General features: G+C 33.4%; 2 protein-coding genes across 2 annotated transcripts; both read left to right on the forward strand.

Annotated features, from left to right (window-relative positions):
* Positions 1 to 11,920: 11,920 nt before the first annotated feature.
* Positions 11,921 to 96,806, forward strand: LOC143230472 (neprilysin-2-like). Its single transcript, XM_076464103.1, has 20 exons — positions 11,921 to 12,144; positions 61,672 to 61,805; positions 62,410 to 62,493; positions 64,557 to 64,718; positions 66,402 to 66,485; positions 68,480 to 68,691; positions 72,226 to 72,405; positions 75,945 to 76,156; positions 76,475 to 76,697; positions 77,803 to 77,901; positions 79,157 to 79,234; positions 80,294 to 80,397; positions 82,290 to 82,354; positions 83,839 to 83,890; positions 87,496 to 87,563; positions 88,184 to 88,314; positions 89,188 to 89,253; positions 89,462 to 89,557; positions 90,612 to 90,688; positions 95,052 to 96,806. Exons 1-20 carry the CDS (start codon positions 12,080 to 12,082, stop codon positions 95,149 to 95,151), a joined length of 2,292 nt encoding a protein of 763 aa, XP_076320218.1. The 5' UTR covers positions 11,921 to 12,079; the 3' UTR covers positions 95,152 to 96,806.
* Positions 96,807 to 101,831: 5,025 nt separating this feature from the next.
* LOC143230473 (neprilysin-2-like) lies at positions 101,832 to 180,940 on the forward strand. Its single transcript, XM_076464104.1, has 21 exons — positions 101,832 to 102,002; positions 115,786 to 115,904; positions 116,918 to 116,971; positions 121,570 to 121,725; positions 122,863 to 122,946; positions 124,838 to 125,049; positions 134,095 to 134,283; positions 134,434 to 134,508; positions 135,405 to 135,532; positions 136,794 to 137,022; positions 138,269 to 138,367; positions 139,191 to 139,268; positions 139,604 to 139,704; positions 140,476 to 140,543; positions 155,820 to 155,871; positions 157,604 to 157,671; positions 161,734 to 161,864; positions 165,936 to 166,001; positions 166,941 to 167,036; positions 167,473 to 167,549; positions 180,750 to 180,940. The coding sequence occupies exons 1-21, from the start codon at positions 101,971 to 101,973 to the stop codon at positions 180,850 to 180,852; spliced, it is 2,217 nt and encodes a 738-aa protein (XP_076320219.1). The 5' UTR covers positions 101,832 to 101,970; the 3' UTR covers positions 180,853 to 180,940.
* Positions 180,941 to 234,750: the final 53,810 nt, after the last annotated feature.

Here is a 234,750-nt window from a genome sequence, read left to right on the forward strand (position 1 = left end):
TTTACATTAAGAATGTTCCAGGTTTATATTTGTAATCTAGGCTGTCTCCGTTTTGGTTTGTTGGGCTTTGGTTATAAGCAAGATAATGTTTGGCAGGTCCAACATTCAGATGGGAAGATAGAGCAGTGGGAAAATCACCTTGGATGTAATTGATTGAGACAGAAAATGTGACATTTTTTAATCTCTTATTCCGTAGTAACGAAATCTTGTTTGCCAAGAAAAATAATTTTTTTAAAGTTTACAGAAAGAGCTTTGAGAGGATGCCAAACATTTTTCTAAACTAGTTATACCACATATACACACAAACATGTATTCACAATGTCAAACATTCGCAATGGAGAAGTACGTGAGAGAATAAATTATTTGAAAATATCGAGCTATATTGTGTTTTTATTCATAAATCCACTATACCTTACGAACTTAAATATGTCGGCCCTTCTTTTGAGAGATAGGTAAATTTATGTAAAAAAGTGTTCTATGGTTGTTTTTATGTCCGGTAAAAAAATGTAAAGAATAAAAAAGATTTTTTACAAAACTCATCATTCGCTCTTCAGAACAAACCAGGAAGTGACGTAGGGATTTTAACCTTACTGTGCCACTACCCAGTGATCCCTTGTTTCTATGTGTTCACCTTTGACGCTTCCATTTGAAAACCTTTATGAAATTTGTCATACACAAATAAGCCTCCATAGATAGTAACACAAGGGATAAACGTTTGAAGCCTCCCCATTATGCTAATTCTCGGGTTTTTCTGTTTTCATTACAACTATTTTAATGATTGCTAATATGAACAAATGAAACTCAAAGTATTTCAAAGCTTCTGATAAGATCTGAAGAAAGACAGCAAAATTATAATTTTTGTATTGTTCCTAAAATATTCGTCAATTCAAAATATTCTCCACTGCCAACAATTTCGTTTTCTTTGGTGAATTTTAATATTTCTTACATTTTTGACCAAAATATTTAAAAAGGTGAAAATGCTATTTCTCAAATAAAAGAATAAGATATTTGTTGTTATCTAGACTTTTAGACATGAGACAAAGGTTAGTGAGAACTACCAAGCCTAAGCAGTTTAGCACCTACAACAAGTTTTTAATAGGACAAAAGTTATTTGGTCACGTATTTTGTTTTGGGCTGAGGAAGTGTAATTCATCTTGGGAGATTCAAGGGTTTAATCTAAGAAATTGGGTTCTAGCATAATATGATTATGAAAATGTTATTTAATCATACTTCTTGAGTGAATGTTAACTTTTCAATCTTATTTAACCAGATCTGCTGTTAGCTCTGACCAAGCCATTGTTTTATGTATATAGTACAAGTTTAAACTTACATGTCCACACAAGCTAGTTACATTTGAAGGAAGAATTGTATGCATACAGACGTTACCGTATCGAAACATGTAATACATTTTAAAACCAGTGTATTTTGTACTTTACCTTGAGCGAGTGATAAAATTAAAACTGCAATATTTTTCTTTATTAATAAAGTTTTCTAATTGATACTGTTCTAGACATGAAGTTGTCAGACTATAAACGTCATATTATATGTTAACTTTTGTGACGTTATTTTATCAGTTGTTAAACTGATTTCAAAACCCGTAGAGGATAGAGCAAAGATAGCCCGTTGTATAGCTTTGTGCTTAATTCAAAACAACAACGTATTTACCTGCTAAATGCCATGATACAGTCACATAACACGAAACAACCAAATGATAGCCACTTATTGGTAGCAGGTGTGTAGGACAAGTTTACGATAACTTTAATGAATTTAACTTGTACAGACAAAACATCACAAGCTTAAGTGTGAAAAACGAATGAAAAAAGTGTTGTATATGGTTGTAATAAATGAGCCAGTTACGTGAGAGTCTGTGAAGGATGATGGGATATAGCTCAAAAGCTGCCTACCAGTTTTGTTATCTTTCGACAACAGTGTTGTATTCAGATATTTAGCGTGTTCTTACTTCGTAATATCTTAAATTTATTTTTTGCTAAGAAGTAAACGCTTCTCACAAACAGCCATTGCTTCCCTTTTGGCATTACGTTCCTGAGTGGACTGTTAAACAAGTAAAGTACTAACTGTATGAATTGTTCTTTTAAGAGCCTCCGACCCTCCTAACGAAGCTTGAGCATTGCTTGAGTTTGATATGTTTCTCATATTTAAAATGTTTGTCGAAATTTTCGGTATTCCTAGTTGTTTTCCGGAAGTTGGTTAGAGGAGAACTTATGAAAAACCTCTGTTCTGCTCTAGCATGTATAATCATTCTTTACAAATACTTGTAGCTGTATTCTAAAGAAGGATTTATTTTCAGCCATCGTGGTCTTATCTAAGAGTAAAGAAAAGGAAATAAAGAAGGATTTTCTGTTAGATGATTCGTTGAAAACCGAAATAAAACTAGAATTGTCTGTTGGGAGAGAAGGTGCTAACAGAATTATTGTTCTTAACAATGATCGTCTGACAAAAAAAAAGTTATATTCATTAATAATTACGACAAAATGTAAAATGAACTGTAGTTGTTTCAGTTGCACTGCGAAAGGACCCAAGATTCAAATGGGTTTATAGATTAGTGGAAACCTTTCTTTACATATATATGTAAAAACGGCTGGTTTGGGTTGAGAAAATTTTTTTATGCAGAAGAGCGAACAACGTCTCGAGCTTCTTTGGTCAGGTTCACAAAGAAAGGAAGAAAGAAGTAACTGACCGATAGCTGACCACATGTTTGAAGGGGGTTGTGTAACTGAGTGTAGGAATGTAGAGGGCGTGCTTAGATGTTTGATTATATTTATTAATATAGATATAAAGGTGTTCCATTGTATTGGTTTATTTTGGGCTTGAGTTGTTGTATAAGTAAGGCTTCTTTAATTTTGCGTTTGTTTATGTTTGTTTCTTGATTTAGCATTTGGGTGTTTTTTATGGTTATGTTGTGTTTATTTGGTTTGCAGTGTTCGACACAAACAAATTTAAACCAATACACACAAATCCAACAAAGACACACGAAACGCAACTAAACAAAATACGACTAAAAATGAAAAAAAAACCCAACACAATTTCAAAAACACTTTATTCCTACCTACGCAAAACCGACTCACGCACATCACAAATATACGGTATCCCCAAACCTCATAAACCAGACTGTCCATTACGACCAATAATGGCCACATATGAATCGTTTAATTACAATCTTGGTAGATACATAGCATGGGCATTCTACAAATATGTAACATCAGCCAGCTCATTCATCAAAGACTCTTTTAATTTCAAGTCTAATCTTAATCAACTTAATCATAAAGCCTTAATAGCCAGTTTCGATGTTATATCCCTCTTTACAGTAGTCCCAACCGCTGAAGCCAACAAGATAGCCTTAGAACTCTATATCCGTGACCCTAATCCATTAATAGACATTCCCAGCAACCAATTAGCAACCCTCATAGAATTCACCACGATGAAGACAAACTTCATGTTCAACAATCACAACTATATACAAACAAATGGCCTAAGCATGGGCAACCCAGTATCACCAGTTCTAGCCAATATTTTTATGACACAAATTGAAACACAAGCAATTAACACTGCATTACATCCACCACTATACTGGTACAGATATGTAGACGATACGATTGCGGGATTCACATCTGCAGAACACACACTTAATTTTTTCAATCATATTAACTCTATAAATCCCAACATTAACTTCACATGTGAACAGGAAGAAAGCAATCAAATATCATTTCTTAACCTCAAAATTACAAGAACCGATATACAATTCAAAACAGAAATCCACCGAAAAATCACCCATACTGAACTATACATTTCTTGGGACTTAGCACATGAAACAAAACAAAAAACTCAACATACTAAAAAAACCAAATAAACACAGCCATAAAACTATGCTCACCAGATAAAATTAACGATGAATTAGACAAAATAAAACAATACTTCATCAACATCAATAAGTTTCTTCCACAAACTGTAGAAAACATTATACGCACGCACCTAGACAGAAAGCAAAATTAACTAACAAAAATAAATATATCTCACGAATCAACAAATCACGACACCATATACTGCTGCGTACCATATATTCCCGACATCAGCAGAAAAATAACCAACATTTGGCAAAAACTAGTAACAAAATATGACATTCCAGTTAATACCAAATTTATTCAAAAACCAGGCACAAAACTAAGGTCTATACTATGTAAAAACTACACTGACAAACACCACATCAACATTATTTATAAAATGCAATGTGATAACTGCCACGACTTCTGTATTGTAGAAACAAGTAGAAAAATGGAAACCAGATTCAAAGAACACAAAAAGTCACCTTCACATGTCTTCGAACACTGCTAATCAAATAAACACAACATAACCATAAAAAAAAAACACCCAAATGCTAAATCAAGAAACAAACATAAACAAACGCAAAATTAAAGAAGCCTTACTTATACAACAACTCAAGCCCAAAATAAACCAATACAATGGAACACCTTTATATCTATATTAATAAATATAATCAAACATCTAAGCACGCCCTCTACATTCCTACACTCAGTTACACAACCCCCCTTCAAACATGTGGTCAGCTATCGGTCAGTTACCTCTTTCTTTCTTTGTGAACCCAACGATGACCGAAGAAGGTCGAAATGTTGTTCGCTCCTCTGCATTAAAAAAATTTCTCAACCCAAACCAGCCGTTTTTACATATATATTTTTCTCTACAAGGGGGTTTTCTCGTCATCACTGACTTTCTTTACATGTATCATCAGGTAATCTGAACCTTGTTATCTATAAAGGCCCTTTCTGCTTTGCAAAGACTTGTCTCTGGTTCCACAAGATCTCTTTCAATACTTTTACAAGTATTAAGGGTTTCTTACAGGTAATTAAATGTTGTACAAATTATAACAAAGAATTAACACACCTAACTTAATACCATTGTTCTACTTATTGTAACGTATGTTACTCCATTAATTGTGAAAAACGTTAAAGGATAATGCAGGTTTTAACAGATCCTATAACTTAAAAAGTTGTCATAGCAGTCACAAACTCTAAATCACGATAAAAAAACTGACTCTGTAATCACATGAAAAATTTTGTCAATGTACACTAAGGAGGAAAAACATTCCACACAGATAGCCTGTGGATATAAATAGATTGAGTCTATAGCTTGTAAAATGTACGTTATAGTTCAAAATGATTTATGTTCGTCTTTGTGCACGAGATGATAAAGATCCTTCTTAGAATTACCTTCTTTACAATTTTGAGACTTAGCAGGAGACAAAAACACATCAAAGCAATTAATGGTTAGTCCATAATTTTGATTAAAGAGTAAAAAGCACTTTATGATTTTATAAGTTTCTCTTTGGTAAGTGAAAAAACGAATATGCAGCGATTACTCATAACATGAAGGAATGTGATGGACATTTTAAATCTATCATGATCCTCAGCCTAACCTCATAGTCAATGAAGGTAAAACTACTCATTATCTGGATCACTGACAACCTACAGGTTTAACAAAACTTTTACATGGAAGAGTTAAACAGGTCGTATTCTTCTCATTTATTTAACACCTCCACGATCCAAAATTATCATGATTTTGTACCAGACTTACATATTTATTTACCAAACGTCATTTAAACATCAGTTTAGGAGATTTTCCTGAAGTAGCACCAAGACTAACAGGAGAAAGTCTTCATTTATTAAACTGTTATATTAGTATGAATTATATTTATTTGTTTGTTTAGAATTAAGCACAAAGCTATACAATGAAATAGCGGTGTGAGTCTGTAGACTGTGTTTCTTTTCTTGAAACGTACATTTCATTGAAATTAAATACTTGAGAAATTAACTAAAATTGATTAACAAGTACTCGACATACATGTGCTGAATACTTCACTTTCACATTCATTATTTCATTACTCTACCAACTCATACCTGAAGTATCCTTTCTAGGTATTCATTGAAGTTACTGAATCTTTGTGATTTCATCCAGAATATTCTAGGTATTATAAGGCTAATTTTATATGCGTCTAGCTAATATATATAAATTGTAAGACTGAGAAAAACATACAACACTGGAATGTGATGCCTTCTGAACAATCTTAATGCACAAAATGAACACTATACTAAACTGCTCGTTTACCAATTTTATTTTGTGATTTTTATCTTCTACGGTCTATGGGGTATAAATAGGACGGCCTCTTGCTCATTGTTATTAATAACTGTCCTGTTTTTGAGGTATTCCTTTCTGAGTAGGTCGTAGAGTGGATGCAGTAGCAATTCAGTTCTTTTTAATTCTCTATAAATTGCCTTTACAGGAACATTGGGTTTCTCAGTAGATTGAGCTTCCTCTAACAAATTATTTTTTTGAAATTACCCATTTAGGCTGTTTCTCACATATTTACTTCTTATGACAATTGTGGTGGATGGCTGTCAGTTTGGATCGTCTATCCTTTTGGATTATTTTCAGTGCAATTTATGGCTATTTTGATCTAGTGCTTAAATGTTAAGGTTTATCTTGTCTTGTAGCAGTAATTGTACAGCCATGCCATTGTATTCAGTTTTATCAGCATTGACATCATGGTGACTTTTCATTTTCTTGATAGCAGATTTAAGTCCTTCTGAGGTATAGTCATGTATTACATCAAAAATGTTCTGTAATCACACTACATATTTTGCGCAAACAACTCTGAGTGACTATTCTCTGAATGAGAGTACTAAAGTGCCAATGACACTTTAATCTCTCTCCTAAACATAGGATCATGGAATGTTTTTCATAGCTTCACATAACGCTGTATGATAACCCATTAGTAACAGTGGAATATCTCATCTCTTCTGATATTCATTCACGTAAATGGCTAAATGATTTAACAATCTGTGATTATTTCTCCACTATGTTAGTAGAAGATAAGCTAAAAGCTGTTTTATCTGTCTCAAAGATCTAGTGTTTACACAAACAAGGTTGATTTGGAGATGTCTCTCATGTGAGTGAAGTTCCATGGGCACAATACATTTACTACTAAATTTTCTGCTTCCAATTAAGAACAACAAATACTTTGGCCATTTCGTGAAATAGTCTATCACAACCATGATGTATGAATTTTCACTGTTAATCTGCGACGGAGGACGAAGCACAATGACAGCAATTCTCTTTCACGTGATGTTCGAACATAATCCTACTGTAGTTGCTCATGTTTTTTATTTTGTAAATATATCTTCTTAATGCATAGCTTCTTTACAGACTAGATTACCAGCACCCTACTCCATAGAAATGTTCTCTTTCTTGTTCTAGTATCTTATTAACACCTAAAGATCCAGCTTTTGTTAAGTTTAAAAGGTAATAGAGTGCTTAAGAACATAAACACTATTAAAGTATCAACGGTTTTTATTCTTTTATCGACTGGTATCTTCCTATTTCTGACATAACAATATTTTTTGTAGGCATAATGAATCTCATTACGCTCAATAGTATCTACGTTCTTGCTGTATAGAGTGACTATTTGCCACGAGGATCATTCCGCACAGTTTTTGATTCAATGAATAATTTGTTTGAAACTCATATTTTTTGCTTGAGCAGCTTTCAGTAGTGTTGGATCACATTTGTTCTTCGTCATCACTTTTGTCACATCTTAATTTATACTCTGTTATACTTTGGTCATTTTTACTATCTTACTCATTCCTTATTTTTACAGTGTTTATGTTCTTCAACAACACACGATGTTCAGGATAATGAATCAACATTTTCGTAGGTGCTGTAGGGTATTAAAATTATACTCTAGTGTTTATGGAGCCATCTTGCTATCTGATCTTCTTGGTTGTGAAAGTTAAATGTTACTTTACTCTTGCATGATTTGTCCGAAATATAAACTTTTGTCCATATAGGTCATGATGGATATGACTTAGGTCTCCAACAACATGTAGTAGCTCTTTTTGAGATATACAGTATCTCCTTTTTGTGGCATTGACTATTTTGTTTTTAGTAGATATTCACGTTTCTTTTACATATTGTGCTTGAGATAAACTATTCACACTCCCAAATCATTGTTATCTATATCTAAAATAGGTGGATATTTCATATTTGGGCATGGTAATATAAAAGTAATAGTCGATATTTTCTTCAGTTTCTAGAATGATTATCCACAATCAATAGTCCAAGAAAGCGTATTTGGCTTTTCAAGTAATTTATGTAGAGGATAGGCTATGACAGATAATGATTTTGGAAATTAATTATAATATGTTTTATTCAAATTAAGCACAAAGCTACACAATGGACTGTCTTTGCTCTGTCAACACAAGTTTCAAAACCCGGTTTCTAGTGTTGTAAATCCGCAGACATACAGTTATTGCACTGGGGGTGGGGCAACAATAATACAAGCACAGTGCAAGAAATCCTCTTTCCTCATGTATGTTCTGTGGTGTTGGCCAATTCCTGATAATCCATCTATGCTAATTATGTCTTAATAACTCTTTAATGAAGGATACAAGATCCCAACCTCACGTAAAACACCAATTAACAAAGAAATAACTACTTCTTTAGAGGCGGTAGCTTTATACGTTATATCATAAATGAGTACAAAATGGAAAACTTTAAAGAATTCATGGTCTTCCAGATAGCGACTTGGTGTTATAAAAGTATTTATCTTTTTACTAAGGAATGGTAATGTATAATAAGAAAAACTCTTTAAACAATAAAATATACCACTGAAGCTAGATTTTCAAAGTCTTTTTCTAAATGTTTGCTAAAAGAACCCTGAAATAAAGATCAGTGAAGTTCATAAAAGTCGTCCTGGAGTCCAGAAACTATCTACATTTGGTAGAAATTATACTTAGGTACAGATATAAGAATCAGATGATAGAATAATAGTGTTTAAGTATTTGTCTACCAAGTACAGTTGGTGTATAAACCGTTTAATAGTTCTTCAAACTGTTTTAAATTACTCACCAATTTTGTGAGAAGGATGGGCTTGAGCTTTGGATTAAGCCCATTATTGGCTGAATTGTTGACACAGCAACTCAGAAACCCTTTCTACTTGTAGACGAGTTCGTATTTTGTTTTGGCTGCTGTTAGATTAGGAAACTCTAATTCACAAAGGTAGGTTGTTGTGAAAGGCAAAGTACATCCATCACTTATCTTGAAAGGTCAGAGCATCTTTTATGAACTAGCACCTGGAAGTGGTCAAGTAGTTTTCACTTGAAATATTCCTGAAAAGTTTTATTTTTAGTTGCATTTTGCAGATGATAAGTTATGTAGTCATTACAAGTATTCCTGATCCATTCATTAGTTCTTTTCAGGAATTGATCTGAAACTTGGCACTGAAGTTTTTCGAGATCAATAGAAATATCACCACAAACAAGATTATAATTTAACTTATTTTCTTCCAAAACTTCACTGAGGCAAGGGTACATCCCACAGTGTATTTTCTCAAATTGGTTTCCATGGCACAAAGTTTTAGGAAATTCACTTACTTTATCACCCAGTTGCAAAATATTGTAATTACGACATTGTAATCACAAGTTAATATCGTTGATTTTATCGAAAATATCAATCAAGTAGCACCATAATAGAAGTTATTTTTTATCCAAGAGTGTGCTGCTAGTGTGTGGGTTAATAGTCTGAAAATGTGAAAGTTATCTCTCAGCTGCACAATGTAACTGAGTATCTTTCCGAGAGATAACCAGTGCTTATCCATATGAAGCAGTAGCTTTTCATATATAAACTCCATTTTTCCGAGAAGATGGGAAACAGATTGCTATACAAAAGTCTTGATTTTATAAAGTTCACAACACTCATTGCATCTTGCATCACATTGTTTGTTTGGGGCTGTTTCTCTCCGTGTATGATGCAATTGTGTGAATGCTACACCTGTAGCAAAAGTGCCTTGGTTCTGAACCCTTTCTTCTGTCATGTGAGGTTTGGCATGGCCAGCTGAGTTAAATCGTTCGAGTCATAATTCGAGGGTCTCGGGTTCGAATCCCTGGCGCACCAAACATGCTCGCCCTTTCAGCCGTGGGGGCGTTATACTGTGGCGGCCAATCCCACTATTTGTTGGTAAATATAATTAAAGTACCTAACTGTAGTACTTTTTTTTTGTATAACTTTTTGTCACTAGTGCTCCAAAGTTCCATTTGCACCATGACCAGTTTTATTGGTTTCGAATAAGATTTTTCTTATAACTTTATTAAATAGCAATACAGTGAATAGTATGCTCTAGAACAGTTTCTGTATTGCTTGAAATAGTTTTTTCAAGCTTTAAGTAATTTGTCAGAGTAAATATAACTGGATCTTATATTTCTTGAAAATAATTAACTTACATTAATAATTGTCTCTTTATGGCAAGTGTCTTAAATTCTTTTTGCAAGAGCATTTAATAAAAAATACGATGACTTTTCTCAATGCAAAATAATTTATTCATATAAAGCTAAAAGCAGATAAACTCTATATGTTCCACAATCTTTAGGTTTGTAGACCAAATAATTCATAGCCATCAGATGGTTAACTACATGTGTGTTATAATAAAAGAAATCTCTTGATTATATCCGAAATTAGTGGTGCAGGTATTGAAGATATGTTTTATGAGCGAAGTAATATAAAATATAAAATACTACAACTAGTTCAAATAGCTTACAAATGCTTTGATACATTCTTACCAATTTACAATAAAGTATGTTTACGTATTAGAAAATGAAACTACTTGGAGATATTATTAGGAGCATTTATTATTTTTTCAAGATAAACAGATTACAAGAATGCGTCTATTGTGTTTCACATTATTGTTTTTACGATGCTGTTTATCCACAGCAGACATAAGGAAAATGAGGAAGAAATAGTAGGAAATTGTAGAGGTTTCCAGTATAAAAAATATATGAACAAAAAAAAAACAATCTAATCTCTGATCTAGCATGAACAACATACGACTCGTATGTCGTAAGTCGTAAGTCAGTGGGCTTATGAAACTAAATATTATGTTTTGATATCATGGGTGGCCAGAACACAGATAAACAACAATTTTGGGCTTAAGAACAAACAATTTGTTTTTGAATACCTCTTTGATTACTTTCTTGGTTTGGTCTTCTGAACGCTTGAACAAACTGTTGTTCTCAGACGTGTCATATGGTGAATTATATAAAGGTTTATCAGTATGGTTTTGGTTTTTGAATTTTACGCAAAGCTGCAGGAAGGCTAACTGCGCTATTCGTCCCAAATTTAGCAGTGTAGTCACCACCATCTAGGCGGCATGGCCAGGTGGGTTAAGGCGTTCGACTCGTAATCTGAGGGTCGCGGGTTTGAATCTCCGTCGCACCAAAAATGTTCGCCCTTTCAGCCGTGGGGACGTTATAATGTGACGGTCAATCCTACTATTCGGTGGTAAAAGAGTAGCTCAAAAGTTGGCGGTGGGTGGTGATGACTAGCTGCCTTCTCTGTCTTACATTGTTAAATTAGGGACGGCTAGCGCAGATAGCCCTTGAGTTGCTTTGCGTGAAATTCGAAACAAATAAACACCACCACCTACCGCTAAATCTTGAGCTACTCTTTTACCAATAAATAGAGGGACATTAACCGTCACATTATAATGCCCCCATGGCTGAAAGTGCGATCATGTTTGATGTGATGGAGGATTCGAACTCGGGACTCTCAGACTGCTAGTAGAGGGCCCTAACCATCTTTTTCAGTGTGAAATTGTAGCTTGTCATAAGTAGATATCAGCCGAAAAAAATGTATACATTTCTGCACACTGGACAGATCCTACGTAAGACATTCCAGTTTGTATATTAGAAAAATAATATGATATATAATATCTTATATTTGTTGCTACAATCGTTGTTTTTTCTAGCCTTGTTTTATTTTTAAAACGCATACGTGTAGGTGAACTTGCTTGATATGGAAGTAACCAATTACTTTCCTTTCAGCTCAAGTGAGGGCGGGGCTTTCACATCGACGAAACGAGCTTTCAGAAGATTACCGTCACACATCAGTAAAGATAGAGTGTAACAGTATAACTGAAGGTTTCTTGAGAGTTTTAATACTACGGAAGAAGCGAAGAATACCTGGGCGTCCAGTATTACAGAGAAAGCCAGCAGCGGATATGACGAATAAAGTGACTCAAAGTCAACTGACGCTTACCAGCACAGTCGAAACCGAAAAATTCAGGTGAATAAATTTTGAATTAATAATAAATATATACTAGATTTTCCCGGTTCTAGGATAGATTTGTTTGAAGAAAATGTGACGTAATGATATAAAGTGAGTTCATTAGACGCTGACTCCTGTAACTCAAGTGTAATGTGTAAGCATCGTGAGTTCAATAAATATCGACTCCTGTAACTGATATGTAATGTGTAAGCATCGTGAATTCAACAGACACTGACTTGTAACTGAAGTGTAATAACTAAGCATCGTGATTTCAATAGATACTGACACCTGTAACTGAAATGTAATGTGTAAGCACCGTGAGTTCAATAGACACTGACTCGTGTAATTGATATGTAATATCCAAACTGATATGTAATATTCATTATCTGTTGTTTTAATATTAAGAGATATTATAAGTGATTGTGGTTCTTTATATTGCACAGTTATAAACAGGCATGCATCGTACGTAACATGTATATGTAAAGCACTTTCTTACACGAACAATACTAAACTAGGTAGGTTGGAATCGTAGTAATAGGAATTTTATTAACTTTTCACCTGTGTTATAAATTAACTGAGACTTAGAGTTTCAGTTCACTGGTTCTGAGAACTAATGCTCTAATCATGTCTTTCGTTTCTTTTAATGAGGGGTAGATTTTCCTTTCGTCACCGTAATACGAACTTAAGTTTTTCACAGTTTGAATAATATTGAGTTCTGCTGCACGAAATTCATAAAGTACAAGTGAATAAGACACTTTATCAGATTCAGATATAAGCAGTTTAGGAATTTCATGAACTACTTAATACTGCAATTCTTTCATGAGAATAACGAAAGAAGGAAAAGAGCGCCTCTCTATTGAATACAGATGTTTCGACAGATACTTTTGTTATTACACTAGTCTCTTAAAACACTTTCAAAATTTAGCATTGAATGAAAATGTTTCGATACACACCTTTCGCATTACTCTTGTTACGTACTATAATTTATCTGGGATGAGTCTCCAATTTATTATGTTACGTACGTTACGTATTACGATTTCAAATAGCGGGATATTTTGATTTTAATTTAGAAGTTAATTAAATGTCAATACGTATCAAATTTATAATATTTGCCAACAAGATTGTTACACACAATTTTCCTTCTTGATACAAATATATTTTATTATACAAACAACAATACAATTTGTAATAACGGTTATTACAAATAATGATTTATATACAAACGTTTTATAAACTTACAAACGATATCAAGTCTTCTATTTGTTCTGCAATTGAATATTTTATTGACGGTTCACAATGAGCGAGTTAATTATGAGTTGATATTGTTACACTTAACAGCTAGCTAGCTCTTTTTTCTTGACTGGTCTCACGCCATTAACAAGTTGTCTTTTTTACCGACGATGATATCTTATGTCCTCATGGTAACGTCTGAAGTTAATTTACTGAAGGTAATCGGTTTCTAACGTTCGAAATTTATAACCGTTCCTGATCAACTATGAGTAGTTTCCTATTAATCAAATAGGATCAGCGTTTATCAAAGTTATAACTTCTCCGTTTAAAGTATACTAACTGTAGCAAACCAAAATTATTAAACTACCTCTTGGCATGTCAATTTATAAACTTTTCAGGTGAATTACTTGAATACTCGGTTGGGAACAATATTGAAAGACACGCTAGTGCTCTCGTAAAACATATATTTTTGAATTTTTTACAGAATAGGCTGGACTCTCACAATACACATTTAACAATATAAATTACATGCATTTCTAAATATATATTAAACTGATACAGATATACGTAGTTAAATAAATTTATAATAGTAAATCTCTTACACACTAGACGCTCAAAATACTTCCAGAGTTCAACATTGAATGTGTCGACAAAAATCTTTACTATTACTATAGTCTCTCAAAATACTTCCTAAATTCAGTATAATATTAAGCTATTTGTTGGGTCTTTAAAGTGAAGGTAATAAAATCTCAAAGCACGTACATGATGTCTTTGAAAAGTAAGTGTAATTGAATACAAGATAAACGTTTTACTGCTAGTGGCAACAACTTTAGAAAACAGTATTTATTAGTACTACACTTGAGAATAGTGTGAAAGTCACGAAACATCTGTATGCCTCTAGTTAATCGTAATGAAAGGCAGAACTGTTAATTCTGGCAGGCGTATACTTCTCTGGAAAGACTCTAGAGGAAAGCAAAAGCGCGGAGATGTTGATATCTACTATTAGCGTAGAGAATATTAACATATATACTGCTGGACACAACTATTATCTGAAAGAAGATATGCTCTGAAAGTTTACACCTAGGACTAATTTTAAGAATGTAAAAATTACTTTTAATATTGTATACGATACATTTCAGTATCTATATATATATATAAATGTTTCTATATTTCATTCCAACTATCCGAAAGATCCAACTGAGCCTTCGTTAATTTCACAGACTGTACCAACAGACTACATACCGCTCCATTCTTAACAGTATATTTACATATTTAAAGGATGCGTTGTTAAACTTCTCTTAATAAAGGTAGCTCATTTTGTGTCTTATTTCAAGACATTAAAGTACAGGCAAAAGTAATTATTGTTGATGTTATCTTACACATAAAGCAAGTTTGTGATTATGTTTTTATCCGTATCATAGCTGGTACTTTTAAAAGATTTGATGCTCAATTGGAGTTCCTATCTAATTAGGATTTACTAAATGTATAGTAGTGAAGTGCTATAGGTTTCAAAGTGCAAAAATACTTTGTTCTTAAAGTTGCACAGTTTCACACACTCTTTATCGAAGCTGCAAAGATGCATATTATGCATTATTTTGCATAATATCTTATGCAAAAATACTTCGTTCTTAAAGTTGCACAGTTTCACACACTCTTTATCGAAGCTGCAAAGCGAAATTTTGTTTGGTAATTTAGGTGATGTTGACTGAATAGTTAAACCACTTCTTAAAGAATCGCTTTTGTTATGTAAACTATTTATAATAAATACAGTGGTAAGTATTTGGTACTTGCAAATACTTTTTTCTTTATGATTTATCAATTTCTATGTATTTACTTGACTGAAATAACTGTGACCGTTGTAATATAAGTCATTCCGACTTTCAGTACATATGTAATAAAAAGATGGTAATTACCAAATTTAGAGAAGTCGTTAACATTTTAGAATCCATTTATATACAAAACACAAAAATCTGCGTATCTGTCTGTCCGTTATCTGACTACTCCTAGGTTATTGGGTCAATCTCAACCAAACTTTGTGAGATGGGAGTTTTGAACAAGAGGCATGTTACTGAGGGGTTTTACAATCCCCACTTCCATTATTTTTGACGGAAGTTAATTTTTGCTACATTCATAGATGGCCCGACGTCTTTACACCAAAAAAATACTACATTTTCTGTAAAACAACATACACATTGTGTGGAGGATGGCAAACAAACGTCTCATATCTCTAACAGAGTGCGCTAGAACTGCCTATGGAGGAACACAATGAAAACAATGGCCGTCACTGCTTCAATATTACAGCAATATAATGCTGATACGTAAAGCCATTTCTTGAGTTAAACACACTTTCTACTTTAATCAGTGAACTTTCAATTTCTACGTGCAATGACCATCAACTAATTATTCACACGAACCACTGTAGAATGTCATTAGAAGCTGGGTGTTGAAAGCGAGTAACAATAAACACTCCTACCATCACTACTTTTTACTCTACCTCTTTCTATAAAATCACCTTGACAATAGCACAGTATATACCATATTTTAAATTTGCGCGTTCTGAGTTCTTACAGCTCAGACAGAACATTTAGTGAGGGAATAATGAATACTGTAATCTTATGTTATGCTATAAATAGATATGTAAAAGTTGAGAATTGCGTTATTTATTATAGTATCCACTAGTACATTTTTTAAAGTTCGTAATCTGGACAAAGAACGGATATTCTAGATTGTCTTAGGATAATTTTATCAATATTTTACTGTTTATATTTTGAATACTTTAATTGCCATAATAATCGGTTTAAGGATGTTCCAAACTTAGAAATAATGGTGTGAATATATTTTCAAACATTGAAATAAATGCGAAAAGGCTCTTGAAGTTAAAGAAGGTTAATAGAATTACTCAGGTAAAATGTACTGATTATACAAGGTTAATAGAATTACAAAGGTAAATTGTATTGATTATACAGCTTTATAAAGACTGATGTTAGGCTTTATAAGATTAAGGAGCGACGAATAGGTTTGTACATATTAACAATTGCCAGTAGGATTATTAAGAGCTAACAAGCTCATATATTTCAACAAAAGAGCTAATATCTTATAGAACTTGAACATGCAGAGAGATTTAAGCCATGAAAGAAGTGCTAACAGTCTTGTACAGCTAAAACAAAAATAGCAAGAGAGTCATAGAAATTAAAACTGATAGTATAGGGTGTTCGGAAAGTCACTGTGCACTTATATATTTATTGACAGACAAAACTGCACAGTGACTTTCCGAACACCCTGTATGAATTTAGAGCTTGAAACTGCTATTTTTGTTCCTAGTAAGTTTAGATGATTAAAAAGCTTGTTTAGCAGGCCAGTGTTTGGTTAAGAAAGTGCAAATAAATATATACACATTAAAGAGTCCTAAAAAACCAAAGCATTTTAAAGAAAGTTCTATTAGTCTTACAAATGTTGAGAAAGTGTGACAGGGTTCATGCTTTTAAATAAACCGCTAGTAGGTATATATATATATATGTCAAAGAAACCGCTAATGGATTTGTCCTCCAGTACTGAATGATAAGTCTGAATGTTCATGACTTGAAAATTTTGGTTTCAATGCCTGCGATGGGCATAAAACAGATAACACATTGTGTAATTTATACAGAAGGAAATCAAACAAGGTATTGCAGGTTAAATAAACTACTTATTGAATTATAGAACTACAAGAAAGTATATCCATATGCAGTTCAAATTAACTGTTAACAGACTAATGCAGTTAAAGAACGAACTAATGGGCTTATATGAGGTAATTGAAGCTTAGAAAAGTAAAACCAAGACAGGTTAAAGCAGGATTAATTGTGTGATTTTTTTCGAAATCGAAAATGAAATAAAAAGTATAACTAAATTTATAAAAGTTAAATATAGTTTTAATTTTAACTTGATGTAAGCGTATATGTGTGAATAACGCGAATTTTTATGTTTGTTATAGCTTATAGTTTGGTTCAGAGAAGTTGTAAGCTTTCAATGTGATATTTATCGAAAGGCCAAGATCAATCTTTGGTTATTACTAAGGTTTCCGAATTTTTTCTTAATACATCGCATACACTAATATCTACATATACCTTACATGCAGTTTAGAGATATTTTAAAAAAGGTATTTACTGATACGAATTCTTCCTACCAATACTTTTCTTATACAAAGAAAAATTTGAGTAATCAATGCATGTAAATTGATGAGTAATCGATGCATACATTATTTTTATCATAAACACAGAAACAGGCAGTTTGCACTTTATTTAAATTGTTACAAAATGTAATTTTGATTATTTTCATGCCACCAAATGAATCCTTTCATTTTTATCAGATATCATAAGCTAACATAACAAGGGACGTTTTGGTCCCTCTCGGCTTATATAAACTAACTTAAACTAAACATAAAAACTGAAAGTCAGCCATTATTATTAAAATATATATCAAGATTTTCCTTAAATTTCATTTTCCGGTATTTTAGCAATAACTTTATCGACTTTCAACATTAAAATATGTGGTTCGATTCCCCGTCGTGGACACAGTACATAGTATGCTCTGAAACGACAATAAGAACCTTAAATTACTTTGATTTAACATCTGTCACATCCAAGAGCCAAACACAGTTAAAAAAATAAAACTATCTCAGCTGAAAGTGACTCCTGCCATGCCAAAACTTATTCTTACTGTTAACTTAGAGAAAAGATGATGTATTAATACATTGTTAATTCTGTTAACAATATTAATAAAATCTTATCTTATTTTATTTTCAATAGAAAACAAGTTCAGAGGTCTTAAGCTATCCTCGTACGATAAACTAGGCATTATCCTAGTAGCCCTCCTTTGAACACTTTTCAACAATTCAATGAATTTTCTAAAATTAAGAACTCAAACTTTAGACACTTCAAATGTATTCTAACCAATGACTTACAGTCTCTTTAAAATTGTATACAGTATTTCTATAGATAAAGCATAAAATACTATTTGCGCTGCCAGAAGCAACAGGACACTGCTTGGGTGGCTTTAGAGACTGATCTGTCAGAACTCAAAGATATTTTTCTTTCTCAACACTACTAAGTTATTACCTTCAAAATTATACTTATAATTCGAAATATGATATTCAACATGCATTGCTTTACATTCATTATAATTAAAAACCATCTGTCATTTATTCGCCCAGCTCACCAAACAATTCATATTCTTTTGTCAGAAACAGTATCCTTCTTAAAGCAAACAACGCCCACAAAATTAATGTCGTCATTAAACTTATATAATTTACTGACTATTCCTACAACTACATCATTAATGTAAATCAAAAACAGCTAATGTTCTAAGAGTGAGTTCTGAGGTAATCTACTCGTGACATTAATCCAAAATGATTGAATTCCATTTATTATCTCAGTTTTTATCCGATAAGCTGACCTAACCCACACACACAAAGTTACTTTTAAAATAAATCTTTATATGGTGCCTTTTCAAACGTTTTATGAAAATTCAGATACACCAAATCCACTCTTGTACTCTCATTTACATAAGCACAAAGCTCTTCAAAGAATGTCAAAAGGTTAGTAAAGCAAGATTTTCCCCTAGCGAAATTATTATGACTATCTAACAAAATATTGAGCTTTTTTAAACGACTTTATAAGACTTTCAAAATCATTTCCCAAAAGTGATGCAGGAATAATAGGCCAATAATTTTTTACATTTACCTTGAAAAGAAGAGTAACATTAGCTAACCTTCACTCTTCTGGCATTTACACACTATTCAAGCGTTCAAATACTTAACCTCCTTTAGTACTCTTGGGAAAATGTTACCTGGCCCAAAAGCTTTATCGTTCTTTAAAGTTCCTAATTTTTTCTTAATAAACTCAGAATTAATGTGATCATTTTATGCAATCCTATTTCCATTTATTAGGACAATTACTTAAACCTTAATTAGTAAAGAGTGAAGAAGAAAATAACCTAGCCATCACAGAATCACCAAATATTAAACTTCCTGTACTATCCTTCAAAGGTCATGCTTCCAACCTATCACTTTACTTACATTTAATGTGTTTGAAGATTTTCTTACTGTTAATATAACAGCTATCTTGATCTTCTGTAATCTTCCATAATTGCAGTCAATTTAAATTTAATGATTTGGTTTTAAATTTTGCGCAAAGCTACACGAGGTCTATCCGCGCTAGCCGTCCCTAATTGAGCAGTGTAAGACTAGAGGGAAGGGCAACTAGTCATCACCACCCACCCACCCATCACCAACTCTTGGGTTACTCTTTTACCAACAAAGAGTGGGATTAACTGTGACATTATAACGCCCACACGGCTGAAAGAGCGAGCATGTTTGGTATGACGAGGATTCGAACCAGCGCCTCTGAATTACGAGTCGAGCGCCTTAACCACTTGGCCATGCCGAGAATAAAGTTAATATATTGATAATGCTTTCTTAAATGTTACCTTTTATACTTTTTTTTTTTTTTTGAGTCAACTTGTTTTTCTTTTATGCAGACAACTATTTTTTGTCAGTAAAGAACTTGTATATGTTGAATATTTAAGTACTTATTTTAACTTTTTCCCAATATTTGATCAGTATTTCCACTTAATTCAGGCATACAATTCATAACATATAATTCTTGTCTCACCTGTTCAATTTTTTTTTTCAGTTTTTGAAATTTGAGACCAAACTCTCATTATTCCTTTATCTTTTTATGGAACAAAACATGAAAGAAGCAACATTTGTTTGCACTCAGATGTTCGCCAGTCTCTACTCTATCAACTCTTTTTTTTTTTATTACAAGTTAATAATAAATCTAAAACAGCATTGTTTCCAGTATATTCTCTAAATAATTATTGTGGATAAACATCCTGTCTCCTTCAAGAATTTTCTCTAATAGTTTCCAACCTATATGAATAAAATTAGTGATGCTGTAATCTGTTTTTTGTTTGGTTGGGTCATTTAAACTATTATATAAATGTAAGGCCATGTACAACCCACGTAACGATGAGAAATTAATTTATGTTTTCTTTAACCTATAGGCTACTATCAGTTGTATTTATTGGCCTAAATTCACAAATAACCTTTCGATTTTCAGTAAGATATTTTTATCAAAACTAACTTATTAATAAGTTCACTTGTGTAATAACACGCCTAATTGATCAAGCAACTGAACATATGACCCCCAGTGGCACAGCAGAATATATGAAACCGGGTTTTGATACTCGTAGTGGACAGAGAAAAGCCCTTTCCCATAGGTTTGTTTGTTTGTTTTGGAATTTCGCAGCTACTCGAGTATCTGTCCCTAATTTAGCAGTGTAAGACTAGAAGTCACCACCCACCGCCAACTCTTGGGCTACTCTTTACCAACGAAAGTGGGATTGACCGTCAGTATACACCCCACGGCTGGGAGGGCGATAGCACGACGGGGCGCGAACCCGCGACCCGCATTGTGTAAAGCGGTATGTGTGCTTCGATACCCAAATTGTGTAGCTTTGTGCTTAATTACAAAAAAAAAAAAAATATATGTTCCTCGGTAAAAGAATGGCAAGTTTTCGGATTTACGATGCTGAAATCAGGGGTTCGATTCCCCTGACATAGCAGGTAGCCCGCTCTGACTTTGCTGCAAGAAAACAAAAATTGAGTATACGCAATAACTAATACTGACTGAAATACCTTGTTGAAATTAAGTACTTCACTGGGCGGTTTGCACTCTTCCAAGTGAAAGATGATTCAATGTCTCAGTGAGTTTTCTATTTATAAAGAAGTCTTGTTTCTAGGCGCTTCGAAAAGTCTATCAATCACCAACATTTAATAATATTCTGGGTGTTCTAAATTGAAGTCACTTAAGAGATTTTTAACGTTTCAGTTTGTACTGTCATGAGTTTAATAAAAAGTGCGAATGCCATAAATCATGAGAAGAATTACGCACTTTGTAGGTTACAACACAGCATGATATACGAACTTCAACAACAAAAAATAAAAAATATATATATTTGTTACTTGTAATTTGGGTTCATTTACTCTTGAAACAGAACACTTTCGAGGACTTTCCGAAAGTACATCTAATATTCGCTCAAAGTTTACTATGCTAAGGATTTACTACTTTTTAGGCTCTATATACACTACAGTTTCATTTGGTTATGTAGACAATGCTACTGTAAGGCTAGTTTAGTGCCTATTAAATTATCGGAAGTGCTAGGGTATTTGATTTTAGGTTATGGGTATACTAAAATTGTGGAGTGTTTTCTAAAGTTTATATTAGGTTAATATGATGACTATAGAAGTAATGTTTCGATTTGACTAATTCACTGGCTATTGAGGCAATTGTTATCTTTTAATTAGGCTAGTATGGTGTATATTGATGTAACGTTTCTACTGAGTTGGTGTGAGAGAATATCGAGGTACTGTTTCTACAAAGCAAGTGAAGTTTTTATTAAGATAACACTTCTGCTAGGAAAGTGTGGTGTTATCGAAGTAACATTTCTGCTAAGTCAGTGAAGTATCTAACGTTTCTACTGGAATAATGTGGTGGCTATTGAATAACCTTTCTACTAGGCTAGTGAAACGTCTATGGAGGTTACGATTCTAATAGGGTGGTGTGGTATTTATCAAGGTAATGTGTTGCCATTTTTTTTAGTGCAAAGCTTCAAAATGGGCTATCTGCACTCTGTCTACTGCGGGGAATCGAACCCCAGATTTTAATGTTGGAATTCATATACTTACCAGGAGAATGAGATAACACTTCTACTAGGGCGATGTGATGTGCACTGAAGTTACGTTTCTACTTGGACTTGTGTGCTGGTTCACCTTAGGTAATACTTTTATTGAGCTAAAGTGGCGTCTACAAAAAAACAGAGTTATGATGCAAATTAATTTATGATAACTTCCATAAATATATAACAGTTAAAGCAGGAGTTTACGCTGATTGCAAAATTTGATTAAGTGTTGTTCTTTTTTCGTTGGGAAATTAAATTATCTATTGAAAAAATTGTTTTATCTTTGTTTCTAATCATTTTTGGAATAATACTGTTGCGTATTGTAATTAATTAACCTTTGTTTAAAGGTGTTATATTACTGATTTATAAACAAAGATCAAGTGAATTTTCTTCGAGGCAGCTAATTTGTATTTAAAGAGCTTCTGTGAACCATCTTATTTGGGTGGATATTGTTGTGGTTTTATAGAATTATAATTAACTCATTTATTATGATTCGGATCTATTTGACCCGACACTAGTTACTCTAACTTTACGATATAAATATATACATATTTGAGTTTATCATAATCAGTCGTTACATACTTAGTGTACAGTATTATATTAAGCCCTGGTGTGCATACTGCGTGTTTGATAAACAGTGTCACACTAACTGAATGTTAGAGTACATTATGCCTGTTTGATATACATTATTGCATTAATTTAGTCTTGAGGTAAACACTGTATGATTGAGTAGTATTATTAAATTTCTAAACGTCTGATCAAACTGATACCTTCTCTGGTACGTCTTTTATTCCTTGTGTTTTCTAACCTTCTTATTACTTTTCTCTCCTGATATAGATTACTTGAAGTTCATTTTTATTTCTTATCGACGAGAAATATAAAGTCAAATTAAATTATTCCCCAGTAAATAATTAACAGCAGAAGAGACCTCGTTATCTTAGAAGAGCAAACGAAATTAAATTTCGGCCCTACAGAATTTTTAGTTTGGTATCTTTCTGATCGTAGCTCTGTAGAAGTATTTGATTTTTAATGCACTGAAAACTAAGTTAAACAAAAATATGTTTATTTTTGTGACACCTTGATCATTGAATTCTTATGTAAGAGAACTTGAAGGTATTGACACTACTGTCATCAAAACAAGCACAGATCAAAATTAAACACATAGACCTAGTAATGAGCATTGTTGATTAAATATAATTCTCAAACTATATGAACTACAATGATTACAATGCATTATCATCACCAGTTTGTACCTTTCTTGTTTTCGGCCGTAAACTCAGTAATATCTCAAGAGACTCGGCCAACCCAGGATCGTTACGCTATGACTAATCTAACAGTGCAGAATAATTGTTGTAATAAAACGAAAAACAAAAAAATAAACTATAGAAAACTAAAAGATGAATTAGACGTGTTAAATATTTTAACCAACAGTCTGTATGTCTGATCTGTTGTAAATTTTTTACTTGTTTATAACTATGTTTAAGTGAGATCTAACATAATAAGGTTAATGTTATTTCTGGCTCGGCTAGGTCTACTTTATTTTAGACTTAAATCACGAACTAAAGAAACAATCTGAAAAAGTATTTTTGATAAAAACTAAACTAAAAATAATAATAAATTGAAAATTAGTACAGTGTAAAATAAGCACTAAAGTAAAATAAAAAGGAAAAATAATTATTAATAATTGTTGTTTGTAATTAAGTACAAAGCTCTGCGCCCCAACGGATATCGAAACCTGGTTTTCAGCGTTATAAGTCCATAGACATTCCACTGTGCCACTGGGGGGTAAAGGGGTAATACTAAGAGATAAAGTAGCTATATTACCTACCCTAACTAATATTGTTTGTTCACGCTATAGTAAAAGTTGTACTTGACATGGACAGCTTAACAGATGTAGGTTAGCTTTAAAGTAATAAACTAAGCTAATAATTTGAAATAACATTTAAAATAAGAATAATGAATAATAATAATTAACATGATTTATGATATAAGTAAAATTCAGTAGTGTGAGTAATAGTGTATGAAGGAAGGGATTGAGTATAAAAAAACAACAAAAAATCTCTGGTAATACATCTTATCAGAGTGACGTCTCTACTTCCAGATCAGCAAAACGTATGTCATTGTTGTCCGTTATGTTATAATATAAGTTATGCAGGTTATATCCACACGTTTTCGCTTCTCCTGTTAGTTGAAAATATCCGTATAGAAAGGTACGAATTTTTACATTTTTTTGGTGAATATAAAGAAGGTTTTGGTTTTGCTAATCTGCTACAAGAGGTTTAAAATCTGTCCGCTAGATGATGTTATATACATTAAAAGTCCAAAAGCGACCAAAAATTTGAGATTAACGAAAAAAATCAGTTCCTTACCCTATTTCTGAGGTGTTGTAACATAAATAGAATTGATCGAATATTTACAATACAATATTTCTTGCCAATCCATTATTCTAAACTGTGAATATGTCATTCGTACCCTAACCGGCTTGAAAAATCTTGGGATTGTACGAAACTGAGTAAAAATATACGAAGGAAGGGGTAGGGTACCAAACAAAAAAAACCCTCAGGTAATACACCTTATCAGAGTGACGTCTCTACTCCAAAATCAGCAAAACAAATATCATTCTTGTCCATTTTGTTATAAAATAAGTTATGCAGGTTACACCCACAAGTTTTCGCTTCTCCATTAGTTGAAAAAAACAATAAAAGATTATTCACTTTTACTAGGTCAATTGTACGTAAAACTAACGTAAACAATCCCAACAGAGCAACTAGAAAGAAAGTAGGAGAGTAACCCATTATTGTTAAACCCATACACATGTTTGGAACTATGCATACACTAACATTTGGGAACAATTTTCACCTAAGCTTACCAGTACAATATTGTGTGCTTTTTGAGTGCATGTTAACCCACAAAAAGTACGTATAAATCGATTGAAAGGTCAGTTTCTATTTCGGTCATTAAATTTATTTATGTAATTTTTTCGTATATCTTTATATATATATGTCTGTATATATATCTATATAAAGGTTTTCATTTTCACCACTATTTACATTGCTTATGTAAAGATTTGTTTGCCGTTAAGCATAACGCAACACAATAAGCAAGCTATCAGTGTGGTGCCTCTACAGGTATCGAAGCCAGGTGTTTAGCGTTATAAACATTCAGATTTATAGCTTACTCAATAGGAGCATAAAAGTTTTGGTTTTCTCTAATACTTACTTCGTTTATAAAAGTTTTGGTTCTCTCTAATACTTACATCGTTTATAAAAGTTTAGGTTCTCTCTAATACTTAGATCGTTTATAAAAGTTTAGATTCTCTCTAATACTTAGATCGTTTATAAAAGTTTAATTCTCACAAATATCTATATTCTTGACGTGAAGGTTTTGATTCTCTCCAGTGTTTATGTTGTTAATATCAAAGTTTTGATCATTTCCGGTATTTATATTTTGATATAAAGGTTGTAATTATCTCCAATATTTTATTTAAGTGAAACTCTTGACAAGATTACCAATACGCAATGCAGCAACATTTTTGTATGAAAAAAACACAATAATGAAAATATATAGTAACGAGTAACCTATAAAACTTCATTGGTAATACTTAAGTTGAACAACTAAAAACTTCTGCTGTATTGTGTCATGTGAGTTAAAAGTGTTCCTCATTTGTTTGTGAAACTGATTTTGTAAGAGTCCAGTTAGAGAATAACACACTGGCATAACTGATTCATTCTTTTATTTTTAATGAGAATCTTGATTATGTATTCGAACTCCGTATGACTGTTGACATGTAGCGTCATATTTTTTTTAGACACAAACGGGTTGATAGGAAACAGACGTGACTGAACACAAATTATCTTTAATTGAGCGAGCTGTGATGAAATTCAAGATATGACAACCCGATGAAATCGGATTGTTGGGGGTGCGAATTAGATCGTTTCCTACACGTCTGAAAAGATGGAGCATTTTGACTTACGTAGAAAATAGCTTGAATTAACGTAAACATATTAATCAAACCCCTAACCTTTTTCACCTTCTTCATTGTACCCGTTTCTTTTTCATAAGTTAATATTTTGCGTCAAGAATGTAGCGCACGAAACTAACTACATCGTTAAAACATAAACATGAAAAAAAGTAAATTCTAAGGTCAGCTTTGTAGCAGTAAAAAAACAACAAAAAATATACGGCACAACCAGATATGTGTTGCACACATTTCTTGTATTTTCTAATGTACGGACACTACCGTGTACTTCTTTTTCAAACATTGTTTTTTTAACGTAAAGCTAAACAATTATCCATCTGCTATCTGTCCAACTAGAGGAATCGCACCCCAGACTTTTCAATTATAAGCCCGTGAACTTATCGCTGATCCACTAGTGAACCTTAAGATTAGAAAATACGAAGAACAATTTATCATGTAACGTTTTTGTCAGAGAAAATTATATAATTGAGGGGACTACGTAATTACAACTAATTACATTTACTGCAATATGAAACTTACATAAAATGTAACACTATTTGTTTTTAATAGAAGTGAAATGTGTTCAATTCACATAATAACACAATATGTCAACATGTAACGTTTGATTTTAGAAAAGGAAAACGTATTCGTACGTAATTGATGACCACAAACGAGGATAACGGAATATCTCAAGTGGAAGAGGAATGCTTGAAAATCTTCCTGAAAGGGGATTGGTTGACCACCTTACATCAAACTTACATTAGGACCTTCTTTCACTATCGACAGAGTGAATTCTGAAACACTCAACAAAAATACTTTAAATAAGATGTGTCAAGGATGATAACCTCATATAGAAAATATATAATGTAATATCATGCCAGGTAAGAAAACAACAGTAAAAAACATCTAAAATCAGATAACAGAAACGTCTTTACTTCACTCAGAGGTAAGACAAACTAAAATCAAAACCTTTCAGCCTCCTTCTTCTCGTAAACTTTATGGTTTTTCAAATCTCAAGAAATCAACAATAGCTCGATCTAGAGTATGCCACATAGGAAACTCTAAACAGTATAGGCCCTGCATGGCCAGGTGAGTTAAGGCGTTCGACTCGTAATCTGAGGGTCGCGGGTTCGAATCCGCGTCGCACCAAGCATGCTCGCCCTTTCAGCTTTAAAGACGTTATAATGTGACGGTCAATTCCACTATTCGTTGGTAAAAAAGTAGCCCAAGAGTTGGTGGTGGGTGGTGATGACTAACTGCCTTCCCTCTGGTCTTACACTGCTATATTAGGGACGGCTATCGCAGACAGCCCTCGAGAAGCTTTGCGCAAAATTCAAAAACAAACAAACAAACTAAACAGTATATTCTGAGTTCTCGTTAAAATGCTCCAAAAAGTTTTTGTAAATTATGAAGACAATTTGTTGTGAGATATTGCAAGCTTTGACACTTTATTTATAAAATACCAAGATCGAATAAAGCAACCTAAATGATAAATAAGTTGTTAAGCAATAACAGTTCTACACAGTTTCAGATCTCTGCTTAGTTACAAGGTGTTTTTTTTTTTTAAAAGCAAATTGCTTTGGAAAATGAGCAAAAGTCATCGTCTGCCTGTATTGGTCTCAGAAAATTACATGCATTATTTTGAAAATTGTATTTTTCCAACTTTTTTTTCTTTTCCATCAAAAAAAGTGTACTAGGTACGTCGATAATGCTGTCATGTTATGCAGATCAATACAGTTTAAAATTAACTTAACACACTCAGACATAATTAATTCTAAGTTGTTATAATTCACACTGAAAACTTCTGTGTAGAGAAAAAGAGACCTATCAGAACACTCACCTGGAATTTAGATTTAGGCAAGCGTAAAAAATCAAACTAAAAGATCTTGAGAAATTTTTATTACTTCAAATAAGCCATTAATGTGGTCACGGCCACGAACAGACTATCATAAGGAACAATACGTCAAACGATCCATTACTTCAGCCGTGATCATAAACAGGGGCAAACAAAACGAACGAGATGTACTATTTATTACACATCTCTGAAGAAAACATAAACAGATTCTGAGTGGTACGAACAAACATTACTCAAGAATACTCTAAATATTCTATACAAATCTAATATTTCAATGTTAAGGAACAGGCAACAACTATGGTGTATAGTGTAAATGAAGTATATGGTAAACACGAAAGACGAAACAACCAATGTCTATGTGCACGATTGAGAACAAAAAGAAGTGAAAATGAAACGAAAATAATTCTGTTAATTCACGATAGTAACAACATCTGTATAATTCATGATAAGAACAACATCAGTTTAATTCATGATAGAAAATACATCAGTTTAATACATGGGAGGAACAACATTTTAATTCATGATAGGAACAACATTATTTTAATTCATGATAGGAACATCAGTTTAATGCACGAGAGGAACAACACCAGTTTAATTCATGATAGGAACATCAGTTTAATGCACGAGAGGAACAACATTAGTTTAATTCATGATAGGAACATCAGTTTAATGCACGAGAGGAACAACATCAGTTTAATTCATGATAGGAACAACACCAGTTTAATTCATGATAGGAACAACATCATTTTAATTCATGATAGGAATAACATCAGTTTAATTCGTGACAGGAACAACACCAGTTTAATTCATATCAAAACTCTATATAAATTTCAGTGACCAGAAAGAGAGAAATGAAAAAAAAACCTTGTTACATATTTTAGATGTTTTGAGTCACGTTTATGACAACAAGAAATAAATAAATTATTATATTAATAGCATTTGGCGCACATGGCCTTTAATAGATTTAAAATAATTTCTTTGTTTCTTTTCTATTATACTCTACAATTGCAAGTTTTAACATAGTATGAAATACTCAATTTTAGATCAAATATTTCAGATTTTTCGACAACTCCTTATAACAAGAATCTTAAAACTTAGTATCAGTAAAACAAACTGTCTGTATCGAGCACTTTGTAATTTTCCTATACTAATGTTTACTTCCAACTTACAAAAAAAAACATTTCATATCAAGTATTTCAAGAATACTAATAAAAAATGTCATTTATACCTTACATTTATTTTACTTTTAGTGTCTTAAAGGTCAGGGTGGAAGAACGCTAAATTCTAGAATTCGATTCTTCAGTGGACATAGCAGACAGCCCAATGTAATTTTGCTCTAAAACAAACAAACAAGCAAAACGTGCTATAGATGTTTTCCCAGCAATTAATCAAGCGGTTAAAGATTAATTGTTTAAAAATGTTCTTTTACCAAACACTTCACTGTCTTCACTCATTAAAACTTGGCTTTTATATTGAACATTTTAAGATTTATTTTTACTAAAATCATTACTTAGAATCAGAAATTTCATGTTTTTATCTCAGTTGAATTGTTTAATGTAAAGAATAATTTATAATGAACAAAACAAAGAGAAATATTCTATTGAAATACGTCTTAATACTTGAAAATTGTATACGCTTAATATACGCAACATTTTCATTAAGCTAAAATCAGGAAACTTCAAATTTTTGTCATTCTTTTTAAGTATTTTAAGTTTAAAAATACTAAAAATGAGTTGTATCAAGAACTTAAAATTGTGGTTTACAATAACCACTTCGTGTTTTTAACTTCATAAAATGTATAGTATGTTGAGTTGTCAGTTAAACAAAATAAATGATCGTTTACATTGCTTAAATTTACTTTTTTAATTGTCATTTATGTCAAAATTTATGAAATCAGTCATTTATATATTGTAAGAGTTTTAGGTTACTTAATATTGTTGTTTATATTATACACTTGACTTTTTTAAGTTACTAAATATTATCATTTAATATGAAATGTATTACGTATTTTAGGTTTTTTACATACCGTTGATAAAGAACGTTTGAAAATTTCAGTTTTTACAAAAATAGTGTTACGGCAAGAAATACTGCCAACAGCGAGAGCACTCACTTCGTGCTTGTGTTTTCTTATAGCAAAGCCACAGCGGGCTATCTGCTGAACCCACCCAGGGGAATCGAATCCCTGATGGTAGCGTTATAAATCCGTAGGCTTACCGCTGTACTAGCGAGGGTATCAGTACGTTTGAATCATAAGCTATTATTTCACGGTGGCACATAAAACTAGTTATACCGCTGTATTAATCCTTCCACTCGTAATCCGAAGGTCGGGCGTTCGAATCCTTATCCTACCAAACATGCTCATCGTTTTAGCCTTGAAGGCATTATAATGTGATACTCAATCCCAATATTCGTTGGTAAAAGAGTTGACGGTGAGTGGTGTTGACTAGTTGTCTTCCCTCTAATCTTACACTGCTCAATTAGGGAGGGCTAACGCAGATAGCCCTCGTGTAGCTTTGCGCGAAATTAAAAAAACAAACCAGTATATTATATTAGTTATAATAACTACTGTATTATTTTTAGTTCCCATCTATGCATTGATCGGTAGTTAATGATAATTTTATTTCTGTCACTTAAACTTATGATTCTACTAAGTACAGATTGTTTATTATTTATTTAAGTTACACCACGGGCTCTCTGCACTGTCATTCATCATACTACTGAGTTTGATATTATACGTCTTTAAGCTTACCTCTTTGCCACCAAGGGGACCCTAAAATAATCTCTCATATAAAGTATTACATATTTTTAGGTTATTAAAAAATCTAATTTGCATATATATTTTGTTATTATAGTTAATTTTAAATATTAGTTTTTAAAAATGTCTTTAATACCAGAAAACAAAATTTATATTTATCATTTTAAATATTACTGATCATAGTTCTTTCTTCGAGATAAAACACTTGTTATAAATATTCATTGTTTCTATGTTATTAAAATATCGTATTCATGTGCTTTTAATTCAACTACAAATAATATTTTAGTGCGATAATTTTAAGTTATATTGTGTTTGTTCATAACTGGTTTGGTTGTTGTTATGCACAAAACTACACAATGAGATATCTGTACTCTTCCCACCAGGGGTATCGAAATCCAATTTGTAACGTCATAAGACTGCAGACTTATCGCTGGGTCATTGGAACTTGTTTATTGAGAATCATTCCTTATGCACAACATTTGAAAATCTCACTTTACGAAGAGTGACATCGTATTATAGTTTTCTACTATAGTTCTACTCTACTATTATAGGTAAGAATCAACAACTACAAACTAAAGCAGACTCAGAGCGGTAGATGTCATGATAGTGCAAATCAAGGGCAACAAACAATACTTCGATCAATTTGCTCCACGTATGGTTGTTAACTGAGTAATGATATCTCACTTTAGAGCACCTGAAGAAATACCCACAAATCAAGCAGCGAATTCTGATGGTTTCCTGTTTATCGAGTCAAATTTGAGTTCTTAGGTTTGCGAAGGAGTAAACTCTTCCGTATTATTCTCGGTCTAAAAATTGTCTGAATCAAATGTAAAAACACCAAAGTGAATGCTTATTATCTTTTAAATCTTGGGCTAAATCTTCTAGTGCTTACCGTAGTTAATTCAGTATTGAGTTTGCTCACTGACGTTCGTGTTGGTTGGAATCAGTTTATAAGATGCTCTGCATAAGGAAACAACGTGACAGTGAGAGGTAAACTGCCTTTTTTCTTTAAGCTACAAGTCTTTTTTACTCCACCTGAAATGATATTTCTAGTTAAATGTATGTTTTATTTTCTCTTGATCTATTTGAAAATTTTGTGTGCTTCTCGGGTTCTTGGAAATGCTATTCTACAAAAAACAAAGCTGCCATTAGAGTACATCCTATGATTCAGCCTGTATTCTTGACCTACCATAGGGATAGGTGATCAGTGTCAACTCTCCTTTTGTTTGAGCTTTCAGGGATAGCAAGCACTCACTCTGACCATTTCAGTTTCATCTCAGATTCTTACTAGTTCCAGGCTACATTTATTTCTATGACATGGAAGAGATCTTGAATTTAAATGTTTTTATGAAATTATACGTGCTAATACGGCCAGGCACGGCATGGCCATGTGGTAAAGGAGCTCGACTCGTAATCTGAGGTTCGTGGGTTTGAATCCCCTTCGCAAAAATATGTTCGCCCTATCAGCCGTGGTGGCGTTATAATGTGACAGTCAATCCCACTATCCGTTGGTAAAAGAGTAGCCCAAGAATTGGTGGTGGGTGGTGATAATTAGCTGCCTTCCCTTTAGTCTTACACTGCTAAGTTAGGGACGGCTAGCGCAGATAGCCCTCGTGTAGCTTTGCGCGAAATTAAAAAAACAAACAAACTGTTATGAGTATATATACGTCAGTCTCTAGAGCATTGCCACATGAGTCTAGTATTTTGTGTCACCGTGAGTAACTCGCATTATTCTCTTCAAAGTTTACCAGTTTATGTCTCAGGTTAGTACAGAAATTTTATAAGTAATTTTTATTGTGCATTTTAAAATAACTATGGTATCAGGAGAATTATTCATGGGTAAATGTGGCAATAAAAGATATTGACTTACATACTCTTTTAAAAATGTACTATTTTTTAAGTCGAAATTAATTTAAAATAACGGGAAAATTACATGTTAAAGATAAAGATATAACTGTATAATTTTGATTATTCACCAATATATTTGTATCGTTACTTATGATTTAATAAAATACATACTTTTTTATAATTATTAAGATAAGCCTGTATTTCCGGTTATAATAAAGTCCAAAGGATATATAACTATAACTAATATTAATAAAATTATTATGTGAGAAAGTGTTTCAATGAGATCGCAGGATAATAGATTTTCTTGTACGTTTTCAGAGCAAACTTCATTTTGGCTCAAATGAAAACATTTTCCTCAATTCAAATGAAAGCAAAAATGCAGCCATGCATGTCATTCGTTTGGTAATTTGTAGAAAGTTTCTCTACAGTGAACATCGTAGTGAAAGAAACTAGTCTCGTGGTCCTGACGTCTGAAGTTAGCGAAAACCACGTCTCTGGAATTTATGATTGCCTGCAGTGTTTAGTTTCTCGATTGATTAATCACAACACTCATTTCTTTATATTTTTATGTCGCTCAGTTAGAGAAACCTCGTTGTTAATTAAATTTTTCAGGTGGACATCTGGAAGCGAGGCAGAAATGCCTTCGAGGGACCTATCGACAGTGCTAATAAAATATGATAAACAAAGTTGGACGATTCCGATGAATTTTTTCGAAATGTACCTTACAAGGCTGTTGATATTGTAGAAATCAATATATTTTTAATTCCTCATATGTAAGGAAATGTATACAGGAAATGAAAGCGTGTACTTCTACATTATTAAATTTATTTATGTATTTTTCATTTATCATAATCATAAAGCCCGGCATGGCCAGGTGATCAATCCCAAGTAAAAGAAAACATGCTCGACCTTTCAGCCATGGAGGCGTTATAATGTGATGGTCAATCTCACTATTCGTTGGTAAAAGAGTAGCCCAAGAGTTGGCGGTAGATGGTGATGACTAGTTGCCTTTCCTCTAGTCTTACACTGCTAAATTAGGAACGGCTAGTGCAGATAGCCTTCGTGTAGATTTGTGCGAAATTCAAACCAAACAAATACTTCATCTTACGCCCTTGTACAGAAATGTACATCTTGCAGATATAGTTTTTGAAAGCAAATAACATAATAATGCAACTAGAAATAAGGCTCAAGTGATAAGTGAAATAAGAACTAGTTAGCATGATAACCAGTTAGAATTTACAGTTTTACCACAACATTTCTTGTTGATAAGTGTGAAGTATAAAAAAAAACTGTTGTAATAGCAGCAAACCCTACTAATCTTATAATAGCTTTTCCTACATGTGCATAAGTATTTCTCGATAACAAACACTAAAATGGATATTGCTAATATTTTGCACTACCCGTTAATGGTGGTTGTGACTTAGTGAATAAAACAAATGTTTTTAATTGTGACGATTCAGTTCCATTGTAAGCTAAAAATAAGCTGGAGAAACCAAAGGATATTACAAATGTGCTAACTAATATTTTACTCGGTTACCTCGCTGCGTGTAATAGGTTCCCTATAGTGCTGCGAATGATAGCATGAAATATTCTACCGAAAGGCTAATTATTTCCTTTATTTATTCCTCGAATTTTCAAATTAGCATGAGAACATTTAACGCTCAAGTCAATTATACTACTGTTATCAAACTATTTAAACCTTAAACACAGTTTGATATATTTATTCCTTTCAATATACATAGTTTTATGATATTATGAAGAAACGTTATTTTTGTTCATTTTTTTCACATTTCTTACCAACTATAACGTTTTCTTCATATTTTTAATTTATGCCGTAAGATAGGGCACAGTTACACATATTTTGTTTATATATTGAGATATTTTGATTTAAACAAACAAACCATGTACACCAGTTTTGCTTTATGTTAATGTAACTGCGTTTTTATTGAACTTTGTAGTGCATATTTCTGTTTTAATGATGACATTATTTTACGCGTGACTATTTAGTAAACATAAGAATCGCCTTTAGAATTTTTAATACAAATCTGTATGTAGGAGGATTCAAACCTGCGATCATCACATTTCTAGTTGAATGCCTCAAGCACTAAACCGTGCCAAGCCACGTTATAAAATGACAGTCTGGTTATTCGATTAGGAAAGGGAAACAGACAAGTTCTTTTGGCTGCAACTGCTAATAGATGGCTGCCCTTTCTTTGGTCTGTAGTTTAAAACAGGGATATATCCGTTCTCTATGGCCCTTTATCACAATGTTTTGACAACTCCAGTGTGTTCTTCAATGCATATTTTAAACATTCTGCTACTTTTACTCAGATGGTAAGTCCAGGTGTTATCGCGGTCTGTGTGATCGCTTGCTCTGAGGCTTTAAACTCTTTCGATGAACAAGAGACCAACATGAACAACTACATGCCGCTTGTTTCGCCTTGAATATAAAGAAAGTATTTTAGGTACACTGGAGTGTGTTGTTTGCTCAGACTCGGAATATATTCTTGTAAATGTTTGAGGTACAATAACGAAAAGACTTCACAAAATTTACTTCATGAAATGTGTTCTTATACGTTCGTTTAGACTATTACTACATTATGTGAATGAAAGTTTATTGGTCAAAAACAATAATCCATTGCTTTTTAACTTCTGCATGACACTTCGGCACAAGTGTTTCTTGTTTTAAATTATACAATTGCGAATGATAACCAAATGGTGTTTTTCGCTATATTAACAAATTGAAAATGACGTAGAATTCACAATTTATAAATGGATAGCTTATACACTTCCCTTGACTGTTATGAGATTGTTTATCTCAAAATGATTATATTAGTTTTATATGTAATTTATAAAGTCCCTAATTTAGTTAATACAGTACGCTCGTGTTTACCAATGGATTCCTTCCTCTTCATTGTTCTAACATAAACACTGCCACGCTTGCGACATCCGGTACTACGTTATATCTCTGTTGTTAGATTGATAAGACCAGAACATAAATAGCAATTTCTAAACCTGCATGTCATTTATTTAAACTTCTGACATCGCGATCTCAAATGAAAAGAGTGGGTTTATTTTACGCGTATCAATTTACAGAGTGACGTATAACTTGTTTTGCAGAAGTGACTGGGTAGGAGCTTGGGCGCCGAAACTGGTTAAATTCATTTGTCATTTTCAATGTGTAAGTATCCAGGAAGAGAGATAAGGCGTTGTTTGAAATCAGAAAAGGAGGGAATATAGTTATTAATTAATCGTTTATTGTAATGTGGTGTAAATGGTCTAGAATAATATATATTATACAAAGTATTTATTCCTAGTTCTAAATTATCACTTTTGATGTAAAATAAATTTTCATTATAAATCTATATGTTCTTTAATATATTTATTTTGTACCCCGTCACACGAAACATGCCCGCCCTTTCAGCCGTGGGGGCGTTATAAAGTGAAGGTCAAACACACTATTCGTTGGTAAAAGAGTATCCTAAGAGTTAGCGGTGTGTGGTGATGACTTTACCTCTAGTCTTATAATGCTAAATTAGGGACGGCTAGCGCGGCATGGCTTGTTGTTTGTTTGTTTTTAATTTCGCGCAAAGCTACACGAGGGCTATCTGCGATAGTCGTCCCTAATTTAGCAGTGTAAGACAAGAAGGAAGGCAACTAGTTATTACAACCCACAGCCAATTATTGAACTACTCTTTTACCAATGAATAGTGGAATTGACCGTTACATTATAACGCTCACAAGGCTGAAAAGGCGAGCATGTTTGATGTGACAGGGATTTGAACCCAAGACCCTCAGGTTGTCGGTCTAGCGCCCTAATCAACTGGCCATGCTCGGTGCCCGGGATAGAGATTGACTCGCGATTTGCGGTTCGAATCTTCATTCCACCAAACATCCTCGACCTTTCTGACGTCGGGGTGTTATAATGTGACCGTCAATTCCACTACTCGTTGGTAAAAGTAGTAGCCCAAGAGTTGGCGGGTGAGTGATGATGATTAGCTGCCTTCCTTCTAGTCTTCCGCTACTACATTAGAGACAGCTAGTGCAGATAGATCTCGGTAGCTTTGCGCGAAATTCAAAAAGCAAACACACTTTATCCAGGGTGGCAGAAATCTATAAATCTAGAAGTCTTGACTGAAATATATAAATGAAATGCCGTTCTTTTAGTTGTGGACTTACGCCGAAATATAGTTCACTCGATGGTTAGGGCGCTCGACTCGTAATCTGAGAGTTGAGAATTCGAATCTCCGTCACAAAGTATGCTCGCCTTTTCAGCTTTAGGAGCGTTATAAAGTCACGATCAATCCCATTACTCGTTTTTAAAGAACAGCTGAAGAGTTGACGGTAGGTGTTAATGACTGGTTACCTTCCATCTAGTTTTACACTGCTAAATTAAGGAAAGCGAGCGCAGATATCCCTGATGTAGCTTTACGTGAAATTTAAAACAAACAAACAAAATATTTCATTCTTGTGCTTGGACTAGAGGAGGATCTTTCTTTCATTCTGTTTCTTCTACTCTCTTATTTTTCAGCTTCATTTCCCTCTCTGTTTAACACTGTATTTCCTCCTCAAAAATGCATACATTTAACAGGCTTTACCTGAACTAACATAAAACTCTCATTATTATATCTCTTCATAGAATTCACGTAGGTTTCTACCGGACTTACCTATACTATAAAACCTGTTATGAATCATTGGAGAAAATATGTGACATAAAATGTTTATGTAAAAATTCCGATAAATGACAAAGATTGTTTACTTGTTTGAATTTCGCGCAAAGCTACTCAAGGGCTATCTGCACTAGCCGTCCCTAATTTAGCACTGTAAGACAAGAGGGAAGGCAGCTAGTCATCACCACTTACCGCCAACTCTTGGGCTACTTTTTTGCCCACGAATATGGGATTGACCGCAACATTATAATGCTCCCACGGCTGAAAGAGCGAGCATGTTTGGTGCGACCGGGAGTCGAAACCGCGACCCTCAGATTACGAGTCGAACGCCTTAACCCACCTGGCCATGCCGGGCCCCGATGAATGACAAAACACAAGAATCTGAAAAACAGAGGTGTTGCTTTACCAAGGGTATTTAGGCTGGGACAGAACCTATTTTTTTTGTTAAAAATGCATATCACCTGTATCATAAATCCCAATGTAACAAACGTAGATTATAACCTAAGTGCAGTATTTAGGGCTAATCTAGACATTATGTACTATTGTAACAATGGTTCAGAAGTTATATTTACTATATTTACTCAAGATATAGGTTTTAAAAAGACATAATTCTCACAAACGACAATGGCTATTGTGATAATAATTGCGTAAATATATAGTTGAAATTTATCCAAGGTTATGCATTCTCAAGACGGCTGGTATAGGTATTAACACTTTAATTAAAATATGTTACGGAACAACGTTTCGACCTTCTTAGGTCATCTTCAGGTCAACAAAGGGAGAATTTGCAATTGACTGTTGCTGTGCACGTGTCTTGGACGAGAGTGTAAACAGGTACGGAATCGTAGAGGGCGTTGCAGTTAGATGTTAAGTTATTAATTAGTATAGGTACAAAGGTGTTCCTTTATATTGGTTTAATTTTGGTTTCTGTTGTTGTATAAGTAGGGCCTCTTTGATTTTGCGTTTGTTTATATTTGTGTCTCTACTTAATATCTGGGTGTCTTCTATGATTATGTTGTGTTTATTTCATTTGCAGTGTTCAAAAACGTGTGAAAGCGTCTTCTTGTGTTTTTTAAATCGGTTTTCATTTTTCTGCTTGTTTCTCCAATATAGAGGTCTTGGCAGTTGTTGCATTGCAATGAAAAAATAAAAAAACTCAACATATTAAGAAACTAAACAAATACAGCCACGAAAGTATGCTTACGCGATAAAATTAACAATGAAATCAACAAGATAAAACAACACTTCATTAACATCAACAAATTTCCTCCAAAAACCGTGGAAAAAAATTATACGCATACGTCTAGACCGACAACAATCAAACAACAATAAATCCCAAAATACAACAAACTACAAAACCTTATACTGCTTCATACCATATGTTCCCCACATCAGCGAGAAAATAACTAATATTTGGAGAAAACTTATAATAAAACACAACACAACATTCCAGTAAACACCAAATATATTTAAAAACCAGGTACAAAATTAAAATCCATACTATGTAAACACTACGCTGACAAACACAACACCAACATAATTTATAAAATATAATGCAACAACTGCCACAACTTTTATGTTGTTGAAAGAAGCAGAAAAATGGAAACTAGGTTTAAAGAACGAAAAAAAAACAAAAAACGCCTTCACACGTTTTTGAGCACTGCAAATCAAATAAACACAACATGACCATAGAAAACACCAAGATATTAAGTAGGGGAACAAATATAACCAAACGCAAAATCAAAGAAGCCCTGATTATACAGCAACAAAAACCAAAATTAAACCAATATAAAGGAACAACTAATTAATAACCTTACATCCAACTACAACGCCCCCTACAATACCGTACCCGTTTATACTCTCGTCTCTGAAACATGTGCCCGCGCAAAGGTCAGTTGCAACATCTCTCTTCATTAAACTGAAGATGACCTAAGAAGGTCTAAACGTTCTTGTGTACTTTAATTAAGGTGCTAATACCCATACCAGTCGCCTTCAGAATACATATTTGCTTCAAGTGGGTTTCTCGTCATCACGAATTACTATCCAAGGTTGTATTTACTCTGATTACAAGGAAGTCGTGATTTAATAATTTGTTATTCTCTTTCGCAGTTTAAATAAATTGTTTCCTCCTGCAACACATTTTTTGACTAGTACAGTGTAATCGTGTTGACTATACTTGTCGTGTATTAAACCTTAACGTTCGCAGTATTATTTTTGCCAAACCCCTGACACATTCAGATATCATATAACCTATTTTGCCAATTTTGATTTAATTAGTTTTTTGGAAGATAATTTGTTTAAAAGTGATTAGTGAGGAAGACACTCATCACGCTATGTTTAATATCCAGAAAATCTTTGGTTGTTTTTTTCTTCAATAAATGCAAAAGTTTGTTTTTTTTTGTTTTTTTTTTGTTTCTGAACTTCGCACAAAGCTGCTCGAGAGCTATCTGTGCTAGCCGTCACTAATTTAGCAATGTAAGACAAGAAGGAAGGCAGCTAGCCATCACCACCTACCGCCAACTCTTGGACTACTCTTTTACCAATGAATAATGGGATTGACCGTCACATTATAACGCCCCCACGGCTGAAAGGGGGAGCATGTTTGGTGCGACCGGGATTCGAACTCGCGACGCCAAGATTACGAGTAGAACGTCTTAACCCACCTGGCCATGCCAGGCCCGAAATACAAAAGTAAAGGTGGTTCACTTATATACTTTATGTTGTTGTTTTTTTAATTTTCCGCAAAGCTACACGAGGACTATCTGCGCTTGCCTTCCCTAATTTAGCAGTGTAAGACTAGAGGAAAGGCAGCTAGTCATCACCACCCACCGTCAACTCTTGGGCTACTCTTTTACCAGCGAATAGTGGGATTGACCGTCTAATTATAACGCCCCACGGCTGAAAGGGCGACCATATTTGGTGCGACGGAGAATCGAACCCGCGACCCTCGGATTACGAGTCGAACGCCTTAACCTACCTGGCTGTGCTGGGCCCTAGGCTCTATGTACATGATTTGTGGACTCTGTGTGTGTGTTTTTATTATAGCAAAGCCACATCGGACTATTTGCTGATTCCACCGAAGAGAATCGAGCCCCTGTATTTGTATATATACTTTTAAAGCTTGTTTGTTAGTAGCACTATTGTTGATATCTGTTGTTTGTATGCTGATCTATGACTATATAATACGCAACTGGTGGTATTGTTGGTATATGTAGTGAGAATGCTGATCTATGTCATTTAGCCCGTGAAATGATCAAACCACCTCATTTATTTTTTTTATATTATATGCAACATTTCCTATTATTTTCAAAACAATGCTAAATCTTTGGTTATCTTAAATTAACCAAGAATAAGGATATCAAGTAAAATCTTGTCTTACACTGCAAAATTAGAGACGGCTAGCACAGATAGCCCTCGAGTAGCTTTGTGCGAAATTCAAAAACAAAACAAACAATCTTCCATAATTTTCTAACAGGAAGTTGTTAATAATTAATAGACATAGCAGAAATTAGTATAGTTATCAGGAAACGAAAATCCACAATTATCTGGATAGGGCCATCAATCGCGACGTTCTCAACTTTATCAGTTGATATATGAATATTCTGTAGGTTCTTTGTATATTTATTTTTATAATATATCATTTACAGACGAGATTATTATGATGGATCAGCGTCGGTTGGTGGACCGGTGGTTGAAAAACACTGGTCTATTGCATTTAAATAGCCTTCTCTTTTCGTGAGAAGACAATTTTTTATAGCGTGTGTCTTGTAGTAGTTTAATGATATTTGCTTCATCTACAGCAAAGATGTCGATCACAAACAGTAAGCTAATCATCAAAATCCCTGTTGAGCTAATATCATGGTCTAAATGAATCTTACTGCATTATTTCTGATGACAGAAACTTTTGACTCCTCCATTTTAACTGAGTCAAAACTATCAAAGATTTAGTATGATTGTGGTCCTGAATGGTGGTTGTGGTTTAGCCTTTTCTGAGCATGAGAAACCCTTGCTCTTCTAATCAATCTTTCCATGATTCAAGGTGGTTCCGGTTAATTAGACTTACGTTATGCCTATTATTGAGTTACAATTGTTGTCAGAAGTATTTAAAGTATCTTAATAGTACTTGTAGTGAGATTCAAGGTTCTGGAGTCTTGGTTGCACATTCTGTCCTGATCTTTCCAGAATATTCCTCCGTTGGTCCTGGTAATGACTTTCTCGGTGTCGCAAAGTTAAAATTCAGATATTTTTTAGTCTTTTGCCAAGAATGTTTTTCTTCTTTTTCAGATGAGGCAAATGTTAGGCCGATTTTTAGCGAAGGAGAAACATCAATTTTCTTGGTAACAGAACGATGCTTACATCACATATAAATGTATTAATATAAATACATCTATGAAAAATTACTATTGCACATTGTCTTCCAGTTCTTACCTTAAAGACCTGGAGACTACGACCTACATCACAGGACAACCATAATCTTTATACGGTTCATAATGATGACACACAACCTGTGTCTGTATCCTTGAGTCGCTTTCTCAAGGTGTTTCTAATTACTTATCTGTGATACTAATCCATAACTAAAATTTGAACACTTGTATGTTGTTGATTTTTGTTATGGCTATTGCAATGAATATGAATATTGCATGATGTCTTTACATTCAACGTATAGAATATAACGCAGTTGATGTTATGCACCAAAACTATTCTCCAATATGTTATAATTCAACGTCTAACTATAATTTGTGAATTTTTGAAATTCATCAACTATTTCATGGCACATAATACCTTCAAATAGTGAACTTTCCACTACACATTTAATTTTAGTTTTTTTCTAATACTGTAAATGCAAGTATGTTCTATACCACTCTGTATTTGTGACAACACCACTCCAATTTTACCATTACTAGCATCATCATTCAGAATGAATGGATAGTTTTTTATAAGAAAAATCAACACAAGGCCTCAAGATCTTTAAGGATTGAATTGCCTTCTAAAATTTTTATGTTTAACAAAAGCGCACATCAGTCTCAGCCGATGAAAAGTGTGGTGTGAGTTTAAACAAAGGAACTTCACAGGATTAGTGGACATCCCATTTAGCAGAAATCTTGTTTCACTTAGAATATGGCTGGCATTACCTTCGGAAGGTATTTTAATCATTTCAGCTTCATTTTCGTATAGAAGGTGGTACCTTATGTCCTACTTAGAAGGTTTATAATAGGCTGTTTATGGAAGTGGATTTTCAGTTTGTTCTTCAATGGCCTCGAATACATTTGTTGTATTAGATGATATTGATTATCAAGTTGTGCCATCTCACTTCTTTCTTGTTTTTTGTTTTCATTTGAGGTAGTGTCTAGAATATTGTAATTCCTTTCATTAAGCTTGTGAGGGATTCCAAGAGTCCATCTAGTTTTAGGTGAATAACCCTAGCTTGTTACCTCTATCAGGTGATAGAAAAAGGGGTTCGTGCTGATATTGTTTAATTTTTGAAATTAAATTATTTTCAAGAATAATGTGTCGTTTACAAGCAAAGATTTACTGTGAATCACCTGATAAGTCTTCAAACGTTTATTGGAAAAACATTTGTCAAATGTGAGCATCTAGCCTGTACATTGTTTAATTTTTCTTGATAATGGTCAATTTGGAAACTGAATAATGGAGGTTAACATTTTGCTTCATAGATATTTGTGACATTAATAACAGGTTTAAGAATTTGACGTGTGCTGAGTTTCAGTCATTAGGTTGAACCTTCCCTAAGTTGATAAGAACTTAACTTGTGTTCAACTGAAGTTGATATTACATTTCAGGTTGATAGTTCTTGTGCCATGTAAATTTAATGTATCAGTATTACGGTGTAAGAAGCTGGCATGATTATTTGAAAATCAAATCATTTGGAGTGGTCTAAACTACACTCAGTGAGTGTTATTCATGTTGACAAATGTATACTGAGGTAGCAAATATATCATTGATGCTATGACAGGATATTTTATTCTCAACGTTGTATCACTCCTGCCTTTTGGACATTAAATTATCACTAACTTGATATTTCTATGTGGAATGTGCGAATTATCAGTTAATTTGGATAAAGATTAATGATTTAACTTAACCAAGAGCTAAGAAGAAAACGAAGTCTGAACAACATAAATTAACATCATACTTTGTGGGTAAATATTCTTTGTATCAATTAGATATCAAAGGAATTACTTATCTAGAATAAAAAACCTACAGGTGCCAAATTTCATTTCACGTAGAAGGTGATGAGGATAGATATTTTTGTGGCTGTCATGCGTTTTAAGTAACAGTAGTAAAATTTAAGAGTATGATATAAATTGTATTAAAAGTTTTGTTCGGATGGGTTAGGAGCTCAAATTATTTCGAGTTTGACATTTTTAACCTTTGTAATATTATATACAATACATGAGGTAAGAGGCCATGTCATAGTATACCTAATTTAAAACTGTTGACCAGAGGAAGAATAACCAGTACCAACCGTATAGGCGGCTGTTCTTAACTAAATTGCTTGTTTGTCTTTCACAATTATATCATCTGACAGTTAGAAGTACAGAGTGTGTTCAATAGCATATAGTGTCCGAAACCACAAGCTTTCAGATCTGGCACCTCTTCCATTAAACCAAGCCCAATCATACCCTCACTTAAAATTTTGGTCAAAATCATTGACATTTGAATCCAGCACATATTTTTCGCATATTTGAGAAAGGCTAATCTAGGGCTATCTGGGTTAGCTGTCCATAATTTGGAAGTGACAGACAAAAGAAAGGTGATTAATGAGCATCGTACGCCGCCAGCTCTTGGCCTACTTTTGTGTAACCAAATGATGAGATTTAACTCTCATTCTTTTAACACATTCATGGCTCTACTGTGTGGAAGGCGATTTTTTTTTTACTGAGACGTGATCGATGAGTCCACAGATCCATAAACCAGCACGATGAACACTGATCACACTCGACAGAACAAATAAATAAATAAAGAAATCTTACTCTTTCTACAGAGATTGAACATTTCTGAGTGTATTAATATATTGCTGTTAAAATTATAATTTTAAAATTCCACTCCCGAGAAATTATAAAAAAGTAAATAAGTCTATTTCTTAGGAATCTCTCCTTGAGGAAAGAACAGTAAATTTAATAAATATTTTCTATAAAATCATAATCACAGATCTAATCAAAACCAAATTTAATCCATAAATAACAAACTTACATTCAGGCTTTCAGGCTTTTTATTTTAAATAATTGTTCTCTTCGTTTCCTTTTAAAACTATTTGATGTTTTTTATCGTTTATGCGTTCATATAATCGTTTTATAACATTCATTCTTAAGTTTCATTTGTTTGCATTTTATCAAACTTCCAGATGTGTTTCACAGTTTCTTCCCCATTCACGAATATCCTACGTTTATTTCTATATTTTTCTTCCATTTTTCCGTTCTCTGTAGACTTTACCTATTCTTAACGTGTCTATATTTTAATATTTTTTTATTTTTCTGAGATATTCTTATTCGGTGTTTTTATACTATATACAATAGGTTTAAATACCCAACTTCTCTCCAACTCTCTCCTATGATTTTTTCTACCATTTGTTCCACCATTGTTCTTTAGATCTGTGAATTTTGATGATTTATAAATGCGATTGTCAAATTCCACTATTTGATAAGAGCAAAACATGAGTCGATGAAAGTAGTTGTTGGGCATGTTTTACTTCTAGCTTCTCAGTTCAAAATTATGGACTATGTTTCCAACTCTTTCCAATGTTCTTTTTTATCCACAGTTCCTATTTAATTTGAATATGGATTATTATTCCTCTTACTATCTGCACGAAAAATAAGTTGACCACTCTATTTTGCTTACTTCAAACAACATGTGTGCAAATTATATTTATCCCAGTTTTTTTCATGCGTATTTTCCTGGTGACTTAAGGATTCATTGTGGAACAAGAACAGTGAGTTGAGTTCTCTGCGTGTTTAAAGTTTACAATGTTGAAATTTATTGTGTTGCAAACAACATGTTTTGTTATGTACTTCTAACGAATTTCGAACCAGTCTTTCCAGCTAATCATAACCCTATACTAACATATACATTAATTTAATAGCTAAAGAAACAAAAATACTTGGCACAGTCTCAGGTTCGTCACGCCTCTTGCACTTTTTAAGGATTTTGTGAAAGCATAGTTATTGTCTGGTTTTAACTAAGTATTACACCAGTGAAATAAAACTTTTATTAAAACCATACAAAGACAATCATGTTTGTAACTTATTCTATGCACGTAATATGTAGTAACTTAAAAACATTCTCGTAAATCAACATAATGTCCTTGAAAATATTTGAGGAACTACATGAAACGTTGCGAGAAATTACCAACTATAAGAACTTCTTTTATCGTTTATTTACTTCAGAGTTAACCTGCATGATGGAGTTTTTAGCTCTTTTCACTGCGAGGAATCAAACCCCAAGTATTAGCTTTCTAAGTCTTTACATTTTACTGGACAACTAAAAAAGAAAACATAATTTTAACAAGAAGCGATGTACTGTAGATTTTTAAGATAAGGGCATCTAAAGCAGTGGTTCTTAACCTGGGTTCAATCGAACCCCAGGGGTTCGGCGGAGGTCAAGACACACACACTGTGTGTATGTCCGTTCCGTTCCCCCACTCGTATGATTCGTGATGTCATGCTCCACTTGGCCATCATTGGCTGCGGCCCACATTACTTGGCCTTAATATTTATGCTGGAGGGAACTTCATGTGCTTAGCAGTCGACTTGTGACCGTAGTAATCGTGCGTCATTTGTGATTTTTTCCTAATCTTTCAATCCCTTTATACTAAGTATGTTGAGCAAAAACAGAAAGTGGTCGAACGAATACGTACAATATGGATTCACGTGTATAACGGAACATGATGGTTATGTTTACGCTTGCTGAATTCAAGGTAAAGAGAGCCAGGTTCGATGAAAAGGCCACTTTGCTTGTTCTCGGCTTTGTACCCATCGACAAACCGATTCTCACAGCATCGTACAAAGTTGCGTACTTGATCGCAAAGCAGGGCAAACCACACACCATTGGTGAAGCACTCATAAAACCAGCTGCGTTAAAGATGGCGAATATCATGCTGGGAAAAGCTGCTGAAAATAAGTTACTCCAAATTCCTCTTTCAAATGACACCATCAGCAGCAGAATAGATGACATGAGCAATGACATCTTGGCTCAAGTAGTTGCAGATCTGATTTCAAGCCCAGCAAAATTCAGCCTTCAACTCGACGAGATCACCGACATTTCCAATCCAAGCTAGCTTGTATTCGTGCGCTATGTAAAGAACGACGAGATAAAAGAAGATTTTTTATTTTGTAAACCTCTTACAACAACAACTAAAGCAGTCGACGTGAAGAAACTTGTGGATGACTTCTTCAGAGAGAACGATCTTTCATGGGATATGGTTTCTGCAGTTTGTTCGGACGGAGCTCCAGTCATGCTGGGACGAAACTCTGGTTTTGGTGCGCTGGTGAAAGCTGATGCACCACACATCACTGTAACGCACTATGTTCTGCACAGGCATGCGTTGGCAACAAAAATCTTGCTTTCAAAACTGGCAGAAGTATTAAAAATTGTTGTGGAATGTGTGAACTTTGTGCGAAATAGTGCCCTGAAGCATCGCATCTTCAAAGAGCTGTGTAATAAAATGGGCTCTGAATTCGAAGTACTTTTGTACCATTCTAACGTTCGGTGGTTATCCCGGAGAAAGGTGCTGAATCGTGTTTTTACCATGCGTGTGGAATTAGCCCTGTTTTTGCGAGAGCACTAACATTGTCATGCAGATTGCTTCGAAAAATCTGAATTCATTCTCATTTTGGCGTACATGGCCGATATCGTCAATGTTCTCAATCATCTCAATCAACAGATGCAGGGAGGTGGAGTCAACATTATCTAAGCGGAAGTAAGCCTGAAGGCTTTTCAAAAAAGCTACCATTATGGAAACGACGAACAGATAATGATAACTTCGCAAACTTTCCCCTGCTGGACGACTGTGTAAGTAAGATCGAAGATGTGTCTGAAATCGGAGACATTTCTGTACCCGAGGAATTGAAGCAAGCAATTGCCATGCACTTAGATGAGCTCCCAAAGTCTCTCGACGGATACTTCCCCACCAGCGAGTCATATCCAGCATGAGTGAGACAGCCGTTCATGTTTAATGTTGCGACAGCAGATGTCAATGATGAATACCTCGACGAAATCATTGAACTTCAGCAGAGCCAGGTTTAACAGCAACTTTTCATAACAACAATGCTCTCAACGTTGGTGTCACCAACTTGTAGCGTACCCTCTTATTGCTAAGAAAACCGTTGAGATACTCATACCGTTCGTTACAATGCATCTTTGCGAGCAATCCTTTTCGAGAATGGTAGACATGAAAACGAAGAAAAGGAACAGACTTTGTTGCAAAATGATATGAGAGTGGCGCTTTCCAAGGTGAAGCCGCACATTTCTGAACTTGTCTCTGAAAGGAAACAGCAAAAGTCACATTGATTTGCAGTAAATATTCATCTTTGTTTTTGTGTGAAATTCATGTTTTGTTGGTTTCGTTCTTTGAACACAGTGATATTGTGTTCAAGTGATGCATGGTTCATTTTGTGCACTAATAAAATATCTACTTATGTTTTGAATTTGAAAAAAAATCATATTTTATTTTTCCAATTTCGAAGGGTTCAGTGAATGCAAGTACGAAACTTCCGGGGTTCAGTACCTCCAACAAGGTTAAGAACCACTGATCTAAAGTAATAAATGTAATTTGTGCACAATACTTAAGAACTTCTGAAGGTCTCTCTGTCATGGCCTGGCATGTCCAGGTGGATAAGGCACTCGACTCGTATTCTAAAGGTCGCAGGTTTAAATCCCCATCATACCAAACATGCTCGCCTTTTCCGCTGTCGGGGCGTTATAAAGTGACGGTTAATCCCACTATTCTTTGGTAAAAGATTAGCCTAAGAGTTGGCGGTGGGTGGTGATGACTAGTTGCCTTCCCTCTAGCCTTACACTGCTCAATTAGGCACGGTTAGCTCATATAGCCCTGGTGTGACTTTGCGAGAAATTCAAAAACAAACCAAATTCTCTATCGTAGGCCAGGCATCGCCAGGTTGCTAGGGCTCTCGACTCGTAATCTGAGGATCATGGGTTCGAATTCTCATCACAACAAACGTGCTTGCCCTTTCAGTCGTGGTGACTGTGAAATAAATAAACACAGAAAGAAAATTTGAAGATAACAGTGGATCTTATTTGATGTGATAACTTCAGGTAACACGGCTGTGAAGTACATGAACACACAGAGTACGTTTGCGGTACTTTGCACGATATTACACCATCACAAGAATACTTGTGTATTAAATATCTCTCGTAATTTTTAGTAAACGTTATATACTACAAATAAGTGTGTCGTGAACATAACTAAAAATATAAAATATTTTAATATTTCACCGCATTATATATCACAGTCTCTTAATAATTATTTCTCTATAAAAATATTATTGCATATTTCACATAATTTTCCGTTCAAACATCTCACGTATAACTAATGCAATATATAATGGTAAAGATACTAGTAAAATAAACTGCTAACATAAACCTACATTTAAGTATTATCCACTATCAAATATAGCTAACTCAGTATACGGATGTATCTAGAAATATACGGTGTCATAATAAAAAACTTTATGATGATTAGAATGCATTGATTAATGAGTTGAGTACCTTGCTATTAACGACAGTGCGATCGTATTCCCAATGATATCTTACGAGATTGAGCCCCCAGGAGATTGAGGTCAGTTTTATATCCATATAAAAGGCTAAAACTCCAAAATAACGTAAGCTGAAAATATATATCACAAATATGTGAAAAGAATAAAGCTCTATATGTATATTAAACACTTTACCCGATGATATTAGTTGAAACTAACGTTTAACAAAAAGCAGAATATAGTGTATTTTAATTTAATTTGATTAATTTTTGAAAGGATATGCTAGTATGTATAATTTACTATGGAGATGCTAGAGAAAATAAAGTAAGTGGAACACGAGAACATAATATAACTCCATTTCTGAAATAAACTTGTATGCTAATCCCTGATGGAGGAAACGTAAACTAAAGAAGCCTACGGCTTGTTTGTATCAATGTACATATTTATACATAAATATGCCAAAACATGGTAAAATCATTAAATTTAAAGTGACGATATAATAAGCATTACAAGAGTGGTGACTACATAAATACACGAAACATTTAGTAGGTAGCTGTGAACGATTAAGTGACCATTGAGGGATATAATTTCAATAATATATAATGGTATCTTTCTATCCAACACTACTAAAGTTACAACGTAAAGTCACAGACTATAACATTACAAATGGAAGAAAAATTTTGCATCACTAAGGTAAAGCTTCATCTTTTGGCAAAAATAGTTAATCTGCATAAATTTAATATTGAGCAGAAAAGTACAGGGTTACCTAAGAGGTTTTATAACTTATTTATTTTTTGTTATTCGAGAGAAGTTGGAAAAGTGTTTTTGATAGTGTAATAAAAACTAAAGACTAGCTCTTCTGTTATCATTGAATGTGTCAAGAGTTACAATAGTTACAGAAACTTATAATCATGGTAACACAAATATGGATTTGAAAAGTAGATGAGTAGTTCGTAGGAGAGCCCTTCTGTTTACGACCACGTCTTTTTTCTTTATTTGAGGAAGGTCTGTAGACCTCCATCGATCCTGCCCTAGGTCTATTGGGCAGGCCTTTGTTTTTGGAAGAAGATTCCAGCAACTAAGGACGTGAACGATTCATCGTTTTGCATATTGGGGTGGGAGAAGAAGGTGTACCCGAGGAAATGCACGTATCTGGAACCAAAGTAAGAGTATCTTGGGGTTTGCTGGAATGTATGTTAAGGTCAGAGATGGGTGTTGAAGTTGATTTCATTAACTTTTTTAACCACGAAGATCAAAAGACTTTTCATTTGGTTTGAGAACGATTCTTTTGGAGGTACAGAGAGATCTGTCTGCACTCCCACTGTAGTAGTGGAACGAAGTGCAGCAGCATATGTCCGAGTTGAAGTGGTGGACAGCAACTATCGAGTCTCAGGGTAAGTAATGTCTTAAATCGTTTTCAAACACTGCACCTCTTTTTCTTTTAACCATTTAGGGACAGATTGAAAGTGAGACGGGTGAGAGCAATTGCAATTGACGCAATTAGGGTCCATTTCACACTCATAGGCATCGTGATCCATGACACAGCAATGACCACATGTCAAGAAACCACGACATAATTGATGTTTTCGAGTGACCGAACCGCTTACACTGGAAACATCTGAGAGGGTTTGGAATGTATGGCCGTACCTTGCAATTAGGATAACCTGTCTTGATGTAAATGTAAGAATGAGGACATTGGTCGGCACCATAATTCCATCTTTGTGAGTGGATATACGCCTCACTGCAGAAACTCCTTGAGTAGATAAACCAGCAAGAATCTCCAACTCGGGGATGTTTTTCAAATCCCTCTCAACAATAACTCCTCGTGATAAATCAAAAGTAGCATGAGGTGTAAAGTATATTCCCAATTGCCTTTGAATGCAAGAGGAGTTCATGATGTTGAGATGTGGATGTTTACATCAATATGTCACCAGAGCAAAGCTTCTTTACTGCCTTTGGAGTACTTGCTCACCGTCTACTGACTTCTTACCAAAAACGAAAAAGAAAGAGGAGGCTCACATGTTTATTATACGACTTTTGAAAGCCTCTGGTAAACTCTTTACTGCTTTATTTACTTTTAATTTCTCAACTTTCTTACTTAACAAGGAAGTAATAGATTCAAGACCAACATTTTTTTCTCATAAAATTCTATGGGTTATGAAAATTGCTAATGCTAGACCTACACTTGCAAGAACGAAAGAAAAGAAAGAATTTAAAGTTTAGAAATTGTATAGTCTTCGGAATTATTTTAGTGTACAATCCACATGTTAACGTGTTAACATGCTTAAAATTTCTGCTGTTAGTTTCAACATTATCAGCCTTTTTTTTTAACAAGCCCTTTTCGTTTCTTTAATATATTTTTTAACCAGATTTCTAGCTTTCCTGTTATTATGTTAATCTTCCAACTTATCTGTAACATTAAACTTGTTATATGGCATTTATCTCTGATTTTCTTCTTTATATACTTAGTAAACAAATTAAGTTTCATCTTCTCTGTTATCCTTTTAATTGTCTGGTGTAATGGCCTCAAAATATACTATCTGAAAATAAAGAAATACATTTTCATTTATTTGTATTTCAGCAAGTGCCTAAACAGTTAAACACAATAATAAATAATTAATCCTTTCCAATCAACCCCTCAAGCAATCATTTCAGCTCATAATGCGTTAACATTAAATTTAAAACGGTATCCTCCTGGTTGACTCTTGAACTACTTGGTGTAGGAAACCGTCCTTAACCACTTCGAGTATTGTGTGTTTGTTTTTGAATTTCGCAAAAAGCTACACTAGGGCTATCTGCACTAGCCGTCCCTAATTTAGTAGTGTAAGACTAGAGGGAAGGCAGCTAGTCATCACCCCCCGCCAACTCTCGGGCTACTCTTTTACCAGCGAATAGTGGGATTGACCGTCACATTATAACGCCCGCACGGCTGAAAGGGCGAGCATGTTTGGTGCGACGGGGATTCGAACTCGCGAACCTCAGATTACGAGTCGAGTGCCTTAATCTCCTGGCCATGCCGAGCCACCACTTCGATAAAGTTATTTCATAGTGTCTGCAATTAAAGTCTCTCATAATTACACCAGTATCCTTATTCGTTGCAAGCCTGATCTAACTACGCTGTTTTCATTAAAATAATTTTTTTTGACAAGCGGCCTATAAAAATGGCCAATTAAATATTTCTACCTTTCATACAGATCCAACTTCTTGACTAACAAGTCTTCAATCCTAATAGGTTGCAGTTTATCTGTTTTATAAAAAAAAACAATAAACGCCCCATCATTTCCTTAAAATTTTCTATGACTATTAAATAATTCATAATCTGGAATTTCATAACAATATTTATCATCACTAGTTTTCCAATCTTATCAATTTTAAGTAGTTCAACTAGGACCAAGAACTTTTATTCTTAATATTAGAATAACAGCGGTTAAGATTGCACTTGATCTTAACGTGTTAAACTTGTCAGTCTTATCTGTGAAACTATTACTTAAATTTGTATGTTTTCCTATTTCTAAACTCCTCGTTTTCCTGATTACTTTATCAGTTCATCTATTCCAGATTTTCTGTATTCTCTTACCACTATGCAAATTCAAATTAAACTTTATTTTAATAATACATTTCGAAATCCGATCCTCAAAAAACATCCTATTACGTGACCTCATTAATATGACGAGAGTGATTTGTTGTAAGATTAAATACCAATGTTGCTTTATAATGAATATTTGTTGTACGTCACATTGAAACTATTTTGTAACGTTAACTCATCATTACAGTCCATGGCAGTTCGGGTAAGAAATTATTTAAATTTCTGATCAGTTCTTCACAAAAATTTTAACTGGTCTTTATTAGGTTTAACCGACCCACATAAATAGACGTAAGCGTGTGAATTACATATTATCAGTTGCAGATGTGGATATTTTATGGAGAGACAATTACAAACACGTATGTGCCTGTATGTGTAACATTAATAAAAAAAATTTAGGCCCTGCATAGCCAAGCGTGTTAAGGCGTGCGACTCGTAATCTGAGGGTCGCGGGTTCGCATCCCCGTCGCGCCAAACATGCTCGCCCTTTCAGCGGTGGGGGCGTTATAACGTGACAGCCAATCCCACTATTCGTTGGTAAAAGAGTAGCCCAAGAGTTGGCGATAGGTAGTGGTGATTAGCTGCCTTCCCTCTAGTCTTACACTGCTAAATTAGGGACGGCTAGCAGAGATAGCCCTCGAGTAACTTTGTGCGAAATTCAAAAAAACAAACAAAAACTCTTTAATTGAAAACAAAAGTTTCTGATTATATCACCCTTGAAATGTAAATTATCCTTATTTCAAACTAGATGAACACAAAAAATAATGTAACTTAAAATTACTATTTTAATACTAATGAAAAGGTAAGGTTTTTCTCCATTGGCATTTTAATAGTCATCACACTTCACTTGGATCGATTATGTCAATTCCATGCTACAGGGACATCCTCTTAATTCCATTCGTCATGGAGATTTAGTATATTCTTTAAAAATTGGCCAAATACTTCCCATAATCCTAGGGCCTTCATCTGTAAGACTGAAGTGGAGAAGATACTTTCACGAGACGAAAACACGACTATGGTTTTATGAAAAAAGTATGGAAATATACGTTTGATGATAAAGTTGAACATTTTCATCGACTCAAGAGAGACTGTTAGGTTGGTATTTTTATACTTATTTTAGGTCCACAAGCCCCGTAAGTGTTCAGTTTCGAATAATCACGAATTTCGGATCATTTCCTGCAGAGTGGTTTCCATTATAAAAGGCTCTGTTGTGAGATTTTCATGTCAAAAGACCACTACTTCTTATGCTTGTTTTTCATAGGTCATCTAGTGCACAAGGACGACGGTTTCCCAGCACCTTTTTAAACAGTCCAAATGTACACAGATATATATAGGTGTTATATTTAGCGACTTGACCGGTATGTTTCCACGTCGAATAGCACGCATACCCGTTTTATTTTCCAACTGACTGAAAGCAACGTGTACCACTTTTCTAAATTGAAAACCATCTTGATTATGTTGCATTCAACACGAGTACGGCTATTTACACTGACCTTTCTATTAATGGATTTTTAACCTATTACAAGATACTGCATTAACTTGATTATGACTTGTTGCAAGTCTGTTTCTGGTTAGTCTTGACATCGCAAGTTGATATATATTCCTTTGTTTTCAAAGAGCATTAAGTACAAGAGATATAACCATCTTGGAAATCCTAAATTCTCAAAAGGAACACATTTTGATATTCCGAGTGTATGAATACTTTGCATTAGAAATAGCTGCTATACATACTCTTTACAAACGCGATTAAATTTTGGTGGCGTTTGGGTGTTTGTTAGTCAACTAAAGTCACATTGGGCTATCAGCTGTGCCAGACACTCGGAATCGAACCCCGAGTTTTATTCAATATAATTCCATAAACTTATCATTGAATCACCAGGATTTAATTTTGGTAGCATTAAACAATCTACAAAACATAAAAATTTCAAAATGAAAATTACCGTCACTTTATATCAGCCAAGGATATCGTGTAATTCGTTAAATTACATATTCGAAGCAATTTTGGTATAAAGTACTTAACCGTTTGTATCATTCTATTTGCATGTTTTATAATTAGAATATACAAAAATAACTAAAATAACTCTTCGTAAGTAAAAGTAATATTATCATTAATATTTATAGAACCGGCATGGCCAGGTGGGTTAAGGAGTTCGACTCGTAATTTGAGGGTCGCGAATTCGAATCCCCGTCACATCAAACATGCTAGCCCTTCCAGCCGTGGAGGCGTTATAACGTGACGGTGAATCCCACTATTCGGTGGTAAAAGAGTAGCTCAAGAGTTGGCGGTCGGTGGTGATGACTAGCTGCATTCCCTCTTGTCTTACACTGCTAAATTAGGAACGGCTTGTGCAGATAGCCTTTGAGTAGCTTTGCGTAAAACTAAAAAAACTAATATTTATTTGTTTGTTTTAGAACATAGTTACATTGGATCGAAACGTTGTTAGCTCCTCTACATAATGCTTTCTTTACCTATACCATACGTTTTTTATATATATAATCTTTGGTGTTATCGCAAACTCACAACTGATGGAAGCAGAGTTGAGCAGAGTAAAAACAAATATTTGCCTAGGTTTGAACTTACGCTGTTGTCCTGTTTTAACAGATTAATCCATAATTTTGATGTCGTGAATCAGTGATGTTTCGTCATGCAAGACAAAGTGCTCGTAGTCTCTTCAATTATTGTTAATAGTTAGTGTTACTAAAGAACTCATAGTGTCAAAACTGTTCCATGTGTCTGTTGCTTAAAGAAATATCCAGATATGCCTTGAAAAGCTGTTACTTGGAAGTATTGGTTATGATGCAATGGATAGTCATAAATATAACTATTTCTCTTCCATAAACAGAACAAGGAAGTGGAAACACACTAATTGTGATAACTTATTCTGCTTTACAGGCTGAGAAATATTGTCTGACACTACAACATTGTGTGTAGCTAAGTTGCTATAATACTTCGGAATTCCAGAGGTCAAAAGTCTAGTTTTAATGGTTTCGCGTTATATTGCATGTTGTTGAAGGCTGACACAACTATATAATTATTAGTAAAACAAGCAGCGAACAGTGTAAATGTGGTACGCAACATAGAAAAGGGTATGATAAATATATCAAGGATAAAGCTTCAATATGAAGACTTGCCAACCTTTCGGCTGGCATCATGCCGTGTTTTATCACGTGTTTTATATGTTCATTATTTATCTTCTTAAATCTTCCTGTTTGTTAACGGTATCATTCCATTTTCTGTAAAATTCTAAAGTGAATTTTAGAGTAAAATATTAAAAAATCATCGTATTTTACGGTATTCGTAATTAAATATTTTGTAGAAATAACAAGAAAACAAATCAATATAAGTAGTCCTATTAACGTCCATAGACGTAGCTATTACGAATAGGTCTTATCTGCTTTATAAAAGTTACTAGTAATACCAATGATAGATCTTGTCTGCGTTATAAATATAATTAGTAATAATAACAACAAACTTTGCTTACTCTGGAAACGTCATAATACAAATAATAAATATTATTTTCTCTAAAAATGATAAACAGTACTTTAGGTGTGAACATAACTTTCTCATTTAGTTCCTTACTAAAGGCTAAAAGATCTGTACTGCATACTTATTTTAGCAGAATGAAATAAAATGTCTCTAATGTTCCATATTAATACAGAAAGTAGTTCAGAAGTTCACTGAAAAGTAAGTAATTCAGAACTGAAGAGGTTTTGGAAACTAATTATGAGTGGTGTGGAATGAAGCGTTACAGGCTTACCTTATAACAATATCGGTGAAGGTATTGCAGGTCAACTTCAAGGTTACGTGCTTCGGAACATTATTAATACGCATAATGAACTCCAAATGCCAATAGGTAAAAGTGTAGGCAATGACAGATGAACCATATTAAACAAAAGATAATCAAAACTGCTTCTCAAGAACAATAGTTGAATGTGCTCTTATCATAGCAAAGATTGAGTTGCAAGGTCAAACTTTTTGGAGGTCATTATAACTTTGAAAATTCCTAGATCCTCCTATAGAACACGTCTGCTTCTGGATACGTTAAGAATCAGTTTAACGTGTTCTACTCTATGAAGTGTTTCACCAGGTTCCATGCAGATTAGAAAATATGTCAGAAGCTGGATAATACAGAATCATTTGGGCAGAGATTTCTTGCAGGCAGATCAACAACATCAAATGATACCCGCAGTTAAGCCGCCATGTTGACATATCTAAACACTTTGTACTACTTTTGACACAGTTATTGATTGTTTTCTACCATTTCATATACTGCTGGAATTTTTACCTCGTTTGTAATTATGCCTATTATTGTTGTGGGAATATTATTATTTCTACCTAAAATATTTCATTTGTTATTTTCTACACTTCAGCAATTGTCATTTTAGTGTATAATGCGCATTAATACAAGATTCGAATGGTATGACCTGAAGAAGGCCTTCAATGACTTTAGTGGCATTGTTATAGAGTAGGCTAACGACACTTATTACTGTTTTATTATGTCTTCCTATTTCTGAATTTTTGCCTATCACTGGATTTCTGATTTGTTTGATTGATTTTGAATTTCGTGCAAAGCTCCACGAGGAGTATCTGCGCTAGCTGTCCATAATTTAACAGTGTAAGTATGGCAGAAGACGGATTTGGAAACAGCCATAAGAACAGCTTATCTTCTCATGTTGTTCCAAGTGCCCAGACCTCTTAAAATGTCTTCCTAACACACCCAGAGCCATTTGGTTCCTTTAGGAAATTGTCCAAGCATAACTTCAAAACAAGAGTATTTAATAATACTTCATGTCTACCCTGAGTATGAGAGACCTAGTTCTAAGACAATGCCTCCATTCTCTACTGTGGGCGTGGTGCGAGAAACATGAGGAAAACTAAAGATCTCTCATACGACTAACACATTACCCAATTCTCAATCTAATTGCATATTTGTGACAAGCTTGAAATATAGAGTTGTCATTACTATTCTATGCCTATCTTGCTTCATGAATTGCATACAATATTAACGACTAAATAAACTCCCTCAGGACAATTTCCAGTGCCTTGTGTATTTTATGCCAAATTGCACCAATGCTGTTATGGGGGAAAAAAGGAATGCCCAACCTAGTATTTTTGTCAAGTGGCCAGCATGTCAACACAAGTCACGTTGAGTTGGAAATTGTATAATCAACTTCCACATAGAGGCCATATCCAATCCATGATTTATTTCCATTTAGTCCAACATAGATTTTTAAAAGACTGTATGAAGATATTAAAATAATTCATTAGAAATACACATTTACTTTATACTAATTGGCTTTGTAACATGCAAGATCATATCTTGTATAAACACTGAGCACTAACAAGTTTATTGGCCATAAACTTATGTACACTCTGGTGCTTAATCACGTTATGATTTGTAACACTTGGTTTTGTATCATCTAAGCTTGTAAGAAAGGCAACTATATTTTGTTTTGGATACACTTCTTAATAAATGACATATTCAAATGATAATCAAATCATTTGATAGTTCAAACGGGTTAACGTATATTTGGATTATGATGTTACTACACAAGTAGTCAATTAAATACGAAATTCTTAATGTACGTCAACAAATTTTGTATGAATCTTGTTATAGCATGTCATTTTCCTATAATGCATTTTTCCTTGTTATTTTTTAAAATTATTTCAAAACACTTAAAAATTAGTAATAAAAGGGTTTAACTTTAAACCAAAGGATGCAGACACCTGAGAGCGTGACTGAAAAGCTGGTGCCCAGTGAGAGGTCACGTACCCGTTGATGTTATGGGCATGTAATTCCAAAGAATGCTCCCAGTGAATGTATAGTTTCAAAGTGTGCCTTTTTAGCTACAGAAAAGATGATCTATGAGGGGAATAAATGATGTGTAACTAACAGTATGGCCAATTGCTAAAACAGATGTTTTTATTCATAGAGTGACGTGTTTGAAAATAACCAGAAAGTTCTGTAATGTAGAGTAATACCAGAGGGTTAGTTTGTAATTAAGCACAAAGCTACACAATGGGTTATCTGTACTCTGCCCACCAAGTGTATCGAAACATGATTTCTAGAGTTGTAAGTCCGCAGACATACAGTTGTGGCACTGGGTAACAATACCAGAGGGCACTTCTAAAGTTAGAATTGAACGATGTGTTTCTGACTTTTAATTAGTTCTTAATAAACTTTATTTTATCCTTCAAGTGTTTCAGACGTGATACCAGCTCTGCATTATTATTGTGGTCAATTTTATACATTATATATAATTTCACTACAGTATCCATGTTTCGAGTTATAAACAAAACGTTTGAGCCGCTCAAAATTATATGTTATGTTTGTAAGAGCTTAATTACACGTATAGCAAACTTCATCTGATTTACTCAACCGATTAAACTTGGTATTAAATTGTACGCGAAAGATCTGATAATTGACTGCAGGGCCAGGACTTGAACACAGAGAAATTATTGAAGGATAATATATAACGTTAAATTTTGTGAGAGAAAATCTATGAGCTGGAAGAAATTCTGGAAACATAAGATGAATCAAAGACTTCTAGCTAACAGTTCACTAATTCTTCTATAGTTTAATAAATTTTTGATGATTCATGACTGGCTGATCATAACATCACCCTGCTGTAAGTGTATTTATACGCGCTGTCTATCATATTGAAAGTGAATGAAATTTAAAATTCAGAATAAGTGAACTTTAAAGTATTGTTAAAAACCAAAGTGAAAATTCTACCCTAGATGAGCATACATGTTAAACTGGTCACGTTATCCATGGGGAAAAATGTTAAAAATATATTAGAGAAACTATAGAAATAATGAAGCACAGTAAAAAAATTATATTTGAAATGAGAATGAAAGATTGGACGATCAAAACATATGTTGGTGGGATCATTTGTTTTAAGCATGTAAACTAAGTAATCAGATGTTGAATAAAGATATGTAAAAAAGTTAAAAGTACGTGCATTTGTATACCAATAGAACTGCAAAGTTACTTATTTCTGCCAAGAGAAAAAGTGTCAACTTACGATGCAATACATGTTTATCGTAAACAACACAATAATTTTCTCTTCTGGGGATGTTAATAAACAGCCAATTTTTATCTGCTTACTTCTGTAGGAATAAGTAATTCTGATGATATTGTATGTGAAATTTTACGTATAGAATATGAATAAAATATCAAAATATAATTTTTACTGTTTCTAGCATTTAAGGTTCACTAACTAAAGACTGTACTGGGCCAGGAATCCAATAGACATAATTTTTTAATAATTTTTGCACAAAACTATTCGAGGGTTTTCGAAGTGATAAATTGGAGGGAAGGCAGCTTGTCAAGACCACCTACAGCTAACTGATTTGTTATTTTCATATAATAGTGGGATTTTACTGTCACTTTTATTACACGTGTGCCGCTCTAAAATACGAATAGTGATTTTTGTTTTGTAAAGAATTAAGCACGAATCACAGAACATTCGATTCACAGCCTGGCATGTGAACTGCAAGGTTTGTTTATGTTAGAACAAAGCGATGTTGGATTATCTGCAGTATGCACTGTGGGGATCGAATCACGGATTTTATCCTTGTAAAACTGTAGTCTTACGGTTGTTCCTTTAGGGGACGCAAATTATTACGGTTCACAATGTTACATTTTTTGTGAACAAGGTACGTTAAATGTTCAGTTTTACAGTGTACTGGAAGAGGGCGGATAGCTCCATAGAATTTTACCAAGGGTAGATAGTTCTATATAGTACCATCAGAAGTCACCCCATAAATTGGAACGGACGAACATAGACGTGTTCCACCAAACCTGCGATTACAAAATTAATGTTACAATATCCTCGTTGCAAAATAATAATAATCATTTGATTGCATAACACAGTCAAAGTATTCGTTTTTATTTAAGCTTTATAAAAAAAATACGCAAAGTGTGAATGCATTCATACCACACTGAATGAAAATGCCCATTGTAGCGCTTTATGATTCGACATCCACTTAAATATAGATGATTTTGTGACTTAAGGAATTCTTGAGCATGTACGATAACAGAAGATTTTAGTCCATCTGGAACCTGAACAAGGGCCAACCGGTATAATTCAGTGACAAACGCTGAATCGACTATTAGAGTGGGCTTCATATTTATTCAATGGTCTCGTATAATTTTTATCTACTGCCCCTTAAAATCACATTTCTAATATAAACGTGGGGATAAATAAATCCGATTTATTTCTGAAGTTAATTCTTAATTCACAAATACGGTTCTAGGACTTCGGTTATCACCAAAAGCTTTAAGCACATAAAAAAAATAACTGTTCGTGTGTCGAAAACTGTCTCTTGAAGTTAAGTTAGTTGTAAGTAGGAAGTAATTTTTTACAACTACATGTAATTGAAGTATAACAGTGAGAAAATGGCGGTAGCTTATTGTAGTACATTCTGACAGCTGAAAGTTGTTTTTCGTTTCTAAGCTACTTTTTTTATAGCTATAAGTGTGTGTGTGTTTTCTTATAGCAAAGACACATCGGGCTATCTGCTGAGTCCACCGAGGGAATCGAACCTCTGATTTTGGCGTTGTTTTATAGGTATAAAAGTTATTTTTTAAACCTGACGTGGTGCAAGAGTGCAAACGACTCATACATGAAATACTACTAAAACGTTTTTTATTGTATTGACAATAAATTTGAAAATAAACACAAATAAGGTTATAGAAAACTATACATTTAATAAAAGTAATTGTGTTACCAGCTTCCAAATATAAGAGTTTTAGTACAGATATTAACTCAAAGGTCTGACGTTTCGTTTATTACAACTTTCAGTTATGTAATACAAGAGTGCAAAACTTAGTTCATCCTGAATTAAAGTACATATTTTATATTGATGTTTCTGGTTCATTGATCACCGGAAACTGGTCTCCTGACACTTCCCCATCGTTTAACGTTTCTTCCTCAATCTATTTCGTAATGACTATTTTTATTTTTGTCGTAGTTTGTCACACTTAAAAAATGTAAACATACTGTAACACTTTTTCAACATAATAATTCATCTTTCTTTTTCAAAAAAGTAGATAATCCATTTTGTTAATTTATGCATTTTTCTCAGTATAGGGAAAGTTACAAATTTACAAAAAATAATTTTGTTGAAACTAATAATTAGCAGTATTTTAAGTCTACGTAAACTTTAATCAATTCGTTTGTATTTCTTCAGAAATCCATCTTGGTGGAGGCAACGCAGTCCATTAGAAAGAACATTATGTAGTATTACTACAGTATCTCTCATAATACTGTTTGCCATGATTGTGGCATTAGCTGTGGTCGCTTATGACTATCAGAGGAACTTAGGTATGTCATTTGGCTTTTATCGAGTGTTTGTAGATGGTTCTAAGAACTTACAAATATTATTCACTTTGGTAAGTGTTCACGTTTAAAACGTTTTAGTATGTAATAAAGGATAGAATTTCATCATAATGAGGAATCCACTTGAAGTAAATATAAAGTAAAGACGGCTTATATGTGTGTTAAAATTTACTTAAAACACAAAATATAGTTAGCAACGTTTCTACCTCCTTAGGTCATCTTTATTGTTACTTTCTTGTGTTTTTAAATAAAAGTTTTTAATACATTTATCAACCGTTTCTACTATATAAGGATATAAAATGTTTGTTAACATAATACCACTTACTGCTAGAGTCTAAAGAAGCAAGAGTGGTAATACAGTGACATAAAATGACAGCTAGAAAATTTTTTTTTCAGTGATAATTACTTTGTTTTTAATATTCCAATTTTTTTGCCTCTGTTTTCTCTAACTTAACAAAAATGTATGGGAAAAAGTAAACATAGTTATGTATGAAATTCAGTCCTAGATAAATATCACAGATTTTTTATAATAAATATAATAAAACTTGTCAAATAATCAAACGTTAAGATATTCCACTCTCATCCACAGCTGACAGATTGAACAAAAATCAGGAAGGGAAAGACATTTCGACAACAGAACACGTTTGCACAACGCCAGAATGTGTAACTACAGGTAAGGGAAAATGTTTTCTTTTTAAAAGAGGTGAACCTGTTTTAAAAGCAAGTGTATAATAGAAAACATTCTTTATAAATTCCAAAGCATGAAACAACACTTTCTCAAGTTCACGTACAGCTTCCGTGACTACTTCACAGGCGCTGAACACCGAACAAGGATTCTATGCCACAATAATATACGCAATTAATTCAAATCAAATTACAAGTATATGGTAAATGAATAAGCTTTCAATTAATCTCATACCTACTACAAAATTTTTGCTGTCAAAATTATGAAGTGTACTTGATGCTATATGATGTGCTCCCCAGTAGCACAGCGTTATATATGCGGACGTACAACGTTAGGAATCGGATTTCGATACTCGTGGTGGGCAGAGGACAGATAGCCCTTTGTGTAACTCTGTCCTTAATAACATACAGACATACCTATATGACCTACAATTCTTGCTTCCAAAAGTACGTAGAATATTTGATGTTATACGATGCAAATACTTGCCTTCAAAATTATGTAATGTACTTCATCTTACGCCTTCAAGAGATATCCTATTGATTTTCAAACACAGTGAAATTTTCAAACGGGTCTTTTTTTGTACATACAGTAAAACTTTAAGTTACAAAAATGGTGAATAATGTCTAAAGAACATTCTATACAACAGATACCGAATAATATGAATAAGGTTTAAACATCATTCTATGTTACAGGTTCCGAATAAAACGAGTGGTATTCAAGCAGCATTTTATTCTATATGTAACAAATGATATGAATACCTGTCTGTGGTACACGTTCTGAATAAAGTGTCTAATATTTAAACAATGCTACATACTACATATCATATAGTACAAATTTTTAATTAGGGAAAAATCTCTAATACTACCTTACGAATACAGGGATAATTTATAATGAATATTCTATGATACAAGTTTTGAAAACAATTAACAATATTTTGGGTCATACATTTTGAGTGAAATTATTACTCACTGAATACTAGACTTCTTGTGCATTAAATTTATTCCACTACTTTATAAATAACGTTTTAGATGAACATTTGTCAATCAAGGGATGTACGTGGTTTGGCGCTGTAATACATTTTTAGATTTCGCGTTTGCGGAACCGGTCTCGAACCCTTGGAATACAACAACATATTCCTTACACCTTAAAGAGTGGGTTTGTTACACGAGGAATATGAAATCTCTTAACGTGGGTAGTGGATGTAAGGCTGCTGACCCTCTGATCTAAACGTGGTATCACGTTAACAGTTTACCATATATAACATTGTTACTTAATATTCAGCAAAAGTGAAGAATTCCAGGACTGAATAAAAACTATGTTGACTGGTAACTTATGGGGGAAAGGAGATGGTGCCGAAATACCATTTCTTACACATTTCTGATTTTAAATCCATAGCACACAAACTAAGAGTAATGAAAAGTATATAACAAAAACAAAAATTTATTGTGTAGTGTGATTTTTAAATAACCATTTTTATAGAAAAAATAACGTTGAAAGATATGACTATAGTGTCTAACCAGTTTTATATACATCCTTTATATTAAGTTTTACAATCAGTAGCTACTGTTGCTATGTGATTAAAGATATCAAAGAGAGTATACGATGAAGAAAACATCATTTTATAATACACAGTAGCCCTAGAACTAATAACACTAAACATATCTCATTTTGTATTATTACTCCTAAAACACAGACCCTAAAAATAAAATGTGTTCTCAGAATAATGGATAAGAAGAAAATTATTTCTCAGCTCAGATTAATTTTGTGTTAGTCCGGCTTCATGACCCGAAAATCTTTGATAAAAAATAAATGGTTTAAATCATATATATATAATGCATAGCAAAAACAACAATGACGCACATTTTACTCAGAAAAAAAAAATGGGTCTCATAAGAGTTCATTTGTTGAAACCAGTTTCAGTTTTTATGCTGCACAGATTCACATGACAAGTTGTAGATAAACAAGCCACTTGCAATGATGCATGTCGATCGCAGTTCGGACTCACTAAACAAACCTAGGTCCGGCTCATTTTTTTGTTGTTGTTTTTACAGCGGCGACAATACTCAAGAATATAGATCACTCTGTGAATCCCTGTGAGGATTTCTATCATTTTGCATGTGGAGGATGGATCAAAGAACAAGTGATTCCAGAAGACAAGTCCGACTTATCCGTCTTCTCGTTGCTTCGAGATGAACTAAAAAAAAAACTGCGAGGTTAGTAGTAGACTTGACAACAAAATAATGTGGCAGAAACTGTAAGAATTTTGTTGCACAGACCGAAACGTGTAGAAGAAACTGTATGAAAATTATTTCACAAAACGAATCGTATACGAGAAACAGTTAGAATAAGACACTTTGTGATAATAATAACATACAGACACATGTCTACTCTTGTTTTACCACAGAAATTTTGTAATAATTATATAACATACAGCCAAATGTCTAGTCTTGTTTTATTACAGGCACTTAGTGATAATCATAACATATAGTCATATGTCTAATTTTCCTTTACTACAGACACTTTGTGATAATCATAACATATAGTCATATGTCTAATTTTCCTTTACTACAGACACTTTGTGATAATCATAACCTACAGTCATATATTTACTCTTGTTTTACTACAAAAAATTGTAATAATCATAACATACAAGCATATGTCTACTCTTGATTTACTAGAGACACTTTGTGATGATCATAACATATAGTCAAATGTTTTACTACAGACACTTTATCATAACCATAACATACAGTCACAATGTGAGTGTTGTTTTACTAGGATACTTTATGGTAATCATAACATACAATCATATCTGTTATCTTGTTTTACGGGAATCACTGTGATAATCATAACATACAGTTATATGTCTTTTCTTGTTTTATTACAGGCACTTAGTAATAATAATAGCATACAGCCGTATGTCTACTTTTGTTTTACTACAGACACTTTATGATAATCATAACATGCAGACATATATCCGCAACATTCAGTCTTTTGTGTACTCTTGTTTTACTAGAAACACTTTATGATAATCATAACATTCGGTCATATTTCTGCTCCTCTTTCACAAGAAGCACTTTGTGATAATCATAACATACAGTCATATGTCTACTCTTTTTTTTACTACATACACTTTGCGACAAGCATAACATACAGTCATATGTCTACTATTGTTTCACTAAGACACTTTATTATAATTATAACCTATAACCATATGTCTACTCTTGTTTTATTACAGACACTTTGTAATAATTATAATCTACAGCCATATGTCTACTCTTTTTTTACTACAGTCACTTTGTGATAATCATAACATACGGTCATATGTCTACTTTTGTTTTACTATAGACACTTTGTGATAATCATATAATATACAGACATATGTGTACCATTGTTTTACTACAGACACTTTGTGATAATGATAACATAGAGTCATATGTTTACTGTTGTTTTACTAGAAACCCTTCGTGATAATCAAAGTTAAAGTCAAGTGTTTTCTCTTGTTTTATCAGAGACACTTTCTTACAATCTGAAGCTAGAACAAAGTGTTTATTAGAGACTGTAGATAAGAATTCAGAGTTAAAGGAAACGTTATTAATGAAAATGATCGAAATTAAAATCGAGATAATTTCGTACGAAGTATATTTTGTGGAGTATAATGTGTAATGCTCGATTGTGTATAAGGTGTGTAGATAATGCTACAGTTGTGGAAGGTACTTGAAATAAAATTCGTTATTTGAGTGACTGAGAAATACTTAAGAAATTATGAATTAATTTCTTATACTTATCCCAATATGCGCCTTAAAATGAGAAGATAATTTTCATTGTTATTATTAGCTCTGAAATGTACGTTATAGGACAAATATATTTAACTTAATCAATTATTTTCACTGTAGTTCTGGTAGAACAACCTACAACAGGAAGAGAACCAGAGTTCATCTTGAAAGTGAAAAATATGTACAGCACTTGTATGGATTTGAGTAAGTGTACAAGTTTTCTGTGTTACGCATGTTACGTATTACAATTTCAAATCGCCGGAAATTTTAATTTAGTTAATTACATGTTAAACACTATCAAATTTATGATATTTGCCAAAAAGACTGACACAAACAATTTTCTTTCTTAACATAAATATATTTCAATATCTAAAAACATAAAATACAATGTATGATAACGGTTGTTACATATAGTTATTTATATACAAAAATTTTACAAACTCACAAACAATATTCAGTCTTTTAGGTAAAGATACACTTACTTACCGGGAATGCTAGCTAACTATACACTTACTTACCGGGAATGCTAGCTAACTATACACTTACTTACCGGGAATGCTAGCTAACTATATTTTTCACACGTGAGTTTTTTCTGGTAAAGTTATGCGTTGGGTTCGTAGAAATACTAATGTCCGAATTTAATTATCTTAAGTTGAATAGTTTCTAATGCTCAAAATATGCAAATATTTCTGATCAAATATCTGTGGTATTGCGATTAATAAGCGTTAATAACAATTATAGCTTCCGAGGACTATAGCACACTGAATGTAGGAGACCAATAGTATTCTATTATTTGTCTCTCAGCGTATTGCGATAGCTAGCTTTTACACTCAGTAGGCTAGATTCTAGAAAGTTCAACAAATTCAAAAATGCGCTAGTGTTTTCCTAAAACGTATATTGTTGATTTTTACATTCGAAAATCTTCTAAAACTTTAGATAACAGACGAGACTTGCGCAGTACACATTTAACAATATACGTTAGATGCATTACACCGCCCTCCGTTAATATAGCGGTATGGCCACGGATTTACAATACTAAAATCAGTGGTTCGATTCCCCTCGCTGAGCTCAGCAGATAGCCCGATGTGGCTTTGCTTTAAGAAAACACACGCACATGCATTAACCTGAAGCAACCGTAGATATTAAGATAAATGTGTAACAGGAAACCAATTACATCTGTTAGAAGAGTTATTACTACTTTGTTGCATACAGCTCTATCGAATGCACAATGTGTGTTATTCACATCAGATAAACTTGTTTAATAGTAAAATAACAAGCACTGCTCCACGTATTATTGCACTGTCGAATAAACAACACGTATCAGATGTACTTTACTATATATATCTACAAGAATATTCTTTACACATAATTTGCTAGATTTAATGCATTTTGCCCGCCCCAATGGCTCAGCACTGTGTCTCAAGACTAAAAATCATATGTACAATTTCAGAAATATGAAATAAGCACTATTAAACATAGAACACGTGTTACCATATCAAGTGAATGTGAAATTTGAGTTATAGTGTGAATATTTTGTACGGGTTCTTAATGAAATGATTAAACTCACACGAACACTTTAAGTAAAATATTAAAATATAATCTAAGTTATGAAAAGACGAACATTAGACAAGTGCCATACTTTATCATAGTTCATGCACCGTAAAATACACTAAATTGTCATTACCATTTTGTTTGAAGATAAACTCAACAGATCACATTATGAATAGTGTGGTTATGTGAGTGCACTAAAGATAGTTTATCTTCGTTTAAAATGTAGGAGTGAGGTTATGTTACCACAATGAAATAAGCTATTCTTTGTCTAAAATATAATGATGTGGTCATGTTAGTACAATCAAATTCGCCATTCTTTGTCTAAAATGTAATAGTGTGGTCATGTTAGTAAAACCAAGTCAGTTATTCTTCGTCTAAAATATAATAGATTTGAATGTGTAAGATGTAAGAATGTAAAAAAATACTTTCTTTTACAATAAGTTGGATAATAAGTCATATAATGTTTATAAAATCAATGTTAAGAGAAGTTTAAAATAACATGGTGAACAGTTTTTTGTTCCACGAATATAATAAAGAACATAGGTGATTTATTCAGAAGAAAGTGGTAGTGGTATGCCATTAGATGCTTATATGGATATATTTGTTTTTGCATTGCTTTAAACTAACACAGTACTGTTTAATATTAGAAATAATAGATCAGAGGGCTTCCGAGCCCTTAAAGAAGGTACTTAGAGAGATGGGTGGATGGCCAGTTGTAGAAGGGAATGGATGGAATGAGAATAGCTTTGACTGGCTGGAAACGCTCATCAGATTCCGTAGGCATGGTTACAGTAATGATATCCTGGTGGACCTATGTGTAATCACGGATTATAGAAATAACTCTAAACACATAATTGAAGTAAGTTTTACTTTATCACTTTTTAATAATCTGTAAAGCGTTCGACACCTACAAGTGTTTTAAATACGGTACTTTGATTTTTATGATTTAACTCTCCCTAATCTGGCCTGAAAAGAAAACAAAGAAACAAGTAACAATTGCTTTAACCTTAAGTAGCAGCTTTGGGAGAAACATTTTATTAACTTAGAAAATCAATAATAGCATAAAGGTGTTTGTATTTACAATGAGAATCATCATCTTATATAGTTTTAGGATTGACGTTCTGATTTCAAATTATGATTTATTTTTTAAGTTGGTCGAATACGATTCATTGGTACAAATTATCAGAAACAGCATTAGAATAATTCTGAAATATGAGTTAAACTATAATTCAATCTAATTAACACTACTAATGTCTATACTCATACAGTATTAGTACCAATGAAACTCTAAAATAACCTATGATGTCACAAAAAAGATAGTTGAATGGAAATGTTGTTTTAATGTCAATGAGAAAGTATGAACCTGCTATAGACAGTAACTAAGTGTCATGTTTTACATGCTACGTCGTGCTCTAACACAACAGATATAGCATAAAACAACATGTGTGAGACTAGTACTCTGGGTATTACAGAAATGACACTTACGAGGAATGTGTTATGTGTGTGGAAACGTTAGTTTCAACATATACGACTTGGGTTCCAGAAGCTTTTTAAGATGTAAAACGAGAGTGCATTTATAAAATCTTCATTGTGGAAGGTGCATGAAGACAAGCGACATATCCAGTGTGGAACGTACTAGGAGATAATCGACATCTACACAGTGGAAGGGTATAGGAAGATAAGCGCCATCTATACTGTAGAGTGTAGAGGTTGCACTAAAAACAATCGACACAAAGTGTATCCATACCATAGAAGGTGCACTAATTTGCTTACAAGATGTTCATACTTTAAGTGTTAAATTCTGTTTTTCATTACAAGCATGATTGTAATCTAAAGGTATAAAACTCTAACCATGACACGTGACACAAATAGCCAAGTTCTTACGGATTTACTGTAACACAATTTGTAGCTGGTGTTACTGAGAGACAGGAACAGAAGGTTATGTGTGTTGTAGCATCATGATACCGTGTTCATCATTATCGTCTAGTGACGATGCATATAATAAACTTTTATTGTAATGTTTGGTAAATTACTTGAGTCTGAGATTTGTTTAAAATGAATATGATAGAATGATATTCTACCTATCTATGGAAATATGATAAATGTATGTGTAATATATACAGATATATATTATTCTTATTTCAAAGAATTTGTAATAAATATATACATTTTTCTTTCTATTAGTAAACACGAAAAACTATATTCTGAATACCATAAAGGCTCACAAACGTTAATAGCCACCACTTTACGAATGATGGCCAGGTGGAAGTACATCATGTGATTTATCGTACATTAATTCTGCATATATTTTACCCAAATCTGATGCCAGTGATTCAGGATTTCATTTACACCCAATATAATGAACAATTAGCCAGGTTCATAAAATAGTACAAATTCACTAATTTTAAACACTAATAAATGTTTTTAAACATACCACCAAATTACACTTCAATCATTTCTCTTCTCATAAACGTTACGATAAAAAACGTGTTGGCGCATAGGTTAATATCAGATATCCAACTCGGAAAATTGCAGATTCATTCTAATTTGTTCGCTATTGAATTTTATAGAGGCAATTTTTTAAAGTTCATCTTACGCAAATTAAATAAGAAAATATTAAACCAGTTGCCTAGCTTGATAATTCATCCTAAGAATATAGTATAACTGTTATCAATCTCACTAAAACACTAGCTATTTAGTACATGACCAAGGTAAATCATGGAAATAAAATTCATTTATTACATAAACTAAACTAAGATCTAAACTATTTGGATAACAAGAGACATGAATGCAGATGAGTGAAAATATTTTATAACCACTTGGTTCCCTTTCACCAATTATGTATGGCAAGCTAATACTGTACTAATAATTAAATTATTAAAAAAATGTTCCTTCTGACTTTTATTATGATTTCTCTTAACGATATGGATCATAACAACAATAATGACAAATTAATTTATGAAGTAACAAAGACAAGTAATGAAGTATATAAATTGATATACCAATAATATGAAATACATGTCACGATATGAATACTGTTTAGTGTAGGTATTAGTAATTAATTTGTTTTGTGAGTGAATATTTTATGATTGTAGGCTTTGGTTATAATAAATACACTTATTTCAAACGCAGATAGTCACATTTAAGTTATGTTTATTCAATAATACCAAGCAATGGTAGAAAGTATTTAATTGATTGCAGCTGAAGCCTCGGTATAGAAGCTGAAATAACATTAACTGTTACTCCACAAACAGTTTTAGTCCAATAGAATCGTAAAACCTACTCTATCTATTTTGTCTAGAGTACCACTGAAATAAAATACAAAACGATCATATTTTAGTTTTCTTTAGGTTTCACGTACTCTCCAAGTTTGAAGTTTCATAGTTTAAAACTTCTGTGAAATAGTATTCACTACCAGATGTGCATGCACCAAATCTGTATTATTTTATTCTTGCATTGAAGTCGTCTTTATTTCATTGACTCAGCTACTGTAAAGGGAAGAACAAAGAATTTACATATAAAGTACGAAATCTGTTTTAGTACTCTTTCCATGTACTAGATGACCCCCTCAATATGAAGAGAAACTAATTATATAAGGCGATGTTCCCTGGCAAGACAGAGGTAAGTCTATGAACTTAGAACGCTGAAATTCCGGATTCGATTCTACGTGCTGGACACAGCAGAGAGAGCAATGTGGGTTTTCTGTAAAGCAAACTAAAACTAAATCCAAGGCCAGCATATATAAGAACCCAATTTATGTTTGTTTGAAAACTTGTTTATTTCAGTGTAAGACGAAACTCATTTTAAAGTGTCGGTCGTTTAAGAAAATGGCTATTTATTATTTATTAGTTGACGTGCCCAAAGGAAATGTCCAGGAAATACTACTAGGTAGATATCCATTCCTATAAAGAAGGGACAAGTACAACGATAAAACTATTAAATGTATCAAGTATTCCTACACACGAACTAGGCAACGATGAATGTTTATTACCTACAACTTTAAATCCGGCTTTGTACTAACATATTTCGGCTTTTAAATAAAATTTGTACCACAAGTTATGCAGTAAAAAATAACTAGAGAAACAAAGCTCAACTAACATACAGCTTTATTTAGAACGAAGATGGTCACGTCAGTAGAAAAGGAAACTAAACGATTTGGTTGCACGAGTGCACCTCAAAAAACCATCTTTGTCACAAGCTATATTAGAAAAGTTCCTGAGTCGTTAACTTGTAAATTAAATGTTTGTTTTGTTGTATGTATTCACGTAAAAAGAAAAAGATTATTACATTTTAGAAAGTTTAAAGCTGACAGTTTGTCTTTTATTTCTTTGCTTATTAAAAAACAACAATTCGCCCTTAATATAATAAGCTCAGATATGTTCTCTGTTTATAGCTGGACCAGACTGCCTTGGGAATGCCAGATCGAAGCTACTTAATTAAAGGCTTAAGCGACTCAGGAGTTGCCGCCTACTACAAGTTGATGATTGATAGCGCTGTCCTTTTGGGAGCAAGTCAGGAAGATGCTGAAGAACAGATGCTGAAAGCACTGGATTTTGAAATCACTTTAGCGAAGGTAAGTGGGTTGTGTCAGTGTAAGTGGAATTTATGTTTCATTTGCATTTAATTTTGTAGAAAATAAAAATAACACACGTTCGATATTTCAACTGGGAGGGATTAGAAATTCACTTATTGGTTAAGAATGAAAACTTTCAACCAATCGAAATGAGAACAGAAGAAACACAATTAATATCAGCTATTGAAACAGTGAAAATAACAATAAGTGAAAGTCTGTTTAGCTACATATGAGAAATGCAATACTTTCATTCCACAATTATTAATTTCTATGAATGTGTAATATTACATTATAAATTAATAATGTCAATCATTTCGCTCTGTACTCTGTATTTATGGATAGTCTGATAAAAATAATTTTCATCTTAGTAAATAAGTAGCTTAACATTAGATTATTTGTCTTGTTTTACTAGTGTGTTAAAATAATTAAATACAAAATACATGCAGAAAGTTGAGTACGTTATATTATAATGACTTTGAAGTCTCACCACTTTGTTACGGTTTATGTCGTCACGATCGTGCATACTGACAATATTTCCGAATAGTAGTTTACATTGTAAACAGTCAGCAGTAATAATGCTGTCATGTCTATGCTACGCCACTGCTTTCTTAATTCTTTCCATAAGCCACCTAATGTAGGAGAACAATGGTTTCCATATGTTTGTTTTAACAATTCAACAAATGAAAATCAACAATAAGCTTTGAAGGTTTGTTTATAATTAAACAGAAAGCTACACAATGGACTTTCTGTATTCTGACTACCAGGGGTATAAAAAAAAACCGGTTTCTTGCGTTGTAAGTCCACAAACATAACGCTGTGCCACTAAGGGACAGGATTTGAAAAAACCTGTATTCCAGTGTATTTGGAAGTAAGGATATAAAATTAAAATAAAATAAAATGTTTATCAATAGTTATTAATTAAAATAAAAATAATACATAACTACGATGAAAATATGAAACTAAAATACACTGTAACTAAAAATAAAATACGAAATTAAAGTAAAATATAACTAATATTAAAATATAAAACTAGAATAAAATATAATAGTTAATAATCAGCTTTGTTTTCAGATTTAGCTGAGGATGAAATATGTTATTCCAAAACGTTCGAACCTTGTAAATAAAATGCTTTATGTTCTATTAACTGCTTTCATCTTCATTATAATGACCAGCAGTTGGTTGCCAGTATATGCTGAACGAGTTTGACATTCCTTTTATTTAAAGCTGTAATGGAATTATGTAATGATTCAACAGATCAAACCATTTGAGATTCACTTGATTGTTTAGTTGCCGCTATTTCCTGAAGGGTTTGGCATCTTTTGTATCGTGAGTTGTAATGGAATTATGTGTTGATTCAACTGATCAGGTCACTGAGATTCACTAGGTAGGTTGGTTGCCACTAGGTGTTTGGTACCTCTTGAGGTTGAGTTGTAGTGGAACTATGTGTTGATTCAACGGATCAGGTCACAAGAGATTCACTAGGTAGTTTGGTTGTCACTAGGTGTTTGGCACCTCTTGAGGTTGAGTTGTAGTGGAACTATGTGTTGATTCAACTGATCAGGTCACTGAGATTCACTAGGTAGTTTGGTTGCCACTAGGTGTTTGGTACCTCTTGAGGTTGAGTTGTAGCGGAACTATGTGTTGATTCAACGGATCAGGTCACAAGAGATTCACTAGGTCGTTTGGTTGTCACTAGGTGTTTGGCACCTCTTGAGGTTGAGTTGTAGTGGAACTATGTGTTGATTCAACGGATCAGGTCACAAGAGATTCACTTGGATAGAAGACGTTGGTGATAGAATTATTTGTGTTTTGGAAACCCCTACGTATTGATCCACACTGTTTGAGATGGTGGCTTTGTATGTATGTATGCATCAGTATTTGTTGAATCATATATTATGTATTGTAAGCGTGAGTTTTTTATATCTGTCTGTGTTTATATATATATGTATATAGATACACATATAGAATACGATGATCGTTCAATAACGCTTGTCCAGTATTGATGAAGGATTGATATATCTGCAAATGAACTAGTTTGTTTTTCACAATAAAGCAAAATTACTGAAACGTATAAAAGGTTACTGTATTCAGTGTTTTCATTGATTTTGATGAAGGACGGAATTGTTGTAAACATTAGTAAGCAACTGCACCTGGAGTTGTGAAAAATCACTTACATGTGGCTTGCTTGGTATCTCAGTCACAACCTGATCATATGAGACCAATGTATGTCAAGAGTTTGTCAGTTATATTTCTTTCCATGTAATTTTGCCATTTGTATGATGCGGTTGAGAAGCCGAATAATTTGCTGTCTGTGACCCAAAACAAAACGCAAATAAATTAATAGAACAAAAATAACTCGTATGTCTTGGTTAGAAAGTAATTCTTTCTACACGTAACATTTCCATCAACTCGAAGTCAGGTTAATAAAGAATTTCAGTATTTATTTTCATGAACATGTTTATAAGATTTTTCGTGAAGACGATAACCCCATTTGAAGTAAAAATGTATTGTCAAGACATCTTTGTTAACCTGAAGAGGACCTAAGAAGGTCGAAATGTTGTTCTGAGCTTTATTTTAATTAAAGTGTTAATACCCATACCAGCCGTCTTGAGAATAGTTTTTTTTTCAAGATTCTGTTCAGAGAAGAATAGCTGAAGTAAGAAATGTTTAATATTTATACAAAAATGCAATTATTATTCTAGAGGTAAATGGATTATCACTCATTTTAAGTTACATTATTTTGTATAGCGTATTCAAAGTTGTAAGAGGTAATAAAATTTAAATGCTAATATTTTGTAAAAAATTATTTACGACTATTTGTTTGTTTTGAATTTCGCGCAAAGCTACACAAGGGCTATCTACAGTAACAGTCCTTAATTTAGCAGTGTTAAGACTATAGGGAAGGCAGCTAGTCATCACCACTCACCACCTACTTTTGGGCTACTCTTTTACCAACGAATAGTGAGATTGACCATAACATTAGTACACACCTACAGATGAAAGGGCGAGCATAATTTTCAAAGTTTTCCGTATTGCTTGTCCATTTTTTTTCTATTTCTACGACGATAGGCACTCGAAGTGGATGCAAAAACTTTCTTTTTTATCCTTTCTCGTACCAAGAATGTTGAACATTAATTAATCATAGTTAAAATAGTTTTTTATGAATCATAAATAACTATTTTGACTATTTAAACATTTACTCCAACGTCATGTTGGTCATTTTCATCTTAAAAGTTGTTGTGGGCACTAAACACGATAATTAATCGGTATAGAAGTTAAAATTGTACCAACGATTTAGTCCATATAGCTGCTCTGACGACAGTATATTCTGGTTTGCTTCAATAAAATTGATCTCAACATAAAACGTAAAGTTGTATAATAGGTCATACGTTGATTAGTTGACGTAAACAAGTGTTCATAATGTAACTTATGCACTACATTGCACAGTTGTTAGTTATAAAAATAATAGACAGCATAATATTTACAATATTTTGTTGTGTTTCGGGGAAAATTAACATGAAAAAGAACTGTTCATTCAGATCTCGCTACCAAGAGAAGAAAGAAGAAACTTAACCAAGCTCTACAATAAAATGAACGTTACGGATGTCTTAAGACTAGCACCTCAAATAAACTGGAGGAAGTTCTTAAACAATCTTTTGGTCGATCCCATTCCAGATTCAGAACCTGTTGTCGTCATCGTCCCTGAATTTATCAAGAAATTCAACGAATTAGTTACTTCTAGTGATAAACGGTAGGTTAATGATTTATATAACAATATCGTTGCGAAAGTGGCTTTGAAGACACATTTTCTTAATATAATTTCCATTATATCGATTATGCAGTTTACGTCTGACAATATTTATTTTAAAACAGTCTTTTCTTTACCAAACTAGTGCTAGGTAGAATGATGTTTAAAAATGATTGAATAATTAATATAAATATTGCTAAAAAACTGTATTACATTTTCGCGATGCCTGTTTCTTAACGAAAATTCATCTTAAATAAATAATCATTTTTAAAGATCTACGAATGCAATGCCGCTTAATCTGTAAACCCTATTTTATTTCAGAGTAATTGCCAACTACATGCTATGGCGAGTGGTTCTACAGTCGTTTCACATGTTAAGCAAACCATGGAGGGAACTGGTACAACAGTATAACAGTATTATCACAGGTAAAACTATAGAACCACCGCGATGGGAAATGTGTATGGATTTCTTAACAAATAACTTCGGAGTGGCGCTGGCGTCGCTCTACGTTCGAAACCATTTTCAAGAGGAAAGCAAGCAGTCGGTAAGTGGCATATCGACAGCGCATGTTTGATTTGTACACGTAAATATTCATTAAAGTTAACTTAACCAAAATTATTTGTCATTAGGGTATGAAATTTCAGATCTTGTCATCAGATTGATCTAATATTCCAAAAGCTTTTGTACAGGAAATTGATTCAGTTCTTGAATAATTTATAGTTTTTGTTTCAATTTTTCTATATTTGAAATAATTCTATTAGGCATTAATATATCAAGAAATAATATTATGGATATGAAATGCTAATAAAGCATTTCTGTGTGTTAGTTTCTTAATAGCTTTGAATGTGAAAACTAGATAAAAATTTGAATACTAATACATAATATATATTATAGAAATAAGTTACAATTAGACGTTTAAACATAAGTACAATAAACTTTATAACTATACTGTACTAGTATATAAATAAACAACTCATGTTTAAGCGTGAATACTCAAAGATTAATAGTAAAATATATAAGATAATTAAAACTTTCTTGAGGTATGGCCGTTTTCATTGACAAGTTCTCCGAGAATCGAGGACTAACAGATGACGATTTCAAAGTTTTCGTGACGCGTAAACTGTTGATTTTAAAGAACATTAAATGACGAGGGGGATAAGATAGGATATTTTAAACCTGTCTTAGTAATTTTTCTAAAGCTGAAAAAAAATAAAATAATTTAAGAAAAATATATGCACCGTAGTTTGTAACAGTAATTCTAAATAATTTTATTTTTTTATAAACTACATCTTAATGTAATTCGTTGGCTAGAAAGTCCATAAAATTATTTTACTTTATGACATTTATGATGTTTAACTATATGACACAGTACAAAGCAACAAGACACTTTCTGGTTATTTAAGAAGTATCCGAATTTTTATCTCAACAAGGCCATATCTGAACAATGTCAAGCCTAACTTCTCATCTAATGAAACGTAAATATATTTTAACATACATCAGCCGACCTCCTTTTTGAGTTATTTAAAGCTAGTTTTATTGGTTATTAGCAATTTCTGGTTTTGTTAAATATTAGTTTCAGACTATTATATACGTATACTACTGTGAAGAAAAAGCGTACATGAGTAATACTGGTTATTACATTAATCAAGGCACTTGAAATTGTCAACTATATTCACAAAGAATTCATAAAGATGTTGGACGAACTTCAATGGATGGACGAGAAAACCCGACAGAAAGCTAAAGAAAAGGTCGGTAATGGTAGAAAGTTTTCATTGAAAAGCTTTAGAAATATTAATTGACAGTTAGCAAACGTAAAGACGTAAAAACATGTATTCATTTCTTCCATTAAGCAATAACTCGAATACTGTATGAACAGTATTAGTTAGAGTAAATTTATAAAATTTAGAATGCGAATTCATCCAAAAGTCAGTAAATACATCATTTTAACTAATACATCTAATCTGAGGGTCGCGGGTTCGAACCTCTGTCATACCAAATATGTTCACCCTTTCAGCCGTGGGGGCGTTATAATGTAACGGTCAATTCCACTATTCGTTGATAAAAGAGTAGCCCAAGAGTTGGCGGTGGGTGGTGATGACTAGATGCCTTCCCTCTAGTCTTACATTGCTAAATTATGGACGGCTAGCACAGATAGCCCTTGTGTAACTTTGCGCGAAATTCAAAAAACAAAACAAACTAATACAGTTTCATTTGAAGGGAACCAAAATTGCGTAGTCCTAACTTCTTATACACGTGTAAAAAAAGCTCACATTTATTTCAGTCGATGTTCCACATCATTACCATCTGACGTTAACAGATTAAACAGCAGTACGCTGAAATAAAAACAGCGTTAATATACTATACAATCTAATTACCATATCCCACAGTACTCTTACCAGTTTATTTTAATTTATTCACAAATTTAACGAATTAAACAATTTTTTGTCTTAATTCATCCCTGAAACCGGTTTAATTTAGATGAATAATATTAAGCAACGATAAAGTAGTTTAATAATCTATTTTTTTTCTACCTGAACTACGTAAAACAACATCAACAAATCATTAGTACATTATGGAGCATTATAAATTACTAGTTAGGATAACCTTATCATAGAAAATAGTTGCACAACGTATCATATAGAATAGTTACTTGAGATATCATTCGGAACACTAATGCTACTTGTCACTGAGAATAGTTACCAAACAACAACATCGATAATAACTGTTGTGTATGTGATCCAAAATAACTGCATTACTTATTCTCGAGAAAAGTTATTAGTGTGAATCATCCAGAATAGTTAATTTACGTATCATCTAGAATATTTACATTGTGTATCATCCCAAAATAGTGAGAATACGTATTATCTATAACATTATCTATATGTATTTTCCAGCTAAACATTTATTAACACGTACTGCTTCAATGTAAAGTTAGCTGTAAAAATATATGTTATACCTAATGAACTACGAAAATTCCCTTTGTTTTATTGATTTTGTTTCTAGGCTTATGCTATTCAATCACACATAGGCTACCCAGACGAACTGCTGCATGACGATAAATTGACAGTGATTTATGAAAATGTAAGAAGGAAGAATCATTCTATTAAATATCTTCTAAGGTTTTGTTTCGCTAATTGTTATACATGTTTCAAGTTCGACTGTTTAGTATAAAAATTATTATTTAGTTTATTTAATAATTTAATATTTAATGATTATTTAGTCTTCATAACAAGAGTGTTAAAAGTTAATTTTAAAGGTGATAATTATGACAAATTTCGTTGTGTTTGTAGTTCGATTGCTGTAAAATGACGTCACACTACTCAAACTTTCTGTATTTTTCTCGTTTCTTTGAATAAATCAAAGCATCTCGCAGTTTGTAGAAAGTTATAGACTTCAGTTGGATAATATATGTATACAGGCTACCAAGTGAGTGGAAGTTAAGTTTGGTTTGTTTGCTTTTTTGCGCAAAACTACAAGGAACTTAAGTAAAAAAAAAATTAAGTTGTGAATGTGAAGTTGGACTGCGTGATTGTTAGTTTAGCCATATCGAGCAATGTTTAAAGTGAGTTTCACAGTGGTATCGTAATAACAGGGTTAAAGGAGAAACTTTATTTTTTCAAATTGTGTTATAAAGTGATTAAACTAGCCTGTGTGAACTTTGACGAAAAGGAGACAATTACTTGAAGTTTTGGGTATAACTGTGGTAAATCTCTGGGTAACGTAAGCGAATTTATCGCAGATTGTATAATAAAAAACAGAATGAAAAAATTCGTCTTGTCACCTGAGTTCTAAAGTAACTGAGGTAATCTGTATGGACGTTTGACAAGAGAGATAATTATTTTATGCTTTAGATATAACTTTAATAGCTAATAGTGAAACAATTTTTTGTACATTCGTTTGACTTGTATGATTATATTATTTTGAAACAGGTCACAGACACCTACTCTAAACAATCCGACCTCTACAAGCATGTCAATGTTTTGTGAATTACAGTTTTTCTGACATTATATTTGTTTTTACCAAGTACTATTAACTATTTTCTTATAAGTTAAAATTTTGTTGTTTCCGTTGAAATTATTAATGTTTGGCACATATTTATAAATTAAAAATATTAGTAAGATTTCCTATACATAATTTCAGCTAACTGTGACCTCGGATAACTATTTTAGAAACGTTCAGAATATAAGATTGTGGATCACAGATTACAAGTATGGTAGACTTCGGGAGCCCAACGAGAAAGGAAAGTAAGTTAACATTATAAAGTTTAAAAAGGTAGAATGGGGTTGAGCTTTATGGATAAGAATGACGAACTAAGTTTTATCTTTGAAGCATTCAAATTAAAATATCACCGTGTTGCAACTTCATGGAAAGTAAAGTAAGAGTAAAATAATAAGGGTGTAGGTATTACCAGAATCTATAATAGTATTCTCGAGAATAAAGACAACGTGGTATTGTGAGGCTAGAAAACTCTTTAGAACTGTGTTGTAATGAAACGATAAGGAAAATATAAGGTTATGTTGTCTAGATACGGGATTGAATGGGAAGGAGAGTGTAAGGTCATGTTGCTTAGATACAAGACGGGATTGGACAGGTAGGAAAGTGTAAGGTCATGTTGCTGAGATACAAGACAGGATTGGACAGGTAGGAAAGTGTAAGGTCATGTTGCTGAGATACAAGACGGGATTGGACAGGTAGGAAAGTGTAAGGTCATGTTGCTGAGATACAAGACGGGATTGGACAGGTAGGAGACTATAAGATTATGTTGTTTAGATATGGACTTGAATAGGAAATGGAAGAAATAATTGTGATATATTGCTCTGAAAAGAATGATAAAATTGTAATGTACAGCTATGAAAAGAATGATAAGATTGTAATGTACAGCTATGAAAAGAATGATAAGATTGTAATGTACAGCTATGAAAAGAATGATAAAATTGTAATGTACAGCTATGAAAAGAATGATAAGATTGTAATGTACAGCTATGAAAAGAATGATAAGATTGTAATGTACAGCTATGAAAAGAATGATAAGATTGTAATGTACAGCTATGAAAAGAATGATAAGATTGTAATGTACAGCTATGAAAAGAATGATAAAATTGTAATGTACAGCTATGAAAAGAATGATAAGATTGTAATGTACAGCTATGAAAAGAATGATAAGATTGTAATGTACAGCTATGAAAAGAATGATAAGATTATTATGTAAGGATATGAAAAGGAAATACTGTTGCTTATTATCCACATGGTAGGAAGACTTAAGCTGCAGTGTAGTTATATTATTCACATGGTAGGAAGACTTAAGCTGCAGTGTAGTTATATTATTCACATGGTAGGAAGACTTAAGCTGCAGTGTAGTTATATTATTCACATGGTAGGAAGACTTAAGCTGCAGTGTAGTTATATTATTCACATGGTAGGAAGACTTAAGCTGCAGTGTAGTTATATTATTCACATGGTAGGAAGACTTAAGCTGCAGTGTAGTTATATTATTCACATGGTAGGAAGACTTAAGCTGCAGTGTAGTTATATTATTCACATGGTAGGAAGACTTAAGCTGCAGTGTAGTTATATTATTCACATGGTAGGAAGACTTAAGCTGCAGTGTAGTTATATTATTCACATGGTAGGAAGACTTAAGCTGCAGTGTAGTTATATTATTCACATGGTAGGAAGACTTAAGCTGCAGTGTAGTTATATTATTCACATGGCAGGAAGACTTAAGCTGCAGTGTAGTTATATAAATATACGCTTCCGAATCAACAGTCACGCGACACATTATATCTGACAGGTTTAGAATTATAACATTTTAGGTTAAATACGACTATCGTATTTTGTTAAATATTTTATTAGTAGAAATGTTGAATATTGATAAATTAGAAATAGTTTATTACTTTAAATGCCACTTTATCACTTGTCAATGATTATTAAAATAATAACATATTCACGTTACGTTAGAAATTAACCAAGGCTTTAAAGTGTATTTAGTTTATCGGTATTTACAAAGTAAAATTAAAGAAAAAACACAATTGTTTTGTTTCCTTTTTTGTTTTAAGTTATGAACACTTTACTTTGTTGTTATAAAAAGTTACGTGTATTGGCCAGAAAAATAATATTCATCCCTCTTTCTTTACAGCTGGAAGAAATATGCTCGTGCGGCTGACGTAAATGCCTATTATAGTTCCATGGAGAACAGCATTCGTATGTTTAAAGTATTCACTTAATCGTGCCTAGTGTATTTATATTTTGGATCGATTGTCGTACAATATTATTGTTAGTATTTAGTTTGAATATACTTTGGATTATCTTATAATATTACTGAGGACTTAGAAACACGTGTACATGAAGAGAAGCCAGTAGATAAGGACAAATAAAATATATATAATAACAAAACAAACAGATAAGGGCTATGTGCGCTAGTTTCCCTAATTTTCGACAGATAGACTAAATGGAAGACAGCTAATCAACAGGATTATCGCTAATTTTTGGTTATAATAAACCAATGACCGAAGAGTGCAGTACACGTTTACCATAACGGAACTCGAACCATTTACTCTAGAATTTATAGTCTGCTACGCTAACCATTAGGTTATACCAAATCTGCGATGTAGAATTCACTTTAACTATAGAATGTTTATTGTCTCACATGCACTTTTGCACTGATAGAACAGATATATGTGCATGTCCATATATGATTAGTAATAATCCTCCGGTATTTTCCGGATGGCCTGTTATATAACACACTATCGTATATAGTTGAATAGCTAAAGTAAGAAGTACCAACAGCTGTTTGATCCCTTACTAGACAATGGAACGAAAGAAAATAAACCTTGGAATATTTTATTTAGATATACATTCAACATTATTAGTTTATTACAAGTTAATGAAACCGGTGTCACAATCCGAAACTTAATTAAGAAAATAACATCATGGATAGAACTTTATTCAATACCTTTAATCAATTTGTTTCTGTAAGACTAATACCTATGGTATTGCATGGCAACCTGCGGGTAGTAGGTTCAAAACCCTTTGCCAAGGATACTTGTCTTTTATACCGTGGAGACGTTATAATGTAATAGTCGATCCTACTATTCGTTTGTAAAAGTGTGTGTTTTTTTCTTATAGCAAAGCCACATCAGTCTATCTGTTGATTCCACCAAAGGGAATCGAACTCCTGATTTTAGCGTTGTAAATCCGTAGACTTACCGCTGTACCAGCGGGGAACTTTGTAAAGGATTAGCCCAAAAGTTTGCAGTGGGTTGTGTTGAATACTTTCTCTCTAGACTTTCACTAATAAATTATGGGGATTAGTAGCTAAATCTTCCCGGAATCACTGATGATGCATTAACATCTAAGGTGCCCTATCGGTCGTATGTGGCCTCGTGACTTAAAAAAAACAACAAAAAACCTAAAAATATGAGTTGAGTGTTTCCAAGTTTTAAAATGTAATTAAAATAAAGTATATGTAATATGTAGTAGTTTAGTTACTTTAACGTGTGGTGTAATCTTTGAACTTAACGAATTATTTTGTGAGCACTGTTACAGTCAGTTTTGGATACACAGCATTAAGAAATACAATAAGGTATTTAATAATTTTTAATAACTTTTTAACCCACATTTATTTGTTTATGTTTAACTAAAGCTCTCGTTAATATGAATATGTTGTCTTTTTAATCGATTTCCAGAATTCCCGGCCGGAATATTGCAGGGCGTATTCTTCGGAAAAGACAGGCCGAAGTAAGAATTTAAAAGTAATCATTAATAGTAAATAATGATTATTGAATTGCCATAAGTCACATTATGTAAGTGTTTTTATAAGTGCATGTGAAATTATGAAAGGCAGTTTGAGTCTGGAAAGAGAGTATAGTTCTTTGTTGAATCATTTGGTACTTTGAACAATGTACTTAAATAACATCACCTGCAAATTGTGAAGAACTGGGTTTTGCACTTGGTGATAAAAGTTACAAAATGAAAATAAAATCGCTTTTATAAAAAAGAGCAAATAGTGGTGATGAATGTGCATTACAGTGGTTAGAATAATGATACTATGCGTTCACACACTGGTCCTTTGTTTGATATCTGTTCGTAATTTATTTTAAAAATCTGGTAAGTTATAAAGGCGGAACTATCGCATCCAAAGGATGCCGCCAAAGCATCGGAAAGTGTGTGGGGGATAATGTCATTATGGATAACTAGGTCATAGTCAAGTGCGCGTTACTAGGCCTCCAGAATATCATATTTATATCACAGTTTACCAGAGGTTGGAACTATACTTATGCAGAGCTGAAATTATAGTTCGATACCAGAAAGGTGGCTATAATGGATAATTACATGACAGTACCACAAAGCAGAGAATGTGCTTCTATGCCACTATGAAAGGCAGCAATAACTCACGCAACACGTCTCATGATGTTGATAATTAATCATTAATTAATTAATTAAATCATCCATGAAAGAACGCTTAAGGCAAATTCATTAAGTTATTCATGATTAAATCATCCTAAAAATGACGCTTAACACTAGGTAATTAGTTAATCCTAAAAAGGACAGTGAATGATAAGTCATTAGTTAATTAATAAATAATTAAATCATCCTACCATAAGGTAAAGAACATGTTTCTATGTGGCCATAACTCATACAATAGATGTCTTAACAAGAATATAATTAATCACCAATTTGTTAGTTGATTAAATCAATTATAATTAGATTTACATAAAAAAGGACATTTAAGACTTATTAATTAGTTAATTATTTCGTTCCGAAAAAGATGCTCAACGCTAATTCATCAGTTAATTAAATTCCCTTACAATTTACATGTTATAAAAAGACGATAACTTAATTGAAAGTTAGTCTTTTAATTAGCAACCAAGTGATTAAAACTTTACATTGACCTGAATGTAATAAACTGTGAAAAACATTATCTAACATAACATGTTTGAATGAGATTACAACTCACGGAGAAAATCATAAGTCTTTAATAAATAAATATATTTCGCAATACTATATAGTTAGTCTTATGACAAAGTGATTAAGGTTTTGATAACAATTTAATGTTTGTAACAAAAAATATCGGTTACTATAATAATAAAGTTTAATTAATATTTACTTTGTTTAATTAATCAAAGTTATATCTAGTTTAGAAATTATTTAAAATATTTAAAAGCTAAATCAGCCGTGCACTTTACTAACAGTTTAAAACGGACCTTCAATATACAAATCAAGACTTGTAAAGTTTCACGCATAAATAAATAAGACAAACTTATTAGACACATATATACAGTGATTGTGCCTTAAGCAACAAGAATTTCGATCATTTTTACATAAAACGGACAAACAACCTAGAAATTCTATTTCACTGTCCTTCGAGTTCCTGATGAAAAAAATCTAATACGCAAAGAGGCTCCAGAGTCACTGCTGCCTTAAGGATAGATAACATCATAGTTCAATACCAGAGAGTCTGTTACTATAAACAAATGCTTTTACCAAGGTTATATTACTGAACAGTCTTGATGACGAGAAACTCACTTGAAATAAAAATGTATCTCAGAACAGCTGATATGGGTACTAACACTTTTATTCATAAGGACAGAACAATGTTTCAACCTTCCTAGGTCATCTTCAGGTTAAGAGAGAGAGAGTTTGAAAGTGACCGTGGCTGGACACATGTCTTAGGGACGAGAGTATAAACGGGTACGGAGTTGTAGGGGGCGTTGCAGGTGGATGTTAGGTTATTAATTAGTGTAATATATACTGATTGAGGATATTGTCTTAGGCGAATATTTCTGCTTCAGCATGTCATCAACTGGGTGTGCTAGCAATATAATTGAGATAGGACTGATATATATGTATTAAATGTTTGTTTTTAAAATGGTAAGAATATTGCTTATCAAATTATATGCAAAAGTAATAAAATCGTTTTGCAAAATTTAAGTATGATGAAGGGATGGAAATGCCAAACATTACAGAAACGAGGTGGGATGAAGACAGAAGCCTAGACAAAAAAATTCCTTACATATGTAACCAGCAAGTAACGCAGTCAATCTCACAAATGTATAGATATTAGTCACTGTAAGACCCTATAGCACTATTTAATTGGACTACTAATGCCATCCGTAGTAACGTGCCCTCTCGTGCCACTTCGTGAATATCATTGCTTTCTAGTGCCTATCACATAGCAGTTATGTAGCCTTTAGATGTCAACATATTTTGCATAAGACATAATAGTTATGTAACCTACAGATGATATCCTTTGGCCGCCACTTATATGTCGATTCCACGTTGAGGTGATATCCTTGAGTATATGGCAGTCATCCTAATTAATCAACCAGCTTGTACAAAGTCATATTCAAAATAAAAAAAAATAACAATAGTTTATTTGGCACATGTACGTGAACTGTAAAACGTTACAACTTAAGACTCGACCAGTAAAATTGGTCAAATGGTGATAAATCAGTAAAGGAAGAAACTGAATATCCCTAAAAGGCCACAAGGAGGCCATCAAACTTAATCTGGCTTTACATAATATACAAGTAGTTTTTCTGATATAAAAATGAGAGCATTCGGTATTTAAAATAGTTATAGAGTTGTGAAATTTGTATTACAGGTTATACATTTTCTGGTGTGAAGATGTGAGTCTCTTTGTAAGACGAAGGGAAGTATTTCCTTACGGGGATGTTTGTATTTTGATATGAAGTTGTGAGCCTCAAAAGCTTGAAGAAGATAGTACATAGCTGTAGAGGTGTAAATGTTCTGTTATGAAGTTTTAGTATTTTTTGTCAGAGTGAGTGTTATGGTAAGAATATGTGGACCATCTGTACTGCAGTATGAGTCTTCTTATACGAAAATGTGAGATATACAAACGTGTTTCTTCAGATGTGTTCTTTTGTACGCTTTTTTTTACTTGCAACTGTTTGTATTTCTCTATGTGTTGTGACATATATTATTCGACATTTAGGTATAGAGTCGTGAATTTTTTGGCAAGAGAATAGGAATCATCCAGCATTGTAATACGAGTATTCTTTTTAAGAGATATGAGTCGGTAGGAAATGGTGTTTCTTAAGATAAAGAAGTGTGAGTTTACTAGTTTGGAGTTGTTAGTAGTTTTATAGATCATATAAGCTGTTTGAAATGAATCTGTAATTTTGTGTTATGGAAAAGTGGGTATTCTGGTAATTTGATATGGTTAATACAGTATTTCTTTCGGTTATAGTTTTTACAGTTCATAATGTATTATTTACGTTAAGTGTAGTTTGTGATTTGGTAATTGTTACTAGAAATCTCATAAGAAATCAAACTAAATAACTAATTTTAATAACTTCTATTTTCAATAATACATTTTTCAGCTATATGAACTATGGGGCAATCGGCTTTGTCATAGGACATGAAATAACTCATGGCTTTGATGACAGAGGTCAGTGTAAATCTGGAAAATGTTTAGTTTTTACAAAAAATGTTTTTAAATGTTCAACAGTTGTGACAAGCTTATAACTAATTAAATTATATAGTTATTCTAAGTTCGAATATTCGTGAATTTATTTTATACAATATCTGTCTACCCGGAGTAAACTAATTTTTTATGGTAATAAGGAAGAAAATTATCAAATAATATAAGAAGTGATGGATATAAGGTAAGAAAATGTCATGGTATCCTGTGCATTTGATAAAACATAATTTTATTTAATGTACTTTCGTTGAGTTTAAGCTGAAGATACTGAAAGACGGCTAATTCCTTAATACAAGTAACTCGCTCATCACTTAAACAGTTTAGTATTTCGAAATTATCAGGAGAAGCTAGCAGTCAGTTTTTACTGTAATTTCATTTAAGGAATAGCGATTAAACCATGAATTTTTATTATACATGCAAACAAAACACGAACAGTTGTCTTGAGTTAGAATCTTATCAATGTTGATATCTATTGCTGAAAAACTTTACGCATGTAAATGTCAATCTTGCCCATGGTTATTTAGTTCAGAAATACATTGTTAAAATGCCAGTCGTAGCAAAAAGTCGAACAATAATTTGTTTTACAGGGCGTCAGTTCAATAAAGATGGAAATAACGAAAACTGGTGGGAGCCACAGACAGATGAGTTATTTCGGGAGAAGGCCCAATGTATAATAGAACAGTATGGGAATTACACTGTTCCAGAAAATGGATTGAAGGTTTGGATACATTAGTTATTGTGCTAATTTTGTGAGATCAGCAAAATAAAATGTAATGTTCTGCATTAGACTTAAGAGCTGATAGAAATAATAATATCCGGAGCACAACTGAGTAAACTGCACATAAATGTTTTGTATTGTATGCTAAATAGACTAATATTAAATGTAGAGAAACAAACTATTCAACTTTACTTAGTTAAGTATATGAACTTTATTAAGTGTTGTTTGTTTACAAGCCAACAATAGTACTAAGATGGATACAATTCACTGATGGAACAAAACCGTTACGTTTTATTGTATCTGGAGCAATACTACATCAAACAACGATGTAAAAACAAATGAAATATAAGTGTTATATAGGGGTGAAATTAAAATAAATATAAGTTTACACCTACAAGCTGGTGTATTCTAGGTGTTTTTGTTTGTGTGTGTTTTTTTTTTAAATTAGGAAAACTTATTTAATTTTTCTTCTATTTGTATTATTTCCTCCGAATACAAAATGTGTTTATTTTGATTTTTGTGCTCAAACATATTGGAAGACTTTTTTCTTTTTTTTTTTGTATTGCACAAATTTGTTGACAAGGACATTTCATAATCCTTTAATCTAATTACATGTAGAGACTGTGGTAAGATTGTAAACAAATGTCTAACGATTAAAATAACATTCAAATCCTTTGTTATTATGCTTGATCTTATAATTCATTTTGATCCACCTAGTGACCACAGCGAAACGTAATGATTTTTGAAAATTAAAAATGTTTTAAAAACATAGAATTTGTTTTACCAGTTAACAAAAGATTAGTTTTTATGCTATAAGTTCTTTTTAATAATACGACTAAAATAATATTAGTAAGAGTTTGATAATTTTTACAGATCAATGGTGTTAACACGCAAGGTGAAAACATTGCAGATAATGGAGGACTGAAACAAGCCTATCGAGTAAGTAGAAGCAGGAATTTATAAGACATGGTCAACCTAAAACAAAACTAAGTCCCAATGTTTGTTACGTCTTAGTGAATGCATTGTGTGACTTAATATAATTGTTAATATATGGAACTGTAGTTTATAATACTGTTGGAAAGTTCGGACAATCAATTGTACGTCATGTAGAATGGTTGAACTAAATTCAGGGTCACTTTACTTCTAGGCTTACAAATCCTGGATTAAAGATAACAGTCCCGAACTTCCTTTGATTGGTTTGAAGTACAGTCCCGAACAGCTGTTTTGGATAAGTGCAGCCAACGTAAGAGACTTACATTCACTGCAATCCAAACTTTTATTTATTTATTGTATTATCCCTGAAGTACAGAGTTCATTTATTTATTTTACTGTCAGTAATATTTGTCAGCACAAACTTTCATTTACTTATTTAACTATCATCAGTGGTGTTCTCACAGCACAAATACTTACGTAATTATATATTTTACTGTAATAGTATCATTGCAGACTATTGGTGTAAGACACGGTCTCAAAATCTGTCACAATTTTAATGTCTTTATACCTTTTCACTGATAGAATAACTTATTTACTGCCTAAATATTATTTTTTAGGAAGATACTAATATGAGAATCGACTATTGATATTACCATAAGTCATGTTCTGATTCTTTAAATTTTTATAAGTATTTGAACATTAAGGAAGATGTGCTATTCTTTAAATGATTATGGTTAAGAAATCCATAGCTATATTATATGAAACTCAGAAGTTGCAGGCAACAGGTAATAATATCGAAAAATCTAAGTGACTCTCGTAACTTTAGGTTCATTTTAAAATTTTGTGATTTTAACTGTAAACGTAAAGACGTGGTAAATATCGGCCTGAAGAAAGTATAATGTTTATATGTAATTGTGGTACGGTAAATATCGGCCTCAAGTAAATGTAATGTTTAATATTTAAGTGTTAAGTGCTAAATATCGGCCTCAAGTAAATGTAATGTTTAATAGTTAAGTGTTAAGTGCTAAATATCGTCCTGAAGTAAATGTAATGTTCATATTTAGGTGTGGAGTGGTAAATATCGTCCTGAAGTAAATGTAATGTTCATATTTAGGTGTGGAGTGGTAAATATCGTCCTGAAGTAAATGTAATGTTCATATTTAGGTGTGGAGTGGCAAATATCGTCCTGAAGTAAATGTAATGTTCATATTTAGGTGTGGAGTGGTAAATATCGTCCTGAAGTAAATGTAATGTTCATATTTAGGTGTGGAGTGGTAAATATCGTCCTGAAGTAAATGTAATGTTTATATTTAGGTGTGGAGTGGTAAATATCGGCTTGAAGTAAATGTAATGTTTATATTTAGGTGTGGTGTGGTAAATATCGACCTGAAGTTCTCAAACTGAGGATACTGTCTGGTTGGCACAGTCCAGCTCAGTTTAGGTATGTTGAATTTCACGTTTTCTAATAGAAATAATTATTTGTTTAACATAGTGATATCAATTAAAATGTGTAATTTTTAATGCAATATTAAAGAATATCCTTTAAAGGTTTTGTCACACGTATGAAAGATAAATTTTCATGTATTCTGTATTTATAATAGACAGATTAGCTTCAATATGTATGTTGAAAATAATAAGTTTTCTGTATAACGTCGTTAAACTGTAGCTACTTATTGACTCGAAGATGGTAAAAATGTAAATTGCAGAGTATTTAAATTAAATGAACTATTGCTAGTCATATTCTCAAAGTATAAACAGTGATCAAGATGGTGCAGCTTGGAATTTTTTTGTTAACTTTGTATGGTATACCCTATCAGATTGTACTGTCTTCCAATGTTTAAAACTTTTGATCTTACTTTAGGCTTACTTCATGTATACTTCATTCTCTCGTTTATTTATTTCAAATTCTATATTAATCTTACGTAAGTACTTCATAATCCACAAGTGTCAATCACAAAAACACGCTTCTTTAAAATACCCTCGTCTCTCGCTACCATGTGGATTTACTTTGCTATTTGGTTTAATCTGTTTTATTGTCACACACCTCATTACAGAACCTAATTATCATTTATACCGTTACAAAATCCATAGTTCCATACTATCATATAAAGCCAATCATTAATCATTGCTAATCCTGGTATATAACACCTCATGCGTGTGATTTATATGACTGATAGTCACAAACCTTTCTTTACTGACTTTATACCTCGGGTTTCCAGTGAAAAGAAGGGTATCATTTCCATCACACTACTTACAACGAGGCTGGCATTCACCAGGTCAGCTGTGAATGCGACATAAAATGTTAGTCATTTACAATACGTGAAGTAACTTGGTTTATAAGCCCACTGCTGGTAAAGAATTACTTACTGGTTTAATAGTTTAAGTAATGTTACACCACAATAATATTGACAGTGATATTTTACGTATCTTTACGAGTCAAATACTTAGAAATGTAATAGCACCGCGATAACAAAATCAGAAAATATAATTTCTGAAGCATTTTTGAGTATACAAATAAAGATAGGATTAGGATTATAATTTTACTTAAAGTTGGAAATATTATATGAAAGTATACAGCCAACACCAGACAGTTGCTCATAGTTAATGATAAACCTCATGTGGCTGGTTGGGTTGAGTTGTTTATCAAAGTTTACCTTGTAGTATTTCAATGCTTTTTCTAGAGGGACAACAGTGTCTATAAAGTATAGTAATGATTTGTTCCTATAACAATGATAATTGCTGAGTACGAAGAACGTAACTGTGGCTTTGGCAGGATTTATTGACGTTCCTGTGTCACTACATCATTTTCTTACCATGCTGAGAAATGGTTGCATCATTGTCTTAACTTGCTAAGGAATGGTTGTGTCTTGAGCCTCATTTCTATTTTGTTCGAGTATCTGCTGGATACCAGAATATCATCAGCATAGGTGAGTACATGGCATCCGATTAGATTGTCAAAGCCAACTATATTTTGGTGTAATTATTCAAAAAGACTGGCGAAGACAATCTTAGTTTAGATAGAATAATACTGACAGTGACCCAGTGTGATTGCCAGCTTCCACGTTTCATGGTGCATTTTTTGGTAGTTAGTTCATTTATGATCCATTTTACACAAGAAGGGGTGTGCCATGGACATAACAGACTTTTACAACCGAGAAAAACAGAGTTATTGTGAATACGCGTGGTCATTATATTGAGAATGATGAGTTGTGTTAATACAAACTGTAACAACACAGTGAAGCTTCAAAACATTTCTGGATAAGATATGCAACTTCCATAGTTGTGACTGATAATCACTGGTGTAGACTGAACTTCTCTTACATGTATCCACGGTTACATTGATTAATTATTGCCTTCTCTGTACAGACTAGGTTATACTTTATCTGCTTTAACTCAAGCTGGACTTAATTGCTCAGTTTCCAGATCTTATCCATATTACAATTCCACCAGAATGTAACTTTTATTTTGCATATGTTATCTTAGAAAGTTTGAATTGCTTCTATATTGTTTTATGTTATTATGTATTCTGTTCTTCTTGATACATGAAATAATCGCTGCTTACATTATGCTTTCTCTGCTTGGTACATATGACACTGAAGATCTGGTTAGTAAAAGCAAGGTTCGTACACTAAATCTGTCACTTAGGTACTCAGTTATCTATGTTATTTTACTTTATTTAAGCCACATAGATTAGTAACTACACTGCGGATAGCAGAATGTAATTTTTGCAATCCTTATTTTCATTGACGTCCAAGGTGGGATGTCTCCTACTGCTACCTACATAGAAGTCTTGTTAGATAGGCGAGGTAGGAACCTTCAGTATGCAACATCGTATTTTGTGTTAACTTTCATGTACATTGGGGATTTGTGTGTGTGTAACTTTGAGAGAGCTACCTAGATGGTTTATTACTTGCAATAGTAATTTTACACTGAGAGCAACTGTAATGTTTAGAGCAGATATCACAGTCGTATCAAACGATAGTGTTCTGTCTCTGAGTCAACATATTGTATGACTGTTAAGCTAGCGAGAGTATTCAAAAGGCATGTTACAAGAGTCAAAGAGTTTCTCCATACAATAGTTGTCTTCAGTGATCTGTCTGGAACATGTTTTTATACATTTTTTATCAGCCAGCATTTAGGACTTTGTTATCCCCCCCACGAAACCACGCTTGAGTCCCACGTGCATCGAACTTTGCGTTTTATTGTAAACAAATCCCATGACTACAATTTACAAACAAAGTATATGTATATATACTTTTCTTTTCTTGCTATTCATTTTCCCTATCTTTCTATTTTGTAAGGTACAAACAGTTTTAATTCATTAATGTTAGGATCTTGTGAAATATGGTTACTTTGAGTTTAGTTAATCATCTAGGTCATAAGAACTACAGCAGATGTAGGGAACAAAATACAGAAATTAATGTATAGCATTAAGTGTCTTTTTCCAGTTTTGAAAAACTCATTATGCGTGCAGTGCCACAAAAGATACCCCAAATAAATATTTTATTGTAATCTTACTTCCAGTGTAACATTATTTATAGTGTTATATAACGTATAAGTTCTCATAGTAGAACTTAATTATTAGCATTTATGTAACATAGTTTCTTGTAGTGTATCTTCCAGTGTAACTTAATTACTAGTGTTTATGTAACCTATAGTTCCATGTAATTTTATTACAGTATGATTTAATTACCAATGTTTATGTAACGTGGAGCAGATCATTATTTCTCCTTTCTGTAGTTTTTTTTAAACCATCCAATCTGATGAAACTGTTCGATTGACACTCATTTCAAATATCACCACAAATGATTATTAAGAAAACATTGCTTCATGTCTATATGCTCTATTGTGAATAACGTTTTCAATATATTTTAACTTAAAATTAGATAAACATTTTAGAAAAAATTAATGTACATTATGTTCTAAATGCTTTCATGATTGAAATATTTTATATCGTATTGTGATTTATGTTACACACAATACATCAAATGTTTTGTTGAACAAGTGGTCTTAAAACTGTACGTTCATGAAAATAAAATGGAAACTGATGCTAGATATATATTAAACGTAGGTAGAACCAGGAGTTTTATGAAAATAAATATAGTTAAAGGTTATGAAGGATATTCGATGGAAGTATAGGAAAAGCTTGAACTGTGTTGACATCAAACATAATATACAGAAAATAAACGTAACTGGTCAAAGAACATTCTACCTTATGTAAAATATTGCAAAATAATAGTTCGAACAAATACAGTTCCAGTTTACTATGTCAGCGTAGCGAATAAAACTCCTTGTTTTTTTGTAGCCATGCAATACTGTTGTGATAACTGAATACCGAAATTTTAGACACTTAAAATTTCAATGTAAAAATATATATTTTATATCATAGGTCGCACTAACCATCCCTAATTTAGCAGTGAAAGACTAGAGGGAATGCAGCTAATCATCACCACCCAGCGCCAACTCTTGGGCTACTCTTTTACCAACGAATAGTGAGATTGACCGTACAATTATAACGCCTATACGGCTGAAAGGGCGAACATGTTTGGTGCGACGAGGATTCGAACCCGCGAACCTCAGATTACGAAACGAACGCTTTAACCCACCTGGCCATGCCGGGCCGTGACACTGTTACATGAGGGACGGGTAGCGCAGTTATATCTCGTGTAGCTTTGCGCGAAATTCTAAACAAATAAACACTTTTTTTTTTCACCACCTTTTCTGAAACCAAACGATTCTGCTTTAGTACCAGTTAATACACAAATTATAAATCTCTATTTTTATTAATTCATTCGTATTTACAGAATCACTGGGTCTTTTTCCAACCTGGAAGACTTTGCCAAGAGCTTTAATTGTTCGATCAACTCTCCTATGAACCCCCAGAAGAAGTGTACGATTTGGTAATGCTAACGTCATTTTTCCCGTTATAAAGGCAGTGTTTTTTGTAGTTAAATTTTTGGTTTATCTGATCTAAAAGTTGCAAGAAAAAATTGAAACCCGGTAATCCACAGTTAGTTGTAAGTTATTTTGGCAATTTGCTTTTAGAACTTATAGTAGTCGATAAATTAAAATTTTTATTATTTATACTTCTGTCATATTGTTAAAGTAATTTGCATTTAAGACTTCAAACATTTAATTGTTGTTATACAATGTTGGGCTTGTAGTTTGAATTTTAAATGGAACCAATGATTTTGGAGGATTTATGTTTGTATTATGAAAATAGTGAAAAGTTGTAATAAGATCTGAAATATGGCTTACACTTTTTTAGACTTTTTTTTTTAAATGATGGACAGTTTCTTTTATATATACTTATATACGTTATAAGTATAATACTCAGATTTGTAATGTGTGAAGCTATTTGAAAAAATATTATTTACAGATTTGTAATGTGTGAAGCTATTTGAAAAAAGATTATTTACAGATTTGTAATGTGTGAAGCTATTTGAAAAAAAAATTATTTACAGATTTGTAATGTGTGAGGCTATTTGAAAAAAAAATTATTTACAGATTTGTAATGTGTGAGGCTATTTGAAAAAAAATGTATTTACGAGTAGGTCCATATGTATTTTCATGTCATATTTTTGGTTCAGGTTAAAACTGTATAAAACTTTTATAACGCTTTTGTTTTCTAAGAATTTTTACGCCATCTCTATCTTAAGAACAAGAACGTAAGTTAGTGCTTATTGAGATATGTAAACTTAATGAAATATATTATAGTGCATGCATTATTTAACCGTCAGGTAACATTCACTTAATTTTAGATGTTTTTCATTCATGTTAACTTATATTCTGTATCTAAACTGGAACCTTAATTTTAATTCTTTTACTGCGTCTATATTCGATATGAAATGACAAAAGAAAACGGCTGAGATTCCGCAACCTCATTGTTGCTAAAACAGGTCAAGATCGAGGCTGTACCCAATGTGGTTCTTTCGATTAATATTGTTTCATTGTAGCAGTTTGCAGCAGGTGTCGTGTGACAAAATGTATAATGTAGTATATAAAATTTTCAATTATATTTAACATAATTTTTTGTGATGTGTGTTTGATGTGGAATTAAAATATTACTGTTGAAAATAAAGTGTAGAGAGGTCAGTTACAATTTGTATTAATGATTTTTATTGTGAATGTAACTGTTCGAAAACAAAGGGATCTAAATGTTACTATTTAGTTTAGATATTTATGTGTTTCTGGAAAGTTGAATTTCTTGAACATGAAACTCAAGTTTTCCTATTTTACTTCAGTTATGAGCATTTAAGTTTGTTTCATAAAAACAAGTGAATGTTTATTTCAAACTATCCAGGATTAACATATTTTTAAACAAATATATTACAACTCCCACCGTAATATAAATATGTAATATCTTTGTCTCGAAGATTATAGTTGATGCAGAAATCTTTACAACTTTGGAGTAAGTTTTACTATATTTTATAAATGTATATTATCAGGTTTATTTGATGTTTGTTCGACTCCAGCTCCTCATGACATTTACACAAACTTTTGTTTATTTTGTGTTGATGTAAGGAAAGAAATCTAATAAAAATGTTGTATTAAAATCTCAATGTTTTTGTGTATCGTAATTACTGTAAATAATTTACTCACGGTGTAATCTCTAACCTGAGAACAAACTGGACGAAAACGATTTACATCCACCTTATATTAATGCATCTCCAGGTGGTTAGGGCGCTCGACTTATAATATGAATTTCGCGGGTTTGAATCCCCGTCACACCAAACGTGCTCGACCTCTCAGCCGTGGGGGCATTATAACGTAACCGCGAATCCCACTATTCGTTAGTAAAAGAATAGCCCAAGTGTTGGCGGTGGTGGTGACTGGTTGTCTTCCCTCTGGTCTTACACTGCTAAATTGGGAACGGCTAGCGCAGATAGCCCTTGTGTAGCTTTGCGCGAAATTCAAACAAAAAATAAATAATGACTTTGCGCTGGATCGACAAAATAGTTTGTAGTTTAAGTCATACCTAAGTTCAAAATTTTTTGAAGCGCTCAACTTAAATGTAAATAATTCTTTATTTTAATTTCTATTTCATATAGTTTCATAAGGTAATAAAGTGCTGTACAAAAGCGTTCATTTAATTACTGAACTCTTTCTATACATCGCTACTGCTCTAAATGATTATATAATACGTAACAAGTTGAAAATGGAAGTTGAGCAATTGATTTATGTGCCCATATTACCTTTATTTGTAAGTATATTTTACAGTCGTGATCTAAACGTCGCTCTAATAAGAAAGTGCAATAAGAGGTGGATAACATCTGGAACTACAAATTGTTAAAATCAACCTGAAAAGAGACGAACGTCTAATCGTTATATTATAGTAATGGTACAAGGATTAACATCTAATCGTTATATTATAGTGATGGTACAAGGATTAACATCTAATCGTTATATTATAACGATGGTACAAGGATTAATATCTAATCGTTATATTATAGTAATTGTACAAGGATTAACATCTAATCGTTAAATTATAGTAATGGTACAAGGATTAACATCTAATCGTTATATTATAGTGATGGTACAAGGATTAATATCTAATCGTTATATTATAGTAATGGTACAAGGATTAACATCTAATCGTTATATTATAGTGATGGTACAAGGATTAACATCTAATCGTTATATTATAGTAATGGTACAAGAACGAATGTCTAATCCTTATATTAAAAGTAATGGTACAAGAACGAATGTCTAATCCTTATATTAAAAGTAATGGTACAAGGACGAACGTCTAATCCTTAAATTATAGTAATGGTACAAGGACTAACATCTAATCCTTATATTATAGTAATGATACAAGAACGAATGTCTAATTTTTATATTATGGTAATTGTACAAGGACGAACGTCTAAGCCTCTCAATCCCTATTATTACTTTCTATTGAGATTACGCTTTCGTACAATAGCTTTTACTGTAAGAGACTTTTACAAATATATTTTAGGTCAACGTTATTCTGTCTTCCTTAACAAGCTTTCCAAAGTCCATCAACATACACAAATGACGACTTCCCAGGGTCACTTTGGGAAATTCAAAGCACAGAAATCCATTGTAAAAGTCTGCCAATGGAAAATGTTGAATTCCAATTTGTATTTCTTTCTTTGAAAGGTTATATTGACGTGTTGATTTGGATGCTATTTCTTGATGAAGCCATGCCAATCCGTATCAAGATGGTATTTTCTTGCATTACAGAGGTGTTGAAACGTTACCGTTATAATATGCAGGGTTTACTTTTAGTTTTTAATCGGATCGTCGTAAGTTTAACATGTCATTATAGCTTCAACCTTTAACCATCATAATGGCCTCGGAAATGCTTTTGTGACAAGGCTCTATACGATTTTTGAATTTTTTTTTCTAATTTTGTTGTAATCATCTACGTCTAATGTGGTGACTTATTTTACAAGTCACGTGTTAAATACTGTTGACATACCGTTTGCAAGTTGGTATTTTGTATGGACTCTAAGAGAAATGTGTATAGACGTTTGTTATAGTTACAATCAAAACCCATGTCTAAGGCTCCAATGGAAGTTTTTTATTATTATTTTACCTCCAATTTTTAAGTTACTTTAGTCTCCGAGTTGTTTAAATTCCCGCTATTTTTCACTGAAACATTGTTCAAAATAAGGACATTGATAGAATGTAAGTATCCGTCTTCGTTATTTGACTATAATTCCATTAATCGTATACATATAAATGTTTTTAGGATAAGATGCCACAACTAGTTCAATGATCTCATAATCAAAATATGATAATAATACCCAAACAAGTTTGTAAAAATAAGGTAGAAAAGTTAAATATAAAGTAAAGAAATCTCTAATAACATTTAATTGAAATGAGCAAAAAGTTTGTTTTTAGTTCTTAAATATTTTATTTGATAAAAATAACCTTTAATCATTAGCTTCATATCAGAATACATAGCTGTCAAGATTTTGAAAGGATAATATGTGTTTTTCAAGTCTGACGGAATGCAGGGTCACTAGGATTAGATTGTTTGTTTTGCTTTTCCTCAGTTATCATAGATTCTAACGCTGAATTAGAAGGTTATTTGGTTTACTTACGTAGTTTGACAGCTATCAGAGTATAACCATCAGTGACTAATGATATAAAGACAGTCTATAAAAATATATATATATATATATACACCAGTCTAAATAGTTTTCCCCAGTGAGCCACCAAAGAAGAAAGGTCCGCCTTTCGAAAGTACTCGGGTTATAGGGTTTTTATTTCATTTCTACCAAGTTTTATTTTTCATTGTCAAACACACTTAACCACCATAGCTTACTCTCGGAAATTATTTTACTTCAATCAGAGCATATTACGTCATCATTCATCAAACGCTCAAAGTTCCTACTTGTCAACTAAACAGGTAATTTAAATTTTGATGTAATAAATGTTTCGCTTCTGATCACTAATATTCGATATACGTTAAGTTACAATATTTACACGTCCAAGTTTATTAGACACAACTGAATTTGTTTAATATTAGAATATATTATAGTTTGTTTGTTTTGAATTTTGCCCAAAGCTACTCGAGGGCTATCTGCGCTAGCCGTCCCTAATTTAACAGTGTAAAACTATAGGAAAAGCGGTTAGTCATCACCACCCACCGCCAACTCTTGGGCTACTATTTTACCAACGAATAGTGGGATTGGCCGTTACAATATAACACCCTCAGCGGCTGAAAGGGCGAGTATGTTTGGTGCGACGGAGATTCGAACCTGCGATCCTCGGATTACAAGTCGAACGCCTTCACCCACCTGGCCATGCCGGGCCCATTAATAAATTACTATTTCATTTTTCAGGTGATACAAAAGAAGCACCAATGATAAAGTAAGCACCCCTGAGAACAGGTTTATTCACACAAAGTATAAGGATATATAATATGTTAATACAGTGGTTTAGGTATCCGATCTTTAAAGTGAAATAAAATGTTAAGTTGAAAGACAAGTTGGTTCTGGGCACAAAGATCTGACCAGATTAGTTATTCGTTTTTCTTTTAAAACATTCTTAGCCAAGAAATGAAGAAAAAGGTGAATGAGATACTTTGGGATAGTAGGAATATAAGGACATTTATAATACTTACTATTAAGACATTGGATTCTTTTTCAACTTATTTTGAAGAAATTTAATTTCGCTGTTTAAAGGTTGATATTTAGAATACATTTTATAGGCTTTGCTCAAAAGACAGAAAATGGGGCTCAGTTGAGAGTCGTAGGGAATGAGACTGCCGTAAGGTGTAAATGAACGTCCTTTTCTGGAAGACTGAAGTTGAAAAGTGGTTTGGATTAGGAATTAGAAGAATGTCTTAAAAAAAAAAGAAATAAAGTTTGGTTCCATTCTCGTTCACAGGTAAACTTAATGTTAGCACGGCAGTAGTTAGATAACCCATAAAACAAGAAAATGTTGTAATGTGGTTTTTAGAATGAGAAAATACAAAGCTACACAAGGGCTATCTGTGCTAGCCGTCCCTAATTTAGCAGTCTAATACAAGAGAAAAGGCAGCTAGTCATCACCACCCACCGCCAACTCTTGGGCTACTCTCTTACCAACAAATAGTGGGATTGACCGTCACATTATAACGCTCCACGTCTGAAAGGGGAACATTTTTGGTGCGACCGGGATTCGAACCCGCGACCCTCGGATTACGTGTCGAACACCTTAACACGCTTGGTCATGCCGGGCCCATATTTTATGGACAGCTAATAATTACATTCTCGTTTTTCATTATAAAGATTTCTCCTATCATATTTTCAACTTCATATTTATCTCTTTTTTTTAAAGATATCTATAACATGGTTCTTGTTACAGATTTGAGATTAATCGTTTTACAAAATACCATGACCGTTTCTAGGTTATCACCAATACACTTTAATTTATTAACTAAAGTGTCAAGAAGTAACATAGGAACCATTTTTGAATAACGCCAACATTAGCTGTATTGTCATATCTTATATATTATAGCAATATGCCATTAGTTTAGTTATATTATATTATGATAATTACCATTGTTTTTACTTTTTTAAATTTATTGTTACTGCGATTTCTCTTGTGCATTATTATTGCTTTGCATTACGGTTAGTTCCAATGGTTTAATATTAATTATTACTTTCGGTGATGCGACCGGGATTTCAACCAGCGACCCTCGGATTACGAGTCGAGCATCTTAATCACCTGGCCATGCCGGATCAGATGCCACTTAATATAAATTGTTGAATAAAATTTTAAGTCTAAGGAAAATTTAGCAACGTCGTGTTTTTTTAATATGGATTTAGTGCATGTCTTTTCACCTTTAAAAGGTTTGATTTAATTACAGAACTGTTTAATTTAGCTATCTGAAAATCCCGTTACATTCTTTCATTCCTTGCCTGAAACATGGGATTCGGTCTATTCACCACGTAAAAAATATGGAATTGGTTAATAGGTAGATGTGCTTCAGGTACGCATATGTTAAAATAGAGGTAAAAGAAACACTCACAGCTGTTATGTTTACTTAACAGATGTAAGGTAGTCTATTTAGTTTCAAAATTCAACACTTGTAACTTACACACAACCTATGTTGCCTGACACAATCTACCTGTACTTGGCTTTTGTAATAAATTCTCTTGTGCCTTTCTTTCTTATCTTCGTTTAACTGATATTTACACCAACAGTATAAGTTGAACGTTTTAAGGACATTTTGGCCATTCAGTAGGTTTTTCAAAGTGAGAAATGGACGAACGAACTGAACTCGTTAGTCGGAGGTCAGACACATCTTTCTTATAAATTTAACTTATATGTTGTGTTCCTTTTGTTTTTTCGTTAAAAATATTGTTTGAATACGATTACTTCAGATTAGATATACTTAACCAATAATTTTAGGATAAACTTAAAATTTGACATACTCGTCTGGTTTAGTTTTTAAACTACTTAAAATGCTTATAGATTTCCTTTGATGTCATTGATCGTAAAATCGTGTTACAATTAGATAAGTAAACGCAAAAAAACTGTTATATCTCCTTAGTTAAACGAGCAACCCAAGACGGAATAGATTAAAATACTGAATTTCACGTTTTTACTTATACCTTTAATATAATAAAGAAGTTAATTAGTTTTGAAATATTTCAGTTTTAAAACTAGTAACTCTAAAGAAATTGAAGTATTAAATTAACCTTATGTGGTACTCCCAGTTAATGATATTATCTACTATTTCATGGATTAGTTATGTCGTACCCAAAATTACCCTGAAGGAAAAGTAATTTACAAGTGCTGTATGAAGTAAAGATATTTCTGAATTACTACAGTGTAACTTATGATTGGTTAGCTATAGAGATCATGTAAACTGTGGATGAAAGTTGGAGCTTTCAGAACAGTTTGTTATACCTTTAAGGGTCAAAATTATTCCATGTGTTTTGATCGTTCGTCTTCGTCCACTAACCTTTTTTATTTTCATTTTGTCTGTTTGTGGCAATAAAATGTGCTTGATTTTGTGAAGTTAATCTTGGCTCTTTTTACTTCACTAGCATCGAGTCTGTCACGTTTTCTTTCACAAATTAAATTCTCAAACATCTCCCTACTATATTTAGTAATTTTGAGTTGCTATCTAGATAATCAATTAATGTATTGCTTATCATTCTTAATAAAACTTTGCTTAAGCAACTTATCAGGCTGATGGGTGTGTAGCACTGTGGTTTACTTGATGGTTTCTCTTTCCTTGACATGATGATATTTGTTTGTTTTCAATAAGCAATGATATACCTTGATGTAAGGGAAAGGTTAAACGTACCTTTTAATATTCAAGTAATAGCTGAGTGCTGTTTCTGAGTCGAATTGTTTGTATTTCGTCTTCCTCTGGTGTTCTGTTTCTGCTATGTTTTATTGCTATAAAGATTTGGGTCATTTATGTTTCGGCTCTTTTACCACAAATGTTTTGATTATTTGTGATAGTACTGAAACCAAATGTTTTGTTCCTAATGTTAAAATTATGACCATACAGTTTTGTCATTGTTATATTTTGAATCTCTAACACAAGTTCCATAATCTTATTTGTGATGATGTGTGTGGATTTTGGTGAATTTGTAATACTTCTTGTTTGTTTTTTGTCCATATTTATATTGACTTTAACTTCCTTTCTGTCTCTTGTGTTTCCTGTACCTGCTGTGTTGACTTTGACTTTTGTGACACTGTTTGGCTTTGCTTGGCTCTGTGTTTTGTGCTCGTAGAGTTTTTGTTGCAGGCTGGTTCATATGCGATTGTAAATTTGTTGTTTCTATTCTTGACAACCTGTTTAATTCGCTGTTTCCATTTCGTTACAATCACTACTTTGTGGTGCTATACTGTCTTTCTTGTACTGTGAGCTTAAATATTCCTTTCCGTAGCCCGCGCAACGTGAGAGGGATGATTTACAAACAACCGGTAAGTGTTCGCATCTCTAGGTGCTCCCAAAGACATCAGTTTGATTTGTTTTGAATTTCACACGAAGCCATTCGAAGGTATTCTATGCTAGCCATGCATAATTTAGCAATGACAGATTAGAGGAACGACAGGTAACCAACACCACCTAGTGCTAACTCTTAAGCTACTCTTTTACCAACTAAGAGCGGAACTCGCTGTCACCAAGTAACTCTCCCACGGCTAAAAGAGTGAACATGTTCGGCAATGATGATTCGAATCCGCAGAATGCCAGTCGAGCGTACTAACGAGCAGGTCATGCAAGAGAAAATCGGGAAATACTTTAAATCTAGAGTCTGAAGAGTCAGAAGGAAAATCAGCAGTTTTTGAAGTCATCAACTTTTCATGATGGAGCCATTTATGTCATCTGCAGTCTGGTTGATGGTAGCGTCACTGCTGCAGCGAAATATTACAAACACATAGCGGTGAATTTTGTCTGACTTCTGTATCGCCCTGAGAAATTTTTAATAAGTGCTATCGCTTGGTATTAGTATACAGCAATATATGGTAAATTTGGCAACTTATCAGTAAATTTTGACATTTTCTAGAAACCTTTTATTATTTAACAAGGCACTTTTATTAGAGCTACCAACGTATAAAATACCATGGTAGATCCACCTAAATGAATGGCCAAAGTTACCCTTCGTACCCCATAACTTTGGCCATTCATTTAGGCCATCTATAATCCTTCTGTGGTCAAAGTTATATGGATAGTGTTAATGGAGAACTTTGGCCATTCCAAATGTTTTTTACAAAATTTAGAAAAATGCAAAAAACCTTAAAACATGCGCGATTCATTAAGAATACTAGTGTAATAAGAATTTCCTAATAAGTGCATATGCTTATTAGTTGAGATACATCAAATGTAATAACCAATAAATAAAAACTCTATTTAAATATGATATGCAGAAATTATATATGAATATATGAGACAGTATCGGAATGTAACAAAATAACTAATAAATCTTAGATCTCTTCGGATCTTTGTTTCTATGCGTCCAACTTCAATAGAATAAAATTATATCCAGTCGGCTAAACGGGAAGTCAAAATTGTGCATTTATCTTCTTAAAACAAGTGTTGATAGCATGTACACTATGTGATCTTCATCCACGCTATTTGTGACTGCAATCATAGGAAGCGCAAATACTTTGTTGTAGCCTCAGTACCTCTGCATGGTCATCATTTTATAAACACTTCCATCTACTTTCCTAACATCGTGTTTATTGTTTTTGTCATATTATATTCTACCAGAAGATATTCACTTTCTTCAACACTTGTTTCTGCTAATGGATCAGGACTTTCTGTGTCCAAACCAAAACATTGGTTAGGACAGATGTTGTTACTGCTATCAACAGAACTGGCATTTTTCGAGTCATTGTATGACCTGGATTTTGATCGGTACTGATCAAATTCATTCACTGTACCAGAAGGAACTGGTTATGGTACATCCGTTGCTTCATCAATAGAGACACTTCTCCTTAGTTCTATTGCTAATTTTTCATGCACTTTCGAGGTAGGAGATCTTTTTCTTCTTCAAGATACACTGTTTTCAGATGCTTAACAAATACATTTTAGACCATGGATGTGCATCTTCTATTCCTTTATCAATAATACTTAGCAGGATCATAACCTCCGGGTTGGTTGGTAACTTTGGCCATTTCGGAAATTAGGTTAAAGAAAACATTTCATTAGTATTGAAAATGAATTTGGGTGCTCGTTATCGTATAGTTGCAAATAATTCCTGTCATGAAATTAAATCTGTCTGAAAATAAGTACCCATTTAGAAGTATGATATGAAACTCTTTCACACTTAAAAGTATGATTTAATATGATCACTAGTAGCTCTGAAGTGAAAAAGTAATTTAATATTTAATATTTCTGTGGTTGAAGAAATAAATTTGTTTCTCTGTGAATAAAAAATAAAATGTTTGAAATTATTAATTTTGGAGACTGATTTAGTTATTTTTTTGTTAACATCAATGGCGAAAGTTACCAGGTTTTAAGGAACCCGAGAGGCGAGTTCTTAGCATCAAATATTCTGTACTAGTACATATGTGACAGTAGCAAGAGTATTTTTTCTTAATTTTAGGGCAGTATTGAAGTCCATTAATGCATTACAACAAGTTAGTTTAATGAACACCTGGACTCATGAACTATCACGGGCCATTCATATCATTCCTTGTTTTTGCTGAGTGCAAACTCATTGACCACATTACTGCCAGCTTGTGTTTTTCATTGCTAACACAGTGGAAGCCTCTACGTTACTTTTGATACTAAAAGGCTGACAAGTAAAATAAGTTCAGGGATCAGCCACAGTTGTGCTGACTGAAGAAACAACTAGACCTCCAGAAAGTCATACTTATCTCGTGAGGGTCTGAGGAACTAAAGTCCTAAAATATATGTATAAATTCATATTTACAGATTTTATGAAATGTTGCATGCCGAGAAGAAGCTTTTTAGGCCTGTTGTTGGTCATTGAATGAAATAGAAGCATAATAGGTGGAAAGGAATATACATATAACGAAATTCCCATATATCGTTTTATATGTATATTTACTTTGTGTTTACACCGTTATATGAGTGTTAAGGAAGCCAGCGTTTCGCCTCCTGAGCACTTAGGACTAGTATGGCCAGATAGTAGGAACGCTCGGCTCGTAATCGGAGGTTCGCGGGTTAGACTCTCCGTCACACCAAACATGCTCGTCCTTTCATCCGACATTACCTATCAATATGTGTTGTCAAACTTGTCAATGTATATATTATTATGATCTGCAGCTTAAATGAAGAGGAATGTCTTACCATCCAACATTCCTCGATCCTTCACATAAGGAACCACGTTCTTATAAACACCTCGGATTCAAGATATTAACCTGGCCCTGTGGATTGAGCTGTTTTCCAAAGGATTGAAACTATGGCCAAGCTCATTGACGATTGTAGCTCTGTCTAGGATTTACATATGAGCCAGATTCTATACAGCAAGCATTTGTAACCTGTTGGCAATAATTTTCAACAATACACAAACAGTACGCAGTCCATTTGTTTTAAAATAACATCTATTTAAAACAAGTCAAAAATATATCCAATACTATGCAAAAGTTTTAGGTTAAGAGAATAGTTTCTAAAGAAGATTTAATGAGAATGGAATAGTTGATCTTGTCGCAATTAAAAAACCTTTATTCGACCACCAAGTATTATCAAGAGACTAAAATTTGCTAAAAAGTACAAAATTTAAACTGTTGGTGATTACAAAGGTGTGTGATAAACGGACAAGTCAAAGTTTGAAATATGTGGTTCAAAGTGTCGGTTGTATGTCTGAAAGAAAAATAGTGAAAGATAGTTCAGTGCATAGCACCTACCATTTTTAGGAGACAGGTAATGTTTGCAAAAAGGGGAAATAATGGACCAGTGGAAGTACCATCAGATACTAAACTGTTATGGTATATTCAATGATTTGTGTATTATTGGTAAAGGATAGGATACTACTACCAAGAAAATAATGATCTCAAACACTCATCCAACATATGCAGAAATTATTTAGCTAAGAAAGAAGCTGCTAGAGCCACTTAAATGATGCAATGAACCCCAAAGAGTCCCTATCTCAACTCAATTTAGCAGACTTGGGATTTGATAGATCAAAAACATAACAAATCAAAAGTTACTTCCAAAGAGGCTTTATGTGAGTGTATTAGAGACATTTAGAATAAAATTCCAAAGAAAACTATGATTAAATATTTTGAAACGATGCCTGAGAGACTGTCTGCATTTATTAAAGTAAAAGGGGACACACAAAATATTAATTGGTTGATGAACTGAAGCACTTACACCAAGTTTCTGTCTTATGAAGTATGAAGATTACTAAAATTTTAGTGTTCCACCCGTGATTTACTTTTCATTGTTCTTTGAAAGTATCTTGAAAGTTAATTTTTTATTATGTCCTAAGACTTTTTCACAGTTCTGTATAAATATTAGTATTGGTTATTACAGCTGTATCAAAAGTTTTAAATAGTTGTCTTTTTCCATCATTTTTGTGGGGATTGGTTAAGTTACTGCCTCAAAAATGAGTAAATTCAGTGCTCGGAATGAACATAAATTGAAACAGTCTTGTATACCTATAAATAAGTTCTTTATTATTTACTATATACAAATACTGTTCTCAGTTCCAACACAAAATCTACTGGTACAATCTGCACAAACATTTGCAGTCCCATGGATGGTTTTAATATAGAACTGGTTGAAGATAAAATGCCCACATCATGATCCTTGCACTACCAAATCTGCACCTGTGAATGTATGCAAGGGGCTGACTGTCCATTTAAATGATTAGCTCCTTTTTACAGTAGACTTAGTTGTGTAATTTCTGTATGGCAACTAGGATGGCCAGGCTTTCTCTTTCAATCACACAATCGTTTTTTCACAGACATAAATTATAGAACACAGTCTGACTACACGGGCCCGGCATGGCCAAGCGTGTTAAGGCGTGCGACTCGTAATCTGAGGGTCGCGGGTTCGCATCCCGGTCGCGCCAAACATGCTCGCCCTTTCAGCCGTGGGGGCGTTATAATGTGACGGTCAATCCTATTCATTGGTAAAAGAGTAGCCCAAGAGTTGGCGGTGAGTGGTGATGACTAGCTGCCTTCCCTCTAGTCTTACACTACTAAATTAGGGACGGCTAGCACAGATAGCCCTCGAGTAGCTTTGTGCGAAATTCCAAAAAACAAACAAACAAACTGACTACACGTTCTTGATGAAGTACTGCTCCAATTCCAGTGACTGAAATATTGACCTGAATAATAAAAGTTTGATAACATCTAGCATTCTAATATTTGGCGAACTTCTTACCATCTCATTTCTAGGCTGTCTTCAGTGTAGTTTGGAATGAACTTCTTGTATGTGCATCTTGTATGTGGATTAGTTTCTCCTTTTCCATGGTTAGATTCTGGTTATCAACCTTGTGTCCAACTATGTCCAGCAGAGTGTCTGATGTATCATTTAGAGGATCTGATAATCAGACCTGCTGCACTCACTTACCTGAACAGCTGTATGGGTTTCTTCAATTAATCTAACAATCTAGCTGTGTGAGTCAAAATATCACATAATATTCGATGTTGGTGGTTTTGTGCAACATCTTCCCCATCATACAGTTGAATTGTTGCTTCTGAGTAGACTAACTCAAATATCATCCGCTTGAACTATTAGAATTTGTTTGGTGCACAGATGCTGTTTTATCTTCAGATCTTGTCTCCATCAGGATCTGCTAATAACATTTAACGTGATCGATCTTGGTTTCGCCACAATAGCTTCTGAGTTGTCCATAGGTTTAGAGCCAAACTTTGTCGTGAGATTCAGTTTCTGAAAATCTATGCAGTAGTAATTTGAGCTGCCCCTCTTCTTATGATTATCACTGGAAAACAGGAGGCTGAATTCAAAGGCTCAATAATTCCGGCTTCTAACATTACCTTAGCTTCTTGTGTCATTTGGTCTCTCATCATATAAGGCATCTGGTAGGGTTTTATGTTGGCTGGATCTCTGGCTGTTGTCTCCATTATGTTGCCCAGGGTTTATCTTGGCTTATTTATCTGTGAAGACGCCTGCATACTGACATCTTAGATCATGTAAATTGTTCTTTACTGATGTTGAAATTTTTATACATCTCATCTCTGCCCAACTGATTTAGGTCTATCAGGTTTTCATATTTTATGACAAAATCACTGTTTTCTGGTTCTATAACAACCATAACTCAAACGTCTATCTGTGCCACAATAGCTGTGCATATTAGGTCTTACTTTCTCTCGAAGTACCTCTTCAACAGGTTGGATATTGGTCTTATCATCCATTTTCACTTTATAATCTATTATTTTGATTACTTTCTGCACTTAAAAATGTTCCTTCTACTGCAGGGTTAGTTAGTTGTTGTGTGTAGGTAATAGAACGAAGATCTTCTCTCCGATCTTGAAAAGCTAATCCTTGGTTTTCTTGTCATAGACGTGACGTGCTTCTCGCTGTCTTGAGCTACAAAGAAACTTTCTTGAGCAAAGTAATAGCTCTTCTTCAGTCAGTTTTTGAGGTCTAATATGTTCTGAAGTGTTAGGTGATCTTTTATGACACATCTTCACCCGCATGCACTTTAATACTTCATTGAGGTTCTTGTAAATTTCATTACATCTATCGTTCTATAGATTGGTAAAGATATGTCTAGTGCTGATGAGTGAGCACATCTCTTGCACCATTTCTTGTGTAAACTGTATCCTTCCATCTCTCAAGTTTTGTTTGAGCATAATAATGTGAGGTCAATCCCACTATTCATTTGTAAAAGAGTATCCCAAAGGTTGGCGGTGAGTGGTGATGACTAGCTGCCTTTCCTCTAGTCTTATACTGATAAATTATGGATGGCTAGCTAGCACAGATAGCTCTCTTGTAGCTTTGCCGGAAATTCAAAAACAAACAAACAATTATGTACGTTTACAACCTTTGAACATCTGGTTGACCAGAACGAAGCTTACTGCGTGTCAAAAAATTTGAATGGAATGTAAAAAAAACTTTTAGAATACATCTCAATAAAAATGTTTTGTACATTAGTCATAAAATGGTAAACTATGATGGTATTAATATTATCGGTCCGGCATGGCCAGGTGGTTAAAGCATTCGACTCGTAATATGAGGATCGCGGATTCAAATCCCCATCACACCAAACATACTCATCCTTTCAGCCGTGGGACATTACAATGTGACTGTCAATACCACTATTTGTTGGTAAAAGAGTAGCCCAAGGGTCTTACACTGTTAAATTAGGGATGGCTAGCGCAAATAGCCCTCGAGTAGCTTTGCGCGAAATTCAGAAACAAAGAAAAAATAATTAATATAATCACATTCCTTCATTATTACCAGATGAAGGACTAGGTCTGATACCTTTCTTATATAATGGTGTCTACATTCTAAAAGAAAGAAGCCAATCTTAGATAATCATAATAGTATTCCTATAATAGGAATATATTTTATAATTTTGAACCAGATTCTTTATTTGCCTGAAAAGTTGTACTCCTTTGTATATTAAATTTATTAAATAAATAGTTAAATACACATATACTATTCCATACATTTTATGAAAAACGGATTCATGAACACAGATATCTATGTCAATATTACATACTATACCAACACCTACAAGCACTAAATGACACTACCATTCAATGGCTAACATGTTATTCACAACAAGTGACTTTATTGTCAGTCACGATTTTCGCTTGCACCAAATCAATTATATGATATCAAACCACTTAACCGTGACACAGAAGGTTATGGTTATTTTATCTAGTATTATATCACAAAAATAAAACTAATCGCAAATGAAAATAAGCAGAAATGGCGATTTTTGCCATAATAATCAAATCAGGTAACCTTTTATCTGTTAAAAGCTCCAAAACACGTGGAACTTCATTAAAATAAGCACAGTAGATGTATAAAGGACAACACAAGAGTAAGTCCGAAGTGTTACTTTCCCATTATTGCTGCTATTAGGTGTCGCGAAAACAAACTACATTAGATACACAGGAAAATTAAATTAGGCAAACAAAATGTGACAAAAGCATATACAATTCACTTGCTGTATACAGTTTATCTCAATCCCATGTTGTACTAAAGCATAATTTCTGAAGACTCTACAGACTGATCATCTGACATAATCTCACATGGTGACACGACACGTGATTGCATCAATTCATTTATGAGATTGCAAGTTTGCTCAGGAAGTTTCCACTGGAAACCAGCAAAAAAAAAAAACAACTACTTCCTTTCAACTTCTGATTTTTATCAGTCAATTGGTCATGTGCATTCAAGTTTCCTCATTCTCTAATTTAAACAATAACTTTAGAAATATCAAATATTTTTTCAGTTCACAAACAGTTTAAAAATGTTACAAATTAAATTTAGGCTTACCTTATTGTTAGCAAAACTGCACTGGAACCAAGTGAAAACACTTAGATGAAGTTAAACATTATACTGTCAACTGTGAATTAAAACATAAATTATACAAGGATTGCTTTTCCCCTTTTTGTTATACAAATTAAGACATTTATAGTTGTTGTATAATTCTTTTACTTTAAGTTGCGAGACCCCATGTCAAAATGATTTTAGTGTTTTAGGTTTTGAAAGAAAATCATTATTTGTTTATTATATGTGCTGTCTCTCAATGATTGCCTAATAATTTGATACAGCTCACCTCATCTAGTGGCAGCGGTTGCATTACAGGAAAAACTAATTTGTTGGATTGCATCTTACCAAAGTCTACATTAAAAAATATAATCAATTTACTTGTCTCATGATTTTAATATACTTTTATGGAGAAATGTCATTTGCAATAAAAGAAAATTCGTGGACAGCTTGTTACACTATACTTCTGTGTGTGACAGCTGGAATTTCTGCTTTCATAATGTAACAGATGTTAGTTTCAAATACTTGTCTATGATCAGTGTTCAAACAGTCGGAGTAGTTGTTACTACCTAACATCTAAGATGTCTATACTTTTTATGACAAGAATGAGTTGTTACAGTTTTTACATCAACAATAGGGTATTTTTAAAATGTGTGTTGACTTCATTTTGTGTAGAATCATAAATCAAAAGAAGGATCCAGAGAGGATGGGAAATGTACTCTAGGTTTTGGAGATGACTGCAGAAGTAGGACCCACATTTATATTTTTACTTTTATGAGAACAGGTTTATTGAAAATTACATAAACCCAAATATTTTTCCCTTAACTTACAAATATAGAGATTATTTAATTAGTATAAAAAATCCTGAAATAATGTTATTAACACTATAATTAGAAATTGAAAATGCTTCAATATCTAATACAGAAGCACATTTGAAAAACGCTCAAATTCCTATCGGCAGTGGTCGAGACAGGTAAATAACATTTTAACCATTATAATTTCTATAAAAATATTTTCAGTAGGAACCATGAAAATTCACGTATTTTTCAGTTAAAACGATTAAGATAATCTAAACATGAATTAGCTGCTCCTATAATTAGATATTTGAAACAGAGCTGCGAAAAATAACAACAAAACTGTACTGGTTTGGTTTGTTTTGTATTTCGCGCAAAGCTACTCAAGGGCTATATGCGCTAGCCGTCCCTAAATTAGTAGTGTAAGACTAAAGGGAAGGCAGCTAGTCATCACCACCCACCGCCAACTCTTGGGCTACGCTTTTACCGACGAATAATGGGATTGATCGTAACATTATAACGCCTCCACGGCTGAAAGGGCGAGCATGTTTGGTGTGACGGAGATTCACACCCGCGAACCTTAGATTACGAGTCGGGTGCCTTAACCATCTGGCCATGCCGGACCGAAACTTTACTGTTTGTCATCAACAGACACAATTCTAAGAATACCTGTCTGACTCATTGATGAAAACATATATTGTTCATAAAGTACAAGAGGATAAGTAACATTTTCTGAATCAAAGAGCTCATTGATGTCTATGGACAATTTTTTAAAGAAAGAGCCAGGAGGGGATCAAACATAGGTGTTGTGTTCAATGGCATTATAATTAGTCATAAAATCGAACAAAAGCAAAGATGTTTGTCTTGTCCAACTAATAAACGTGTCAAGGCAAGTCTTGAAAGACTTCAAAACATTAGGTTTGACATACTTACTAAACTTCAGGTCCTCTACGTTATATGTGTGTGCACATGAATGACCAAAAATGGTTGGGTCTGTTTTGAATTGTGTTCAAAGCTATTTGAGGGCTATCTGCGACAGCCATCCCTATTTAGTGATGATAGACTAAAGGGAGGCAGCAAGTCAACACCACTCACTGCTAGTTATTGGGCTACACTTTTACTAACGAGTAATGGGATTGACCATAAATTCACAACGTCTTTCTGGCTGAAAAGACCAGCATGTACAGTGACGGGGAATCGATTTCACGACCAGCAGGTAGCAAGTCTAGTGCCCTAATCATCATATAATTCCAGAAAAATAAAAATAGACAAGAAAAAGTTGAGTATTTGAAGACGTCGCAAGAAGAAGCAGATACCTGCACCCTTCTTTATGCAAGTAATGCTTCATCAACTTTCCAGCATCTACTCATCATAACAAAGTAAAGATGGTGAGTTCATGATTCTGCTTTTTTGCTTTTCAGAAAGACAGACGTGTAAACATCGTCGTCTGATCTGGTACAAAGACCTCAACTTGGTTCGTGGACACGAGGAAGTTCCAATAGCTCTTAACAGTAAATGTGCCCAGCTTTGTAGGATCTACATTCTAGTACATGATACAACTCTGTCAGTGCTTTCAGTCGACTAATAAAATTTACTACTCAGAAGCTGTTGAATGATGCTCAAAAAAGAAAAGAGAAACAACTTTGTAAATTGTGACCGTATAATCAGTTATGTGCTGATATATTTAGGACATTGTAAATTATATGCATGGAAGTTACTAATCCAGAGGGTAACTGTATTCCGCTACCAGAACAATAGTCATAATACATTAAACAGAAGCTAGTTTCTGTTCAGGGTAGAAGTTATTCAAGGTTACATATTATATGTTCAAACTATTCGCAAGAATATGTTTTTATGCTAAGGATGTCATTCTTCAGTGTAAGCAATTGTTTATCGCTTACTGTATAAGCTCAAATGTCTTTGCTGTACAGTGGAATGTTTCGGTGTTGTTGTTTTTTACCGCTGGATAGTTTTATTGGAGATTAAGTACTGTGCAAAACGTGTTTAGACATGTTGTTACCAAAAGTGAAAATCTGCGATAATTATATAGACTTGACGATAAGCAGGAGATAATAATGTGAGAGTGTCTGATATTTTCTAAAATGAAGCTAATTTTATATGAGTAGACATTGACACTTTGTCTTCTTTTAAACTGTAAGCTGATTCTAAATCAATAGATAACGGCACTACCCCTTTTTCTGAACTTCAAGATCATTTTACTTTTTGAATGGAACATTGTGTTATGTTATTTGTTGAGATGCTAACATTTTGAAAACTTCTGTTCTCTTTTATCCTTAACCTCAACTATGAGCTTTTAAACACCACAAAGGTCTGACAATCAGAAATCTTTCTTAAGCACTACAAAAGCGACGACAAATTTGTTCACTGCGCATGATCCTCAATGTTTCACACTTTCATTGGATTCACGCAGGAACTGATCTTGACAAGTCTATTTCCACAGAATCTCGAGAGATATGACAGAATTAAACAAATTAATAAAATAATTAATGTGAGAAATTAATTTTGAGTTTCAAATTCACTCACTAAGAAAACTTACAAATACAAACGTTAATTTTTCTCAGGTAAATCGATCTTTATGATGTTTGAGCTAATTCAGTCTAGCTAACCTATTTAAATAATTTACTTTGATTACACAAACATGTAAGTTATCATTCTGGTAACCAATTTATTACCGAGGTAATTAACCTAATACTTTGACCTTTTATCTCATGGCTCATAAACAGACATATGGTACAGAATTTTTAATTCTAAGCATACCACTTGTATAAAATACATGTTATTCTATTGCTTTCTCTCTTGTAACAGAATTATTTTAAGTGATTTGAAAACACCCCCTTTCTCCAAGTGAAATTAACTACATTTAGGCTTAAAGATCAGTCTTTTTCTTAAACAATACGGTTTTTGAGATAAAATGCGCGTAAATAAATAATTCCCACCACAATTCTTGTGATAAATGAAATATAAAATAAAGTAATGAATGAAAGCTAGTGACAAAAAATAAAATAAAATGTTACATACTATGTCGAAAGACGTTCATCGTCCGGTGGGACATCGTTGAGTTTACATATTTACAACTAACGATAGCCCAAAGTGACTTTGTTCCAAGAAACACAAACAAATAAACGAAATATATTACATATTAGCAACACAAAAAGTGGCTACAACGCTTGGTGTAATCACCATCCTACTATATTATTAGAAAATAATTACAAAAGAAAAGCTAATTAAACTTGTTGCCATTGTCTGGCAAAAATACAGGGAGATCATTTGTTTTATTTTCTGTTTAAAAAAATGCTATATAAAGCAAATTTCTAATCGTAAAAGTACTGATGAAAATTTTTTGTTCACATCTAGATCTGAGGAGAAGGTTTGGGAGAAACGAACCTTGTTAGAACGAATACAGACCATCGCTCTATTTGTGTTAGTATTCATACTAATTATAGTAAGTGTGACACTTTCGTCACAGAAGTTAGGTAAGTGACATACGATGATTCCAAGAAAGAATAACCACTTCCAACGATATACAGTGCACTCTAGATCAGTAGTTCCCACCAGTTGAGAAATGAACCATTTTCAGTCATATAGAGTATAATCTCGGTCAATAGTTCCCGCCTGCTGAGAACTCAACCACTTCCAATCACATACAGTACAATATAGGTCAAACTGACAAGTAGTTCTTTGAAAACCTATAATGCTAGAAGCCGGGTTTCGATACCTCTGGTGGGCACGTAACAGATAGTTCATTGTGTAACTTTGTGATTAACTACAAAATAAGTACCACTATATTTTTTTCAACTATATGCTATAAGCACCATCTATACCTGAATGAATACCAAAATTTTACTAGAAGCAATAAATTGAATCACTACTGGTCCGAATATTGTGCCTGCTCCTTGAGGGACAACAGAAATTCATCAGGAATAACTTTGTTTCTTATTCAAAACAGGTCCCCAATTCCCACTTCATCAAAGATATTGTCAATAAGATAAACATGGAGACATGGCGTCTTTCCAGTGTCTAGAAAGATTCAGGATTAACTTCCTTTACACGGAGTGCATACAACTAGTTAAGAACTACTGATATAGAAAATCCACTAAGTTCAATACAAATATAAGGTGAATAATGTAAGCTTAATAATATAACATAAATTGTTGGTGAATAATGGTGCTAGTTTAAAATACCTTATTTTGGTTATTATATATTACAAATTTTTTTAGTACGATGCAATGTAAAGCAATTTGCCACAAAATATAGGACTGATCTGGCACGATGTCACGGGCAAACAAACATGTATTTGTAATAATTTACTTACAGAAATTTCGTGAAGAGCTATTACCAATGTTAAATTGATTTATCTTCCCGTCAGCATAAATATATGGAAGAAGAACCTAGAAATTTAAAGTTAAGAAGGTGGTTATTTTATATCAATGTCGAATATTGTGTATATGTCTGTGGTGAAAAATTTTTCAAAGTTACCTTATTCTAGTGCACAATGTTGAAAACCACGCCGAATGTGTAACGTCCGTTTGCATTAAAGCTGGTAAGTAAATCTGTAGTATATTTTATGTCATTGATTTGTATTTACACTTTTCAGCTTACGATCGTAAGCGACAAGTTTTTTAAGGAAGAAACCTAGAAATATATTTTTAGTGTTAAATTAATTTCGTGAATTAACTATACACATACTTATTCAGATATGTTTAAAATACTTCTTTTTTGTTACAACAAACATAGTTAAATTGCTTATATAAACATTCTGTTCAAATGGAATAGTAGAAATTATATATAACATTTTTATAATATCTTAAGTTATTCTCATTTCTAAATTGTTATGTCAGTTTAGTAACACATTTTTGGCTTTGTTAATACGAAAATAGTTTTATTTTTGTGAAGTTGAATCATTTTAAATAAAATATTATGCGTTCAGAATAATTCTACAGCAAGATTCTTATAGTCTGGGTATTATAAAATACATAATTTAATCTACAACATTAACTAAAGTATATAACAATGAAACATAATGGGAGTAGTAATTTTTAGCCTAAATTTACAATGTAGAATACTAAATTTTACCTTAAGTTCACAACAAAAGAAAATGTAAGATCCAGAGCCATCGTTAGGTACTTAAAAGATGCAGGGTTGGGGACCATAGGCGCGGGAACTTTCAGGATTTCAGTACGATATCTATCATGATTTTCGAAGGCATGAACTGTGGACTCGGGGCACGGGCACCATAAGTTAGAACCCAGTGACGCCTCTCATGAGATCAGAAATATAAAATTATAACATACGTAATGTCGAGGTTAACTTTATAATATGGTGAACAGAAAGGTCCATTTTAAACTGAAACATAGCATTAGAAATATTCTCAAATAGTAAGTTACACTAAAGAGTATTTCAAGAGACATCCGTTAAATGTAAGAAATTTTTTAACAATCGGGTTTGAATAACTTTGATGCCATAAAAGCCGGGCCGGCATGGCCAGGTGGGTTAAGATGTTCGACTCGCAATCTGAGGGTCACGATTTAGAATCCCCGTCACACCAAATATGCTCGACTTTCCAGCCGTTGGGGCGTTATAATGTGACGGTCAATACCACTACTTGCTGATAAAAGAGTAACTCAAGAGTTGGTGGTGGATGGTGATGACTAGCTGCCTTTCCTCTAGTCTTACACTGCTAAATTTAAAAAAACAAAACAAACAAGCCATAGCAGCAGAATGTCTGAAGTTCAAAGGTAGTTTTTCTTAACTTTTATCAAAATGTGTAAATTCCTTCAGTATGCACTACAAATTTTGAAAGACAACAGAAAAATAACAAATTACTGATTATTACTGATAATCAATCAAATAATCAATATTTATAAATATGTTTTGCTTGTTACTGCCAGTATATTACTTTCTTCTTTCACCTCTCTCTCTGTTTATTCGTTCTCTCTCTCTTCGAATATTTTTTCTTTACTTTGTTAAAGTGTTGTTTTATATTTTTTTTCAAATCCAGGACGCACAGCTGCTATTTTTTCCTGACCTTCTATCTGTTTCCCGGATGTCAGATTATAATGTCACACAAGCACTGGATGTCTTTGTAGTCATAAAACTGATGAATTCAGGAATTCGGTCGCTCACTCCAATCATTTTTTAATTGCTTTAAGTATTATAATTTACTAATTCCTTACAGATTAAAGCAAATCTAGCCGCTTTCTCACTTTACTCAACTCCAACCAAATACTCCTTTCACCCAACTCGTAACAATTAACAAACTGCTTAACAAAAAAACAAGACGAAATAACTCAATGCTTAAAACAGTCGTTGATTTGCTTATGCTTATAGCTGTACTTTGTAAAATGTTTCTTCATCGTCTGCTTTTCGACCTAATAGTATAGTTTATAGTAAAACCTAACAAGGAATGTCTGTTTCAAACGTCACTAAATATAACTTTAAATTTTGATGTGTATTCTATCTTTGTATATTCGATTTAAATATCATTAATAAAATAAATCAACTGAATTTATGACAAATTATCTTTCTAAAGTGTCAATTATTTGTACGTCCCGTCTTCTCCCACTTTTACAAATCTACTCCATTCAGGAAAAGGTACAGCACTCGTAAACTTTTTTTTATAAGAAAACCTGCTTAAATCACGTAATAATTTATTTGTTCCACGCCATCTGTACGCAGAAATAATTAAGAAAACGTTTGGTAGATTTTGTAAATTACCAAACACCAAAAGTGAAGAAATAATTAATTTTTACAGTAATCTTTTTTGTATTGTAAACTATTAAAGACTACCAAATTTTGTCAAATGTCCGAACCTAGAAGTTAAAACTTTTGACCTTTCGCCAACCCATAGCTCAACAAACTAAGCACATTTGCTTAGTAGTTTGATGGTAAGCCTGTGAAAGTGAGGTTTCGATACCTATTATGTGCAAAGCACACTAGCCCATTGTGTTGCATTGTGCTTCAAATGCACTAATACCAATAACATCATTAGACTTCACCATAAAACTTCGTCGAACACATTACAGCTATCCTCGATGACTTTCCTCTACACAAAGTTAAAGGTAGCATGCTCTGTATGCGGTTAATTTTGCATATTTTCTTGGTCACCATAATGAGCATACACTTTAAGTGGAATTTACAAAACTAGGTCCTGCTCATCTATTAACTTTACTACGAATCATGAAAGCTCATTGTGTAAGTTTGTGCTCAACAGCACACAAACAAGCAAAATCTGATTCTTCCTGATTTGCGAAGTACTACTAGTATTAGTGTCAAACTGGGAAAATAAAAATAGTCTTTAGATTAAGTTTCTAATATTAAAAAATGTAAGGTTAGTAGTGGGAAGTTACGTTTATAACGGTCCCCTGCCGGTACAGCGGTAAGTCAACGGATTTTAAACGCTAAAATCAAGGGTTCGATCCCCTCAGTGGACTCAGCAGATGGCTCAATGTGCTATAAGAAAACACACACACGTTTACAACGTAGAGAAAATCGAATACGTAATCTCTAACTTAAGCCTGCAACATCAAAATGTGAGCAATCTTTAGTTTCTTAGTTTCAGATTGTAACGTTGGAAACGATAAGATCAGTTAACTTTAACATCAATTTGAAAATAGTCAATAATAAGATAAGGAAATTTCTAGCTTTAGTTTATCGCATTTAGGTCCGTGGAAAACAATAACAAAAATTGTTTGATTATTGTTGATATCAAAAGAAGATCATAACATTACAAATATTTAACTTTCGCTAACATCATAGAAAGAAGAGAATAAGTGATCTCTAGTTTAAGATTACAACATTAAACTGGATAACATTACTTAGTAACCTCTAGTTTAATATTACAACATTAAACTGGATAAGGTTAGTTAGTAACTTCTAGTTTAAGATTACAACATTAAACTGGATAACATTACTTAATAACCTCTAGTTTAATATTACAACATTAAACTGGATAAGATTAGTTAGTAACCTCTAGTTTAAGATTAAACAGAATGTGTACCCTCAAAACTGCTGGTATGGGTGTTAAAAATTCAATTTAAAAAGTGCAGAACACTGTTTCAACTTATACCCATACCAGACGTTTTATGAATACATTTTTTTGCTTTAAATTCAAAGAGAATAATATTAGTAATATTTAACTTAAAATTACTACATTAAACACAATATTGTCTGTAATATTTAGTTATATTTATAACACAGAATTTACATAATTACAAATCATAAGATATCCTTAGCTTACGATATACATCATGGAAAGTACAGGATCAGAAATCCTCAACTTACGATATACGTCATGAAAACTACATGATAAAAATCCTTACTTTCATGGACAGTACAGGATCAGATATTCTTAAATTACGATATTCATCATAGAAACTACATGTTTGTCTTTAAAACAAAGCCATACTGGAGCACCTACTGTGTTCACCTCGAGGAACTGTACCTTGGAGTTTGGTATTACAAGTCCGTAGATTTACCACTTTCCCGCCTGGGGACTAGATGTTAGCAGTCATTACTTTCTAACAGTATGAATCAGCTATATATAAAAATTTGAATAACAAGTCTTAGTATATAACATTAATATCGTTTTTACTGATACACAAGGTAAAATGAAGTTGAAAACCTAAACGTTTAATAGAATTTGATGAAAACCAAATTATTTAAAACACATAGAACTCACTGAAGAACACTTATCGCCGGTTTTTCACCAACTGATTTTAACGAACCAAATCAAATCTTTCGTATGTTAACTTATTATATATCAGTAACAACATTTTTTATCAATATTTAATAGTTTAACATTATTGTAATATTGTCTGTTTCGATTTATTAAAACTAGATCCACTTGAAGGTTTTAAAACTACTAGTTACAATAATGTCTAGTTTACTTTGTTTTATTTTGATGTTTTACATTTAACTATTTTATGAACAGCTTCACACGTTTCCGCCATAATTTAGATTTTAGAGCTGGGTTTGAAGTTGTTTAAATATGCTGGGTTTGAAGTTCTTTAAATATTGAGAAAGTGAAGATCCTAAAAACTAATTTTAGAAATGAAATGGAAATTATAAAAAACAGAAAAACAGAAATAAAACAAACAATATTCGTGAAATTAATTATTTTGTGATATATTTTGTGTTCAGCTTCAAACATTTTATATTCGATCAACACCAGCGTGGATCCCTGTGAAAATTTCTATCTATTCGCTTGTGGATCATGGATTAAAGATAATGTTCGGGTAACCAAATCGATCTCATGCTTATCAGAGATGGGGGATAAATTATTACTCAGGATTTACGGTAAGAAGCTTTGTGCTTTATATTCATTATTACCATTTTTAAATGCTTTATTTTTATGTATATATTTTTATATCTCTTGTCTTTTAAGAAAGTAAAAACACCTATTAATGCTCGAATCAAACGTCAAAAGTAAAGATATACAAGGGATGAATAGAAAATGAAAAACAGTCAATAGAAAACGGTAAATAATATGTGATTCTGCCTTTGGCTGTTGGAAAAGTTTTAATTCTTTCGGGTAGGAAATCAACAAGTTTCTGAAAGTTATGTTGAAGAATTAGATTCCAATCCATAAGGACATTATTTGACATAAGGCTCTCATTTCCTCACGATCTACCAACAACTGTTAGCTATAATCCAATAACTTCTGACATTTTACTTTTCCTCTTTCAAAGCCACAAAATGGTGTCGTTTGGTTAATCGCAGGTTTCTTTCCAAGCTTTTTGACGTTGAATAAAACGTACATGTGTTTAAGTACTAGAAATTAAGACTCCAAAAACAATATAAATCAATCACGTGAAAATCAAGTACCTTAAACATTAAGGGGAGAATAGGCACATCTTTCAGCTGAAGTTTGAATTTTTTTGTTATATACTTTGTATTCTTAACGATTTAATTAGTTTTATCAGACAAAAAGGAGTGGGAAATTAGAAGACACACAGAAGTACTAACACTTGGTTAAACTTGTGGAATTAAGTTTCTAGACAAAATAATAAAATATATATTGAGAAATATTATACTTTTAGTAGATTTATCATAGCATAATTTTTGAGTTATTAAACATTGCACTTTTCCAGGTTTACCGTAACAATGATTTGTGAGTTCTCACAAATAGCTGCCCCCCGCTACTACAGCGGTATGTACACGGATTTACAACGCTAAAATCAGGGGTTCAATTCCCCTCGGTAGGCTCAGCAGATAGCCAGATGTGGCTTTGCTCTAAGAAAACACACACACAAATAGCTTTTTATCAGATGTATATCGGAACATGATTTGTAGGTTGTCAAGGAATGCACTTGATCAGATTCATCGTAACATAATTTATTAATAGACACATTTTCCAAAAGTTATCTTTAGACTACAGATTCATTTCATATTTAGATTTGTTCCGTAAAATTTTTATTTTTTATATCCTTTTAGAGATCCTCTCTCAACCGTCTGCTGCTAATGACCCAGAACATCTGAAAAAAGCAAAAGCTTTATTTAACAGTTGCAGAAATGAAAGTAAGTTAGCCAACTTCCATGTGATAAGACAAAACATTACAAAGAAGAAATGGGACTGAACTTATTATTGTTTAAAACGGTGAAAATGAAGCGACGTGCTGTTCGGAGAACGTTAAATGAAGATGGGTGACAGAAACAATATATATTAATAAAACATACCTCGTTTCGGACGAATGCCCTTCTTCAACGTATATAACTAACCTACAACCATACGAACATATAACTCATAAATACCTCATTGATGAAACTTTGTTTGTTTGATTTTGATTTTGTGAAAAGCTGCTCGAGAATATTGTGACATTAACTAAAATATGAAAGTAAACCCACAATACAAGTTATCTGGGTACTCTTTTATCAACGAAAAATGTGATTTACCATTACATAATAACACTTCCACGACTAAAAGGACGAAATTATTTGATGACGTCAGTCGTGTTCTTGTATTATAGAGCTTCTTAATTTTTTGTTTGTTTACTTTTCTTTTACTTAATATGCTAGTATTTTCCACTGTGTCTCAAATAACCACATTATAACCATAGATGTTTGTTTGTTTTGAATTTCGTGCAAAGCTACACGAGGACTATCTGTACTAGCCGTCCGTAATTTAGCAGTGTAAGACTATTAAAAGAAGGCAGGTAGTCATCACCACCACAGCCAACTCAAAGGCTACTCTTTTACCAACAAATAGTGGGATTGACCGTCACATTATAACGTCTCCACGGCTGAAATGGCAAGCATGTTTGGTGTGACGGGGATTCGAACCCGCGACTCTCGGATTACGAGTCGAGTGCCATAACCACCTGGCCATGCAGGGCCTATAACCATAGAAAACATAGAACTTAAGCCCATATTGTACCAACACCAAGGAATCGTTTTGTATCTATACTAATCTTTTTTTTAATGTTACTCGACTCGTAATCCGAGGGTCGCGAGTTTGAATTTCCGTCACACCAAACATGCTCATTCTTTCAGCTGTGAGGGCGTTATAATATATCGATCAATCCCACTATTCGTTGGTAAAAGAGTAGCCCAAAGGTGGTGATGATTGGCTGGCTTCCCTCTTGTCTTACACTGCTAAATTAGGAATTGCTAGCGCAGACAGCCCTCGAGTAGCTTTGTGCGAAATTTAAAACAATCAAAACCTTAATATTAACTACCATATAGTATGTTAGATACTTACAACGCCATCTACGATGTTACATCTATCATTACTGTCATCTGAACGATGCGTTATCAATAACAGCCACTTTTTCAAATTAACCTGATGATCATCTGATGAGGTCGAAACATTATTACTAGTTTTGTGCTTTTCAAATAAACATCTGGAATACTAGTATCAACCGGCTCTACTATTAAATTATATTTTCACAAAATCTACGGTGCACGTTTGTAAAAAGTAACATATCAAATCCATCTTTTGTCCCACCCAAATCACTTCCTAGTAGGCTTTTCCTTAACACCGAAAGTCACTAAGGAACACAAAAGTGCTAATTATTTTCACAGCACAACAATTTCAAAGCTACGGCTTGAATGTCAAAAGCAAGAAACCTGAAATTCCATTTTTTGTACATTCATATGGTTGAAAACCGCTTAATAAAGGGAGTGCTTAAAATTATGCAGTTTAAGTGATTTTTATCAAACATATTTAACTACTGAATTCTAATGCTTTACAAGGTTTTCAATGTTCAAACTGCAATTATATGAAATAAATATATTTTATAATTTCCCTATTCGGCGCTTATTTCCATGTTCGTAATTGTTGGTTCTTTAAATATTTGTTTTGTAATACTGCTATTTTGTATGAGTATATTTCTCTATTTAAGTTATGATAATATTGGATGGAAATTTCAAATAAGACATATCTAATGCCCATACTAATACATTCCTTTAGCACACAGAGCATCAGAAGGCGCTGGTGTACTGCTTAGGGATCTTGATTATTTCGGTGGGTGGCCGATTTTGAAAGGAGGTTCTTGGAATGAAAGTAATTTTGATTGGATCGACGTACTTCAGAAGATGTACAGACGCGGATATAACAAAGATATTCTGATTTCTGTGAGTGTGAACGTAGACGTAAGAAATATGAACTCTTTAATTCTCTTGGTGAGTATATTTTCATCCCTTAAAACATCTTTAGGGTTCAAATTTTCTGCTTAGGTCGTCATTCGTTTGAAATGAAGTACATTGTTTGACCTCGTTTATTCACATATATTAATCAATCAGTCATACTGCTCTTACGAATGAAAAATGTCTCAACTCCATATGATAAATCAATCTTAACTTTAAAAAAGTGTATTAAGTATTTTGTTTTGTTAAAACTGTTGATCAACAAGTCTGGCTATATAATGACTGAACACATTGCTAGCAAAATTACCGAATTAAAATACACTACAATTACAGCAGTTGTAGGTTCATGATAAGATGAGATTGATAAGCGCGCAAGCAGTCCTGATGAAGCTTTGGAGGATATCTAAATCATACGTAGATTTGTCTTATCAAGACAGGCTCCAGATTACAAAAGCGATTTCCGTGGTTTTTCGTGTATTATGGGCCTGTTTCATTTATCTGTAAACCGACGTTCGTATTTATTAGGTTGAGGAATAATTCGTGAGCGTTTTTAAATAATTTCATTCAAGCATTACATGCAAGACTATACAATACTTCAATGCATGAACACATTACACCCAAAACATTTATTATGATACTTTATTTCATGTACCTAGGTATATAGTATGCATTGTTGTAAACGAAATTGCAAGAAATTAAATGCGAAAAGCAGATGGTGTCGAAAACGCTCGATTTTGTCCACTTGATATTCCATTTAATGAGCTGAAAATGAAAGCAAAAATTAAAGACATATGAAAATCAAACACACCATCTATTAGAGCAAGAAATTATCTACCAAATGACATGAAATATTTTGCGAAAGCGTTTTATTTATGAATATATTTTTTTAACTTGAAAAAACGTTCACGAATTATTTCTCAACCCAATATATTGTTCCTCTTGCCGCAGTCCATAGTTTCCATGTTAACACTTTTAATTGCTAGCAGTTGACAGTGGCGCACGGTTAAACATTTGACAAGACGATTGAACATTGATTACAGAGTATAACACCAATAATGTTCCTGTTGACTATATCTGTAGAGAAGTTCTTGATACTGAGTTGCAAAAGATATGATAATATAAAAATAATTGTGCTTTTAATATTGTTCAATATAAAAAAAAGATCTTTTCCTTAGCCAAATTAACAGAAGTTCGAGGAAGAAGCACTGTTTTACCTCCCTAAACGTTAGAAAGCTCTGAATATTTCCATATAATGTCTTATGATTCACAGCTGCTGGACTATTAAATATGTAGATTGCAAATTTAATATCATATCTTTAGCTAACTTCTTATACATGGCAGAAGAAATATGGCCCGGCATGGCCAGGTGTGTTAAGGCGTTCGACTTGTAATCTGAAGGTCACGAGTTCGAATCCCCGTCACACCAAATATGCTCGCCTCTTCAGCTGTGGGAGCGTTATAATGTGACGGTAAATCCCACTACTTGTTGATAAAAGAGTAGCCTAAATGTTGGCGGTGGGTGGTGATGACTAGCTGCCTTCCTTCTAGTCTTACACTGCTAAATTAGGGACGGCTAGCGCAGATAGCTCTCGTGTAGCTTTGAGTGAAATTCAAAAAAAAAAACAACAGAAGAAATATATTAAAATTCAATACATTGTTGAATTGATTACACTGGGGAACACTTTTTCAGTAACTTTGAGTTGCATTGGATATTTTAACTGATTCTGAAGGAGTTTTAGGCGCTGATTTCAAATCTGAAATTAGTTTTTCTCTATAAGCACTAGTTTGTATGCAATTTGAGGTTAATGAAATTGTACAAATGTGAACTTGCGTAAACCATGTATAAGCATTTTCACGTCCATTTTTTGAACAGCCACCTTGATAAGTTCCCTGACAACCTGGGGGCTGTGAGTGACGAACAAGGAGAACGATTCCACCAAGACCTAAAGGTCATGGAAGAACGCTACCAAGGGCGCTGGGACAAAAGTATGATGGCTGACTACTGCTGGAGCATTAAACGAGATTGTCCAGATGAAGTGTACAAACGCAAATTCCTACCTGAATAAAATACACAAACAAATTGATAAGCTATTCCTATAATTTCCTATAATAACGAAACATTAAAAAATAAATAAAAATGTCAAATTGCATAAAATCTGTAGCTTGCAGACAAAAACCGACTTCAGATTTGAAATCAACACACTCAAATTGACTATAGAAAGGTCTTTTTTTAAATGCAACAAAATGAGTGTTCCCCAGTGTTATCTGTGAATAAGCACAACAAACTAAATGTAACCTTGTTCTGAGTGACTCTTTCCTCTATTTCACACACGTTTTTCTTGTTTGATTTGATATGAAAGTCGTTATATGCCATTAATATTTATATTATAATTAATACAACAATTGATACAAATATGTTTATTACACGCTCTTTTATTCGTCCAGCAATTATCACCAGTGTGTTTTTCTTCTTCCAAGTTCCTCTATTTGTATCAGCTAAAACTAATAATTTATTGTATACCGACGTACGTATTATGTTTTTTGTCGTACACCTCTCTCTAAACATGAAAGCTACAAGCTTTCACCGTGATCAGATAACTGTTCTTGACATTTATACTTTCTATGTGTTTCGAATCGTTCAAATTTGGTAGGAAGTTGTTAAACATATTGTTTCTTTGTTGTTGGTTGTTTCGACTACACAAAAATTGATTCAATACTTAGTAATGCTTTGGAGTTGTTGTAATGCTTTGGAGTTGATGTGATGCTTTGGAGTTGATGTAATGCTTTGGAGTTGTGTTTTTTATTTCAGTCTACTTTCCTTAGCCCTCTAGTTTATACAATACTTAGGTGTTGATACATGTCCACAGTATAGTGTTTGACTAAGGTTAAATTGTGTTAACGTGGCAACATTTGACAACGGATTTTTATAAACTATTGTCAAAGGGTGTTTACTTTGTATAATCAACAACTTCTTTATCAGTACGTCTTTGTACTTGTTTCTTCATAGATACTCAACGGGCAGACTGCTTCACACTATTTCAGCTGTCGATTATCAAACGCACTGTCAAACCACGAATCTGACAACGTACTTCGGTTCTATCTCTTTCAAAAAAATTGTTACAGTTGGAATAGTAACAATGAAACTTTTTAACTGTGGTTAACTCTAAGTGGTAACTTATGTTAGTTAGTTAAGCTAAATAAGCTCAAATTTTAACATATTGGCCTCGTGGTACAAATACTTCTCACTTCATTTAGTTAGATTATAACTTGAAACTAATATAAGATTCTCACATTACAGAGTTGGGGTATCATTTAAGTAAATCTAGGTTAAGGGGAAAAATGTTTGTTTGTTTAGGATTTTCGAGTAAAGTTGCATAAATGTTACTTGTACATAGCCGTCTCTAATTTTGAACTTGTAAATTAGACGGAAAGTGGTCATTAACACCCACCACCAACTTATTAGGCTATTATAAAGAAGTAGTTGGATCATTATGTACCCTATAACCGCCCTAACGTATGCAGTGTGATCTTCTTTTATTTGTTCGTTGTTAACAGAACACGAAATATTGACTTTCGGAAGGATACAAAATTCGGCATTTTAACATCTTAGCTACTACTGACCCAAAAATTATGATTGAACTTAAACAAATAAAAACTGATATGAAGATGTACCAAACAGTGAGCTAAAGACGACAGATAATGGTACAAATTAATGGGTAACATGAAATAATTAGAATATTATTATCTGCACATACTGGTCACTTAATTACGTCGCCTCCATTTCTTCAATTACATTGACTTATGTAAAATAGACTGATCGTATAATGTACCAGGTGGTATTAAATAGATGCCATCAAAACGATTTCTCTGATTTTCTGATATTAGGAGTGTTGTTTACAAGAGACATTCTCTTAACTCTCTGAGTTATAAGAGTTACAGTTAATTCCTTAGCGTGGATGGTGGATGGTAAAATGCTATTGATTGATATAATTCTCTCTAGTCAATAGTTCAAAATCATAGACAGCTGTAGATAGCAATAAAGCTTTACCATAAATTAAAACACTGAACGACAGAGTGCGTGATAGGAATGAGATAAGTGGCAAAGTTTCGGGCAACTTCTTTACACGCCTTCAGGTTACAAAATATGTTACATAAGGAAAGTGTGTACAATAGATTTCTGGTGCAAAATGCTTGTTGTTTTAAGCATTAAAAATCTACAAGTTGAAATTTTGCAACTGAACAGATGTCACGAATTGCACTTAATGTTAAGAAATAATCTATTTTTTATGGAGTCATTCATGCTTTCCCTTTCAGTGTATAAGTGGAGTTTTCACTGACTAGTAATCTGTAACACTAAATAAAAACAACAAAATTCGCATATTGGTTATCACAAGAATCTATGGTAATAAGAATAGTTAACGATGTTTACTTTGTAGATGAGACATTGATAGCTTGTTGGTCAGTATCATAATAACCTGTCCTTTGATAACCTTCTGTTTGTTTATTTATTTGGAATTAAGTACAGAGCTACGCAATGGGCTATCTGGGCTCTGTCCACCACAATTATCGAAACTCGATATGCAGCAGTGTGAAGCCGTAGATATACTGCTGTCTGCTGTGCTACAGAGAGTTGACAACCTGGTGGTCAGTACCATAATAATAATCGATCCTTTCGTGACCTATCGGTAAGTTCCATGATAATAACCCATCCGTTGATAACCTGTTGCTCGGTACCATATTATTTTTGAACTAATGCCTGGTGTGTGGGATCAATGATATTATTACCAATGGAAAAATAACATTACGAAACGAAGTACTGTTATAAACAGATCAGGTTCAGAACAACATTTAAGAAATATAACATGAAATGATTTCATTAAAATTGTAATTTCCGGAAATATATAAGCAACGAAACTAATATAATTATCCAAGTTTTAAATCCATAAAATTATACGTAATACATCTATCATGAAAACATCTCGTTATTAAAATATTTATCCTACACTTTTAGACCATGGTGTAAAGTTATCAGAATATTTACCCTACCTTTAATAATTCCTTAATAATAATTCTTTAATAATACCTTGAAAGAAATAGGATGAAATAAAACAATAAACTACACAGGTTACTTTTCAATAAATGTGATTTTATTGTTCCAATTACAAACCGTCTCTCGATACTAATTATTTTGCTATTTTTGTGAAAGGACTGAAGAAAAAAATGGTTTAGAAGAAACCAATAGGTGGATAAATATATACTACAGAAATCAGCAGGTGTTATATGGCTATTATTAAATCAACTATAAATCATTTCTGTTGTTCTGATACGATAATCAGATATTTGGTTATTTTTCTCGTAAAAACAATAATTACAATTGATTTAATCATTTATGAAATGCCTCCTAGTGGTACGTCTGTGGACTTATACTGTTAGAAATTGGGTTTTGATACTCGTGGTGTGCAGAGCATAGATAGCGCATTATGCATAAATACAATACAAACAATTTAATGAAATATGTCACCTAATTCTGTTATCACCCTTTCTAGGATTTTTAATCTTATCTCTCTCTGTGTGTAATTTCAAGCATTACGTTTTACTTAACATACTGAATTATTTGTTTGTTTTTTATCTGTTGAGCCCAGGCTACACAATGGGCTGTGTGTTACCCGTTTATCATGGATATCTAATTCTTATTTTTAGCGTGATCAGTCCGCAGACCTTCCGTTGAACCACTGGAAAGTGTGGAAACCTTACCGATTTAAGTGTCGTTTGTCAATGTTTAAGAATATGCCTAAAGAAGTATGAAAGTCTCTGAAAAACAATGTATATAGAAACATTCTGATCGATAACCTCTCTAATACTACACTGTGGACCGGCATAGCCAGATGGTTAGTGTGCTTCATCATTAATCTGAAGGTCCTTGGTTCGAATTCCCGTCCCACCAAACATGCTCGCCCTTTCAGCCGCGGGTGCGGTCTTACGTGACAGTCATTTTCACTATTTGTGAGCCAAAAGGGTAGTCCAAGTTGACGACGGATAGTTATAAAACTTATTTCAAGAAACTTCAGAAGCTATATATCAAGTTATTTTCCAACTAACCTTTAAGACAATGCATGACCCAAGTATCATATTTCATTTTTTTTTCCTACTTATATTTGATATTGTTATATTAATGTCAATTTCAAATGAATTTGCTCTTTTATTATTGATCCCCAGTTGTTCATTGGTAATTCTTAAAGCTTATAATTCTAAATATCGATTTTCGGTGGGCACAGCACAGATAGCCCATCGTGCATCTTTGTAATTAACCACAAAAACAAATTACTTTGACATTTGATTAATTTAAACTGTTTTAACGTACAATGCTATTTACGCTTTCTATTACAATATTATGTACTTTTATAAGATCATTTATTACACTATGTAACAAAATTTTTACTTTTTCTTACTCCTGAGCAGAAAGTGTTATTTCCCAATTGTTTGTGCCTAAAGTAAATGGAAAAGACCTATTTTTCTCTTCAAACTTTGCTTCTTTGATCTGGGAGCGTATAACGAAAACATGATGGAAGACTATGTTTGGGGACTGATACGTGAAAGTGATTTACATTACATTCGCAAATCTCAAAAAACTACTCACTTCTAAACATTTTTGTATAACTTAGTATAAATACATGTATCTTGATTCATATGTTGTTTTATTCAGACCTTATGTGAATGAAAATATTTAAATTTGCCCGTTTTTACATAGAAAATATGTTAATTTCTAAATTTAATTACCCAGGTCACGAAACCAAAGTTTGAAGAGAATAATGGCCATTTTTCTGTACTTTTACAACATAAGTAATTAAGAAATAACACATATTATCCAGAAACAAATTTTGTGTTACATAGTGTTATGTTTATTATATATGTTATATAGATTTGCAAGTTGGGTTCTTAGGTTTTTTATTTTTTAAGTATTTTAGTTGTTAATTTAAATTTCTGTTCAAATAACTCATTTTATTCTTTATGATTTAAACTATTTGTTTTATATTACTTGATTTTAAATCTCGTGTTTTTAATTTTGTGATGTCTCTATCCCACGACGTTTAAATTCAGAAATCAGACGTTCTGTTATTCTACCTGAACAGACAGCTTCACACGAGCCCTTCAGTAACAACGGCCGATGGCTCAATGATAAACTTGAGGACTCATAACGCTAAACGTATAGTTTTGATATCCGCAGACGGCAAAGCTCAGATAGACCTTTCTGTAACTTTGAGTTTCGTAACAAACAAACAAAAAGCACATCTTTAACTAAGTAAACATCTGTGTAACATCCTAAAATATCCATATTACCATTCAGTCATTGAAATAGGAATAAACATTTGTAAGTTATTTGTATTGTCAATTTTAGATATACATGACTGTTTCAGTTTAATGTGAGTGTTAAGATTTAGATAGTTTATCTAGTGGGAGCATTTAATTTGTTTATTTTTTAAAAGCGACAGTTCATCGCACGTTTATTTACGTAATTATTTACGTATCGTAGGTTATGTAGTTCAACTGTTATGAGTTGGTGATTTTTATATTATAGCGTCATGTTACCAGAAACTTCTAGGTTTTTCTCGTTGTTTTAATCGAATACTATTGTATCATAATATCGTTTAATGCGTGGAACGTTTCAGACCTCTGTCGGTGTATAAATACAAGTAAAAATTTAGTCGATGGATAGAAAAGAACATACGGTGATTTCTGAGGTGGCATGCTCAGAGATTGTATTGTAATAATAGAGTAAAGAAGAGTAATTTGTAAATTATCTTCTAAAGTAATTAAACCAACCTGTGTAAACAATGACGAAACAAAAACCAATTATTAAAAGCTCTGAAAACAAATATAATATCCAACAGTGTAACGAACATTTATATATACGTTTTACTTGTTATAATATTATTTTAAAATAGGTAGTTTGCATGCTGTTTGTTTACCGTTAAAATTTATGGCCAACAAGTTAGACACTTACTCTAAAGAATTCGTCCCAATCATACATAAACTGTGAGAGCCAGTAAAAATACTTTTTATTAAATCTTACACACACAAAAAAAATGAAAACTTCACTAGGCCTCGCTCATTCGTGAAATGAAGAACAACTACACATGCCAGTTTAATGCTTGGGCATATACGATTGAAAATTATTTAAATTTTGCTTTCTGACTTGAAGAGTGGTATCAATCCTTCACTAGAAAAAATGTAAAACTGTCAACCGACAATTGGCCCTAAAAATTAACGTGTGAACCAGAAAAGCATGACTTCAACAAGAAATGATAGCTTAGCGTTTGACATGGTTAGAACATCATGTCTATTGTCACTTCCTTTTCCGAGAATAGAGTAAAAATATGGTGACAACTGTAGCCTATGATGTTGTATGAAACATTCTCGTGGTAGGAGTTTGTTCTTTCTATTACCCTTATAATGTTTAATAACACTCATCAGCCATGTCTACCTCATGATGTCACAATTTTCCAAGTTTATCAGTATCAGCTAGAAGAATATGACAATTACTTTAGTAATTCTTCTTGACTTGCCATAAAAAATAGTCAACATGATTCAGCAACATTGAGATGAATTGAGTATTACACTGACCATCGAAGTCTTGACCAATATTTGTGAATCAGGTAAAAACTATTAATACTAGTAAGTGAATATAACGAAGAATATAACAATATAACGAAGAACAGGAGAATTTCGACTTCTCTGAAGTCTCCACCGTGCCGAGTCCAAATCATTGTCGTTGCGAAAATGGTCCGGCATGATATTAGTTAAAGTTCCGATTAAAGTGCAATTATATAAATTATAATAGTCTAGAAAAACAAATTTTCTATTCTTTATATTTTATGTGCGATGTTAGCATTTTAATGTTATAAAATAAACACCATTTTATAATTTTATATGGTAAATGATTATTTTTACTTAATTGTACAAAATTATACAAAGTTATTATATTACGTCAAACATTCTCATTTATGTGTTTGATGTTATTTCTTTAGTGAAAAATCTTATGTTAATTATTAAAACAAATTATTTGTTTTTATATTCACATAGATCGGTACTGCTGACCTAGGAGTTGCCTCTAGGGATGTTTTTATTTCAGTTACTTCTGGTAACACCCGATTGTCAGCATATCGTACATTTCTTCGTAAAACGACTTTGCTGTTAGGTGCTGAGTTGGATGCAAACAGCACAGAAGCTGAGCTGCATGAAGCTTTGAATGTCGAGATTTTTTTGGCCAATGTGAGGACATTTTTTTCATTTATATATATATGAAGTTTTAATACTCAAATCAGTTAGTAGAAAATAACAGCACAGGAATTAAATCTTTTATACAGGTTTATAACCAAAAACGTTTTCTAATATAATTTATTTTCATTACCATCTTTGCAGATTTCCACCTCTACTGATATTCTGGCTTTCCAAAACATCATGACAATCGGAGAATTGAACCAACAACTACCAGAAGTAAATAATTTCACACATAAGATCAATATTTCGTATATCTTTCTCACAAAACCATAAACATAAATGGTAATGTCTATATTTTAATGTAAATATTGCAATACAGTAATAGACTTGATTGAGTATTAGTAAAACTATAATTAAAATAACCTAAGAAAAATAGCTTAAAGCTTACATCCATCTAAATATTGTCAATGATCAAGTTGAAGGATAGTATCGAACGTATATAGATAATAAGCAGTTAACAGTTGCATTGATCTCCATTTCTTGGACAAAACATGCTAAACACTACACAGTCAGATTGGTTTTAAAAATCAAAAAAGATTCAACTGAAAACGCCATTAAAACTAACAAGGAAAATCTACCCCACGGCACAAGTACTAGGCCTATTTTCCATGACACAAAACCTAAAACAAAATCAACACCACTAAATACGTATTAGCCCTAACTTCCAATAAACAAAGTTCACCATAACTTCCAAAAGACAGAATTCAGTACGTATAAAGGCTGGATTACATTTTACCCTAACTAAGTTTTGTTTCGAGTACACTAGTTTCGAATAAACATCAAACGAGTTTTTATTCTGAAGTCTATGCAGGTCATTTCTATAATCTACAAATTGCACATTGAAGCAATTCAAACATAAATAAAGCTGTATTCCACATCATTCACATTATACATATGACAGTTTTTCACACTGACTTTAATGCGTTATTCTATTATTTTCGCGTTTACCTGCATTGGCAGCATAAGCCCTTCTAAATGTTACCGAGTACATCACGTGCTTCAACACTATTATATAAGAATCTTATATAATATTATTGAAGTTGAAACGGTTTTTACAACATTATTTTCTTTATATTATTGTAGGTTCAATAATCATTACACTATTCCTTTAGATTGACTGGCTTCGACTTGTGAATGGTTTTCTGCCCATCAATGTTACGGAAAATGAAAAGCTTGTTGTACCAAATATGGCGTATTTGAAGGCATTCACTAATTTTGTTACAACATTGGATGCAGAAGGGTGAGTACTTGGCTATTTTTTGACACTGCATGATTTGTACAAACTTATTACATTCTTACCTATTTGAGCTGGAACGAAATCATCATCGAGACTTTAACATGACGAAGGATTATCTTATAAACCAGAAAATCAAAATATTTAAAAGAACGTAAAAGGTAGATTTTTTTTCCCAAAGGAAAAAATGAGGTATAAAGTATGTAAACAATATCAATTAAAAATAATTAATAAGTGCACAATGGTTATCTGTGCTCTATCCACCGCGGGTATCGAATCCCGTTTTTTTGCGGTGTGAGTTTGCAGACATACTGCTGTGCCACTAGGGGCAACTGTGTTTTCAATAAGTTTGTTTGTTTTGCAATTTCGCACAAAGCTACTGAGGGCTATCTGTGCTAGCCGTCCCTTATTTAGCAGTGTAAGACCAGAGGGAAGGCAGCTAGTCATCACCACCCACCGCCAACTCTTGGGCTACTCTTTTACCAACGAATAGTGGGATTGACCGTAACATTATAACGCCCCCACGGCTGGGAGGGCGAGCATGTTTGGCGCGACTCGGGCGCGAACTCGCGACCCTCAGATTACGAAGTGCACGCCTTAACGCGCTAAACCATGCCAGTTTTCAATAAGATTTCTGATATTTATCAATACGTTTCAATCATAAATGATCTTCTGGCTAACAATAAACAGTTTACCCCTGAAGGAGAAACGTGCACCTTTCGAAAGCGCGCGGGTATTGAGGTTTTATTCATTTTAATTAAGACTACTTAAACCTACATGTTTTTCTAATGAATAAACTGTCGAAACTGTGAAAAGAATTTTCAAAAAATAACATATCACATGATTGACATTGAAAAAATACCTACATTATTATCTACACTATAATGGAAAATTTATTTTTAAAACAATTAAGTTTTAGCCGGCAGATTTTATAAATCTCTTATTTATTATTTTTCACATTTATTGTATTCAATAATTCAGCAATAAAAGCAAAATATTTACAACATATGTTTATATTTATAGTATTTGTTTATTATAGATGAACATTTAGAATGTAGTTTAGACAATAAAGTAATATTTCACTCTGATTAGATTGTTTAAGACCTATTGTGTAGCATAAATCGTGTGTTTTGTTCGAAAATAATTGCTTTGCCTATTTAGCTAAAAACCATCCAATATTTTGAATACGATTTTTAACAATTAATTTTAAAATTTTTAAAATTAATAAGTATTGAGTATAACAAAACGTTTTGAAAACCCTTTACAGAAAACGGGCTTTAGCCAATTATATGATGTATCGAGCAGTTCTGTCAGCTGTTTTACATTTAGACAAGTCTTTTCGAGATTTATTTGATGAGTTTCAGAGTGCTTTGCGTGGATATGAGTATAACCCTGACGTGTGGATTACTTGCAGTGACGTTACGTCGTATTTTTTCGATTATTCTTTGTCATCTACCTACGTTAAATCTTACTTCAAGGGTGCTAAAAAACATGCAGTAAGTGTTCTGTTTTGGCATAAATAAATGACCCCTACGTGGATAATTTTTTACACGGAGTAAGTCTGTATATCAGTACTTCTAAATAAACAAAATGGTTGCAGTTTATTCAAAACGTAATAATAACAATGTCATTCTGTAAATTCAATAATAAACTGTTATTTATCCTAAACTAGTGTTTAAAATAATTCTTTTCTTTTTAATTTATTTGTGTATTGGAGCCTAATGAAAGATAAAATAGGAAAATACGAGAAAATGATTACAATAAGAATGTACGAGTATTTGATCAGATCATGTAAGAACATAATACAAACGACTTTCAAAAGTACAGTTATTGCCTAATATAAATACGAGCGTAAATCTTACTTTTAGTTTACTTTCCCACATCTAATATAATAAAACTTTTTATTAATTACTTGTAGCCTTTACATTTTAAACACAATGAACAGACAGCAGCAATGTGAATACTGATCATTCATATAAAGTATTTCTTATATCTAATAGTTGTAGAAGCGTGTGTTTATAGCCACAAATTGCACTAGTGAAAGATTTTTATAAACTTTTTATCTTACCACTATTCCTAAACTCATGAGCTTTAAACAATGCTTGTTACGTCACATAAAATACCCTAAGATTTTCACAGATTGGAAGCCATTACAAACTTTTATAGTTTGAATTTGTTTTCCTTAACTACAGAACAGTTCTGTGACTAGAAATGTTTTAATGTTCCTTAAAGACACAAGTAATTATATTTCTTCATAACGGATACCTACACATCTTTATGCGTTATTATACCCTTTCTTTACATAGCAGCCAGTTTATTATGAAGTAAATGAAATCTAAGTATTTCTGATACCCTAAAACGCAAAATCTGCCAAAAAGCAAGTCTTTTCACCTGTCAGTATTTTCTCTGAACACACTTTATTAATTTTAATACTTAAGATCCATTCTTCACATGATGACACATTTATTCATAATTTCAAAACCTTTTGTCATTTTCTTACAGTGGTTCAAGTTGTCTAGGTTTTCTACTACATTTTTTACTTCAGTGCTTAAAAATGCAAAATGTTATTGATTTACGAGTGAGATAGACACTTAGATACGTTTTATTAGATAGTGTTGAGTTTAAAAATAAGTGTCGACCTTAATCACGTGTAGATTATAAGTAAACATACTTAATAGATTGTTTTTTTCTGTAGGTATAAACTGAATTACATTTAAGGTCTTTTCTTTTACTCTCTTCTAGGCTTTGCATATGGCCGACAATATACGACAACAGTTGAAAGCTTCTATGGAAACTGCAACTTGGATGGACTCCACTACACAACAGAGAGCATTGAGTAAAGTGAAGTATCTTGTTCACCACAATCTTAGTCATAATGTTTTATCAAAATCATTTTCCAAAACGCTTTAAATATTCGACGCATAACTGACGTCTGTGTTCGATTTTGTGATTACGTTTAAAATATTGAAAAAACGTTGTAAATTTATGGAAATATGTAGGTTTTGTCTTGTTTTCACCTATTATGTTAGTTTATTACTTGCAATATTAATAAAAAGAAATAAGTAGAACATAATTCAAAACTAAAACTTTGAAACTCTTGGTTATATTTACAGTCGTCTGTCATCTCACTTTGTTATATAAATGAAAGTCTGTACACATCTCGTAATTATTTTATTTCTAAGTAGGATGGATAAAATATTTACCATCAATGAAAACTGGTTAAATTATTTCGAGCCAGCCGCCCCTAAATGGAACAGCAGTATGTCTGTGGAATTACAAAGCGAAAAACCTGGTTTCGATAACCCTGGTGTGCAGAGCACAGGTAGCCAATTTGTGCACCTTTGTGCTCAATTCCAAACAAACAAACAAACAAACTTTCTAACCAATAAATGTTCGCATCGGGAACAATTGGTTGGTTTATTTTCACAACAAAAACTAATTTAACTCGTTAGATATTAGGTGAAGACATATTCCTGTTTTTTTTCTACACGCCATGTCTTCAGACCACAACTAACCACGCCGCAATACTACAAAGCAGAGTTTCTATGGCCCTAAGTTTCTAAACCACCATTTCTATAAAATCGTATAGTACAACTTTCTTCTATCTGTAAGTTTATATACATTTTACTAATTTATCCATTAACTCACGGTACTATTATTCCAGATAGACGCAATGACGGCTACCGTCGGCTATCCCGAAGAGATTCTGGACGATAATGCTGTAAATAAACTTTATACAAACGTAAGTTTTTGATAAAAATTTTGAATTGACACAAATAACATTCGATATCAAATAAAGCGTCAGCTACTTTCTATGTTTCAAAAGTCTTAAATTCAAACGCATTCAAACTCAGCTCAAACAAACAAAAAAACGAAACAAACTTTTTATTAAGCTAACGTACCAAATGACGTCAAGACAACTCAACAAATACGTTGAATAACTCAAACTAACTCAACAAAACATTTCAATACCTAAACTCTAGGCCGTAAGTTTAATTTTTTTTAATCAAGTCTAAATGTTGTATTTTTTGATGAAGTACACATAATTTATTTTGTACCTGTTATCGCTTTCTTTAGATAACAGTTGGTCAACACTACTTTGAAAACGTTCGTCTACTCCATTTTTATTACTCTCAACACATGATGTCACAGCTAAGAGAAATATACAACAAATCAAGGTTAGTTCTGTACAGAGTTCCGGGTTTCATTTATCTTGGCTCTGGTTACAGCTCCCGATTCGTAATCTGCAGGTTGCGAAATCGAAACTCGTCGCTGAAGATGTTTGTTTTTTCTATCGTAGAGATATTATAATTTGACGATCAATTCTACCATACGTTCGTAAAGACTAGTTTAAGTGATGGCGATGGATCGTTTTGACAACTACCTACCCCCTATTTTATTACTTCAAGATTAAGGATTGCTAACACAGTTATATTTAGGTTAGCTTTGTGTGAAATCTAAAAAAAAATCAAACTTAAGGAAGTCCATAAACACACAGTGACAGTTTAATATCTAAAGGCAAATTCTTGGGTTTTAAAGAAATGATTTATTTCACACTTTCCTTACTTCTTAGTGATTTTATCGTAGAATGATTTCAATGCATGTATAAAGTGTACAAGTGCTTTATCATGGGCTGATGTGTCAAGATTCTGGAATGTATTTTCGTTATGTTCATCCTAAACCAATCAAATTTGAGATATAATTTATTGCACTTAATCCTCCCTCACACACACGGTACCTTTTTAAATGAATGATCAATTGCAAATGGAGCTTAATTCATTTAATAATTGATTTATTGTATACTTCATAACTTGTGGAAATAATTTAACAGTGTTATAAACAGAACATAATCTGGAGTTTATTATGTATTGAAATAAATGCTGGAGATAAGGATTTGTTGCGATTACCACTAAACGTCTTTGTTAATTAATATATCTTATTTTCATCAGCCTAGAATCACAGGGAAGAAACTTACTCGTCGCTAATGCTTATTATTCTGTTCAGGAAAACTCTATTCGTAAGTAATTTTAATACATTTGTTTATATTGTTTATAGAAGTTGATGCCAAGTAGAATTAATTAATATTAGTACAACGTTTCAAGTATCATACTACAAAAGCCTAAACTGAAAATGTCTACTATTCTCCAACTTATGTTGCAAGCGTCAGAAATAAAATAAACCAGTTGTAACATCTAAAAAATTCAAATAAAATGCAACAAGTAACAATGAGCTATTCTAGTGTAATAAAAAACACAATAGTTGTGAAAAAGGGTGCGGTCAAAATAAGATTTAGCGTGCGAATTAAAAGAATGAAATCTACATAAATGGCTAAACTGGTAGTAGCTGCATTTATAGCATTGACAAAAACTTCTAAAGTAAGTATTCATTAATCAGATAGTCAGGCCGCGATTTTATTTACTGAAGGTAGGGCATGATAGTGGTTAAAATATAATACACTGCCTAACTAACTAATGAATGAATACTTGCTGTATAATCATTATTAACGCAATAAGTGCAGCTACCAGTTTGGCCACCAATTCTGATTTCTCTCATTCAAGTCGCACGCTCAGTCCTTTTTCGGCCGCCCCTTTCTTTTTTCCCACCTGGGGTGTTCCTGATAAGTATCGTGGTATTTTGTCAATACATACCAACAAACCACAGCAAACAAGAAAGTGACACTTGATAGTAACCCACAGTAGTTTCAGGATCGCAAGTCTCTTATTCGGACTAGATCTGTACTCTACAGCAGGGGTTCCAAAACTTTTTAGACTTGCGGAGCTTCATATCAGAAAGAAAAAAAACAAAACATTTCAGAGCCTTAATAAAAAAATACACTAAAATTAAAAACAACCTGTCACTAACATCAAATAAAGTTTACTTCAAGCTTTTAGAATATAAATTTATTAAAAATACCAATATTTAAAGACAAATTTTTACCTCTACTTATTTGTCCAAAAATTTCTGCTAGTAAAATGTATATCAGTAAAAGTACAGTGTACTTATTTATTTATTAGTGGCTCAGATGGGCTTGCTTTTGTTCACAAAGTAGTTCAATATTTGGAGTTATGGTTGTTACTTGTAAGAGCAAATCATCTCCAACATTTAGCCTGTTTCTAAATTTGGTCTTTATAGCTGTATACAGTGAAAATGTTTGCTCACAAAGATATGTTGTTGGAAAACGCATCAAATTTTTCAAAGCTCTGTTACTTATTTAAGGTTATTCCATAGCCATTTGAATCCAAAATTGTATAATTTCTTCTTGCTGAAATTTTGTTTTTACAGTGTAGTCAGTTCTTGCTCTTTTAAAGACAAAGCATTAGCATTTGCAGAGTCAACAAAGGGATTGTGAATCCACAGTATTTTTTTCTAAATGTGGAGGGAAGTACTCCCCAATAGTTGTAACAAATCAGATATGTGCTGCAAGACTGAAACTTTTGCATCTTTACTTAAGCAAGTTTTATTCGTAAGTAAATAAAAAACACAAAAAACGCTGAGATTTTCGAAGCAGTCAAGTTCTTCCATAAGTATACATTCACCCCAAAGTTTTAGCTTACGTTGAAGCGCTTCCATTTTACTCTGAGCTTTGAAGCACGTTACTCTGCATTGTAACATTCACTTCATTTAGATAGGTATATACATCCAAAAGGTAAGCCTCTTTCCGTATCCAGCATTCGTCTCTTAAGTTCACTCGGATAAAAATACACCTATCTCCTCACACAGTTCGAAGAACCGAGCAAGCACTTTTCTCCGAAAAAGCCATCGGACTTCAGTATGAAGCAGCAAATTTTTTTGCAAACTTCCCATATTCTCACAGAGTAAATTGAAGTTCTCGCATCGAGTGGTATTGATTTTATGAAATTGACTATTTTTATGACATCACTCAATACCTCTCAAGTCTTCTGGCATTCGTTTCGTTGCAAGTGCATGAAGATGAAAACAGCAGTGGATATTCTCGACGTCCAGGTTTTTCTTTTTTTTATGCATGCCACTGCGCCTGAAAATTTTTCAATCATAGCTGCAGCCCCATCAGTACCAAGTACTTGATCAAAGCTGCCATTGGGTTTCATGTTTTTCCATAAATAGATCGATCATTTGAAATATTTTTTCGCCTTTTCTTTGAGTAGGCAAAGGTTTGCAAATTAGTATGTATTCTTCAAAACTAGCTTCGTGAATATAGCGAATAAACACAAACAACATCGCAGAATCTGCTACATCTGTTGATTCATCCATCTGAAGCGAAAAAGTTGGATAGCTTTTACTCGCCTTATTTACTCCGTTAAGCAATTTTCTGACATATCCTTGATTCTTCGAGAAACTGAGTTGTCAGAAAGGGACAGAGATTTGATGTTTTAAAGAAATTTCTGATAAATCGTGCACTCTACCAACTCTTTTGCGCATGGTTTTACCAAATATTCTGCAATTGTATGAGCTTCACCTGCTTTTGCAATACGGTAACTAATACGATATGAAGCAATAAGAACACCTTTGTTGTCCTGTTGGACAAACGAACGAAGGATAGTTTTCCTTGGATTTAATTGCAAACACTTTCTTTTGAAATGCTCGGAAGTTGGATTTTTTAATTTGGAGTGTTTGGTTTATGGATGATGTTTTAACTTTGCTGGATACAAACTACTGTTACTCAACTCTGTTCCACATTAAACACACAACCCACTAGGCCCATCTTCATTAGCTGTCCATGTAAAACCATATTCAATAAAACTTTCATCATACTTTCTTTTCTTTCTTGTTGCAGTACTTCTTGAATCATCCTGCATTGAAGTGCTTGCATATGACGATAACACTGATGAATTCGTGATGTCGAGAAACCCACTTGTTGAAAAATTTATATGCAAAAACGGCTCGTTTGGGTTGAGAAAATATTTTACATAGAAGAGCGAACAACATTTCGACCTTCTTCGGTCATCGTCAGGTTCACAAAGAAAGAGGTAACTGACCGTAAGCTGACCACATGTTTGAAAGGGGTTGTGTAACTGAGTGTCGGAATGTAGAGGGCGTGCTTAGATGTTTGAATATATAATTTTATATTATTTATTTTATTATTATTATTTATCATATTATTTATATTGGTTTATTTTGGGTTTAAGTTGTTGTATAAGTAAGGCTTCTTTAATTTTGCGTTTGTTTATGTTTGTTTCTTTATTTAGTATTTGAGTGTTTTCTATGGTTATGTTGTGTTTATTTGACTTGCAGTGTTCGAAAACGTGTGAAGGTGACTTTTTATGTTCTTTAAATCTGGTTTCTATTTTTCTACTTGTTTCTCCAATATAGAAGTCGTGGCAGTTATCACATTGTATTTTATAAATGATGTTGGTGTGGTGTTTGTCAGTGTAGTTTTTACATATTATAGACCTCAGTTTTGTGCCTGGTGTTTGAATAAATTTGGTATTAACTGGAATGTCATATTTTTTTTACTAGTTTTTGCCAAATGTTGGTTATTTGTTTGCTGATGTCAGGAATATATGGTATACAGCAGTATATGGTTTCGTGATTTTTTGATTCGTGAGATATATTTACTTTAGTTGGTTGATTTTGCTTTCTGTCTAGGTGTGTGCGTATGTTTTCTACGGTTTGTGGAGGAAACTTATTGATGTTGATGAAGTATTGTTTTATTTTGTCTAATTCATCGTTAATTTTATCTGTTGGGCATAGTTTTATGGCTGTGTTTATTTGGTTTCTTAGTATGTTGAGTTTTTGTTTTGTTTCATGTGCTGATTCGCTCTTCTATGTAAAATATTTTCTCAACCCAAACGAGCCGTTTTTGCATATAAACCGATGAATTCGTATTAGGCCTAGACGTAGGAAGATTTTTACTCGTGTCAGATTTATTACTGATATTCAATCACTTATCCATTATAAGGCTGACAACTAATTATAAATTTGTCTAAAAACGCATTTTTATATCTTTGGCACTTCAAAAGCATTTTCACGGACACAAAATATCTTCTTAATGAAAACTCGTTAAAGCGTTTGAGTTTTATCATCGTACAATGACCTAAGATCAATGATGCCATAACGAAGTCAGAAATAAAGATTTGTGGAAAAAAGGCTAGGCAGCTAAAATAATATATTTTTCTTAAGGAAAAGGGTAGCCTATTATTTTTACTTTTGATTTTAAACAGATTTTGTTTCGGCCAAATGACAAAATATTAAGCCAGATCTGACTGCGTTTAAATCTCGAACGAAACGAAACAAAACGAAACATGATGTCATGCGGGCATATGACGTCATAGAGCTCATTGGTACCAAGTTTGTCTAATTAAACTACAACGAATCTAACCTAACCTAACAATTACCTATTATAGTTGTCATAAATATAGTTATACTTTGAAATAATTGATACTGCATCTAATTGCATCCCAATGTTTCAAATTTAGACAAGTTTCAGATGATGTCATATTTCATTTCGTTAGAGATTTAGCCGCTAATCCATATCTGGCTTTGAAAAGACAGTTGGCATTACTACCCAGGATTGACCGATGTTTCATACGAAAATTACTAGACTATCTTGTATCTCCAATGGTGCCATTTCTATGAGCAACAAGTGATGCTTCTGTCAAAGTTAACTGAAATTGTATTAACACTTTCACCGCGAGAACTTCTCTTACGCTAAATAAAATTGTCTGGCGTTTGGTAGAATAAAAGGATCAATACGCGATAAACGTGTTATATTAGATATATTTTACTTTTTTGTATAGTGTATTCTAATTCAATGTTATAGTTTTAGGAAAAAGTATTAACATTCTAAAATTTCCTCGCGGAGCTCCAGATAACTATGGCAGAGCCTGAGGGATCCGCAGAGCATAGTTTGAAAAACCATGCTTTACAGAACCAACCAGATTCTTTAAAATATATGGTGGTAGATTTTAAAACGGTGTTAGTAACTTCCTTTATAGTAACGCTATGGAATTTAAATTAACAGTTTCTTTTCATCATCCGCATGCACTAGGTACAGCAGTATAAAGCATAATTATCTACACTAATTTCTCTAAACTAATATTGCGTGATGCTAAACAATCTTTTTAGATAGAAAGTTTTCATAAAATTTAGCAAATATTTGCTGATAAAGTTTACAATGAATAATAGCCGTCCACCCGTATGATTCTTTCGAATGATTGAGCTAGAAACTGCTAATATAGTTTGTTTGGCCTAATCAATCCCTATCAATATGCAGTGCTTTAAACTCATATTTTTAGTTTTTGTACTGTAAATCAGCTGTGTTTCATCAGAACGACAAAAAGAAACTAATGAATTTCGATCTTTTACTCTTAGGTGAAGCAACAGTAAAAATTGTACACCGATAACTCACGTTTCTTTTTCCATAGACGCACCTAAGTATTTTGGTCAAAAATTGAGCTGTTTTTGTTGAATAACTTTGTGCACGTTACTTACATTTAAACTAAATTTCACAGCTAATCGTACGTTATAAGGAACTAAGATACTAAATTCGAAAAAAAAACTATACATAAAAGTAAGTAGTACTTTCTATTAAATAAAGTATCCGTACTTTTGATGCAAAAAAAAATTGGAAGAAATTCAAATCAGAATTGGAGATTTTATATCTAGATTGCCTTGAAATGTGGTGTGCGAAGTAAAGGTCTAGTAGAACCTATACAGTAAAAATATGTGATAGTTCGGATGACTACAGTCCAAACTACAGATGAAAATATCTAAACTGTCACTACTGTTAATAATGTACAGTTTGTCCTGCATAATTTTTTGAAAGTACGACACACTACGGTGTGTCTTGATTGAATGTCTTTTGTCTAATCACACTTGAATACAGCAATTGTAGGCCTAATAAGCAGCTATTTTGTAATATTTCAATATTTCATAAAGTGATTCCGTCTTCCGACTTTATAGCACTGACCATTGTGGAAAGTTATAAATTTTCGATAATATATCTTTAATTAGAAAGTTCAAAACGATGACAAATTCTGTAGTTCTATTAGCTTATCATTTACAGGCAAGATTACATCAGTTGTTAAAGCGGTGACGTACAATTTTAAGGGCTTGAATTTCATAAAAAAAAGTATTGTACTTCAGGAAACGTATTTTAACAACTTAAGTAGTCTTATGAGTAAACTGATTTTAATATTTTATGTAAGGTATACGAAAACAAGTCCATAAAAACATATCTGGGTGAAAATACGTGAAGGCCTGAATTTAGTGCTCCCAAAATAAGTAATCTGAACATTTTTGAATTTTTGATCCCATAAAACGCTTGTTTTTCAGAAATTTAAATTATAAGAATGTTACATTAGACTAAATAAGTGTGATAGAATATTAGGTTTCAGTGTAGAGTTTCTTTGACATTTACTTAATTACTCCAGTACGGTAATAAATCAGGAGTTTCGGTAATGGTTTTCAATCTTTCGTTGTGCAATATTTATCTCTTCTGAGGAAATATACTACATCTTACAGGTGTGTAAAGTTTCGAGATAATAACCTTGCACATTAATCAATATCACAGTAATAAGCTGCCCTTTGGAATACTTAAGGACATAAATTAAAAGATATTTTAATATGAATGAAATTCGTGATATGTGTGTTAAATATAAATGACCTTTTCATAATATAATTCTTTTATTATATGACAGAATGACATAAACCACTTATTAACTATTTACTTCTCTTCTATAAGAAACTCTCACTTGACACACTAAAAACCATCCATTCTATTTCCTACAATAATATGACCAGACCATACCAAATACCATCCTGTTATTTGTCACACTCGCAGTCATATAACGATTCTTTTGCTTCCCTCTGCAATAAAATTCCGAGACATCGGGTAATATTAATTACTTAGTTTGAAAGCTTTTAAAAATTCAAATTTAGTTATTTCCATGGCGACTGTCGCCTTTTTCAAAACCATATCGATAGCATTTACAATTGAATTTACAAAACGAACGTAATGCTGTAGAGCTCACAATTAAGTAATAGAAGGAAATACTGAGTAAATATTTAGATGGTGCAACTGTGATTCGGATTATTATCAGATGGAGAGACCTTCCAAGACTCTAGGGAAAAAAACTCGAACGTTTAGATGTTTATTTATAATACCACTGTTTCCAATCGGCCTGTGTGATTTCCAGTAAAAAATGTAAAGTGTAAGCCATGAAGAGTTGTTACAAATAGTAATACAAGTTTTATGTTTCTGAGTTGTAATATCTGAAGGTAGCAATTATGATTATGTTGAACAAAAAACTTGTATTGGAGCTTTTAGCAATGCCTTTATCAATTGTTTACAGTATTGGTTTTCTAAAGGATTGTTCACAACATTAAAACACCTTCACTGAATGTTTACACTAACAATATCTTCTCCAAAGTTTAATAAAATATCTTTGTCTATACAGTTTATTACTGCACCTTAATAAATCAGTTTACAGCATTGCGTTTATTTAAAATTTATTAGTACCTATTTCTTCAAAATTATGACAACATGTCTAAAGGTTTTGGAGCAATAATAATAATTATAGCATCCTTGCTTGTATTTCTGCTACACCTTTCAAAAGTCGCAACACCAATAATAAATTGTTCACTTTCAAAGTTTTTTAAGAATATACATTTACTTAGTTATTTTGCGTTTTTTTAATATGATTAATTAATGCTTTGTTTGAAGTCTGTAAAAAGCTAATTTATCCAAATTATTCTCCATTAAACTCATGTCAGTTAAGATATTATTTTTTAATTTTTCGGAAGATTGGCTTTCTGTGACACTCGACTTTGAGCATTTACCTTTATAACTAACACTCCGTATACAAATACATAAAGTATCTCACTTGATGACATCTAGCCTATTGTAAGCTTTATGGAATTGATGACGTCTGTGCTTTATGAAACTTGACAGTGTCACTGTGCAATTTTTTAATGAATCTTAAAAACTCGAGAAAGAATAGAACATTAAACATAATATCAATACATAAAAGAGGTTATTTTAAAGTTATATTCAACAAATTGTAAATTACATCTCTTTATTCAGCAAAGTAGTCAAATGGCATCCCAACCCAAATTTCTCTTTTAATGTTACAACAATTCTTATTTTAAGAAACTCAAAATTGATTGAAAGTCTAAAAAATTAAGATTTACCAGTGGCTTATATTACAGCGACTAAATGCAAGTACTATCGCAGGTTAAAGTTGGTAGTGGTTTTGCGTTTATCTAAAACTATTATGTTAAAATAAGCACAACTGTTTTTGGTTTGCATTTATCTTAAATATTACATAACTGACTTTGTTAAAATAGATTTAAGTGTTTTTGCTATCACTCAGTGTAATTACAATCACACAAGTACATCTTATCGCTTTTGACCTGAACCAAGGTTCAATATCATGTTAAGTTGGAATTCATATCTGTTGTTTTCAAAACTAACTTCGAACAATAAAATGAAGAAGGCGACAACAAAGAGTTCCTGTATGCAGTATATCCGTGTTCTAACTTCTGCAACAACGTAAGCAGTTCCAATATACATGTTCTATATATCACAACAATTCGATGACGTAAGTAATGCCAATTCATAGTCTGTGTGTCCAAAGGCTCCCTGTTACCGTATCATCTGACTTAAAACAAGAATTTCCTGGATAACTATTTTCTTCAGGCATTTTAAAGCAATATAACGTTATTCGAACATATTATTTCAAATAAGGTAAAGTACCGCCTCAATGTGTATTTTGTGTTTGTGAAGGCATTGTCAATGTGCTTAAGAGCTGGCGACTTAGTTATGCAGGACCATTAATCTGTTCATCCTGCTATCTGAACTTAACATTGCTGGACTTTTTAGCTGTGGGGACTCATCGTGTTTACGTTTTACAGCTTACTTCCAACTGCACTTGCTTATTTTAGAAGCCGTAACAAGAAAATTATTATGAAATTTCTAAATGTGTATAAGTATGGGAAATAATAAACACCGAAAAGGAAATGTTTGCCGCGCAGGCGATCCGTAAAGAGGAGGAAAGGATACTGGTGGTTCAGGAGTCCAACCCCAACACATCACTTTGTCTTTTAATTCCTGCAGAAGAGTAGTCTTGGGGTGCCCCCATGGTCAATAAGTTGGTGCTACTGAAATTAGGACAACCAAATACTAGTGTTGGGTGTTCTCAACTGGTGTTGTGGTTATTATATCTGCTGCTGGTGTTTTGATATAGTGCTCACAAAACTCTGGTGTTGCTGCATTGTCCTTGGTTTACATTGTAGTGCTTTTCCTTGTATGATTAGATGGTTGGTGTGGTCAGAGGGCTGTGAATCTTTCTTCTTTTAATTATGAATCCCACCAATCCAAATAAAAATAGAATAGTAAAAAGCCAGCTCATTGACACACGACCATATCTTGAAGATTCTGAACAGCATGTCTTCACCTTCTTCTACAGCCGTACCTTACTTTCATAGCACATTCTTTATCAGACAAATTTTGGGGCAAGTGTCTCCCTTTTTCTTATTCAGAAAGGATTAAAGGGGCTTGCTGCTTCTCCTAAGTCAGTCAAGAAGCTATGTTCTGGGGACGTCTTGGTGAAAATATTTCCCCCAAACACTGCGAACTTGAAGTTCATTAGGGATATACCCATTGCGGTTACTCCAAACGCTACTTTAAATTCCTTATGAGGAGTTATTGTTGAGGGAGATTTGAAGAGCATCCACAAGTCGGAGATCCTCGCTCGTTTTTCCACCCAAGGAATTTCTGCAGTGAGGCGTATCTCCAATCGTAAGGACGGAATTATGCTACCTACTAATGTTCTAATATTGACATTTACATCATCACGTCTACTTACTGCTGTTAAGGCAGGCTATTTGAACTGTAAGGTACGGCCAGATATTCTTAACCCTCTAAGATGTTTATAGTGTTAGTGGTTTGGTAACTCGAAGGCATCATATCGTGGTTCTTTGTTATGTTGTGGTGGCAAAGACCACGATACCTATAAATGCAAACTAGATCCTTACTGTGTTAATTGTAGTGGTTCTCATCTCTCTTACTTTCATTCTTGCTCTAGCTTGTGGGTAAGAAAGAGGTGCAACATTTTAAAGCATTTAAGACGTTTGAAAGTTATTGTCCCCAACTCCATCTTGGACACATTGTGCTGCACCACGTTCCACTGCTACAATAGGAGTGTGAAGAGTCTTTTACCCTCTACAGATAAGCGAGTTGACAAGTCAATGTCTACTTTTGTCTCTGTTCCCACCATTCTTTTCAATGAGTGCCTGGGTCTACTTCCTTTGGCGAAAGACGTAAAATGATTATTCGTTCACACTCTCAGTTGCTGGAATCTATATCTACTGACATAAATCTGACCCCTCAATCTTGGGTAGAATCCGTGGATGTCGACAGACCTCCTTCTAATAAAGAAAAACGAATCTCGAAACGGCTGGTATGGGAATTAACACTTTCATTGATAAGGAGAGAACAACGTTTCGACCTTCCTAGGTTATCTTCAGGTTAAGAAAGAGTTTGAATATGACCGTTGACGGACACATGTCTTAGGGACGAGAGTATAAACGGGTACGGTATTGTAGGGGGCGTTGCAGGTGGATGTTAGGTTATTAATTAGTATAGGTATAAAGGTGTTCCTTTATGTTGGTTTAATTTTGGTTTTAGTTGCTGTATAAGTAGGGCTTTTTGATTTTGCGTTTGTTTATATTTGTTTTTCTACTTGATATCTGGGTTTTTTCTATGGTCAAATTGTGTTTATTTGATTTGCAGTGTTGAAAAAACGTGTGAAGGTGTTTTTTTGTTCTTTGAATCTAGTTTTCATTTTTCTGCTTGTTTCAACAATATAAAAGTCGTGGCAGTTGTTGTATTATATTTTATAAATTATGTTGGTGTTGTGTTTGTCAGCGTAGTTTCTACATAGTGTGGACTTTAATTTTGTACGTGGTTTTTAAATAAATTTGGTGTTTATTGGAATGTTGTATTTTGTTAAGTTTTTTTCCAAATGTTGGTTATTTTTTTGCTGCTGTCGGGATCATAGGGTATGTAGTAGTCTAAGGTTTTGTAGTTTGTTGTATCATGAGATTTATTGTTTGTTTGTTTGTTGTTGGTCTAGGTGTGTGTGTATAATTTTTTCCACGGTTTTCTGAGGACATTTGTTGATGTTGATGAAGTGAGCATAGTTCTGTGGCTGTGTTTATTTGGTTTCTTAATATGTTGAGTTTTTGTTTTGTTTAATGTGCTGAGTCCCATGGAATGTATAACCCAGTGTGGGTGATTTTTACTGTGGATTTCTGTTTTGAATTGTGTATCTGTTCTAATGATTTTGAGGTTAGGAAATGCTATTTTGTTAGTTTTTTTCCTGTCCATAGGTGAACTTAATGTTGGGGTTTATCGAGTTAACGTGATTGAAGAAACTAAGTGTACATCCTGTAGATATGAATTGAGCAATTGTATCTGACAAGATGTTCATTTTTTGAATGTATTCATTAGTGTTCATTATAACAATAGCATTGCCTTTATCTGCTTTTAGAATTTTGATGTTGTTGTCTTGTTTTAAGTTGTTTATAGAATTAATATCTTTTTGTGTGAGGTTGTTTTTAGATTTCTTTTCTGTGAAATTATGTTGATAGTTTTGTGTGATCAGTTTTTCTTTGAGAAAGTTGTTAAAGATACTGTTTTGAGGTGTTTCAGGGAAACAGATGTTTTTAGTTCTACCTGGAAAGATAGGTTGTTGGTTGTCAGTGGAATTGTTGTCAAATGTGCCTTCTTTCTGGTGGTTGTTTTTCAATGTTTTGTTGGTGTTTTCAGTTTGTGTAGAGTGAATCACCAGTCTTCTAGCTAGGTCTTCCAGGTGGGTTTTCATTTCGATGGATGGAATATTTCTAGGTGTTACTGCGAAGTTGAATCTTTTGTTAAGTAGATGTATTTCTTCATTGCTTAATTTTATGTCGAATCTGTTAATTACAAGGTTTGTTGGTGGTTCATCGTGTTGGCGTCTTTTTTGTTGTTGACACCTTAGTTTATCTAGTTTCTTGTTGTAGGGAACCTTTTTTTCCTTGTCGTTCTTACCATTGAGTTGATTGATGTTGCGTTGTATGAGTCCACAAATGTCTGGTTGAATACAGCAGGCCAGTTGATAGTCTAGATTCTTTTTTTTTTGTTTCTGTAGGTCATTTAGTTCTTCATATTTTAAGCTTAACATGGCTTTTAGTTGGGTTTTTTTCTGTAAATTATGGATAATGTTTGTACACTGGGTAAAATTCTTCGATAGTTTTATCTTCACAAAATTAGGGATTAGTTTTTCCTTTCTTCACTGTTGGATGAAGAAATGTCATTTCTTCTGTTGATAATTTTTTATTTAAGTTTCTTAATTTCACTAGGACTTAGGAGTATGTACGATTAACAATGGCGTAATGTAGGTAAGTTCAGGCATAATGGAATTTAAACAGATAACACAGTACACAAAGAAACACAAAAAGCTTACACTTTTCGTATAATCACCGTGGTGAAGTAATTCTTGATGACGAGAAACCCACTTGAAATTAAAATGTATCTCAAAACGTCTGATATGGGTATTAAACTTTTATTGATAAAGAGAGAACAACGTTTCGACCTTCAAAGAAGTCCTACTTATATAGCAACTAAAACAAATATCAAGGAACACCTTTATACCTATACTAATTACTAACCTAACATCCACCTGCAACACTCCCTACAATCCCGTACCCGTTTATACTCTCGTCCTAACAGTCACATTCAAATTATTTCTTTCTTAACCTGAAGATAACCTGGGAAGATTGTATTGTATAGGTTGTATTGTCACTGTTGGCTCTCTCTACCTGTTTCCTGTAGTAACTTATGATCACTCAGACTTTGCTGCTCTCATTGAACAATTACTGTCTCCGTTTATAGCTCTATGTTACTTTAATTGACTCAATCCCATCTCGTGTCATTCATTGAACATGAAGTTTATTGAGCAGTCTGCTCTCTCAATCACTTGTTGGAGTGGACCACAGCAAATTGTTTTACCTTTTTTTTCTCCAAAACCGTTTGCATGAGCTTTTGCCAATAATTAGGTAAACACCCTGATCCTGACCCCAAGCTCTATATCGGTAATGATGTTCTTCCCGTGGTTCGCTAGGCAAAGTTCTTGGCGCTTATCTTTGACTATAAGCTATGTGTTATGTGTACAAGGGTTCTGAACATCCTCTGTGTTCTCTCTTCACCTCTTGGGGAGCAGATCAAAGTCCTATGCTCAGGATCAATCGTGCCCTCATTTGCTCCAAACTGCACTATGGGTCATAGATCTATAGTCCTGTCAAGACATTAGCCTTGAAGATGCTGAACTCCATTCACCATTTTGGGCTTTGGCTTTGCATGAGAGCTTTCCACATTTCTCCAGTTCAGAGTTTGTACACTGAGTCCTACGAACCTCGTCTTCATCTCCTCTCTTTACAACATTCCTTGCAGTATGCCATTAAACTTCGGTCCTTACTTCAGCATTCCACCTTGGATTGCGTCTTCCTTCCTCAATGTACTATGCTATTTTGGAATAAATGGTCCACCATTCTTCCATTTGGCCTTTCTTTACAAGCACAGCTGTCTGAATTGGGTGTGAATCTAGATATTTCTGTCTACAGGTCAACCTATTCCACAAAGGATTATCACCATCACAACCTGTGAAATTTCTTTTGCCATCCAAAGAAAGTGGATACTCTCCAATGAAAGTACTGTCTTCTCGTTGCTGAACATAATCCATTCCCGTTTATATGGATGGTTCCACAGAGTCACCCGATTTTGGTTCTTCCATGGTTTGTTGTGGCTTGGTAGTTGCTCACAGGATCACCTCTGCAGTTTCTGTGTTCACTGCCGAGTTGTGCCATTTGTCTTGCCTCATACAGAATCTACTGTTTACACTGATTCTCTTAACCATGTACTGGCCCTTGAATCGCTTGGCGTTAGTTCTCATTTTGTTTTTGTCGATATTCAAAAAACGACTGGGCTACTTTTCTTTATCTTCTATCCATATCCAGTTTTTCGGTATTCAAGGGAATGAACTCACTGACACCGCATCTAAGTCCATCTGCTCTGGTGTCGTCACAAGCGTGCCTATCCCGTATATGGACTACGATCCTATACTGAAGACTCAACTTCGTTTCAGTTGGCTTAGAGTAAGCAACATAGTAGCATAATATTCCAAATCAAACCTTCTGTTCTTTTTTCACCATCTTGTTTCTTTAAACATTGGAAGGAGGAACTCATCTTTTTCTTTTATCTGGGACTGAGCCACCAATGTGTGGCCTTTGTGGCACGCAAGTCGCAATAGCCCACGTTTTATTATCGTGTTGTCTTTACTACCGTGAGTAACGGCATCATTTTAGACGTGTCTTTTCTCTGGGTTCACGTCTGACGTTGGACAGTATCATTGGCGATAGAGACATTGCCAGATTTCCTTGTTTTATTATTACGGGGTCATTGGCCTTTTTAATTCTATTTAAATCTTTTATTCAATTTTTTAGATATTGCTTTAACCTGCTTTATTTTTGCATTTTATACTAATTTTACTTTTACATTTTTTTACAGGTTGTTTGGAGCAGATAGCTTAGCTGTTTTGCGACAATAAACGCCAAACAGCCAAACAACATATTCGGTGTTTAAGAAAACCGAACGGTTTGACAAATGGTGAAGGTGTACATTAAGGTCGACAAAGTGTGCCTGGAGATTGGTGCATAAACCATGTGAACTTTACCTTCGTATTAAAGTTAGTTAAGTGAAAATAGCACAACCATCTGCAAATGTCCCGAATAAATATACGTGCCACATGGTTAGTTTGTATTGATAATACATGAGGCCCAACATTGCCAGGTGGGTAAAATCGCTTGACTCGTAATCTGAGGGTCGTAGGTTCGAATCCCCGCCGCACCAAACTTGCTCGCTCTATCAGCCGTAAGGGCATTATAATGTGACGGTCAATCCCACTATTTATTGGTAAAAGAATAGCCCAAGAGTTGGCGGTGGTGGTGATGACTAGCTGCCTTCCCTCTAATCTTACACCCCTAAATTAAGGACAACTAGCGCAAATAGGCCTCGAGTAGCTTTGCGCGAAATTCAAACAGATAATACATAAAACTATACACGTATTTGCAAATAGCTTAACTTTACTTTGGAAGAAAGCGCAACCTGTGTTCTTTATTAATGACTATCTAATTTATTCTTGTAGCTTAAATTAATTACTATTTAATTTACTTTTATAGTTCAGCTCCTGATATGGATTATTTATCAGATGAAGAGATTTAGATCTTTAGTCTACCCTAATCCTATACAGTTGTTAACTCCAAATATTTTTTTCAGATATTCCAGTAGGTATTCTTCAAGAAAATAAGTTTAGTGAAGAAGGACCAGGGTAATTGATTTCTACTTATTATTTATATAATTTTCTATAATTTTTGCCGTATTTCTTATAGATGTTAGAACGATAACATGTAGGAACCTATAGTCTACAGAAGAATCCAATAATATTCATTATTTCGAAAATTTGGTAAATTATTGTGCTTTAAAAATCGTGATTTTCAGTACTTTCAACCTGTACAGTGCTTTATGAAGCAAGTGGGCTTAATGAATAGGTTAGACACTTCCAGGGCTTAAACATAACCATCTTTAACTTAGAGATATCGACCAGCGGGAGTGCTACAGCCTGTAGCATCCAAACCTTGTGTGACTATTCTTGACCAGCAATTAGACTGACTGTCATCTTTATAAACAACAACAACAACGAAAAAAAAACACGCCCACCTCACCACCCCAGCTGAAAGAACGGGACTTGTTTAGGATTTTATTACGACTAGAATCATGTACCTTCTGATCCAAAATACAGTACGTTAGTCACTTAGCCATATTTGGACACAAAATATTTGATTTTTGCTTTTGTACCAGTATTCATAAAAGATACATGAAAGGTTGGTTATAGATGAACATGGTGAGAGGTTAGAACAATGTTGTGTTCAGTTTCTCGTCTAGTAGTAAGCTAATGTTCTAAGTTGAATAGAGAGTTAAGCGAATATTTATTCATTCAATAAATGTTCATTCTATATTAACGATTGTTTCATTAAAATACTCTAAGGAGGAAACAGTTTATTAAATTTTACGTTCTATATATCGGAGTGTTTTCTGAATACTTTTAGAAGACACTATCTCAGTTAAAGCGAAATCCATTTATTACTTTACTATTGAACTTTACTACACTTGTAAGCAACTGAAAAATTGGTGTTATTTCAGATTTTCACAATAATAGGAATAATATTATTTAAAACAAGTTCTTGAAACGTGTTTTTCGTTGTTAATGAATGCTTCGCATTTTTCAAAAATGTATTCTCTCATAGGTCAGTGTTAAGTTTGCGACTGACAAGGTTAAAATCAATGGTTCAATTTTCCGCTTTGAACAGAGCTCAGGCCCACAGTAAAGCTTTTGAACTATGAACTTGAAGTACGAATTCATACCAACTATGTTAATACTGCCAGTACCTCAGCGGTAATTTGAAGACTTAACATCGGTTTCGATACTCGCAATGGCAACAGCGCATATTCCCCATTAGGTAGCTTTGTAAATAAAAGATTGTAATAAACGAACATACTATCGTGTGAGGTTATCATGTGTTTTAACAGCTTGTTCCTCTTACTTTCTTTAACTAACCTTTCATTTAAATTATATTTTAAAAGGAAAATTTAAAATCATGAAAATAATTTTTAATATATAAATTCGTTATTCTCGTTTTATTTGTTTTTGTTTCGATTTCAAGATAGCCAACTAAGCTAATTGTAACGATATTGCCAGTAAAACTGTACCTTAAAAAAAGACATTCTATTTCAATCACGTGCTGTTTGACTGTTACTAAAGTAGGAGGTTTCATTGACCTTGAATATAGAATAGTTTAAACAGAACATAATTCTACTTTTAACTTGTTAATGTTTTAAGGCGTTAGTTTGTAATAAAATTTCATAGTTTTTATGATTCAATAGTTCTTTAAAATGTTTTTTTAGCTTATCAATGTTAGCTGCATAGTAATTAATCATTTTAAAATATTATCACTTTTGTCTAATTTGTTGAAATCGTGTTGATTGAGCTTTAAATTTTCTAGCTATCTTAATTATGGATTTTTGGGAACTGTGATTGGCCACGAACTCACTCACGGATTTGATAATTTGGGTAAGAACAGTTCGTAACGACTATTTACACGTTATGCCCAAAACAATTTTATATTATTATATCTATTTTTATTCCAAACGTATTAATGACTCAACTATAAGATTACATTCTGCATATTAGAGTGCTGTCTGTATACGTAAATAAAGCACTGTCTTATTACATTAAAATTAATTTTTACTTTAATGTTGCAATTCAACGGTTTTATCATAAAACTTTACAGCACTCATAATTAATTAATTCTGGTTTAGATGCGTTGGGTTAGCTTTAGAACATAATCACCATACGTAAAAACCACTCCCTTGTACAAAGCTGTTTGGCTTTCCTAAAGACGCCTTTTGTACATGACGCAAAATATAGAAGTCTCCCAAATAATACGATGTTAAACATATTGACATTTTTATTTTCGCAGAAAATTATTGCGTAGTTTCTTTCCCTGTTTATTTCGTTTTAGTTAACTTTTCATAAAATTCAATGTATTTGACAAATCTTGATTAGACTGTCTTAAGCTCCTTCATCTACAAAAGTTGTCTTAGATTTCTCGAATCTCATATCAGAAAGTTCTTGGTTCCCTCTTGTTAATTAAACACATTATTTTAGTTACACTGAACTTCTAAAGGATATCGAGAGACGACAATTTAGAAATATCATAATTACCCATGGATTTATGTGTGATATTTCTTCCAAACATGCTCGCCCTTTCAGCCGTGGGGACGTTATAAAGTGACGGTCAATCTCACTATTCGTTGGTAAGAATAGCCCAAGAATCGGCGGTGGGTGGTGATGAATAGCTGCCTTTTCTCTAGTCTTACACTGCTAAATTAGGGACGACTAGCGCACATAGCCCTCATGTAGCTTTGCGAGAAATTAAAAAAAAAACAAAAAACAGTTTTCCTATACATTATTGTTATTGGTATTGTACATAAGGCTGGTTGAAGAACTCGTAAACAAAATATATTTATTTGTTGAGGGGAGGGAGAGTCACAAGCTACGGATAATATTCTTCAGATTTCACTAAAATTTGTATTTTTATTGGACATGTATTTTATCTACTTTTAACATACGTAATCTCACGATTCTCTAATGTATTTGGAAAATATTAGAACATAGAATATATGAATGAATAGAATGTTTTGGTTTGTTTGTTTATTGTTAAACGCAAATTTATCCAATGACTATCTATACTGTGCCTACCACGGGTATCTGAACCACTGGGAGGCAAAAGTTTTGACAGATCCCATAATGTTCCATAATTTTAAATAAATGACGAATATTTTCAATACTATAGATAAAATGAATTGAAATGAGAGCAAGTTCAGTGTTCTTTTTTGTCTATCTCTTTTTGATGTTTGTTTAAACATAAAGTATAAAGGCTTTTCTACTACTATAAAACCGTAATGGCAGTCTATAGTGTGTGGTATAGTTTAGCTAAACCTATCATATGCACATTTCATATCTGGAAAACTTTTCATTTTGTGTTCATCTCTTTTATTCTTTCCACTCATTTTCGTATAAATAGTACCTATCTCTCTTGAGTCTGAGGGTTCATGACTACCTAAGAAGGTCGAAACGTCGTTCTGTACTTTATTTTAATTAAAGATTTAATACCCACACCAACCGTCGCGATAACACATGAATCTGAGGGCGTTTCTTCCCAACTATGGATGAAATGTACTTTATGGCCAAAAGTTTGTGGACACCCCTTCTGATTAGTGGATCTGCCTATTTCAGCCACACCCTTTGCTAATAGGGGCATAAAATCAAGCATACAGCCATGCAGTCTCCAAAGACAAACATTGGCAGTAGAATGGATCGTACGGAAGAGCTCAGTGACTTTCAACGTGGCACTGTCATTTCCACCTTTCCAACATATCAGTTCCTCAAAGTAGAAACGTTTAGGAGCAACAATAGCTCAACTACGAAGCAGTAGGCCACACAAGCTCACAGAACAGGACCGCCGAGTGCTGAAGCGCGTAAAAATCGTTTGTCTACAGTTGCAACACTCACTACTAATTTCTAAACTGCTTCTGGAAGCAGCTTCAGTACAAGAAATGTTCGTTCGGAAGCTTAATGAAATGGGTTTCCATGGCCGAGCAGCCGCACACAAGCCTAAGACCACAATGCGCAGTGCCAAACATCGGCTGGAATAGTGTTAAGCACACCGCCATTGCACTCTGGAACAGTGGAAGCGCATTTTCTGGAGTGATGAATTATGCTTCGCTATCTGGCAGTCTGACGGACAAATCTTGGTTTGGCGGATGCCAGGAGAATGTTACCTGCCTGAATGCATAATGCCAACTGTAAAGTTTTGTGGAGGAGGAATAATGGTCTGGAGCTGTTTATCATGGTTTGTGTTAGGATCTTTAGTTCCAGTGAAGGGAAATCTTAATGCTACAGCATACAGTGACATTCTAGAGAACTGTGGGCTTCCAGATTTGTGGCAACAGTTTGGGGAAGGTCCTTTTTTGTTTTAGCATGACAATGCCCTGTGCACAAATCGAGGTCCATAAAGACATGGCTTGCCGAGGTTGGTGTGGAAGAATTTGACTGGCCTGCACAGAGCCCTGACCTCAACCCCTATCGAACACATTTGGAATGAATTGAAACGCCGATTGCGAGACAAGACATCTCGCCCGACATCAGTGCCCGACCTCAATTATGGTCTTGTAGCTGAATAGGAGTGAATCCCCGCAATAATGTTGCAAAATCTAGTGAAAAGCCTTCCTAGAAGAGTGGAAGCTGTTGTAGCAGCAAAGGAGTGATCAACTCCATATTAATGCCCATGGTTTTGAAATGAGACGATCAACAAGCACATGGGTGTAATGGTCGAGTGTCCACATACTTTTGCCCATGTAGTGTATATATCATTTTGAAAAAATATCATCATTTTTCTATTCATTTGTTGGAACGTAGATTTAAAAAAGCACCTTTTTATACGTATGTTCACTCATTTTATAACATACAAAATATTCTACGATCTGCCGATGTTCCTAACCTACCAAATTCTAGGATCTTGTTTGTTTGTTTTAAATTTCGCACAAAGCTACTCGAGGGCTATCTGTGCTAGCCGTCCCTAATTTAGCAGTGTAAGACTAGAGCGAAGGCAGTTAGTCATCACCACCCACCGCCAACTCTTGGGCTACTCTTTTACCAACGAATAGTGGGATTGACTGAAACATTATAACGCCCCAACGGCTGAAATGGCACGCATGTTTGGTGTGACGGGGATTCTAACTCGTGACTCAGATTACGAGTCGAACATCTTAACCCACCTGGCCATGTCGGCCCGGCTGTTATGGCAATGAAGAAAAAAAGGCATGGCCTTCTAGAATCTAAAGACTTCTTCCTGATCTACTAATCTCTACGATCAAAATTTTGTTGCTGATATAAAAAAGTTTTAGAATGTAAAGATTATTTGTAATTTAAAAAAGTGTTAACATCTAAATACATGTTTCTAATTTACGAATTTCTAGAATCGGTTTTTTTTCTAATATGTCAATTTCTAGGATTTAAAGATATGTTTCTAATCTACTGATTTCTAGAATCTGATGACTTGTTTGATATACCAATTCCTAAGATCTAAAACCTTTTTTATCATCTGACACTTACGATGATCTTGTTTCTGATCTACTACTTTATAGGATCTAAAGACATTTCTGTTTTACTAACTTATAGAATCTAAAGACTTCTGTCTGAAAGAAATGTATAGGATCTAAAAACCTCTCTTTGACCTATAAATTACTAGGATCTAGAGACTTTTTTCTATTCTACCAATTTTAGAACATAAAGACTTCTTTACATTCTAGAGGTTAGCAGATGAGAAAAGATTGTTTCTAATCTACAATTTATAGAGTATAATGACATTCTCCAGCTTACAATTTTTTAGGATCTAAAGACTGTTACCTAATTTACTGATTTCTAGGATTTAAAGACAGGTTTCTACTCTACTAACTCTTAAGACCTAATAATTTGTTTCTAGCTTACCAATTTATAAAATTTGAATTTTGTTTCTAACATACTAATTTCTAGGAATTAAACACATGTTTCTGACCTAATAATTTCTAGGATCTATGTTTGATGAAGAAGGTAATCTAAATAACTGGTGGAAGAAAACAACTTATGAAAAGTTCATGAAAAAGACGGAGTGTCTTGTGAAACAATACAACAGTTACGTTTATGAGAAACTTAATGTATCGGTAAGTAAACCAATCTTTTCGCATTTGGATAACATATAGTTGGTAATATGTTTAGGATTCTTGTACAGAGTGAAGAAAAAATGGCAGAAAATTTGATGTTAGCAAAATTTGATTCCCCCAGAATGTCAGCCGTAAGTTTACGAACTTACATTATTGAAATCAGAGACCATTTCCCGTGATGAGCATAGTGTGTAATATGTACAGCTGGGTAGCTTTGCGCAACTCTGCGCATTTACGGAATCAAATCTAGATGGTGCATAAAACTTGTTCCTGTGTATCGTGCGAACTTCTTCGGTATATGGAAGAAACTAGAAGAAAAGACATGATAATCTCGTATCTTGAAGCATTCACAAGAACCCGTCAAACCCGACAAAAGAATTTGTATGGTAAAAGTGAGAGTCAAAACGTTAATTAAATGCATGTAATAAAGAAACTACACCAGATACTGCATTATATCTGATAGACACTTTAGGCTTAGCACAGTACATAGTTATATAAAATTACATTCAATAATGGATAAAAATGAACGTTATAGTCAAGCCCCAGTAATAAATTGGCTCGGCATGGTCAAATGTGTTAAGGCGTTCGACTCGTAATTCAAGGGTCACAGGTTCGAATCCCTCTCGCACCAAACATACTCGTCCTTTCAGCCGTGGGTGCGTTATAATGTGCGATCAATCCCACTATTCATTGGTAAAAGAGTAGCCCAAGAGTTGGCGGTGGGTGGTGATAACTAGCTGCTTTCCCTCTAGTCTTACACTGCTAAATTAGGAACAGCTAGCGCAGATAGCTCTCAAGTAACTTTGCGCGAAATTAAAAAAATAAATTACAAAGCATCTTCCAAGAATCATGACGTATTATAGTATATACAAATCCTATAAACAAAAGTACCACTGCAACCAGTACCACTGGAATATCAGTTGCTACTACTGTAAATATATTTGGTCACTTACACTGTGAAATGTTTGGCAGATTTTTAAAAACAATTGGGGCTCAACGAAATTATTTTAGCTACCTTTGTCTTAATTTTGTGTGATATGTCCTTAAAAATGTTTTTAATGTTTCTCTCTTCAACAAGAGAAGTTTCATCAAGAGAAGGATAATATTTCACCAGTTCTTATTTTTCTTAATCTAAGATAGATATAAGGCTTCTGTTTTAAATGTGATTGTGAGAGTGCTTAAATCTGTTTGAAAACATAGGAATAGTAGCATTCTGGCATATCGGAGAGTTGTGGTGTAACAGCGGATTTTATCAACAAGTTTGGTCCTGTACACTAAATCACTATGGTGTTATTCTATTCTTCTAGCTTGGATTGAGTCATCACTATAACCCCTGGCAAAATAGGCAATTTACTACCTTGCATAAGGGTTGTATAGGAAATTGTTTAGTAAATATAACTGAATTAAGAATTCTACATAAATCTAAATATGTTTAAACATTTCACCTATAATATCATGAATTCCAATATTGAGGGAAGGGAGCTAGTCATACTACACACCGCCAACTCAAAACGAACGTGGCAGGGGTTTAGTTTAGAGAGAGAGAAGTCTGAAGAATTCTCTCTCCAACTGGGATGATCAAGAACGGTGTGGTTCCTTTTCGTCTCCTCACGTGAAAAATTATTGAAATTTAAATGTGGTTTTTGAAATTATTTTATTTTGACTTTTTTTTAAGTTGAAGTGAGGTTGATCATAATATAGTTAACTGGTGAGCGAAACAAAGGTGGCACCGAAGAGACTAGCCAGGCCAGAATCCAACCAGGAGACGTCAAAGTAAATAACAACGCGAAACGACCCGTTTCAGGGCTGGGCAAAATAGTTGCCTTGGCTGGGATCTAAAGATCCAATGCCTGAGATTTGGCTGTAGGGGGGGGGGGGAACGGGAGCGCCCCGAGAAAACCAACTTTCACAGGACAGGCGCTCAAAAAGCGACGTCGCTATGAACGCTTGGCCGCCACAAGCCAGTAGCCCTGTGGTAACTTTTTTGACACCTCTTGTTTAAAACTCATAAAGTCAAAAGGATCGATAGGCCCCACTTTCGCGGTCCGTATTGTACTGAAAATCAAGATCAAGCAAGCATTTGCCCTTTCTCTCTTTTGCCCCTATATTTTGTTTTCAAAGCATCAGTATGGGTATTTATTCAATTTCCTCTGCTATATCCAGACACTTTCGGCAGTCGTTTTTGCTAGTACTCACCACCTGTGTAACCAGCCCACAGGTCCCGAGCGTGCCGGGTAAATATGTGAGAGGAGGCTGAACTCTCACTGTGTCCATCCAGTCTCAGACAGATTATGCCCGCTTCTGTCAATCCTTCCAGTATCCGGGCCGGGTGCGTTTTCAACTCTTGGGTTGCTTTTTTTAAAAACCAACGGATAGTGGAATTGATCGCCACATTACACCGCCACAACGGCTGAAAGGGCGAGCATGGGGGGTTCAAACCCAAGACTCTCAGATTGAGAATAAACCCATCTAGCCATTCATACCTTTTATACCTATTTTGATCTATTAGAGAAATAAATGCTTCCTTCAGTAATTTTTTGTTGTTGTTGTTGTTGAGTTTTATATCTATAATCTTCGTATACCAAAATTCTCGACTGTTCATAATTTCTAACAGCTTAAGTTTTAATCTCTTCGACAATTTTACTTTGTATTTTTGTTTTGAAATTTAGCGGATTTAAAATGATTACATCGTTAACAGTTTTTTTTTTCAACCCATTCACTAATTAATACCTATTTAACAATTTCGGGAAATATTAATTCTATAAATACAATTATCACTTTGGGTTTATGTGACGCAGGACTATTCAGTTATTCTTGTCCTTTTAATGTCACAGTTAACAATAGCTGATTGGAACCATATGTCCTTCATGAATGATTACTTGTAGTATTTAATAATAACATGAGTGTTTTTGGTTGTTTTTTCTCTTTTTTTGGTTAAGCACAAATATGCATAATGAGCTATATATTCTGTGTTAACCGCGGATATCGAACCCGGTTTCTATCATTGGAAGTTCGCAGACATAATGGGTCATGGGGACTGGGGTCATGGGCGGAGAGTGTATTAAGAGTATGTTGAATGAAATAACCTTCAATATATTACTACACCTTTTATGAATGTACTTGTAATTTCACTAATAACGAAAATATGAAAAAATATTCTTAAACACTACTGTTTGTATGTAGCATATATCAATAATTATAATGCCATAAGGTAATTTACGCCACAATTTACTATTATAGCGTTTCTGTATATAAGTCTTTCAATTTTTTGTGTATTTTCGCAATGCTAATCGAGGATTTTTTTTTAACTGTCACTAAATTTAAAATGAAGCGATAGAGAAAATAAGACTAGTTAACAGCACCAACAACCAGCTCGTGAATTACTCTGATCAAATAATACACTCTTATAAAATATCCATAGTCCTAAAGGATGAACCGCAATTACCTATTTTCTAGACTATAACGGAATCTTGAATCTCTGTTCAGTATGCTAACCACTGATTCGCTGAAGCCAATTTTTTTGATGAAATAAGCAACTTAGAAATGAATTATTTGTTTTCATTCGTTTTAAATTTCACGCAAAATTTATCGGCAGTTATTTGCGCTAGCCCTCCCTAATTTAGCAGCTAACAACACCAACTTCCAACTCTTGGGCTAAGTAACGGCTGAAAAAGCGAGCATTTTTGGTAAAGAAAATTTGACCTCGCAATCCCCTGACTGCGAGACAAGCGCCCTAGTTATCGAGTCATGCCATGTCTAGAAACAAGTGATAGGAATTAATTTTTGGCTACTACTACATTTATCTATTTATTCATTTTACTAAAAGTATAAAGACTTTTCAATAACTTCGACCTGATAGAACGTACCTTATTTTGTCCAGATCGAACATATCGGTTATGTGATGTAAAAAAATATAAACACTTAATCAGTGGACAGGATTACTGAAAATTATGTGATATAAAAATATAAAGACTGAACATAAATGAATTAAAGAACATTCTTCTTTTTATAAGATCACATTAAGTAGAAAGTGTCTTGTCACTTCTACCTTTCTTTAATTTTGTTAAATAGGTAAATGGTACGAAGACTTTGGGAGAAAATATTGCAGATAATGAAGGAATTCACCACTCGTATAAAGTATGTAAACATCCTGATATGTGTGTACTTCGTTTCTTTAACATAATTGTAATGAATAACAACAATATATGCTATCTCCTTATATGAACATACTGTATTCCATATTTTTTTTGTTTTAAAGAAATGATTTTAAAATACAGGTTCGCAATGCTAGTGTATTTTTTATTCTATATTGTACTTACAAGCATAACACGTCTACTGGTTGGAAGTATAATTCTACATTAATTTTACAACAACTAATAAACCGGATATTCTTATAAGAACCATGATAAAGCAAATGTCTAATTATGATATACACATTGTTAGTGAAACAATAGATAAAACCTCTTGAACCACGAAGTCTTAAGTGGAATGGATAAAATAAATAATAATTGAAAAGAAGCACAATAATTTATTAAAAATTCAATGAACCTGATGTTGTCTGTAATAAATTATTGTACAATGTTAATGTTATCATGTTTTTATGTAATTCATGCATAAGAATCGTTTTTGGAATATCCAGGTTACGTGGCTTAAATCACATTAACAGAAATAGAAGTTTTACAGAAAGCAATATTTAGATATTTGACTAATGTCTGAAAGATATAATTTACTGCTATAAAAAATCGTATTGACAAAAGAAATTTATCAATCCAATTTGATGGGATCTACACATTTTCTAAGGTATAATAAAATACATGTTTGACTGAAACTTTGTATGTATGAACTTCATAGTGTCTTGATAATTAGAATGTTCCAGCAAAGAGTTAGTGAATATAAAATACGAATATTTAGAACAGTATCAGGTAACATAGTGGTAAAATATTAACTATAATCGTCTTACAATAAGCATTTCTTAAAACTACTGATGTGTAAGAAACAAAAGCAGCTCGTCTTTATAAACCATATTTCATGTCCTTATAAACTACTACGAAGAGCTTTTTGCTATTTCATAAACAGGCATACCACCACTGGGTTTCACACAATGGATACGAACTGCCTTTGCCTGGATTACCATATTCTGTGGATCAGCTTTTCTGGATCACCTTCGCGATAGTAATATGTCTGATATTAATTTTGTATCCTTTATCACGAATATTTAGTTTTATTAGATTGGGAATGATGAGATTGTTATTATGTTAATATATTAATTAAATCGATAAAGGTAACGCCGAGTTAGTATTAGTCAATAAGAAACTTTAACTGTTTATAATTGAGTTCGATTGGGGCCCAATCTTGTATATTCACATATATGGAATATGTTATATCCTTATTCTATATTTCTAATTTAAAAAATAAAAATATCTTAATATACACATTTTCCAATAAATACTTATTTTAGATTGGATTAAATAGAATTCCGAAATCTGACATGTTTGAGGTACATAACTACATTTGGCAGTCTGTTTATATTAGTTGTATAATTAATATATTTTAACAAAGTACACTAATACTAATCTTAACTGTTATACAATACATTTTTATTTTATAGAATTGGTGTAGTAAATCGTCATCATCAGAACTACTTGAGAAAATTTCATATGATGAACATACGCCAGCAATGTATAGGTAAGTTAAAATGTTAACTTACTTTTTAACTGAAGTTAATTATAAAAATAAAATTACTAAGTATACATTGCGTCAAGTTTTCAGAGACGAGACATTAGTGTTTCTACCAGCTCATTTTTATTCTTATGATAACATTGTTTTCAAATAATGTTTCGTTGTCACTAAGTCTAATAAGAGAAAGGTTTGTGTAGGGATCCATTAGGAACTGACAGTTATTTGGATAATTTTTAAATATTTGAAAGCATAATTATCCGAACTGGTCAAGCATCCTTCGTCCCTTATGTAATTGAAATTATCTTTTCTTTTAAACCATCATTTCTAACTATAGCTATCAGAAAATGGCGCACCATGTTTTTCGTATTCTGTAGAGATTTGTTTCTTTGGTGTTAAGCACAAAGTTACACAATGGGCTATCTTTGAATTGCCTTTCAAGGGTATCGAAACCCGATTTTAGCGTTAAAAGCCCCAGACTTATTGCCGAGATACCAGATATTTATGCCAGACAAAAACTGTTTTGTCCAAAGTTAACAGAAGTAGTTACATACAGAACTTATATTTGTACTCTTATCCTTGTTCAATACCACAGATACTTGGTGCGTGTGGTAACACTATACATACGTATACATGTGTTAATAGAAACTATTGTTTCTAATATTTTATTACTCGTTTATCTACTTTCTTCATAAGTTTTAAAGATATAGAGACATAACTCAGCAGATGCAAATCAGGATTCGTGTTACAATACTGTCACAAACAAGCACGTAAAAGAAGGAAATATTCTGGTGGAAAAACATCAACATCAATCAAAACAAGTAATTAAATATGTTTAGTTATAGTAATACACATCAAAAAAGTATTCAAGGTATTTACCTCCTATATACATACATGGACCAACATAATTAAAGAGTAATTAAATATGTTTATTTCTTATAATGGACACATCAAAGAAGACATAAGCTTATTTGCTCCAACATAGAGACATTAACTGCTCTTGTTGTGTGGGCTAAATATGTTTCCCTTTAGTCTATGAGTTCCGAAATAGTACCTACTATCACAGATAGCCCTTGAGTAACTTCATACATAAACCTAAAATCAAATAAATAATCTATATTTAATGATAACTGAATAACAGCTAGCATTAATTTATCTCTTAAGACTCTGTAACATCATTGAACAAATACCTATTCTGAACTTATAGACGTCAGCATAAATTTTTGATGAATCTGTGTATTTCAACCAGAATAGAGTCAAATACACGTATTTTTCATATAATAAACAGTAGATTGTACACGTAGAATTCTACCTATTGCTTAATCCTTACATTCTCTCAAACAAATGGAAGACCATATTACCTAGTAAGTTTTCGCAATAGTTTTGCAGACTTGGAAGATTGATAAATATAATTTATAGGTAATTAGCATAAATATAGGAATTTACGGCTGTTGATATTTGTGCTTTTTTCTCCAAAGGCAGTAACTATACAGAAAACAGTTTTACATTTTGTTTTTTCTGGAATTTTCGTCCAAAGGAAAATAAGCATTTATACGTTAAGCCTTTCATAATTTTCCACTTTTATAGTATAGGAAAGGTACTTTGTCAAAAGTATCCATCGCCTGTTATCTCTTATATCATCTGATTTCTCATCAAATCGTGGAATTTGACCGTCACTATTAGCGAAACGCACAGCATGAATTAATGGATTTACAGCCCGAATCCAGTCCCAACCTACTAAAGAGCAAACACTAATGGATCTGTTCGACCTCTCTTTTCTAGGAGAGTTATACCATGTGAACCCTACTAATAGTATCCCACCCTCTGATCAATAGCTCAAAATTAGGGGCGACTATATCTTATCCCGAGAGGTCGCTAACGTATGGATAGCAATATCAGTCAGTAGTTTAAAAGTAGGGGCGATTATGTCTGGTCATCTCTCAGGATCTCTAACCAATCCAATTTAGTCCGACTGGCTGAAAATATCAATCAAAAGTTTAACGTTAGAGGCCGTTAGAAATGATTCCTAAGAATCTCTAAGCAGTCCGATCAGCATGTCTCGTTTAAAATGTCAGTCATTAGTATAAAATTATGGGCGATTATATTTGGTCACTAAGGATCTCTAACCTGTTCAATTAGCCTGTTTGGATGAAAATATCAGTTGCTAGTTTGAAAGTAGGGGCGATTATATCTGGTCTCCAGAGATCTCTAACAAATCCATTCAGCCGGTACAGTTGAAAATTTCAAATACCATTTATACAGTTTGCATATGAACATGGTAATAAAATTAGGACTAAGTTATATGTGTGCTAAATTTGTATTCATAACTGTTTCATATACATACAACTATATATTAAGGGAAGTTGGTTATATTCATAGTTCACATGAATACGACAACGAAAATATGTTTAGTTTGTAAATAGATTGTACATGGTACAAAATTATAAATCTGTAATGTCATAACAAATGTGTATATTTGTAAGTTTTCCGTTACGGTTTTACGAAGTGAACACTTAATATACTTCAATGAGATTTGAAAACACTTAAATACATTTTCGTTCAGTTATACCCATCTATTATAATGGAATTTGCCATTTAAACGTCTATAGAGCTGCACAACATATTTCAATTTATACACTATTAGAGTGATAAAAGTAAAAAAAAAATAATTTCCATATTTTTTAATAAATTTATTATATTTCATCAATTGTGTTTTTCTTTTTCGAAACAAATGCAAAAATCGTCAACTTAAATTTCTAGGTTATTCATCAAACGAAATAATTGTAATAAAATGTAACTGAATTATTTCAAATTTAAGTTATAGATATTCGTAGAGCACATTTATTCTAACAATGAGATATGCTCACTGAACTAGCAACAAAAATGCATAGAGTGCATCAGTATTCTGACAATGACATATGTTTCACATGGTTATCGTTTATGTGTTGGATTTAACGACACCTCATACACAAAATAAGCTAAACTGTCATGTTCAAAGCACCTATCACTCAGGGAAAAATGCCTTAAATTTGAACTACGGATCAGATAAAAGGTGACCAGTCAGCAGTACTCGTCGCCTAAAGTGGCTATTCTGAATTAAATAGCGAGATATACTATCACTCTTATAACAAACCCACAACTGAAAGTGCAAAGTAGTACCACATCTCTCGAATTTTCATCAGATTCATTAACCAACTTGACACGCTTGGACCTAATGTGAATATCAATATATTTAACACAAATAAATTGTTTTTCTTATGTTCTTCCGAGTTTTTTGGTTATTTTATAGCAGTTCAAAGACCTCTCGGTGGCTCAGCAGTCAGTCTGAGTCGTAACGCAAAATGTCGAGTTTTGATACTCATGGTTTGCATAACACATTGTGTGGCTTTGTGTTAAAAGCACATGTTGTAAACCAGTCAGAGCGTTAAGAATCCAGTGAAATCAATGAAACAAATATCCGCCTCAAATCTTCGGAAAGATCGTCAGAGCTAAGTGTAGGCTTTCATAGCTACTAATCTATTGAACTGTTTGAGGTGAGGATTAAAAATTACCTTCTACAGCTTCTACTTAAAACTCTTAAAATCATACAAATTTTGGGCTCAGATTTAGGGATTAGTTTCATGCCTATCCAGGGGTATTGCAACAACCTGGATGGAGAAAATAAGCAGAGTCTCTCCAGAATTCCATATATATGTGAAGATGTATTGGGACATACTATCTGTTAATTATTAAAGCGTTATTGAAGTATCAGTTAAATAAAACTTAAATTGAAGGATTGAGAAAGTTATTATGCTTCCTTCGTGTTGTTATTGTAGTGCAGATAAACTACGAGTCTATTTATTCTTCACTCTATAATGTAAAACATATTGTCTTTTTTTTTCGTGTTCTTCCAAGCTAATGATATAGTTACTTGTCTTGAATAGCTTACTATTTTAATGTTTATCTTTCAGTCATTTCGCTTGCAACCAATATTAGCTGACTTTCAAGCTAATATTCTTACAAGAAAATAATGTGTTGACTTCTTGTCTAGAGTAGCTAGCTATGTTTAAGGTTTTTCAGGTCGCATCGCTTCTATCAGATGACTTTAAAAAACGAAAAATGAATGAAGTATTGTTATTTTGAAAATCATATGTTTTTGGTCACAGAATCTAGTGACCAAACAATCAATCTAGTAAACAATAAATTAGACGGAGTTCAGTGTTCAACTCAAAGGTTTTTTTGTTTGTTTTTTTTAAAAAAAAGGGAAAACCAGCACTAATTTAGAGTTTGAAACAATATCTGATAATAATAATAATAATAATAATAATAATAATAATAATAATAATAATAATAATAATAATAATAATAATAATAATAATAATAATAATAATAATAATAATAATAATAATAATAATAATAATAATAATAATAATAATAATAATAATAATAATAATAATAATAATATAAACTTTACAGATGATTTTATTAAGCCCCCGCCCAGTGACACAACGGTATTTCTGCGAACTTCCAACGTACAGCACATATAGCCCATTGTGTTGCTTTGTGCTTAGCTTCAAACGAATAGATTTTCTTAAAATTCTTGACAAAATGTTTTTGAAGATAAAAATAATTCGAATTCCATGAAAAGCAATAAAGAAGCACTGTCTAATATCCTGAACCAACTTTTGAAGAGTAGTAACACTGACTGATGGCATAGGCTTACGTTATAAGAGCAACAGAACTGGCTAATAGCTTGGCTCACATTCAAGAAATATTAGTCTAGGCTAACGCTATAGAAACAAAAGCACTAGTAATATCGTAGGCTGTAACTAGAAAAGTAATAGCACTATCTAATTCCTTAGATACTCGCTATAGGAGTAACAATACTGGTTAATGGCCTAGACTCATTCTTTAGAAGCAACAACACTAAATAATAGCATAGACTCATACTAGAATAATAATAATAGAATTGGCTAATAGCTTGAGCTCACGGTAAAGAAATAACAGCACTGGCTAATAACCTTGGCTAAAGCTAGAGACTTAATAGCACTGGTTACTATCCTAGGCTCAAGTTGGAGGAGATGTAGCACTTGATGTCACACTAAAGCAGTGACTCAAAAGGTGCGCTGCAAATGATATGCATATAATATTGAAAATATTTTATATTTACTACATTAATACATATATATATATATTTACTTGGATTATTTTTATAATGTAGTTTTACAAATTTAATAGCAATAGAAAACACTGATGGATTTTAAAACTTGAATACAAGTAGTTTTTTATATTCATAACTAATAACTTAACAGACTAAAGTTACTGAAGCATACTTCAAAATAAATAAGTTCAATAGAATACCAGGGTATTGTGATTCATTTCATTCTGATGAAGATTACAGTCAATGAAATACCTGTGATTGTTTTCTCTTTGCAAATTCTTGGATGCGTGGAGGAGTGCTTGAAAGGGTACAACACAAGTCATTTTCAACTTTCAATCTACTTCGTTGCTTAGTTTTCATGTGCAACAGAGTTGAAAAGCCTGAATCACAAAGATATGTCGACACAAATGGAAGAAATACATGGAGAGCTATTTCTGCCACTTTTGGATAGTAATTGCACATCAAGGGCTAAACTTCTGTGATTGACTTCTCATCGAACATATCTTTTGCTCACGAATCAGTCTTCAGCTCCAGAAATTCATCTTGACAATCATCAGGAACTTTTTCAACTGACAATTTAAATGGATTTCGCACTAACTCCAACTCCTCATCACTGAGTTTAGGAATATATCGGCTGAATTTATTTTCCAGTGCTGTCAAATGCTGTAAAATTTCATTTTTTTGCAGATTCTGGAAGCACTTGCTCTTCACCACCAGTAACAAGAATTGATCACAGTTTCTCAAACATTGCAACATTTTTTATCTTGATTTTTCTCTTCCAATTTTACAGTTTCCTCATGAACGTTTTCAATGAATCATAAATTTTATGTTTGCCTTTCTTCCTTGCATCTGAAGATTCAGTTTATTCAACTGCTCAAAAATGTCAACCAAATAGGCTAGGCGCATGATCCATTCCTCATCATCCAGCCAGGCAAAACTTTCCATCTTACCCTGAACTTCAAAAAATAATTTGAACTCATCTCTAAGCTAAAATACTTGCTAAGTTACATTTCCTCTTGAAAGCCATCGAACATTTGTGTGGAAAAGAAGTAAATGATGGCCTTCATCCATATCAGTAGATATCTCCTCCTTTGATAAAATTCACAATTTTAATTGTTTGATCCAAAACTTTATTTAGTGAAGCTGGAAGTGTTTTTGAGGCCAGTGCCTGACGATGGGTCAAACAATGAATGCCTTTCATTTTTGGAACTCGCTTTTTCACATAAACTTGAAATCCATATTTCGTCTTTAACATAGCTGGTGCTTCATCTGCACAGCACCTACAGACATTATACCACAAAAGATTTTATGATTCAAAGAAAGATGAAACATTTTCCAAAATGTCTGAGGTCTTGATAGTTGTTTCAAGAGGAGAACAAAAAAGAAACTCCTCTTTAAATGAACCTGAGTGAACATATCTTGCAGCAACTGGGAATGAGATGCCACATCAGTCGATTCATCAAGTTGAATTGAAAATAAGCCAAATGCTGCATACTTGATCTCCTGCATAACTTGATCCTTGATGTCAGTGGCCATGTCGCTGATCTTCCTTTAATCAGTACTCTTTGATAGTGAAACTGCTACAAAGTTTTTGTGCAATCCATTTCCCAAGACAATTTCCACCATCTTGAGAGCGCTAGGTTTGATCAAAGCTTCCCCAATCGTATGTGATTTTTTCTGCTTTGCTATCTCCAGTGCTACGACACAAGAAGCTTCAATAACCTTTTGATTCATTTTTGGAATGCTCCTGTTCAATCCAGCTTCATCGTATTGAGAGCATTCCCACGACGTTCACAAAAGCTTTTGCCTTTGTGTTGAGCATGAACATTTTGCAAATCTTGCTCCAACTTCGTTGGTTTCATAGAATCATTTGACAAAGCTATGGTACAAATAACACATTGAGACCTTTCTTCTCCATTGATGGTGATGAATATGAATCCATGTTGAATATATGAATCATCGTACCCTTGTTTTTGACACTCATGATGGTCTCTAAATTCTGTGAATAAAAAACAAGAATAAGTCAAAAATAACTATAAATGGAATATTTACACAGATAAAAGAGTGAAATATTTATCTTAATTTTTGTAATTAAATTAAAATTCAGTGTCACAGATTAAATTAAAAATAAAGATAAATATTTCAATGAAGTGTGATGTCATGTAGGTTATGTACAATCTGTAGAACTGTAGTTTGTAGAAATATCAATATTTCAACAGTTTGAGTCTGCCAATCTATGGTCCCAATTTCCCCCCTGAAACCCTAAAATTCCTCCCCCTGGTTGAGAACCTCTGCACTAGAGGATTAATAACTTGGCTCTTGATAAAAGAGCAACAACACTGGCTATAGCTTAGGTTCACACAATAAGAGTAAAATCACTGCCTAATAGTCTAGGTGTATGCAAGAGGATTAACAGCAGTTGTTAATGGTCTACACTCGCACTGGATGAGTAATAGTCTATGATTACGCTAGAAAAGCAACAGCACCGGCAAATTACCTAGGATACTTCCGGGCAACTTAGATTCGATCGTACAATCAGCAGATTCCATAACGAATGCCTTGATCATTAAAATTCGAAACTCCATGAATGTTCAACTTGGAATACGATTACACCATAATAAAAATGATAAACTCCAATAAGCCTTGTAACCTCACGACCAAGATAGTAATCTACATTGGTTGAGCCCGGAATTTGAGAATGATCACGAGATAGCCTTTGTTACGCTTAATTGTTCAATTAGAAGATCGAGTTACAAAACACAAATAGTTCTATAAGTAAAACAAAACAATATGTTACGTACATGTATATATAATAAGATAACCTAGCAAATTTAGTATAATGAAAAATAAATCCGACAACATAAGAAAAAACATTTTAAGACATATGTACATATAAAATACTTGTTTATATAGAAAACAACTCAAGATCGATAACTCGTGAAAGCTATAATCATGTTTATAGTTCTAAATGACCACTCTTTTTCATACTCATTGTTCAGTCTCTCAATCTTTTGTCACGGTTGCCATTTTTCTTTTATACACACTTTCCTCCTAAGCACTGCTCACACGGTTCAAAGTTCAAACCTTGATAATCCACGTGACTGAGGCTCTTATTCGTTTGTTTGGAATTTTGCCCAAAGTTATAATACGAGGACTATCTACGCTGGCCGTCCCTAATTAGAAGTGTAAGACTAGAGGAAAAGAAGCTAGTTATAACCGATCAACACCAGTTTGTTTGTTTAGAATTAAGCACAAAGCTCACGTTGGGCTGTCTGTGCTCTGCTCGCTACGAGTATCAATACCCGGTTTCTAACACTGTGAGTCTGCAGACATACTGCTGTGCCGCCACCAGCTCTTGGGCTATTCCTTTACCAACGAATAATTGGATTGCCGTCACATTATAACACCCTCACAGTTGAAAGGGCGAGCGTTGTTGGTGTGACAAGGATTCGAACCCGCAACCCTCTGACTGCGAGTCGAGTGACTTAATCATGTAGCCATGCCAGTCCCTGAGGCCTTTATAATCCAGTCAGTATGGTAACTTTAAATAACTGGCTTGGGTCTCTATTATATATTTGTCAAATATAATAAAAGTAGTTAGACGAAGAATTGTTTCATAGATTGGAAACCTAATTTTACCATCATGTTATACTTACACTTGTTATGCCCATCAACTTTATTTAGATTTTTTTTATTCTTATTGGAAATTGATTCATACCAATGTAAAATAACTTGTTGATTATTATTGAATAACACATACTTTCAAATTTGTTTTGTTTCTTATTGGTAGCATATAACTTTATTCTTTTGCAGATCTCGACTTATTCGTTCTCTCGCGCGCGTCTTCTCTTGTCGAACTTCTGTCTTTTATATTTCTTTCTCAAACCCATATCGAATCGACCTCATTCTTGCAGGTATTTCACGTGTTTCCCATATATCGGGCTATAAAGTTTCATAACCATGGAAGGTCTTGTAGTTTCCATAAAGTATGCTGCTTTCTCACCTCTCTCAGCTTCAGTGGTGTTCCTTACACTCAAATTCATAACAGTTAATAATATTATCCTTTTCAGTGTGTGTACAAAAAACAACTTTAATAGCACGAAAAGTAATTCTGCCATAAAATTTAAAAAAATCCTATTCATTGTTTACAAAAGAGTTTCTCGAACGCTATAAACGTAAGTGACCGAATTCTCCAGAATTCAAACTCACGTGTCTCCATAAAATAACCTCATAAAACTCTCAGAACAGGTTTTAATAAATTAAACATTTCAGAACAAACTACGTGCGTTTTACTTAATCTATTACAATATATTTACTGATGTAATTTTACAATGTAAATCATAATAGTTACTGCTTTAATTATTACAATATTTATTGCCCTCCGTTAGTACAGCGGTATGTCTCCGGATTTACAACGCTAAAATCAGGGGTTCGATTCCCCTCGGTGGGCTGCGGAGATAGCCCTTTGTGGCTTTGCTATACGAAAACACACACACACACACATAATATTTATTACATGATTTTAATGTTAAAATTTCCTTGTGTAAATTTGAATGCCATGTAGGTAAGTAGAAGCATTAGACAAATATTTTACAAGGACATTTTAACATTAAATCATGTAATAAATGTTGTAATAATTAAAGCAGTAAATATTGTGATTTACATTGTAATAATTACATCAGTAAATATATTGTAATTTGCATAGTAACGGTTACACCAGCTTGTTTGATTGTTTTTAAGTTAAACACAAAGCTACACAATGGGCTATCTGTTCTCTGCTCAGCACGGGTATTGAATCCCAGTTGATAGCGTTATAGCTCCGCAAACGTACTGATGTGCTACTAGGGGGAGGAGGCATTACATCAGTAAATATATTATAATCCATCTATTAACAACTACACCTCATTGTAGTCCATATTGCAATAACGTCTTTATGTGTACAATGCAGATTTATCCAGAGTAAATTTTAATCAAATTTTAAAACCACCTAAAGACAGACAGTTGTACAATAAACATATCCATAAAAGCATATCTCAGTAAAGATGGTGAAAACTGAAAGGCCTAGTGAATCTTCTTGACTTGTTAATAATATCCATTGTTTCAACTCAAAATGTAAATTTAATGAAGTAACACATGGTACTATCGACCAATCTAGATTTTGTTTACAATAGCCGACTTCTTGAGGGACCCCGTTATGTATAGTTTGTTAGTAAACTAAAACAGTTATTAAAGACACAAACACAATATTGGGATCCAGAAGATAAGTTGAAATATGTGTGTGTTTTCTCACAGCAAAGCCACATCGGGCTATCCGCCGAGTCCACTGAGGGGAATCGAAGCCCTGACGTTACAAATCCGTAGACTTACCGCTGTACAAGCGGAGTACTTAATTTGAAATAATATTCATAAATGAATAGATTACGTTCCGAAAGCCTTATAAGTTGTTCCGGGCTTTTTAAGCTATCAATAGTTATGCCTAATAACAATGAAATGTAATTACTGGCATTAAGAATATTTATGTAGCATTAATTTGTTATTTTTGGAAAAATAATTCCTCTTTAAGCACTCTTTACTCCTGCTTAATGTTGTTTTATTGCTAATTTTAAGTGTAAAGTTGTGAAGGTAATGCGCATCCGCGTATAAATAGACGCAATTGTTCAGGAAAAGTATCTGAATATAGTTCCAGTAAGACGCTACAAAAAGTATTTCTTATGTGCTTCAATGCTCATTTGGATTATTAGTACCTGCTTTAACCGATGATAATTGTCTATGGTGTTTACTGACGGTTGATTACATCGAAACTTTCTGTAAACATATTTATTTATCAGTGGCATTTTGTTTTGCTTCAAGACCACGGAATTAAAACTTTGAATTCTGTCACAACAATAGTTTTTGTGCTGCTTCGGGCTTTATATCTTTTCAGCTTCCGGTTTCATTTTCCTTTTATGGTTTTAGTATGCCTAATTTTTGAATCGTGTTTCAGGCTTACTTCGAATTTTAAAAACGAAGAAAATGTAACAATCTGACTGGAAATATGATCACATTTTACTCTTCCACAGCTAGATGATGACATTTTTATTCAGCTAGAACTAGAAAATTAATTTTATTTCTAATGTCTTATATAGGTACTGTAGATATAGTTACGACATCATTGTAAGACGGATATTAAAAGTTTTATATCTACACTAATACTCACTCAATGATTATTGCATAAGGCCTTTTCTTACTAGTCGCAGTTTCTGTGTCTTGTCCTCCTAAGGTATAAAGCCTTACTTATTTAAAGAGGGCTTTATAGATACTTGAACAAGTTAATACGTGTTGGGAATTAGCCTCCTTGAAATACGTATGCTGGGAATGATTGTAGAGGTAGGTTGTATAAGGATTGTGGGATACCACACTGCAACTCTTGTGTAACATAGCAGTGTCGTATCATTATTATTTTGGATCTTGTCTCAGTTCAACGTGATCGTGATTATTCTTCACCTTGTTTAAGCATTTTCCGAACATATTTTACTTTCATCTTGCTCTCTGCTCTGTTCTAGCAAGCAGCTTAAGTTAAGAAAAACTTACATACTTTATGAATTAATAAAAGATGTTTGTTTTCAATTTGTAAATTAATATTTTTCTCAATAGATTTGCTGAGGGTGTGTAAAATAAATCTCTGTTTAACTTTTCCGAGATTAGAGCTCTTCTGGTATTTATAACTAAGATTTTCGTATACCTGAATACTACAGTATTGTAGTTCACTTCATTTGATGCACGTTGCTGCCAACGAAACCATTTTTCCACGGTCAGTAACTGGGCTGTAAGATAAAAAGTTAAGCGTTTATCTTGTAGCATTATTTTATCAAATTAGTTAAAAGCTTTGGCTTTGGACGTACTGACTTGAATTTTTATACATATTTTAACACGTACTACACGAGCCAACAGAGCATATTTTAGTATTGAATCTAGAATGCTCAACAGGTGGAAAGGGTCATTCGGGAAACCGGTGGTTCAGGGGTATTTTGATAGATCTCAATAAATAAGGTAGGCAAAATTTCTAAAACGAAAAAAAAAAACACACTAAATATTGATGAACATTTGATGTGATGAAATCTATATGGATTATAATATGGTGATACCATACTGGGTACTATACCATCCTTCTTATATTTAATATTCAACACAAATATGGCGTTTTAAATTTTAGGCTCGCTTGGGATATTTTCTAATACATCGTTCATCTGCTTCAACTTAATACTGCATCTTTGGACTTTAATATGCCGTTAGTTTCACATAATATTAAAGCTAGTGATTTCTTATGAATGATTACAATCCCTTTTTTGAAAATTACGGTGCTATTGTGATCTTTCTTTGTTTTTTGCGCCGCCAGTGCAGTAGTCAGTCGATGAATCTTTGACACAGCTGGAATTTTTGAGCAATTGTGATATCAGGGAATAAGTTCTTCCCATTCCCAACCTTAACTCACGGTTTAGCTTAATAGCTACACTTAAACCATCACACTTACAACAGCACCTAGAACATTTCATGTATGTTTCATTGCTACATCGCTTTACTTTGTTTAGAAGTTAACTCCTCCATGAACCTAGACTTTTATAATAGTGCCAAACGTTTTCTTTTCTCCAATCAAAACTACACAAACCTTTCTTTTTTTATTCACAATAAAATGTCATCCTGGCTCATGTGACAGGTGTGAATTATTATTGTTTCTAAACTCTCATTCATGATGTTTATATAGAACATGCATTCAATAAACCTTTTATCTGAGTGTATTAAACAGAACAAACAACTTATATAAAATCAAAAAGGTTATTTTTAAGATTTTGTTGTTTTTTTAGCTATATGATACATATAATTAGCTAGCATATATAGAACAAGTTTATTTATGTAAACTAGATAAACAAAACTCTTTTTTTTTTTTTTACTTAGTATCATAATAAAATTTGGTTAATCGATACCTTACTTTGAAACAAGTGTTTGTTGCCGGTGGTTGGTTCACAATGATCCAACCTCTTCAGTTTGTTTTGTAACATTTCTTTTACTTATCTTTGCTTTCTTTTCCATAGGGTCATCGGAATAGTTTCAAATAATGAGGATTTTGCAAGAGATTTCAAATGTTCTTCTTCAGCACCGATGAATCCTGAGAACAAATGTGTAGTTTGGCATTAAAATTATTGGAACATAAAGGCAAAGAATGCCTAGAAATGTAGCTGAGAGCAATAAAAATATGATAATTAAATAAATAAATATATATATATATACCTATTTCTTATTTAATTCCATCTAAAAACAGAAATTTATATATCTTTCTCTGTAGCCTAGTAAATAGAACGTTAGTGAAATATTGTCTTGTGTTTCTAAAACAGGAAGAGAAGAATGGATGGAGATTTTGACCAAGTTTTGTGTATTTAAAAGAATCTGATTCTACAGGTTCTCAATTCAGCTCAGTAATCTTATTTTCTGTACATTATTTTCTAAACATTTCACAGTATTTAACAATTTCACAGTATTTAATATTGAATTTTAAACTCTGGATATAATCGTCTGCAAAATAAAATGAAAAACACAGCAAATGTAGCACAAAAACGTGAGCAAAAGATATAAATTAGTAGATCCTACAGCGGGACAGAAGTAAATTTACAGACTCTGAACGTTAAACTCTGTGGTTCGATTCTCCGCAGTGAGCACAGCAGATAGACCAGTAGGGCTTTGCTCCAAAACAAGCAATTTCAATTTGTGAGTTAATGAACATTATCTAATGGAAACTAGATTCAAACGCTTTTATCTTAACTTCAATTAAACGAAGATGTGCTAGTTTTCTTGGTTTTGCAACATATTACTGACATTTTTGGCCAATTTCTTCAAGATTACCACATAATCACCTGCTCTTTCTACATCCATTGTACACAAAAGATGGAGTGAGGAGCTTTATCATGCATTTCTCTCCCTAAAGTGCACTGCAGTAGCAACTCCAATGCTGGTATATCCACGATAGAGCTGTGGATTCCTGATGGATCCCGTTTCATGTAACAGCAAAATTTGAGGCACTACACCATACAACTGTAATGAAACGTGTGGTAATGTCGTATGCTCATGACTTCTGAATGGTAATACTGCACAATTAAGAAAGAACTGCTTGCAATTGTGTTCCTCATCAAACACTACTGACACAACGTTTAGGATAAAACTTCACTCTTCTGATGACCATGTATAGCTGAAGTGGTTACGGGATTTTAAAATCCTGAAGGGATTATTCCACATCAGATCACAATGTAGCAGGAGTATGAATTTGTTGTAATGCATTGTTTGGGAGCACAATAATAAAATGCTGATGGATTGTCTCCCTAAACAGTGAAATACTATCCATACGTTGAATGCTGACTTGTAGCAAAATTAAGCTGTAAGGTACAATTTTCATCAGGACTGGATACCATGATTAATGCTTCAGAAGCAGAATAAAGACTAACTGAGAACCTGGAGTTAACATAGGTGTTTCTTGTCGTACAAGGGTAGTGCAGACTGAGGAACATTGCTTGAATGCACTTTGTTTGTGGCACTCATACAAGCAATTAAGAGTGCAGGAAATAACACATTTTCAAACAAGTATCTGTTGCCGAATATTGGCTTAGAATTTTCGAACTCCTTCGTTTTTTAAACTTTTCTTTTACTTATCTTATTTGTCCACTTTTCCGTAGAGGGATCGAAATTGTTATCAAACAACGAGACGTGATTATCAACTTCTGTTGCAGTTAGTGGCCCGCACACTCTCAAGGCATTAATTTCCTTACACTTTGCACAGCACATATTGTTGGGGCTGTCAAGGTACTGCATGAAACTGTACTATTGTGAGACTGCGGACACACTTGTCACATTTAGCTCGAGACATGAACCAGATATGCAAGCTCTGTAATGGTGTGCGATACCTAGAAAAAAAATCAGATCTGACCAGGTATCCTCCTGTACACTAAAAAACTATAATTGATATACGCTGGTTTTCATTTATTACTTCATTAAATAGACCGATGCTTATCCATTGCCTAATGGTTAAGACTTTCAAATCGTAATGTGTGAGTCTTGGGTTCGAATCCCCGCCACATGCTGGTCTTTCAGCTGTGTTGACAGTGAGTGGTGTTGATTACACTGCACAACAAAGTTTTTGCTTCTTGAACACTGTTGGGTGTTTCTTATACATTTTTGGCTACTGATCAGGAAACATCCAAATTTGCCCATCAAGAATCGTTTCATCGAAATCTTCAGTTTTATCAGGACATTGCTACAATGGAAAAACGATATCAGGGCAACTGGAATCTGTCAATGCTGCTGACTACTGTTGGACACTACAACGTGATGTACTGGACATTGAATACAAACGAAATTATGTTAAACGTAATAGCGTATTAGAAACATAAAGGCAATTAAATATGTTATTGCCGGTAAAAAATTAACTGTCTATCTCTGAGAGTTCCAACGTGATGAACAAAACCAAAACTATATTTGTGCATACCCACCAGGTACCTGTCACAATAAGCAAAACCTTTTTAGGAAGCAAAACATTTCAAAAAAATTGTTGTGCAGTGCTAACTACCTTCCGTTTAGTCTATAACTGACAAATTAGTAACAGCTAGCGCAAAACAAATGTAAAATCGTAGCTTATTCATTTGTAACTAATTCAACACAAGATATCAGTGATGTATTGAAAAACTGTGAAGATCAATCTAGCATAGCTAATGATGTTAACAAATGCTAGGGAATTAATTTAAATTGCCATCTGTTTATTGAGTTCTGTAAAGTGTTCGTTGTGTTCATTGAAAAAGAAGAGAGCACACAGCATTATTAATGAAGTTAACACAGCATTATTAATGAAGTTAACACAGTATTATTAAGTGTAATAAAAAGAAAAAATAATTCATTTCTTGACATTCAAGAGACTCTTGACCTGCCTTCACCTTATGCAAAACTAAATGATTTAATGCTACCTTGATTAAAAGGTTTTTTCATTGTTTTATTTATAGTTTTGTTAAGAAAATTTAATAACAATGACCATTTTGCAACATTACTAATGAACTGACAGTTCACTAGCAGTAATATTTTGTAATTAAGAGTTCTCCCCGAAGGCTGATCCCATAGTGTCTGTGCATAAGCAATTGTATATATGAGGGTCAATTTGTTACTTGATAACTCACAGGCATATTCTGCTAAATAATAGAAATATGTAGATTATAAAAATTCTCTAGATTTGCTTTCTATAACGCATTTACCGTTGTATGCTTATTTCAATACCTACGTATGTTTCAGTTTGATGCATGTATTGGATGTGTATTGCGCAAGTCCCAGCTTTTCTCGAAATTTGTAGAAAATTCTTGAGAGTAAGAATCGACAATATTTGCTTCACGAAAACGCTAGCGTGATCTTGGACGTTTTTGAATATTCTAGAATCTTACTTTAAACTATATAAAACAACGTGCCAGGGAAAAGTATATATTATTATTTGTCAGCTACAGTCTCTATACTATAAACTTCGAAAGCTATAACTATAATTAACAATCAGAAAATTACTAAATTTGACCAGGAACGTTTATATATTTTAAACATTACAAACCATTCAACTTCAGTGATTAACTTCGGACGTTATTATTTTTAGGAGGACATTAGATATCTTCCTCGATAAAAAGCGACGTGAAAGAAACCAAGCTTACCGTGGACCTGGAACAACGATAAAATATTTAGTTCTAGACTGATTATAATATTCAGTATTGTCTGTAAATGTTTAAAACTATTGTCTGTAAATCGAGCGCTTTCGATTAAAAACAAGAATGGTAAGTTGCATAGTTTACCTTTTAATTGTTTTCAAACTAATTTAAATATATTAACATCTAAGGTCGCACTTGAAATAGTGAGATTTTCAAAATATGCCTTTAACAGAAACAAAACGAGAAAAAAGGAGAATATTTTATGTTGATAACTTTGAAAAGTATTTGTCTCACTGAACAAAGCATTATTGCATGAATAGAGATAAGGTTAGATAAAGTAATGCTAAATATGCGAAACAAGCCTTAGCCATTAATGTAGACAAAGAACAAGCTGTCATTCTGGCCAAATGGAAAAAAAAACTATATTAACGACATCAGCAAAAACCAAAAAATGTCGAAATATAACTTTAAGAAAAGCTACGAGAAGGATAAGCCTAGAGCTAAATCACTTTTGAGATTTAGTATTAAAAAGAACTATGAAATAAGTGTAAGAAGTTCTAAGTAAACAAAATAAAGAAGTAGGAGTGGGAGCACCAAAAAGCAAGGAAAGGAGGTAGGAATCGTTACCATTATTGATGGTTTTATAGAGTGGTGATAAAACTATTGGGTTGAGGAATAATTCGTGAGCCTTTTTTCAAGTTAAACAAATATATTCATAAATGAAACGCTTTCGCAAAATATTTCATGTCATTTGGTAGATAATTTTTTGCGCTAATAAATGGTGTGTTTGATTGTCATATGTCTTTAATTTTTGCTTTCATTTTCAGCTCATTAAATGGAATGTCAAGTGGACAAAATCGAGCGTTTTCGACACCATCTGCTTTTCGCATTTAATTTCTTGCAATTTCGTTTACAACAATGCATACTATATACCTAGGTATTGCATGAAATAAAGTATCATAATAAATGTTTTGGGTGTAATGTGTTCATGCATTGAAGTATTGTATAGTCTTGCATGTAATGCTTGAATGAAATTATTTAAAAACGCTCACGAATTATTCCTCAACCTAATATTTTAAACCTCAAACGCAAACTAACTCTTGAATTCCACCCCAATATGATATCTACTTTGTTTATTTTATTGGGGCGGACATTCTTTGAACCCTATTGTGTATTCCTTTTTTTTAATTTGCTCAGTTTATTTAAATAGTTTGAGTTCACGTGTTGTTTATTTTCGTGCGTTTGTTGCCTTCTGTCCTGGATACACTCCGGTGTATCTGACCTTTACAAGAGCACCGAGGACGATGAATCTCTAATGTGTCGGGAAGCAGACAATACCACAAACCTTACTTTCGGCACAGTTTAGATGCCAATACTTATGCTTTTGTCTGTTCTTGCTCCACTATTACTGCATGCTATGTCTGTGTCCTTTCTTCTACCTTTTCAATCCTTTGATGATGTGACACCTCAGTCTTCAGTCCTGGTTCTTCTATCCACCATGCATACTAGTTCATTTTCCGACTTCATTCAATATTTTTACAACTGTAAATTCCAATTATCCTTTATAAGCTCAACGTCCACGGACACTGGTGCTCCTTCATCTCCTTACGTATGTATGCACTTCAGTCTGGAATCTAAGTTCTTATATGCTCGTGCACTGTTCGTGGAGATAAATAAATTCTGTGGGCATTCATAAATAAGAAATGGTATGGTTATTAAGACTGGCAGTCCCACACTTTATGACATCCTTTGTCACAAGATGAGAATCCGTAATCTTGGCCCCAACACTATTCTTTGTTCACTTGCACCTCCTTCAGTTTAGCATCGTGTCAATCCTACTGCCAGTGAGAAACAAATAATTTCGAAAAATTTTGAAAATAACATCTCTATTCGATATGCTATTCATTAACAAAATTCACAAGTTCTAACGAGTCTCGTTCTTATCTTAGCAGACAATAGTGAAATAATTGATCATCTCCTTCATGATAACGCTTTCGTTTTAAACAATGCCACAGATGTAAACTATCTTGGGCTTACCCTCCCCAACTCCTTAATTGTGAACACTATCATATGTATAATTCTCAACTCACTGAAAAATCTCAAAATAGCCCCATTTGTCATATTGCAGTGTCCGTCTTCCTACTCAGTAATATTCTAACTTGCACGCTCTTCTTCTTTGACATACTATCATCATGAGTATCCAACTTTCTCTTATAAGTGTTATAGAAAGGTTATTCTTAAGTCTGATTATTCCATTTTTGTGGACCCAATTAGTTCCGCTGATTCTATCTGTCTAATTCACACTATATTGCTCAGCTTTTTGCAAATAAAGACTTCCAACAAATTTTTATTCTTACATTAGAAAACATTTTAGTCTTGGACTATATTAATTATGTTGCAAGAGCAGTTTTCAAATTTCATGGTTAAGTCTCTTCTTTTAGTCTCACTTTAAATCTTTCTTGAGACACATGGTGTTCAAGTACATTCATTTAAGTTTCTTCAATATCATGTTTGTCAAAATTCTGCTTTTCCGACCACATTCTCTTGAAAGACGTCTTTGTCAAGGCGTCCATAATACCTTCCTGTTTATAAGCTTCACCAGTGTGATAACCTTTCCTGTTCTGATCATGGAGGAACTGTTCTTTATAGTTGTGTTCATCTGTCTGCATCAACTGAATGTCTTATATCCATTGTAAACCTTCCTTCTCGTGTTATCACTCTCGCTACAATATATATTCCATTCCATAATCTCCTGCTACATGGCATTTCATCTATATAAATTGCACTTGTTGGAGATACATTATCATGGCTGACATCAGTCATAATAGTCGCCTCTCGTCTGAATGAGTTCGCCAGTATCGGTAAGGCTCCTTCCTACTTTCTCATTCTCATAACGTTCAAGCATCCAACGCTATTCCTAAAGTTATCAACGCATATGTAGATTTAGCACTCCTTGATTTTCTTCATAGTGATCATATTTCTACTGTACACTTCCAACCTCAACTTGAATTTTTAAGTTCCATAATTCTGAATTAAATTCCTTTCAAAGTCATATTTCTTTTAATTTTCTCAGTGCTCTACCATCCTTTACATCTCAGGATTGTGGGAATTCCTTTGCTCACGCACTTAAATATCTTGATATCTCTCCTGATTCTTCTATATTCAGCTTTGACCTATGATTCATCATAACCTTGACTTGCAACCATATGTCCTGCACTTGATGCATCCTTATACATCATTCTTTTTAGAATTTCATCAAACTCATCATCCTTCTCTTCCACTACGTCATCATGGTCTACAGTTCATTGTCCATCATTATGTGCAGAGACATTAAGAGGAGATATTGACGCATAATTTGTTTTCAAGCACACACTTACTCGCCTCATTTCATTATTGAACTAAATTCTAATCACTCATAAGATACAAGATTTAAGTTTTTGTTGCTAAGGTTTAATTTTTTCCAATGCATTGAATAAAGCCAATATCTTTACCATGTATTACAAATACCTGCTTCAAGCCCCTGAAAAGCACCTTCATAATTTAGGCGATTATGATACTACTGCGATATTGGAGCCCACAGACAGGATTTTGCTCTGAAATTCTTCCTTATCCACACTCCATTCTTTTGATACAGACCTTATACTTGCGCCTATCACCTTTCTGGATATCTAGCTCTAGGCCCTGATAAAATCATCTACTGTCATTTTGTAAAATATTCCCTGAAGGTTTCCTCTATTTGTAACGTTTTATACTTTTTTACTGAAATATAGTTTTCATTTAGACTCTTGGAAAATGTCAACGATTTTTCTCTTTTAAAAACTATTAAATATCCTCCAAAATTATGTTCATAACAGTCTATTTGTCACATTAACTTCTTTAGCAAAACTTTTCATCATATTTTCGTTTTCTGTGTTCAGGTTTTACGTCAAACAACACTTTTCTATTTTGAATCAGCTGTTTCAATTATTTGATGCTATTACTGATTATATTAACACTGACAACCACCCTATCTTCTACATTTTGATGTTCAGTGTGCTTTTGACTCTGTTTGGCACTATTGCTTGATGCTTCATTTTCAAACTCTGCCATCTTTCTCTTCCTTTACCATACGCCCAATTAACCTGCTTCTTTCTTTTCCGGTATTTCACACTATTTGTTGGAGTCCTATACAAAGTGCTGTCCTATTTGCAATTCTGTATTTTCTATATAATGCCAATATGTCTCGTTCTAGTTTTCCAGCTCACCACATTCAATATACAAATTGCATGGGTTCACTAGCTACTTGCTCAGCTATATATGTCTAATCTTAATCAGTTTCTTCAAGCAGTTATTTCTTGCTTAGTGTCATCACTGGAATTTCACAGTTAACCTTTTCAAAACCAAAGCTATCTTTTCAAACCTACATGTATAGATCGTGCTACAATCTCTTTGTGTTTGATTTCAAGGTTCGAATCTCGCTTTCTTTTACTGTGAACATCTTGGAATAGTTTTTATTCCCATCTCACATTGAAACTCCAAATATCTTTGCTCCAAAATAAAATGTGTTTTTTTATTTTAACTTCCTTCACTACTTGTCTTAAATGTTGAATCCACCTTTGTTCTTCTACAGTTATAAAGCCCTTATTAGACTGTATTTGATATACCACGTGAATCTCTGCTTTCTCTTCGTGCAATCGAAAACTGCGAGTTCTGGAACGTTATTTCCTGCGTTTAGCTCTCTGCATTTAATTACAAAATCCTATCAACCATCTTTTTAAACACACATATTTTATGACTATTCTCATTCATTTATTTTCTTAATTGTGATCCCACCTTTCATAAAGTGTTTCAACAAATCCACATCCTCTCCGACGACTAAACATTTTATTAATTCATTTATCTCCCTGCTGGTAATCCTCTTCGTAATTTCTTTTCTACAACGAATTTATCTTAATGTAATTATCATGTACCTAATGCTGCTTCTTTCACTTGCACTAAAGTGATTTGCGTTCTCGATTTCATTTGTTCTTTTCCATACAGTATGAATTTGTTATTTTCCATACTGGCGTGCACCTCATCACTCCAGCAAAAACACAAAAAATGCGCATTGACATACCTAACTTCACATCCCTAACCCTCTTCTAAAGTTTTAACTCTTGTCTTATCCATCCATGTACTGCACATTCCCGTCTCACCTGGTACATTTTCTGGCCGTAGCAAGTGTGTGTAACTCTGTTGGCTCGCCTGTTCCTTGGCTGTACGCCCGGCATGGCCAACAGGTTAAGGTACTCAACTCGTAAATTGAGGTTCGCGGGTTAGAATCCCCATCACACCAAACCCAAACATACTCGCCTTTTCAGCCGTGTGGACGTTGTAAAGTGACGGTCAATCCCACCTTTCGTTAGGAAAAGAGTAGCCCAAGAGTTGGCGGTGGATAGTAATGACTAGCTGCCTTCCTTTTAGCCTTACACTGTTAAATTAGGGACGGCTAGCGTAGATAACCATCGAATAGCTTTGCGCGAAATTCAAAACAAACGAAAACAATTATCGGCTCTTTCTTCCAAATAGCACTGATCAGCTACGAAATTAAGCAAAGCTGTTTATTGCGATGAATCAGTGAAAAGGTTAAATATCTAAGCCGTCTTTTCTTCATGAAATTTACGTTTAGGTGATGAAATTGAAATCATAAATGTTCAAAATTACTAAATTACCTTGAGGGTAATAAACTTTTGTTAATACACTAGTGACACCTATTATTTAATGCTGTAGTTAACTACATGGATTTTAATTTAAATATCATTCTGCGCAACAACCTAACAAGCAAAATTTGGAGTTTATATATAGGTTTCTATATCAAGAAGTCATAACGTGCCGTGCTTCGTAACTTAATAACAATTGTATAGAACCTAATTTATTTTACTAATAATACAAAAGTTTGTTTTACCTCTAAAAATATGCGTTTTTACTTCTTGCTAACGTTTGCCTATAAGATAGTAAATAAATGTCATTTGTGGTTCTCGTAATGTAGTTTAAATAGGTGTTTTGCAGATCCATAGTATAAAATCATATCCAAACTTTTACTTATAATCTCAAACCATTATTGTACACAAATAAGTTTTCAATGTCCCATGCTCTGCTACATTTTTTTTGCAAGTGTCGAGGAGAATGCTACAAAAAATTATATCATACGTTTCAAATTATTCTAAATATCTATCACATCATGAACTATTCAACAAAACCAGGAATAAATATATTCACTATATGAGAATATTGTGGAGTCTGGTGGATTGGATTTTTTTTTTTACCACTTATGCTTGATATTTACAATCCACCAGCATCCATAATTCTCTCATATAACGAAAACACGAACCAACTCACCTTCATTATAAATATATTCATGTATTTTATATAATTCTGCTCTTTTTGTTTGTGTTGGTATTAGATTTAAATAAAAAGTTTTCGTTTAAACTTTCTCTAGGGTCATTTATCACAGGAGCAAACGTATCACGTTGGGTGCAGAGTCGATGTAGACTGCCCATACAGCACAACTTTGCAAATACCCATTTCTCTATGTCTGAATATATTCTAAAGTGTCTCTAACAGGTAGGGCTCCAGTATCTGTTCATTGGGACTACGGAGGGAGGGGGGTCCAGTGGTAATGTTGTTTATCATTCTTAACGATTAAAAAATATATCACTGATGACGACTTAAGTTTGTCGAAATGTCGTACATTTGTAACACTTTCTTTCATTACCCATTCAAGCCATCTACTAACTTTAATTTTTTTACTTGTATGAAAAAGAGTTTATAAGATACCTGTTTTGTTTTGTTTAGAACTGTGGAAGGAATTCCGGAGAAGTTAAATTCTTTTTGTGTGTTTTTGTTAAGAAAAATAGGTAAAATTCATTGCCATTTTGTTCCACTAAAGCATTTAAAAACTGAAGCTTACAACCAATTTCATTTGTGACTGTAAATCCAATGCTTCAATTATTAAGATTAACATTTGAAAGAAAACACATCCTGAATCTTAAAAAAAAAACAACTTAAAAATGGCATTCATATAAGTGACACAGAAAATTGGAGAATAGAGATAATTGTAAAATAGTGTCATCTATACTGATTGTAAATTTATTGGCTAAAACTGAAAAAAACTGAATGGTCAATTCTTAGGTTTTTGATTTGGACATAATAAAAGTTTTGAAATTGAAAGACCCTAGAAGTTACCGAGAAATGAAAGTAATACTTAATGAGGAATAGTCTAAAGAATATATAGGTAATCTTGAGTAAAGAGTATATAGTATATCGGTAGCCTTGAATATAGAGTATACGGGTAATCTTGAATAGGGAGTATACGGGTAACCTTGAGTAAAGAGTATATTGGTAATCTTGAGCGTAGAATATATGGATAATCATGAGTTTGAGTATATGAGTAATCTCGAGTAGGGAGTATATGAGTAATCTCGAGTAGGGAGTATATGAGTAATCTCGAGTAGGGAGTATATGAGTAATCTTGAGTAAAGAGTATATGAATAACCTTAAGTAAAGAGTATGTGGGTAATCTTGAGTAGGAGTATATGGATAATCTTGAGTATAGAGTATACGGGTAATCTTCAGTAGAGAGAATACGGGTAACCTTGAATAAAGATTATATGAGTAATCTCGAGCAAAGAGTATAAGGGTACTCTTGAGTAGGGAGTATATGGGTAATCTTGAGTAAAGAGTATGTGGGTAATTTAAAAAACAGTATATGGGTAACCTGGAGAAAAGAGTATATGGGTAATCTTGAGTAAAGAGTATGTGGGTAATCTTTATATCATTTTAATGTACATTTGGTAGTTTCTTGAACAGCACACATGCGAAAAGTCTTTGTTCATTCTACATCAGAACTGACTATAATAACAAAGATCGAAGTCCTTTATTTTGGCAGCTATATTTATCTGTAGGCCAAATAAATGGTTATATTTTATAAATTTTTAATTGTGGTTTTAATTTTTATAAAAGTTATAACTATCATGGATATGACAATATTGTACGTTCACAGATGTATCCATTCTATGAACTTATAAATGAAACATCGAAAGATCGAGATGATTAGTTATTTGTAGAATTTTCATAAGAAGTATCCAAAGCAAAATGAATGGTACAATGAAAAATATATAAACAACTAATGTGATACTAGTTGGATAGAAATTAAAACGATTTTAAAATCCTACTCGGTTGTCACTGTGATCCGTATAGCTAAATAAAGCAGTCTAAGTTTTGCAATAACACTGAGTATATGATACAGAAATACTCATTGTAAACCATAACTTGCGTTAGTCATCGGATGTTAGTGAAATCTCTACTGTATATTTTTTACCTGTGTATTACATGTACTTTTCTATCTTGTAAAAATAATTATAGAGCAGATGCTCTTAAGATATATGTTATAGTTTTTTTTCTTGGTTGTTCAAAGCTGTTCATAATAGGAAATATTATATATATAAGTGTGTGTGAGAGAGAGTGATTAGAGTGGTCCACTCGTAGCCTTAGAGTCGCGGGTTCGAATCTTTTTCACACTAATCATACTCGCCCTTTCAGCCGTGGAAGCTTTATAATGTATCAGTTAATCCAACTTTTAGTTGGTAAAATAGTAGCCCAAGAGTTGGTGGTGGGTGACGATGACTAGCTGCCTTCCCTCTAGTCTTATATTACTAAATTAGGGACGGCTAGTGCGGATAGTTCTCGTGCACCTGTTAATTAAATGCAAAACAAACACGTAAAGCTTTTATGAGAACTCTCTCCTGTAGTGACAATTCTCTACGGTTTTTGGGCCGTGGCATTATAACAAAACTTAATATATAGTGTTAAACATTGTTTTCATTAAGGTTTACTTGTATATTGCTGTTAAACAAATTGATATATTCTAGCCAACTCTTTGTTAGCTTCTTTCTATACAATTAATACACTGCATGGGATACCATGACAGTTATTTCAGATGTCTTCAGATTCACACCTCAAAAACCCGGTTTTGATACCCGTGGTGGGCAGAGCACAGATAGCCAATTATGTAGTTTTGTGCTTAATTTTAAACAATCTAATCTAATTACATGAAAGAATTAGTCTCATAAAATGAAAGAATGGCAAAATATTCTCTTGTCCTAACACTTTGGGCCCGGCATGGCCAGAGGTATTAAGGCGTTCGTCTTGTAATCTGAGGGTCACAGGTTCGATTCCCCGTCGCACCAAACATTCTCGCGCTTTCAGCCGTGGGGGCGTTATATTGTTACGGTCAATCCCACTATTCATTAATAAAAGAGTAGCAAAGAATTGGCGGTGGGTGGTGATGACTATCTGCCTTCCCTCTAGTCTTACACTGCTAAATTAGGGACGGCTAGCGCAGATAGCTTTCGAGTAGCTTTGTGCGAAATTCAAAACAAACAATTCTAACATTTTTGTACAGTGATCTATGTGTTATATGCAAAGACAATATATAAAAACTAGCACAGTTAATCTTTTATCAGAATTTAAGTTTCATAGTTCACTTCAAAATTTAAAACTTGTTTCCCAAACTTATATATTATTGTTACATGTAATGAAATGTTCAACTGAAATCACTGCGGAAAAATGATTATAAATTTTAATATTTGAAATTATGGGTCTCACTAGAAAGTCTTAAAAAAATTGGGATGACGTCTTTAAGGTCTGATATTTAAATACACTATTTGACTTTATAAATCAACTTTTTTATTTCCAATACAACAATCTTTGTAATTAAGTAATATCTTTCGAGATATTGTCGGTATTAGTCACATGTGATTTATCCAATGTAGTGATACAACGTCCTTTAATATTTACTTGAGTTCAATAATTTGTACTGTGATTTAAAGTTATTAAATAAAGTGAAAGCTCCCCCACTTGCTGTTATAACCCAACAATTCAACGTTTCGTGACCATTTGATATTTCATCATATATTTCATTCAAATAAGTGTTCCAGTATTAATGTTTCCTTAAAATATGGTTGGACTAACTCAACTTTTCGTGTATATGTGTGTGTGTGTCGATCTGTGTATTTCCTGGTTTTACACATTATTTCCTGGAATTTAAACCTAGTGCTACTGCAATCACAAAAAGAGCTTTACCTACAAATACATATGCAACATCCTATTTTACTTACATGTAAATATGCATCATTCTAATACAATGCTATGATGAATTTTTATGTCTGCAAATGTATAAAAAGAAACGTTAAAATTAGGACATTGCATGAAAATATCAAGTCTTTCTATTTGAACAACAAAAGCCAGTGTCATTTCCTTTATTCTTACAATGTTTGAATGTTACCACTGAATTTCTACTTACTCTTATTTCAACAATTTCTGCTCTGGTTTATAACTGACTATTGAATGGTTTCATTAGCTAGTATTACCGAACGCTTTAGTTTTCAATGAATAACACGAATCCCTCTCAACTAAGAGTTGTACCTTCTAATGTTTTGAACCCTGTGATATATTGATATTTAAGGCTAAATTTTGAGCTCTAATTACTTTAAAGGGCCGATATTTTCAGCTATATATTCAAACGCTATGGTTTTATCATAATCTTATATTTTAAAGGTATTGGGTTACTTTTTTTAGATTGCCGTGAAATGAAACAATTCCTGAAATGTCGTAAAATTGAATAAAACAAACCACAAGACGTTTCGGTTTTGCTAAGTTGACAGAAGTATATGTATTCTAAAGTTTATTTGTATTTCACAAACAAAGAGGGTAGGTCACTGTATATAAACATGAGTAACCAGTCCTTACACCTCTAATGGTATTCTATAAGATGGCACTGGTTCTGGGATAATATTTTCCATCACAGTTTTTACTGTAAAGTAATTTTGCACAACACCCTAATTTAAATGTTGCCTCTCCCTTTGCTCCTTACATGTCCTCTAATCGTGCGCAGACAAACTACTTCCTAGAATATCACTATAAACAGGGAGATAAATTTAAACTCTTTCAAAATGGTAGTTCCTTCAAACCTACCACATTGAATCCCTTTGAAGATGAATACCACACAAATAATGTTCACCTCCCAAAGTGTAACTCAGCTGAAAAACCGGGACAGCCCACCCCATGAACCAAATTTCGAAATAGTTATTACAGATATGAACTATTTAAACTTTTAATCAGTGATGGCGAGAAAACCCACTTGTATAGAAAAATATATATGCAAAAACGGCTCGTTTGGGTTGAGAAATTTTTTTACGTAGAGGAGCAAACAACGTTTCGACCTTCTTCAGTCATCGTCAGATTCACAAAGAAAGAGGAAACTGATCGGAAGCTGACCACATGTTTGAAAGGGGTAGTGTCGGAATGTAGAGGGCGTGCTTAGATGTTTGAATATATAATTTTATATTATTTATTTTATTATTATTATTTATCATATTATTTGTATTGGTTTATTTTGGGGTTGAGTCGTTGTATAAGAAACGCTTCTTTAATTTTACGTTTGTTTATGTTTGTTTCTTTATTTAGTATTTGAGTGTTTTCTACGATTATGTTGTGTTTATTTGACTTGCAGTGTTCGAAAACGTGTGAAGGTGACTTTTTATGTTCATTGAATCTGATTTCCATTTTTCTACTTGTTTCTCCCATATAGAAGTCGTGGCAGTTATCACATTGTATTTTATAAATAATGTTGGTGTGATGTTTGTCAGTGGCACAAAACTAAGGTCTAAACTATGTAAAAACTACACTGACAAACGAGCCATTTTTACATATATATTAAAACTTCTATTCAATTTACCTGAAATTTAGTGAACTGTTTTATAATATTTCTAAACATATTAACATTGTCGTTGTTTCTGAAATAAGTTCCACTTCTTTTGCTGGTGATAGGCATAAAACAAATGAGCAGTAATAATCAGTTATACATCCAAGAAATATTTGATTAATTACTTCATCCAATTCATCTCAAAATGGGCCACTTTATAACTGGAGTTTTTTCTTTAACTTTCTAGGGCATATTGTTGTGTGGTGTGGATGAAAGTATATGTTGCTGTTTTTCTTCAAATATTCATAACATTTAGTACATGAATGTGTTGAACGTGTTTTGACAAAGAACACTGCCTTAACTGTTCTGACATTCACACCTACGCAGACCAGGGTATCTCTCGACGCACAGGCGGAACTTTCGAGAGAGTTTGGCGGCAGGACAGTGCTGATGACAATAACAAGTAAGTCAGATAAGCCTATTACATTGATAGTTCGACGTGACTAATAGTGTAATGTCATTCACCATAAAACTGGAACGTTTTGGGAATCCTACTGGGACAAACTATTAGAAATGAGATTGGTGGAATTTTCGATCCTGGATTATCACTTAAGGTTGGATCTGGTACTCTAAATCACTTTAAATGGGTAGAAAAATCACCTTTCAGTTATTACGTATTCAAACCCTATTGTTTTATCACAATTGTTTGTGCAATATTGGGTTACATTTAATTTAGTATTACCGTTTTACTTTTGTTTTTGTAAACGTATACTTGAGGATAACATTTTTGCCAAAATATTAAACCTTTTTCCGACAAATAAAAGTTTTATTTCCGTAAGTTCATCATAGTACAGCTGCTCTTTGTTTAATAAAATTATAAACTTGAAAAATTTTGAAAATAATTTATTCCACGTAACTATAGATGACACGATCACATGGAAATTGCCTTGTTTGGAGTTAAGCACAAACTACACGATGGACAATGTGTTCTTTGCACACCACGAATATCGAAACACAGTTTTTAGTGTTGTAAGCCTGCAGACATGTCGCTATGCCACTGAGGTGGGAACCGTTAAGAAATACTCATAAAATTCATCTTGGACATTTGTACAATATCACAAATAAACACGATCAAAAACTGCAACCATTTTTGGGTTACACAATAAAATCATTTTATTTCAGACTGATCTATAGTAAAAGTATATTTTACAGGTTTCAATAGACCTCTTCATAAGTACATCATAACAATGTTACACTATTTATGTCTTCTGTTCAACATGATCACATCTTACCTTACATGTTTTCTGTTTGTTTTTTTACAAAATATCTCACTATCTCTCTACTTTCTGCCCCCTTATTCCCTCTTCCATGTTTTAGTTACTTTTGTTTACTTATCTCCAATGCTTCTCAAATATTTCTGGTGTTTTCGATTTTATGTTGAAGTAATATCATACTTTTCCCCAGAGAATCATAGTTTTGTTACACTAACATATTGGTTAGTGGTGAAACATATTCTTTCATATTTTTTTACATGTGGCTTATTTTCATTTACTCTATATTTTATATTTCTTTTAGTCTGACCTATGCATATGCTTTTACATTCACAAATTATTTTGTAAAGACTTGCTTTTCCCATTACATTCAGTTTATCTTTAGATTTATTTAATAATTGATTAACTTTATCCATGAGTTCATATATAGTGTTAAATATTTATGTGTAGAAAGCTAAAGTTGTGTTCTGAAGAATAATTACATAATGTTGTTGAAACACATATCAGGTGACAGGGATTTCTATCCAAATATTAGTAACAACCTGTGTTGACAGGAATTTGATTAGTGTTTGAAGTAGCTAAAACAGAAGCGTTGGCGTTGCTCTGTATACCTGCTTCATCTTGTAAAGTTCCTTAAGTATTAAAAAAACAAAAGAACAATACATATGAAAGTAGGTGTTCCTAACAATGGAAAGGCTACCATGGAAAATGTTCCTGAAATATGTCGGTAATGTCTTGGTGTTTCATCACCTGGTTTAATTTGGTTGTGAAGACCTGCATATTATTATTAAGTGAATTAAAAAAGCGACATTACAATGTTTTAATCATGTAAATAATCCTCTCATAATTGCTTATATATATTGATTGTTCTTTTTTCCATATTACAATTGTTTGTACGTATTTCAGTTAATGCTAGGACTACATTTATGCAATTTAATTTCTCTTCGGATTTTCATTATTGCAATGTGTCCTTTGTTAAAATGTTTTCTTATGTATTATTTATATTTTATGCTACTTCTATTATTAAGGTTTTATGAAAGTGTTTCTTTTCATTGTATTGTAACAGATTTATTCTTATACATTTATTTTAATATCTGCGTTTGGTTCAGTACAACTGTTTTATGCATGTAACGTATATTTTGGATGTGTATTGTGCAAGTTCCGTTTGTTCTCTAAATTTGTAGGAGATTTTCGAGAGCAAGAATCAACAATGTGGTTTACGAAAATGCTGGCGACACTTCCAACATTGTTGAACGTTCGAAAATCTCACGCAATTGGTATATTAAAGTAGGCCATCACAAGACGCATAGAGAAAGTTTTATATTTTTGTTTTGTCAACAACATTCTGTATATTATAAGTCTCAGAAACTACAATTGTGATTAACGCTTATTAATAGGAAAACCATCAGGAACATTTATATATTTCGAATATTACGAACCTTGAATGGTTCAGAGAATTAATTTTGGACTTTAGTATTTCTATGAGTACATTAGGTATCTATATTTTTCTTTGAAAAATAAGCTTGTAAACCGCGTTAGGCCAAACAAGAATAGAGTTAGCTAGCATTATCGTCAAGTGAAGTATATCTATGTATTAATATAAAAGAAATTTGCGTCTAGTGAACCTGGACCGCCGATAAAATATTCAGTTCTAGACCAGAAAAAAGACTGAATATTGTTTGTGAATTTGTAAAAGTTTTGTATATAAATTATTGTTCGTACTAACTATTTGTAATAACCGTTATTATAAACTGTATTTTTTATAGATTAAAATATATTTGTGTTAAGAAAGAAAGTTGTGTGTATCAACCTTCTTTGCAAATATCATAAATTTGATTCATATTAACATTTAATTAACTTCAAATCAAAATTAAAATTTTCGGCTACTTGAAATCGTAATATCTAACGTCTGTAACATAATAAATCGGAGACTCGTCCGAAATAAATTATAATACGTAAGAGTATTCAGTAGTATTATGTTTCATTTAGTGACAGGGCTATTTATTTTGTACTAATGTTATTATTTAAACATTAGAGTATTGCTCCATTGTAAATATTACTTTGATTTTGTAGTATATAAACGTTGATTGTGTTTTTATTTTGTTAATTTCATCTGGATAGCTTGAATATATTTTTTACATGGGATTTATTGTGATATTTTGTGTTGTAGCTTTTATTAATTACCTTTTCTGCTATTTAAGGGTTAATTTTAGTTATATGTATTACCTCGTATTGTATTTTACATTGAAACCTTGTTTTTTTAACTCTTGCTAATTTATATAACTGTAATTATCTATTATTGGAATTTGTAACTTGATCGTCTATGAAAGGGTTTTTACTTGCCTGTCACGTTTGCGTGTCTTGCTGTATAAGTGTTCTGTTTGGTGCAAGAGATTAGGTATTTTACCAGAACATTATGGGTTTTGTATTTCTATATGAATGTGTATTTTACTGGATTTTAATTTTTATGGCTAGTGATGGCTAAGAACAACCATACAACTTAAAAAGATACAGTTTATTATCCAGAGATATCATATTATCTATTTGCTTTTAGTTTAGCTAAGTAAACTGTTTACTAAATTTTAAAAACACATGGTTAAAGAATGTGTCTACTTTAATATTTTTGGACAATTCTAATTGGCAGTGTTGATCAAACACATTTCTAAATTTTCTGGCTACATTCTCATATGTGACTTTAAAGATGACAAAAAGTAAAACTCTCTCCGCTTTTGTTATATAATGATATCGGCGCCGCTCGTTCAGCGAGTGACAAAAGTGTTATTGTTTCTGTGAATTTGATGTCATGTTCTCTCAGTCTATAATCCGAGGGTCGCGGATTCGAATCCCTGTCACAACAAACATGTTCGCCCCTTCAGCCGTGGGGGCATTATAATGTGACAGTCAATCCCACTATTCGTTGGTAAAAGAGTAGCCCAAGAGTTGGCGGTGGGTGTTGATGACTAGCTGCCTTCCTTCTAGTCTTACACTACTAAATTAGGAACGGCTAACTCAGATAGCTTTTGCGTAACTTTGCGCGAAATTCAAAAAACAAACAAATAAACTCTCAGTCTGGAACTGATTTCTCGTCGAATTTATTTTCGAAGCGTTTGTACAAACTATATTCAAAATATATAAAGTGCCATCTGACGTTTCGTGTGCCATATTTTTTTGATTTGTTATTGTTGCAAAAAATAGAAATTTAATTTTACCTTGAAATTTGGTTAAGTTAAATTTTTAGTTTTACTTCTGTAGATTGCTGCTCGAACCTATAGTTGTTACGAGAACTATTCTCACTGTTCGGTAATCATTGCACTTGAACATACAAAACTAATAGCAACCAGTTAATCTTGTTAATCTTGTCTCCTCCTAGAACATCACAATTACGGTTAATACTGTCAATATAATACATTATAAACCATTTCAAAATCTACCAGGTGCTGGAATACGATAAGGGCTTTTTCAGTTGTGGAAATGAAACAATAAACATTATTACTTAGATTTAACTTAAATGGGACCTTAAATAGGAGATGTGTGCGTGCAAATAGCAAAGCATGAATTCACGTTTGTACTTGCATGTAGTTATGAATTTGTAGTTAGAGGCTTTGTCTTTACTCATAGAAACCTGGAATTTTCTCATAGGCCGAGTCAGCACGTTATAGTGATAATAGAGTTTACTTTAAGTTCCCTATACTCATAATATATATCGTAGCATTAGTACCGTTTTCTGGTCGTCATTTTACATTGCAAATATCCCTCCACACTTTCGGATGATATAACTGTGACAGTCGGACCAACTATTTTCTTCAAAAGTAGCCATATTGGCAACAGGTGTTTTGCCAGGTTACTACGTTATAGTAGGCAGTTTAAAATTAGGGAAAGCTAGACCTAAACTTGGTCATTTAGCTCCAAAGTGTCGCATACAATGACATTTAGGTTGAAAATAAAGAATTTATACACGTAATTTATAACCGCCATAAATCACTTAGAAAAACGTTTCAGATGTGTTCTGTATTTTTGAAATATTGTTGCCGATAAATTATTCGATTTTTACTGATACTTGCCTACACGTATGCTTCGTCCAATGTAACAAATATTTATGTACATAGTCTCATAACTACTCGACAGTTCATTTTCTCTTGGGCTATGTGCTTTGGGAGAACCTTATGAGTTCATGTTGTTTTGTGAAAAACTGTTGTGTTTCAACGAAGCTTTCTACTTTAACTTGAACACATATGTTGTTAAGTTACTTCCAGTGACAAGCTGTTTATGTTTTATCTATCTCTAGTGTGCGACAAATAACCAGTCGTAGAGTCTCATATGTTCTCATGTCTTTCCTTTCTTTACTGATGCCGTTTAACATTGTAAATATCCCTTTTTTGGAAGAAATAAAATTCCGAGCCTTGTCTGCTTTTATAACTACAGTTTATGTAAACATTGTGACCGAAGACCTTTAATGTAACTTTTCATCTGTAATAACATATCAGCACTCTCTTAATTGAATTAGAAAAGAGTGTTAGGGTTTTTAACCTGTGTGTGTGTGGCTGTGTTGCGAGCAGTGAAATTAGCGGAGTGTTAGTGTGATACTGGGCGCTTTAGAGTTATGTTGCGTTGCGCATGTTCGAGCTTATTGTTTCTTTTCACTTTAATTTTTTAGAAGTGTCTGTGAAACAGTAAAACAAAACTCACAATCTACTGTAGTCACATCTTTATCATCAAAATCCCCTGAAGATTTTACAACTGTATAGGAGCAATCAACAAAAGCAGAAGCTTTTCCTTCGAAGTATATTGAAACACTCATTACTACAGTAAATCAAAACTCACAATCTACTGTAGTCACATCTTCATCATCAAAATCCCTGAATATCTTACAACTGTACAGGAGCAGTCAACTAAAACAGAAGCTTTTCCTTCGAAGTATATTGAAACACTCATTACTACAGTAAAACAAAACCCACAAAGTACCTTTGTGCCTTATCTGCAATGTGTTACTCAGTCATTACAAAGCCAGTAACTTGAAACGCTACTATGAAACAAATCGCAAATATTTTTCGTCTGATTATCCACCGAAATTAGAATTATGGAAAAATAAGTAAACTGTGTTAAAATCATCACTAAATAGCCAGCAGTAAGGAAGCTGATACAACGACTGAAGCTACTTTTGTTATATAATGAAATATTGCTCGTATTAAACGCTCATTTTCTGATGGTGAATTGGTTAAGAAGAATATATCTGAAGTTGTTACAGTATTAGAACCAAATAACACAAAACTTCTGCGACTAATAGCACAAACACCAGCTCCACAACACATTATAGAGAGACGTATCTCCCAGATTAGTGCTGATGTTGCAGGCAAAATTCAAAATGATTTAAAGAATTCCTTTGCGTTCAGCTTAGCCCTTCACGAATATACAGACGTACAAGACAACCCACAACTGGTGGTATTTGTTCTTCACGTTTCCTTTGATGTAACTAATAAGGAGAGATGACCTAGGAAGGTCGAAACGTTGTTCTCTCCTTATCAGTAAAAGTAGTAATACCGATACTAACCGTTCTGAGATACAAAGAGCCTGATAATTGTATCAATTTCTGTTTGTGCCAGAAAAATATTATGACAAGACTAAAATTTTGTAAGGTGGTATTTGATTAAAATATTTCTAATTTTATTATTCTACATATTTTCCATGTTTTGATCAGATATTTACTAAGACAAATAAATATAATTAAAAATATCTGTTTTTACCCCTTTTATTTTTGTTTTTGTCAGTCTCATTTAATGTTAATGAAATACAAATTTGCACATTTTTCTTAGATGTTTCTGTAGTTCATTACCGTATTAAATACGCTCAATATAGCTAAAACAATAATCAGCCAGGATTTTCAAAACATTTGATGTATATATATATACACATGTGTGTGTACTTTGTGATTATTGAACTAATACAAATTAACAGTTTAAAAACTACACACATGAATGAATATTATTACGTACATGTATTTATTAATATATGTATAAACTTTATGTAACAAGATATGCATGTTACAATAGAAACGTGTGTAATATTTGTTCATGTCTTGCGGCTCTCAAACATCTGAACTTTATTGTATGTGGCTCTTACGTTAAGTAAGTTTGGTCACCTAGGTAAGAACTAATTTGCTTCAGTGTTCTTTCGTTGTTGCAATATTTCGAGGCAAAACACCAACACAATGGCTTATTGTAATTTCACAGTGTTTTTAAAAAGACAAACAACATTTTTAATTATTCACTTTTAAGCTATAATATTTTAAAAGTTATCGTAATCAATTCGAAATACAATATTTGACCCCTTTATCACACTCTACTATGTTATAGCTTCGGTTTTGGTGGGCACCATTATGAAATATTCGAATATAATGAAACCATTTACCAAACATATGCTAAAATGTGCCAACTACTTGTTCATATTTAGGACTCAACTATGTCTGGATTTACAGTATGAAAACGGTTACAATTCATTAGATAAAAACAATAGAAGAATACAAGTTAGTTTATTAGTACTCTGTCTGATTAATGATACTTCAGTCTGGATGTAAAAGAATATCTGATCATAATTATTAGTACTTGTTTGATATTGTTATTTTTAAATTCGCACAAAACTACACGAGGGCTATCTGCTCAAGCCCTCCCTAATTTAGTTGTGTAAGACTAGAGGGAAACCAAGTAGTCATCAACACTCACCGTCAACTATTTTACCAATGAATAGTGGAATTTACCGTCACATTATAAAGCCCCCACGGCTGAGAGGGCGAACATATTTGGTGTGACGGGGATTCGAACCCGCAGCCCTAAGATTACAAGTCGAGCGGGGGCTTTCAATTTCTTACTGTTGAATTTCTAAATTTCTCTTGTTTGTGGCTTCTTTACCAATGGAAATGTCTTAGTAAATTTTTATTTCAGTAAGCAGCTTATATTAAGAGTGGCTTTTGTGCAGAATTATACCCAAGATCACAGGTGCATAACATGTAAGGCAGAAAAAGTATATGTCCCCCATTCAAACGTTTTTATCAACAACTTTGTCAGATTCACTTAACTAATTCTTTCCTCCCCTATCCAACAACAAATCGAGTCAGTCATGCCCAACACTCAGGTTTTGTAACAATGAAATTATGATTAAAAATAACGTCATCAAATTAGCAGATTCCAGTGTCTCCATAGCAGCTATCAAACAAATTTATCAGAACAAGCACAGATTTTTAGTTTTCAAAACGTTGTTTATGTACTTTAGACCTCTAATATTTCCTGTACGCCTACTATAAATAATTGTTAAATGACAGTGTTAACGAGGGCCTGGAAGGGCCTAGCGCGTTAAGGCGTGTGCTTCGTAATCTGAGGGTCGCGGGTTTGCGCCCGAGTCGCGCCAAACATGCTCACCCTCCCAGCCGTGGGGTCGTTATAACGTTACGGTCAATCCCACTTTTCGTTGGCAAAAGAGTAGCTCAAGAGTTGGCGGTGGGTGGTGATGACTAGCTGCCTTCCCTCTAGTCTTACACTGCTAAATTAGGGACGGCTAGCACAGATAGCTCTCGAGTAGCTTTGTGCGAAATTCCAAAACAAACAAACAAACAGTGTTAACGTCGTATCACCACTTTCGTGTAACACTTCATATTTTACAGAGCTGACGTTGTGTAAACACTAACCGTTTAAGGACGAAAGGCACATACGTTATCAATTATTTCCACTTCAGGATGTTAAATGTGAAAGTTTAGCGACTGTTTTCACCCATGTTATTTTCATTTTAGTACAATAGTTTTAATTATAATATTTTGTAATCAACGACGTTAACTACTTAATCGGATTTGTTCTTTAATCAAAGTAAGTTTTCTTTCTCTTCGTTTTCAGTCTCTGTTCTTAGTTCATTTTGAACTTACAAAATGGCGTATTTCATAACTTTTGCTGTTTAAGACAATATGCTTAATAAGTATTAAAAATCATTGTAGTTTGAGTTTATAAGTTTTGAAAAAATGGAAAAACTTTAAGCTGTTATTTTTCAACGCAAAGCTGCTCAACTCTCTGATCACTGTGTTGATTCGAACTCCGGATTCTAGTATTGTCAGTCGGTAAACTAACCGCTGACAGGGCCCAGCATGGCCAGGTGGTTAAGGCATTCGACTCGTAATCCGAGGGTGGCGGGTTTGAATCCCCATCACACCAAACATGCTCGCCCTTTAAGCCGTGGGGGCATTATAATGTGTCGGTCAATCCCACTATTCGTTGGTAAAAGAGTAGCCCAAAAGTTGGCGGTGGATGGTGATTACTAGCTGCCTTCCCTCTCGTCTTACATTGCTTAACTAGGGATGGCTAGCGCAGATAACTCTTAAGTAGCTTTGCGCGAAATTCAAAACAGACCAAACCCACTGGCAGTTCGAGAGTAACTAAAATTGTGTACCTTTACGAAGATTTAAGAAATTCCTCTGAAACCGTTGTATAGGGGTTACATGCAAGAAAAAATGATCAGTTATTTATCTCAGCTAATATATATATATATGTATATTACTTCAACAGCTTAAGTAGCAAAATTCGTTATGTCTGTTGAACGGTAATTTAATCCTTAGTTTTGTGAATTAATCATTTGAGCTTCTGTGAAAAATGTAATTTTGTTATTCAGTGAAAGACGATGTTAATAATTCTGTCTTTATCTGCGTTCGCGTTCTTTGCTTTTACGTGACAATCCAGTTGGTCTAACTGACTTAATTGTATAATATTTTATAAATTAAAAGTCTTACCACTGATTAAATCAACACGAAAAACTTTGTTCGAAACGTGTCTTAAACTGTATCCATAGTCATGGATATTTTTCTACATTAATGTTTCAAGTACACTGTTTATTAATGACGTATTTATGACACCTTCGTATGCTTACGTCTCTCTGCCATTTCACACACCAAACACAGTACATGCTTAAAGCACTAACAGAGTTCAAAGTCTAATCTACATGTTGCTTATTTCATCCAATAATATAAGCTACCTCATGTTCACAGAATAAGCTCGTGCCACATAGGTAAGAAATCAGCAGAAACCTTAAAATAGTGTGTAGTTGGGCTAGGAAAGTGAATCGTGTAAATTCACAGCACGGACTATATACTTTGGTAGCACTCCGTGTTCCGTGACAACAAGCAACAGGTACACTCAGTTACTGATGGAGATTTGACTGATATTCTAACGTGTGATGAGATTCCAACTCCGTTGTTTGTTGTTGGATCAATAAACAGTCTATTAGACAAAACAGTTATAGAATATGGTATGTACATAGCTAATGTGGATGTTTAAATGTTGAGAAGAAATTTAAATTATGAAAATATTTGGAACTTTACCAGAATCACAACATTATCTAATACAGAGTGAAGAGCCAGACCGAATGAAATAACTTGAGACTTACAAGATTTTGAAGCCGAGTAGAAGAAAACCTGAAATATATATTTACATACCTCACTAATATACAAACTAGTGTAAAGAATACCACTACCGGAAACATCATGATAAATAGTCCGCGTATGATTGTCACAGATGGTTAGTAACTTATAACAAGAAGGTGTCAGTTCTAATCCCAACCCTATAAAATAAAAGAAAACAGATGAAAAAACGACATATGATCAGCAGACAGAACGTAGATGTGAATCTTTATTTACTTAAGGCTTTAAACCGTGACAATGACGGATACGATTTTCTCAAGAAAAGTACCATCTCAGAGTGACGAATTTGAGGAACCAAATCTGTTTTCAAGTTTGTCTTGAAATAAGCATCACGTTTATTCATTTTTACTAGGTGTACGTTAAAGCAAAAAAAAAAGTGTATGAATCAATATCTTATGATATTTTTAGGAGTTATTTTTAGCCTTAGGAAGGAGTTTGTTTGAATAACATAAGTTGGAAGCTTGTTCAGTTATTTTAAAATAGGTTTTTGTTTGTTTTACGGAGCTTTATAATGTTGTTCCTCAAAAAATATGTTCAATGTTTTTAAGTCCAGTTTACTGAATTGATAAGCCTGGAAATCTATTCTTATGTCATAAAAATTGGTGTTAGGTCTATTCACGTGAGAACTAGCATGGCCAAGCGGTTAGGGGCTCTCGACGTGCAATCTGAAGGTCGCGGGTTCGAATCCCAATCTTATCAGTCATGCTCGCTCCTTCAACCGTGGGATAAAATATTAGCTAGAGAGTTAGCGGTGAGTGGTGAGGTATAGCTGTCTTACTCTGCTAAATTAGAAAAGGCTAAGGCAAGATAGCCCTTGTATAGCTTTACGCAAAATTCAAAGCAAATATTCTATTCAAATTCTTTATAACATGCAAAGCACAAGCAAGTATCTAAATTCATAGAAGTACAGTTTGTTTTCTTTATTGATTCCTTTAAAAATGGAAAAGAAAATGTTACTTTTAAGATGATAAATATATTGCGCCCAAAAAGTCTGGAAAAATAGGTAGTTCGGCGAATTTTACAGAATGTTACCCGTGCCGCCTATATAATTCGAAATAAGTCTGGATTAACTCGAATTTCTCACGTTTTGTCACAGTCATAGTCAGTCACGTATCTGAAACTGAGAAAAACTGTACGTCATCTATTGTTCCAGACGTTTCGGACATACTGTGTTATATGTGCTTTATATTTTTCTTAATTAACATCAGTTTCGAAACTCTGAGCTATTAATTATAATATAATTTAACCTTTTAATGCCTTATTTAGCCTATAGGCTTTTGTTGCAGTTTTCCTGCCAAATCAGAAAATACTACAGACTTTGCTGACTAAAAGCAATATGCGCTAACATTAAAAATCTTTTTTTTCTTCTTACTTTCTAAGCGAGTGTTTTTAAGCTATTTGTATGGTGGCAGCACTTGTAAGGTTTCTCTGGATGTTTAAATTTAAATCACATATTTGAACATGCAGTATTTATTTTATTGTGTGAGTATTTTTGTCTTTTGAACGTTCTGATTAATTCATAAATTGTAAAGTGAAATTTCTCTTTTTCCGTTACCAAAGTCATTTTCCTAACTGAGGTGATTGGAGTTTTCCAACTGAACAAAATCTCATGCATATGTGGGTTAAACGTAGGGTTAGTTATAGCCCTTCCTAATTTTGAGAGCGTAAGAGCAGCCAGTCAGCAATCCCTGCGGTCAAATAGGTCTTGACTAGCTTTTTAAACCAAATAATGAAATTTACTATCGTAGTTATAATGCTCACGTAGCTTAAAGCGTACAATAAATAATGCCATTATCTCTCAAACCTCGTACCATAGAATCGCAGCCCAAAACATTGAATACTAGGCAGCAGATTACTAGCCCACGTCTGACTATTGTTACTGAGATTATCGGGTATAGAAATACTTCAAGTGTTAAAAAAGATAAAGTTTTAGAAAGCCCAAGAGTGTTTATATAAGAAACTAGTAAACTGTCCAAAGATTTACTTCACTGTGTTAAATTCATCTAAACCAAATAGTTTAATTAAGAAGGAAAATAAGATATTAATAGCAGCTTCTATACGATAATGTCTGAATTAAACCATAATAGTTTTACAAAGGACAACAAATACTATTTTTTCCCTTGCAGCCTGATCTCATGCGGCATAACATCTTAGCTAGTCGGCAGACATTTGACTTACTCGACCCGCGGGACGTTGAAGGGTGAGTAACAATGGTTGAATATCCTGTAAGTCAAACTAATTACTTTCAAGGTGTTTATATAAATATATATATAATAATGAGAAACCTTTAATATTTCCTGTCTAATTAGTACTTAGACAATCTGAATAGTGTTCAGAACAAGAACAAATCAAATATATGACAATATAATATGAACGAGAAATTTGTTTTGATGATTACAACTTATTTTGATTTAAGGAGAATAAAAAAACTGTAGAAAAAAGAAAATATGTTAAATTAGAAAATTACTTAAATGTTGCAGCTTTTTTTATTTTAAAATGTAAGTAAAGAGGTAAATAGATCAAACCACACAATTACTAAAGTAAGAACACACCTTGAATAGTCGATAGAGCTGGTGAAAAAAACAGTAAATTAAAGAAAAACTATAAGTATATTTAATTTAGGATTTTTTTCGTTTATTGTGTTTTCTGAATTGGTTACTGAAGGGTAAAAATTCACAAGTTATTTTACATCGTGTTGAAAGATTCAAGTCCACTAATATAGTATTAGAACCTGATACAAAAATGCAGGTCTACTAATTATAATGTATTATAACAGCACAGGGCTGAACAATGTAATCCTACTAATTGTCCCTAGAACTAAATCACCAGAAAAGGCCTACGAATTATCATTTACTGCCACACCATAGTGCTAAAGGATGAGGTACCACTAAGAATTGTATATCACCAAGAGTACGTGATGACGTAGCATACCTACTAATTCTTGTATTCCACTAAAGCTTTGTGCTGAAGTATGCATGACCCTTAATTACTACGTATTTTCAGAACTGTACCTGAAGGGTGAAGCACCACTAATGATATTGTTTAGCATATATTGGTATTCAAGGGTAAATGCATACCAGTCATCCTGAATTGCCAGTATTTAGCAATAAAGGGTACTAGTACCTGTGTTATAAGGACATGGTGTAGGCTACAAACACAGTAATTATTCTCTATTACAATACATTAGCTATCAAAGTTGAAAGCCAGTTAAATTTCTTGCCTTGTCATAAATTAGTTCTGAAAAATTCAGACTCAGTAATTTTGCCGAACTTCAGGACTGAATGGCATATACTCTCAACTTCTCCCGTATTTGCAATAGATTGCTCATTATTTATGGAATCCCACCATCTATCCTCTTTACCGTAGGTTTACAACCTTAGGTTGAATCAAAAGGATGAAAGTTAATTCAGAATTTTCTTATTACCATTTAATATTAGCTTTACTGTTATTATTTAATGATTTGATTACAGTTGTTTGAGTAACCTTAAGCGAAACTACTGAAAGGTAAGAGCAAGACTGAACACGTTTATATGTAACAAGACATTCTATTAATTAAAATTTTCAATTTTTGTAACTCCTATTTCAAATAGCTGTTGTAAATATCAAACACAAAGGATGTCCAGGTCTACAAGGTAGTATGTGTGTAAGTTGAAAATATATATCTACGTTATTTCCCAGCCAAGTTTAGGGTTTCTGCTTTCTTAAACTAAATGATATGTTTTTTCCTTTAGTATAAAACTAAAACAATGGTACAGTGAAAACATCACGTTTCATCTCTTTAAATCTTAGCGTATGTAAAATTTTGAATTATATAAAACTTATGTGAAGTAATATTTTACGTGTCATTTAAGTAAAGTATTCACATCCAACGAAAACACAATTAATTCTAAGGGTCCTTTATTACTGGCGTGGCTCTTTGTATCTTGTGTTCTTTATCGAGCAATACTCTTAGTTATTTGCATATGACACTCTGGAAATAGACAGCGACTGCTTTGTTGAGTGTGATACTTTTAGATAAAATATTACGGATTAATTTACAAAAATAGTTAAGGTATAAATTATGACGTCTCAAAAGCCTCGTGTCTTTCTATTTAGGCGATAAAATAAAGAAGATGCGAAGTAAAAGTAGTTTAACTATTGAACTCATTTGTCATACCTACAAATTATTAAGAATATCACATCTCTTGTTTTGTATCCTCTAGCTGAGCATGTATGCTCTGAGTAGCCGGTAAGAGGGCAGGAGCAAAATATTAACATTTCATCCATATATAGTCTCCTAATAAGTAAAAGATAATCCAGAAAGAATGATATTTTGTTAAATGAACAAACACGAAATTTACCGTTAATATTTAGTGGGTATGTTCTTTGCAATATTTAAAACGGAGATATGGTTACACATCTTATTTATTGGATCTGCAGTCTGAGCCTATTGAATTGCTTCTCGTTTGTATTGAAAATTTGCAATCATAATTACTAGATGTTAGGTGTTCGGGATGCTTTATCAGGACCAATTAAGAATGGACGACTTATACTTGATAGGTTCCATTTCCATCGATTGGACTGACCATGGGAGAATGCAAGCTACTGACCCTCAAATTATTATTTTGTGACTTGAGCTGAACGAGAAGTAGCCCCATCTTACATAAAAAAGATTATTGTCTATTAAGCTTATCACTAGCAAAGACCGTTAGAATGCCTTGCTCGAGAATTGTGGCGTATCAAGTAGCATTAACCATTCCATCACATGCCGTTAGCCATGATCGTCCTGCTGTTCAGACGTCATGTACTGAATAAAATTGGCCCGACATGGTCAGGTGGATAAGGCAGTGGACTCATAATCCGAGGGTCTCGGGTTCTAATCGCCTTCACACCAAATATGCTTGCCCTTTCAGTCGTGGAGGCATTATAATGTTACGGCCAATCCCACTATTCGTTAGCAAAAGAGTAACCGAAGAGTTGGCGATGGGTGGTGATGACTAGCCGTCTTCCCTCTTGTCTTACACTGCAAAATTAGGGAAGGCTAGTGCAGATAGCACTCGTGTTGCTTTGCGCGAAATTCAAAACAAACCAAACTGATTAACATATCAGGTCATCCCTTAAATAATGTCCGACTTTAGGTTCAGAAAAAGAGAAAGGGTTTCAAACGCTTTTAATGCTGTTTATTCAATAACGTATGTTCCATTATTATTAATTATTTTCTGCCAATCATTCACAAGCTTATAAATGACACTTTTATAAAATTCTTGGGGTTTGGAGGAAAAGAATGTAGAGAGGGTAGTTTTAACATCTTCGTGTGTTCCAAGCCCTTTTCCATCAAGATAGTTCTGGAAACTTCGGAATAGATCATAATCAGATGTGGCAAAGTCTGGAGAATAAGGAGGATGTGGAAGTTTTCCCAGTCTAGCTCTTCAATCTTTGCAGATGTGATCCTTCCTGTGTGGGGCCGTGTGTTATCCTGGTGTAACACAACACCTTTACGATTGACTAAAGCAGGACTCTTTTCCTTCAGTGCAACATTCAAGCGCTCTAACTGTTGACAATAGAAGTCTGATGTAATCGTTATACTGAGTGGCAGCAACTCAAAGTGGCTTGCACCAACAATATCCATTTTGGGCTGTGTTTTAGCCATTTTACCTGCTCTGAGCCATTTTCTGTAGCGCTTGACATTTTTATAAAATATCCATTTTTCATCTCCAGTCACTAACCTGTCCAAAAATGTGAGTTACGTTAATGAGAATGCAGAGAAGTGAAAATATCCACTCTTTCTCCAAGGTTGTTTTTTTGTCAAATCATGGGTACCCGTTTTCCAAGTTTTGTCACTTTTCCAAACTGTTGCAGATGACGGTGAGCTGTTGAATGGGTTGAATTAAACTTCTGTGCTAGTTCTTCAACTGTTACAACACAAACTTCATTAAGTGCAGCCAGCAGCAAGTCATCATTAAACTCAATAGGATGATTTGAACATGGTTCATCACTAAAGCTGTATTCACCTGATCTGAACTTCTGAAATCACCTTCGACATTTTCTTTCATTGAGAGACTTCGCACCATAAACACTTTGAATGTTTCGTGTAGTTCTAAACTCATAAAGCATTATATAACTAATGTGCTCCTCAGACTCGTCCGTCTTTATAAGGATTTATTTGATTAATGATTTGAAAAAGTAGAGTTAGGTTAGTTTCTTTTATTTGTTTGAACATTTTTATACACGTTCTACTACATATTTCAGTCATGAGAGCCTTCTACAAAGACAGACATGATGATTCACTTTCTGTATTAAATTTTCGGACATTACTTATGGGATAACCTGACAAATACCACTGTATTTTGCCCTGACTTTCAAATGGTTAAGCTTAAATACTGTATTAATTAGCATCTAAGATGCACTTCATTTTGAAAAAGGAATTTTTAGGAAAAAAATTTGGATGATATTTAAAAAGGAGTAAACATGTTTTAAAAAAGTTCATTATCGAATCAAAAGGTTAACAATGTGTTTGAAATGAAATATAATAAAATATACAAGAAATTGAAATTTTTCATCACAATAATGTTTCTTCCTGCTGCTCTTAATTTAATCAGAATGATACTCTATTTCTTCTGATTCACTGTTATATTGTGAAGTTGAAGCATCTTCATTGCTTGATTCACTATTGTCATCTTGTATTCCATCTTCAAAATATGACGGCAATTTTTGACTAATTGTTGTTCTTTGCCGTAATTGTAAACCTTCTCTTTTCATAAATTTCTCACACACCAGCTACAACTAGCCTTGAAAGAAATAGCACTATTTCCTGCACATTCTTCTGTATTTAACATTAAGACTTCTCTCGTTACAGGTAGTCCTTTATTTCGTAACTCTCTGAAATACATTGAAACGGCAACATCAATTTCAGGATGTCTTCCTTTTCTTGGGCCAGAAAAAGACTTTGTACTTTTATTGCAAGAAAACAGCTTGGTTTACATACCACTTCAACGACGTACATTTGCCTTACTCACTGTATACTTTTTTCCGGCTGCACAATTTCTGATCTGTTCTGGGCAAAATTTTTTTCTTAGATTTAGCATTGTATGTAAAACGCTTTTCTAGGGATAAAAAAATGAAAAAAAACACAGTCAAGTAGCGTCTGAACAACAGGAAGTCAGACAAAGACTGAGGACGGTGATATTCAGCTACAACGCTAGAGACGCCAACATCAGCAAATTTGACGTTTTGTACGTGTTTATGTAGTCTTTCTAATTTAAGATCTTTTTAAAATATAGTCCAACCTGTTTGTTAATGTAGGATATTTTCGAAAATCTTTGTTGTTTGAGGAAAATGATGTTTTCGAGACTTTCGAAGAGTGAAAAATAATACCGCGAATTTAAGACGCGCCATACTTTTTAGTTCGGAAAAATGTGAAAAAGGTGCATCATAAATTCGAAGTAATACGGTAAACAGGTTGGTCGTTACCAAACGCAGGTGCATCTATTTCCAGGAAATTGTGTAAATATGGCATATCAAGAAATGTAGTTTATCGCCTGGAATGAGGAGTGGCTTCTATCTGCCTACCTTTCTGTAGGCATTGCTATTCATATCGTTTCTGATGGTGCAACCTGCAGCGACCATTTGACGTGGAAAATTCTCCACATTTCTCCTCACAGCAAGGAAAATAATTTGTGAGATTTTGGCGTCTGGGCTGCTGGAAACTGTTGTTTTCCGACGTTATGAAACTACTTTGTTATCCTGTTCACTATAAACAGTAGTTTTGCGAGCGACTGGTGATTTCTCGATTACTTTGACCAACATACTGCCATTTAACTATGTGATCTTTCGAAAGTACCATTAATTCTAAGGGTCCTTTGTTCCTGGCGTGGCTATGTGTATTTTAACGAGTAATATCACTATTTATTATACTGAATTATTTGTATATGACATTGTAGAAATTGGGCTGTAAACGTATATTCTCAGAGATTCTGTTTCTTCGTTAGTAAAATGAGATTACAGTAATTTTTTCTTGTATTTTCAAGAGGCACACAGAATTAAAGTATTCCAGAAATAAGCATCTACAAAAATTTTGGGGAACTGGGTCACTTTGGTATTAAAAGTAGGAAAGAAGTGAAATATTTATTAGAAGTTTACAAAATGAAATACATTTTTAAGATTTGTTTCAAGCTCGTAAAAAGTACAAGAAAGCTAAAATGTTTCAGTTAAGACAGTGATAACTGATAAGTGGTTAAATACTGAACTTAAGAAAATTATAACTAATAGAAAGTATCTCTCTGACATTCAATATCAAAAAAGAAAAGCAGATAAAGATACAGATTTGGTAAACTAAAGGGGACGCGTTTTATAGTGATTAGAATTGAAATAGATTGATTAGTGTATCGTCACCATAAGTACCACTTCTACATAAGTTATTAGTAGGATGTGCTCTATCTACCGCGGGGAATCGAGCCCCAGATTTTATCGTTGCAAGAAGTCGTGGCAGGGATCCAGTGTTTAAAGGAAAGATCTTGAACTTTCCTAAACTGGGGTGTTCAGGGATATTGTTATTCCCCCTTCGCCCAGTTCGTGTAAATGAAGGACTTAGGGGACTTGAGAAAATTTGAGAGATAGTTTAGTATTCACTGGCAGAGAGACTTGGAGAATGTTGTGCGGTGGATCAAGAGTCAAAGTGTTGTCCACTGATCTACTGGATGTAAAGAATTTCCTTTTAGGTTTTACAACACAAAATGTTAAAAACCAAGTGAGTAGAGTACCATTAGAATGAGTTAAGATTTTAAAAATCAAGTGTATAGAGTGCCATTAGAAATATTTAAGATCCTGCAAAACCAAGTGAATAAAATACCATGAGAATGAATTAAGATTCCGCTTCTATATACAATACCATTGGAATGAATTAAGATCCTGCTTTTATATACAGTACCATGAGAATGAATTAAGATTCTGTTTCTATATACAGTACTACTGGAATGAGTTAAGTACCTGCTTCTATATACAATACCATTAGGATGAGTTAAGTACCTGCTTCTATATACAGTACCATTAAGATGAGTTCAGATCCTGCTTCTACTATGACTACCATAAACACTACCTCAGCAATTGAAGAAATCACAACATCTCAAGGCCCAAAACCAAGGAACTTACGAGGTTTGTATAACTACAGATTCTGCTTGGTAAACACCACAAAATACAAACACCCTTAATACGAACGATAGGATTCTAGAAGTTAATTGTATTTACATGAGGTCGCAAAGTTGGATGGCGAGAGAGCGCTCAAGAGTCATCACTTTGCAAGTCATATGAAAAGTCAGCAAACAACCTGAGAGTATTTGGACAGTGGAACGAGATATTAAATGTTAGTTTTACAATCAATAGAAAATATTCGCCTTATTGAAGAAGACGTGCTTTCTTATTTGAAAGACTTATTGCATTGATACGAGTTAGCTACTGAATTAGTGAGTGAGACGAGATGTGAAAGTGAAATTTATACTACTCATTCACTTTGGTGAGGTCCGCAACGTCCTCGTTTCCACTGTTTTCACAGGAGCCTGTGAAACAAAGTCAAGTTCCAAATCAAATACAATCGACAAAAAGATGCTAAGTTCCAAGATCAACTTTTTTGACAAGCAGTTGCTAAATAGTGACTTTGATATATCTCTAGCTATTCTGTAAATACAAAAATTAAAAGCATTTTTTTCCATCAATACAGAACAGATGGCGGTGTTGCAAAAGCATTGGTGGTCACAATGAAACGTGCAGAAGAAACGGAAATCGCTTGTAAATTGTCCTTGGATCAAGAAGAATCACTTTTGATGAACTTATCTTTTATCTACATAAAGGAATATTAATTCCTTTAACAAAATTGTTCGACACATTACTTGAATACGTTGAAGAGAGGATTCAAAGTCTGCAGGAAATGAGCTCACTATTGGCCACTACTGACTTGTCCAAAATGTGCTCCATGGACTTGCTGAGACACTTCATGCATCTCCAAGTAGACTCATTAAATGACGAAGCAGCTGGTGTTGGAGCAACAGAAATGTGTGTGACGGATTGCAGGCCCTCTCGCGATGAGTGACTAGTATTATTTTGGAAAATTTATTATAATACACGTTCAAAAACAAATTAGCATTGTCACTTTCCAACATTTATGTCGCAATGAGAATTCTTCTAGCTCTATTCAGCACCAATGGTAGTGGCTCGAAGAAACTTTTCCCAAACTCAAATTAATTAAAATCTATAATCAACAAATAAACAAACAAGACTGTTCGAACTGGGAATAGTCTTGATCAAAGCATTAAAAAAATCGCTTCGATGAAAGCAAGAAAACTAAAATAATCGTAGCTTTATTAAATTGTTTAAATAGAACAGTAATATAGGTTAACTGCTACTGTAACAATTACTCGATCTTTAACAAATACATTTGGTTTGCAGTAGTATGGGTTTATTGCACATTTTAAAGCAAAAGAGGAGAAGAAAAACTGAGTAGAAACGTGCCTAAGGCCACAAAATAGCTAGCACTGGAACTATATGTATGAGGTTTTAAATAACAGTACTACAAAAATTGTTAACATTGTACATACGAATACTACTAATGTCGTCCTTAATTTTGAATTGCTAAAAGGAAAGCAAACACCCGGTCAGCAGCAGCCTATCACCCACCATCAAAACTAAGGAATTGACTGCCACTCTTATAACCACCCACAACTTAACTTACGGGGAATATTTTGTGAAATAGCAGGTAAATCCAGCTCAGATATCTAGATAAATAAATACAATTCAACAGAACATATCATTAATCCAGTAAGCAAAGGCTAACAGATTAACCAAATGCTCACATTTGAAATGCTGAGAAAAAGCAGAATAGCAGAACAAATCTCGAGAGTGGTTTTAAATGCATTAAAGAAATAAACCTGGAATCTGTATAGAAAATAAAACCTTGCTATCTACTGTATGTGATTCGAGTAACACACTCATGCAATAATTACACGTAAGTTAACTATAAACTGAGTTAACTGATACTTAAGTAGATATGTTAACTAAACACTTTGTAAGCTAACTACTAAAGAAATATTAGGTAAATTACAGGACATGTTTTTGCAACACTTGCTATAGAGAACATGTCAGAAATTCAGCAAATAATGGAAAACAACAATAATTTCACACTTTTTTCTGTCCCACCTTCTATTCTTATATATGAATAAATAAGTTGACCATCATCTATGCTTTAACAGTTGTCGTAAAGTAAAATTTAACTTTCCAGCGGATTCTAGAGAAATCATTGATTGTGTTGCTTCATTCAAGTGTACGAGTGTAATGAATGGATCAGTAAAGGACATCGTATTAAAGTCTGATATCATGAATCACCTTCCATACAAAACAAACGGAAAAATACAAAAATGTTTTGTGAAACATCAGGTCGAATTTTGAAAGGTCTTTAAAATATTTTATGATTCTGAACTTTTCTAAACACTTTTATTTAAATAATATATATATATATATATATCTTTATTTATAGTTATTATTTTATTTAGTTATCTTTATTTGAATTTATTTTTCTGAAACTCGTTCATTTATCTGGATTTTACTTGATTTTATTTTATGTTTTTACCGTAAAGCACAATGTGGTCAAAGAAGACATCATTGGAACGAAAGCTGATATTGGTAATCTGTTTCATGCTTCTGGTAATTCTATCGCTTATTGCGAGCCTCGTAGCAGTGGCTGTTAAGAACTTTGGGAACACGGGTAAGTAGACACTATATGTTTCTGTGTTTTATTTCTGAAGGTGTGTGTGGCTGATTGTGGATGAAAGTGACGTGGTTGAAACCTTTAAAATACTCGAGCAATGATAACTATTACATACAGTAGGTGCAAACAATTTATAACTTTAGACAACCTGAGTTCATATTGAAGACAAAAATAAAAAATCGAGCCTTTCACTTTCTGATTTGTTAATAGTATATCAAGATTGGGTTAATCTTCGTCCCTAGGCATTGTTTATATATATATATCAAAGTGTTATGATAAATGGTTTAATGAAGTCTGTTCTCATTTCATCTCATTATACTGACGATGCTGTAAGACATCTTTCACACAATGGCGCTTATTATTAATGCTGTTACAGTTCGTGTCGTACATCGTTGATGTTTCAAACATTAAGGCCAACATCTACAAGTAAGCTCTAACTTTCAACAAAATAAATAAATCGTTAGATCAATTATAAATATAAAATTTACAATATTATATCTCTAACAACCATAACTTGTAACAGGTATAAGACTTAACAACAAGTGGCATAAATCAATACAAATTTTCCATTAACAACTATAATAGATCTAGATAATGAATGCAAATCATATACTGCGATGTTCACTTAATGCATTAAACAAAACTTTACCAATCAGCTACTAATTGCCTTTCATACAAATTAAATAATAGATATGACCAAAACGTATTACCCCAAGTGTACAAAAAGAGGTATTAATATAATGAATCTCTAACTCCATTCTACTTTATGAACAAGTAGATATATACTTTTCTTCTCAAAAGCGTTCCCCCGCTGTAACAACGGTAAGTCTACTAACATACAACGTTAAAAGAGTAAAAGAGCCTTCAACACAAGTTGCATTCCATAATTTGATTGATTCACTAACACACACTGTTAATGTATGTAGACATCCATAAAACAGCAATTATAACATCTCTTCTTTCACCTCACCCTCCTATAGATTTTATAACTGAACGGGAAAAGTCAACTACAGAAGAAACTTCTACTTTCAAAGATTTAAAAATACATACTACTACAAAAAGACAAAACCTAACAACTACAATGGTTACATCTTCAACATCAAAACATTCTCCCGAAAACTTCACAGTTGTACAAGAACAATCTACTACAGCAGAATATTTTACTTCGGAGGATGTCAAAACACTTACCACTACAGAAAGACAAAACTCGACAACTACAACGGTCACATCTTCATCATCAAAATCCTCTGAAGATCTTACAACTGTACAGGAGCAATCAACTAAAACAGAAGCTTTTCCTTCGAAGGATATTGAAACACTCATTACTACAGAAAACAAAACCCACAAACTACTGAGGTCACATCTTCATCATCAAAATCCCGTGAAGATTTCACAACTATATACAAGCAATCAACTACAACAGAAGCTTTTCCTTCGAAGCATATTGAAACACTCATTACTACAGAAAAACAAAACCCACAAACTACTGAAGTCACATCTTCATCATCAAAATCCCCTGAAGATTTTACAACTGTACAGGAGCAGTCAACTAAAACAGAAGCTTTTCCTTCGAAGGATATTGAAACACTCATTACTCCAGAAAGACAAAACCTACAAACAACTGTGGTCACATCTTCAACACTAAAATCCCCTGAAGATTTTACAACTGTACAGGAGCAATCAACTACAATAGAAGGTTTTCCTTCGAAGCACATTGAAACACTCATTACTACAGAAAAACAAAACCCACAAATAACTGTGGTCACATCTTCATCACCAAAATCCCCTGAAGATTTTACAACTGTACAGGAGCAGTCAACTAAAACAGAAGCTTTTCCTTCGAAGGATATTGAAACACTCATTACTACAGAAAAACAAAACCCACAAACTACTGTAGTCACATCTTCATCATCAAAATCCCCTGAAGATGCTACGACTGTACAGGAGCAACCAACTACAACAGAAGCTTTTCCTTCGAAGCATATTGAAACACTCATTACTACAGAAAAACAAAACCCACAAACTACTGAAGTCACATCTTCATCATCAAAATCCCCTAAAGATCTTACAACTGTACAGGAGCAGTCAACTACAACAGAAGCTTTTCCTTCGAAGCATATTGAAACACTCATTACTACAGTACAACAAAACCCACAAACTACTGTAGTCACGTCTTCATCACCAAAATCCCCTGAAGATGTTACGACTGTACAGGAGCAATCAACTAAAACAGAAGCTTTTCCTTCGAAGGATATTGAAACACTCATTACTACGGAAAAACAAAACCCACAAACTACTGAGGTCACATCTTCATCATCAAACTTTCGTGAAGATTTCACAACTATATACAAGCAATCAACTACAACAGAATCTTTTCCTTCAAATTATACTAAAACACTCATTACTACAGAAAGGCAAAACCCACAAACAACTGTGGACGCATCTTCATCACCAAAATCCCCTGAAGATCTTACAACTGTACAGGAGCAGTCAACTAAAACAGAAGCTTTTCCTTCGAAGGATATTGAAACACTCATTACTACAGAAAAACAAAACCCACAAACTACTGTAGTCACATCTTCATCATCAAAATCCCCTGAAGATGCTACGACTGTACAGGAGCAACCAACTACAACAGAAGCTTTTCCTTCGAAGCATATTGAAACACTCATTACTACAGAAAAACAAAACCCACAAACTACTGTAGTCACATCTTCATCATCAAAATCCCCTGAAGATGTTACGACTGTACAGGAGCAACCAACTACAACAGAAGCTTTTCCTTCGAAGCATATTGAAACACTCATTACTACAGAAAAACAAAACCCACAAACTACTGAAGTCACATCTTCATCATCAAAATCCCCTAAAGATCTTACAACTGTACAGGAGCAATCAACTAAAACAGAAGCTTTTCCTTCGAAGGATATTGAAACACTCATTACTACGGAAAAACAAAACCCACAAACTACTGAGGTCACATCTTCATCATCAAACTTTCGTGAAGATTTCACAACTATATACAAGCAATCAACTACAACAGAATCTTTTCCTTCAAATTATACTAAAACACTCATTACTACAGAAAGGCAAAACCCACAAACAACTGTGGACGCATCTTCATCACCAAAATCCCCTGAAGATCTTACAACTGTACAGGAGCAGTCAACTAAAACAGAAGCTTTTCCTTCGAAGGATATTGAAACACTCATTACTACAGAAAAACAAAACCCACAAACTACTGTAGTCACATCTTCATCATCAAAATCCCCTGAAGATGCTACGACTGTACAGGAGCAACCAAGTACAACAGAAGCTTTTCCTTCGAAGCATATTGAAACACTCATTACTACAGAAAAACAAAACCCACAAACTACTGTAGTCACATCTTCATCATCAAAATCCCCTGAAGATGTTACGACTGTACAGGAGCAACCAACTACAACAGAAGCTTTTCCTTCGAAGCATATTGAAACACTCATTACTACAGAAAAACAAAACCCACAAACTACTGAAGTCACATTTTCATCATCAAAATCCCCTAAAGATCTTACAACTGTACAGGAGCAGTCAACTACAACAGAAGCTTTTCCTTCGAAGCATATTGAAACACTCATTACTACGGTACAACAAAACCCACAAACTACTGTAGTCACGTCTTCATCACCAAAATCCCCTGAAGATGTTACGACTGTACAGGAGCAATCAACTAAAACAGAAGCTTTTCCTTCGAAGGATATTGAAACACTCATTACTACGGAAAAACAAAACCCACAAACTACTGAAGTCACATCTTCATCATCAAACTTTCGTGAAGATTTCACAACTATATACAAGCAATCAACTACAACAGAATCTTTTCCTTCAAATTATACTAAAACACTCATTACTACAGAAAGGCAAAACCCACAAACAACTGTGGACGCATCTTCATCACCAAAATCCCCTGAAGATCTTACAACTGTACAGGAGCAACCAACTACAACAGAAGCTTTTCCTTCGAAGCATATTGAAACACTCATTACTACAGAAAAACAAAACCCACAAACTACTGAAGTCACATCTTCATCATCAAAATCCCCTGAAGATCTTACAACTGTACAGGAGCTGTCAACTAAAACAGAAGCTTTTCCTTCGAAGGATATTGAAACACTCATTACTACAGAAAAACAAAACCCACAAACTACTGTAGTCACATCTTCATCATCAAAATCCCCTGAAGATGTTACGACTGTACAGGAGCAACCAACTACAACAGAAGCTTTTCCTTCGAAGCATAATGAAACACTCATTACTACAGAAAAACAAAACCCACAAACTACTGAAGTCACATCTTCATCATCAAAATCCCCTAAAGATCTTACAACTGTACAGGAGCAGTCAACTACAACAGAAACTTTTCCTTCGAAGCATATTGAAACACTCATTACTACAGTACAAGAAAACCCACAAACTACTGTAGTCACGTCTTCATCACCAAAATCCCCTGAAGATGTTACGACTGTACAGGAGCAATCAACTAAAACAGAAGCTTTTCCTTCGAAGGATATTGAAACACTCATTACTACGGAAAAACAAAACCCACAAACTATTGAGGTCACATCTTCATCATCAAACTTTCGTGAAGATTTCACAACTATATACAAGCAATCAACTACAACAGAATCTTTTCCTTCAAATTATACTAAAACACTCATTACTACAGAAAGGCAAAACCCACAAACAACTGTAGACGCATCTTCATCACCAAAATCCCCTGAAGATTTTACAACTGTACAGGAGCAGTCAACTAAAACAGAAGCTTTTCCTTCAAAGGATATTGAAACACTCATTACTACAGAAAGACAAAACGCACAATCTACTGTAGTCACATCTTTATCATCAAAATACCCTGAAGATATTACGACTGTACAGGAGCAATCAACTAAAACAGAAGCTTTTCCTTCGAAGGATATTGAAACACTCATTACTACGGAAAAACAAAACCCACAAACTACTGAGGTCACATCTTCATCATCAAACTCTCGTGAAGATTTCACAACTATATACAAGCAATCAACTACAACAGAATCTTTTCCTTCAAATTATACTAAAACACTCATTACTACAGAAAAACAAAACCTACAAACAACTGTGGTCACATCTTCATCACCAAAATCCCCTGAAGATCCTACAACTGTACAAGAGCAAGCAACTGCAACAGAAGATTTTCCTTCGAAGCATATTGAAACACTCTTTACTACGGAAAAACAAAACCCACAAACTACTGAGGTCATATCTTTATCATCAAAATCCCTTGAAGATTTTGCAACTGTACAGGAGCAATTAACTATAACAGAATATTTTCCTTCGAAGGATATTGAAACACTCATTACTCCAGAAAGACAAAACCCACAAACAACTGTGGTCACATCTTCATCACTAAAATCCCCTGAAGATTTTACAACTGTACAGGAGCAGTCAACTAAAACAGAAGCTTTTCCTTCGAAGGATATTGAAACACTCATTACTACAGAAAGGCAAAACCCACAAACTACTGTGGACGCATCTTCATCATCAAAATCCCCTGAAGATTTTACAACTGTACAGGAGCAGTCAACTAAAACAGAAGCTTTTCCTTCGAAGGATATTGAAACACTCATTACTAGAAAAAGACAAAACGCACAAACTACTGTAGTCACATCTTCATCATTAAAACCCCCTGAAGATCCTACAACTGTATAAGAGCAATAAACTACAACAGAAGGTTTTCCTTCGAAGCACATTGAAACACTCATTACTATAGTAAATCAAAACCAACAATCTACTGTTGTCACATCTTTATCATCAAAATCCCCTGAAGATTTTTTAACTGTACAGGAGCAATCCACTATAACACAATCTTTTCCTTCAAATTATACTAAAGCACTCACAGAAAGTCAAAATCTACAAACATCTGTGGTTACATCTTCATCACCAAAATCCCCTAAAGATTTTACAACTGTACAGGAGCAGTCAACTAAAACAGAAGCTTTGCCTTCGAAGGATATTGAAACATTCATTACTACAGTAAAACAAAACCCACAAACTACTGTAGTCACATCTTTATCATCAAAATCCCCTGAAGATTTTACAAGTGTACAGGAGCAATCAACTATAGCAGAATATTTTCCTTCAAATTATACTAAAGCACTCACTACTACAGAAATACAAAACTTATAAACAACTATGGCCATATCTTCATCATCAAAATCCCCTGAAGATTTTACAACTGTACAGGAGCAGTCAACTAAAACAGAAGCTTTTCCTTCGAAGGATATTGAAACACTCATTACTACAGAAAGGCAAAACCCACAAACTACTGTGGACGCATCTTCATCATCAAAATCCCCTGAAGATTTTACAACTGTACAGGAGCAGTCAACTAAAACAGAAGCTTTTCCTTCGAAGGATATTGAAACACTCATTACTAGAAAAAGACAAAACGCACAAACTACTGTAGTCACATCTTCATCATTAAAACCCCCTGAAGATCCTACAACTGTATAAGAGCAATAAACTACAACAGAAGGTTTTCCTTCGAAGCACATTGAAACACTCATTACTATAGTAAATCAAAACCAACAATCTACTGTTGTCACATCTTTATCATCAAAATCCCCTGAAGATTTTTTAACTGTACAGGAGCAATCCACTATAACACAATCTTTTCCTTCAAATTATACTAAAGCACTCACAGAAAGTCAAAATCTACAAACATCTGTGGTTACATCTTCATCACCAAAATCCCCTAAAGATTTTACAACTGTACAGGAGCAGTCAACTAAAACAGAAGCTTTGCCTTCGAAGGATATTGAAACATTCATTACTACAGTAAAACAAAACCCACAAACTACTGTAGTCACATCTTTATCATCAAAATCCCCTGAAGATTTTACAAGTGTACAGGAGCAATCAACTATAGCAGAATATTTTCCTTCAAATTATACTAAAGCACTCACTACTACAGAAATACAAAACTTATAAACAACTATGGCCATATCTTCATCATCAAAATCCCCTGAAGATTTTACAACTGTACAGGAGCAATCAACTATAGCAGAATATTTTCCTTCAAATTATACTAAAGCACTCATTACTACAGAAATACAAAACTTATAAACAACTATGGCCATATCTTCATCATCAAAATCCCTGAAGATTTTACAACTGTACAGGAGCAATCAACTATAGCAGAATATTTTCCTTCAAATTATACTAAAGCACTCATTACTACAGAAATACAAAACTTATAAACAACTATGGCCATATCTTCATCATCAAAATCCCCTGAAGATTTTACAACCGTACAGGAGTAATCAACTACAAGAGAAGCTTTTTCTTCAAATGAAGTTAAAACACTCATTACTACAGATAGACAAAACCTACAAACTGCTGTGGTATCTTTATCATCAATAACCCCTGAAGATTTTACAACTGTAGAGGAGCAATCAATTACATGAGAAAATTTTCTTTCCAAAGATTTTAAGATACTTATCACTACAAAAAGACAATTACAATGGTGATTCCTTTATCGTCAGAATCAACTCTCTGAAGATTTTACATCTGTAAGAGAGTGAACAACAACACTTGAAAATATTTCTTCGAAGGATTTTAAGACTCTTATTACTATAGAAAGACAAACTTAGAAGCTACAGTGATCACATCTTCATCGTCAGTACAGATAGCTGAAGATTTTTAGAAGTGTAGAAGAAGAATGAAGATCAGCACTAAAATATGAACCTTCATCTCTCATCTTCTTAAATAGAATACAAAAAATTAACATATATCACATTTGCTGTTTCAGTTCAGTTTCTGAAACAATTTTTTATCGTAAAAAGCGGTAAACAACAAGAAAGCATATTATCCTTGTTGTTCTCCAAAGCCCAAAAAAGAAAATAGCAACTGTGACACATTTTCCTTTAATTCAAACTCCTTGAGACATTCTATCAGATATTATAATAGATAGAGAAGACCTGAAGACAACAAATACAGCCTGTAGATCCACTTAATCTTCTAAACAGTATATTACCATGCAGGAATAATCCACAAACGTAACCTGTCATGACTGTGGTGATATTGTATAGTTAAGGAACATCTATTGTCTGCATCTACGAGTATAACATGCCTTTGATCTCGATCCCACGTTCTTATGGCCGTATAAAAACAGTCAACACCATGAAGATCTTTTCATTCAAATAGTTTATTGCCAGTCATTGTTATTCAACTTACTGTGTTAAATGTTTAATTAATTACAGTGAAACCAAATAACTTTGTTATGTAGTTAAGCATAAAGTTATACAATGATCTCTAAGTGGTTTGCTAACCATGGTTATCGAAACCAGGTTTCTGGCGTTGTAAGTACGCAGACATACCGCCTTTATTTAAGATCCAAATAGAAGTAAATTCTAAATTTCCTGAACACATCTTCGTAAACTGACGAGACTTTTCCAAAAGTTTCTAGTGTTGTAAGTTCACTGGAGGGCAAAACGAAATAACAGCAACATTTCTTATTTAAACGATTTTCCAAAAAAAACGAAACTTCCCGAAGCAACAAGTATAAAAAAAATTCCCTTCAATTTCTTCCCAAAGTTTTAGCTACACTACAACAGCAGGACCTTCTCAATAAACAATTTATCAACACTCGCTGATACAACTACTTTTATATTTCTTCCTTCAGCTCCTTCTTCTAAGTGTTTTACTACCTTCCAGAAGCAGCCATCAAGAAAAGAAACGTTTCATTCGAACAATTTCTCAGTACTGGTTAGTATGAAAATAAAATAAAATGCTCAAATGGCATTGATTGTAGTTTACCAACAAGCCAGTTTCCTGTAGTCTTTACAATCGTAGAAGGAAAACCAACAGTATCGTATACAAGCTCTATATCTATATTTACAGCTACTGACAGAGAAAATACAAAATAAAAATATATATTTTTATATATTTCAGTGCAATCTGTTAAAGAAATTAATATCGCATAGAAGCGATATAAAACACCAGGATATTTTATATCACTCACAACTAAAGACTCAGTACAGTAAAACTACACTTTTAAAATCTGTTTCGTCTACCCATTATCTTGATGGGTTTTCTGCACATGTTACAAAAGACAGAAATATTTCTACTACCTTTAAGAATCGATCAACAAAAGTGAAATATCAGTATCTTCATTGTGGCATTATTACAGCACACGCTACTAAAGAGAAGGAACATCCAGTGCCAAAACTTTAACACTTCCTTTATCTAATTCCTATGAAGTGTTTTACAACTGTATAAAAACAAGAAAAAACAAAGTTTACCAATAACAACAGTAGGGTATTTGCATTCCAGTAGCACAACAACATCCACTATAACAGATAAGAAGTGTCCCATGACAACTGACAACATTTACTAAAACAGACGGGAAATATCTAATGACAACTGCCAAAATTCACAGTAACGTATAATGAGTATCCAATGACAACTGTTAACGTAAACTATAAGAAATAGGAATAATCTAATTACTCCTACCTAGTTTCTTCCTTCAACCTCTTCATGGTTTTATTGGAAAAAAGAGAAAAAACAACAATAGCAGCTGTTTTTTTATACCAGCAAATTTACAATAACTCTGTACTATAGAGATTTGTAAACTTTGTAAGAGCGAAATGAAAACAGCCGTGTCTCTCTTTATTTGAGTGATTCATCATCTCCAACTTCTACAAAGAGTGAGCGTCCTAAGATAAAAATGTTTTTTTTTATTCAACTGATTCTCCTGAAGGTGTTACTGCCGTATTGGAAAAATTAAAAATAACAGAATCCTTTCTCGCTACTAAATGGAGGAACGACAGAATGAAGACATCTGCAGTATCTCTTCTCTCAATTTATTCTCATTATTGTTACATCTTCGTGAAGAGACGATTGTCTTTCGGTTCTTTTCGTTCTTGTTATCAAAATAAGGAACAACCAATTATCAACATCTATAAAATTTGTTCTCTTTATTCTCATTCAGGTTTTACTGCCGTGCATGCTAGAAAGCGAGAGATATTTCGAAAACTTGGACTGGCATAGCCAAGTGGTTATGGCGCTTGATTCGTAAGCTGAGGGTTATGGGATCGAATCCCTATCACACCAAACGTGCTGGCCCTTTCAGCCGTGAGGCCATTATAATGTGACGGTCAATCCCACTATTCCCTGATATAAGAGTAGCCCAAGAGTTGGCGGTGGGTGTTGATGACTAACTGCCTTCCCTCTAGTCTTACACTTCAAAAATAGGGACGGCTAGCGCTGATAGCCCTTGAGTAGTTTTGCGCGAAATTCAAAACAAACAGTTTCCAACAAGAAAGTCTATCTCAATTTTTTGATGATACTGCTGCAATATTAGAGAAATCAACACTCACTTCACAGTCTCTATTTTCGAACATTTCTTTAAAGTTAATGTGCAGAAAATGGTTATCCATAAATTAATTTATTACACTTGATTTGGACGCTTGAAATTTTATCGCTATACAGGAACTGCAGTGGGATTTTATTGTTCACACGATTTCAGAAGAACGGCTACTACAGAAAAGAAATATCCAAAACAACATCTGTAACATCTTCTTCTATTTAGTGTCTGTTACTGTAAGATAAAGAAGTGCGTCAACCTCGCGTTGTTGCTTATTTTCCACTCTAGAGGAACCAACAGCATTATCCACAATAATGAACTCAATACAGCCTTTATTCAGCCGGTAATGTACTGCGTTTTTTGAACTAGAAGTTTAAATTCCCTTTCTGTAATTTTCGACTTATTAGCTTAGATCATATACTTGTGTGACCATTACAGGTGCAGGTATGTGAACCTAAGAGTACAGGTTTTACTTATCACCCCTGTGGTCAGGAGTTAAGAAAGTTTAGGGTGTTTATTTTTCAATTCCCTTTAGGGTGACTGCATCACAGACAGATGCAGACAGTAAGGAGTAACTGCCCCTAATTTGCTAGTCCTAATATTTTTGTCACTCATGAAGCTTACAGACAAAGATTGAATTTAAATACCGTTTACTGCTATTGCTGTATTGGTCGTATCCTGAGTATATTGCTTCCTTCTCATAACATCTATCTGGTTAAATTTCCTTAAGAAAATGAGGTATTTATTGGTTTTAAATGTTTAAAAGTGTGTGTATACCATGTAAAAAAACGCTGATAAATAATAACGAAACTGAACGTATGAGAAATATTTTATCTCTGTGCAAATAACCTTTGACAAGTCATTTGTTTATAATAGCTCATTCATTTATTATTATTTTAAGTGAAATTCAAACATTCGAACAATTTGTAATATTTTTACATCGGGCTCTCAGTTTTGTTTATGTTTGATAAGCTGGTGAATTATTTTTCTGTACGTACTTTAGAAAAGAAATTAATTGAATTGAACATAAAAAGTATTATAAAATGCTTTAAAAACTATTCAGCTTTTAGCAACTTGTCTACTAATAAACTTGTATATAGTTTTGTATATGTATAGTTTTTATTTTCTTATTTAGGTGCTATAATATAAGTTTCAAACTTTGTTCTTCACGTGATATTTATTTGCAATGTAAAATAATGAGGGACATTCGTCCACTTCAGTTTCTTTTGTAAAATCTTATGTGACATTTTCCAGGAGAATATTCTTCTTGGTTATGTTCTATATTGTTGCCTAGAATACTTACTCGGCTTTTACTATTGACCTTTATGTTTTTTTTATTCTTACTTGTTTCAATACATCGTATTTCGTTTATCACGACTTGTTGTAGATCTCTATTTGATTAGTCCTGCTACCCTAAGTCAATCCATATTTTTTCGTTTCGTTTTTCAATGCCGCTAAATACAATGGTTCCTACTTTGGAGCTTCTATATCCACAACCTGAACACATCTTTATGATCTAAGTTTATGAAGTTTAAGTTGCGTCGTAGCGTTTTTACACACTCTTCATAAAAAGTTATCAATGTTTCGTGACATAACATTATCTACAAAATGATAAACAATGTCGAAATGTAGTTCTGATGCATTCTGTTTAGCCACAACTTTATACTGAATGAGTTGCCACGTGACATGCTGATTTGCATATTCAAAATCATTTTAATATATCATATCCTGGCCTCTGAAGCATAATATATATAATACACTTTTACTGCTTTTTTTTTTTTTACTTTTTGTGTGTTTCTTTGAATATGTTGTCTACCTCTGTACATAACATTTGAGCATGTTGAAATTTTCACATTATCTTTCTGTTTAACTGTGAATACCTTACAACCATCAAGTTATTGAAACAAAATAAATATTCAAATTATTTGGTACAGCTGAAAACTTGTTGAAATTAATTACATCAGGCGAATTGGATGACCAGTAATATCAAAGTGTCGCGTTTTTAATAGTTGAAACTTAAACCCTTGTGCAAATTAATTGAAACAAGATGGAAAATTACGATTCTTTCAATTTTTTGCGTTTTATTTCTGAGAATCCAAAAATTACTCACATTGATACCGTTTTTCTTCATTGAATTGGTAAGAAGTTGTTTTTTGACTGGTCTCCTTGCCCTTCTAACGCAATTTCGAATAACTTAATATTCCTCAAAATTTCGTCATATATCCCAAAAATAGATCGACCGTACTGCAAAACACAGTTAATGATGTGAAAAAATGACTATTAAAGGAAATCAGCGGGTCCAGCGAGCCTACACTGGCAACCATGCTGAAAATATCGTAAAATGACCATTTGTTTCAATTAATTTGCACAAGGGTGTAACACACGAATCAGTACTGCAAAAAGAGCATAAAAAGCAGGATTTCTCATTTAAAATTCTTAAACCTAGAAGGTTATTACGGCTTCTTTCCAAACGTAGTCCATTTTTAACTTTGTTTTTATTGAGTAAGAGGTTTTGACTTTTTAGCTTTGGAAGCGATATAACATTTTTCCTTAAAGTGGCAATGTTTTATTTTTGCGTTCTTCTAACAAATGGAAAGAATAGGAGATTTCACACCTAATTTGGCTTCAGAATTTCACAAAGGTACCCAAACTATAACATTGGTATTTTTCAATAACTTTGTGACAAATTTTATCTTCATATCATTGGACAAGATGGATGCACTTCATGTACGCTTTTCAAATTGAAACTCTTTTTCTTGAAAACTCAATGTTTATCCCATGAGTTGTTGAGAGGATTCCAACTGTGACCGATTTTATTACACTTATCAAGAAAAGAAGGATAAACGTGTGAACGACTGGTTTGATTTGTTTTGAATTTCGTACAAAGCAACACGAGGGCTATGTGTGCTAGTCGTCCCTAATTTTGAAAGGTAAGACTAGAGGGAAGGCAGATAGTCATTATCACCCACCGCCAACTCTTGGGGTACTCTTTTTACCAACGAATAGTAGGATTGACCGTCAATTTATAACATCCTTACGGCTAAATGGGCGAGCATGTTCGGTATGACGGGGATTTGAAGCCGCGACCATCGGATTATGAGTCGAGTGCCCTAACCACCAGGCTATGCCCGACCACGTGTTAACGACCTTTTGAAATTTTAAGAAAACGTGTGAGATTTAATTTAGTAGTCAGAAAGAAAAACGTTTCGTAATTAAACAAAACATAATATAACGTGACTAACAGATTCTTGGGTATATATTTTTTGTCATTTTACTCATAATCGAAAATGTTTAAAAAATTACTGATCAAAATTTTTCCACCTGTTTTCATGAAATCATTGGTGCTAAGTAACACTTATACTTATCTCACTTCAATTAAATTATTTTAGGCATATGCCAACCATGACTCTGCATTATAAACATTTACTAAACACTTTCAAAATAATTCAAACTTTGTAAGAAATATGTTTGTTATTATAGTTGTATTTTTTACACACTAAGTACAAGCCGTTGAACATTCTGCGCTCTTTATATATCCAGAAAACAAGTCCTAAAATTCCCAAACAGAAGATGAATGATTTTTTACAAATATAACTATTCTATTTAATATTAGCAATTTAAAGCAAGTAATATTAAAAGCGAAGTGCTCACAAATTATTTGGAACAACGTTTACCACATACATATAGTTTCATCAAGAGCAGTAGTTCAGACATTTTGTGAAGATTTCGTTGTTTGATTTGAATTTCGTACAAAGCTGTCTGTACTATCTGTCCGTAATTTAATAGTGAGAGACTAGAGGAAAGGCAGATATTCATCACCTTCAACTTTTGGAATACTCTTGCCAACGACTAGTGGGATTGATCATCACTTTATAACACCTTAGTTGCTGAAAAGGGCGACCATATTTGGTGGGAGGAGGAATGGAATCCACTACCCTCAGATTTGGGAACTAAGCATTCTAACCACCTGGCCATTCCTGGCCACACTTGAATGGATCCAACACCAATTTTCTATGGTAGATTATTATCACCATACATTAAAGACAGAAAACAGGTGAAGATTATCGTGCTAACTTCCTAAGTATCAAGTGCCCTTAGGCTCTATCTGGCAAAAGTTGTTAGCAAACATTCACCTTTTAATGTTTACATTTCTAAACGTATTTAGGGCCAACTTAAATCTTTCACGTTACCCATAATTTACATGATATCATTGGAATTACGGTAAAAAAATATGTATAAGTGTACCCACCTTATTGAATTAATGCATTTTAATTATTGTGTTTTTGTTTTATTATATTGCATATTCTTTATTATACCAGCATACTACATTAAATATATTAATTATCATGTTAATATTCAGTTCTGATCTAGTTAATAGTAATTAAATCTACATAAAATTTACACAATTATTTCTCAAAGCATTTCCATATTGATTCGAGAATACTAAAAAGTTGTAACAACCTATAAAAATAGCAAACATTGATACAGGTAATTATGGAAGTGTTTATTACTGTCATAACGATAAAACTTTATATATTAACTACAGCTGATCACAGTACACAGTGTGACCTGACATTAGCAATTCTGTGTAAAATAATGCTTTTGTTGATTGGATCCAAACTTACAGTTTTAACACTTTTGTTATATTTTTATACTGTTAAAAAAGTTCTGACACAGTAAACGAATATCCAAAACAACAATTGTTCTTTAAATGAAGCAACTTAGGATAACTTTAAATTATAAAATATGGAATGTATATCTTTCTGTGCCAGCCATCCCTAATTTAACAGTGTGACCCTAGGCAGCTAATCAACACCACCCACCAATTTTTCAGCTACTCTTTTACCAAGAAACAGTGGGATTGAACATTACATAATAACACCCCCATGGCAGAAAAGGAAAGCATATTTGGTGGGAAAGGGATTTGAACCCACAACCCTCAGATTAGGAGTTGAGCTCCCTAATCACCTGGCCATGTTTGTAACGATTTGAAAAAAGTTTTGGATTTACAAGTACAAAATAGTTTGGTTTGAATTTTGTCCAAAGTTCCTCAGGGCTGCCTGCACTAGCCAATCTAGTTTATCATTGATATACAAGAAGTAAGGTTGTAAGTCATCACCATTCACCACCAACTCTTGGGCTACTCTATCATTACATTATACTACCCCACAAGGCTGAAAAGATGAGCATATTCAGAGATGGAGATTTGAACCTGCAACCTGCATATTGCAAGTCAAACATAATAAAAATGAGGATATGCTCGGCTCAATACAAAATAAATATTTTGTGTTATTCTGTCATATTCTTTAGTCATTAATCTATGATACCAATACCCTCAGGTATTAACATAGTACCACAAATTACCTAGGTTTTTAGTTCTAATAATTTAACTTTTAATAAAAAAATTAACAAATCACAAAGAAAAACTAACTAAATTTTTACAATAACTAAATTACACTTTCAATAGAGGCATTCTGCACTAGTTTCTAGGTAGAATCTTTGTATATCAGCATGCTACTACACAAAACTATACTTGCATATGACTATAATACCATAATGATTTGTTTGTTTGTTTGTTTTTTTGGAATTTCGCACAAAGCTACTCGAGGGCTATCTGTGCTAGCCGTCCCTAATTTAGCAGTGTAAGACTAGAGGGAAGGCAGCTAGTCATCACCACCCACCGCCAACTCTTGGGCTACACTTTTACCAACGAATAGTGGGATTGACCGTCACATTATACACCCCCACGGCTGGGGGGGCGAGCATGTTTAGCGCGACGCGGGCGCGAACCCGCGACCCTCAGATTACGAGTCGCACGCCTTAC

This window comes from Tachypleus tridentatus, chromosome 10 (assembly GCF_004210375.1).
Source record: "Tachypleus tridentatus isolate NWPU-2018 chromosome 10, ASM421037v1, whole genome shotgun sequence".
Taxonomy (NCBI): Eukaryota; Metazoa; Arthropoda; class Merostomata; order Xiphosura; family Limulidae; genus Tachypleus; species Tachypleus tridentatus.

Excerpts from the sequence above, each read along its gene's own strand:
- LOC143230472 (XM_076464103.1), top strand. The coding sequence starts at position 12,080 with ATGACGAATAAAGTGACTCAAAGTCAACTGACGCTTACCAGCACAGTC. Across the intron at positions 66,486-68,479 it reads CAGCACTTGTATGGATTTGA|AAATAATAGATCAGAGGGCT; the intron begins GTAAGTGTACAA and ends GTTTAATATTAG. Across the intron at positions 88,315-89,187 it reads TTCCAGAAAATGGATTGAAG|ATCAATGGTGTTAACACGCA; the intron begins GTTTGGATACAT and ends TAATTTTTACAG.
- LOC143230473 (XM_076464104.1), top strand. The coding sequence starts at position 101,971 with ATGGACGAACGAACTGAACTCGTTAGTCGGAG. Across the intron at positions 125,050-134,094 it reads TGAACTCTTTAATTCTCTTG|ATCGGTACTGCTGACCTAGG; the intron begins GTGAGTATATTT and ends ATATTCACATAG. Across the intron at positions 137,023-138,268 it reads AGGGTGCTAAAAAACATGCA|GCTTTGCATATGGCCGACAA; the intron begins GTAAGTGTTCTG and ends ACTCTCTTCTAG.